The following is a 260,358-nucleotide window of genomic DNA, read 5'->3' on the forward strand; positions in this document are numbered from 1 at the left end:
GCGGGCAGATCACTTGAAGTCAGGAGTTTGAGACTAATCTGGCCAACATGGTAAAGCCCTGTCTCTACTAAAAACACAAAAATTAGATGGAGTAGTGGCACACGCCTGTGATCCCAGCTACTCAGGAGGCTGAGGCACGAGAACCGTTGGAACCCGGGAGGTGGAGGTTGCAGTGAGCCGAGATCACCCCACTGCACTCCAGCCTGGGCAACAGAGTGAGACTCTGTCTCAAAAAAGAAAAAGAATAAGAAAAAGAAAGGAAATATTGAAGCATGCCACAACATGGATGAACCTTGGAAATGTTATGCTAAGTGAAGGAAGCCGGATACAAAAGGCCTCATAGTGTATGATTGCGTTTGTATGAAATGTCTAGACCAGGCAAATCCATAGAGACAGGAAGCAGATTAGTGGTTGCCGTGGGCTAGGGGATGGGAGGAATGAGGCATGACTACTAACAGTAGTCATTACTAACAGGGTTTCTTTTGGGGTGATAAGAATGTTTGCAAAGGAAAAAAATAAATATCACTCTCAATGTATTATTTCCTTCCCACATCCTGGCACATACTGCTAAAGTGCTTTCCAGAGAAGGTGTGTGCATTCCTCATTACTTGTCATCCTTGCTAGGAGTCAGAATAGCTATTTTGTGAATCTTTCTAAATTTGACAGATGAAAATATACATCATTCTTTAAATATGTGGCATTTTAATGACTGGTAAGATTTAGTATTTTTGTATGAATGATTTTTTAGCCATTGGATTTTCTTCCACTTCTTAACCTTATTTATTTATTTATTTATTCATTCATTTATTTTGAGACTGAGTCTCACTCTGTCACTCATTGTGGAGTGCAGTGGCATGATCTCAGCTGACTGCAACCTTCACTTCCCAGATTCAAGGGATTCTCTTGCCTCAGTTTCCCAAGTAGCTGGGATTACAGGCGCCCACTACCATGCCTAATTTTTGTACTTTTAGTAGAGATGGGGTTTCACCATGTTGGCCAGGCTGTTCTTGAACTCCTGACCTCGGGTGATCTGCCTGCCTTGGCCTCCCAAAGTGCTGGGATTACAGGCTTTAATCTTATTTAAATGAGGATCCAAATGTTTTCTTATTGCTTGCTCCACATCTTTTCCTTTTAGCAATATAAAATAGCTTTTATATTGCCAAGCTGAGCCCTTCACTCTTCTACAACCTTTGCATTTAGGAAGGTGTTTCCTCAAGGTAAGATAGAGTAGGCACGGAAATAATCAATTAGCATTTGTGCAACTAAATGGCCCATGGAAGTTGTCCAGATCAAAGATTAGTCTTCCCAAATTTGCTTTCCCTCCCTCTTTTCAAATAAAACCATTTTCAGCTTTGAAGTAACAATATTTTCAGAGTCTGTGTTTGTGAAATAAAGCTGATTTGGCCTTTGGGTACTGTGTTTTAGATACATTCCTGAACTTCATTTGTTATTATTTTATATTGTGTTTTCTAGTCTTCAGAGTTAGAATATGCTAACTGTGCAAAGTCAGTTGGGCCATTTTTATTCCTATGCTCCAGAAAAAAATTACATAGCTAAGAATTATCTGTTCTTTAAAAGTTTGAAAGAGGCCAGGCGCAGAGGCTCATGCCTATAATCCCAGCACTTTGGGAGGCCGAGGCAGGCAGATCACCTGAGGTCAGGAGTTCGAGACCAGCCTGGCCAACATGGTGAAACTCTGTCTCTGCTAAAAATACAAAAATTAGCCTGGTATGGTGGTGAGTGCCTGTAATCCCAGCTATCAGGAGGCTGAGGCAGGAGAATCGCTTGAGCCCACGAGGCAGAGGTTTCAGTGAGCAGAGGTCATGCCACTGCACTCCAGTCTGGGCAACAGAGCAAGACACCGTCTCAAAAAAAAAAAAAAGTTTGAAAGGATGTATTTCATATTATGTATTTATATTAAACTTCATGGGCCTGGCATTTTGATAATATTTTCAATTTATTTCATTGATAATAATCCGTTCTGCGTGTGTGAAGTCAGTTTTAGTCATGTATACTTTAGAGATGCACGTAGCATGTTCATAATTCTCTTCAGATGTTTTCTTTTTCTGGTCATATATGCTGTTGAGCAGAAGGTTTGTAGCCCCTGTGCCAGCCGACCTCCGTGATCTAAGAGCAGAGCTGCAGGCAAGATCATCCCTCCCGTGTCTATCAGCAGCTTCCTACTGTGAAGAAAACCTGACCCCCTTACTCCTCCTCTTAAAACACTTGATGTTGCCATCAGGATAAAGCCCAAGCTTTTCTCACAGCAGAGAGGCCATTTTAGGTTAGGCCCCAACCAACCCCTCCTGCTTGTCCCTCAACTCTTTTCCTAACCTATTCATATAAACCCTCCTGAAAGCAAACTTCCTCCAGTTTCCTGATGCCTGGCCTTCCCCACTCTGGGCCTTGGTGCCTGTTGCTTTCACCTGGATTCCCCAATTCCTCTAATTAAGCCCTGCTCAGTCCTTGGGACTCAACTCAGAAGCCAACTCCCCCAGGAGGGCTTTTCCGACTGACACTCACGTGGTTATGCACCCTGTGTCTGTGCCTCCCCAGCCTCACCCTTTTTCTGCTCTAGCACTTACACTAATTATTTTAATTGCCCCTTTAGTTCTTTGTGTTTGTCATTAGATTGGAAATGGCAAGGGCAGGGAGGGTTCATAAATTACTTGACTTTGTGTCCCAAGCACCTGATGTAGGACCTTACGCAAAGTCCTTTTTATTGAACAAATCAATGAACAAATACAGGTAAGCATGCCTGTCTCACTAGTATTAAGCCTACTATTGCCCAGGCTGATCACACAGTGGTGCGGTATGTAGATTGTACAGCCAGACTTAGGTTCACTTTCCAGCATCACTGTTTGTATCCTGTACCACGTCTCTAAGTGGGCACCAATGTCAGAAGTGAATGGAATGATGCATATGAAAAGCTACATCCTCAATAGAAGTTTTGTGTTGCTATGATATCGATCTCAAGTACTAGACTCTGTCACTAAGCAAAATGAAAGCTTGACTACCCAGTGGACAAAGTCACTTTTCTTTTCCTTTTTTTTTTTTTTTTTGAGATGGAGTCTCGCTCTGTCACCCAGGCTGGAGTGCAATGGTGCAATCGCGGCTCACTGCAACCTCCACCTCCTGGGTTCAAGTGATTCTCCTGCCTCAGCCTCCCAAGTCGCTGGGATTACAGGCACCTGCCACCAGGCCCAGCTAATTTTTGTGCTTTCAGTAGAGACGGGGTTTCACCATATTGCCCAGGCTGGTCTCGCTCTCCTGACCTCAAGTGAAGCCTCCCTCCTCGGCCTCCCAAAGTGCTGGGATTACAGGTGTGAGCCACCACACCTGGCCCAAAGTCATTTTTCTTTCCTCAATACTTGAAAAATTGTTTACCCTCTGATGGAGAAGGTTGCATGATCTTTTTGAGGGGAATTGACCTTTTGCCCTTGATGATTCAGAGTAAATATTCTTGTGTTCAAGGAGAAAATCAATCTGATTCATTTGAACTATTATAAACAGTGCTATCATAGCCACCAATAATACTGTCCAGAATGTTAGAACTAATGGATTGACGTGCAAAGCTTAGGAAGCAACTGCAAGACCTCATTGCATAGACCTGTGTTCCTATAAGAATAGCCCACAAAATCTGAAAGCTGAAGTGTCCGCGGCAGAGCATTGCACATATGACCTGGAATCAGATGTGCCCACATCATAGGCAACATTCAAGGGGTTTTACCAGGTTGGAATGCTTCCAGCTGTTATTCATTTAGTGGACAACTGGTTCTCCATAATTCAAAGGCAATTTCCCAGGTGTTCTCTTCTCTGAGCACTGAGAGCAGTGAGCACAGGGGTGCTTAGGTCTCTGCAGAACTGACCATGTGGAAGAGAGTTTTCTTCCATGCGGCTTTGTAGGTTGGTAAACTAGCATGAATCAGAATCGTCTTAAATGCCAGCAGCAGTGCCCCTCCCACGTGAGGAAAGCAAGGACTCTGCAACTTTATTCCTGAGGTTCTGATGGAGGCACTTCCAGCCACTCTTACAGGAACATCTCGGTAGAGGTTTATCCCCAGGGGGATGCATGTTCCACAAGTCAAGGATGGTGGAGTGGAGGTGGGAGCCTTGCGGCCTGGAGGGTTGAGGCTCAGACCCTAGGATGTCACTCTGTTGATCTCTAAGCAAAGCGTAATAGACCTGTAATCACAACACACAGGACTCTACAAGCCAGGCCACATGGAACAGCAGATGTTGACTGACAAGTAAGAGATCTAGTACCAGATAGAGAAAGTAAGGCAGAGGAAAACTTGTTGAAAAGTTAACAGAAGGTTTTCTTTTCATATTTTTTCTCCTAAAAACTGGGATTTTGAATTTTGTCACTAGGGTGGCTGGAACTTAAAATTTTTACTTTATTTTCATGGATTAGCCTAAGGGGCAAAAAATGAATGGAGGAGTACCATCTGCTGTGACTACTGAGACTGAGCCGAAGCTGCCGAGTGGAGCTAGAAAACACTGTCTGTCCTGCAGAGTCCCACTGATTCGGGCCAACAGTGCTGTATTCGCCCATCCTTGGGAAGTTCTGGGAAAATGACAACCTGTATTGGCTGGTCACTTTTGATTTTCAGTCCCTCCCATGTAGGACAATTCAGCCACCGAATGAAGAGTGCAGACACACCTCAGAGCTCATAGTCTGGTATCTAGAGATGAGGATCCAAATCTGGTTGCCTTACTCCCTTGCTATGACCATCATCTGGGAGAAACTGATCAATTCCATTGAAGTCAGTGGCACCAGAAAAAAAGGTTTCACTTCTTGCATGTGAGAACAGAGACCACACCCCCAAAAACCTCAACAGAAAGTCCCAGCTGCCTGTCTCATTACTGCTGGCCCATCCAGTGGCAGTCAGTTCACTATGGCTTGAAGAATTCCAACAGCTGACTTGCAAAGGAAACATGCAATTTCCCAGAGATAGACCAAATTGCATGACCAGAAAATACGGCTAACATAGAGGCAGAATTAATAAGAGAAAGAGAGGTAAACTTCAGTTAAAACCTAATGAGGAGGAGAAACGTAATGAGGACATTTAAGAAGATACAATTAGAGCATAAAAAATGAAATTGTGGAACTGAAAAGTATGATTTCTAAATTTAGAAATTCAATGTAGATATTAAAGAGAAAGATTACTTCCAAAAATCAAAATAGTGTTTAGTGGGATCCCCACAACCCAGAGCAAAACAAAACAAAATATACTAAATACTAAGAGAAATACACAGATACAAGACAGAGAGCACCATTTAGGTGGAGACTTAAATTGTCGAATAATAGGATTTCCAGAAGGAAAAAGGAAGAGATAGAAGAAAACCAAAGACTTGCTTCTTTAGATTTAAACGACTTCCTAGTCCCAGGTGGGTAAAATGAGAAGACACATCTGCAGACAAAGAAGTGTCCTAAAAGGAGAAAATGGGGAAAAATTAAATAGGGTTAAATTTTTTAACCCAAAGAATAAATTTAATGGTCATCAGCCAGAAAGAACAAGTTACTGACAAAGGAAAGGTAGTTAGACCATCGCTGAACTATCGGCAATACTGAAGGTTACTGGGGGGAAGTGTGACAGGAAAATCCTATATCCAGCCAAAATCTTATTATATGAGGGCAAAAATAAGGTATTTATGGGCATGTAGGACCTCAGAAAGTATACTACCCATGTACTCAACCTGAGGAAATTAGTCAAGAAAGTACTTAAGAAAATAAGGATGCAAGGAGGCCAGGCACAGTGGCTCACACCCGTAATCCCAGCACTTTGGGAGGCTGAGGCGGGCAGGTCACCTGAGGTCAGGAGTTCTAGACCAGCCTAGCTAACATGGTAAAACCCTCTCTCTACAAAAGTACAAAAAAAAAAAAAAAATTAGCTGAGCATGATGGCAGGTGACTGTAATCCCAGCTATTCAGGAGGATGAGGCAGGAGAATCGCTTGAACCCAGGAGGCAGACGTTGCAGTGAGCTGAAATTGTGTCATTGTACCCCAGCCTCGGCAACAAGAGCAAAACTCCATCTCAAAAAAAAAAAAAAGAAAGAAAGAAAGAAAATAAGGATGCAAAATCATAGCCAGATAAGAGGAGTAAGTTCTAGTGTTCTATAGAATTCATAGTTCCTATAGTTCTAGTGTTCTATCGGATCCCTATAGTTAACAATAATATATTACACAGTTTCAAATAGCTAGAAGGAGGATATTAAATGTCTCCAACATGAAAAAATGATAAATGTTTGACAGGATGGATATGCCAATTACCCTGATCTGATCACTTTACATTATATATATAAAAACATCACTTTGTACCCCATGAATATGTACAATTATTGTTTGTCAATTTAAAATAATAATTTTTTTTTTTTAGATGGAGTCTCGCTCTGTCACCCAGCCTGGAGTGCACTGGCATGATCTTGGTTCATTTAAACCTACACCTCCCAGGATCAAGCAGTTCTCCTGCCTCAGCCTCCCAGGTAGCTGGGATTACAGGCATACACCACCACACCTGGCTCATTTTCGTATTTTTAGTAGAGACAGGTTTTCGCCATGTTGGCCAGGCTGGTTTTGAACTTCTGACCTCAGGAGATCCACCCACTTTGGCCTCCCAAGGTGCTGGGATTACAAGCGTGAGCTACTGTGCCCAGCCTAAAATAATAGTTTAAAAAAAAAAAAACAACAAAAACTCAGCAACAGGGAAAGACAAAGAATACAAGAACCTTGTAATTATCATACTCTAAATAGATGCTAATGTGACATGGAATAATGAGAATTTTAAATCAGATGACACTTATTATGGAAGAAAATTTAATAGCCTTGGCTAAAATTCTAAATTATCTCAAAACACAGGAGTAGGGGTGTGAAAGAAGAAAGTGGGGAAGTAAAAGTGCTTTCAAGCTTTGTTGAGGTTTATGAATTGTGAGGGAGGGGCTGCAACGCCATTCTACAGTGCACAACAAACAACTTTTCAGTTGCTCCTGGCTGGGGCCGGTGGCTCACACCTGTAATCCCAGCACTTTGGGAAGCCAGCAGGCAGATTGCTTGAATCCTGTAGCTCGAGGATTCGACATGGTGAAATGCCGTCTCTACTGAAAAAACAAAACAAAACAAACAAACAAACAAACAAAAAAACCACAAAAATTAGCCAAGCGTTGTGGTGCGTGCCTGTAATCCCAGCTACTTGGGAGGCTGAGGCAGGAGAATTGCTTGAACCCGGAGGCAGAGGTTGCAGTGAGCCTAGATTGCACCCCTGCACTCCAGTCTGGGAGACGGAGTGAGAGTCTGCCTCAAAAAAAAAAAAAAAAGTTGCTCCTTAGACATGACTGTTCTAAAAATCCTTGATCTGTTCTTCCATTAAGGATTTCTAATTGGCAGTAGTATCCTTTCTCTCTCTCTTTGGCCTCGAAGTTTCCTTTCTGTACCTTCCAAGCTCCTCCCCCTTTTTCTGTTCTTACCCATATTCATCTCACTTTTTACACAGGGAAAATTAACTACAGATTGTGAACTTAGGTTCTGTGCAGCTCCGGGGCATGCAGAGCCTTCAACGTCCAGTTCCAGAATGTAGGCTTTGTCGTGAAGGCAGTAGGAAGTAATTGAAGGTTTAGTGTATTAGAAAGATTTCTCTGGCTGCTATGTGGAGGATGGATTAGAGAGAACGAGCTTGAAGCACAGACACCCAGCAGGAAGGTTGTTGCTCTAATCCTTGTGAGGAATTCTGCTTCTTCCCCATTCCTATGACCTAAATGTGGCTGAAACATTTTCTTTTTAGTTTTGTACAGGTCAGATGGGAATGTACCACTCACAAACTGCTCACTTTCTATAATGGGAACCCTTTAATGTTTCATACCAATCCTAAGCCTTCCTTAGGAGGGGCAGACTGTCCAAAGTCCCAGGAGGCTGACACCTAAGAAAACTCCGGTCCCAGTGCAGTGGCTAACGCCTGTAATCTCAGCACTTCAGGAAGCTGAGGCAGGTGGATCACTTAAGGTCAGGAATTCAAGACCAGCCTGGCCAATATGGCGAAAGCCCATCTCTACTAAAAATACAAAAAATTAGCTGGGTGTGGTGGTGCATGTCTGTAATCATAGCTACTGAGGAGGCTGAGGCAGGAGAATCACTTGAACCCAGGAGGTAGAGGTTGCAGTGAGCCAAGATCATGCCACTGTACTCCAGTCTGGGTGACAGGGCAAGACTCTGTCTCAAAAAAAAAAAAAAAAAAAAGTCCATGTCAGGATCACAGCCCACTTCATTTGACTTCCCGCCTTCACTTGACTCCTCCAGAACGCTGCTCTCCAATCTGTTCCTGCATATGACTGACTCAGTCCGACTGACTTTATCTCCTTGCTCCAGTTTCCCACTCACTCAGATTTGATGACCAGCTTGGTATTCCCTGTTGCTTCTTAACACTCAAAGTTTCATTCTGTAGTATGTTGAATTAAAACATTAGTTGAGTTCATAGCCTCATCAGGTCTATTACAAAAGTTATGGCATTTATCAGAAAGAAGAAGTCGGCCTAGAAGAATTGGTTTGGGGGAATTCATGTGACTCAGAGTATCCCAAGTCACAGTGAGCCTCTCTTGCCAGTAAATGCATCTCTCCCTCCTTTTCCTCTTCTGTCAGGGAGCCCACCTTGCCAGAGGGAGTTACCTTTGCCAATTCTCTTTATACTGGGCATTCTTACCATCTCTGATTGCCTCCAGATGATAGCCAGCATGACCTTGAGGATCCAGAATGAAGAAGGAAGCTAAAACATCAGAAGGATGTTAAGCATTTGCTCATTTTTATTAGCAAAACCCTGGAGAATGCCTGTGAGCAGAAGGGCTGGACCAAGTAAAGAGGGACATGGATAAAGGTGAGGCTAAACTTTATTTATTTATTTATTTTTTTTTTTGAGAGGAAGTCTTGTTCTGTCACCCAGGCTGGAGTGCAGTGGCACGATCTCAGCTCACTGCAACCTCGCCTCCTGGTGTTCAAGCTATCCTCCTGCTTCAGCCTCCTAAGTAGCTGGGACTATAGGCGCACGCCACCACACCCGACTAATTTTTGTATTTTTAGTAAAGACGGGGTTTTGCCATCTTGGCCAGGCTGGTCTCAAACTCCTGACCTCTGGTGATCCACCTGTCTCGGCCTCCCAAAGTCCTAGGATTATAGGCGTGAGCCACCACACCTGTCACGTTAGGGTATTTTTTTAATATGGTATTCTTTCCAGAGATTTCGGATGAAAATGCCAGCTCCAGCACCTAGGAGTGACTTTTCTCAGTTGACTGACAGGAAACTGTACAGGAAACTGTTATTCATAGATAGACTACACCAAATGAAGCCAACAGGACAGAAATTTCTGCCTACGATGTAGAGGAAGGAATGCAAAGGCAGGAAGATGGGGACTTGGGAGTGGATTTATTATATGTGATTCACCCCCCTCAAAATTATGTCCTTTTAGGCTGGGCGTAGTGGTTCATGCCTGTAATCCCAACACTTTGGGAGACCGAGGTGGGCGGATCACCTGAGGTTGGAAGTTTGAGACCAGCCTGGCCAACATGACAAAACTCCGTCTCTAGTAAAATTACAAAAATTAGCCAGGCGTGGTGGCGAGCACCTGTAATCCCAGCTACTCCACAGGCTGAGGCAGGAGAATGGCTCGAACCTGGGAGAGAGAGGTTGCAGTGAGCCAAGATTATGCCACTGCACTCCAGCCTGGGCTACAGAGCAAGACTCCATTTCAAAAAAAAAAAAAAAAAAAAAAATCATGCCCCTCCAGTAAAGACTAACAATATACTCATATCACCAATCCATTGAGAAATGCATTAGTGTGAGGAGAGCTAGAATCTCTGTAAAGCAGTTGTAGGCCATGGATGCAAATGGGATGAACTGCACTCCTTATGGGATGACACAGTCTCCCTAATTCCAATCAGGGTGATGGAATTGGGAGTAGAACACACAAGTGAGGCCAAGCATCAGCATTTCATTTCGAAGGCATGGAATCTACAGTCGTCATAACTGCCAAAGATACTTATGTAGTCATCTGAATAGTCTGACTCTTTGGTGATAACTAATTACCTAAACAGAAGATCCAGAATTGAAACAGATGGGTAGCCCACCACAAGGTTTTATTTGATGTATGAAACCAAAAAACTCCAAGTTTGGTGATAAGAGGCCTTACTTGAACCACCACCATAGAATCCTGCCTCCTCACTCAATCCCTAGGTCTGATTAATTTCAGAGACTATGAGCCCCTTAAATAAAAGGAAAGGTGCATACCCTCAAAAAAAAAGGCTGTGATAACATGACAAGTATATACTCAGCCTTTTCCCCCTCAACTTCTCCAAATAGACAGCTATTCATAGGGGTAGGTGTACACCCAAGGAAGGAAAATATCTAAAACTTCGGCTTTGAAATAATGGGAGACTAGAACACTGTCATGGATTACCAGTCAGTGGCAGCCTCATGATAAGATTATAAAGCTTTGATTCCAGTAAGCTTCACATTGGGCTCTAATAAGACCCCAAACTCATCTCACGGTTGAGTGTACAATTGGAATAAATAAGTTCAGCAATTGGCATAATTTCCAAGTTGACCCTCTAACCCAAGTCATGAGAGCTATTGTGGTAAGAAAAGCAAATTAAGCCTTTACAGCAGCACTGTCCAACAGAAATATAATGTGACCCAGATGTCTAAGTTTAAATTTTCTAGTAGCTGCATTTTTAAAAAGTAAAAAGAAACAGGTGAAATTAATTTTAAAAGCACAGTTTACTGAACCCATGATATCCAAAATAGTATCATTTCAATATGTAGTCAATATAAAACTTATTGAGGTACTTATTTTTATATGAAGTCTTCAAAATATCATCCAGGCGTGGTGGCTCACACCTGTAATCCCAGCACTTTGGGAGGCCGAGGCAAGCAGATCACTTGAGGCCAGGAGTTTGAGACCAGTCCAGCCAACATGACAAAATCCCATCTCTACTAAAACTATAAAAATTAGCCAGGTGTGGTGGCACGCACCTGTAGTCCCAGCTACTAGGGAGGCTAAGACATGAGAATTGCTTGAACCTGGAAGTTCGAGGCTGCAGTGAGCCAAGATCACACCACTGCACTCCAGCCTGGGTGACAGAGCAAGACTAGGTCTCAAAAAAAAAAAAACCTAACAGGACTTGGAGGCCAGATGTACCAGGTATTTCTGATGCCTTGGGTAAGACACATATGTGCCTGAAGTGAGAGTTGAGCCCAGGAGTTGAGGTTGCAGTGAGCTATGATTGCACTCCAGCTTGGGTGACAGAGCAAGACCCTGTTTCAAAAAAGAAAAGAAATCAGTGTTAACATCGTTCTTTATTACATCTAATAACCCACTTAGATAGTTTTTCATTCTCATTTCCTCAACTATGGGCTCTGCTGGTTTAGAGGTCTTAGTAACCAATCAAAGAATGTTTCCATCAGGAGACACGAAAATGATAGCACTGACATCTGGGCAGATTTGAAGTTGATAATTCTTTCAGTCAAACCTCAGAAATTGACTGGTAGCCATAGAGGAAAACGAGGAATGAAGAATCTTTCTGGATAGAGTCATGGACCTGGGACTCCCTTGTAGGAGGCTGATATCCCTGCAGGATATCTTGCATTGTTTCTCAGGTTGCTTTAGGACTCTTAAAGCAAACCACCCTATTTTGTACTTAAAACTTGCATTGGGTGCTTTCCCAAGCATCCAGGCCCAGGAATGACACTGTATTGGGAAATGAGCTAATTAACCACATCCCTTCTTCCTAAGCCAACTCCAGGGCAACTGCAACATTATCATAGAAGTTGCACAGGTCAATGGCCAGGTGCAGTGGCTCATGCCTATAATCCCAGCATTTTGGGAGGCCAAGGCAGGCAGATCACAAGGTCAGGCGTTCGAGACCAGCCTGGCCAACATGGTGAAATCCCATCTCTACTAAAAATACAAAAAATTAGCCAGGCGTGGTGGCAGGTGCCTATAGTTCCAGCTACTCAGGAGGCTGAGGCAGGAGAATGGCCTGAACTTGGGAGGCGGAGCTTGCAGTGAGCCGAGATTGTGCTTTTACACTCCAGCCTGGGTGACAGAGCAAGATTCCATCTAAAAAAAAATTAGTTGGGCGTGGTGGCGCATGCCTGTAATCCCAGCTACTCAGGAGTCTGAGGCAGAAGAATCACTGGAACCCGGAAGGTGGAGGTTGCAGTGAGCCGTGAGCCGAGATCACACCACTGCACTCCAGCCTGGGCGACAGGACAGAGCAAGACTCCGTCTCAGAAAAAAAAAAAAAAAAAAAAAAAAGAAGTTGCACAGATCAAGATCAAAAGACTGAGAAAAGAAACCATGGCTTGAACCCTCCAGGCTTCCTACTGTTTATTGCCAAAATCGTAGTCCTCCTTTTCTGAAAGTGAGACCATGTTCTGGTAAGTTCTTTGCATGGAGGAACACAGAATCTGAGTTTGCTGAGAGTAGGCTGAGAACCGGCCCAACCTCACTCTTCTAGTTAGTCACTCTTCCTCCCTCTGGAAGACTGTGTGAAGGAAAAGAGGAAAATGGGGGTGAACATGTCTGCCTATACTTTCTCCCCTTCTCCATGACAGTATGAAGAATGGGGAACAAGCTTTCTTCCCTCTCCACACTGCCTTTCACATTGCAACATCCTCTGAGTCTATCAGGGGCCATCAGCTGATCTGGCAATGCAATCTATTCTGATGAGAAATGGGATAGAAGCGACCTTTTTTCCCTTTACACATCATAGTTGACTGACAATGGTCTTTGCTGTCTTCTCTAGAATAGTAGGTAACATGGCAATCATATAGGAGGGAAGACCAGTAGCCTGAAAGAGCGGATATGGTATTTGGGGACTGGCAGAATGAAGTTAGATCAGCAGAGCCACAAAGGACCCCAGTGATCATCTGAGAATTTTAAAATAGGAGACACCAGGCATTGAGCAATTGGTAAGAGGAGCGAAAGGTGAAAGACTGAAAGACACACAGAAGAGGCAGTAAGAAGATATGACCTGAACCTATGAGTGAGCAGACACCATAGATAGGGTCAGATGGAGAGTAAAGAGCATTTTGCAGCTGGGCGCAGTGGCTCATGCCTATAATCCCAGCAGTCTGGGAGGCTGAGACGGGCAGATGGCTTGAGCTCAGGAGTTTGAGATTGTGGGCAACATGGCAAAACCCTGTGTCTACAAAAAATACAAAAAATTAGCCAGGCATGGTGGTGTGTGCCCGTGGTCCCAGCTATTTGTGAGGCTGAGGTGGGAAGATCACTTGAGCCAGGGAGGTGGAGGTTGCAGCGAACCAAGATCACTCCACCACACTCCAGCCTGGATGACAGAGTAAGACTCTGTCTCAAAAAAAAAAAAAAAAAAAAAAAAAAAAAGAGAACATTTTGCAGGTAAAGATGTGAACAGCAGAGGAAAAGATGGAGAAGCTGAATCAAAAGGATGATAAGGTGCTAAAGCAGCCATTGGCTCCTCCTGCTGCTGAGGGAAGGGGAGTATCACCCAGTTGCTAGACCCGCACTGAATCCTGTATAACAGCCATCCTCAACCTTGTTGGCACCACTGACCAGTTTCATGGAAGACAATTTTTCCACAGATGGGATCATGAGTTGGGGCATGGTTTCAGGAAGATTCAAGGCATTCTGTTTATTGTGCACTTTTTTTTCTTTCTTTCTTTTTTTTTTTTTTTTTTTTTTTTTTTTTTTTTTTTGAGACGGAGTCTTGCTCTGTGCCCCTGGCTGGAGTGCAGTGGCGCTATCTCGGCTCACTGCAAGCTCCGCCCCCCGGGTTCACGCTATTCTCCTGCCTCAGCCTCCCGAGTAGCCGGGACTACAGGCGCCGCCACCTCGCCCGGCTGGTTTTTCGTATTTTTTTAGTAGAGACGGGGTTTCACGGTGTTAGCCAGGATGGTCTCGATCTCCTGACCTTGTGATCCGCCCGCCTCGGCCTCCCAAAGTGCTGGGATTACAGGCTTGAGCCACCGCGCCCGGCCCTTTTTTTTTTTTTTTTTTTTAGTGAGACGGAGTCTCTGTCATCCAAGTTGGAGGGCAGTGGCATGATCTAGGTTCACTGCAACCTCCACGTCCTGGGTTCAAGTGATTCTCCTGCCGCAGCCTCCCGAGTAGCTGGGATTTCAGGCGCCCACCACCATGCCCGACTAATTTATGTAATTTTAGTAGAGATGGGTTTTCACCATGTTGGTCAGGCTGGTCTCGAATTCCTGACCTCAGGTGATCCACCTGCCTCAACCTCCCAAAGTGCTAGGATTAGAAGTGTGAGCCACTGTGCCCAGCCTTTATTTCTATTATTATGACATTGTCATATATAATGAAATAATTGTACAACTCACCATAATATAGACTCAGTGGGATCCCTGAGCTTGTTTTCCTACAACTAGACGGTCCCATCTGGGGGTGATGGGAAAGAGTGGCAGATCATCAGGTGTTAAGATTCCCAAGAGGGGCTCAGCTTAGATCTCTCACACGCGCAGTTCACAATAGGGTTTGCGCTCCTATGAGGATCTAATGCCGCCGCTGATCTGACAGAAGGCAGAGCTCAGGTGATAATGTGAGTGATGGAGCAGGGATGTAAATACAGATGAAACTTCATTGGCTCACCTGCTGCTCACCTCCTCCTGTGCTGGCCATAGATTGTTACTGGTTGGGGACTCCTGCTGTATAATCTTCCCATTATCAAACTATGTTCTAGGCCTGGGGGATGGGAGAGGATAGTTGTTTAGCTGCATAGAGGTTCACTAGAGACCTGGCTGTACGGTCAGCACTCTGTCTTATACATATAGCTTCATAAACCATCAACATTCAAGGCAATCTGGATAAACGTCTCTGTACCTTACAGCCCAAAGAGCCTAACAGATTAGCTTTTCCTCTGGCAATTGCACTCTGCACAAACCGTATAAATTAGTACTAAAACTTTTGATCCACTGGTTTTTATCTCCCGGTAGTAAGACCTGAGGTCTTTTTGATTAGCCCAGAATTCGCTGTGGTCATTTCTCCCATCCCAAATAATCAGTGATGTAGCATTAGAAACCTCACTGTTTACCCTAACAACTCCCTCCACTTTTTTTCCCCCCTGGCCCTCCTAGAAAGGACTTCTTGAGCAGTAGCTGCATCCACGTCTAGTGTCTGTCTTGAAATCTGAGAATGTCATGAGCAGTCAAGATGAGTTAGCACCTACAACACAACTCCCTGCTCACAGGAAGTAAAGCACCTGGGTAGAAAATGGGTGTGTTGATGGGTGGAGATTGGTCAAATGGAGAGAAAACAAGAACATACCTGATTAGCTGGGAACTATAACCTCTAGTTACACTCTGATTGCCCCAACCTACTGCTACTCTACTTCCTCACCCCTTTTCTTTTCTTTTTTCTTTTCCTTTCCTTTCTTTTCTTTTCTTTTCTTTTCTTTTCTTTTCTTTTTTCTTTTGAGACGGAGTCTCACTCTGTCACCCAGGCTGGATTACAGTGGTACGATCTTGGCTCACTGCAACCTCTGCCTCCCGGGTTCAAGTGATTCTCCTGTCTTAGCCTACTGAGTAACTGGGATTACAGGTGCGCGCCAACATGCCTGGCTGATTTTTGTATTTTTAGTAGAGATGGGGTTTCCCTATGTTGGTCAGGCTGGTCTTGAACTCCTGACCTTGTGATCCACCTGCCTCAGCCTCCCAAAGTGCTGGGATTATAGGCATGAGCCAGCGCGCCCAGCTCCCCATCCCTTTTCTGCTGTCTACTACTCCTCTCCTCTCTCCTTCTGCCTGATCTCCTTCCTCTCTTCTACCCCCATTTTTCTTTTCTTTTCTTTTCTTTTTTTTTTTTTTTTTTTTGGAGATGGAGTCTTGCTCTGTCGCCCAGGCTGGAGTGCAGTGGCACAATCTTGGCTCACTGCAACCTCCACCTCCCAGGTTCAAGTGATCCTCATGCCTCAGCCTTCCCAGTAGCTGGGATTACAGGCACCCACCACCATGCCCGACTAATTTATGTATTTTTTAGTACAGATGGGTTTTCGCCATGTTTGCCAGACTGGTCTTGAACTCCTGACCTCGAGTGATCCACCCACCTCGGCCTCGCAAAGTGCTGAGATCAGAAGCATGAGCCACTGCACCTGGCCATTGACTTGTGCAACTTCTATGATAATGTCGCAGTTGCCCTGGAGTTGGCTTAGGAAGAAGGGATGTGGTTAATTAGCTCATTTCCCAATACAGTGTCATTCCTGGGCCTGGATGCTTGGGAAAGCACCCGATGCAAGCTTTAAGTACAAAATATGAGCCACTGCACGTGGCCCACTCCATTTTTCTTCAGGATCCTGGGTGGTATGAGTAAACCCCAAGGAAACATTGGCAGGACCCAATCCTCTCTTTCAAAAAGTCTCCAGTGACAAAAAGATGAATTTTTTCACAGTGAGGCACAAATGTATTTTTTCACCTATGAAATTGGCAAAGTTTGAAAGCCCATTTTATTTACAAAAGTGTGGGAAAATAAGCACTGTCATACATTTGCTGGTGGAAGCAGAAATTGGTACAAACTCTATATGAAAATAATAAATACACATGTCTACTTTGGGAGGCTGAGGCGGGCGGATCACGAGGTCAGGAGATCGAGACCATCCTGACTAACAGGGTGAAACCCTGTCTCTACTAAAAATACAGGTGGTGGGCGCCTGTAGTCCCAGCTACTTGGGAGGCTGAGGCAGGAGAATGGTTTGAACCCGGGAGGCAGAGCTTGCAGTGAGCTGAGATCGTGCCACTGCACACCAGCCTGGGTGACAGAGCGAGACTCCATCTCAAAAATAACAATAATAATAATAAATAAATAAATACACATGCCTTTTGACCTAACAGTTCTACTCTGGGAATTCATTCTACGGATATACATGTAGCAAACTGAATTTTAATCTTTTTCTTTCAGGGAATATCCATTAAAGATGGCTCTAATGAGAAAGTAGCATTCTTTGGAATTCTCTGCAGCCCACAATACGAAATGTCTACTGTTGTAGTCAATGACTGGGCAAGGTGGCTCACACCTGTAATATAGCACTTTGGGAGGCCGAGGTGCTTGGATCACTTAAAGCCAAGAGTTCAAGACCAGCCTGGCCAACATGGTGAAACTCTGTCTCCACTGAAAATATAAAAATTAGCTGATGTGGTGGTGCATGCCTGTAATCTCAGCTACCTGGGAGGCTGAGTCAGGAAAATCACTTGAACCTGGTAGGTAGAGGTTGCAGTGCGCTGAGATTGTGCCACTGCACTCCAGCCTGGGTGACAGAGCGAGACTCCATCTCAAAAAAAAAAAAAAAAAAAAAAAGAGAGAGAGAAAGAAAATGATATAGGTAGGTGACATTTCCCCCATCAAACCTTCCCCTGATTTCTCCAATAGAACGACACAAACAGCACTTCACTATATCCCTTACAGATTGCAGTTGAAGAACTCAAGCTATTCACCAACTGTTCTGCTTTCTGATTAATAAGTATGAGAAGATTATGACTGTGTAATATGAGATATTGGGCAAGAAGTGATTAAAAAGCAGTATCTCAAGTTACTCTCGCTGCAGAGGCACGTAACACTCTTGCCCAGGAAATGCCAGAGCATTGTGCAAATGGAGAAGTCGTTTTCAGTTCCGATCTCAAGCAGGAAGGAACTCCTCCAGACAGAGGGGCTTTAAACCTCCTTTTCTTGGCCACAACATAGATGAATACAGTCACTAGAGGAGAAAGTTCCCAGCAGATTACATGCTCACAGCCCTTGGGTTAGAGATTCAGAGCATTCAGCCTCACTCAGCTATTCTCAGACTCAGCATCCAAACACTGCAGCTTCAGCTTATGCAGAAAGATGATGCTGAGTAATAGGATCCTATAGAAAGAGGCAGACATCCCAGTGCAGGGTGTCCTGTGTGAGACCAGGAGACATCGGCTGCCTACAAAGAATTAGACCCAACCTGCCCCTCTGGTTTAGGGTCATCACTGGCATCATCTGAAGGGGAGCAGGAGTTGGACATCAGAACCCACTGTGGGTTTTTTGAGTTTTTTTTGCTTTTTGAGACAGAATTTCACTCTTGTTGCCCAGGCTGGAGTGCAGTGTCATAATCTCGGCTCACTGCAACCTCCGCTTCCTGGGTTCAAGTGATTCTCCTGCCTCAGCCTTCTAAGCAGCTGAGATTACAGGCTCCTGCCATCATGCCCGGCTAATTTTTGTATTTTTGGTAGAGACGGGGTTTCACCATGTTGACCAGGCTGGTCTCGAACTCCTTTCCTCTGATGATCCGCCAGCCTCAGCCTCCCAAAGTGCTGAGATTACAGAAGTAAGCCACTGTGCCCTGCCTCATTGTAGGTTTTTAACTAGTGTGTAGTACAGACCTTTTTCAGTCACTCTCAGCATTTCATTATGATGTCTTTACAAAGTTCTGAGGTTGGTGAATTCCAAGACAATGTTAGAATCTTCTAGAAAAGTAAAGATATGCACTGCCTTTTACCAATTTCTTTACCATTGTTTGTGCCACACATTACAACGGCTCTTCATTTAAGGTGGGGGAGGGTATGATATTGAGTTGAAACATCATGGTACTTTCTGTTTTATGTTGGACAAGCTTTCTGTGCTTTGTCTTGTCTGTAGCACCAATTTTCATGGTTCTATGGTGTATTTACAGACATGGTTCTATGGTATATTTACAGACAATGGTGGTGGTGGGATGGAACAGAATAATGTTGGGGTCTGGAGTGCCTGGATAGCAGGAAATAATTCAGACAGAAAAATAGCAAGGCCAAAAATAAATTGTGCCCTTGAGAGGCTGAAAGAGAATGAGATATGAATCCCTGACTGTAATTGTAGCTGTGTTCACTGTGAGGACAGGTTTTTGCCCTCTGATAATAAATAGACTTTAATCCTAGGTGTGAGTGCTAGCCACTGTCAACAGGGGTGGCTCCAAATAAATCCAAAGTAATTGCCCAAGACACAACATCAGCCCACAACCAAATTCTCACACTGGAGAGTTACATGACTGGTGGATACAACTCATTAGGTAATAGTCAAGGCACTGGTTCTTCCCGGACAACAAACATCCTCTAAATGCTTCAGGAGCCAGCCAGGCAAGCTATTCTAGCCATGGAGAGGTGTGGCTCTGGTGCGCGGTGACACACTGTGAACACCCAAGCTATGCAGTGCTGATTAGTTGGGTAATGGATGAATGAGTCAAAGATCATGCTTCCCAGTTTGTCAGCTACTTGGTAGCTCCCAGGGACTGGCTCCAGTCTGTCACTGGCTCCATGCAAGCAAGCAATCCTGGGGCTGATTGTGAGCCACAGAGTCACTGTCAAGACCTGAGTTTCAGTGGAGTAGGTGGAGAGGCAGAATAAAGAGACATCTGACTCGCAACCTTTAATCTAGAGAGGAAGACTCAGAGGCTATGTTTTTCCGAGCATCTTCCTTTTCTTCAGGGCATTGTGAATTTGTGATGACAGCCCAAGGGAAGAAGCAAAGCAAGAGTCTGGTCCCACAGACTAGGCATCCTAAGGCTAGGAGAGGAGGTCTTCAGCCTGAGTCATCAGTTCAGGCAATGTATGAAGTCTTGCCTATAAGACATGACCACCACTGTTGAGACTTGTCACACTGCCAACCAAAAGTTCTGGGATGGGGGGTTGGGGGGTGGTGAACTTTCTTTCCAATCCCCAGTGTTCCAGGAAGAATAAAGGAATCACATATTCTCAGCTTTAAATCCTGGCTAAATTTCTTAATCATTGAATGAGTGCAGACAAAGAATTAATATCTGAGTCTCAATTTCTTATCTGTAAATATAATATCCACATTGTAGGGTTGTTCTGAATATCACATTAAATTAGGTACATAAAGCACCCAACCCAGTACCTAGTGCAAGTAGAAGCTCCATAAATGATAGAGTTTCTACCTCTGGGATTAGTGAATTTCAGAGTTAGAAAAATGTAAAAAGTCATCCAAGAAAACCCTCCTTCAATAAGCCGGGCATGGTGGCACATGTCTGTAGTCCCAGCTACTCAGGAGGCTGAGGCAAGAGAATGGCTTGAACCTGGGAGGCAGAGGTTGCAGTGAGCCAAGATTGGGTCGCTGCACTCCAGCCTGCGCAACAGAGTGAGACTTTGGGTCAAAAAAAGCAAAACAAAACAAACAAACGAACAAAAACCAAAAAAGACCCAAACCCAAAACCAAACCAAACAAAAATCCCTCCTTCAGATTTTCTGTTGTCAGAATCCCCTATGCCACCTCTATCTAAGACATGGGCCATTCAGCCTCAGCCTCTGCTTAGATTCCATCCAAGCCATGAGGGATCCTTTTCAGCAGTTCTGAGGGTCTTACCGAAATTGAGCTGAAATACAATTCTCAGGGGCTCCTACTACTTGAAATAGTGACACCTTGTCATATGCAGGACAAGTGCTTCTGGTTGTACAGACTGCACGTTGCTCAGCTGTGGGCATCTGCTGCTTTTCACGTAGACTAGTGTGTAAACAGTGTCCCTGGAGTTGGGCAGTGTGATGGCCCTATCAGTGTGATAATCATTCAAATATTTGGTGACAACCTCACACTCATTTGAGTCTTCTCCAATGAAAACACTCATAATTCCTTCTGTCATGCCTCATCTGGCAAGTTTTGGTTTTCCATCACCCTAGTGACTCTTCTCTGAATGTTCAACTGTGTGACACCTGGATCTGGGCACAAAGCATTCATCATCTTCCGGCCAGTTGGGAATAGTGAGATTCACTTTTCATACCTCATGCTGCTATGTTCTCCTACCTCTACCCCACCCTGTATTTTATAATTTGTTTTGTTATTTTAGTTTTCATTTAATCCAAGAACAGGACTTTACATTGGCAAAGATTACTCAAAACTCGCAGACCAAGGGCAGAAGTTTTTTTTTTTTTTTTCCAGTCTTAGAAAATTCCCTCCAACTTGACATTGATTCGTTTTCTTCTTCTTTCTTTTCTTTTCCTTTTGTTTGTTTGTTTTTAAAATTTTCATTGCACTGGCATGTAGCTAAGATGTCTCTATCTTGACCCCAATTTTATTACGGGAGACTTTGTTTAGTTTTTTGGTCAAGTTATTTATTTATTCAACCAACATTCATTGGGCACCTGCTGTGTCTTGTACCAGATACTTGCCGTGGACGCCGTGTTGTGGCTGTGAGTGTTTTAACAGCTGACTACCCAGAAGAAAAAAAAGCCCTAGTTTGTAATGTTTGCTGATTTCCATGGCGTAACTACTTCCTACCATGGCAGATTTCAAACTACCAAGGTGATGTCATTGAACATAGAGTTGGAAAGAGATGTATTTGCATAAACAGCTCTTGTGAGCCAGCATGAGGCAGCCCCAGCACACCACTGATAATTTACAGATGAGCCACCTACGGTCTCTGCCTTAGGAAAGCACCATGAGGTTCTTAGAATGTGGTGATGCACAGAGTCCATCTCTCCTCTAAATCTACCATGGAGAAACCATGTCAAAGGAGGAAATAACATTTGTCTGACATGATTTGTTCTCAGAGCACCTATATTGTTTCATAATTGCAAAGGATTCTTTTAGGTGCTTGGGAATCATTCCTTTCATATTTCATTTGAAATTATTTTCAGGCCGGGCACGGTGGCTCACGCCTGTCACACTAGCACTTTGGGAGGCTGAAGTGGGTGGATCACCTGAGATCAGAAGTTCGAGGCTAGCCTGGCCAACATGACAAAACCCCTTCTGTACTAAAAATACAAAAATTATCCAGGTGTAGTGGCGGGCATCTGTAATCTCAGCTACTCGGGAGGCTGAGGCAGGAGAAACGCTTGAACCTGCGAGGCAGAGGTTGCAGTGAGCTGAGATTGCACCGTTGCACTCCAGCCTGGGAGACTAGAAGCAATATCAGTCTCATTCACCTATCGTTTAGAGGTTCTACCTCCTCCTCCCTTCAAAAAACTGTACACTGTTTGCCCATTTCTAGTCTTCTAACACTTTGGCTATTCTCCATACATCCTCAAAGCTCTGTATGAGCAACCGGGAAATCTCAATCCTAAATTCTTTCAGTATCTCATGGCAAATTCTGTTCCAGTACTGGAGCCCAGCACTCATTTATGTGGAGAGTTAATGTACTTCCCTCTTCACCTATTTTGAGCTTTGAGTCTAACAATGTAGAGTCTTCTCTTTTGGATCCGAAAATCTTTCTATATGATGAGAAAGACTGAAGGAAAATAAGGATAAGGGTTTGTTTCTTCATGTTGCCATGGCACAAAATCTTTGTTAACTGTAACAGTAAGAATGATGGCACCCTGAAGATGTCCATGTCCTGATCTCCTGGTCAGGAGTGATATGTTATGTGACATGAGAATATTTTATGTTACACAGTGAGAAGGAATTAAGGTTGTACATGGTATTAAGCTTGCTAAACAGCAGACCTTAAGATAAGAAGGTCACACTGGACTCTCCAAATGAGCCCAATTTAACCACAAAGATCCCTTGAATGTAGAACAGAGAAGAAGCAAAGATGTAAAGATGCTACGCTGCTGACTTTGAAGATGGAAGAAGGGGCCAAGACAGGAGGAATGCAGGCAGACCCTAGAAGCTAAAAAGGCAAGAACATGACTTCTCTTCTAGAGCCTCTGGAAGGAATGCAAGGCCAGGCACGGTGGCTCATGCCTGTAATCCAACACTTTGGGAGGCCAAGACGGGTGGATCGCTTGAGCCTAGGAATTCGAGACCAGCCTGGGCAACATGACAAAACCCCATCTCTACAAAAAACACAAAAATTTGCCCGGCATGGTGGCACGTGCTGGCAGTCCCAGCTACTCAGGAGGCTGAGGCATGAGAATAACTGAGCCCAAAGAGGTGGAGGCTGCAGTGAGCAGTGATCATACCACTGCACCCCAGTCTGGGCAACAGAGTGACAACCCGTCTCAAAAAAAAAAAACAAAACAGACCAGCCGCAGTGGCTCACACCTGTAATCCCAGCACTCTGGGAGGCCGAGGTGGACAGATCACAAGGTTAGGAGTTCGAGACCAAACCTGGCCAACCTAAAACTACAAAAAATTAGCCAGGTATGGTGGCAGGTGCCTGTAATCCCAGCTACTCAGGAGGCTGAGGCAGGAGAATTGCTTGAACCCGGGAGGCAGATTTTGCAGTGAGCCAAGATTGTACCATTGCACTCCAGCCTGAGCGACAGTGCAAGACTCCATCTCAAAACAAAAAAACAAAAAAACAAAAAAACCCCACAAAAACAAACCAAAAAACCAAATAAACAAAAAACAGAAGGAAGGCAGCCCCGTTGACTCCTTGATTTTAGCCCAGTGAGGCCCATTTTAGACTTCTGACCTCCAGGATTGTAAGATCACACATTTGTGTTTTTAAGCTACCAAGTTTGTGGTGATTTGATACAGCAGCAATAGAAAACTCATACACAAACCCATTCCAGACCTCCTCCCTTTCTGTCTTCCACTCTAGAAGCTGGAGAGCCTAATTATTTCCGTGTCAGCAGGTCTGTGTTTTCCAAGTCCACATCGTGGTCACCCAGATATCACTTTCATCAACATACGGTGTGCTGGAAATCCAGAGGACCTTGACCAAAGCTTTAACTGTCAAGACACACCCAGTAGCAGAGGAGAAGATAATGCTTCTCCTTTATAGTGTTATGCTCAGCTGCAGCCACATCTAGTGTGAGAAATTTCTGGCCACACAGCTTTATCTGTAGGTGACACATGGACACAGCCTCTTTCCAAGGTGTCTTCGTATAGGGCTTGAGTGCTACATGCGGACATATTTCCAAACATAGCCATACATTTTACCTGTAACTCCCTTTCCCTACCATCTCAATGTCCTAGCCCCTGAGAGCAGAAGTCCCATTGTATCCCAATTCCAAGATTCACCACGTTTTCTGGCTCAAAATTAGTGTTTCTGCCGGGGGTAGTGGCTCACACCTATAATCCCAGCACTTTGAGAGGCTGAGACGGGTGGATCACCTGAGGTCAGGAGTTCAAGACCAGCCTGACCAACATAGTGAAACCCCATCTCTACCAAAATTACAAAATTAGCCGGGTGTGGTGGCGTATGCCTGTAACCCCAGCTACTTAGGTGACTGAGGCAAGAGTCACCCGGCCACTTTTTGTATTTTTAGTAGAGACAGAGTTTCACTATGTTGGCCAGGCTTGTCTCAAACTCCTGACCTCGTGATCCTCCTGCCTCGGCCTCCCCAAATGCTGGAATTACAAGCAAGAGCCACCTCGCCCAGCAGAGACTGCATTACTTGTTCACCAGGACAGTACTTGTGCTGTTCTTCCTTTTAGCCTTATCTATATGCCATCTGTGTCTCTAGCTCAAGGTGATTGATTTCCATCCACCATAAATGTTCCCTTGAAGGGTTCTGTTCTCTTCCATCTCTGTGTTCCATTCTTAAGTGTCATGCCTCCGAGTCTCTGCAACTGAGGTCACTCAGTTTGTTACTCATGCTCTGAACTTAGGTACACACTGTTTGTTACTCATTAATATGTTCTAGGTGCCATGGGGAAATCCAAGATGCTTCATGTGACAGGAATCCTGCCTTGTGGTTCACAGTCCAGTTGAGAGATGACTATTTAACCACTAGGAGAAAAAGAAGTAGTGCCTGCCCAAAGAAAGGGATTGATAAAATGCAATGGGCAATCAGAGAGGGACAGAGGGCACTTCCAATTTAAAGACAGACCTCAAGGAGGAGGGACTTCTAAGCCAGACCCGCAGAAGTATAAAACAACTTAAAAGATGGCGAGGCATGGTTCCCATGCACTTTGGGAGACCGAGGCGGGTGGATCACTTGAGGTCAGGAGCTTGAGACCATCCTGGTGAAACCCCATCTCTACTAAAAATACAAAAATTAGCTGGATGTGGTGGTGCATGTTTGTAATCCCAGCTACTCAGGAGGCTGAGGCAGGAGAATAGCTTGAACCAGGGAGTCGGAGGTTAAGGTGAGCTGAGATCGCGCCACTGCACTCCAGTCTGGTGACAGAGCAAGACTCCGTCTCAATAAATAAATAAACAAGCTGGTGTGGTGGTGCACACCTGTAATCCCAGCTATTCAGGTGGTTGAGCCAGGAGAATTGCTTGAATCCGGGAGGCAGAGGTTGCAGTGAACCAAGATCGCACCACTGCACTGCAGCCTGGGTGACAGAGCCAGACTTGTCTCAAAACAAACAAACAAAAAAGCTTAAAGATATGAAGAAAGGGGTTGGTGTCATTGCAGGCAGAGGAGACTGTCATGTGTGTGAAGTGTGCAGAGGTGTGATAAGGCTGGTGTGTCCATGGAGAAGAATGAAGTTCAGCTTGGATAGGCACAGGCTGGTGTGTAGGGGTGGTGGTGGTGGGACTACTGTGAGATAAGACTAGAAGGTTCTGTGGGGCCAGACCCTGGAGGGTTGTAAAGTCAGCATACAGGACTTGCCTTTCCGCTGAGGTCATTGACAGTCGTAGAAGTTTGGCAGGCAAGGAGAAAAGTCATCTCTTTTTTCAAATATGTAATAACCACTAACTTTAAGAAGGAAAGCCAGTATTCAATGATTTAACCAAATGGTGTGGGTTGTCATCTAACTTCTGATCTCTTTCTCTCTTTCAAAAAAAAAAAACTTTTAAACAAAATTTCCAAGTTAATAGGGGCAAGCAAAAAAATGGTGACATAGGTGCTGAAAGGCCCTACCTAAGCATATCCCAGGGAAAACTGAGGCTAGAAACAAAAATGTTACCCAGCTCCACCAGGCACTGACCTTTTCACAGCGGTGCAATCAGAGGAGATGAACAGGAGGAGGCAGCTCTCAAATATGATGAGGGCTGCCATGGAAATGGCCTTGGAATGGCATTTGGGACCCCAGATTGTACTGTTCCCTCTGTCATTGACTCACAGATCCCTTCCCTTTTCCAGGTCCCAGTTTCCCATCTGAACACTGAGGGGGGCCCATCAAGGTGGCCTCTCAGGGTCCTAACCACCTTAGGCGTGGAAAGTTCAGGGAACTCTATTCTGTTTCCTTTTGAGGTGCCTTAGCCCCTCTGCTGCTGCCCCCAGCATGGGCATGAAATGAACGCATTCCACTATTCTTTCCTCATCTCTGGAGCTTCTCCTGTCCTAAAATGCTGTACCCAGATCTCTGGATAGAGAGAACACCAACCATAGTCCCCTTAATTCTGTTGCCCTTTCCAGGTAGATTTTGGCGTGCATTGGACGATGTCTCAGGTGGGAGTGATGCTGTGGTGGAAAAACCTTGAAGAAACTCAAAGATAAAACCTCTCTCCAAGGAAGGCCTATCCCAGAGCGCTGTTTAGAAAGTGACTTTTAGAGAAAGCGTGGCTCCATAGAATTCACTGTGTTGTGTAATTCACTGTGAAGTGTGGAGTGGGGTGAGAATGAGGTTATGTTTTGGATGGAAGCAGCACCGAAGAATGGCCCTTGAATTGGCATTCTGCCCCTCACAGATTCCCTGGTCTCAATACCTGGAGTTGCAGATGGGCCTGGGGCAGATCTGACTGGTTTGGAAGTGCAGCTCCTTGATGTTGGACTGCCAGACTGGGCAACATAGTGAGACCCCATCTCTAGCAAAACATTTTTAAAACTGCCAGCAGCAGCTGGGTGCGGTGGCTCAAGCCTGAAATCCCAGCACTTTGGGAGGCTGGGGTGGGCAGATCACTTGGGGTCAGGAGTTAGAGACCAGCTTGGCCAACATGGTGAAACCCCATCTCTACTAAAAACACAAAAACTAGCCAGGTGTGGTGGTGCATGCCTGTAGTCCCAGCTACTGGGAGGCTGAGGCAGGAGAATCGCTTGGATGCAGGAGGCGGAGGTTTCAGTGAGCCAAGATCGCGCCACTGCACTCCAGCCTGAGCAACAGAGCAATACTGCATCTCAAACAAACAAACAAAAAACTGCCAGCAGCTTGTTCTTGGCATCACTTATCAGCACTGATGGGCAAGACAGAGCTGAGAAAATGGCAGTGGAGCCAAGAGTAGAGGCAGAAGTAGGGCTCAGAAGGGAAGGGGAGGTAGGGAGATCCCCAAGGTCTTGCACCACAGCCTGGCTATGAGTGAGTCCCCTTACCTCCCCCAGCAGATCCTGCAGAGAAGGCATCATCTCTTTCCTGGTGACAATGTCTATCTTCCAGGACACAGCTGCCTCTTCAAAGCTAAGGCAAATCTTGTGCTGGAACCGAGGCCCCATCTGTTGGTTTCCTCCGCCCAGACCATTTGCCAAAATGATGGAATAGGGCCAGGCCTGCCAAGAGGTCCTCAGAGGGTATCTAGGTGAAGCCCTCTCTCTACCAAAGAGGGAAGTTAGGACTACGGATAGGGAGGGATTTTCCCAAGGTCATTTATCTAGCAAGTAGCTGCAGTAAAACTTGATGCCAGACCTTCTTACACAAGATGTAGGTTAAGAGAGCATTAGCCTTAAGCCAGACTACGTGGGTCCAAATCCTGACTGCTTCTCTGTTGGCTGAGAGGTTTGACCAACTTCATTAACCTCTTTCAGATCCAGCTGCCCTTTTATTTTTTTATTTTTATTTTATTTTGTTTGTTTGTTTGTTTCTTGAGACAGGGTCTTGCTCTGTCACCCAGGCTGGAGTGCAATGGCACGACCATGGCTGACTGCAGCCTTGGCACCCTGGACTCAAGTAATCCTCCTACCTCAGCCTCCGGAGTAGCTGGGATTACAGGCGCATGGCACCGTGGCTGGCTAATTTTTTTAAAATTTGATAGAGATGGGGTCTCACTGTGTTGCCCAGTCTGGTCTTGAACTCCTGGGCTCAAGTGATCCTCCAGCCTCAACCTCCCAAAGCACTGTTTTCCAATTAAATGAAATAATAAATGAAAATCACTTAACATAATGACTGCATATAATAAGAGCTCAATACATGTTAGTGAAAAAAATGCCTAATTACTTTTCTCTACCTTCTGCAATAAAGACCTCCCAGTCCCCGTTCTTTTCCCCAGAGCAAACTACTAAGTAGATATTAGGTTTCCCTAGAGCTGGTCAAAGGTATCACTCCTTTGGTTTTGCTCAAAGCAGAGAGCATTGTTGTTTGATGCCATTATTAACACTAGGTGGGTATCTTTTTTTTTTTTTTTTTTTTTTGAGACGGAGTCTCACTCTGTTGCCTAGGCTGGAGTGCAGTGGTACCGTATCGGCTCACTGCAACCTCTGTCTCCTGGGTTCAAGCAATTCTCCTGCCTCAGCCTCCCAAATAGGTGGGATTACAGGTGCCCACCGCCATGCCTGGCTGATTTTTTTTTTTTTTTTAATATTTTTAGTAGAGACAGGGTTTCACCATGTTGGCCAGGGTGGTCTCGAACTTCTGACCTCAGGTGATCCGCCTGCCTCAGCCTCCCAAAGTGTTGGGATTACAGGCATGAGTCACTGTGCCCAGCTGTGGGTATCTCCTAATAGTGGTCCAGGCCGTCTTCCCACAGACACAGTGAACCGTAACCAACAGGATGTGCTTGTGTAAGTTGCATTATTGGCAGCTCAGAGGCAAAAGTGTGACCACATGAGAGAGGCGTCAGTTACTCTGCATTTTAACTTTCTTTTATCTTAGCTAATTTAAAAAGATTCCTTATTTCCATTAAGAAAGAAATTATGCTTAGTATAATATGTTCAAACAAAAATGTATAATTTAAAAGTTAAGCTGGGCGTGGTGGCTCACACCTGTAATCCCACGATTTTGGGAGGCCGAGGCAAGTGGATCACCTGAGGTCAGGAGTTCGAAACCAGCCTGGCCAACATGGCATAATCCTGTCTCTACTAAAAATACAAAAATTAGCCGGGTGTGGTGGTGTGTGCCTGTAATCCCAGCTACTCGGGAGGCTGAGGCACAAGAATTGTTTGAACCCAGGAGGCGGCGGTTGTAGTGAGCCAAGATTGTGCCACTGCACTCCAGCCTGGGCTACAGAGCAAGACTCTGTCTCAAAAAACAAAAAACAAAAAACAAAAACAAAAACAAAAAATTAGCCAGGCATAGTGGCGCATGCCTGTAATCCCAGCTACTCGGGAGGTTGAGGCAGGAGAAACACTTGAACCTGGGAGGCGGAGGCTGCAGTGAGCCTAAATGTCACCGCTGCACTCCAGCCTTGGTGACAGAGCGAGATACCATCTCTAAACAAACAAACGAACAAACAAAAAACAAAAACCAAAAATAAAAATTAAGGCTGGGCATGGTGGTTTATGCCTATAATCCCAGCATTTTGGGAGGCCAAGGCAGGCAAATCACTTGAGCCCAGGAGTTTGAGACCAGCCTGGGGAAGATGGCAAGACCTCATCTCTACAAAAAACACAAAAATTAGTCAGGCATGGTAGCACATGCCTGTAGTCCCTTAGGAGGCTGAGATGGGAAAATCCCTTGAGCCCAGGAGGCGGAGGTTGTAGTGAGCTTTGATTGTGCCACTGCACTCCAGCCTGGGAACAGAGAGAGATCCTGACTTAAAAAAAAAAAAAAAGTTAAAAGTCCCTTATATAGCCACCCATTCAGAAGTAACCTCAGCTAGAGAATGATGAATTTTCTTCCAGTTTTAAGCTGGGCCAGGTGGCTCACGCTTGCAGTCCCAGCTATTAAGGAGGCTGAGGCAGGAGGATTGCTTGAGTCCAGGAGTTCCAGACCCATCTGAGCAATACGGTGAGACCCCCATCTCTTAAAAAATTTTTAAAAATTACGTATTTTCTTCAAGTTTTATTTTATTACATCCTGTTTGCTAGGGCTGCCTTAACAAAATACCCCAGACCAGTTACTCCAAAAACAGGTTTTATTTTCTCACAGTTGTGGAGGCTGGCAGTGCAGGATCATGGTGTTGAGAGGGCTGGTTCCTTCTCAGGCCTCTCTCCTTGGCTTTTGGGTAGCCACGCCCTCTCCCTGTGTCCTCACATGGTCTTCCCTCTGTGTGAGGCTGTGTCCTAATCTCCTTTTCTTATAAAGATACCAGGCCTGTTAGATTAGGGCCCACTCTAATGACCTCATTTAACCTTAATTACCTCTTTGAAGGCTGTTTCCAAATACAGTCACATCCTGAGAGGCTGAGGATTAGGGCTTCAACATACAAATTGGTCGGGGGTGGGCCAAGGCACAGTTCAGCCTCTCTTACACACACACACACACACACACACACACAATTTTTTCTATACATCTCTGCAACTTGATTTTTCTTAATTTCAACATGTTTTCATGTCAGAAGAAGACCTGTATCCTTCTAAGAAGGCTGAGATATTGAATCTTTAGTTTTTTACCCTCCATAGGAAATGCAGGCCCACTGGGTCGTGATCAAATCTCAGTCAGCAGGGCACCTGGGCCCTTCACAGCCTCTCGTCCTTCTTTTGATTGCTTTTATTTCTCCGTCTTTTTCTCTGACATTTATGTGATATTTTATTTTATTTTATTTTATTTTGTTTTGTTTTGAGACAGAGTCTCACTCTGTTGCCCAGGCTGGAGTGCAGTAGCACCATCTTGGCTCACTGCACCTTCCACCTCCCTGATTCAAGCGATTCTTCTGCCTCAGCCTCCCAAGTAGCTGGGATCACAGGCGCCTACCACCATGCCCAGCTAATTTTTGTCTTTTTAGTAGAGATGGGGTTTTGCCGTGTTGGCCAGGTCTGGAACTCCTGACCTCAGGTGATTGGCCCACCTTGGCTTCCCAAAGTGCTGGGATTACAGGCGTGAGCCACCACACCCCACCTGATTTTTCTTTTTTGGAGATGGGGGTCTCATTATGTTGCCCAGTCTGGTGGCAAACTCCTGGCCTCCCAAGGTGCTGGGATTACAGGCATGCGCCACCACACCCAGCTAATTTTTTGTATTTTTGGTAGAGACAGGGTTTCACCATGTTGGCCAGGCTGGTCTCAAACTCCTGGCCTCAAGTGATCTGCCCGTCTCGACCTCCCAAAGCTCTGGGATTATAGGCACGAGCTGTCGCGCAGGGCCTTCATTCAGTTGATCCTTACTACATCTTTCCTCTATTCGGTTTCTAGAGGTCACATGCACTTTCTTTTTTGTGTAAGTGCAAGGCATGTGTTATCTGAAAGTCCCTGCTGTTTTTACAAATGCTTTCTCTACCTGTGGGGGTGGCCATGAGCCTGTGGCTTCAGCCACTGGGAAAGCAGAGGTGGGAAGATTGCTTGAGGTCAAGAGTTGGAGGAATGTTTTCTCCAAGTCTTCTCTTTGACCCTCAAGGTGAATAGTTTCTCCCTGACCGCTCTCCTCCTTGTAGTTGGTGTTTGTGCATTTTTCCTCTACTCTCTCCCTCTGGAACTCTGCCCTGGCAGGCCAAGTTTAGTCCTGCAGGCATACCCTCACCTTTAGATTCTTCTCGTTTCCAGATGAGTCTTTGCTGGCTCATTAAGGCCCCACGGGTATTGCTTTGAAGTGGCAGTTAAATCTATCTTAGTGTCTTCAATGTCATGATTAGAGAATATTTTCTTACTTTGAGATAATATAAGCAGTTATGTGTCACTTAACAACAGATTCTGAGAAATGGGTAGTTAGGAGATTGCATCATTGTACAAACGTCACAGAGTGTACGTTTACAAATCCAAAGGGTAGAGCCTACTACATACACAGGCTGTATGGGATAGCCTGCGGTACTGGATCCTGTAGGCAGTTGTGATATGATGGTATTTGTGTAGTTAAACACGGTGAAGGTAGTGTGCTGCCCTATGACATTATGATGGCTACAGCTACAACATCACTAGGTGACAGCAATTTTTCAGCTCCATTATACTCTTATGAGACCACCATCATATATGTATCCATTACTGGCCAAACATAGCTATGTAACACATGACCGTATTTACCTATATATTCTTCTAGTAAGTACAGAGGGACTCCAATTTTTTTTCCAAATGACTAGCCAACTTTTCCAATGTCATTTGTTCAATTATCCAAACTTTTCTCACTTATATGATATATGGAAGAGTATTTATATGTCCAGTGTATATAATATAATGATGTATAGATAAAACTTTTCTAGGCTTTTCTTTCAATCTTACTGATATAGCTCTTCTAGGTATATCTATTTTCAGAATACTGATGTATATCCATAAACATACTACATTATATTATCATACATAGTTTTTTTTTAGATGGAGATTTTTGCTCTTGTTGCCCAGGCTGGAGTGCAATGATGCGATCTTGGCTCACTGCAACCTGACTCCCAGGTTCAGGTGATTCTCCTGCTTCAGCCTCCCAAGTAGCTGGGATTACAAGAATGTGCCACCACACCCGGCTAATTTTGCATTCTTTTTGTAGAGATGGGGTTTCACCATGTTGGTCAGGCTGGTCTCAAACCTCTGACCTCAGTTGATGTATCCACCTCAGCCTCCTGAAGTGCTGAGATTACAGGCGTGAGCCACTGCACCCAGCCTCTCATACGTAATATATATAAAAATTTACTTTTATACTACTGATAATTCAAAAGTTGTATAAGTAATATAAATGTGCTCATTTTTCAGCCTGGGCAACATGGTGAAACCCCGTCTTTACTAAAAATACAAAAATTAGCCAGGCATGGTGGCACGCACCTGTAGTCCCAGCTACTCAGGGGGCTGAGGAGGGAGGATTGCTTGAGCCCAGGAGTTCAAGGCTGCAGTGAGCCATGATCTCGCCACTGTATTGCAGCCCGAGTGACAGACTTTATTTTTTATATATATAAAATAAAATTTTAAAAGCAGCCTATTTCCCTCTCCTCCTACTGAGACCCCCATATACAAGGTCTGGTCCTAATGCTGACTTGTCAAAGCATAATGGCTATGCCCCAAACAAGAAAACTGAGACTACCTCTCTTCCTTCAAGGTGAGGCTGCCAGGAACCTATGGTGAATTATAAATTTGTCCAAAGTTATCAAATCTTTATTTTCATGTAAGAAAAGGGGGAAAGTCTTATGTAAATATTAACTATTATCTCAACAGGTGGCCCTAAAATTTATCTTTGGGAAGGAGCATTCTTGGTTCTACCAAAAAATACTTTCATAATTCATCTACACATATAAGGTTGGTTCTCAAGTTGTAAAGCTTGGTCGTGAAGTATAGAAAGAGAGAAAACAGAAATGAGACAGGAAGAGAGAAAAGGTAGAGAGCAACTACAGTAAAATTTCCAATGATGAAAGAAAGAGCTGAAACAACTTTTAAGAGGAATCTAGGCCAGGCACGGTGGCTCACGCCTGTAATCCTAGCACTTTGGGAGGCCAAGTTGGGCGGATCACGAGGTCAGGAAATCAAGACCATCCTGGCTAACATAGTGAAACCCCATCTTTACTAAAAATACAAAAATTAGCTGCATGTGGTGGCGTGAGCTTGTAATCCCAGCTACTCAGGAGGCTGAGGCAGGAGAATTCATTGAACTTGGGAGGCAGAGGTTGCAGTGAGCCAAGATCGCACCACTGCACTCCAGCCTGGGTGACGGAGTAAGACTCCGTCTCAAAAGAAAAAAAAAAAGAGCAATCTAATATTTAAAGCTGAGTTCTTAGGGCTTATATTGTATAGATGTAAATTCCTTCATCTCTCCAAGTTTTCAGTATCATCTCCTCAAATGAAGGCCATGTTGGGCGGGGCAGGTGAGGGCCGTTGAGGAGAATGGGGACAGTAGCTGCGTTCTGTATCTAGGTCCATGGACTGCTGTGGGATGGCCCTTGATCTAAACTTACTAGCAGAAACACAATCTTAGAGCAGAAGCAACTGTGAGAAGGTAAGTCCCCCAGATATTTGCAAAAATTTGGAGAGCATTGACTTCTATGAGTTAGAGAATGGGGACCTTAATTTTTATTTCTTTGTTTTCTTGAGGCAGAGTCTCACTCTGTCACCCAGGCTGGAGTGCAGTGGCATGATCTCGGCTCACTGCAACCTCTGCCTCCTGGGTTCAAGCAATTCTCCTGCCTCAGCCTCCCGAGTAACTGGGATTACAGGCGTGCACCACCACGACTGGCTAATTCTTTTGTATTTTTAGTAGAAACAGGGTTTCACCATGTTACCCAGGCTGGTATCTAACTTCTGACCTCAAGTGAACCACCTGCCTCGGCCTCCCAAAGTGTTGGGAGTATAGGCGTGAACCACCATGCCTGGCCAAGGGGACTTTAAATTATACTAAATCTAGTGAGCAGGGTGATCTCAGCTAACACCTTGCAGTTATCTAAAATGTCACTAGATCTGTGTTTCTCTTTCCAAGGAGCGGCTTCCTTCACATCTTTGAGGAAATGTCTCTCCATATTGTTCAATTCACCTTCCAGAAACTGGTGGGAAGAGAAAAGAAATTCAGTTTCAAAGCCTCTGCCAGTTCTTCCAATGGTCCTTTTTTAAGCCAAGCAAATTAGATATGAGTATGGCTTTTTAAATCTGTAAAATGTGTTTAATCACAATAGCTTTTTCACAGGATTGTGGTGAAGATTAAACAATTAATATGTATACAGTGCTTTAGAAGTACTTGGCACAAAAGTAAATACTATGTGCCTTGCCACACAGTAATCTCACCAGGAGAAGCTCTGAAACTACTGATGCTGGTGTGGGGGCTGACGGGGCCCTGACCAATTAAGTCATAAACTCTGAAGTGGGGCTCAGATGTCAGCAGGCCCTTGACCAATTAAGTCATAAACTCTGGAGCAGGGCTGACATGTCAGCATTTTTCAAAGCCTCCTAGATAATTCTAATGTGCAGTCAGCATTAACAACCACTGCTTTACGAGCTATTATTTTACCAAAATGATATACTACATGTTGATTTCTTAGGAACAAAACTCTTCAAGCAAGTTGTTTGTTAAGAGATTCGATATTCCCGCATTCATCCCCTTAGGGGACCGGAGGTGGCAGCTACAATTTGCATTTAGATTTTCCCTAAGGAATGTTAATTGCTTAAGCTGTCATAAAAGAGTGGATGTTTTATGTTTCCCTGGTGGGAGCGAAAGAAGAGTCAGTACAGCGTGGCTGAACTCTGATCTGTATGTCTCTTTGGGAGGTTCTCCAAACCCAGCAAAGCACGAGATCCTGCTTACTTGTGGACTTGTGCGCTGCTAGAAATGCAAGACTGAGTCAGCTAAGAGCGTTGCCAAAAAGTCACCAAGACACCGCATGTAGCCCGAGATCACAAGGAAACCAAAAGTCTTTCTAAGGTCAAAAAGTTCTGCCTGTATTTCCAGATCTTCTTGGTTTCTAAGCAGCCAGCCACCTGCTCTCAGCTGTCACCTAGGACTCAACAATTTCAGGAAGGAAAAAGATTATTCTAGGTCAGAAAGATTCTGGGAAATGTTAAATAACTTTGCCTCTGGAGAATACATTTTTTTGGCCTCTTTCTGATCTTGGCAGACATGTCCATCTTCTGGGAGCCACAGAAGACAGCCCTTCATCTTTTCCTAGTTGGTGCCTTCTTCTAGACCTAAATTCCTGAGCTCATGCTGAAACCCAGATTGACAACTTTTTGGTGGGGAGGGGAGTTGTTTGAGATTAGACCAGTAAAAATTAGCCTGGTGAGGGAGGGGGGATCGGTTTCTAGATTTATTCATTTATGTATCCACAGTGCCTGCCTGGTGCCATTCTGTAAAAGGTCCACAGAAATATAAGTTATTAAGGTAGAAATGTACAGAATATCTCAGGTTGGGGCCAGGCATAGTGGCTCATGCCTGTAATCCCAGTACTTTGGTAGGCTGAGGTAGGAGGACCACTGGAGCCCAGGAACTCAAGACCAGCCTAGAGAACATACTGAGACCCTCTCTCTACCAAAAAAAAAACAAAATTTTTAAAATAGCCTAGTGTGGTGGCACACACCTGTAGTCCTAGCTCCTTGGGAGGCTGAGGCAGGAGGACCGCTTGTGCCCAGGAGTTCAAGGCTGCAGTGAGCTGTGATAGAGCCGCTGTACTCCAGCCTGGGCAACAGAATAAGACCAAAAAAACCCCAAAAAACAAAGAAAATCCCCAGAACATCTCAAGTCTTTCTAGAGATGTATGAAGCCTACCCTTCAAGGACAAGAGCAAGTTGCACATGGAGTGGTTTGATTGAGGAGTTGAAAGGAAGACCGTGTCTGCTCAATATGGACAACAATATCCTGGTTGACAGTGCCTATCACAGACTTCTGGGCTCCATGTGGAATTCGAGCAAATGTTAGGAAACCACACGCTATGCAGACTGAGCATTACACATAAAAGTAGAGTTAGGGCAGGAAGCATGGAAGGAAAAAGTAAGAAGTCTCATTGTGGTCCCAGCCAGGTTGAGGACCCTGCCTCCTAGAGAGTGGACATCCCGGGGCACTGGAGTAAGAGTGAGCCCAGGCTGGCCCAGCTGGCTGTGTGGGAAGGGTAGAAGCTGCCCTGGCCTTTGGCGTCAACCACGTGCACTTTGTCAGACTGCCATCTGCTGAGCACTTCTTAGCAATTCCCTCTGCTTTTATGTCACACACCTGGAGTCCCCTCCCGGTTACAGATCTTCTAAGGCCAAAGTGAGGCCTTAGAAGTATTAGGAAGCAAAAAGGATAGAAACGAGAAGCCCCAGAGCCTGTGACTGAAGACACTACTCTTTTTTTTTTTTTAATGAGACAGAATCCCATTCTGTCTCCCAGACTGGAGTGTGGGGTTGTTATCTCAGCTAACTGCAACCTCCACCTCTCGGGTTCAAGCGATTCTCATGCCTCAGCCTCCCAAGTAGCTGGGATTACAGGCACACGCCACCACACCTGGCTAATTTTTGTATTTTTAGTAGAGACAGGGTTTCACCATGTTGGCCAGGCTGGTCTCGAACTCCTGACCTCAAGTGATCTCCACCCACCTAGGCTTCCCAAAGTGCTGGGATTACAGACATGAGCCACTGCGTCCGAACTGACACTACTCTTTTCTTCTCTGAACCTCATTCCTGTATTTTATAAAGGAGCGGAAGGCTCTAGATTTTCTTTCCTCCCATTTATGCACATTTACAGCACCCCATACTTCCCCCATCATAGCAACTATATAGTGACTGCTCCATGTGTCTGCCTGACCAGATTGTGAGCTCAACATGAGAGGGGTCGTGTCTGTCTTATTCATCCTGCGTCCTCAATGGTATGTACACAGATACTCAAAAAAGTATGTGTTGAATGAGAGAGGAAAGGAGAAAGTAAGGAAGTGAGGGAGAAAGGAAGGAAGGAACAGAAAGAAGGAGGGTAAGATATCCCAGCAGGTCACTAGAGCCTATTTGTGAGAAAGCCACTAGGAGCCTTGAAAGTCCCTGCAAATGAGGAAGGGAGAAAGCTATTTCTCTCCAATCCCCACGAAGAGAAAATAAACGAGGCAAGCTGCAAATGGCGAAACAAGATGTGGTCTAGATTTCCAACAGAAGACTCTGTACACCAGATAAAGCAAAGTTACTTGTGGGGACCCAAATTTTGTGAACATTCCAGGCTGGTCTTGGGGGGTAGGTAACAGAATAGGGGGTAGAAGGGTTTTCTTCCAATGGTATCAGAGAGGCCTGAAGCTTTGCAAGAGCCGGAAAGTGGAACTTTGTTAGAGCTTTGCAGTTTGCACACATTGTCTTGTTGTCAAAAGAACTGTGTAAAATAGAGGTCATGGGCCAGGCACGGTGGCTCACGCCTGTAACCCTAGCACTTTGGGAGGTCGAGGTGAGTGGATCACCTGAGGTCAGGAGCTCGAGACCAGCCTGGTCAACATGGCGAGACCCTGTTTCTACTAAAATTAAAAAAAAAAAAAAAAAAATTAGCCAGGCATGGTGGTGTGTGCCTATAATGCCAGCTATGTGGGAGGCTGAGGCAGGAGAACTGCTTGAACCTGGAAGGCAGAGGCTGCAGTGAGCCGAGACGGTGCCACTGCACTTCAGCCCAGGTGACATAGCAAGACTCCCTCTCAAAAAAAAAAAAAAAAAAAAAAAAACAGAGATCACCTGGGGACTGGGGAAGAACAGTGACATTAGTACAGGACTGGGCCTGGGAAGAGACCTCATAGCTCCAGAATTCTTCCCCTACCTGGAGTAATTTGGAGGAGACTCTAATGTGTGCCCTTAACTCATGTGGCCTCAGAGAACGAGGTGAAGGGAAAGCTGGTGGACTTGAAAGCTCAGGGGGTCTGGGTCATGACAAAAAGCTCTGAGTGTAAACTGGGCTCTTAATTTTTCTAAAAAAAAAAAAAAAATTGAATACTGAGAGATAGATATTTCTCATTAGATTATTTTTTACGGTAACCCTGACCTCATGCTCAAAGGATGGAATCACAGAATCACAGGCTTGCCCACCAGCCCATCTCAACTTCCGTGAAAAGTCTCCCTAACCCCTGACTTTCTGTAACTCCAACATCAATAGCAGCTGCCATTTTTTTCAGCTTCTTTCTGCCCACAAAGCCAGGACTAGGGGGAGGTAAGTGACACATCCCCTTGGGTGCGAAATTCGAAAGGTGCCAAAAACCTCAGTAATCATCATAAAGAACATTTCCAAAATTCAAAATTAATGCAATAAAAATCCATGATGTATAAAATATCAATTTTTTTTTTTGAGACGACGTCTTACTCTGTCACCCAGACTGGAGTGCAGTGGCACAGTCTTGGCTCACTGCAACCTCTGCCTTCTGGATTGGAGCAATTGTCCTGCCTCAGCCTCCCAAGTAGCTGGGATTACAGGTGTGTGCCACCACGCCTGGTTAATTTTTGTATTTTTAGTAGAGACGGGGTTTCGCCATGTTGGTCAGGTTGGTCTTGAACTCCTGACCTCAGGTGATCCACCCACCTCAGTCTCCCAGAGTGCTGGGATTATAGGCGTGAGCCACCATGCCTGGCCCAAAATTTTAAATAAAGACACAATCTAACTTTTGTTCCAGCTCCACCTTGAGAGCCAGCCCCGTCTCAGCTCTGACCAAACTCATTCTCATTTTAGGGCCTTTGTCTTTGCTGTCCTCTCTGTCTGGAATATTCCTCTCAGATCCCTGCATACTTGGCTCCTCATTGTTTAGGAAAGCCTGCTCTTATCTGACTTCACTATCTAAAATCCCCCATTCCCCACCCTCCCTACCGCTGTACAGGTCCTCCCTATTCTACTAATGCTTTGTGGTTTCAGAGCACTTACAACTATAACAACATTCTGTTACTTGTTTATGTCTCTGCTAATATCTCTCCAGTGTTCAACACATAGTACATGCTCAAAAAACATCACTTGCGCAAATGAAGGGAATGAGTGAAGCACCTATCAGAGATTGTGCTCAGGGCTTTACGTGTATTATCTCATTTAATCCTCTCAATAATCCCCTGAGGGAGGTTCAATCACCACAGTTTTACAAGTGAGTAATCCGAGGTTTAGAGAGGTTAAGAGACATCTTCAAGGTCACATAGCTAGTAAACGAGGGAAGGCTAAACTCATCCAGAATCCTGTTTCTTTCCACCACCTCTCTTGTTGCCAGGCAGGTGCAAGCCTCATCAACTCCCTCTCAAAAGACTGCAGTGACCTCCTGGTCAGTGTCCTCGCTTGCATCCTTGACCCCCAGCAGTCCTTCCACAACACAACAACCTGTTTAAAGTTTTTTAAAAATTATTTATTTATTTAATTAGACAGTTTTGCTCTTGTTGCCCAGACTGTAGTGTAATGGCATAATCTCGGCTCACTGAAAGCTCCGCCTCCTAGGTTCAAGCAATTGTCCTTCCTCAGCCTCCTGAGCCCAGCCTGTTTAAAGGTTTTCAATTGTAAGTCAGCACACATCTCCCTTCGACTTAAATCTCTCCAGTGCTGGCCGGGTGTGGTGGCTCACGCCTGTAATCCCAGCACTTTGGAGACCGAGGTGGGCGGATCACTTGAGCTCAGGAGTTCGAGACCAGCCTAGACAATATGGTGAAACTCCATCCCAAAATAGCTGGGCATTAAGCCCAGCTACTCCGGAGGCTGTGGCAGGAGAATCACTTGAACCCGGGAGGTGGAGGTTGCAGTGAGCCGAGTTGCACCACTGCACTCCAGCCTGGGTGACAGAGCAAGACTCTGTCTCAAGAAAATAAAAAAAGAAATCTCTCCAGTGCTGTCCCTTGCTCTCAGACCATAAGCCAGAAGCACCTCCTGGTTACTATGTGATCGATTCCCCATGACCTGTCCCCCGGCTCACTCTGCTCAGCCACTCTGGCCTCCTCGCCATTCCTTGAACACACAGGGCATATTTCCACCTTGCTTGTCTCCCATTCTCAGACTGCTGTCCCTCAGGCAGCCACTTGGCTCACTTGCTCACCTTCCAGCTTTTGCTGAAATGCTGTCATCTCTATAAATTCTGTCTTGAACTCAGCCAAGGATGGTGGCTCATACCTATAATCCCAGCACTTTGGAAGGCCAAGGTGGGAGGATTAATTGAGGCCAGGAGTTCAAGACCAGCCTGGGCAACATAGTTAGACCCTGTCTCTTCTACTACTACTACCACTACTACTACTACTACTACTAATAATAATACATACATACATACATACATACATACATAAAAATAGTTGGGCGTGGTGGCTTTAGCCCAGGAGTTTGAGACTGCAGTGAGCCCTGATTGTGCCACTGTCCTCCAGCCTGGGTGACAGAGTGAGACCCTGTCTCTAAAAATAAATGAATAAAATAAAAATAAAAACTAGAACCCAGCCCCATAGTCCTGCTCCATCATATCAGCCTTTCCCCCTATAAAGCATTTAGCTATCCCCTTCTAAGATACCTTGTCATTTGGCTTATTAGTACTATTTGGTTTACTGACTGTCTTCTACCCACTCAAATGCAAGTTCCATTAGGGCAGGGATCCTGTCTGTTTTGTTTGCTGGTGTGTCCTGGCACTACATAGATGCTCAATCAATATTTTCTGAGTGAATGAATAAGATAATCCTTGGAGCAAGGATTTGAAACCAGATGAACATCCTTCAAATCTCATGCTCTTAACTAAATCAGGAAACGTGTCTCTAAGGATGAGCGAGGCAAGGCTGTGTGGCTCAGAACTGCTTCTGGACCCCTGTCTGTGCTGTCATCCCCAAACTTGAAGGCCCAGCACTGCACAGCTGGCCTTTTGCTTAGAAAGCATCTAACTCCATTGCATTTACTTCCCAGGCCTCTGTCCTTTCACCTTTGGGTTTCTTAGCCCTCTCATCTAAGGATAGATTTAACTCTTTTATCCCTAACGCTACCTCTGCCTTCTTCACGGAGCCATTGTTGTGAAAACAGTAACGTCTCAACTCTTTCCTCTATAAAAGCCCTGCCAACTGCATGCCACGGAGGCTCTGCTAGGATATGTGCAAGGAGGGGGCCATGCTTGCCAGGCACTCTGAGGCTGGGGCTGCTTCCTCCCCACCTGTCCTGCCTGTAGCCACGTAGAGTACAACTCAACTCATCATCCATCATCCACTTTCTTTACCCCACACCATTTGTGTGACTTTGAGGCTATGAATTGTCCAACTGTCCAGTCAGGTTTCATGAGAAAGCAGCAGCTCCGGAAAACAGATTCCACTTGCGCTTGGCATAATGTTCTCTTCGGCTTTGTATAAAAGGTGCTATGTGGCCAACTGGAATGCAGTGGCGCGATCACTGCGACCTTCACCTCCTGGATTCAAGCGATTCTCCTGCCTCAGCCTCCTGAACAATTTTTGTATTTTTGGTAGAAACAGGCTTTCACCATGTTGGTCAGGCTGGTCTCGAACTCGAGACCTCAAGTGATCCACCTGCCCCAGCCTCCCAGAGTACTGGGATTATAGGCGTGAGCCACCCACCACGTCCAGTGCCCCCAGTTCTTTCATCTTCTCCTTTCCCCTCCCCTTCCCCTTCTTTTCTCACCCTCCCACCCCCCTTTCCACTCCTCCCTAAGTCCTTGGATGACTTGAATTGTGAAGCTACTTTAGAGTTTGGGTAAAAAATGATGTTCACGCAATGCTTAATGGCGTTACTATCTCCATGGAAGGACTTAACATGTTTTAGAAATGAATTCCAGAGACCTTGAACTTTTTTTGTCTGTTTGTTTGTTTGCTTTTTGAGACGGAGTTTCGCTCTGTCACCCAGGCTGGAGTACAGTGGTGCAATCCTGACTCACTGCAACCTCCACCTCCTGGATTCAAGCAATTTTCCTGCCTCAGCCTCCCAAGTAGCTGGAACTACAGGCACCTGCCACCATGCCCGGCTGATTTTTGTATTTTTAGTAGAGATGTTTCACCATCTCTACTAAAGAGACCATGTTGGCCAGGCTGGTCTCGAACACCTGACCTCAAATGATCCACCCGCCTTGGCCTCCCAAAGTGCTGAGATTACAGGCATGAGCCATCACGCCTGGCCTGAACTCAGTTTTGATATTGCTGAGATGTTGCGAGGCGGAATGTAAAATGTGTTTAATTTGATTTGTATAACTGAAGTCCCAGAGAGGTATTGATTGATTGTTTTAATTTTTGTACTTTTTGTCAATTAATTAACCTGTTAATCTTTTTTGTCAATTAAAAGATTTAGAGATTTCATATTGTAATCTGTGAATTTTGGACTTCTCTTGAAAAAAATATCAGAAGATGTGGCAATTAGGTTTCATGCTTGCAAGGACAGGTGTGCTTCTGATGACCTCGGTCCTCATGGGTTTTCTCCCGCTCTGGAAATTAGGGTTGGTTTTTCTTCACTCGCACTCATATACACCACCTGCCTGGCCCCCAAGGCGCTTGACTCTGTGTCCCTTTGAAAGGTGACACTCCAAGATGATCATTCCTGGAGGGTACAAAACTATCAATAGGATGAGGTGCTCAGAGATTGCAAAGTGTCCACCTGGGGTGAGGGAGCTGTCACCTGCCTTCATTTCCTCTTTATATCCACTGTAGGATGTAGATGCTAAGAAGAGCTTGGGGTCAGGAGTGGGCTGGTTCATCTTGGTCTTAATTTTCTGCTGGGGTCTAGAAAGGATAGGTTTGATTCCTTTCTATGCTTAAGAGCAGGTGTCCTGCCAACGCTTTACCATTTAAAGTGAGACCAACCGTATATGGAAAGTGCTTGCCTTGTGGCTGGCACAGTCACAGTAAGTAGTCAATACATACTTGATGACAAGGATTATAGTTGCTGTTACCATCATTAACACTTGATTTCCTGCCACTCAACCAGCTCCCAGTAAGATAGATTTCCAAAACCCGTGACTTTCTCTAATCCTGACCCACTAGTGGCCACCTCCCCTTCCCTCCTCCTCTCCACCCCTTCCTAATGTCTGGACTCATTCGTTTGCAGCCCTGAGCTCACTCCTTAACAAATGACACTGCCTGTTTGGCCCTGACTTCTGGTTTCCCCTCCTCTATCAAGACTAGCACATCCACCCGCGGCTGCACTGCTTCTGGCTGTGCAGGTCAAACACTCAGACTGTCTATTCTTGCCTTTGGCCTAAAATATGGGCTCTTGTAGGAACTGTCCTCAGCCCCCACATGGGACCAGGACTTCAGAGAGCACAAGTCAATAGGCTCCCATGATTGTGTCAAGAGAGTCAGGACCCACTGGAGAGCAGGAACCATGTCTGCATCTGTCTTGTTCCCCTGCTGCATCCTCAGGGCTCAGGACACTCCCTGGTACAAAGCAGATGCTTAATAAATACTCATTGGATGGACAAATGAATGGACAGACAGACGAATGAATGAATACACAAATGAATCAGATCAGAGATCAGAGAAGAAAAAAACTGCTCACGTTTTTAACACTCCTAGATGTGTTGCTTTTTGTGGTCTTTTCTACTTCTCTTTAGTAAGTCGCAGTAAAATCTGTAAGGAGAAGAGGATCTGTGTGCTGGTTTTCTGGAGGAGGAAGCTGGGAAGATTTCCCTCTGCTCTGTGGTCAGGCTCTGAGTGGGGAGAGTTGCCCCTGGACATAGAGCAAGTGGTGACAGTGTGTGACGGAGGGAGGAAAAGAACACCTGCCACTTAGGGAGGAAAGGAACATAGAGCTGGCTGGAGACTGAGAAGCCACCACTTGCTCTATGTCCTGAGAGACATAGGGGTTGAGCAGGAGAAAGGGCTGCTGGGGTTTTCCACCTGCAGACACCACTGCTGAAAGGCCTCCTGCCCAGGTCCTACCTCTGACTCAGTACCGACCTTAGGCAAGGCCCTTTCCCCATTTAGGGCCAAGTCAGAAGATGTGGCCTGCTCTGAGGTTATCAAAAGGCAGAAACCTCATAAATACACCTGGTTATTAGCTCTGGCAGTATAAAACCAATAGCACCACCAACCACATGGTGTGAGCTTCCTCCTCCACTTCTCTGTTCAGTTTCTCTTCCCGCCTATTTTCTCTGCTGGGTGGGCAGTTCAGAAGGCTTGGGTCTAACAAGCCTCAAACAGAAGAGGCTGCTTTTCTTCCCTTCTGAGCAGCCACAGGAGTGTGAGCCCAGATGTGTATCTGTCATCTTTTCCTCACTCCCATCCCCAACCAACGTGTCCCATGAAAATGAGCCATGAACCCCGCTTTCGACAGTGGGAAACTTGATGACAGATCCAGGTCCCTGATTTGCAAAACAAATTGCTTCTTCTCTTTCTTCCAGCCCATGCGTCTCTCTTTGGGCAAAAGTTAATTGTAACCAACCTCTATCAACCTCCTCGGGTTGACTTCGCTGTTTTTTCTGGAAATTTGTGCTTACCCATTTCTTAGAGCACAGCAAACTTGGGGTGCCCTGAAGGCTGAGATAAGGGCAGGGTGTGAGCAGCACTGGGCCTCTGAGGATGCCACATTCTGGGGACACAATCCCCATCAGAGTGATGATGTCATAATTGGGGTGGGCGAGTTAGGGAAGCTCATTGCCTGTTGCATCCTTCCCAGCACCATCTTGGGACTCTTCCCACTCATTTGCTACTCAGGATCCAGGGTTTTCCCAGGCCAAGACACAGCGGATTGGATGTTCGGCCATACCTACTCCCTTGTGGAGGTACCAATCATAACTAAAGTGTATTGAGCATTGACTTTGTTTAACCAGGCATTGTATCAAACACTTTAACTTTATTAACTCGTTTGATGCTCATAACAATTCTACAAGGCTTGTCACATTATTCTTTTCACCTTTAAAATAAAAAAAAAAAAACAAAAAAACAAAAAAAACAAACAGGCTTAGGAAGGTAATTTGCCCAAAGTTACCTCACCACTAAGTGGTAGAGCAGGAATTCGAACCCAGGAAAAAATGTTCCAAAGCCCCACACCCTTCCCACCATGGCCACATCCCAATTTTTTTTTTTTTTTTTTTTTTTGAGACAGAGTCGCTCTCTGTCATCCAGGCTGGAGTGCAGTGGTGTGATCTCGGCTCACTGCAACCTCCACCTCTCGGGTTCAAGTAATTCTCTTGCCTCGGCCTCCCAAGTAGCTGGGATTACAGGCATGTGCCACCACTCCTGGCTAATGTTTATACTTTTTAGTAGAGACAGGGTTGCCCACCATGTTGCCCAGGCTGGTCTCGAACTCCCGACCTCAGGTGATCCACCCACCTCGGCCTCCCAAAGTGCTGGGATTACAGACGTGAGCCACCGCACCCAGCCGGCCACATCCTCTTATAAAGTGGAGGGGTGGAAGAAGGAGGGAGGTCTCTACAAGGGTTTCCTTTTGGGTCTAACCATTAGTGAGCCCTCTTTAGGGAAGGAAAACCAACATCTGTGCAGAACTTCAGGCAATTCCCAGCTGGTGGGGAACATGTTGATCCCCATTAGAATCTGGCATCTGGCACTTGCAATACCAGGGCACCTGCTCGTGTTCTCAGCCTTTGAGTCAGAAAGAAAACACTCTTCACTGGATCCTCAAAGGAAACCAGTCTCTGGTCCAGCTCCCAGGGGGCTCATGGTCTGGTGGAGGTAATGAACTCCTCTCCCTCACTCCACGTCTCCCTAACTCACACCTCCTTCCTCTGGAAAGACTTCCTTCCAGGCCTTGACTAAAAACGTCCCTGTCCTGAAGAACAACCACTAAGCTACAGACTCAAGGAACAAGTCTAGCCGAGGCAGGAGAGAACAAGCAGGAGAATCGCTTGAACCCGGGAAGCAGAGGTTGCAGTGAGCCGAGATTGCGCCACTGCCCTCCAGCCTGGGCAACAGAGCAAGACTCCATCTCAAAAAAAAAAAAAAGAAGTTTTTTTCTTATGGTAGAGCAAGAGTGGAAAAGATAGTGTATTTTAAAACTCAGCTTTTTTTCATCCTGTTTTAAAATCCTGAGACCTAAACTTTTGTTCCTATGCAGTCAAACCTTTAACCTCCACTTCCTGTGTTCTTTAGCCTTCTTCAATAAAAAAGCTGCTAGCAAATTGCCCCCATGCACTACACACAGGTTTATTTTTTCTATGTAAATTATGTCCTTGTGGTTTGAGATGCCTCATGAAGATGGAACTGACTGACCTCACTGATGGCCTGAATGTGGAGAATGAGAGAAAGGAAGGAATCAGGAATGATACTGAGATTTTTGGCCTGAGCTTATGGATATAAAAAGGATTAATGAAAGGGAGTTTCCAGTAAGCAACTCTCAATTCCACTTCCTGAAAAAGGAGTACCCTATCCAAGAAATTATAAGCGGGAAACTTGGGAAGGATTCCCCACCTCCCTAATATGGAGGAGAGGTCAGGAGGCAGGGGCAGGCTGTGGGACTCCTGGGACCCGCTGTGCTTGTGTCACTTTTTTTTTTTTTTTTTTTTTTTTGAGGGTGGAGTCTGGCTCTGTTGCAGAGGCTGGAGTGCAGTGGCACGATCTTGGCTCACTGCAACCTCCACCTCCCGGGTTCATGTGATTCTCCTGCCTCAATCTCCTGAGTAGCTGGGACTACAGGCACCTGCCACCACACCAAGCTAATTTTTCTTGTATTTTTGGTAGAGATGGGGCTTCACTATGTTGGCCAGGCTGGTCTCAAACTCCTGACCTCAGGTGATCCACTGGCCTTGGCCTCCCAAAGTGTTGGGCTTACAGGCGTGAGCCACCGTGCCCAGCCTTGTGTTGCCTTTTGCTGCTGCAGATCAACAATGGTCAGGAGCAGCTTCCATGGTAGGAAAAGATTCTGCGGTGCAGAGGAGGCAGAGGCCCCTGGAAGGAAGCTGCAAACCACAACACCACGTGCTTTGAGGGGCAGTTAAGCCAAAACTGGCCTTTTGATGTGGTTGTTTCACCAAACGCAAAAAAGAGACCACAAATAATGAAGTTTCCTAATTTGGACTGCTCTTGGTCCAGCTCCTTGCAGTCTGCCATGCCAGTCAGATCACGGGTGTTAAAGGTTTCCTCTTACTAAGGAAATACCTGAAGTACAGGAATAATGCTAATGACAAAAATGCCAGGCACAGAAGAGGTGGTAGGGGAGGTATTTGGGGGCCAGTGGGAACCTTCTATTGGGTTCTATAAGTTAGACCACACAGCTCCCACTTCTGAACACCTGAACATAGGCAGTTTTTAGAAACTAGCATAACTGATGTGAGTTTTACTACGCCGTACTCAGTTTAAAAAATGTCACATTTATTTCTACAAGTAAGAGAAATGTAGTCAGCTGTGGTGGCTCACGCCTGTAACCCCAGCACTTTGGGAAGCCGAGACAGGTGGATCACTTGAAGTCAGGAGTTCAAGACCAGCCTGCCAAACACGGTGAAACCCCATCTCTACTAAAAATACAAAAATTAGCCGGCAGACCCCTGTAATCCTAACGACTCGGGAGGCTGAGGCAAGATAATCGCTTGAACCCGGGAGGTGGAGGTTGCAGTGAGCCAAGATCGTGCCATTGCACTCCAGCCTAGGCGGCAGAGTGAGACGCTGTCTCAAAAAAAAAGAGACGGAAATTTGCACAAAGCCCTCACCCACTTGGTGAGTAGAATATTCCATCGCTGTCATAATTCTGTCTTTTTTTTTTTTTTTTTTTTTAGATGGCGTTTCACTCTTTTTGCTCTGACTGGAGTTTCATTGGCACAATCTTGGCTCACTGACAACCTCCGCCTCCCAGGTTCAAGTGATTCTCCTGCCTCAGCCTGCTGAGTAACTGGGGTTACAGGCATATGCCATCATGCCTGGCTAATTTTTTATATTTTTAGTAGAGACAGGTTTTGCCATGTTGGCCAGGCTGGTCTCAAACTCCTGACCTCAAATGATCAGCTCACCTTGGCCTCCCAAAGTGCTGGGATTACAGGCGTGAGCCACTGCACCTGGCCAATGATGAATCATTAAGCTATAGAAACTCAAGGCCACACAAAACCCACAGGGTCTTATTTTCAGGCCACAGCTGAGGCCTGTTCAGCCTAAGTGGCAAAACCTGTCACGTCTCATATCCTTATTTTTATTTAATTAATTAAATTTTTTTTTTTTTTTTTTGAGACGGAATTTCGCTCACCCAGGCTGGAGTGCAACGGCACGATCTCGGCTCACCGCACCCTCCCCAGTAGCTGGGATTACAGGCATGCGCCACCACGCCGGGCTAATTTTGCGTTTTTTTAGTAGAGACGGGGTTTCTCCATGTTGGTCAGGCTGCTCCGGAACTCCCCACCTCAGGAGATCCACCCACCTTGGCCTCCCAAAGTGCTGGGATTACAGGTGTGAGCCACCGTGCCTGGCCTCATATCCTTATTTTTATCTTTCCTTTTCCATTGCTGCCAGACAATATAGCCTAGAAGATTTTTTGCTTTGGGGAATGTATCATCATATTTTTCTGGCCAAACAATTGGTGATCTGCCCGCCTCGGCCTCCCAAAGTGCTGGGATTATAGGTGTGAGCCAATGCAAATGGCCAGTTTTTAAAATTCTCATACAAAAAAAAAAGTATGTGAGGTGATGGACATGCCAACTAGATTGACTTAATCAGTTCACAATATATACATATATCAAAACTGTACACCATAAATATACACAAGTTTCATTTGTCAACTATACCGTTTAATAAAGCTTTGGGGATGCAGAGAGGGAGAATAGAAAGGAAAAGAAATAAGAGAAATGTTCCTTCCTGCTAAATGTGTTAAATCCTGTTTCCGTAGAAGGAAATGAATTACTTGTATTTCCCTTAAGATTATGAGGGAGTTGTGGATACAGAATGAGCCCACACTTTCTCACTAGTAAATAGGCCTGCAATAAATTATTTCACTTGCTCTAAAATATTTTCCCCAGATTTTGGTAGGAAGTTGGTTTCTGATAACCTCTTTTAGTACTGGCAGTAAATGCTACATTATAAATTAATGTTGATATGAGTTTACAAATAGGTAGGGTATTGGGTACACATTTTAATGCTAAGCTTCAACTGAATGTCTGTGTAATGGATTATTTTTTAAATAGATCTGGAAGTATTTTGGTTTTTTGTTCTGTTTTGTTTTGAGACAGGGTCTCACTGTCACCCAGGCTGGAGTGGGTGACAGAATACTTGCTGCAGCCTCGATTTCTTAGGGTCGGGTGATGCTCCTACTTCAGCCTCTTGGGTAGCTGGGACTACAGGTGTGCACTGCCTCGCCTGGCTCATTTTTTGTAGAGACAGCATTTCGCCATGATGCCCAGGCTGGTCTCAAACTCCTGGGCTCAAGTGATCCACCCGCTTCAACTTTACAAAGTGCTGGAATTACAGGCATGAGCCACCGTGCCCGGCCTGGAAGTATTTTTAAATAGGTTTTTAACCTTACATAAAATGACTTTTATACTTCTGTTAATGTTTCATCTGTGCCTTTGGGTAATTTATTATTTATTATTAATTTCTAATGCCTCAAAGCTAGCTATCACCTGAAAGGTGCCTTGAGGTGAATATACTGTTTCCAAAACTGCATCCGTGAAACTTTTCTATCCTCATACTTCCAATGTTGCCTCTTCTCTGTTCTTCTTGGGTGTAACTTTAATGATTGTGTTATTCATGAAGATTTTAAAATTTCAGCACCTCCAACAGTCCTTGGCTGTGTTCACAGCTTCTAACTTTATAGCTGTAGGTATTTTTGAATGCCAGATGTCTGGCCTGTTTTATGTAAATAAAATTTATTTGTAAGATATTAAGGGTAAATAAATAATAGAACTTTAAAATTTAATCTATTTGTCTTTTAATAGGATAATTTTACCTATTTACATTTATTGTCAAAATTGATTAACTTGACCTCTGGTCTTTACTTTTATGTTTTGAATTTTTTCTTATGCTTTCTGTTTTTCCTTTTGTTTTCTATTTTCTGCTGTTTGGCTTAAAGTTTTATTACTTAGACCTTTAGTAGTGTTGGGAAAATAAATGTTTCTAACTCTATTAGTACTTGGTCTTTATTTCTTTGCATAATGAAAAAAAGGTTTTTAAAAGTTTGGCCAGCCTACCATTTTTTCCCTTCACTGTTCAATATTGGTTACTGAGCAACTAGTATGTGTAAGACACGGAGTACACAATGGTAAAGAAAAGAGACAATCTCTTCCCTCATAAAGCCTACAGTTAGCAGAGAAGACAATGACAGAAAAAGAGTAAAATAGTGCAAGTGTAGGGGTTTTTGTTGTTGTTGTTGTTGTTGTTTGAGACAGAGTTTTGCTCTGTCGCCAGGCTGGAGTGCAGTGGTGCGATTTTGGCTCACTGCAACCTCTGACTCCCGGGTTCAAGCAATTCTACTGCCTCAGCCTCCTGAGTAGCTGAGATTACAAGCACGTGCCACCACGCCCGGCTAATTTTTGTATTTTTAGTAGAGACGGGGTTTCACTGTGTTGGCCAGGATGGTCTCGATCTCCTGACCTCGTGATCTGCCCCCTGCGGCTTCCCAAAGTGCTGGGATTACAGGCGTGAGCCACCGCGCCCAGCCGTAAGTATAGGTTTTACACTCAGGTTATTTTTGTACACATTTGGCATACTATCAATGTCTTTTGTTTGTTTGTTTCCCCTGGAGAAGGAGTCTCGCTCTGTTCCCAGGCTGGGGTGCAGTGGCACAATTGCGATCTTGGCTCTCTGCAACCTCCGCCTCTCAGGTTCAAGGGATTCTCCTGCTTCAACCTCCCAAATAGCTGGGATTAAAGGCACGTGCCAGGATGCCCGGCTAATTTTTGTATTTTCAGTAGAGATGGGGTTTCACCATGTGGCCAGGCTGGTCTCGACCTCCTGACCTCAGGTGGATCTGCCTGCCTCGGCCTCCCAAAGTGCTGGAATTACATGCGTGAGCCACTGTGCCTGGCCCATACTATCAACTTCAAGGATAATCTTTGATTTTTGCAGTCACTTTAGAACTACGTTTCCAGTTATTGTATATAATAAGTAAGTGAGTTTCAGTGCTGCCATGATGTTCCCATTCCTGAGTTCTTTCTCTGGTTCACCTAGGCTTTTATATGTCTTTCAGGGAGCTGGGTAAAGGCATTCTTCGATGGGCCTTTCAAGAGCCAGATAGCAGGGCAGAACCCCTTATTACTATGCAAAACTGACACATTCATGATTTACCACCAACAGGAGAACATGATACATGGAACAAGGTTGTGGTTTAAAATATGAAACTTTTGCAAGGTTAGAGGCAGCACTACTAAGTTTTAAAAGAGACATGTTTCTAAGACTGATTAGAGGTGTTTTTTAATGTAGCTCTGCAAAAAACTCTAGGGAAAATTATAGAGTGGCTGAATAAGGATGATTTCTGCATTCCCACATTTCTGGATATAAATATTACTATTACTGACAGGTGTTATGAAAATTCCATCTTGATTTCTAATATCAACCAATTGAAAACTAGAAAAGACTTCACACCTCCCCCCACCAAATTAAAATACTATTGCAAATTATTTATAAAATACAACTTATAAATATTACTAGAATACTGTCATTTAATAATGCTTTTATTACAAAACAAAGAATAACAAAAATGTTTAACATTTCATGACAAGGATTTAAACAAAATTCATCCTAAAAAAACCAAGAAGATTAAGATGATAAAGATGAAAGTAAAAGCTTACTAATTAGGAAACAAAAATGGATAGAACAGATAAATCAACTCAAGAGCTGTTTCTTTGGGAAAACAAAAACCAATTAAAGAGATAAATCTCTGGCAAACCTAACTATTAAATAAATAAAGCAATGGAAATAACTATATTTATCCTGAGTTTCAAAAGAATTTAGTTACTGACATGAAGATTTAGAAAATGTTAACAAGTACCATAGACTGCTTGATATGAAAATCTCTAATACACAGCTCTCCATTTCTACCAAGATCTCTACTAACCCAATACACTTCAAAGCTTTACTTCTCACTGTAGCGGCCCTAAAGCAAAAAAATTATCTTACAACAAGGCCATATGTCAACTCTTCAGATGTGGCAGGGCTGTTTGACCCCTTTCTCCACCTAAAAATGCAAAAAGTTCAGGTTATACTGCAAACCTCAGAATACATGCCCTCTCCTTTCAAGTAATATAAGCCTGTCTCTTTTCAAGCTAAACCACGGTCCCATACTCAGTCCTGTAAGAAACCTAGGTGAAAAATAAGCTTAGAGAATGTGGAGAATAGAGGGCAGAGAACCCAGGGTTTGACCTCGGAAAATACTAAACTAAGGACTTTGTTATAAGAGAAAGCAAATGGGGGAGTGGGTTGGGTCGGGAGGGGATGACAAATATTTCATGTAAAAAGTTAAACAACTTTGTACCAGGCGAATCAGTTAAACTTCTGATCAAGTCCTGTCACATCTAAGTTTTGGTTGTATAACTTCTGATTTTATCTTTTCTGTAAATTGGAGATGATCACCACTTCTCTCAGAGAAATGTTAGGAGGAAATAAGGTAACGTATGTGGAAGTGTTTTGCAAAGAGCAAGGCTTGATATGATGGTAGTGCACGGAGAGAGGGGCTCACCGCTCATTTGGGGATGAAATAGGCCAACACCTGCCTCATATCTGTTCTAGAGCAGTCATGACTTCAGCGTCCCAATGCAACAGTCATTCCTTGTCTCTCCAGATAAACCTGGAACTACCAGTGTATTATTTAGAAAATACAACTTATAAATACTAATGGAATACCATCATTTGATAATACTTTTATTACTAAACAAATAATAACAAAAATGATTAACATTTAATGACAGGGATTTAAACAAAATTCACCCTAAAAAAATCAAGAAGATCAGGTCAGATGCATTGGCTCATGCCTGTAATCCAAGCACTTTGGGAGGTCGAGGCAGGTGGATCACTTGAGGCCAGGAGTTTGAGACTAGCCCGGCCAACATGGCAAAACCCCGTCTCTACTAAAAATTAGCCGGGCGAGGTGGCGGGCGCCCGTAGTCCCAACTACTCAGGAGACTGAGGCAGGAGAATGGCATGAACCCGGGAGGCGGAGCTTGCAGTGAGCTGAGATCGCGCCACCGCACTCCAGCGCGGACGACAGAGCAAGACTCCGTATCTTAAAAAAAAAAAAAAAAAAAAAAAAAAAAAAAAAAAACTTAGCTGGGCATGGTAGCACACACCTGTAATCCCAACTACTCAGGAGGCTGAGGCACAAGAATCACCTGAACTTGGGAGGCAGAGTTTGCAGTGAGTTGAGAGCTTTCCACTGCACTCCAGGCTGGGAGATAGAGTGATACTCTGTCGCTAAAAATAAGAATAATAATAATAAATATCCCAAGAAGCTCAAAATAATAAAAATAAAAGTGAAAGCCACGGTGTGGCTGAAGTCCAGTTGTCCCAGCCAAGGTGGGAGCATATAATAACTCCAGAGCCCAGTAATCTCTCAAGGATGCAATAAAGACAACACAAGACCCTGTCTCCTCAGACATCCAGATTTCTGGACAACTGAGACCTTTGGGCAAGCTGGTCTACAAAGCTTGAGTTGGGGTATAGATGGATAACTGTGAAACAAATATGTGAAAACTATGAAATAAATATGTGAAAACCTAATCAGGATGTAAGACTTATATAGGGAAGCTTAGAACAACAACAACAACAAAAAAGACTTTATTGCTAAAAAAATGATAATGATAATTTGACCCTCCAACAAGTCAGAATCTTTTTGCTGGTGGAGGGTCTTGCCTCAGTGTTGATGGCTGCTGACTGATCAGGGTGGTGGTTGCTGAAGGCTGGGGTGCCTGTGTCAATCTCTTAAAATAAAACGATAATGAAGATTGCTGCATTGATTGACTCTTCCTTTGGCTAAAGATTTTTCTGTAGCATGCCATGCTGTCTGATAGCCTTGTATCCATAGTAGAACTCCTTCGAAAATTGGAGTCAATCCCCTCAAACCCTGCCACTGCTTTATCAGCTAAGGTTATGGAATATTCTAAATCCTTTGTTTCTATTTCAACAATGTTTCTAGCATCTTCTTCAGGAGTATATGTCATCTCAACAAACCACTTTCTTTGCTTATCCATAAGAAGCAACACCTCATCTGTTCAAGTTTTATCATGAGATTGCAGCAATTCAATCACATCTTCAGGCTCCACTTCTAATTCTAGTTCTCTTGCTATTGCCACCACATCTGCAGTGACTTAAACCCCTCAAAGTCATTCACAAGGTTTGGAATCAACTTCTTTCAAACTCTTGTTAATGTTGATATTTTGACCTCCTCCCATAAACCGCAGATATTCTTCCTAAAAGCATCTAGAATAGTGAATCCTTTCAATATTTTCAATATTGAGAGTTTCAATTTGTTATACTTTACCCAGATCCATCAGAGAAATCACTGTCTATTACAGATCTAGCCTTATGAAATGTATTTCTTAAATAAGACTAGAAAGTAGAAATGACTTCTTGATCCATGGGCTGCAGAATAGATATTGTGATAGCAGGCATAAAAACAACCTTAATTTCCATGTACATCTCCATTATAGCTCTTGGGTGACCAAGTACATTGTCAATGAGTAGTAATATTTTGAAAGGAATCTTTTCTTCTCAGCAGTAGATCTCAACAGTGGGCTTAAAATATTCAGTGAACCATGCTATAAGTAGATGTGCTGTCATTCAGGCTTTGTTGTTCCATTTATAGAGCACAGGCAGAGTAGATTTAGTGTAATTTTTTTTTTTTTTAAGACGGAGTCTCACTCTGTTGCCCAGGCTGGAGTGCAGTGGCGCGATCTCGGGTCACTGCAACCTCCACCTCCCGGGTTCAAGCAAATTCTCCTGCCTCAGCCTCCCGAGTAGCTGGGACTACACGCACACACCGCCATGCCTGGCTGATTTTTTTTGTATTTTAGTAGAGACGTGGTTTCACCGTGTTGCCCAGGATGGTCTCGAACTCCTGAGCTCAGGCAATCATCCCACCTTGGCCTCCCAAAGTGCTGGGATTACAGGCGTGAGATTTAGCATAATTCTTAAGGGCCCTAGGATTTTGGGAATGGTAAATGAACATTGGTTTCAACTTAAAGTTACCAGCTGCATTTGACCCTAAAAAGACAGTCGACCTGTCCTTTGAAGCTTTGAAGGAAGACATTAACTTCTAACTATCAAAGTCCTAGATGGCATCTTCTTCTACTAGAAGGCTATTTCATTTACACTGAAAATCTGTTGTTTAGTGTAGCCACCTTCATCAATTATCTTAACTAAATCTTCTGGATAACTTGTAGCTTCTACATCAAAACTTGCTACTTCATTTTGTACTTTTATGTTACAGAGATGCCTTCTTTCCTTAAACCTCATGAACCAACCTTTGCTGGCTTCAAACTTTCCTTCTGCAGCTTCCTCACTTCTCTCTTCCTTCATAGAAGTGAAAAGAGTTAGGGCCTTGCTCTGGATTAAGCTTTGGCTTCAGAGAACGTTGTGGCTGCTTTGATTTTGTACCTAGACCACTAAAACTTTTTCCGTATCAGCAATAAGGCTGTTTTGCTTTCCGATCATTTGTATGTTCACTGGAGTAGCTCTCTTAATTTCTTTCAAGAACTCTTCCTTTGCATTCATAACTTGGCTGTTTGGCACGAGAAGTCTAGCTTTGAAAGCTTATCTTGGCTTTCATCTGGCTTCCTCACTAAGCTTAATCATTTCTAGTTTTTGAGTTAAAGTGAGAAACATGTGACTCTTCCTTTCACTTGAACACTTAGAGGTCATTGTAGGGTTATTCATTGACCTGATTTCAATATTATTGTGTGTCAGGGAATAGAGAGGCTCAAGGAGAGGAAGCCAGATAAGGAACAGCAGTCAGTGGAGCAGTCAGAACACACGCAGCATTTTTCAATTGAGTTTGTTGTCTTCGCGGGTGCAGGGGCTTATGCCTGTAATCCCAGCGGTTTGGGAGGCCGAGGCAGGTGGATCGTTTGAGGCCAGAAGTTTGAGACCAGCCTGGCCAACATGGCAAAACCCTGTCTCTACTAAAAATACAAAAATTAGCCGTGTATGGTGGCGTGCACCTGTAGTCCCGGCTACTCGGGAGGCTGAGGCAGGAAAATCACCTGAACCCGGAAAGCAAGATTACAGTGAGCCGATATTATGCCACTGCACTCCAGCCTCACCGTAATGATGGAAAAGTTTAAAATATTACATGAGTTATCAAAAACTGTTAAGAAAAAGGCACTAAGAGATTTGCTTTGTGCAGGGTTGCTACAAACCTCCAATTTGGAAAAAATGCAATATCTGTGAAGTACAATAAAGTGAAGTGTAACAAAACAAGGTGTGCCTGTATGTAGATGAATATTCATATAATATTGGCATGCGAAAAACCTTTAGAGGCCGGGTGTGGTGGCTCATGCCTGTAATCCCAGCACTTTGGGACGCCGAGGGGGGTGGATCACCTGAGGTCAGGAGTCCAAGACCAGCCTGGCCAACATGGTGAAACTCCGTCTCTACTAAAAATGGAAAAATCAGCCTGGCGTGGTGGCCAGTGCCTGTAATCTCAGCTACTCAGGAGGCTAAGGCAGGAAAATTGCTTGAACCTAGGAGGCAGAAGTTGCAGTGAGCCAAGATCCCGCCACTGCACTCCAGTCTGGGTGACAGAGCAAGACTCCCAACTCAAAAAAAAAAAAGAAAGAAAGAAAAGCCCTTGAAAGCATAGCATAAAAATCAGAAACTACAAAGGAAAATACTAATAAGACTAAAGGTTACATAAAAGTAAATACTCCTGTAAAGCAGCAACAATAAAAACAATAACAAAGAATAAATAAAAGACAATCATAAAACTGGAAAAATAGTGACTGCATAACTATTTTTCAAATACCAAATATATTTTGAAAATATATATTTCTTTTTACATTTTTATATTTCTTACAAATTAAAAATGAAAAAATTAAAATTCCAACAGAAAAGTTGACAAAGGACCAAAACAGATATTTTTTTTAAATTTTTTTTAATTTAAATTTTTATTTCAATAGTTTTTGGGATACAGGTGGTTTGGGGTAACATAGATAAGTTCTTTAGTGGTGATTTTTGAGACTGTAGCATACCCATCACCCAAGCATTGCACAATGTACCCAATATGTAGTCTTTTAACCTCCACTCCCCATTCGACCTTCACCCCCAGTCCCGAAAGTTCATTGTATCATTCTTACGAAAATATGGAACTCTTCACAAATTTGCATGTCATCCTTACACAGGAGTCATGGTAATTTTCTCTGTGTTGTTCTAATTTTTGTATATGTGCTGCCAAAGCCAGCATCAAAACACACATTTTACAAATGAAATTACACAAATAGCCATGAATTTGGGTTGAAGAAAGATTCGTTTCACAACAATCAAACAAATGCCAATTAAAACAAAGGGGTGTCATTTTGTTTACTAGATTGACAAACATACAAAATAATTACAATTTCTAATGTTGTTGGTCATATAAGAAAATTACTGTAATTCTTCAAAAATGACAATGTAAATTGACACACATTTTCTAAAATAATTTGGTTATATAAATTAAGAGTCTTCCAAATTGCATTTACTTTGCCCAGCGATGTGACTTTCAGGAATTTATCTGTCCTAAAAAAGAAGTAGAAGTTTTAAATAATAGAGAAAAATATTAAACCCCCTAAATGGCAAAAATAAGAAATAGGTTAAAGAAACAATAGTACATATATACAGTATTATATTGTTAATAATAAATAATATTTATTGTCTTTGAAAAATGTTTATATATCTTACAAAATGGTTTATAGAGTATGGTCCTATTTTTATTACATATTATATATTTGCACATATCCACAGATAGAGAAAATCTGAAGAATTTAAGACTTAAACTCTTCTGTTTGTAAGAAACCAAGGCTGATCTAGCCAACTTAAAGAAAAAAGAGGGAATAAATTTATTGGAAAAATGCTGGAATATCTCATGAAATTGCAGGAAGCGTTACAATTTTTTTTTTTTTTTTTTTTTTTTTTGAGACAGTGTCTTGCTCTGTCGTCCAGGCTGGAGTGCAGTGGTGCAGTCTCGGCTCACTGCAACCTCCACCTCTCAGGTTCACGTGATTCTCCTGCCTCAGCCTCCTGAGTAGCTGGGATTACAGGTGCGTGCCACCATTCCCAGCTAATTTTTGTATTTTTAGTAGAGAGGGAGGTTTCACCATGTTGGTCAGGCTGGTCTCGAGCACCTGACTTCGTGATCCACCTGCCTTGGCCTCCCAAAGTGCTGGGATTACAGGCATGAGCCACCATGCCAGGCCAGGAAGTTACACTTTTAAGATATGATCAGATAAGGAAGGATAATGCCAGGATTCTTCTCAACAGATAGATTTGAGGAACTTCTCCCTCTACAACTTTGATGAAATGATTCCCATCTAGTCCCTGTGTCTTTATAGCCCAAAGGTAAAATTTTAGGAATTTTTCTGATAGTCCCAATATGGGCCAGAAGTGAATGTCTGGATTAATAAACTATGGCCAGATGAGTAGGAATAAGTGTATTCACATGGCACCTGGAGGTCAGTCTCTGCGAATCGGGGCCACGATCAGGATGAGGGAGCTGGACAGATGCTTTAAGCGATGATACTGGGAGAATATACACCACAATGTGAAGATGGGTGATATCTGAGTGTGGGATTGTAGGTGACTGTTTGCTTTGTCTGTATCATTCAAGGATGATTTGGTTGCAAGTGACAGAAACACAACTCTAACCATTAGGCAGAAAGTGGAAATTATTAAAAGATGAACAGAAATGCAGTAAGAGCAGGGTACACTGGCCTGGAGACAGCTGGAAACAGTGTCTTGGACACTGCTGCCCGGCTCCTCTCTGCATCTCTCACTTCCGACTTTCTCTAAATGTCAGGCTTACTTTCCTCTGAATTTCTCCACAGGAAATTCAGGAAACATGACGGCAAGATGCTCCTTGGTCTTGCATCTCCCTGTTTCACTACCAGAAGGAGACTGATATTTCCTCTATCTGATTCCAAATTGTACAACCCCAGCAGGGTGCAGAGGCTCACACCTGTAATCCTAGCACTTTGGGAGGCCGAGGGGGGCGGATCACTTGAGTTCAAGAGTTCAAAACCAGCCTGACCAATATGGTGAAACCCTGTCTCTACTAAAAACAAAAAAATTAGCCAGGCGTGGTGGTGGGTGCCTGTAATCCCAGCTACTTGGGAGGCTGAGGCAGGAGAATTGCTTGAACCTGAGAGGCGGAGGTTGCAGTGAGCGGAGATCATGCCACTGCACTCCAACCTGGGCAACAGAGCAAGACTCCGTCTCAATAAATAAATAAATAAATAAATAAATAAATAAATACAAATTATGTAACCCCAGAGAAGACCTTCATTGCCTTAACTTGGGCAGGAATTTTTACTGTTTTATTTGCCATTGTACCCATACTACCTGGCACATGGCAGAGCCTCAACAAACACATTAAATGGATGTGAGAGGAATGAAGAAGACTAGTCAAGATGACTCCTGAGTTTGGGGACCAGTGGGTGGTGACATCATTAATTCAACCAGGCTTCAGAGCAGTAACAGTTGGCTTGGAGGCTCCAGAAGCATTGCTTAGCATTAGGAAGGTAACTATCAGAGTCAGACTGCTTGGATTTGAATTCCAGTTCCACCACTTACCAGCTGTGTAACTGTGAACAAGTTACCTCAACCCTCAAAGCTTCAGTTTCCCGATCCACAAAAATGGAGATAATAGTAATATCCAGTTTGTAGGGTTCATTGTGAAAGTTAACTAAAATATATTGTGCAAAGTGCTCAATAATTATTGACTGATATTATTATATCCCTCTTTCAACCATGCTGCACTATGCTTTCATTTTCACGACCTTTGCAGTTAGGACTGATTCTTTTCGAATGGTAGTGTAAGTTTCATGTTTCAATGTTTCATGCCAGTTGATCAGTCTGTTTCTCCAGTAAGCAAAGCAAGGATATATGCTCAATCATACTTGCCTTACTGGGAAGAAATAACTTTGCAGTGCCTACCTTTGCTCTGGTCCATGTCATAGCAGAGCCTGTGCTGTAAGAAGAGTTTGTAGGTTGCACAAGACAGGTATGCTCTTGGCAGGCTTTCAGAAGGCAGTAGCCAGAAGATAGTAACTGCCATGTTACCAAATATTCAGAGAGCACAGGCCTGCCCCAGCAGACGCTGGGAGTGTATGGGGACAAGTATACAGTCATGTTCCCTCATTACTGCTACACACCCGAAGGTGGGATACCCAAAAAAGTGTGGCCTCTCCAGATCTTAAGATTGAAGCTAATTTTCCCCTTCTCTAAGTTTTTAAGTATCAGGTAAGGGATTGAAATACCTTTTTTAAAGTAGAGAGCATGTAAGTTTGAAAGCAGAAACCACTTATTTGGTCTTTTTAATTTCTCTGTATACAAGAACTATGGCTTTGGAGCCACCTACTTGAGATAGGTGATGCTTGGAAGGTATAAGTGGAACCCAGGTAAGAAGGAAATTTTGTGAGTAAATTTTACTTTCTTTTTATTGTTGGAACATATTTTTAAATCTTACATAAGGATCTTAATTTTTGTAACATCTTCAAATATGTTGGAGCAAATTATATTTTCCAAAAATGGCCTCACTAATGTATAGCATGACTCGCATGCTGTGATTATAGATATATGCAAATAACAATATGTTGATTACATCCCAGTAGCTATTGACCTTTGAGTCATGACCCAAAATTCGTACCCTAACACTTGCCTGAAAGTCTTTTCCTATTCTCTGTTCTTCCCTAATGCAATGTTAGCAATGTTAAAAGCCCAGGAGGTAGAGTCAACACCCTGGGTTTGACTCTTAGTTTACCACTAACCAGTTGTGTGACCTCGGATGAGTGATTTGACCTTTCAATGACTCTATTTTTTTATTTGTAAGATAGCGAAATAATTGTCCCAAATTCATGGTGGTGTTGTTAATTGAGTCAATACCGTTAATACCCTAAATATCTTAGAACAGTTCTAAAAACACAGTGTATGTTTAATATATGCCAGCTGATATTATTCTCCTTCTTCTTTTTTTTTTTTTTTTTTTTTTTTTTGAGACAGTCTCACTCTGCTGCCCAGGCTGGAGTGCAGGTTCAAGCAATTCTCATACCCTAACCTCCCCAGTAGCAGGGATTACAGGCATGCACCACCACACCTGGCTAACTTTTGTATTTATAGTAAGGATGAGGTTTTGCCATGTTGCCCAAGCTGGTCTCGATCTCCCGACCTCAGGTGATCCACCCTCCTTGGCCTCCCAAAATGCTGGGATTACAGGCATGAGCCACTTCACTTGGCCTGATATTACTTTGGGTGGTATCACTCAACTGGCTGATACAGAACAAAATATAGAAGGAAACTGAGAAATACTGTAATCCAAGTACTAAGCTGATTTCTTTATTCTGGTTAAGAAGTGAAGGGAGGAATGATCTGTTGACTCACTCTACAGACGCCCGCTTCACTGGTCATTTCTTGAGCAACTGAGAGCATGCTGTGGTGGGACTGAGGCTACCCCTGGAGGGAGCTGGCCTGATTCACACACTTTCTGGAAGCTGAGGGTTGGGAATGGGGGGTGTGTGTGGAGGGGAATATGGAAAGGAAAGATCAGGGTACTTTGGGGGAAAGCTTAACCTAAGGAGAGAAAGGACTAAATTCAGTATGTTAGTTGCACCAAGAACAAATCACATATTTTATTATTTTTCCCAATTTTAGGCCCCACACACTTACAGCAAACCATGCCAATCCTTGGCCCTCGTGTGAGAGAGGGGCAAAGCCTATAAAATAAGAGTCTAGGTTGAAGGAGCTGGGCCAGGAGCGAGCTCTGAAAGAGAGAAGAAGAAAGACAGAGTCCTGAAACTTTCCTGCTTCACTCAAGGAGGAAGAAACAGGGCCCTGCCTCCCCCTATTTCCAGCTGAACCGCACATTTTTTTTTTTTTTTTTTGGTCCAGAGTCTCACTCTGTCACTCAGGCTGGAGTGCAGTGGCATGATCTTAGCTCACTGCAACCTCCACCTTCTGAGTTCAAGTGATTCTCCTGCCTCAGCCTCCCAAGTAGCTGGGATTACAGGCACCCGCCACCACGCCCAGTTCATTTTTGTATTTTTAGTAGAGACAGGATTTCATCTTGTTGACCAGGCTGGTCTCAAACCCCTGACCTCAAGAGATCCGCCTGCCTTGGCCTCCCACAGTGCTGAGATTATAGGCATGAGCCACTGCTCCCAGACCGAGCCACACATTCTTAATAAGTTACTACATTTATCCCATCCTGTTCGCTATAAGCACCACCATATATTGAGTCTTTTCCAATTATTTTATTTAGGCCTCATGAATTACTCAGATATGTGTGTGTGTATATATATTTATACATATATACACACATATATATACACATAAGTATATATACATATATGTGTATATATACATATATACGTGTGTGTGTACATATATATATATATTTTTTTTTGAGATAGAGTCTTGCTTTGTCACCTAGGCTGGAGTGCAGTGGCATGATCTCAGCTCACTGCAACCTCTGCCTCGCTGGTTCAAGGGATTCTCCTGCCTCAGCCTCCCAAGCAGCTAGGACTACAAGCCCGCACCACCATGCCTGGCTAATTTTTGTAGTTTTAGTAGAGACTTGGTTACACCATGCTGACCAGGCTGGTCTTGAACTCCTGACCTTAGGTGGTTCACCCACCTCAGCCTCTGAAAGTGCTGAGATTACAGGTGTGAGCCACCATGCCTGGCCTGAGTTCAATATTTTTATGTCCAGGTAAGGATGGGAAATTCAGTTTCATGTAAGAACTAGAATTTAAATCTGGTGCCAGTTCCAAGACTCATGAATTACACCACACTGACTCCCACAGTGAAAAGTTGAATTATTTTTTGAGATAGAGTCTCACTCTATCACCCAGACTGGAATGTAGTAGCATGATCATGGCTTAACTGCAGCCTCCGCCTCCCAGTCTCAAGCAATCCTCACACCTCAGCCTCCTAAGTAGCTGGGACTACAGGCATGCTCCACCACACCCAGTTAATTTTTGTATTTTTTGTACAGACAAGGTTTTGTCATGTTGCCTAGGCTGGAAAATTTAAATTTTTATCCCTATAAATCCAATCCCTCCCTTAACTACAGTTCCAGGAAAAGGAGGGAAAATTGGACGGTAGATATCAAAGCAGACTGGAGGCCTATAATAACAGGATATGCTGAGCACAGCAGAGCTCTTGGGTTATCATAAGTGCCAGTCACCTGCTCTCATCCTGCCTGTTTACAAGTCAGGAAACGAAGTGAGGGGGAAATTGACAAGTAAGCAAACTCTAGAAGTTTCGCTCATCAGCGAGACAGAAAAACGTCAAGGTTCCACACAAAGTGAGCATGTAGCTCATGTCTCCTGTGGCCACACCAGGCTGGAGGCCCAGCAAGATAAATACCATCATGAATGCTATTCACACCCACAAGCAGAACCCCTATGGCACCAGCAGCTTCTTCTCCTGGCCAGTTCTGATTGACAGATTCACGTAGGCTCACAAACTCATAAATACTTAGTTCAGATCCCAGCTCTCCTGTGTCCCCTCATAGGGTTGTTCTGAGAAATATAATGAGACAACATCTGCTAAGGACTCACACAGTGTAGTGTTTGCTCACCTCACTTGTCAAGGGTAATTTTAGACTTCTCCAAAAGATTACAGAGTCCTGACAGTTCAAAGCCTTAGATATTTCAAATTAGCCTTCTTCCTCGGCCTCAGTTCAGGCTACCAGAACGCTCCACCAAAACATTAAATCTGCCTCATCATAGTCACTTAAATACCAATTTGAAAGAAAAAATGTTTATAAAACAACAGGCTGGGCGTGGTGACTCACGCTTGTAATCCCAGCACTTTGGGAGGCTGAGGCAAGTGGATCACCTGAGGTCAGGAGTTCGAGACCAGCCTGGCCCACGTGGTGAAACCACGTCTCTACTAAAAATACAAAAATTAGCTGGACGTGGTAATGCATGCCTGTAATCCCAGATACTCAGGAGGCTGAGGCAGGAGAATCGCTTGAACCTAAGAAGCAGAGGTTGCAGCAAGCCAGGATTGTGCCACTGCACTCCAGCCTGGGCAAGAGAGCGTTTTTTGTTTTGTTTTGTTTTGTCTCAAAAACAAAAACAAAAAGCAACTATAAGCGGTATTCTACAGTCATGCCACACAGTGCCCTGTTAATTAATATAATTTAGAAGTCCTCTTATGGTTATTTTATGGAATAGTACATTCTGTATTATGGGAAAGTATGGTTTCCTCTTGTTTTGGTGGGAAGAGTCATTTCCAGGTTAGAGTTCCTTATCTCCTTGTCATGGCTGACCTTGAGTGCATCCCTGGTCTAGGTGGCTTAATTCAGCAGTGGTGCTTCCTCTTCAGGGGTAAACCCCAGATGATTTTTTTTTTTTTTTTTTTTTTGAGATGGAGTTTCGATCTTGTTGCCCAGGCTGGAGTGCAATGGTGCAATTTCGTTTCACTACCACCTCCAACTCCCAGGTTCAAGCCATTCACCTGCCTCAGCGTCCCAAGTAGCTGGGATTACAGGCATGTGCCACCACGTCCAGCTAATTTTGTAGTTTTAGTAGAGACGGGGTTTCACCATATTGGCCAGGCTCATTTGGAACCCCTGACATCAGGAGATCCACCCACCTCAGCCGCCCAAAGTGCTTGGATTACAGGTGTGAGCCACTGCACCTGGTCATGATTTTTTTTAAGATGTTAGTGGCACTTGGTACATTCACAATGCTATATAACCATCACTACCATTTTGTTACAGAAATTATCATTAGCTTGAAAGGAAACTTCATACCATTAAGCAGTCATTTCCCACTCTCTCTTTTAGACCTTGGAAACCACTGATTTGCTTTCTATCTCTATGATTTGCCTATTCTCGATATTTCATGTACATGGAATCATTCAGATCATTTTTTTAAGAGATGGGGTCTTGCTAGCCCAGGCTGCAGTGCAGTGGTCCATGGGTACAATCATAGTACACGATGGCCCAGAAATTCCTGGGCTCAAGCAATCCTCCTGCCTCAGGCTTTCAAGTAGCTGAGACTACAGGTATGCACCACCACTCCTGGCCAGACAATGTATTTTGAGAGCCAAAGCTAACCCATCTGACTGAGAGATCCCTGCTTGGGAGGCCCCGAACCAATTAAGGATCCCCAGTTCACTGGCCCCATCACAGTCTATCCCCCTTCGACAGCCCCCAATGAGCGGCTTTCTCAGATGAGAAAAGAAGGTTGGTTGAGCTGCTTCTTCAGTGATTCCCATGGGCTGAAAACCCAGTTTTCCTCTTCCCTGGGCTTGTTCTGACCCAGCCTGTCCTTACACATCAGAGTCAACTGCTCCCACTCTGTGCAAGGCCATTCTGTTATCAGGAGTGTGCTCTCGGGTGGCATTTCAAGCCAAGGAATTAGAGACTAAGAAAAAGTGGCCAGAGAGTAAGAGAAAAACCCAGGATTGTGAGATGTCATGGAGGCCAAAGGAAAGCAGACTGCAAGAACAAGAGAGGAATCAACAGTGATCAAATAAGGTGAGAAGCACAAGAAAGCAAGCTTCAGGAGAGAAGTTTCGATGGCGAGAAGCCTCAGCTAGAAACCACACTGCTATAGATGGTAGGTGGAATAGGAAGTGTGGGGGTGGAGGCAGTGAGGGTAACTGATACTCTCAAGAAGTCTGGCTGAAAAGCAGAACAGAGAAAGTGAGTCGCATCCAAAGAGGAGCATTGGCCAGCCGCAGTGGCTCACACCTGTAATCCTAGCACTTTCGGGGGCCGAGGCGGGCGGATCACCTGAAGTCAGGAGTTCAAGACCAGCCTGGCCAACATGGTGAAACCTGTCTCTACTAAAAATACTAAAGTTAGCCAGGGTGGTGGTGGGCAGCTGTAATCCTAGCTATTCAGGAGGCTGAGACAGGAGAATCGCTTGAACCTGGGAGGCGGAGGTTGCAGTGAGCAGAGATCACACCACTGCACTCCAGCCTGGGTGACAAGAGTAAGAATCTGTCTCAAAAAGAAAAAAAAAAAAAAAAAAGAGGAGCATGGGCTCTAAGGAGGGTTATTTGAGTTTTTGTTTTGTTTTATTTCGTTTTTAGAAAGGGTCTCACTCTGTTGCCCAGGCTGGAGTGCAGGGTGCAATCATAGCTCACTGCAGCCCCAACCTCCCCAGGATCGCGTGATCCTCTCACCTCAGCCTCCTGAGTAGCTGGGACCACAGGCATGCATTAATTTGTTTGTATTTCTATAGAGGCAGGGTTTCACCAAGTTGCCCAGGGTGGTCTTTAACTCCTGGGCTCAAGCAATTCTCCTGCCCCAGCTTCCCAAAGTGCTGGGATTACAGGCATGAGCCACTGCACTCATCCTTATTTTGAGTTTTTATGTGTTTGTTTTTGGACCTGGAAGCAGAGAGCATGTTTTCATGTTGATTAAAAGGCTCTCGTGGAGGAGAGATTTCAGGTGCAGGAGAGAGGATAACCACCTATTGTGCCTCAGAAGGCAGAGGATGGATCCACTACAAAGATCCTTTAAAGGGGGACATGCCCCAGCCATGAAGGCCTCAGGGGATGACTCCCCAAGGCACACAGTCTGTCAAACATGTCTGGAAGCAGGGAGACCCCTGGCAGAGACTGTGAGGGAGAAGAAAACGGCAGTGGAAGGTGCAGGCTGGGTCTCTAGGGTGACCTCAGCCTCTTCCCCAACCTGTTCTCACATCAAAACAACTGCCTGTGTCTTAGACAAGGAATTGGTACAAGGTCAGCCTGGCTCCTGTCAACATACCTCCCCAGGGACTTCCTCACAGCAATCTTAGAGGCAGACAATGCCTCTATTTCAGTCTTTCATTGTGGAAAAGGAACAGAAAAGAGGATAAAAGCAGGATTAGGATAAAGCCAGAAAACAAGATTTCTGACTCCCAGCCTCTGATCCTGCCCCACCTGATGGAGGCGACATCCCTCCGAAGGAGCTGGTTCAGAGAGGCGAAGTGGCTAAGTGGTTGAAGGAAGTAAATTAACTGCGCAGAGCACATTTCACAGGAAGAAGTACAAATAATATCTCCCTTTTTAAAAATAAATAAGCTTGGAGGGTTGTGAATCATAAATTAGCCTGTCTCTGCAGGATGTACATCCTGAGATTTGTTTGGCCTCTCAGGGATAATTAGCTCTCTTCCCAATGAGGTTACACAAAAGCCTGGGCCAAGCAGGAGCAGAGAAGCGATTGTCACATCTCACGCAAAGCCACATTATCAGCCATGGCACTGGTGGCCAGGTGGCAGATCCCAGCACACTCCAAAAGGGCTGGGGGCTCCGAGTGTGCGTCAGCTTGCAGCATCAGTGGAAGCATCGGTCAGCTCTGCCACCCGGCTCTTGACGGGAGCCAGGCTGACCTTGTAGCAGGCCGCCTCCCCACTCTGACATCTGATCCCATTCAAACTCTCCCCCCCGCTGTTCTCTTGGGTGTTCCCATCACAGCTATGATCATCAGATTATGCTGTGTTTGTTAGAGACACAGTGGGAGGGTGGGGGAATGGTATTAATTCTCAGGACTAGTTACAACCCTCAGAAAAAGGGGAAAATGCATGGGGCAAACTGTTTTTTCCAAATCCAGGGCCTTATCTTGCCCGCAGTGTGGTGGCCACAGACAGGAGTGTCAGCAATTTTGTATGCCTCCTGCGTTGGACTGCAAAGGAGACAGAGGTGGTCCTGAAATGCACTTTCAGGGTACTATCTCATTTAATTCTCACACTTCTGGAGGCACAGGGATTGTTGCTGGAATTTTGCAGATGAGGAAACAAAGGCTTGAAAAGCCAGTGGAAGAACCAGAGTTCGAACCCAGGTCATGCTGATTTTTGTCCAGTATGGCAAAACTTTAGTTTTTATGGCTCACCTGCCTGAGACTCAGTTCCTGAACTCCAGAAACTCACAAGAAATGTACAAGTGTATCTCATTCTATTGTGCTTTGCTTGACTGTGCTTTGCAGATACTGTGTTTTTCACAAATTGAAGGTTTGTGGCAACCCTGAGTCCAGCAGGCTGTTGGTGCCAGCTTTCCAATGGTGTGTGCTCACTTCATGTCTCAGTGTCACATTTTCATAATTTTGAAATATTTCAAACTTTTTCATTATTATATCTTGTTACAGTGATCTATGATCCGTGATCTTTGACGTTACTATTACAACTGTTTTGGGGCACCACAAACCATGCCCATATAAGATGGCAAACATACATGATAAATGTTGTGTGTGTACTGACTGCCCCACCAACTGGCCATTCCTCTGTGTCTCTCACTCTCCTTGGCCTTCATAGGGAATAGGGATTCCCTGAGACACAATGATACTGAAATTAAATCAGTGAATAACCCCACGTCGGTCTGTAGGTGTTCAAGTGACAGGAAGAGTCACACGTTTCTCACTTTCAATAAACACTAGAAATGATTAAGCTTAGTGAGGAAGGCGTGTCAAAAACCAAGATAGGCTCATAGCTAAGCTTCATGTGCCAGACAACCAAGTTGTGAATGAGAAGGAAAAGTTCTCGAAAGAAATTAAAAGTGCTACTCCAGTGAACACACGAATGATAAGAAAGCAAAACAGACTTACTGCTGATATACAGAAAGTTCAAATGGTTTGTATAGAAGATCAAACCAGCCACAACATTCCCTTAAGCCACAGGCTAATCCAGAACAAGGGCCTAAGATTCTTCAGGTCTGTGAGGCTAAGAGAGGTGAGGAAGCTTCAGAAGAAAAGCTTGAAACAAGCAGAGATTGGTTCATGAGATTTAAGGAAAGAAGCTGGCCAAGCACAGTGGCTCGTGCCTGTAATCATAGCACTTTGATAGGCCAAGGTGGGAGGATCACTTGCGCTCAAAAGTTCAAGACCAACCTGGACAATATAACGAGACCTCATCTCTTTGAAAAATGATTTTTTAAAAATTGGCTGGGCATGGTGGTGCTCACCTGTAGTCCCAGCTGCTTGGAAGGTTGAAATGGGAAGATCACTTGAGCCTGGGAGGTCAAGACTGTAGTGAGCCATGATCATGCCACTGTACTCCAGCCTAAGTGACAGAGCAAACCCCTGTCTAAAAAAAAAAACAAAACAAAAAACAAAAAAAAACAAAAAAAAAAAACAAAGAAAGAGGCTGTCTCCATAATATAAAAAAGTACAAGGTGAGGCAGTGCTCATACAGAAGCTACAGCAAGTTATCCAGAAGATGTAGAAGATGTAGCTAAGATCATTGATGAAGGTAGCTACACTAAACAACAGATTTTGTAGATGAAACGCCTTCTATTGCAAGAAGATGCCATCTAGGACTTTCACAGCTAGAGAGAAGTCCATGCCTGGCTTCAAAGCTTCAGAAGATAGGTTGATTCACTCGTTAGGGCGACTACAGCTGTTGACTTTAAGTTAAAACCGATGCTCATTTACCATTCCCCAAATTCTAGGGTCTTAAGAATTATACAAAATCTACTCTGCCTGCGGAGAGTGCTAGATCACAAAACATCTGTTTACAGACTGGTTTGCTGAATGTTTTAAACCCACTCTTGAGACCTATTGTTCAGGAAAAAAGATCCCTTTCAAAAGATAACTGCTTATTGACAACGTAACTAGTCACCCAAGAGTTCCCAAGAGTTCTGATTGAGATATGAAAGCAAATTAATGTCATTTTTATGCCTGCTAACACAACATCCATTCTGCAGCCCATGGATCAAGGAGTCATTTTGACTTTCAAATCTTATTATTTAATAAATACATTTCATAAGGTTAGACGGTGATTCCTCTGATGGATCTGGGCAAAGTAAATTGAAAACCTTCTGGTAAGGATTCTTCATTCTAAATGCTTTTAAGAGCATTTGTGGGCCAGGTACAGTGGCTCATGCCTGTAATCCCAGCACTTTGGGAGGCTGAGGCAGGCAGATCACCTGAGGTCAGGAGTTCGAGACCAGCCTGGCCAACATGGTGAAACCCTGCCTCTACTAAAAATGCAAAAATAAGCTGGGCATGGTGGTAGGCACCTGTAATCCCAGCTACTCAGGAGGCTGAGGCAGGAGAATCACTTGACCCCAGGAGGTGGAGATTGCAGTAAGCCCAGATTGCTTCATTGCACTCCAGTCTGGGCAACAAGAGTGAAACTCTGTCTTAATTAAGGGGAAAAAAAAAAAAAAGAAAACATTTGTGATTCATAGGAAGAGGTCAAAATATCAATATTAACAGGAGTTTGGAAGAAACTGATTCTAACCCTAATGGATGACTTTGAGGGGCTCAATACATTCGTTGGGGGGAAGTCACTGCAGATGTGGTAGAAATAACAAGAGAACTAGAATTAGAAGTGGCACCTGAAGATGTGACTGAATTATTGCAATCTCATGATAAAACTTGAATGAATGAGAAATTGCTTCGTATGTATGAGTAAAGAAAATGGTTTCTTGAGATGAAATCGACAGGTGGTGAATTTTCTGTGAACACTGTTGAAATGATAACAAAGGATTTAGAATATTACATCAATTTAGTTGAAGAAGTAGTGGCAGGGTTTGCAAGGATTGACTCCATTTTTGAAAGAAGCTCTACTGTTAGTAAAGTGCTATTGAACAGCATTGCATGCTACCAAGAAATCTTTCATGAAAGGAAGAATCAACCAATGCACCAAACTTCATTGTTCTCTTATTTAAGAAATTGTCCCAGCCACCCCAACCTTTAGCAATCCCCACCCTGATCGGTCAGCAGTCAGCAATATTGAGGCAAGACCCTCTCACCAGCAAAAACATTATGATTTGCTAAATGGCTCAAATGATCATTAGGCTCAAATGATCGTTAGCATTCTTAGCAATAAGGTATTTTCAAATTAAGGTAAGTCCATATTTTAGACACAATGTGATAGCACACTTAATAGACTCCAGTATAGTGTAAACATAACTCATAAGTTTTTTTAATTTTTAGAGACAAGGTCTTGCTTTGTCACCCAGACTGGAGGGAAATAGTGCAATCGTCTCGCACTGCAGTCTCAAAGTCAAGGGCTCAAGGGATTCTCCGGCCTCAGCCTCCCAAGTAACTGGGACCAGAGGCAGGCACTACCACACCCAGCTAATTTTTAAGATTTCATCATCTGGAGGAAATGCCAACGCAGAAAAATGACACTTTTTTTTTTTTTTTTTTTTTTTTAAGAGATGGGCAGTCTCACCATATTGTCAGGCTGGTCCTGAACTCCTGACCTCAAGTGATCTTCCCTCCTTGGCTTCCCAAAGTGCTAAAATTACAGATATGAACCACCACACCCTTGTAGACATAACTTTTATATGCACTAAGAAACCAAATACTTGTATGGCTCACTTTATTGCCATATTTGCCTTATTGTAGTGGTATGGAATTGAACCGCAATATCTCTGAGGTATGCCTGTAAACGAATTACCATAATGTGATGTGGGCAACAGAGTCCAGGGGAGATTCAGAGAGTGGAGAAATCCCATCAAAACTTTCTAATTTGGGAGAAATTGTCCAAGAGTCTGAGGAAAACCAGTCATGATATTTGAAAGTAAGTTTATACCAAAAAATCTTAGGTGGACCTGCAAGTCGTAAAAGCAGGTCAAGACTGCTTTTCCCCACCTCCAATTCCCATGCCCAGTCCCAGAGCTAATGACCAGGAGTGTTTATGTGAAGCCAAGAATTCATGAGGCATCTCTTGTCATTGGTGTACATCAGAGATCCACAAACTTCTTCTGTAGAGAACAGATAGTCAATATTTTACGCTCTGCAATCCGAGCAGCTCTCTGTCACAACCACTCAACTCCGCCATTGTTGCTTAAAAACAGCCGTAGACAGTAGGAAAATGAATAAATTTGACTGCATCCCAGGAAGACTTTGTTTATGGACACTGAAATTTGAATTTCATATCATTGCACATGTCATAAAATATTATTTTTTTCCGAAACACTTTAAAATTTCACCATTCTAAGCTCATGGGTTATACAAAAACAGACGACGGCCCAAATTTGACTTATGGGCCAACCCCTTATCTACATGGTTTCCACCAAGTTGCCTGCTGGCCAAGCTTATACAGTGAAGTTGAACATCCCTGTTGTCCCCCTGGAAATCTTTGCCAGAGCTGAGAGCCTCCATACCCAGAATCAGAAAGACCTTTCTGCTCAACATGCAGTCATGGCTCCCGGACACCCTGTCATCTTCCTGAGATTCTATGGAGCGTGGGCCACAGAGCCCATTATTTAAAAAACTGTGCATATCCTTTCCTTCCCTTGGGGAACAATCTTAGCTCTGTCGATACTAAGGACCCTGTCTCTCAAAAACACTCCACCACTTCTTTTGCTAGTGCAGCATGCTCAAATCCCTCAGCGTGAATGAGGAAAAAGTCAGGAAGGGGAGCGATGTGCGGGCTCCTTCTTTGGGCCCTGAAAGCACAAAGTCCTGGCTACCTGCCCTGAAGGCTGAGTAATGTTCAAAGAAAACAAAGACAAATAACTCAGTAAATTATCTGGCCTAGGACCAGAGCTTTCTAGCCCCAGAGCAAGCTCAGGCCTCAACATTCTAAGCTTAAGAGGTCAGGCCATCCCTCCACATTTCAATGGGTACAGGTCTTGAGTTTCCTCAGAAAACCTCTGAAGGGAGGCCACAGTTATGGGGACAAAGAAGGAAAGTGCTGGATTCAGGACACCGGGCTCCACTGAAGGTGACTCATGGCTTTGGCTTGCAAGCAACCTTGTTGATCACTTTGACCAGCCACAGGTCCCTGCCAGCTGCCCTCCCTCAGAGCACTCCTATTTTTATATCTGTGGTACAAGGAACTCCTACCAGCTAATTTCCACTTCCCCCACAAAAGCCTGTTTTACTTCTGCTTTGAGTAAAAAGCTTTCCTCTTCCTGGTATCAAACCACACACTCAACAGTGCCTGTAATTCAGTCATCTGGTACCCTTGGCCTATCTCAGGGCCCTGTAGTAACGACTGGCTCCAAGCATGTCTCCTACAGCCACAAGCTCCAGTGGGGTAGCCAGGCTCACTGGAAGAGAATGTTCCCTACACAAGGCAATCTGAGACAGAAAAAGTCATCCTCAGACGGTAGGGATTGGTGGACATGTGAGCCTGGAAAATGAGAACAATTTGTGCTGGGAAGTTGCTCGTGTAAAGAGTTCACAGAGCAGGTATCTACTGACCAGGCTTAAATTCTCAAGTGGAAAATGGAAACCATCATTCCAGATTGACTTCTCACCGTGTATCTGTCCATTCATCAACCTTTGACAATAAGGTAATATTTTAGCCGCACACATAGCATATAGGAAAGATTCATCCAAGCTCTGCTATTATAGATGAATAAATGAAACACATTCGGGAGGTTGACCATATAGTATTTGCCTCATTTTCTCCACATCTCCAGAGAAAGGACATTTTATAAGTTCTATCATTCCACAGAGCTGTACAACGCCTCCTGGCTTAATTGGCTCAATTTTTTTTAGAGACAGGATCTTGCTTTGTCACCCAGGCAGGAGTGCAGTAGTGCGGTCATAACTCACTGCAGCCTCCAGCTCCTGGGCTCCAACAATCCTTCCACCTCGGCCTCCCAAAGTACTGGGATTACAGGTATGAGCCACCGTACCCGGCCTTCACTTTTTTTTTTTTTTAAACTTGACAGAATGGTTCTTAAGTTCGAGATGGTTAGCGTACATCTGCTTTCAAGACAGAAAGAGGGGGAAATAAGAAGGAACAGCCACAATTGTTCACTATATCTGCAAAGTAAAAACTTTCCCAGAAACTCCCCTTGTAGACCTCACTTCTGCTTAATTAACTAGAACTGTACTTTCTGTCTGCCCAGAGCAACAAAGGAGATTGGGAGCTTGAGTGTTCCGCTTCTTCAGCTCCTATGAGGAGGAGGAGAGGGATTTGGATGGTACAGAAGGAATCAATCTGAATTCTGCTTCAAATAGCGAAACAGTTTTGAAAACTAAAAGCCCAACAGGAAAAACTAGCTCTGCTCTCTATTAAAATTATAAAACTATGAGATATAGTTTCATACAGTATCATGAAACTATAGGAATAAAATCAAAGTTGAACGCATAGGATTTGACAGAGATTAATAGGACAGAAGAATTAGCCCAGAAATAGATCCTAATACTCAATATAAGGCTTTTTTTTTTTTTTTTTTTTTTTTTTTTTTTGAGACAGCCTCACTCTGTCGCCCAAACTGGAGTGCAGTGGTGTGATCTCGGCTCACTGCAACCTCTGCCTTCTGGGTTCAAGCAATTCTCCCGCCTCAGCCTCCCGACTAGCTGGGATTACAGGTGCCCACCATCACATCCAGCTAATTTTTGTATTTTTAGGGGAGATAGGGTTTTTCCACATTGGCCAGGTTAGTCTCAAACTCCTGACCTCCGGTGATCCACCCACCTCGGCCTCCCAAAGTGCTGGGATTGCAGGCAGGAGCCACTGCGCCCAACCAATATGACTTCTTTAAAAGCCATCACAGATTTCCCAGGAAGAAAACTGCCATTCAGTATAATGAACATGGGCGCTATTGTGCTGGAATAATTGGGAGGAGACTATAATCTCACCATATGTACTGTTCTTACCATGACATATATAAAAACTAAATCCATAAAGAATAAAATAAAGGAGAATAATTTTGTACTCTTCAGACAAAAGACAAGAACTGATCAGAAAGCTTGGCAGGTAGGACGGGGGACTGGGTATGGTTGTGAGACCACCAGAGCTGTGGCCCCCACGAGTAGAATACTGAAAAAGGTCAGCAAGGCAGGACCAAACACCGTTTAGTGATGTGGCTGTATCCGTGTCAGTGAACAAACAGCCTATGGGCCAGTTCCAGTTTGCCAGCTGTTTTGCTGTGCTCACAAGCTAAGAATGATTTTTATACTTTCACATGATTGAGGAGAAAATCAGCAGAATAATATTTCATGACATGAAAATTATATGAAACTCACATTTCAGTGTCCATAAATAAAGTTACTGAGACACAGCCACACCCATTCATTTCATTTAGGTGTTGTCTGTGGCTACTTTTGTGCAACATGGCAGAGTTGAGGACTTACACCAGAGACCACCTGGCCTACAAAATCTAAAATATTTATTATCTGGCTCTTGCTGGAAGAAGTTTGCCAATTCCTCAGCTCCATAATGAATTGGGCTTGCTCCATAAGGAACTTGTGAGACTGAATCAGCCGTGGCTGTTGTTGGAGGGAAAATTAACCCAGAGGAGAATTCACCATCTACCCCCACTGATGGGTCAAGGTCCCTTCCTCTCTTTGAAGCTGATGATCTGAGCAGAGGATGCCTGCACTAGCAGTCAGGTGAAGTTAAATTTGCATTTTGAAGTTCCCAGGGGCATAGCTTCTATCTCCCCTAGAATGAGGTTGAGTTTTCCAGGAAATTTGAAGTGAGAACTGGGAAAAGTGGAGACTTCCGAGAGGGCTGTAGAAGGAAGGGGGGAGAAGAAGGGGGAAGATAGAGAGATTGGGGAAAGAGGGCTCCGCATGGAGCACCCTATTTCTGGAGGTGGTTAGAACTTGACCTTTATGATATATAAGGGGAATGAGTAAACAGAACAAAGTCTCAGTTTCCACTGGGTTGATAATACATGTACTCTTCATTAACTGATCTGTGATTGTCCGATTATTAGCTAGCGTGTGTTTGATCTGTGGAAAAAATGTGAGCAGAAAGTTCTAAGGCAGGAGAGAGCAAACATTGTTACGCTACTTTGCTGGGCTCTGGCAGAAATTATTCTATAAGTTCATCAATCCCCTTTCACTGATGATGATGATGATAAAAATAAAAAGAGCAGTTAGCATTTAATGAGCATTTAATATGTGCCAGGAGTATAGGTTATATAATATAAACCTCAAAATCATCCTTTGGAAATACGCTACTGCCATCCCAATTTATTCAGATGAGGAAGCAAAACATGTTAGGTGAATCATCCAAAGTCACCCAACTGGTAAGTGATGAAGTCAGTGTGCAAACCTTAGTGGAGGGACCCCAGAGATCATGCTCTTAACCCCTATCTTGTTCTGTCTTTTTTGCCAAGAGTCACAAATCTACCAGACTGGTTGCTACAGTGAGAGACCTGAGACCAATAGCAGTAAAGATGGTTCTCCCTGGAATGAGAGAGCATGCAGCTAAGTAGCCTAATTTCCTGCCCTCCTTCCACCCTGTAGATTAATAAGAAACACCTTCATACTACAAAAATGAAGACCACTGCCACATACAGGGTTCAGCCAGAATTGCTGTTTCAAGTGCTCTGTCAAAAGCAAAAGGAGCAAATGTTTTCTAAATGCCTCATATTAAATAAGGAAAGCAAATTCTCCTTTTTATTTATTTTTATTTTGGAGATGGAGTCTTGCTCTTGTTGCCCAGGCTGAAGTGCAGTGGTGCGCGCAATCTTGGCTCACTGCAACCTCCACCCCCCGGGTTCAAGCAATTCTCCTGCCTCAGCCTCCAGAGCAGTTGGGATTACAGGTGCCCACCACCAAGCCAGCTAATTTTTTGTAATTTTAATAGAGACAGGGTTTCACCATGTTGGCCAGGCTGGTCTCCAACTCTTGACCTCAGGTGATCCGCCTATCTCAGCCTCCCAAAGTGCTGGGATTAGAGGCGTGAGCTATGGCACCCGATCACAAATTCTTCTTTTTAAATCCCATCATTGACAAATAGAGAATTATAACTTAAATAATGCTTTTAAAAATCGTAAAGAAAACCGTAAGTAGAATTTAAAATGTGATTGATTACATAATAACATAAAAGTGGCACAGAAAACGAATATGGACAGATATCTATGAGGCAAATGCAAACTAAAAACTAAGGATTGTGGTTGTTATTTTAGATGAATTCAAGGAAAATAATTAAATTTTTAGAGGACACATAGTTTATAATTGATATATAAAAGCTGTTATCTTTTATGCATCAACTAACATGACATCAACACACAGAAAGTAAAAGCTTCTGGAAATAAGGGAGAAATGGCAAAAATATAATCAAAGTGAGAGATTTTTAAATATTCATATCACTATTGCAAACATACAATAAGAGAAAAAGAAGCAAGTACAAAGAGGAGCTGATTAATAATAATAAGACAAGGATCAATTTAGAAAAGAGTATGTCGTCTGTGGGTTTTCTCTGGACCCAGGTCCCCAAATCTAACTGACGGACCCCATGCACAGTTTTCTCTGACATTTCAGACAAGCATAGTTGCAGTAAAGATCCTTGTACATGTAGGCTTACATACTGGTGGTGTTATTTCCTTGATGGTCGATTATCAAGTGAGATTTCAAGGCCAAAGCTAAGTATGCTTTTGATTTTCACAGATGATGTGACTGATTGCATTTCTAAAGACTATAGAAATGCATATTCCTACCACATCATCAGTGCTGTTTTACGTTTTGCCAAATGTAAATGGCATTTAATAATTATCTTAATTTGTAGTCCTCCCTCTTCCACATTTACTGGAGAGTTGGATTTCCTTTTCTATAAATTATCTATTTATATCTCTGCCCCCTTCCCCCCCCCCTTTTTTTTTTTTTTTTTTTTTTGACTATTTAGATCTCTGTCCCTTTGGCCCCTTTTTTTGAAAGCTCTGTCACCCAGGCTGGAGTGCAGTGGCATGATCACAGCTCACTGCAGCCTCAGCCTCCCAGGCTCAAGGGATCCTCCCACCTCAGCCTCCTGAGTAGCTAAGACTACAGGCGCACGCATACCTGGCTGATTTTTTTTTTTTTTTTTTTTTTTTTTTTTTTTTTGTAGAGACAGGGTTTTGCCATGTTGCCCAGGCTGGTCTTGAACTCCTGGGATCAAGCGATCCGCCTGCCTCATCCTCCCAAAGTGCCGGGATTACAGGCATGAGCCACTCTTTCTATTATACTTGATACTAATATTTTTCCCTATCATTTGTCTTTTGATATCTGTTGGTGTTTTTCAATAGGCACACACAGACTTTATTGTAGCCAATTATATCTATATTTTCTGTTACAAATTCTGGCTTTCCTGATTTGCTTATGAATTCCCTTCTTACCCAAGTTTGTTCCCATATTCTCTTAAATTTTCTTCTTTTTTTCACATTCTATCTTTAATCCATTTGAGATTTACCTTTTGTAGGTGATACATAAGGAAAAGGTCCCACTTCATTTTCTTAATTTTCTTCTCCAGCACTAGTGATTAAGTGGAAGATGCTTTGCCTACCTACAGTTCACCTTTGTCCTATAGAATTAATTACCCACATAGCCCCAAGATTATTTCTGGACTCAATTATGTTTCTCTGATCTATGTATCCTTGTGTCGAGATCAAATTGTTTTTATTACCATTGCCTCATATAATTTTATTTTATTTATTTATTGAGACAGGATCTCATTCTGTCACCCAGGCTAGAGTACAGTGGCATGATCTCGGCTCACTGCAACTTCTGCTTTCCGGGCTCAAGTGATCCTCCCACCTCAGCTTCCCAAGCAGTCGGAACCACAGGCTCTTGCCTTTACATCTGGCTAATTTTTGTATTTTTTGTAGAAACAGGGTTTTACCATGTTGTCCAGGCTGGTCTCAAACTGCTGGGCTCAAGCAATTCTCCCACCTTGGCCTCCCAAAGCGCTGGGATTATAGGCATGAGCTACTGTGTCTGGCCTCATAGAATTTATTTATTTATTTATTTATTTATTTATTGAGACAGACTCTCACTTTGTCACCTAGGCTGGAGTGCAATGGGGCAATCTCGACTCACTGCAACCTCTACCTCCTGGGTTCAAGTGATTCTGCCGCCTCAGCCTCCCGAGTAGCTGGGACTATAGGCACCCGCCACCACACCCAGCTAATTTTTGTATTTTTAGTAGAGACCAGGTTTCACCATGTTGGCCAGGCTGGTCTCAAACTCCTGATCTCAAGTGATCCACCTGCCTCGGCCTCCCAAAGTGCTGGGATTACAGGCGTGAGCCATAGCACCCGGCCTGTATTTTAAACGGTGTTGAATAACTAGTAAAATGAAGCGAGAAGCTATTGGATTTTGGTAGTAGGAAACCATTCATCACCTTTGAGGGTAGAGTATCCATGGGGCCATAGAGATGGAAGCTAGATTTGGGGCTGTTTGGTGATCAGTGGAAGGTATAGTTTATTCTCTTGAAGAATTTGGCAGTGAGACAGTGGACGGTGATATGGTGGGTTGAGTGGGAAGCAGGAAAAAGGAAAATATTTTAAAGCCCAGGTGAGATGTGCACATGTATAGCCTAAGATAAAGGAATCAATTGAAGGAAAATAAATAACAACTAAAGGCCCACATCCCATGAAAGAGTTCTAAGCACCCATAATCTTCTTCCCAATATAACTAAAATGATGTGATTGTCATAAAATGGTGTTACTTAGTGATAGGCTCTATATAACGAGTTTTGCCATTAAAGCTTGGCATAGTCTCAATTCAACATTAAGTGCTGGATTAAAAAAATAATAAAATTGGCCAGGCATGGTGGTTCTCACCAGTAATCTCAGCACTTTGGGAGGCCAAGGCAGGTGAATCAGAAGGATCCTTTGAGCCCAGGAGGTTGAGGCAGTGAGCCGGGATCATGCTACTGCACTCCAGCCTGGGTGAGTGAGAGAGACCTTGTCTCAATAATAATAATAATAATAATAATAATAAAATCAACTACATCCTCCCCATTGGTAAAAACAATGATGAGGTTAATTCTCTGGCAAGTATGATGACCCTGGGAGACAGACACCAAGAAAGAAGTCTGGTGGAAGCTACCATCACTGGATTCCAAGGACTCCCAGGGATGCGCTTCCCGAGACCCGAGGTAGTCATCGTGGTTTTGCCCAGCATGAACATTTTTCCTTTTGCTCTACTCCCAACAGGACCATGGCTAAACTTGACCTGGGACTGTGAGGCAGTGGTTTCCAAATTTGGCTGCATATCAGAATTACCTGGGGAGGTTTTTTAAAATCTCAGTGCCCATGTGGCACTCCAGGCCAATGAAATCAGAATCTCTGCTTGTGAGACCTGAGGGTCAGTATTTTTTAATGCTTCCCAGATGATTATCATGTGCACTGATTTTGGGCATCTGCATCAGTTGACAACGTAATAACAGCTTTTTGAAACTGGGACATGTGGTGGCTCACTCCCGTAATCCCAACACTTTGGGAGGCCGAGGTGGGTGGATCACAAGGTCAGGAAATTGAGACCATCCTGGCTAACATGGTGAAACCCCGTCTCTACTAAAAAAATACACAAAAAAATAGCCAGACATGGTGGTGGACGCCTGTAATCCCAGCTACTCAGGAGGCTGAGGCAGGAGAATGGCGTGAACCTGGGAGGCGGAGCTTGCAGTGAGCTGAGATCCCGCCACTGTACTCCAGCGTGGGCAACGGAGCAAGACTCCGTCTCAAAAAAAAGAAAAAGAAAAAAAGAAACTGGGACATGTGCATTTTAAGCAGGTTTGGTGTGAAGAAATGTTAGGGACAGGCAACCACGATGTCTTCAGATGACAGAGCATATTCTCTGTGAGCCAGTTTACTCAGCATGTCCTTTAAGGAAAATGCCATTGATACCTTGAATTGGAATATTTCCCAGTCTGCTAAAGGATACCCAGGGGGTTTCTAGCATGGCCAAGAATTAGAAAAGCACAAGAGGGCAGAGTGGGGTTCTTTGGCAGCTGTGCAGAAAAAAATAAAAATAAAAATTTAAATATCACAAGACACGAAAGAGAAGCTACTTCCAGTACGGAGTCGAGTGTGAAAATTCAATTACAACAAGCAAGAAAGTGAGCCAGTGGCTCACACCTGTAATCCCAGCACTTTGGGAGGTCGAGGCAGCAGGATGGCTTGAGGCCAGGAGTTCAAGACTAGCCTGGGCAACATAGCAAGACCCTGTCTCTACAAAAATTTTTTTAAAAGAAAAATATAAAAAGGAAAGAAAGTAGTCATTCATTTAATAGTTTCCTAGGAGGCAAAATTATTTATTTCTCAACTCTGCCAGTAGTTATAATAATGTTTAAACCAGCTGCCAGGAGGCATTTAAAAATTAACTATCCTACAAATTATTTTGACATACAGGCACCTCCGGCACATATTCACATCCACCCTAAAATCAAAGTTTGCAAGACTGGGAATATGGTTAGCAGGAAACAAAGTGAATCATACTGAAACTTGAAAAATAGCACAGTAATGTGTCACCTTTACATTGAGAAGCAAAATGAATCATTTGTTAGTGTTTGATTTTTAGTACCAGAGGTCAGGTAATTTTTATCAGAGGTCAGTCTTTTTTTTAATCTCTTAACTAGAAAATAGGAAGTTGAGCTTACCACCCAGAGGATCTTTTAATAATGAAGCAAATTTCTGCCTTCACATTTTTTTTTTTTTTTTTTTTTTTTGAGACAGAGTTTCACTCTTGTTGCCCAGGCTGGAGTGCAATGGCATGATCTGGGCTCACTGCAACCTCTGCCACCCAGGTTCAAGCAATTATCCTGTCTCAGCCTCCTGAGTAGCAGGGGTTACAGACACGCGTCACTATACCCAGCTACTTTTTGTATTTGTAGTAGAGACAGGATTTCTTTCACCATGTTGGCCAGGCTGGTCGAACTCCTGACCTCAGGTGATCCACCTGCCTCAGCCTCCCAAAGTGCTGGGATTACAGGCTTGAGCCGTAGAGCCCAGCCTCATATAATTTTGTACACACAAAAAATTTCCAAGCTCAGGTTGTAGGGCGCAAAACCTTAGGTTAGAAGCCCTGGGTTGGGATCCTAGCTCTGCTAGGTACTGGTAGGTGACCCTGGATAATGACTTAACCTCCCTACAACTCAGTTTTATCAACTTTAATATAGGATTGATGATGGTGGTGGTGGTGGTGGTGGTGATGATGATGATGATAATTGTTTACAAAGTACTTAGCTCTATTCCTGCCATAGCTAAACATTCAATAGATGATAATCATTCCTCTAGCCATATTCTATTTATAAACTGTCTAAAAGACCCAAAGAAAGGCCAGGCACGTTGGCTTATGCCTGTAACCCCAGCACTTTGGGAGTCGAGGGATCACCTGAGCTCAGGAGTTTGAGACCAGCCTGGGCAACATGGCGAAACCCCATATCTACAAAAAATACAAAAATTAGCTGGATATGGTGTTGTGTGCCTGTCGTCCCAGCTACTCAGGGGGCTGAAGTGAGGGGATCATCTAAGCCTGGGAGGTTGAGGCTGCTGTAAGCCGTGATCACGCCTCTGCACTCCACCCTGGGGGACAGACCAAGAACCTGTCTCAATAAAAAGACACAAAGAAATATCCCTGCTTATGATCACCTGTTATGTAAAGATTGCATAGAAATAGATTAAATGTTTGGGCATTAATTTTAAAACATGTGGTTTCATTTAGAAATGCACTATTCTGAATCTTAATTCTTGATTTTGATCCTTCGGCTGGGCCTGCTCTCCTTCCAAAATTGGACTCCTCTCTCTCAGTTACTCTCGTGCCCTTTCTCTAGCAAAAAATTAAAAATACACTGAGTAAACAGAGTACAAATTATTGGTTTATTTTTAAACTTTACAGGTTCCCTCAGAGACATAATCATTTCCTGTAAGCATGTCAGCTCAGGCTTGCTTTTCCTGGCTCTCTGCTGCCACCACCATTCCCACAATCCAAGCTCCTTGGAACCGTACACTTCCCCATTTTCAGTGCCATCGGGGGCTGCCCTCTGAGACAGTCATTATTTCAGTTTCATTTCTCAGTCTTTCTGTCTGCCTCCTACTCCTCCATCAATTCATGGTGCCGACCTTTCAAATAGTTTTGTACATGCCCAAATACAAGGAGGCCCTCTCGTTAGTAAATTTTATTTTATTTTTTAATTTATTTTTTTGAGACAGAGTCTTGCTTTGCTGCCCAGGCTGGAGTACAGTGGCCACGATCTTGGCTCACTGCAATCTTTGCCTGCTGCATTCAAGCGATCCTCCGGCCTCAACCTCCCAAATAGCTGAGATTACAAGCATGCGCCATCACGTCCGGCTAATTTTTGTATTTTTATTAGAGATGGGGTTTCACCATATTGCCCAGGCTGGTCTTGAACTCCTGACCTCAAGTGATCCACCTGCCTCAGCCTCCCAAAGTGCTGGGATTACAGGTATGAGCCACCGTGCCTGGCCTCATTACCAAATTTTAATCGCTTACTCATACACTAGAAGAGACATACCTAGGACTTTATAAACACCTAAATCTCAAAGTTTTCAAATATTGCCTGTCCTCTACTCTCCCTGTTGTCTCTCTGAAATCCTAATTATATGTATTTCTAATTTTCACCTTCTATCCTCCATATCTCAACCTCTCTTTTATATTTTGCACAGTCTTCTCTGTTTATTCTTCATTGTGAGTAATTTAGTAATTTCTTTAGATCTGTCTTCCTACTTTATAAATTCTCTCTCCATCTAACACTAAGTCTTACTTCCATCAAACTATGTATTTGCACTCACTGATCAACTTGAGAAAGGTTTTGTAAAAAGTACTTGTGTTTGGGCCGGGCATGGTGGCTCATGCCTGTAATCCCAGCACTTTGGGAGGCTGAGGCAGGTGGATCACTTGAGGTCAGGAGCTTGAGACCAGCCTGGCCAACATGGTGAAACCTGGTCTCTACTAAAAATACAAAAATTAGCTGGGTGTGGTGACGCACGCCTGTAGTCCCAGCTACTCGGGAAGCTGAGGCAGGAGAATCACTTGAAACTGAGAGGCAGAGGTTGCAGTAAGTCGAGATCGTGTCACTGCACTCCAGCCTAGGTAACGGAATGAAACTCTTAAAAAAAACAAAAAGTATTTGTGCTTCATTTCTGTAAATTCTATTTGATTCTTTTTAAATTATAGTTTTTGAGCAGATAATAAAACCACATAATTTTTTAATCATGTGGCTTTATTATCTGCTCAAAAACTAAATGTATACCTTTAAAAAGTATAAATTAAGAAATTTTATTCCTACTCCATCCCTGCCCACCCCCCATAGATGATCAGTTTAATTAGTTTCTTGTATGTGCTTCCAGTGTTTCCTCATGCAGGAAACACATATATATTTTTATTTTTTTCTTTTTCTTACACAAAAGTTAGCACAATATATATGCTGTTATCAGTTTAATTTTTTTTCACTTTAAAAGTATAACTAGGAGATGATTCAATTTGGTTATTTTTAAATCTTCCCAGTCACAGACAATACTGTCTGATTACTTACCCATTTTTTAATTCAATCTTTTTTTTTTTTTTTCGAGACAGGGTCTCACTCTTGCCCAGGTTGGAATGCAGTGGCAGGATCTCGGCTCACTGCGACCTTCGCCTCCCAGGCTCAAGTGATTCTCCTGCCTCAACCTCCAGAGTAGCTGGGATTACAGGTGCCCGCCACCATGCCTGGCTAATTCTTGTATTTTTTGGTAGAGACAGGTTTTCACCATGTTGGTCAGGCTGACGTCAAACTCCTGACCTCAGGTGATCCACCTGCCTCGGCTTTCCAAAGTGTTGGAATTATAGGCATGAGCCACTGAGCCCAGGCTTTTTATTATTATTATTCAATCTTATTTATATAAATATCCCATGTATAGCTATTTTATATTCTGAGTCTAATAATTCCGGTATCTGAAGTCCCTGGAGTTTCCACATGATTAATTATAGATGCAGCTAACTCTCACAGTGACTCATTTCCTTGAATGTTTGGTGGTCTTTGATATCTAGTTCATAATAATTAATGGGATCCTGATGATCCAAATTAAAGATGTTTTCCTCCAGAAAGAATTTGCATTGGTTTCTGCCAGGAGCTAGGGACAAAGGGTGTTACTAACCTGCAATAAGCAAACACCATTCTGGAGTCTTCTGCTTAATCTCAGTCTCTCATCCTGTTCCACCCACTGGGGACTGCATAATGACAAAATTTAGGCCTTCATTGAAATGTTGACACCAGTGTTTGCCTGGTGTACTTTCATTTCATTTGTACTTTCATTTAATCGCTCCATTTCAGCACCAGTACCAAGTTATTTATTGCAAGCCTTATGGTACAGTTTGATATATGATAGGGAAAGTCTTTTCATTTTCAAAATTTACTAGGTTCTCATAATAATTTATTTTCCCAAATGATCTTTTAGATTACTTGCTCATTGATACAGTTTTGATATTTGACTCAAGTCTCATGTTGAAACATAATCCCCAGTGTTGGGGGTGGGGCCTGGTGGGAGATGTTTGGATCATGGAGACAGATCCGTCATGAATGACTTGGGCCATCCCCTTGGTGATAGGTGAGCTCTCGCTCTGAGTTCACATGAGATCTGGTTGTTTAAAAGTGTGTGGCATCTCCCCCTCACTCTCTCTGTCTTTCTCACTTGCTCTTGCTTTTGCCACATGACACACCTGCTCCTCCTTTGCCTTCTGCCGTGATTGTAAGCTTCCTGAGGTCTCCCTAGACACCAAGCAGGTGCCAGCACCATGCTTCCTATAAAGCCAGCAGAACTGTAAGCCAGTTAAAACCTCTTTTCTTTATAATTTATCCAGTCCTAGCTATTTCTCTATAGCAATGCAAGAGTGGCCTAATACACTCATGGACTTTTCCAAAGTGAAACCATCTGTGAGGACTTAGAAGGAAAATGATGGCAGAAGTGTATGTTAACCTCCAAACCCTATGTCAACACAAACAAGAATGAATAAAAAGAACTGAAAATATAATGTCATGTGGAGCAAGTTGACAGAGTCCCATGATCAAACACAAATCTCCAGTTCATGAGCACAGTGCAGTATGGCAGGTCCTAAGTGGAAGAAATCTCCAGAGTGTGTGGTATAATGTTGGGGGCTTTCCTCACTGCAATCTAGAGTCCTTTTCTTAATTTTCAGTTCTGTTTATTGGGGCAGTATCTGGAGGCAAAGTCTACTTCATGATCACAGGAAGCATTGAACAACCCCATGATGACACAATTGGAAAACCAAATGAAATAAGAGAAATAATTTCTTTTTTTCTTATTATTATACTTTAAGTTCTGGGATACATGTGCAGAATGTGCAGGTTTGTTACATAGATAAACGTGTGCCATGGTGGTTTGCTGCACCCATCAACCCATCATCTAGGTTTTAAGCCCCACATGGATTAGTTATTTGTCCTAATGCTCTCCCTCCTCTTGCCCCCCAACCCCCCAACAGGCCCCGGTGTGTGATGCTTCCCTCCCTGTGTCCATGCATTCTCGTTGTTCAACTCCCACTTATGAGTGAGAACATGCAGTGTTGGATTTTCTGTTCCTGTGTTAGTTTGCTAAGAATGATGGTTTCCAGGGGATAAATGATTTCTACACTAGACTGCTCTAGGGCAGAGAAAGAAGAAATTCCTGCCAATTAACAAAAACCAATGTATGACTGTTTTATATAGATAGTGCACAGGAGAAAGCGAGAGATATCTCAAAATTGATTTTTAAAAGTTCTTAACAAAGTATCAGCAAATACAATCTAGGAGCAGATTTGGTTAAAGAGCAATACACCATGACTGCAACTTTTATTCCAAGAATGCATAAGTGGCTAAATGTTAGGGAATCTATTAATATTGATGAAAGGAATATAAAAGTATATGATCCTATGGTAGGTATCAATAAAATGTTTCATAAAACTTAGTGTCCATAGCTGATAAACGCTCTTTGTAAAATGGGATTCAGTGAATATTTCCTTACATCAAAACATCTCTTAAACCAAAAGTTGATATCATGCTTAGTGATTTTCATCTTATAATCTACATAAGATGGCTGCTATTATGTGATAGACATTGCCAAAAGACAAGAGAACAAAATAAGAAATTTAAAAAATAGAATGAAGAAGATGAAATTATCATTGTTTGTAGATAATAGAAAGTCTAAGAGATGCAACTGAAAACTATTAAAAAGTAAAAGAGTGAAAGAGAGCTCGGAAAGTTTTCAGGATATGTAATGTTAATATTCAAAAATCAAACATCTTATAATACATTAAAACATAATCCAAAATAAATCCATTTGTGAAAGTATAAAATATATACAAATGAATTTGAATTATATGGGAAAAAAAAAACAGAAAAAAATGTGATTAAGTGAAAAGGCATACCCTGTGAGGAAACAGAAATATTTAGTATGGTGTAAAATATAAATTCTTCCAAAATAATCTGGAAAATCATCATCATTCTGCTCAAAATTCTAACATGATATTGTGGAAGGGAGCTTTTTTTTTTTTTTTTTGAGACAGAGTCTCGTTCTGTCCCCCAGGCTGGAGTGCAGTGGTGCATTCTCAGCTCACTGCAAGCCCCGCCTCCCGGGTTCATGCCATTCTCTTGCGTCAGCCTCCTGAGTAGCTGGGACTACAGGTACCCGCCACCACGCCCGGCTAATTTTTTGTCTTTTTGTTAGAAATGGGGTTTCACTGTGTTAGCCAGGATGGTCTCGATCTCCTGACCTCATGATCCGCCCACTTCAGCCTCCCAAAGTGCTGGGATTACAGGCGTGAGCCACTGTGCCCGGCCCAGCAGCATTTGTAATAATATTTAAATTGCATGATACAAAGGTGGCATCTCAGTGGTGATTGGGTAAAGATAATCACATAAATAATTGTGCTATTATGATGAATGGAATGAAGAAAAAATACAGATTGGTGTGAAATGTTTTAAATACAATGTGGGTTCTTGTTTCATTCATTACACCAAATACATTCCAAATGCAACAAATGTTTTAAAGTACAAATAAAATTGCACGAGAGCTAGGAAAAAAATGGATAAATATTTTTAAATCTTGGGTGGAAAGTCTTTCTGAGCACATCATGAAATTCGGTAATCACAAACAAAAGATCAGTAACCTGGACTAAGTAACAGTGAAAACTTTCCCATGGCAAAAACAAGCAAAAGTCTTATAAATAAAGTTGCAAGACCAAGAGCAAATATAGAGAAATATGTGCAATATAGATGACAAGCAGCTTGTGGCTTCCCTAACATAAAAAGAGTTGTGTAGTTATTTAGAATAAATCACCCCTCTTGAGGAAATGTTTTCTCCTGCCTCTACTGAACTACTCTCCCATACTCTGAAGTTGAAGGAAGGCGGTATGACCAACGGCAGTTGCTATTACTCACTCTTACCAGGATCCTCCCAGCGTCCTTCACACACACCACACACACAAACACACAACACACACAAGTGTACATTGATAGACACAATGCACTCAGCTCTCACACACACATCACATACACACCACACACACACACACACACACACACGTATACACAAACATGCACCCAATGCACTCAACTCAAATACCCACAACACATATACAACACATATCTTGGGCAGTTTATTGTGAGGTCATACCTGCCTGCGTGGTATGATCTGTACCGGTACCCCCTCTGTGTACCACTCAGCTGTTTCTAAGCTTTGCGCTCTATGTGGATCCAGAATAATGCCAGTGAACGTGGTCATGAAGGGGACATGTTCTACCTGCTCCCCAAGGTGGAATCAGTGCATAGAGTCAAATGGCTGCCTATTTTCTGCTTCAGGTCATGGGAAAGTCCCTTCCTCCCTTTGCAAAAGGGTGCTGTTTTTGTTAAACGAAGCCAGGGTACGCTGCGTGCATATCCGAAGTCAGATCCTTCTGAGGTTCTGCCATTAGCCTGTCCATCTTCATTGTCGATGGTATTAGGAAATTCCCCTGGTTTCCCCAGCTTTGTTGGGTCTTCAAGGGTGACTGAAGGAGAGGTTCTTATGAGTCATCGCATTGAAGGCTACCAGTCAGACACCACTGTGAGCCATAAACTATCATATAACAGCTTTTCCAACCACAATAACAAAAAAATATATATTCTCAGAACATAGATATACATGGAATACGGTCCCTGTGTCAACAGTCACCTGTGTGGGCTCAGTGCTGACAACAGTGCTGTGGCTACTCCAGGTATGCCTGCAATTCCTCTTTGAAGATTGCCATCAGGGCTGGAAACACGTATTTTTGGTATTCTGAGTCCACAAGTGTAATCTTTTTACATTGTGTTTGATTTTCAGAAATGGTTAAAAGTCATTCACCACATACTTCAGTTTATTAAAGAAATGTCCAACTGTCTGGAAAGGGTGGTGAAGGGGAGAGGGGTGGGAATGGTTAATGGATACAAAAAATATAGAAATACGAATAAGACCTAGTATTTGATAGCACAACAGGTTGACTATAATTCATTATAATTGAATTGTACATTTAAAAATAACTAAGGGTATAATTGGATTGTTTATAATACAAAGTATAAATGCTTGAGGGGATACCCCATTCTCCGTGTTGTGATTATCACACATTGCGTATCTGTATCAAAACACCTCATGCATTCCATGACTATGTACACCATGTACCCACAAAAGTTAAAATTAAAAATAGAAAAACAAAGGTCCAACTGGCTAAGTTTTAATGATATATATTTTATATGCACATATAATATTTTTACCCTTCATAGAGAGACAGAGACAGAGAAAACTGTAAAGTAATAAGACTAATTGATGTTCTTTTGCAGCTCATAAACACTCTGAAGGCAATTCTCAAAGGTAGCTTCTGAAAAAAAAATGTTAACACTAATAGTGTCAATGGAATATGCATTTAGTTTTTCAAATGCATAGAAGGGCAACTATAATTCAGTTGAATATCTAGATGTTCTGGGGAAGTCTCATTAGAGTCACAATTTGCCTAGAAGATGTCTTTTTAAATGTTGTTTTGAAATACTTAATAAGCAAATTGTCCCCTTCCTTTACCCACTTCCCGGCACCCCCGCAACACTCAGCCAATCCAATGCACTGTTTTTTCTTTATTTTTACTTTGGTAACGTCTCCTTTTCATTAGAACTTTCCCCTCTAGTCACTCTATTTCAATCTTTAATGTTGTTCTTTGTGCAATTTCATGCCTTTATTTACATTCTCACACACACACACACACACACACACACACACACCCCATTCCTGGAATTTCCCTCCTAGTCATCTCTGCCTGAAAAAAAAACCCTACTAACCCTTCTAGGACAGCTCAGACTCCACCTGTGGGGCCCTTGCTGGCCTCCTGTACTTATTCACTCTGTTGTTATGCTTGTCACTCTGAACCACTGTGTAGTATAAAAACTCCATCACTGAAGGAGCTGGGTAAGGTGTTGCTGGGTATTGTGAAATGAAGGTTAAACTGAGGCAGGAGAATCGCTTGAACCTGGGAGGTGGAGGTTGTGGTGAGCTGAGATCACACCATTGCACTCCAGCCTGGGCGACAGAGCAAGACTCAGTCTCAAAAAAAAGAAAAGGTTGAAGATGTTGTGTGAACTAGGATAAAAAAAAAAATCACACCGGCCATTTTGATAGTGAAACTTTTGGTCAGCTGTCTGATGCCTACCCAGCTTTCTACTCCAGTGTTCTCGTGTTCATTTGTTGCTTCACTTTCTCCGGTACAAAAACAAAAACAAAAATATAGGTATGACACCAGAAGCCCAGGCAGCAAAAGCAAAAAAAGACAAATGGAATTATATCAAACTAAAATTTTCTGCAGAGCAAAGGAAACAATCAACAAAATAAAAAAGCAATCTATAGAATGGGAAAAAAATATTTATAAATGATACATCAATAAAAAGTTAATATCCAAAATATTATACATGAGGAACTAATAAAACTCAACAGCAAAGAAAAAGCAAGTAACTTGATTTTTAAAAAATGGGCAAAGAACCTGAATAGATTTTTTTCAAAGAAGATATATATGTGACCAACAGGTATATGAAAAGGTGTATGACATCACTAATCATCAGGGAAATGCAAATCAAAACCACAGTGAGCTTCACTTCACATCTGTTAGAATGGCTATTATCAAAAAGTCAAAAGATAACAAGTGTTGGTGAAGAGATGGAGAAATGAAACCCTTGCACACTGTTGGTGGGAATGTAAATGGGTACAGCCACTATGGAAAACAGTATGGTAGTTCCTCAAAAAATTAAAAATAGAACTACTGTATGATCCAGCAACCCCACTTCTGGGTATATATCCAAAAGAAATAAAATCCGTATGTGGAAGAGGTTATCTGTACCCCCATATGTATTACAGAGTTGTTCACAATAGCCAAGACATGGAATCATCCTGAGTGCTTGTAGACAAATGAATGGATGAAGAAAATATTCACACACACACACACACACGAATATCATTCAGGCAAAAATGAAGGCGGCTAGGCATGGTGGTGCACACATGTAGAACCAGGCCAGCTACTCGGTAGGCTGAGGCAGGAGGATTGCTTGAACCCAGGAGTTCAAGACCAGCCTTATCTCAAAAACAAAAACAAAACAAAAACAGAAAGAAGGGGAAGAAGGGGAAGAAGAAGGGGAAGAAGAAGGAGAAGGAGGAGGAGGAGGGAGAAGAAAGAAGAAGAGGAGGAGGAGGAGGAAATCCCTGTCATTTGAAATAACATGCATGAACCCAGAGGACATAATGCTGAGTGAATAAGCCAGACACAGAAAGGCAAAGGCAAATACTGCATGATCTCACTCGTAGGTGGAACCAAAACAGGTGAACTCATAGGAACAGAGAGTGAAAGGTGGTTACCAGAGTTAGGGGTTGGGGAGGAATGGGGAATGTTGGTCAAAGAGTACAAACTTTCAGTTATAAGATGAATAAGTTCCGGAGATCTAATGTGCAGCATGGTGACTAGAGTTAACAATGTATACATGAAATGGGTTATAGGAGTAAATCTAAGTGTTCTCACCACACACAAAAAAGGTGAGGTGATGGATGTGTTAATTAGCTTGATTGAGGTAATCATGTCACAGTGTATAGGTGTATCATATCATCATATTGTATGCCTTAAATACATAAAAGTTTTATTTGTCAGTTATACTCCAATAAAGCAGGACAAAGTATACAGGTCTGACTTCCAGAGAAAAATATCAGCGGACTTGAAATATCTGATCATTTTTCCCCGTGGAGGAGGATCGTATAGTTTTTTTTAATTGATGAGTAACAATTTTATGTAGTAAGCCTATTCACTCTTTGTTAACTATATTTATTGCAAACAAGTTTTTCCCAAATGTTTAGACATTTATTCCCATTTATTCTCACACTTTCCTGATAATTCACTGAAATTGCGATCAAGGCTTTATTCTTAGCAGGAGGTTCTTGTACTTCTCTAAGTGACAGGCTCAAAGAGGGGCTCAAGGGTGGACCCAGGGCAACTGAAAATAGGCCAATTAGACAAAAACATTCAGGAACCTGGTAGTGAAAATAAATAAATTAAAACCATGGTGATTCAGCAAGCTTATTTCTGGAAATAATTTTTTATAATCTACATACTTTGGTTTTAGAGTACATGGCATAAATATTGAATGTGGAACATTTCCAAAATACAGTATAACTCAGACTAACTTAAATAATGATTCCTTTTACTGTGCATCAAACCTCACTTTTTTGTTACGGATGACTGAAAATTAAGTCTCTTTCTTTATAAGCATTAGTTTTATTAAAGCAGACGTAAATGGCTCTATAACCACCCTTGCAAAGGGGCTCCTGAGGGACTTCCTTGAAATTAAATTGGAAATTCTCTGAGACCAGAGAACGTTGGAGTTTTCCAGTTGGAAAACACTTGAAAGTTCAATCTAGCTGGGCATCCTTTCTTTTGAACCCAATCTCCCATTCTCATTTCACTTGGAAAGTACCTGCTTAAAAGAAGTTTGCTTTCTTGTTGCTCAGTTTAGACCATTTATTTTCCTTTCAGCTTACCAGAAAGCAGCATGATGGGTGACCAAGATAGTGATTCTGCAAAGTAGAAGTCATAGAGTAAAACTGGACAATGCGTTTGAAAAGTGTTTATTTGAGTTTCCCAAAAGTCAGGTAACATGCAACAGCAAACTACAGGTGTTACCAACCATATCTTTTTGGGAAATTAGTGAAGCCCCAGGATTGAGGGCAAACTGAACGAGTTGAGTGGGAAATCAAGGGCCAGTTGGCAACCTAGCTGCAGGCAGGTACGGAGGATAATGACCCCGTTAGCCTTAGAAAGCTAAGCGTGTGATACAATCAATACAGACCATCACAGGTCAAGTGTAGAGTAAACATGGTTAGCTCTCCCAGGCACACAATCAACTGCCCAGAGCTGTTCAACAATATGTATCTCTGCAAAAAAGGCAGACCGCCTCATTCCCTCCAGAAGTGGCTTTTCATTTCTTTTATCTCATGCGGTGACAAGTTTTAGTCATTCCATGCCTGGCGCTCCTAAGATTCACAAGCTCTCCAAGCTAGATCTCCTAGGTAGGTTTCAGCTCTGCATCTAGCTCCACCCCTATCTGAGTAGCATCTCTACAGAAGCCTACAAGGGTCTGAGGCAGGGCAGCAGCAGCCTGCAGGTTGAAAGAGAGGAAGCCACAGGAGCGGCTACAGAAATGAGGGAAAGTAAAGGAACGTGGCTAACACCAGGGATGAACAGATGGAGACTCTGAGAAGCAGCTCTGGGGATCAGGATAGAGACCTGTCCTTTTGCCTTTGTGAAGTTTCTTCATTCTCCATCTAATCCAGAGAATTGTTTTGGAGGCACCAAACTCAGACTGACATTCAGACCGAATGGTTGTGTATTCATTTTCCATGAGAACTCTAATAAGAATATTCATGAATGCAGATCACAGGAAGCCAAGTCAGATTCAAAAAGCTGATTTGTGCCCTTAGAGCCCAGCCAGGGTGGTGGTGGAGTACTTAGGCTAGAGTCTTCAAGGCTGACAGCCCCCTGCATCGTCTCCTCCATAGGGCTACATGCAGTGTGGACACTGACATTCTCTAGCCAGGACCTTGTCCAATGCAGGAGTTGCATTGCCCAGCCGCTGCTCTCTGACTATCCATTCCTAGGCTCCATAACGACAGCTCCCCTTTTGTGGGAGCCGCCTGTGTTTAGGCAGAAGGCAGCATTGTAGAAGGCCTCACTACTGTCCCTGACCATCATCAGCAGAGTAAAACCCATGCAAACCATCAAGGGTACTGCAGCTCATCTGTTGCACACCAATTCTGGTGTTCATCTCCGTGACACCCCAAGCCACAGTCATTATCCCAAAACAACCCAAGTTCCCTCTGATCCTTGGAACTGAGCCCCCTTTCATGTTCTTGGGTCTCCCTTGGATGGAGGGAGTCATAACTCCTGGCTAAGAGCTATAGGTGCCCCTCACCTCCTCTGCCTATCTCTGCTACTCACAGCTACTGCCAAGTTCTTGGCTTGGAAGGGTCATGGGGGCTAAGAAGGACCTTTGTGCTCTCCATTACTGGTCCCTGGAGTTCTCACCACCTCTGGAAGCTTTGAATCTGGTCAATGTCTCCTTACTTGCCAAGCTTGCCAAGACTCAAGATGGCTGCTCTCAGGGACTAAAGCACGGAGCTAACCCTTCAGGTCCACACACTAGGTTCTCCCCCATGTGGCAGAGGTAGACTTTTGTAGACGAAGCTCATAAATTCTGAATCCTGCTAACCCCAAGGCTAGGGGATGGGATGCACGCCCATGGACCCAAAGAAACAGTGCCCTTTCACTCCCCCAAATCTCTGTGTGCTCACGTGAATGCATCTGGTCAAAGGTGAGAAAGTCAATTTACAGACCCAGCATGTGACGGCTCTTGGCAGCTTTGACACCACGTAGTAGAGGGTCTGGAGGCCCCTCAGTACAAGCCTGGAAAAAGGAGCTTCAAAAAGATCTCCACTCAGAGAATATGACTTGTGTTCTCTACAGCAACAGAAGACACAGGGCCTTGTATCTGATTCCAAGAATAAGAAACCCAAGGGTCAAGAAGTGGAGGCTGCCAGCCTAGTGGCAGGGCAAAACAAAAAGAAGTAAGTTCCATTTCCACCAGTCAGAGGACAAAGGCTCTAACAGGTAAGAAAGCTGAAGTCTGTGGCTGGAGCCAGCAGTGACGGCAGGATAATCCTCTGTTTGGCATGCCAAAAATCTGTGCGTTTCCACGGGTCAAGCAGACACTCTAGGAAGTAATTGTGCTGGAGAAGCCATCTTGATGTGATTTCCCAAAAAAGGCAGACTGGCAGAGCAAAAGCACTCCTGTGCTTTCAGGGGCTGGAGCTGAGATAGAGGCCAAGAGTTCAGAAAAACAAAATATAAAATAGCTAGACAAGCACAACAACATATACATATAAATGACCTTGTAAGTTACAAACTAGAATACTCAGGCCAGCCTCAGTGGCTCATGCCAGTAATCCCAGCACTTTGGGAGGCGGGGGCGGGTGGATCACTTGAGGTCACGAGTTTGAGACCAGCCTGGCCAACATGGTGAAACACCCCTCTCTATTAAAAATACAAAGATTAGCCGGGTATGGTGGCACGCATCTGTAGTTCCCAGTTACTCGGGAGGATGAGGTGGGAGAATCGCTTGAAGCAGAGAGGCAGAGGTTACAGTGAGCTGAGATCGTGCCACTGCACTCCAGCCTGAGCAACAGAGTGACAGTGAGACCTTGTATCAAAAAAAAAAAAAAAAAAAATTAACAGAAAAATAATGGTAACTTATTCTTACTTAGTATAAACAAAAACCTATTTTAAAGTTATAGTAGGTGGTATTGGCACAGAAATAGATCAGTGGAACAAAAGAGGAAGTTCAGAAATAGACTTTAGTATATGATTCAGTATATGATTTCAAATCACTAATGGAAAAAAACAGTCAATTTTTTTTTTTTTTTTTTGGAAACAGGGTCTTGTTCTCTCACCCAGCCGGAGTGCAGTGGTATGACCACGTCTCACTGCAGCCTCACCCTTCCCTGTTCAAGGGATCCTCCTGCTTTGGCCTCCCAAGTAGCTAGGACTACGAGTGCACACCACCACACCTGGCTAATTTTTGTATTTTTAGTAAAGATAGGGTTTCACCATGTTGGCCAGGCTGGTCTTGAACACCTGGCCTCAAGTGATCCACCCGCCTTGGCCTCCCAAAGATTACAGGCATGACCCACTGCACCTGGCCCCTGCTAATTCTTATTTTTTGTAAAGATGGGGTGTTGTCGTGTTGCCCAGGCTAGTCTCAAACTCCTGACCTCAAGTGATCCTCCCACCTCAGCCTCCCAAAGTGCTGGGATTACAGGCGTGAGCCACTGCTCCTGGTCTCAATGACTATTAATAGGACAACTAGCCAACCATTTAGCAACAATTTTTATTTAAAAAGATACCTTCCCCAGCCTCACTCCCTATCCTAAAATAAATTTTAGATGGACTAAAATTTTTAAATGTTTTTTAAAAATGCTAGATTATATTTAGTGCCTTGAGATTAGAAGGTCCAACATAAGGGAAAAGTGATAAATTTGACTACACAAATTTAAAATTTTTGTGTGGCAAAATATAATACAAACAAGGTTTAAAAAAAGGTCATCATTTTTAGAAATTATAAACTAGAAAAATTGTTTACAAAATACATGACAGGAATTAAAATTACTACAATATAAAGAGCTTTTTCAAATCAATCAAAGACAAATAGATCAAGTACTGAGAAAAAGACAACTCACAAAGACAGAATTACAATTGGCCAATCAACAAGCAAAAATAATCAGAGAGATGCAGGCAAAAGATTGAAACATCCTTCTTCACATACCAGATTAATCAAGATTAACATTACAACAGCACTCAGTGGCATTGAGGCTTTCTGCTGGTGAGAGTATAAATTTTTGTATAAATTTTTGCGTAAAACTCTTCCAGCAATCTGCACTGTAAAATGTACATAGTTTCCATTCCGTTTACTTCCAGGAATGTGGCCTGAGTGATAGTTGCATACCTTCATAAAGACTTTTATAAGGACAATAAACATCTGAAAATATTCTAAATGCACAACGGCGTATTAGTTAAATGAAGTATGGTACAAACTTATAATGCAGTCATGAGTGACATGAAAAATGTGGCCAAGAAATGTTGATGAGTGAAAGAATCATGTTACAAAACCACACACACAATTTGACTCCATTTGGGTAATCCTGAGTTGAGTTTGACTCTATTTTGGTAACCCTGAGTTGAGCCCAAAAAGTGTGGATCTAAATGTGCATGCCCCATCCCCCGACCCACAACACACACACTCTACCCCCACCCCGAAAGCATTCACTCTCTCTGAAACAAGAGCACACGTTGCCTTTTAAATTGACTTGCTTCATTGGCTCACCCTCTGACAAACTGGGGCACAGAAAAGGCCATACCCTCCCTCCCCAGAAGCAGGCACTGCTTGTTTGGTTCAGTCTAACCAACAAAGGATGTGGTAGGTAAAACGTTCTTACAACGCTATTTGATTGACTTCTATGAGACCATTGAGTTCCTCTTAGAAGAACAGAATGGGAAAACAGAAGGTTTAGAAAATCAGAATGTGAGATTAGCAATGAAAAGGAAGCACTGAAGGTTCTTTTTTATTTCCTTTAAAATCACTTTAAATATTAACTTTATTCCAAGCTAAAGCGGAATTTCAAGATAATCACTTCCGCTCTGGTCTTACCTTACATGCCCCACTGCAACTTCAGGTCTTGAGTCAGAGAACAGACTATTTTCTCTTCCCCTTAATTAACCTCCATCCATGTGCTCGGTTGTTTGTGGCTCCTTCTAGAAGGGATGGGTGCAGGTGCCTTACAGTGAAAAGACAGGTATACATACACACATACTGTATATATATATATGTAGTTTGGAAATTCAAAGGCCAGACATTTCTGGGAACCAAAAAGGCTGTCCAAAGATTAGTTCCATAGCTAGCTCAAGGGCTTTCAAATGCCAGAAAAGAGAACTAGGGCAGCCAGAAGACTTGGTCCCGCAATTGAAGTATCAACACTGAGAAATTCTGTGTTATAATTTGCAGCAGTTACAGGAAATCCCAAAGTCTACATTTTTGCTATTTTAGTAAATATTTTTGGATCTCACTCTATCACGCAGACTGGAGTGCAGTGGTGTGACCATGGCTCACTGCAACCTCAAACTCCTGGGCTCAAGCAATCCTCCTGCCTCGGCCTCCTGAGTAGCTGGGATTACAGGTGCACACCACCATGCCCGGCTAATTTTCAAAACTTTTTTTGCAAAGATGGGGTCTCGCTATGTTGCCAGGGCTGGTCTTGAAGGTCTCCCAAAGTTTAGTAATCTTATATGAACTGCTTTTACTTTTCTCCATTGTACCCAGAAGATGATGTTTTACTTAATATTTGGTCAGTTATTTTAACCAGAAACTTTTAATACTAAGCAAGGGGGGTTTCTTCCTTTCTATAACAATTATGCTACATTCCATGTGGACAACTGTATCTTTGGCAGTTAATTCTAGAGCTGGAAATTAGGGAAGGGGGTGGTATGGAAGCATACAGCATTTACAAAACTGGCAAAAAATAAAATAAGTCAAGGGGAGGCTCAGATTCTGTCTTTGGACAAAGATGGGCTTTGAGGAAAGATCCTTACTCATCAGAGGCCCTGCTCTACACTAACCACAATAATTTGTATTGACACCCAATTTATTCAGGAGCTATAAAAACAGTATGTTTGCATTATTGCACATAAAAATTAAAACTTGAGAGCTATTTGTTATCCATCTATTGAGAGAAACGGTCTCTGGGGGTTAGGATGGGGACCTGTCCCCATTATAGACCTGTTCTGGTCTATAATTTACCTAAGATGAGAGCAGAAAGGGTTTTAAATGTTGATCCTAAGTTGTCGTCGGAGGGCAGTACCCCAGAGGACAGGAGAATCGTTCCTAATACTGGCAGGGGCCCGGGGCTGACAGCTGGCATTGAACACCCGAGTGTCAGGATATTACTCCCCTCTCTCTAATTCTCCCCAGTAGAGTGGATACACTCTGGACTTCCTAGGGTGGAGCAGCTACATGGGCAACTTCTACTTGTTCCTCTTGTCTTTTCATCTGCCCATAAGCCCAAGGCACTCAGAGTCATCCCTCACTGACACCCAGCAAGCCGGTGAACACACCAGCCCACTATAAAAGGGTGCCCCCTTTTGCTAAGAACTGTGTCTTGAGGCTGTGCAGTATCACCGTCCCCCTTTCCCCTCCTCCGTGGCTTTTCTTCTCTAGGCCTAGCAAGCAAGGGAGAAGGAGCGATGCCAGAAACCTCTGTCTTTCCTTCCCCATTCGTTTCTTACTGAGTCTTGGAGTTAAGTTGTTTGTTAGGGCCGGGCGCATGACTCACACCTGTAATATCAGCACTTTGGGAGGCCAAGGTGGGCGAATCAACTGAGATCGGGAGTTTGAAACCACCCTGGCCAACATGGTGAAACTCTGTCTCTACTAAAAATACAAAAATTAGCTAGGCATGGTGGGGGGGCCCTTTAATCCCAGCTACTTGGGAGGCTGAGGCAGGAGAATCGCTTGAACCCAAGAGGCAGAGGTTGCAGTGAGCCAAGATCGCGCCACTTCACTCCAGCCTGGGCCACAGAGTGAAAGCCCATCTCAAAAAAAAAAAAAAAAAAAAGGAAAGAATGTCAATTCAGGATTTAAAAGTATAATTAAATAGACTCCATCTGTCAACTCAGCATATTCAGAGTAGGCCAAATCTCAGTTTCTAACAGGGGGCAAAGAGCATTTTTAGAAGATGCTTAGTAACAAAAAATTAACCAAGGGAAGAACAATCTTAATTACAGGATATTTTTACTGGAATGTAGACATTACTTTTGAATATATAGGACAATAAGAATTGTATCAAAGCAATGCTGCCTAACAGACACAGCAGGAAACTTATTGGCATGGCCAGGCTAGTATAATTTCTCATTAGTATATCAACTAATTGTAGGAAAAGTACTGTTTCTAAAGTGCTTGAAACGTTTGCCTACATCATTGTTCTCTTTTTCAATGACCTCCTTCATAAAGTCAAACTCTAGCCCAAACTTAAGCCTATCTCACTGCATATTGTAAAAAATGGATTCGAAATGAATTAACAGAGATGCTTATATAGGAGGTTGCAGAGATTCTCTTGCAGTGTCTGGAGGAGCTGAGCCTCAGGCATCACTCAGAGGAAGTCCCAGCCAAGATTCACAGATCTGTAGCCTTTGGTCAATATCACACTGTACATCAGGAGTCTCAAGTTCATTGCACAGAACTGGTCCTGTAGCAGGGAAGACTCAGAATTCCTGAGTTTTCTCCTTTTGAGGGACTTCACAGGGATAGCCGCCATCTTGAATCCAGGAAGGGGGCCCAGCTGGGAATGGAGAAAGTTGCAGGCCCACATGCTCCCTGGACGGAAGTCACACGGGGCCTCTGTGTGGGCACCTGAGAAGCTGCCAGAACACCTGCCCCAGCAGCAGTGCATCCTCCCCACTCAGTGTCCATCTGCCATCTAGACATGAAGGAGGAAAAGAAAAGAGACAAATATGAACACACTTTGGTTTTCCACTGTGTGTCTCTATGCGCAGTTCACATGCACACCCATGGGAGGAGGCGAGGGGGAGCAGCATGGAAGCTCAGCCACCACTCTGTGTGTGACTAGGGCAGCCATCACTGGTCCTGCTCTTTTCCTGGGAAAGCATCCCCCATGCTACCTGGAGGTACAGGGTTAGTCATGCTTTTCACCGCTGAGTGTGCTCTGCTGAGCCAAGGACAACCTCCACCCACACTCCCTTTGACTCTCCTCATCTCCAGCTGTTCTTCATGACTCTGACCCATCCTCCCCTCCATTCCACTCATTTCTCAAAAATGACAGCCTCACATACCACACCGCTGAGAAGGAGAGGAATGTAAGAATGATCACAACAGCCATAGAGCCCAGTCCAACACCCGCCATCTGCAGCAGTGTGAGTGACGAATCTGTGGGACAAAACCACATGCTTAGCCCAGAGTGCAGGGCATGACCGCCTCCCAGGAGGCACACACCCCACTGTGCTCAATCCATTTTAACCCAGAGCTTGGCCCCATTTAACAAAGAATCCTAAGAATGCCCAGCGTGCCTGTGTGTTCCCTGAGTTGGCCCTGTGGATATGCAGCCTCAGGAAATTACAGTTACAGGGTATTTCTGAAAAGGAAGTGTAAAGCCAGACCATGTTAAAGTTACAAGGAAGAAAAAGGCTGATCTTGTTGAGCATACAAATACTACACAACATGTTACATTTTTTGTTGGTCCTTTCGCAAGTCAATTACACATGATAGATTTTTATGGGCCGTTTTTTTTTTGCATGGAGGGGCAAGTCATTATGATATTATTTGAATTTGGGTTCCAAAAGTGATAGCCCTGATGGTCAGATATAGCAAAGGAATATCCTTTGTTGAGTCACCTGTCATTTTCTCTACACCTCAACAAGGATCATACCTCCCTGCTCTGCTCAGCAGGTTTACTGAGAGGATAAAATAAGAAAATTGATGTAAAAGTACTTTGAAAGACATACTTTCTATTTGGGGACCATCATATGCCAACTCCAGGGAGATCTCCAATCATAAACTAAAAAACACTCACAGTTGAGTTGCACATTTGGACCAAGTGACTGACTTAGAGAGTCATGTTCTAGATTAGAGCAAAAATTTCATTTTAATTTGCAAACATTTATTTAGCACTTACTATGTGCCAGACAGTGTTCTAAGCACCTCACACGTATTAACTCATTTAGTCTTCTAACCAGCCTTTACATTGGGTACTATTATTATTCCCTTAAGAAACCAAGGTGGGAGTGGTTAAGTACAACTTAGGTCTTTACAGCCAGGTTAAGAGGAGTGCATTTCTATTGGAAACTGTGTACAGTACCCAGCACTAGTAAGACCAGCCAGAGAATACACCTTGTGTTAAACAGCCCTGCAGAACTTGAAACCACCTTTGCAAAAATTATAACTGAGAAAATTATAACAGTGAAAGAGATCTGACCTAACTGACTCCATCTTGCTTCTAATCTCCAAGTTGTCCTTGTTCATTCCTGGGCGTAGGCTGAACTAACTTTGGGAGGAACTCAGTTTATAGTTTAACTTTGAAACAAAGACAATAACAGCCCTTTCCCCAAACAAATCCCCATCCTATCTGGGGACTAGACTGCCTTTGCAAGACTAACAAATAAATTAGCCATGAGATTAGAAATTATGGTTTAGGAGTCCTACAGCTGGAAGTTGCAAGATTCTGAACCTCTCAAATTGCTCCTAGGGCTAACATCACTATTATAAAACCTAAGATCAATGCTTGAGATATTTTCCAGACCCCGGACTCCATGGATCAGCTGGCATCACCCAGATCCATAAACTGGCTCATCTGATCCTATGGCCGCCACCCAGAAACTGACTCAGTGCAAGAGACAGCTTTGACCCTCTATGATTTCATCTTCAACCCAACCAGTCAGCACTTCTGACTCACTGACCCCTTACCCCTTACCCCCTACCCACTAAGTTATCCTTAAAAACCCCATCCCCGAATTTTCAGGGAGACTGACTTGAGGAATAATAGAACTCCATTCTCCCATATAGCCGGCTGTGTGGGAATCAAACTCTTTATTGCAATTCCTCTGTCTTGATAAATCAGCTCTGTCTAGGCAGCAGGCAAGAAAAACTCATTGGGCGGTTACTAATTATCAAAAAGTGCTGCCAAGAGCCTTTCTGGAAAACATGGCTTATATTATTTGGTTGCTTTTAGTCTTTAGAAGAAAAATGGCCTTGATACTTTAAGAAGCTAGATTACTTATTTTGTTTTATTTGATTTTTATTTATTATTATTTTTTTGAGACAGAGTCTTGCTCTGTCACCCAGACTGGAGAGCAGTGGCGTGATCTTGGCTCACTGCAACCTTCACCTCCCAGATTCAAGTGATTCTCCTGCCCCAGTCTCCCTAGTAGCTGGGACTACAAGGCATACTCCACCACGCCTGGCTAGTTTTGTATTTTATTAGAGACACGGCTTCACCATGTTGGCCAGGCTGGTCTCAAACTCTTGACCTCAGGTGATCTGCCCGCCTTGGCCTCCCAAAGTGCTAGAATTATAGGCATGAGCCACCATGCCTAGCCAAGAAGCTAGATTATAAAATGGAAGGAGAAACAGTGATTAAATGAAGAATTAGTAAAGAAAAAAATGTTAGGAGAGTGACTTGAATCGCAAGATAGTGAAACAGTGCAGTATTAGAATAGCAATTAATACATTGGAACAAAATAGCCTAGAACCAAATCCAAGTATATCAAATGCTTTCAAAGATTGAATACTGGAGTCAGATGTCCAAGTCTTTATCTGAACACCACCACTGCCTGTGTGACTTTGTGCAAGTTATTCATCCATTCTGTGCCCTCAGTCCCCACACTGAGGGATGCTGTAATAATATGGGAATGATAGCAATACTACCCACCTCTAGGTAGTGCGAGAAATCAGTGAGTTAGTACAGGTTGAAACAGTGCCTGGCACAGAATAAGCGATAAGCAAATGTTAGCAATTGTTAATTATTGTTGTTTTTGTTGTTTTGATACTGTTTCAGATCATTGGGGAAATGATAAATTATTCATAACCAGTGCTGAGAAAATTGGCTAACCATTTAGAATCAAATAATTTTGATCACTAGAGCTTATACCATATACCAAAATAAAATCCAGATGGATTACAGACTTAAATTGAAACCTAAAAGGATTAGGAAATGTTAGTGAATATTTGCCTAATATTAAAGGGGGTAAGAGATTTCTAAGCCTATTTGTTAACACAGAAACCTTAAGAGAATGAGAGATTTAACCATTTTGAAAAGCATGCACTTCTTATACCAAAAACTACCAGAAGCAAGATTAGAAGGCAAATGGCAAACTGGGTAAAATATCTAGAATAATGGGTAAGAAGTTAACATATAGAGAGTGCTACAGATTAATAAAGGCATACCTCAATAGCAAAATGAACAAATTCTATGAAAAGGTAAATCATATGTAAAACATGATTACAGATGATCAATAAAACTTTGATCAAATGCTCTCTTACAAGTAATAAAAATGCAAATTAAGGCATTAAGATGCCATCTTTGTGCATCACTCAAACATTTTTTAAAATGCCATCTTGGTGGACTAATTAACTAGATTTGTTTTGTTTTGTTTTTAAGAGAAAATACAATTCTGGAGATGGACGGGGGAGCTGGTACTTTCCTGCACTGGTATTTCATCCAATCTACCCAGTATTCCCTCCAACATCCATCATCAATTTTTTTCTGTGTATTTTTTCCTCTACACTTTTACCCTCTATATATTTTAATCACTGATTGATGAATATGTTGAACTGAAGATGACTGTGGACAGAGATCCATATCATGCATATTCTTGGGTTTGATTTCATCTCATTTATAATTGTTTTTTTTTTTTTTTTTTTTTTTTTTTTTTGAGATGGAGTCTCACTGTGTCACCCAGGCTGGAGTGCAGTGGCGTGATCTCGGCTCACTGCAAGCTCAGCCTCCCAGGTTCACGCCACTCTCCCGCCTCAGCCTCCGAGTAGCTGGGACTACAGATGCCCGCCACCATGCCCAGCTAGTTTTTTGTATTTTTAGTAGAGATGGGGTTTCACCATGTTAGCCAGGATGGTCTCGATCTCCTGACCTCGTGATCCACCCGCCTCAGCCTCCCAAAGTGCTGGGATTACAGGCTTGAGCCACGGCGCCCGGCCGACATTAATAATTGTTAATGAGTTGATATCAACTGTGCATAGTGATTCAGCTTGTTTCTAAGCCCACATACAGCCCTCATGTTCCCACATTGTCCACAAGGACATTATTGTTTGTTGAAGCCAAAATACATTATGCGTGCCATATTTCCCTGACCAATTACTGACTCTGTGCAAGAAGAAATGGAAAGCAATCTGAACTAATCTGCTCTTAAAGCTCCTGACTCCTGGGAACTGCTGTTTTTTCTACCAGGGATACATAAGCCATCATTTGAAGACCTTGCCTTGCCTTGACTTCAAGTTACCATCATCTACACTTCTGGTGGCTCTTCCTTTGTACAATATTCCTTGTTCTTTGCTCATCTCTAGTCCTCTCACATCTCTCCATTTTCTTCAAGATTTATCAAAAATCATTTGCAATGGCTTATCCATCTCATGTGAAAATTGTATGAACCTGCCAGAATATGCTTCATCCGTGTTGGAAGACTTGAACCTATGTAGGGTAGTGAGCTCTTTTCTTTCTTCTAACCATCCCCTCACAAACCAAGAGGACAGAATAAGGAGGAGTTAAGGAAGCTGACTTTCTCTTGACCATCCACCAGGAGGATCCACCTGGGTGCAACTATTCGTTACTCTAGACACAGTATTGGAAAATAATCTTTATTTCTTCTGCATAGCACAATTTGGGTTTGGCTCCAGGAATGATTCTTGCTGGTAGACCAGTTCCTGGTTATATGTCTTTTTGTCTACTTTGCATATATACTCTGAAAATCTGAGTCAATCTAATCAAGAGTGCTCACAAGTGTTGCCACACAAGCTTCTTTAGAGATTTCCTCATTAATTCCTTACTAAGAAAATTTACAACTGGCAAATTTGAATTGTATTTCTTATAGCCTCACCATCCCTTGGTTACCCTACCTTTCCATGGTCTCATGCCAGAGAACCATGTTTATTTTTCTTCTGAATCACTTGTAGAATATATTTTTACAAACCCAAGTGAATGAATCATGTGTTATATGGCAGATCAGTTACTCAATCTTGGAGAAAGTAAACCCATTAGGACTAAACTTCACCATTCTCTTTATGGTGGCTCCCTCAAGAGAGCTAGCACTCAGGAGGAGGGATGGAGCCTTTCCGGACTTATCTTTAACCCCCTCCCTGATAGAAATATCACATGCTGAAGAGGAAGTTAGAAAGGTCCTATTTCTACTCTCAGACTTTGTGACAGCTTGAGGACTCCTCATGGGTGTGAACATTTTTTCATGAATATACAAGGGCATGTTCACTTCCTGAAAGCACCAATTCTGTTCTCCAAATGGTAAATAATAATAATAATAATTAGCACAGTGACTTCTATTTACCGTGTTAAATTTATCTTTGCTATTCTAGGGTCTTCTCACTTGAATTCCATTCAGAGCAAAAGATTGCAAAGGAAATCAAAGTGGAAAACTAATTTAGAGATCAATAACGCTTGATAAATTAGCAACACTGTTATATTCCATTTTTATTGCAGCTTAACAAATGACCATAAACTTAGGTAGCTTTAACCCATTTATTAGCTCAGAATTCTGTGGGTGGTAAGTTCAAGCACATCGCGGCTGGTTCTCTGCTCAGGGCCTGTATCAGTCCCTTCTCACACTGCTATAAAGAACTACCTGAGACTGGGTAATTTAAAAGAAAAGAGGTTTAATTGACTCACAGTTCCACAGGGTGTGCAGGAGGCAAGACTAGGGAGGCCCCAAGAAATGTACAATCATGGCAGAAGGTGAAGGGGAAGCAGGCACAGTTTTCACATGGCCAGAGCAGGAGAGAGAGAGAGTGAAGGGGGAAGTGCTACACACATTCAAACCACCAGATCTCATGAGAACTCTACCATGAGAAGAGCAAGCGGGTAATCCATCCCCATGATTCAGTCATCTCCCACCAGGCCCCTCCTTCAATACATGGGGATTACAGTTCGACATGAGATTTGGGTGGGGACATAGACAAACCATATTAGGACCTTATGAGGCTAGAATCAAGGTCTCAGGTGGACTGCACTTCCTTCTGAAGGCTCTGGAGAAGAATCTGCTTCCAAGTTCATTCAGGTTATTTGCTAAATTCAGTTCCTTGTTGCTATGGTTTGAGTTTACATCCTCTGAAACTCACTTGAAATTTAATCCTCAATGTGGTGGTGTCAGGAGGTGGGGCCTAGTGGGAGCTGTTTAGGTCATGGGATTGGAGCCCTCATGAATAGATTAATGCCCTCTCTCAGAGGTGAGTGAGTTCTTGCTCTGGAGGGACTGTATTACCAGGGAGCTGGTTGTTATAAAATTGAGTCGGCCAGGTGGCTCATGCCTGTAATCCCAGCACTTTGGGAGGTCGAGGCTGGCAGATCACGAGGTCGGGAGATCAAGACCATCCTGGCTAACACGGTAAAACCCTGTCTCTACTAAAAATACATAAAATTAGCCGGGCATGGTGGTGGGCACCTGTAGTCCCAGCTACTCGGGAGGCTGAGGCAGGAGAATGGTGTGAACCTGGGAGGTGGAGCTTGCAGTGAGCTGAGATTGTGCCACTGCACTCCAGCCTGGGCAACAGAGCAAGACTCCATCTCAATTAAAAAAAAAATAGAGTCAACTTCCTAGACTCTTTCTTGCTTCCTGTGTCATCATGTGATCTCTTTGTATATACCTGCTGGCTTTTCCACTTCTCTGCCATTGTTCTGATGAGCATGCAGCCCTCACCAGAAGCAGGCCAGATGCAGCACTATGCTCTTGAACTTCCCAGCCTACAGACTCATGAGCTAAATAAACCTCTTTTCTTAATAAGTTACCCAGCCTCCAGTATTCTGTTATAGCAACACAAAACAGACTAAGACACTTGCAGTTGTAGGACTAGGGTCCCCGTTTTCTTACCAGCTGCAGCCAGGCCTTGCTCAGCTCCTTCTGTTAAGCTACACTCCTTGCCAAGTGGACCCCTCCATCTTCAAGCTGGCAGGAGAATTTCCCTATGTCAAATCCATCTCATTCTTTGAAGCTCCAACTTCCCCTATCTCTGACCTCTAGATCCAGATTTAAAGGGCTCCTGTGATTAGGTCAGGCCTATCTGAATAATCTCCCTATTTGGGAGTTTAAATATATCTCCAAAATCCCTTCCCAGCAATACCTAGAACAGTCTTTGAATGAATAACTGAGAGAAGGTAGATGGATACCAGAGACCAGGAATTTGGGAACCATATTAGAATTTTTCCCATCACAACTATAAAGGTTTAAAATGATTGTGTGCATGTATATATGTACATATATTTACACACACACACACACACATATGTACATATATAGCAAATACATATGTATACATACACACTAGGTTTATATCTTGATGTAAGTCTTCTCTGGCTTATTTGATAAGTATTGCACCTACTATGCTTCATTTCCCATAAAACTAACTGCTGGTTCCTCAGAAATCATTCAGCCCAATTCAATGCATTCTGATTGAACACCTAATGCATGCAAGGCTCTGTTCTTGCTCTTCAAATGCCCATCAAGGGTGTAAAATCTAGTAGTAGAAGACAAAACAAGTACACACCCATTGCTCTAAAATATAGCAGAATAGCTGAAGAGGGGCAGATTCTGCCCTGTTGAAAAAATTTTAAAAGCTTCAGGGAGGAAAGGGCATTTGATTTTAATCTTGAAGAACAGGTGGGATAAGCGGAGATTCACAGGTAGGTGATTGGGAAATCCAGATGGAAGTCATCAAGTAATTATATGAGCAAGGATATTAAGAGGAGAAAGTATGGGCCATAGCCAGAAAACAGCTGGAACATTGGTTTGAATGGAGAAGAATAAAAGATGCAATTAGAAGCGTATGTGTGTGTCAAACAGAGGACTTGGAAGCCAAACTGAAAAATAATAGAGGACCATGGAAGCAGAGGAAACAAAATTAGTTCTGCAGTTTAGAAACGAGTCAGCTGGTGGTGTGTAGGCTGGAGTGAAGAGGGAAATTCTGAACTCTTGTGATGGGAGATGAGGAAGGAGGATTTGCCCATCATCCCGCTACAGGTAGGAAGGCCTATGCTCAGGGAGTGAACACAGAAATGAAAATCAGAGAGGCATGCCCAAGGTGCTAAATGTGGGCTGAAAGAGAAAAGGGAGTAGTCACAAATAACTCACAGGTTTCGTGCTTATGACTGGAGAATGTTCCCTGATTACAGCTTATTATCACCTCACATATATCAAATGACCTTGCTTTGTGACTCAAGAAATCACAGACTCATAGTACTCTGTGGCTGGAAAGGATCTCAGAGATCCCAGAGAGAGGATGATTGAGAACTGGCCAAGTTAAATATCATTTCAAAGACACTTGGCTGATTAGTAGCAGGAGCTCAGGCAAATAAGCCCAGGCCTCTGTATCTTCCATCAAACCGACTGCTGGTTTCCTGGTAATCTTTACAAAGCTCTTCTAGGGGCAATATGCAAAAGGTAAATAGCATAATTTGTCACTGGGCAAAGGCCAGAACGGGGCTGAGGCTTGGCACAAGTGAACTGGCACCATTTCAGGACTAATTTAGATCTCAGTTCTCTGCAAATTACTTTCTGAAATGGCAGTCTCCAAACTTTTTTGAAAAAGTAGATTGTCCAAGATGAGTGCACAACACAGGTAAATGTTATACATAGATAAATATGTGCTAGAATTGCCTTCAGAATTTCCACAGAACAGTGTTTTTCCTATTATCTTCCAGAGATTTCCGGCGGTTTAATTTCAAAGGCTCAAACTCTCCTTCAATATTGGTTCTTAAGCTGAGGGGAGACCAGGGCACTGCCAAACCCACTTAGATATTTTCAAAACAAAATCCTCCCTGTTAATTTAATCATAGCAGAATGACTGCAGCCAGCTCTTTGGCGATTTCTTCTACCCAGTTTGAATGTTTTCCAATCATAGCAAACAGCTGCTGAATAGAGTGGACTCTGGAAGCTATTATTTCTGCGTCTGGAAGCTTTGTCATCTTAATTATTCTGATAAAACCATCTCTTTTCCTTGTGAGAACGCCATGCCCAATCCTAGAGCCTCAGGGGATGGACTGGCAAAAAAACACTTATGACTGTTGGAATGTGTGGCTGTTTCTCATGGCCTTCATTAAAGTCCTACAAGTAAAGGGAGCTTGGCCCATCTGCACACAGAAACACGACAGCACCCATCTTTGCCAAGAGAGGCTCTCACTGCCTGGTCATCAGCAATCCAAGATGGCTGACAGTCAGGTAACTCGCCTTGCACCCTGCTGAAAAGCCAAGTCCTCTACCCTTGTTGCAGTTGGTTTCAGCAGAGGTTAAAAGATGAAAATAAGATCAGGAGAGAAGCAGACAAATGGAGGAAGCCTAATTCCCCAGGCCCCTCCCAAATATTTCCGGCATAGTATTCTCTACTGACAGGATAAAAAATTCCCCATTAGAAAGTGCTATCCACTGAAATCCTTAGGGAAGTAAGTTTATACCGGCATTTCCTCACCATGCCAGTTGATTGTTTTATGTTGCTTTGAGGCAGGGGAGAGGAGGCAAAGGGTTAAACTGATACTGTGGGCTAAGGGCAGAATTTCACAGCCTGTTGCTAGGACCCACAAACCACAGGGAAAAGGTCCAGATTCCAAGGTCATAAACTCAACAAGATTTCTGCTATTAGCTACAAACTAATGGAATTCCTGGGAATCAAATCCACTGGCTGGCTGCCTGTTGGTTTTAAAGAAATGTACTGTACTGCCAGGGAAATCCCGAGCCTGGAAAACAAAGACCAGTGATTGCTCAAACCCTAAGGCAATTTCCCCGCCTGGGTAACTCTTCCAAGGCAAAGAAGGTTTAAGTTGTACAGCACTCAGTAGAGATGTTCCCGCTGTGTCTCTAAGGAAAGGCTTTGGAGGAAATGGACAAGAGTTCCCATCAGGCAGACCCAAACGGACCACCCAAGTGACCCATTCTGCTGCCAGGGCAGGGGATGCTTGCTTGTCCTGTCCAGCAAGAGGTGATCATTGCTATGGGGCCCCCGACCACTGTACATTGCTTTATCTTTTCCTTCTTTCTAAATGAGAGTATTTATTGTGCTATTCAGTTTTCCCTCTCATATTATGTGCTACGGTTTGAGATTGGTTAAATTTGCCATTTAGTCATAGATTACTTAATAGAGCACAAGAAACACATCTGGACTTGATCAAGAGAAAGATGCTATCCCCAGGATTCCTGGTCTTGAAGCTGGATGCAGTAACAGACCCAGCTTTGAGTTGTCTTCCACTAGGGTTCCATGTGGGATCATACATAGGATAGTTCCATTTTGTTAAGGGAAGATGTTTTTCTTATTTTGTTATTGTTGTTGTTGTTGTTGTTGTTGTTGAGATGGAGTTTTGCTCTTGTTGCCCAGGCTGGAGTGCAATGGCGCGATCTCAGCTCACCGCAACCTTTGCCTCCCGGGTTCAAGCGATTCTCCTGCCTCAGCCTCCCGAGCAGCTGAGATTACAGGCATATGCCACCACACCTAGCTGATTTTGTATTTTTAGTAGAGACAGGGTTTTTCCATGTTGGTCAGGCTGGTCTCGAACTTCCGACCTCAGGTGATTCGCCTGCCTCGGCCTCCCAAAGCGCTGGGATTACAGTTTTTCTTAATATTATATGTGTATGTGCACAAGCTACACAGCTGAATGGTAGTGGACTGTTGTAGCTCTTGTATTGGCTTTTCGGCATCTTTTCCTATGCCCCATTTCTTGATAGGGATTTTGTCTCCCTTTCAGTGCAAACCTAGTGGACCTATTGTTCACACTGCTCTGCCTCCAACCAGCCAGGAGTAGACATAAAACCCAACGGAGGCCAATCATCCTAGCCCATCTCCTATTAACAGTGATTCATCCAACAGACAATCACTTAAACTAGGAGGAAAGAATCTTTCCCTGAATTGAAAAGCTATGTTTTCCCAGTGAAATTGGTAAGCTGGGGGAGCTTGCCATCCCTTCCTCTCACATGTCTTATAGCAGAAGAAAATGAAGCTAAGTCACGCTTAGAACCAGAGAACTGAAATAAGAGAGAGATAGAGAGAGAAGTCCCACTCACGGCGTTGAGTCCCCAGTCCCAGTTCCTGGAGCCTCGGTGGGGGAGCTCTTTGTCTAATTCCATAAGCTCCCATCCACTCGCCCTCCTCCCATTTTTTTCAGCTATGAAGCTTTTTGCTTAAAGTAGTATGAATTGGGTTCTGGTCACCAGTGACAATTTTATAAACAGATCTCATCAATATGAACTTGATGCTGCAGAAAAGAAATAAGAACAGCATTCATAGGCAGAAAATAATTTTACCTTTCACCTGAGCCCAAACTGCACAGGAGTGTCTTCTCACCTATAAAGGAAAACATAGCAATGTGTTTAACTAGGTGGCACACAGCGTTAGTTTAAATAACATAGTTTGGAGGCTGAAGCCCTCTGAGTTTCAGCTTTTTCAATCTCCTAATTTGAACTAGACATTTAAAGTCCAATCTAGCTCTAATATCTTGTGATATCACTAAGTATTCAAGGGACCGGCTTGGGTTGCATGGACATAAGTGACCCTACAGATCACTTCTATAGGTTTCCAATAGGTCTTGGAAAGTACACATGATAGGCCAACAACAGGAGTGACAAAAAGGATCCTTCCCCTGGCCAGCCCTCAGCAACTGGCATGGACTGCCGGGAGAACTATGCTGAAAAGGATCCTGAGGTCACTTGTTCAGAAGGTTCAGCAAGAAGTAGTGATGCATGTTACAGGGAAAGCTATGAGAAGTCCCAGTATATAATACTTCACCTATCTAGATGTCACTTGGCAACATCAGTTACCCAAAATGTGTCCATGAACCAGGAAGAAAGCAACAGGAACATATATGAAAGCTCATCCCTAATAGAAGAAACCTATAGATTCAGTGGAATGAACACCTGTTCCCCCCGTCATTATGATATGCTTATTTACCTGTTACAAATGCTGGGGACTTGCTCTGTGTAAGACTTGAAAATATTCCCCAGAGGAAGCTGAATGGTGAGGGTTAGAGAAGGATCCTTCCAATGTCTTTAGGAGATTCTCTTTCAAATGACAGCCTTGGGCATTCTGGTTTGGATTTTATTAATTTTTTTTTATTTAAGCTTAAAAATTCTGAGAAAAGCTCCTGGGTGCAGTGGCTCACACCTGTAATCCCAGCACTTTGGGAGGCTGAGATGGGCAGATCACCTGAGGTCAGGAGTTCAAGACCAGCCTGGCCAACATGGTAAAATTCCATTCCTACTAAAAATACAAAAATTAGCTAGGTGTGGTGGTGGGCACCTGTACTCCCAGCTACTTGGGAGGCTGAGGCAGGAAAATCACTTGAACCCAGGAGGCAGAGGTACAGTGAGCCGAGACCGCACCATTGCACTCCAGCCTGGGCAACAGAGTGAGACTTCATCTCAAAAAAAGAAAAAAAAATTCTGAGAAAAGCTTAAAATAGCCATAAGTGCAGATATTAGAAATGGAAGGTAATGTGCAAGAATAACCAGTCAAGGACATATTTCAAGACCCTGGAGAATGGAAGGGACTTTAAATAGCAAGGCAATTTGGGGGAATGGAGTATATCAAAGGAGAGAAACTGGCAGGGGCCAGGTGAAGAAGGGAGCTTATTAAACTGAAATGCTTTGATCATACTTGCATTTTATAAAACTCATGCTGGCAGTGGTATGGAGCAAGGAGACGGGTAGAATAAGAGACAGAAAGATATGGTAGAAAAGTGATGTTCAGGCAAGAGATGACAACGTCTGAGCAGTGTAGATGAAGGAGAGGAAAGAATGATTTTAAACAGAATTAAGGTAGTAGAATTAACATGATTTGCTGATGATCTGGATAAGAAGGTAAGAAAGAAGGAAGAGACAAGAACTATTCACAGGTTTCTGTCTTAGCAACGGGAGGCATGGCGATGCTATTTACTGGGACAGATGCACAAAGGGAAAAACAAAATGGGGGCATTGGAAGACTCACACCCCCGATTCCAAAATTTACTACAAAGCTACAGTAAACAAAACAGTGTAGTAGTAACATAACGATAGACATATAGTCCAATGGAACAGCATAAAGAACCTAGAAATAAACCCTTGCATTATGTCAAATGATTGTTAACAAGAGTGCCAAGACCATTCAATGGGGAAAAGACAGTCTTTTCAGGCCGGCCACACTGGCTTACACCTGTAATCCCAGTACTTTGGGAGGCTGAGGTAGGAGAAGTGATTAAGCCCAGGAGTTTGAGACCAGCCTGGGCAACATAGGGAGACCCATCTCTACAAGAAATTGTTAAATATTAGCCAGGCATGGTGCTGTACAACTGTAGTCCCAGCTATGTGGGAGGCTTAGGCAGGAGGATCACCTGAGCCCAGGAGGTCGAGGCTGCAGTGAGCCATGATTGCACCACTGCACTCCAAGTGTCTCACTTTATCACCATCTCAAAAAAAAAAAAAAAAAAAGTTTTTTCAACGAATGGTACTAGGAAAACTGGATATCTACATATAAAAGAATGAATTTGGACCCTTACCTAACACCATATGAAACACAAACTCAAAATGGATCAAAAACCTAAATATAAGACCTCAAATGATAAAACTCTTAGAAGACAACATAGAGGAAAAGCTTCCTGAAACCAGATTTCTCAACGACTTCTTGGATATGACAAGACATAAGCAACAAAAGAAAAAATAGACAGACTGAACATCATCAAAATTTCAAACTTTTATGCATCTAAGGGCACTATTGATAGTAAAAGTGCAACCCACGGAATGGACAAAAATACTTGCAAATCACGTATTTCACAAGGGATTACAGTAATATCCAGAATGTATGGAGAACTCTTAAAACTTAACAAAAACAAAAACAACCCAGTTCAAAAATGAGCAAAGGACTTAAATAGACATTTCTCTAAAGAAGATACACAAATGGCTGATTAGCCCATGAAAAGGTGGTCAACACCACTAGTCATTAGGGAAATGCAAACCAAAACCACAATAAGATGCCATTTCACGCTGGGAGGCTCATGCCTATAATCCCAGCACTTTGGGAAGTCAAGGCAGGTGGATCTCTTGAACCCAGGAGTTCAAGACCAGCCTGAGAAACATGGCAAAATCCTGTCTCTACAAAAAATAGAAAAATTAGTCAGGCGTGATAGCATGAACCTGTAGTCCTAGCTACTCAGGTGGCTGAGGTGAGAGGATCACCTGACACCAGGGAGGTCAAGGTTACAGTGACCTGTGATTGGGCCACTGTACTTCAGCCTGGTAAACAAAGTGAGACCCCCATCCCCCACTTTCAAAACAAAAGATGACACCTCACACCCTGTCTTATAATAGGATGCCTATTATAAGAAAATAAAACAGAAAACAGTAAGTGTTAGCAGGGACATGGACAAATTGGAACCCCTATGCACTGCTAGAGGGAATGGAAAATGGTATAGCACTATGGAAAACAGTACGGTAGTTCCTCAAAAAATTAAACATAGAATTATCATTTGATCAAGCAATTCCACTTCAAGGTATATACACAAAAGAACTGGAAGCAGGGACTCAAACAGATATTGCATACCAATGTTCACAGCAGCATTATTCATAATAGCCAAAAGGTGGAAAATATCCCATTATTCATCCACGAATAAATGAATAAACAAACGTGGTACACTCATATAATGGAATATTATTCAGTCTTAAAAAGGAAGGAAATTCTGACACTTGCCACAACATGGGTGAACCTAGAGGACTTTAGGCTAAATGAAATAAGCCAGTCACAAAAAGAAAATATTGGATGATCCTACTTATATGAGGTACCTAGAGTAGTCAAATTCATAAAGATGGAAAGCAGGGCCAGGCGTGGTGGCTCATGCCTGTAATCTCAACACTTTGGGAGGTGAAGGTGGGAGGGTCACTTGAGCCTAGGAATTTGGGCAACATGGACAGACTTCATCTCTACAAGAAATAAAAATTAAAAATTAGCCAGGCATGATGGTGTGCACCTGTGGTCCAAGTTAACTCAGACGGCAGAAGCACCAGTGTGGTTTGAGCCCAGGAGTTTGAGGCTGCAGTGAGCTATGATTGCGCCACTGCACTCCAGCCTGGGCAACAGAGCAAGACTCTGCCTCAAAAAAAAAAAAAAAAAAAAAAGAGACAGAAAGTAGAATGTTGGTTGCCAAGGGTTGTGGGAAGGAAGGAATGGGGAGACATTTAATGGGTATAAAGTTTGTTTTGCAAGATAAAAAGAGTTTTGGACATTGGTTGCACAACAATGTGGATGAATTTAATGCCATCAAACGACACTTTAAAATGGTTAAGACGGTAAATTTTATATTGTATATATTTTACCACAATTAGAAATTAAAATTAAATCACTACTGATTTTATTGTAATATCACACAAATATAGTTGAAACCCATGGGAAAGTCATCGCAGTTCAAACATGTAGATCCAAATATAAGTTTTTTCAAAGCCCTTTCATCTCCTTTAACATCCTAAAGAATAAGCATATATTCTTTTTTTCAGCTACATGAAAAAGAGTATCAATGACATCACAGGAAAGTTTCCTATAAACCAGAATTCTTTGTGTGTATGTGTGAGACAGGGTCTTACTCTCTTGCCCAGGCTGGAGTGCAGTGGCATGATCTCGGCTCAGTGCAACCTCTGCCTCCCAGGCTCAAGAAATCCTCCTGCCTCAGCCTCCCAAGTAGCTGGGACTATGGGCACATACCACTATGCCTGGCTAATAAACCAGAATTCTTGTCCTAACCTCCAACTTCATTCCCTCTGTTATGAATTAAATGTCTATGCCCCTGCTCACCACCCACCTCCTGCCCTGAATTCACATGTTGAAGCCCTAATCTACAATGTGATGGTATTTGGAGGCAGGATCTTTGGGAAAGAAATAGATCCAGAAGAGGTTATAAGCATGGAGCCCTCATGATGGGATAAGTGTCCTAATAAATAGAGGAAGAGCAATCAGAGCTTTCCCCAACCCACTCAATCCCCACCATGTGAGGACACTGTAAGAAGGCAGCTGTCCACAAACCAGGAAGAGAGTCTTCACTGGGGAACTGAATCAGCTGGCACCTTGATCTTGGGCTTCCCCAGCACAGACTGTGAGAAATATATGTCTGTTGCCTAAGCTACCCAGTCTACCATATTTCACTATAGCAGCCCAAGCTGACTAATACACCCTCCCCAACTAAAGTCTTAATCTAGGACAATAGCTCTCTGAACCATCTCTAAATTTCACTCATGTTGTACTGTCAGTGTTTTGTCTATGGCTAAAAACTCCAAGTTAGGAACCCCAAGTAATTTTCTAATGAAAAGGCCTTGTCTAAGTTGTAAACACCTTTTTAGTAAGTTCAGGGCAATACATTTCTGGGCTTTAACTTTCCTTTCTTTATTCCTACATTATTGTCACAAAGCACTGCTAGACATCTTTGATACTTGAACAGTCTTACAAGTAACTATTGGTTTTATAGCAAGCATGTTCATGACACATTACATTTGCATCCCACACAGAATTTAATAGAGTGTCTCAGTTTTAAATATGTGATGAACCTTACACTCAAAATGACAACATAATTTTATCTCAAATTCATCAGTCAAGAGATGTTTGTATTACTATTAATATAATCCTTCTAGTTTTCATTACCAACCCATATGAATTTACAACAAGCTTAGGGTTCTCCTAGGTCAACCATCACAATGGTTCTTCCAGGTCTTCCATCCCTGACTGATGAATACAGCAACATGAGGTTTCCTAATTATCTAATGAATATTGAGTTCCATGTCTCAGGAAAAAGCCACTGCTGGAAGAGCACCAGCGTTTCTAAGCACTGCGGAAGGGAAAGTGGTACCTATGCCATAGTCGCAGAAGGGATGTAAGCAAAAAACAGGCCAGTGCTGTGCCTAATCTTCTGCTTCCCAGGAGAATGAGAGAGGCAGCAGCCTGGCAAGGGCACAAGGAAGTTAAGAGAGAATCTAGATGTTTCTTTCCAACTTAGACTCCAGTAGTGCAATAGAATGAGGGCATCTGTAAAGCTTAAGGTAAAAACAAAAACCAGGTCAGTCTAAATGCTGATTCAGCAAGGTCCCCCAGGAGGTTCAGAATCCCTATCATCTGTAAGGGTTTCACCTGTCCATCTTTCATAAAGGCAAAGTATTCACACACATTTTATGATTGTCACATGCAGTGTCCCTCTCAAGTACTGGGAAAACAAATGTTCAAACATTTGAATTTCACGGGAAGAAGAAAACACAGAATTCAGAAGAGCTTGGAAAGAAAGATACCTTATTCCATTCACTTGTGATTCGTAATATAATGCAGTAATCATTCCCTCTTTTCAAAGGTGCATTATAATATTCCCCATAGTACAGCCTGTCTCCTATAAGTATCTCCATGGCATCATCTGGAACATCTTTGGCCAGTAGTTCTGCAGCCACGTATCCATCAGCATCAGAGGCGTTGCTAAAGAAGGAGGAAGTGCCTTCAGAATCACAAGAAAATGTGCTTTGGAGGGCCAAGGGAAGCACTAACACCTGATATGAACTGGAAGAAAAAAACGGAAGTGTCCATCAGACCCTTGCATGGGGAGTTCATTCATTCAATCATTCATATTTATTGAATACCCGCTATGAGATAAGCCTTTTTTTTTTTTTTTGAGACAGAGTCTTGCTCTGTCACTAGGCTGGAGTGCAGTAGTGCAATCTCAGCTCACTGCAACCTCCACCTCCCGGGTTTGAGTGATTCTCCTGCCTCAGCCTCCCAAGTAGCTGGGACTATAGGCGCGTGCCACCACGCCCAGCTAGCTTTTGTATTTTTAGTACAGATGGGGTTTCACCATGTTGGCCAGGCTGGTCTCGGTCTCTTGACCTCAGGATCCACCCACCTCATCCTCCCAAAGTGCTGGGATTGCAAGTGTGAACCACTGCACCCAGCCGAGATAAGCCTCTTTCTAGGTACTGGAGACACAACACTAGACAAGAAAAAGTCCTGGCCCATGTGGGATTTACGGTCTGACAGCTCCAACCATCATGCAATTCCAGTTTGAACCTAAAGGGTTAATGCCAGATGACACGGGGCAAGGGACCTCTCCAAGTTCTGGCTGCAGAGAGATGCCAAGTACATCCTCTTTAGCTGGGAGAAGTTGTTGCACATATCACTGCCCTGTGCTGTGTGTGTGTCATAAAGTTGACCTAATCAGTGATTTTCACGTGGGCAAATAAAGCCCAACTGTGCAAAGGGTTTAGCAGTCACATGGAGACCTAGTGCCTACCACAGTGAATGTACTAAGTCCAGAAAAAAGGCTGCAGACAATCATGTGGTGACCTGAAACAGAACTCATGTGATTTACATTCCCTACAGTTCATGGGCTGATACCAAAGTTCATGTGAAATAAATGAGACGCCAAGAGTGCAGAGTCACCATGAGTTAATCCAGTCTGACAACATCCTGAAACAACCAGAACAGTAATATGTCATGTATGCACTGTAAAAACTGTTCCCCAATTGTGGACAGAAAAACACACTAACAAATGGGTATTGTTTTTGTTATGTGTTTCATTATTCATCCCATCAAATAGAAAGCCTGGCAGTGAAAGGAAGTGTGAGAATAAAAATGCACTGAGAATGGATCACGCTTCCCTTCAATTCCCATCTATCCAGTACTTAGCTCCTGCCTCTAGTACCGTGTTGAGCATCTGCTGTCTCTGTCAGGCTTGATAGCAGGGATCTGAATGACTGACTCTTGTATTCTTGCAAATCCTTGCACAGTTCTTTGGTAATGATAGCTCCCCCGACCCCCGCCCCGCCCCTCCGCCACCAACAATGAATGATTCTTGAGTTGAAATTTCAGAAAAGAGGAAGAGCATACATCAGTGTGAAATATGATTAGGGTAATTTCCAAAACTCATTAGGCCATGTAATTCTATTTTACCAGTAAATTTGAACTTCCTGCTTCACATGGCAAATGCCCTATCTCCTGCTTCCTAAGAGCCCATGAATCATGAGATTAAGAAGAGGGAGCCCACCTCCACAGTGGGTGTTGGATATGGAAAGTCTCCCCCTACTAGGTTCCCAGACATCCTAGGTATCCTCGGGGCACTGATTTTCTTTCTTTTCTTTTTTTTTTTTTTTTTTTTAGGAGGGAGTCTTGCTCTGCTGCCCAGGCTGGAGTGCAGCGGTATGATCTCAGCTCACTACAACCTTTGCCTCCCAGGTTCAAGCGATTCTTCTGCTTCAGCCTCCTGAGTAGCGGGATTACAGGCACTCGCCACTACGCCCGGCTAATTGGTTTTTGTATTTTTAGTAGAGATGTGGTTCCACCATGTTGGCCAGGCTGGTCTTGAACTCCTGACCTCAAGTGATCCGCCTGCCTCTGCCTCCCAAAGTGCTGGGATTACAGGTGTGAGCCACCGTGCCTGGCCAAGCGTCCTGGTTTTCATAAAGTCTTGGCTCACTTTCAGCCAAGGGCTTTCTACAAAAGAGACAAAGTAAAACCTGCAGGGCAGTAAGTTGTCACCACCAGTAAACATTTATTAAGCATCCACTGCCTATGGGGAACACCTGTAACAACAAACTTGCCTGAGACTTGAAAACATCCCTATGTCATAGCCGCAGGTAACACAGTGAATGTTGCAGCACCTCCATGCTGTCCATAAGTACATCTTCAAATCCCTCTCATCTTTCCATGCAGGTGGTGGTGGTCAAGGCTCACCTGTGCCCATTTGGTTCTGTACATTGCCCACTAGAGGCATCACTGACAGAGTATGAAGCAGCTTCCCAATTAGCCTGATCATAATCACCTGTGTTGCCTGATTATTATACAAATTCCCCGACCTCATCCCAGACCTACTGAATCAAAATCTCTAGGAGTAGAGTCTGGGAATTTGTATCGCTGATAAAGCCCCCAGGTGATTCCTATCATCTGGCAGGTGTGGGAGACACGAGCATTAGGGCACCCCAGCAACAGGCTCCATCCTCTGCCTAACATCAGCAAGCTCAGGAGAGGCTTGGTCCCAGGGACCTTGCTCCATTATGTACCCCAAGACACTGTCCCTAAACCATGCACAGAGCAGACTCGGGCCTGTCTCACACACTGGCAAAGCCGCTACCCCCCAGCTCAAATCAGGTAGTCAGGCTTAGGAAACCATCCTGCCTGCTGGTAATTAGCCATGTGACGTTAGAGAAGCAACTGTGGCTGTTTGGAATATGACTGTTCTGGAAGGACTTTTCTCCTCTTTTTCACTACCACACTCCCTCGAATGACTCACAGATCTCCACTTCCTGTTTTGGAGGCGCTGGCCGGCATATAGCCACAAAGGTAAGCTGTCATTTGGCTTTTCTTTTTGTATTATGTCATTATTTGACATAAATATCACATTTGTTCTTGCAAATGCTCTCAGGAAGTGACCTCACAACTTCTGTTCTCTTTATAATGACAGAATTACAATGCCTTCTGGTAATTTGTCAAGAATCAGAACAATTTATACAATGTCCATCCCTGGAAAGATCTTTGCACATTTACTGAATTTAAATGAATATAAAAGCAGGAAAACCCTAAGTTTTATTATAAATGGATATACAGATAATATCACCAGACTTTCTTTTTTGTAATTTTATAACATCTCACTTTTTTTTTTTTAACCTTGATTTTACTGAAGGGTCAGGAGAGACAAAGGCAAGGTTGGTGAGGCCATGTATGTTTTCAGCTCCTTGACCTGGTGCTGTGAGCAAGCTGTTCATCTCTCCACTCCAACCTCAATCTTCCTCTCTAAAAAAGGGACTGATGCTACTTTCCTAATCCTGCCGTGACCTTTGCAAATAAAACATTTAACTGAACACAGTGTAGTCCTCCAACTGAGGTAAATTAATTCCACCCTAATGCCATCTGGAATCCCAGAAGCAGTCATTAATTACACAGTGTCTTGCCCATAACTCAATACAAGAAAAGACAAAAAGATTTACCTAAATGATCTTTTCAGACACCACTGCACACCCTGCAAGATCAACCTTACATACAGGGCAACATATCCTGCCTTTGAGAAATGAAATGATGCCCCTGACCCCCCATCCATAAAGGATATACTATGAGACATGAGTGCAAAGGACAATCCTGACATGTCCTAAGCACGCAACCCATGCTTGCCCAGCGACCAAAGGAATGGATTTAATTTCTTGAGCTAAACTGCCCAAATGCTTGTATATATGGTCCTTTAGCAGTCTCTCCATGTGGCCAGGTGCTGTGGCTCACGCCTGTAGTCCTAGCACTTTGGAAGGCTGAGGTGGGTGGATCACCTGAGGTCAGGAGTTCGAGACCAGCCTGGCCAACATGGCAAAACCTTGTCTCTACTGAAAATACAAAAATTATCCAGGCGTGGTGGTGCACGCCTGTAATCCCAGCTACTTAGGAGGCAGAGGAAGGAGAATCACTTGAACTCAGGAGGTGGAGGTTGCAGTGAGCTGAGATCGCAACACTGTATTCCAGCCTGAGTGACGGGAGTAAGACTCCATCTCAAAGAAAAAAAAAAGAAGAAGTCTCTCTCTCCATTAGAAAGGATGCTGGTTGGGATTAAAGGCCACTCTGTACCCAAGGAAACAAAAGAGGCCCCAGCTGCATTGTTCTAACAACCCAAGTACAGCCACCAACACAGAAGTCTTCTCCTCACCAGAATCAAAGTTTCCAAATTACTCCGTGGGGATCACTGGGCAACTGTGGAGAAAGGACAGCTACTGACCTGATTGGTCCATTTTTCTCCTTGGCTTTCTTCAGTCTGAGGCGTGGTAGAGGTCCTCCGTGCACCGTAAAAAATTCTACTTCCGGCAGGGGAGGCTCTGAAAACATGTTGAAAAGAAGAGAAGGGGTGTGATCAGAACAAGTAAAAAGCAGGACAAAAGAGGTCCTCGTGAGGGCTATTAAAAGGAAAGTTTTAATTTCAGAAGCGAGGCGCCTATTCTGTACATGCCACAATGTGGATGAGCATGCTAAGTGAAATACACCAGGCACAGAAGGACAGATTCTGTACCATTCCACTTAGATGAAAAATCTAACATAGGCAAATTCACAGAGAAAGAAGAGGTTGCTGGGGGTGGAAGGGGCATGTAGGGAATGGGAACATATTGCTTAATGGTCACAGAGGTTCTCCTTGGGGTGATGAAAAAATCTTGGAAATACACAGTGGTGATGGTTGCACAACATGCCAATAAACTGTGTGCTTCAAGATGTTAAATGGCACATCTTATGTGATGTGTATTTTGCCACAATAAAAAGAAGTGATGAGTATACTGTGGCACTGGCAGAGGATAGATGTGGTGGGCATTACAGTTTGCTTGGTGGGTAGATTCCTATTTGGTGGGGAAGACCACCACATCAGCCTTCTATATCCTTTATAATCACAGAGCTCTCTGTCCTTATTTTCACGCTCTCAGCAACAAGATTTCCCAAATAGGTTTCCCATCAGGAGGAAACTATACTGACTGGCTGACACCAGCATTCTTGCACCTCACTGGTAGTTAGTCATGGTATAAATGTGCTAACTGCCATTCTGCCTTGTGGGTAACATGCTAAGTAAGACATACTGGGCACTAACCATTCACACTAGAGGTGTTGTACATATGCCTCATCTTACTTAATCTCAACAGGGCTACCAAGTGGATGATGTTTGTAGAAGCAATCATTTGCTCCCTCTCGTGGGGTTCCTACCCATGCAAGATAGGAACTTCTTCCCTCTCCAAAGTATTGGGAAAAGAGCTTGCACCTGGCCTTCCATCCATCCCTGTGATTTGTGAAACGGCTAGCTCCCACGTGGCCCCATCCTTATTTTTTTTATTTTTCTTTCTTTCTTTCTTTCTTTCTTTTTTTTTTTTTTTTTTTTTTTTTTTTTTTTTTTTTTTTTTTTTTTTTTTGTGAGGTGGGGGCTGCCTGAAGGCAGAACAGGTGATTTCCCACCTCCTAGTCCCACTGTCCATCTCTAGGCAAACCTGAGTCAAGGTAAGCCTGAAGCCTGGTCTACATTTGCCCTATAGCCAGGGTTCCCAACCCCAGGTGGTAGACCAGTACCAGTCTGTGGCCTGTTAAGAACCAGGCCACACAGCAGGAGGTGAGCAGCAGGTGGACAAGCATTCCCACCTGAGCTCCACCTCCTGTCAGATCAGTGGCAGCATTAGTTTCTCATGAGAGCGTGAACCCTATTGTGAACTGTGCATACAAGGTATCTAGGTTGTGCACTCCTTATGAGAATCTAATGCCTGATGATCTGAGGTGGAACAATTTTATCCCAAAACCATCCCTCTACCCACCCCAGTCCATGGAAAAATTGTCTCTGATGAAACCAGTCCCTGGGGCCAACAAGGTTGGGGACCACTGCACTATAGCTTCAACTTCCCCACAGGTGGGGCACAAAGTGTAGGTGTGGGAGGAAGTTCAAGAAGCTTCATTTTGGCCAGGTGCAGTGGCTCACGCCTGTAATCTCAACACTTTGGGAGGCCAAGACAGGCAGATCACCTGAGGCCAGGAGTTTGAGACCAGCCTTGCCAACACGGTGAGACCCTGTCTCTATTAAAGATGCAAAAATTAGTCAGGCGTGATGGCACACGCCTGTAATCCCAGCTACTCGGGAGGCAGAAGCAGGAGAATCACTTGAACTGGGCAGGCGGAGGTTACAGTGAGCCAAGATCATGCCACTGCACTCCAGCCTGGGTGACAGAGTGAGACTCCATTAGCTTTGAGTGAATTAACAAACTCTACTTTAAAAATACTGGCCAGGGACAGTGGCTCATGCCTGTAACCCTAGCATTTTGGGAGGCAGAGGTGGGCGGATCACTTGAGGTCAGGAGTTCGAAACTAGCCTGGGCAACATGGTGAAATCCTGTCTCTATTAAAAAACACGAAAATTAGCCAGGCATGGTGGCACACCCGTGTAATCCCAGCTACTTGGGAGTCTGAGGCAGGAGGACCGCTTGAAGCTGGGAGCGGAGGTTGAAGTGAGCTGAGATCGTGCCACTGCACTCCAGCCTGGGCAAAAAAGCGAGACTCGGTCTCAAAAAATAAAAATAAAAACATTGAATACCCAAAGATTTTACAAACCCATCAACTCCAAGAAAATGATCCACTTGCCACAATTACTGCAGAGTTAGAGGTCTACTCAGTGTGGCTCACATCAGAGAAGCTAGACTGCAGTTAACTGCAGAGATAGTATGATGTAGTGGATAGGAACACAGGACTTAGGTTGCTATCCTGGTTCTATCACTTACAGCTCCAGCAGCCTCATCTGTTAAATAGAGGTAAAAACAACCTCTACCTCTGAGGGAATTAATGAGCCAATTAATAATGATTAACAATAATAGTTAATGAGTCAACACAAGTAAAGAGAATAAAACAGTGCCTGGAACACAGCAGCGCTCGGCGCCTGTTGGCACCTGTATAGTATCACTTGAGCTACTAGTTGCCAATTCTATGCTAGGAACTTTGCCTCTGCTGTTTCAACAAATCCTCACAGCAGCTCTGCGTGACAATCATCTCTATCTTATCAGCGAGGAAATCAAGGCTCAGGCCGGCTGAGTCACACCACTAGAAGACGGCCAGCCGAGCCAAGTGTGGGACTCAGGGTAATTTGACTCCCAAGTGTCCTTTGCTACATTGCCAGGCTATGACAATGCTTGTGTTCACTTTGCCTGAGATTAAACCATGACCTAGAAGGAGAAACCTGGAATTACAAATCCCTGAGGAATGAGAGACCTCTGTGCCATCCCCAGCCTGAGACGGCAAGGAACAGAGCTTGGCGGTCCTGGGGGTGCCAAACAACAAATATCTCTTAATTAGCAGGTTCAAAGGGAAGGGATGAATAGAAAAGAAAAAACTCAGAAATGACCCCAGGAGGGAGGTCATAGGGACAGGTTTAGCTCCTTCCCAACTTGAGCACACAGGAAATGCCATTCAGGGGGATGTGACTTGTGATATGGAAAGAGGGTTCCTCACAGGACAGAGGGGGGCAACAGAAGCCAGGCAAAAGAGGCAGTGTCCCTAAGTCAAGGCTGGAGAGGCATTCTGCCGAATGAACAGGGGCTTGAAAGAAAACAAACCCGGAAGAGACCACGGAAAGCTACAACCCTGTAATTGTGAGACTCCCAAAGATGGGAAACCCTGTGCCTGAGATTCTCCGAGTTCGTACACGTTGTCTTTTCATATGCTACATACTTTATATGTATGTGCTCAGCATCCCTTTTTCTGTGGAGAGCGGCCCTTCTCCTTCCCACATGGTTCTTATGGGGCCAGCATTCCCAGTACTCCAAAACCCCACTGACCGACGGCCCAGGGATCATGGATTGCCATTCCCCAGTCAGAAGATGGCTCAAAAAGAGCAATCTGTTTAACTGTAGGAGATTGGAGGCTTTTTGTTCTTGTTATTTATTTGGTTTTTGTTGTTGTTGTTGTTTTGTTGGGGTTTTTTTGTTTGTTTTTTTTTGAGATGGAGTCTTGCTCTCTCACCCAGGCTGGAGTACAGTGGCACAATCTTGGCTCACTGCAATCTCTGCCTCCCGGGTTCAAGAGATTCTCCTACCTCAACCTCCTGAGTAGCTGGGATTACAGGCATGCGCCACCACGCTCAGCTAATTTTTGTATTTTTAGTAGAGATGGGTTTTCACCATGTTGGTTAGGCTGATCTCAAACTCCTGACCTCAGGTGATCTGCCCACCTCGGCCTCCCAAAGTGCTGGGATTACAGGCATGAGCCACCATGCCAGGCCTAGAAGATTGGGGGTTTTATTCTTCTTCTTAGATTGTAGCTGTAAGTACCAGGTAGGCCAACAGTACAATGTCCATCCTCCAAAGTCTGGCTGGAAGAGTTTGGCAGAAAGAGGGCCTCATGGCTGGAAGAGCAACGGGGCTGTGGTGACATCACGTGTGGCTGGAGCTTGCTGTCTCCAAGCGAGATCCATCCTTGGCCTTCCCAGTTCTGTGATCCCACAAATTCCACCTGCTTAAGCTGGTTGGAGTTGGGTTTCTGTCCCTTGCAACCGAAAGAGCCCTGACTATAGAATGCATCCAGCGCCTTGGTATTCTGTGGAAGGGCAGAACCCTCAGCTGTGTAGTGGCAGGAATTCTGGTGCTAGGCCAAGTGGACACAGTAGGGAAGTGGTCCTTGTGCATTTGTGTCAGAAGAATTGCTGTGAATTCCAGGCACATCCTAAACCGCTTGGGTGGTGGAGACAGTGAGGACAGCAGGATGAACTGCCTTAAGAACTCCCTTTAGACCCTGGACTAAACCACCCCTCCTTCAAAGTCTATCACTGCATCAGCTCGGTAGGGCAAGGGAGGAAGGGCATGATGGAAGGAAAGAGAAAGATATATTAAAAATATATGTATGAATGCCTCCCCCATCCCCCCACCCTAGCCCTAAACCCTGCCACTATGAACTGAAGGACTCTGAGGCCAAAATAGATTCTCAAGACTGTATTTACCATATTAGAAAATAGCTTTGGAGTAGAAACCCTCAATCTCAAATTATAATAAATAAAAACTTAGACCTGCCTGGACCTTTACAGTTGTTAAAGCACTACCATATATATTATTCATATATCTGCATTCAACAAACACCCATTAGCCACCTCTGCCCAGGCTCTGTGCTAGGCTGGGGGAGACAAGCACGGAAGACACGGTTTCTGCTTTCCGGGAGCTTGGAGTGTAATCATGAAGACAGTTTTGTAAAGGTAGTGGTCAGAGCTGTGATGGAGTTATACACAGAGCACTGTGGATGTGAGGAGCAACATCTAACTGAAGGCAGGGAGCTGAGCCTATCAAACATGGAAATAGACATCTGCAGAGGCATGAGGTGGCGGCAGGGAGGGACAGAACTACACGGAGTTCCTGGCTGAAAGGTTGAGGTCTGGCAGAGTAGAAGTAGGTGGTCAGGTTAGAGGGGTAGGTGTGGGTCAGATCTGAGAGATCTGAGGTTCTGGAAGTAATGAGAAGCCATTTAAAGATTTTTAGCAGGCTGGGTGCAGTGGCTCATGCCTGTAATCCCAGCACTCTGGGAGGTCGAGGCAGGCAGGTTGTTTGAGGCCAAGAGTTCAAGATCGGCTTGGGCAACATGGTGAAACCTTGCCTCTACAAAAAATTTTTAAAATTAGCCAGGCACAGTGGTGTGCACCTGTGATCCCAGCTACTTAGGAGGCCGAGATGGGAGGATTACTTGAGCCCGGGAGGTGGAGGTTGCAGTGAGCCAAGATTGCACCACTGTACTCCAGCCTGGGCAACAGCTAGACCCTGTCTCAAAAAAAAGAAAAAAAATTTTTTAGCAGATCTGCACAAAAATACAATTTAGAGAGCTGATCGAAGGATGAACAGAAAAAGGGCAAAAACACAGGTTGTCCAATAATCTAGGTCAGAAGTGCTTGAGGTCTGCTGCAAGTGACAGCACAGAGAATGGACAAGAGGGGACAAATGGAAGCCTTGCTCAAGGGAGAGACGGCAGGAATCTGGCAACCAAATCAGTGGTGATGTCATTTACCAAGTCTTGGGGAAGACGAGCAGCAGCTCGCTTCTAGGTCTGTTCAGGCTGAAGTGTGTAAGGAATCCTCCAGCAGGCTGTTAGAAACATAGGTCTGAAGCCTGGGAGCAAACCCCGTGTTGGAGACACAGAGGCAGCTCACGGGGAGGAGCGAACCTGGCCACCAGGGAGACGGTGTATCTGAGGAGAGATGGGGGCCAAGGGCGGACCACCGAGAAACCCAGGCTTTAAGACCAGGTGGAGGAGGAAGAGAACTTTGTGGCCTTTATGAAACAGTGTTAAGTCTAGAATTTCTCCCAGGGTCTCTTAGACACTGCGGCATAGATCATGTTTTTCCTGAACCTGTGGGATTGCCAGCTGCCCCAGGAGGTCACCTGGAAAAGCCTCTGCTTAGAGTCCAGGCCTCACATCACTCCTTTGTTGAAATGAAGGTCCATGCTATTTTCAAGAGCAGTCCAGAGAGAGATTCCTTAGGATACAGCTGAGAAGACAACAGCTGGATTCCTGCGGCAGTGATGGAGGAGAGAGGAAAAGCCCCCACATGTCCCCTGGGAACGTACTCCTTCCCTTTGAAATCTAACTGCCCTCAGGCCCTTTGCTATCACTGAAATGCCCTTTCACTTGTGATGTTTTGTTGTCACAGTAAAATTAACGTTTTTTATTACGTATTTCCACTTCTCAGCCCAGGTGGAGATTAACTGGTTACTCTTTTCTGTGTCACAACTCCACGCAGCCCCCCGCCCGCCCGCCCGCCCGGCCTCGCCTCCACCGGCTCTTTTAAGTTACTCCTCTTTGCTCTTCTCCAAGAGTAATAATTCTAGTTCCTCTAATCTCTTGGCTAACATTTTAAAACCACCCAGGAGCAGCAGAGCAAAGTGCTCACTGAGCTCAGAAGAGGGAATTGCAGACAGAGCAGGGAGGCCACCCCCCTGCTTGGTCCAGGTGACGTTGCTCTTTCCCAATCTAGGGTCACAGCTTTCAAGGCACCACGGTCATCTGGTTCAATCAACATGTAACTTTGAAACCATTTTCTGCTCTGTTTGCCTAAGGCCTCCCCACCTTATATTTTATTTTTTGTTTTTTGTTTTTGTTTTTGCTTTTTGAGACTGAGTTTAGCTCTTGTCGCCCAGGCTGGAGTGCAATGGTGCGATCTCAGCTCACTACAGCCTCCGCCTCCCAGGCTCAAGCAATTCTCCCGCCACAGCCTCCCGAGTAGCTGGGATTACAGGCATGCACCACCACACCCGGTCGATTTGTGTATTTTTAGTAGAGATGGGGTTTCACCATGTTGGCCAGGCTGGTCCCAAACTCCTGACCTCAGGTGATCCACCCACCTCAGCCTCCCAAAGTGCTGGGATTATAGGCATGAGCCACCATGCCCGGCCCCTGCCTTATATTTTAAACAGTCTACTTTTTCTCTCCAACGTACAAGCCTAAGTCGCATCAGGCTGGTTCTCAGTCACATTTTGAGGCAAAACAAACTTGACTTTCAGCTGAATTTTCCAAGGTGCTCTTCCTTGTCTCCCAAACTGATGTCCTGGGCAGACCTGCTCTCCTTTCCATCAGCCTCATTACTGATTTAAACTGAATTAGACCCAAGGCAAGAAATGGGTCCTGCCTGTGCTGGAAAGTATAGCTCTTTCACCCTGGGTGTGTGAGATGGGAGAGGAACCAGAACAGAGACCTTCATGACCATTCTCAGATGTGAGGAATATCCATCCTCTGCTAGAAGCAAATGACAAAAGAAATTCCCACATGGGGGGAAATGTGGGGAAAAGTAATAAAGGAGAATTTACTCTGCAAAAAAAAAAAAAAAAAAAAAAAAATTAAATGTATCATAAAATTGCAACAATTGAAATAGTAAAGGACACGCACAGGACAGATAAAGCGTCTAGACAGTCTAGAAATAGACCCAAAGAAATGTACCAGGTGACGTGGATGGTCAGTATTTCCAAAGGTGATAGGGAACTGACTTACAGCTGGGGAGAAAAATTGCCATGTAAATTTAGCCTTATATCAGACATCAGAATAAATTCCAAATGACCCTAAGTGGTTTTTTGGAGGTGTTTTTGTGTTTTGCTGGGTTTTTTTTAGGAAAGTGGTCTCACTGTGTCGCCCAGGATGGAGTGCACTGCCATGATCATAGTTCACTGCAGCCTTGAGCTCCTGGACTCAAGCAGTCCTCTCTCCTCAGCCTCCTAGAGCGCTGGAATTACAGGAATGAGCCACTGTGCCCAGCCCGAACCTTAATTTTAAGCGCAAAAGAGCAAGTCAGGTGCAGGATTATCCCACCTATAATCCTAGCTTTTTGGGAGGCCTAGGCAAAAATGATTGCTTGGGCCCAGGAGTTTGAGACCAGTCTGGGCAACGTAGTAAGACTTCATCTTTACAAAAAGTGAAACATTAGCAGGGTGTGATGGTATGTACCTGTAGTCTCGGCTACTTGGGAGGCTGAGGCAGGAGGACTGCTTGAGCCCAGGAGTTTGAGGATGCAGTAAGCTATGATTGATTGTGCCACAGCACTCCAGCCTGGGTGACAGAGTGAGACCACCATGTCTAAAAAAAATTTTTTTAATAAAAATAAAGAGAACAAATAAAATAAATGCAAAAAGAAAAACTATTAAGAAGGATAAGAAAATATTAGAGAATAAGAATTAATCTGATTTCAGAGTAAGAAAGGCTTTTCTTGTCATGACCAGAGGCAGAAACCATAAAGGCATCAATAGAATTGATTACATAAAAATTTTAAATGTTTAAATGTCAAAAAATATTGAAAAGGCCTGGCACAGTGGCTCACGCCTATAATCCTGGCACTTTGGGAGGCCAAGGTAGGTGGATCATCTGAGGTCAGGAGTTTGAGACAAGCCTGGCCAACATGGCAAAACCCCATCTCTACTAAAAATACCAAAATTAGCCAGGCGTGGTGGCGTATGCCTGTAGTCCCCGCTACTTGGGAAGCTGAGGCAGAAGAATAGCTTGAACCCAGGAGGCAGATGTTGCAGTGTGCCCAGATCGGCTACTGCACTCCAGCCAGGGTAACATAATGAAACTCAGTCTCAAAAAAAAAATTGAAAAGAAAATAAAAGAGGAAATAGCCTTGGAGTAGGAATTTGTAATATTTATCAAAAGATTAATATTACTAATGAAGGTAAACTATTAAATCAACCAAAGAAAAAGAGTAGTGTAAGTACAAATGTGTTAAAATTTCTCCATGTAAAACCCATCAAAATGAACAAAAAGAACCAAAAATGGAAGAAAATTTTATCTGCATCAAAACTCAGCAACGTCTCCAACTTTGTACTACAAACTTCAAGTAAACACAAACAATTGAATTAAAATACAACTCCACTGCCCAAAAACCCAGTACAATGCTACTTTTCTGAATTTTCTATAATAAAAAGTAGGTAGAAAAATAAACACACCATGAGGGTTCTTTTCTAATCCTCAGGCACCTCTCCAGATATATCATCCCATCCAAAGCATGGTAAATTAAAATTGGAGGCAACAGAAAAAATAGTAACTTCCACCACAAGTCATCAGCTAGATAGATCTTCTCTATCAATAAAGTTATGAGACTTGACCTCCCAAGGAGAAGAAACCAATTTCTTCTCATCTGTACATCCTCAGTAGGCAGCACAGGTCTTTGTACATAACCAATCAAAAAATATTTGCTAGTGGCTTCTCAAGACATCTCTTTTTTCTTTCTTTCTTTTCTTTTCTTCTTTTTTTTTTTTTTTTTTTTGAGACAGAGTCTCGCTCTGTTGTCTAGGCTGGATTGCAGTGGCACAATCTCGGCTCACTGCAACCTCTACCTCCTGGCTTCAGGAGATTCTCCTGCCTCAGTCTCCCAGGTAGGTGGGATCACAAGCACCCACCACCACACCCAGCTAATTTTTGTATTTTTAGTAGAGACTAGGTTTCACCATGTTGGCCATGCTGGTCTCGAACTCACCCACCTCAGCTTCCAAAAGTGCTAGGATGGGATTACAGGCATGAGGCACTGCACCTGGCCAACCCATCTCATTTTTAACAAATACAAGTAAATAAATAAATATTTGCTAAATTAAATGGTTACATCTCAGCATCCCCCTGCCCTACTCCCAACACACATAGAAACTCTGGTTTCCAAGCTTCTGATCTAAGAAAACCATCTCATGCACATTTTATAAAAGCCAACATTGGCCGGGATTCAGGTGCTGGTAGCAAGAGGGTCTGGGAGACACCCATCCCCACACAGCCATTTACTTGGGGACTTGGGAAAGCAGTTGGGAGATTTCTGGGAATGAGAGAAATAGGTGGACCGTGGAAGCATGGAAGGGCAAACGTGCCTCTCCTTGCGTGACCTAATGTTAGGGTTCCAGATATGAAAAGAGCCTGTGTCCATGGAAGACTTGGAAAGGAAAACAGCTGGCATGAAAGCCAGTCCCTCTGCTGACCTGTGGTGCAGCTTCAGTCCTCTGGGAGCCAGGGAACCCCCCAGGGATAAGTGTGGCACCCTGGAACCAGCCAGGGGAGATGCGTTTCTCACTGAGGACACGGGTATGGCATGAAAGAGAAGTCTCGATAAAAGAAACCAAGAGACCTGGCCCTGCACAGTCTTCCCTGAGGACATCCCATCATGGAGGGCAGTGTCAGAGGCAGGGGCAGGGAGGATCAGGGCAGTCCTGGCTGGACCTCTCTGATAAAGTGACAATCTGATAAATGCCTGGGACACACCTGTGTTTTCCATTGTTTTCCTAGCCATCTGAAAAAGTACTTTCCTTTTTCTTGTTATGAATACAATGAGAGACGGGAAATTTCTCAAAGAAGTTGCCAGTGTTGGTACTGAAGACATGGGAATAAATAATTTCCTTTTCATCTTTTCTTCCCTTTGCTCCTCCAGCATGCTTGGTTCCATAATAAACATTCCCTCTCAAATGATCACCACGTTGTGTAAGACGAGTGGTCTGGTTTATCTCCACATTTACGTATGTATTGGCTTTCTCACACTCACTCTTTCTCTCTCTTCCCCTCCCCCACCAACCACCCCCATCCTCCTCTCTCTTCTCTCTCTGGTTGCCTCTTTCTCTCTCTCTCCCTATAAGAAAACGTTGCCTACAAGCTTTTAGACTTAGCAAGAAAATAGCATACTCAGCTGGGCAGTGGCTCATGCCTGTAATCCCAGCATTTTGAGAGGCTAAGGCAGGCAGATCACTTGAGGTCAGGAGTTTGAGACCAGCCTGGACAACATGGCAAAACCTCATCTCTACTAAAAATATATTTTTAAAATTAGGCGGGCCTGGTGGTACGTGCCTGTAATCCCCGCTACTTGGGAGGTTGGGGCATGAGAATCGCTTGAACCTGGGAGATGGAGGTTGCAGTGAGCCGAGATCACACCACTGTGTGAGCAACAGAGCAAGCCTAGGCAACAGAGCCTGGGCAACAGAGAAAGACTCTGTCTCAAAAAAAGAAAGGAAAAGGGAAAGGAAGGGAAGGAAGCCAGCGCAGTGGCTCACACCTGCGATCCCAGCACTTTGGGAGGCCAAGGTGGGCGGATCACTTAAGGCCAGGAGTTCAAGATCAGCCTGGCCAACATGGTGAAACCCCATCTCTACTACATATACAAAATTAGCCAGGCGTGGTGGCACACACCTGTAATCCCAGCTACTTGGGAGGCTGAGACATAAGAATCACTTGAACTCAGGAGGTGGAAGTTGCAGTGAGCCGAGATCACGCCACTGCATTCCAGCCCGGGCAACAAAGTGAAATTCTGTCTCAAAAAAAAAAAAAAAAGAAAAGAAAAGAAAAAGAAAAAGAAAATAGCACACTCAATAGGTGGATGCTCTTCTGACTCTTTGGGGCCTGCATCAAGGATGAAACTTTGTTCCTCGCCCTGTCCTAAAGGGGATATGTGCTGTGGGGCTATCCTGAAAAATTCCATTCAATGTGCCATCTGCAGCCTATCAGCCAAGAGTCAGAAACACCGTGAGGCCACAGCTCCATCTCACCCACCCCCTCGCCAGCCCCTGCTTTCCTGCATTCACCAAAACACTTGCCTCTGTCCCTCAACATTCCTAGAACCTTCACTGTCCTCTGAGGTCAGTGATGTATTTAAAGCACTTGTTTACATCCTGTTCCCATCAGTAAGATTTAATGTAAGATACTCAGAAGGGAAATTCCACTCTCTTTCCTTCTGGGAAATGAGCAGCTACATTGTCCAGACCCAAATCCTTAGCCTAACATTTCTGCCAAAATTCAAAAGTTCATGATTTTACCAAAATAAGGCCACACACATCTTAGGCAACCACGAGTATCTCTTCACATCAATAAGTAAGCTTTTCTTTTTTCCTCCTTGTATAAAAGAAAGGAGTTGGTTTTTTTTTTTTTTTAACTCTTTCATAAAATCTAAGCAACTTGATTTTTTTGTGCTTTTTTAAAATTACAAATCCTTTAACATGGGTAGAGTTGGAAAATATTCAACTCAATGAACATTAAACAGCTCAACAATGTCCCCTGGTGGCCATGAGCACAGAGAGAGGGAACTTGAGCCACTAAAGCTCTATTCAGCCTACAAAACAAGGTAGGAGTAAGTGTCTCATCAAAATGAAACTCCCTCGCCTTAACTCAAAAAAATATGCAATGGTCCTTCAAACCAGAAAAGCACAGCATCCAAACATGATAAAGACCACAGAGTAGGAAATGGAGACGGAATCGCTATTCATTTTAATAAGTCACCACAGAAAGAAATGCCCAAACTGAATACCACTTGTCTCTCCAGCCCAAAATGTGGGGAATTCTTTCTGGTAGCAAGAATTCATTGCCTAACCAGACATCTCCTCAATACCAATATGACCCACTGGCTGTTATTTTAAAATTTTGGGCTGTTATGCTATCTATCAGTACCAATCTTACTCGCTGAGGATTTAATGTAAAACATACAAACAAAAATCACTGTCTTCAAGAAGCTCCTATTTTAGTGGGAGAGAAAGAAAATAAACAAAAAATAAAAAGGTTTTTAGAAAACAAGCTCTAGGCTGGGCACAGAGACTCGTGCCTATAATCTCAACACTTTGGTAGGCGAGATGGGAGGATCACTTGAGGCCAGAAGTTCAAGACCAGCCTAGGCAACATAGGGAGAACCTCATTGCTACAGGAAAAAAAAAAAAAAAAAAAAAAAAAAAAACCTTTTGTAACTAACCAGGCATGGTTGCATGCGCCTGTACTCCCAGCTACTCAGGAGGCTGAGGCAGAAGGATTGCTACAGCCCAAGGGCTCAAGGCTGCAGTGAGTTATGATTGCACCACTGCACTCCAGCCTGGGTGACAGAGTGAGACCCTATCTCTAAAAACTAATAATTCATATTTTTTATTAATATGAAGCTCTATGAAGAAATTTAATCAGGGTAAGTAGATACAGAGTAATAGCGTGGAGGCCGGTGATGGCAGTTGAGCAGGCACCTGAACAACTATGGAGAAGCCATATGTTGACAGTGTCCCGGAAGTATGAACTGCAGATGGAAAAGTCTGGAGGCTGGAAAAACTTTGACCCATTTAAGGAACTGCAAGAAGGCCAGGGAGAAGCAAGAGGTTGCTGTCTTGGATTAAGGTAGTTGTGGAAAAGGCACAGGTGGGGAGAAGTGGTTGAATTCAGAATATATTTCAGACAGCAAGCCAACAGGGCTTGTTGACAGATGAGAAATTTGGGGATAGCATAGAACTAGTTGGGACTTCGTTTTGGCCTAAACAATTGGGTGAATAGGAATGCCAATAACAGACGGAGAATAACTGGTCAGAGACAGAGAAGCCTGGGTGGAAATAGATTTGGGGATAAGGGCAGAGGTGAGAAATCACAAGTTCCATTTGATTTGCCTATTCGATGTTCAATAGGACATGTGTAGAAGATGGGTGGATATATGGGTCTGGTGCTCAAAGGAGAGGCTGGGACTAGAAATTGGTCTTTGGAAATCCTCTGCATATAGGTAATATTTATAACCATGAGACGGGTTGAGATTACCTAAGCAGAAAGGGTAGATAATGAAGAAAAGGAGGCTGAAGAGGGGTCATGAAAGAAGATAGAGCTAGCAAAGAAGACTGAGAGGGTACAGCAAGGCAGAAGGAACCAAAACCAAGGGAGAGGGGTTTTTAAGAGGGAGGGAGTGTCAACGCTATGGAGAAAATCAGATAAGAACAAAACTGGCCATTGGATTTGGCAAGATGGCGATGAAACGAAGAGCCTTTCAGTAAAGCAATGAAGACGTACGTTTCCCACATGGGATGAGTGAAAGTGGGAAAAGAAGGTAGGGATGTAGAGCCTACAGAACAGCCATTTCTTTCAAGGAGTTTTCATAGAAAGGGACAGAAAGAAGGCAAAGTAGCTGAAGACAAATATGGGCTCAAAGAAGGTCTGTTCATTTTTTCTTTCTTTTCATTAGTAAGGGAGACATGCTAGGTAATGCTGGGGATAATTCTGTATTGAGGGGAAGTGCTGATTGGGGAAGAAGGGATGGGATCTAATGCACAAGTTGAGGGGATGGCAGCCTTACACGGGAGCAGGGACAGGAGGGGAGGCAGAACAGGGGATGCAGGGAGGAACGGCAGGGCTGAGGGTGGGAAGTCCTCACCTGACTACTTCTAATTTCTCAGTGAAATAAGAATCAAGAAGCTAATACGCTTAGTATTTGCTCAGAGCATGTATGAAGTGGGGGTCACAGATGTGAAGAGGGAGGAGAAAATGAGTGGAAAGTGAATTTACTGGGGCCCTATAGCAAGAGGACTGCAATCATTGTCCCCTGATAGTAATCTCCTTTTTTTTTTTTTTTTTTTTTTTTGAGATGGAATTTTGCTCTTGTTGCCTAGGCTGGAGTGCGATCTCGGCTCACCACAACTTCCACCTCCCAGGTTCAAGCAATTCTCCTGCCTCGGCCTCCCAAGTAGCTGGGATTACAGGCACCCGACATCATGCCCAGCTAATTTTTGTATTTTTTAGTAGAGACAGGGTTTCACCATGTCGGCCAGGCTGGTCTCAAACTCCTAACCTCATGTGATCCACCCTCCTCAGCTTCCCAAAGTGCTGGGATTACAGGTGTGAGCCACTGCGCCTGGCTAGTAATCTACTCTCAAAGCACTTGCAACAGGATGCCAACCAAATATTACTGAGAAAGAAACAGCCACAAGCGTCTTTTGTTTAAGTATGAAATATTTTAAATGCTTTAAATATCCAGAAAGTATATAACCAACACCATGGACACACCACTCACATTTCATCAATGCTACATTTTGTTTCAGGTATCTTCCCCTCCCCTGCCCCGTAGACCTCCCCTGTGGTTATCAGGTATCTTTTTAAGAATAAAACATAACAGGCTGGACGCAGTGGATCACGCCTGTAATCCCAGCACTTTGGGAGGCCGAGGCAGGCGGATTTTTTGAGCCCAGGAGTTCGAGACCAGCCTGGGCAACATAGTGAAACCCGTCTCTACAAAAAATACAGAAATTAGCCAGGCATGGTGGCGTATACACCTATAATCCTAGCTACTCAAGAGGCTGAGGCGGGAGGATCATTTAAGCCCAGGTCAAGGCTGCAGTGAGCCATGATCGTGCCTCTGCACCCCAGCCTAGGAGACAGCAAGACCCTGCCTCAAAAAAAGAAAAAAGAATAAAACATAACAGTCACAGTTGCAAGCGCCTTAAGGCACCTCTCCAATTCCATGTCCTTCCTCCTCTCTCTGTTAAAGTTCATTATATAATGATAAAAAGCAACAGTGTTCCTCTTTATCAGGACCTATGAACAATTCTGTGGTAACTTCATTAATCCAAATGCTGTTATTCAAGATTTACCTGTTATCTGGGTTGTCAGTGAGATGACCACAGGAAGTTCCGAAGACAGAGCCCGGAGACTGACATTGTAGTCAGTACCCGGATGCAGGTCCAAGCACACCTCGGGATCTCGGCTGCTGCTACTGATATTAAAGGTCATTTCCTGGGCAAACTCCTTCTGATACCATCTCTGGCCCCAAATGTGGAACTGAAACATAAAAAAGCTCACTGGGTGAAAGCTTAAAAGGCTTTAGATGTCTTGAAACCTCCCCCTTTTCTTTCTTTCTTTTCTTTTCTTTTTTTTTTTTTTTTTCTTTTTAAGATGGGGGCCTTACTCTGTCACCCACGCTGGAGTACAGTGGCACCATCTCGGCTCACTGCAGCCTCAACCTCCCAGGCTCAAGTGATCCTCCCTCCTCAGCCTCCCACATAGCTGGGACCACAGATGCATGCCACCACATCCAACTAATTTTTGTATGTTTTGTAGAGACAGGGTATCGCCATGTTGCCCAGCCTGGTCTCAAACTCCTGAGCTCAAGTGATCTGCCCGCCTCGAATCCCAAAGTACTGGGATTACAGGCGTGAGCCACCACGCCCAACCCCTTCCTGTTTTCATAAGCTTTCTTCCTCTCTCTCTGTCTCTAGACTCTAATGTCTCTTCAAAAGGTGAAATGCAGCAGTAAGCAAATATTAGAGTTGCAATGCTATAAATATTGTACTTAAAATATTATTCGTATAATAAATATATTTTTAAATAAAAACACACAAAAGGCTGAGGTCCCAATACTGGCAACTTTCTCCTTCTTGTTCTCACACACACAGTGCACATACCCAACAAGAAAGTCTATTGGCAAAACGGCAGGAACAAGGACAAGAACATTTTCCTAGAAAGAATATTAGGAATCCAAACTAAGCAGGACCTGAATTAGGATACTTGTAGCTGGTCTGGTAGAACCTGAGAAGGGTTTTTCTCCTCTGCCTGCCCGCTTCTGGTGACCCTACCCTTTCCTTTACCACCCTGACACGTTGGCCAAGAGACACCCTTTTGTTCTCACTTAATTTCTTGTAGTGGAAGCTCATGCCAGTCTTCCCCTACGCCCCTTTTTTTTTTTTTTTTTTTTGAGACGGAGTCTCGTTCTGTCACCCAGGCTGGAGTGAAATGGCACAATCTCGGCTCACTGCAACCTCTGTCTCCCAGGTTCAAGCAATTTTCCTGTCTCAGCCCCCCAAGTAGCTGGGATTACAGGCCCGTGCACCGTGCCTGACTAATTTTTGTATTTTTAGTAGAGACAGGGTTTCACCATGTTGGCCAGGCTGGTCTCAAACTCCTGACCTCAAATGATCCACCCACCTCAACCTCCCAAAGTGCTGGGATTATAGGCGTGAGCCACTGTGCCCAGCCAGTCCTTCCCTTTCTTACTCACGACCACATCGAGCCTCAAAAGTTCCCCTTGGCTCTCTAGATAACACATCCATACCCTGGTCAGAGACACTGATAAGGACACAGACACACATGCATAAGCCACAGGACTCCTTCCATGGACACTGCCTGAGCATCAACAGCACCAATACAGGAGCACAAAGAAATTCGCGGCCAGGCGTGGTGGCTCATGCCAGAAATTCCAACACTTGGAGGCTGAGGCAGGAAAATTCATTGAGGCCAGGGGTTTGAGACCAGCCTGAGAAATATAATGATACCGTGTCTCTACAAAAAAATTAAAAGCTTAGCCAGGTGTGGTGGTGCACACCTGTAGTTCCAGCTACTCAGGAGACTGAGGCAGGAGAATCACTTGAACCCAGGAGTTCAAAGCTGCAGTGAGTTATGATCATGCCACTGCACCCCAGCGTGAGTGACAAAGCGAGACCCTGTCTCTAAAAAAATGAGAACACATGGACACAAAGAGGGGAACAACGGACACAAAGAGGGGAACTCCGGGGCCTACTTGAGGCTGAAGGGTGGAAGGAGAAGAGGATCAGAGAAAAATACCTATTGGGCACTATACTTACTACCTGGGTGACAAAATAATCTATACACCAAACCTCCATGAAACCTTAGGCCAGGCATGGTGGCCCCCACACAGTATACCTATATAATAAAACTGCACCCATACCCCTGAACCTAAAAGTTATATAATTTAAAAAAATAAAAATAAATTTCAAATGTTGAAAACGAAAAAGAAAAGAAGAAATTCTCATGGCTGTCTCATCTCTCCCCAAGGTTTCCTTTTTTTTTTTTTTTTTTTTTGAGACAAAGTCTTGCTCCGTCACCCAGGCTGGGGTTCAGGGGCGTGATCTTGGCTAACGGCAACCTCCACCTCTCAGGTTCAAGCGATTCTCCTGCCTCAGCCTCCTGAGTAGCTGGGATTACAGCCATGCGCCACTACGCTCGGCTCATTTTTATATTTTTTGTAGAGATAGAGTTTCACCAGGTTGACCAGGCTGGTCTTGAACTCCTGGCTTCAAGTGATCCACCTGCCTCGGCCTCTCAAAGTGCTGGGATTACAAGTGTGAGCCACTGCGCCCAGCCAAAGGTCTCTGTCTTTAAATATCCAGAAGTGGCCATCTTCTTGCTTCTGGATGCAATTGCCACAGTAAATCGTCTATTGATAATGATAGTTATAGAAGTAGATTTTTAGGCTTGTGGGTATTTTTAAGCCTCCCACATAAGACAACCATCTATAAATACAGTAACTTTCAGTCACTTACTAAATACATCTCCTCCATATCAGCTGTCTTGATGCTTCTCCATCTCAAGCAGGTTTCATTAAATCCTGAAATGTTACTGATGGTCTGTTTTACTGCAACGGAAAAGAAACGAGAAATCAATTTACACTCTATAGAAAAAATACTACCTTTTAACTGAGCCATTTTCCAAGGATAAGTGTTAGTATGAGTTCAACAGTATTTTAATTTAGAAATTAGTGGTAGCAGTCTCAAAGAAATGCCACTTTTATATTTAGGTAAACTCAGTCTTGATGAAAGATTTCAGATTCAAAGATAGACCTAATTGGAGGACCCCTCTTAAGAATTATTTTGAGTGGGCCGGGCACAGTGGCTCATGCCTGTTATCCCAGCACTTTGGGAGGCTGAGGCGGGCAGATCGCTTGAGACCAGGATTTCGAAACCAGCCTGGCCAACATAATGAAACAAACCCCTTCTCTACTAAAAATACAACAATTAGCTGGGCGTGGTGGTGTGCGCCTGTAGTCCCAGATACTTGGGAGACTGAAGAATCGCTCAAACCTGGGAGGCAGAAGTTGCAGTGAGCAGAGATCATGCCACTGCACTCCAGCGTGGGCGACAGAGTGAGAATCTGTCTCAAAAAAAAAAGAAAAAGGAAAAAAATTATTTGAGTTTATTTACTGCAAACTTCCTTGGCTTACTAAGCTAAAATTGTAACTCTTTGTCCTGGACCTTGTATACCCTCATTTATACAAATAAGTGTCGGTTTGAAATTCTGAGCTGAGAGCAACATTTCAGCAGAGAATTGCTCCTTGAGGAACTGAAAAAAGTGCTTTCAAGCCATCAGGTTTTTCATGAAGAAAAGAATAGGAGGTGGTGGGATTCTCTTGGATTGGGCTTCCTTATCTCTTGTGAGCAAAGTATTTCTTGTCCTCTGCTCAGTTTCTTGGTAATCAATCTAAAAGACAGCTCAGATCTGATACAGTTTAATGTACACCCCTCCTCCAGTAGTCAAGAAAGACTGTTTACTCAAAACCCTGACATCAGAGGTTACTTCCTTCAAAATGATCTCTGTCCCTAAAGTGGAAATAATAGAGGAGACTCGCTAAGAAGTTTCACAGGAACCCTGGGATGATTAACGAGTGAGAAAGACAACTCCCAAATTACCTGAAAAAAAGGAAGTTCTCATGAAAGGTAAGGCTGTGTTTTGTAACCCCCTGGCCTGACAGGTTCCTACAAATGAAGCCAAGTTGGTAGACATGACCCCTGTCTGTGGATTGGGCAGCTTGGCACAGAGAAAGCCTGCATAGGTCACAAGGTGTACCTCAAATATTGCAACACAGAGCAGGTAGGGAACAGGAGGCAAAGATGAACTGGAGATAAGGAACAGGAGGAGTACAGATGATTCCAGGTAACGCAGCCCCACGGCTGGGTAGAGACAGGTTTGGAGATTAGTAGTAGTGGTCCAAAGTTATACTTCTGAAACTTTCAAAATACAAATAACTCCAATAGTATTTAAAGAGTTCTAGACTATACAAAAAGGTGGAAGGCTCCCCAAATCATTTAATATGACTAAATAATCCACAATGCCCAATATGTGCAAGGATGGCACAGCCAATCACTAAACATCCTATGCCAAATTCACTTGTTAATATAAATACAAAAATCCAAAATAAAATATTAGCAAAAAGAAGTCAGTAGTACATTCAAAGAACAATACACTATGACCAAAGAAGATTTATTCCCAGAATACAGAGAGGATCATTATTGGAAAAGCTATTAATAGGTTAAAAGAGAGAAACCATGTGGTTACTTTTATAATTGGAACTATTAATACATTTAATATACTTTGTTAACTTGAAATCTTAGTGAGCTAGGACTTCATTTGACAGAAACTGCTTAGTTTAATAGGGTTTATAAAAAACCACTACACTCAGTAGTAAAACAATTAAGCAATTTCTAGTAAAGTTAAGAACAATACAAGGATGTCTGGTCTTGTAGCTATTACTGAGCCTCGAATATTCAAGAGATTCTAGACAACGCAGAAAAAGGCAAGAAAAAAAAATGAGCTATAAATGCCAGAAAGTGGAACAAATGATGCAACTGCCAGTAAATCTAAGAGATTCAACTAATCAAATATGAAACTGTTTGAAAATAATAGAAAGGCAACACACAAAAACTGATCATTTTCTTTTTTTTTTTTTTTTTTTTTTGAGACGGAGTCTTGCTCAGTCTCCCAGGCTGGAGTGCGGTGGCGCGATTTCGGCTCACTGCAAGCTCCGCCTCCCGGGTTCTCGCCATTCTCCTGCCTCAGCCTCCCAAGTAGCTGGGACTACAGGCGCCCGCCACTACGCCCGGCTAGTTTTTCGTATTTTTAGTAGAGACGGGGTTTCACCGTGTTAGCGAGGATGGTCTCGATCTGCTGACCTCGTGATCCGCCCGTCTCGGCCTCCCAAAGTGCTGGGATTACAGGCGTGAGCCACCGCGCCCGGCGATCATTTTCTGTCTATCTTCAAGAACAAGTATGGCAGCCTAAATAATGACTCCCATCCCTCACCAGCACGTCTACATCCTAGTCCCTGGAACCTGTATGTTACCTTACACGGCAGAAACACTTTGCAGAGGTGACTAAGACAGTGAGATTATCCTGAATTGTCCAGATGGGCTCAATGTGATTACAAAGATCCTTACAAAAGGACAACAAGAAGAGTTAGAGAGAAGATTCAAGAACGGAAATGAGGTTAAACTGATGAACTTTAAATATGGAGGATGGAGCCACAAGCCAAGGACTACAGGCAGGGTCTAGAAACTGGAAAGGGCATGGAAATAGATTCTCCCGTAGATCCCCCCCACCCCTGAAGAAACACAGGCCTGCTTGACACCTTGATTTCAGCTTAGTGAAACACTTCACACTTCTGACCTCCAGAACTATAAGACACTAAATTCATGTTGCTTTTTGTTTTTGTTTTGTTTTGTTTTGTTTTTTGAGACAGTATCTTGCTCTGTCACCCAGGCTGGAGCACAGTGGCCTGATCATGGCTCACTGCAGCCTCGACCTCCTGAGCTCAAGTGATTTCCCTGCCTCAGTCTCTCGAGTAGCTGGGACCACAGGCACAGGCCACCATGTCCAGCTTATTTTTCATTTATTTTAATTTTTTTGTAGAGACAGAGTCTCTATGTTGCCCAGGCTGGGCTCATACTCCTGGGCTCCCACCTCGGCCTCCCAAAGTGCTGGATTACAAATGTCAGCCACTGCATCCAGCCCTCATGTTATTTTCTGCCACTAAATTTGCAGTAACTTGTCATACCAGCAATAGAAAACTAATACAAGTAGCAGAATATAATAGAAAAATAAAAAGATCCCTATTCATGAGATGGGATATCAAAGCAAACTTCAAATATCTAAAAATAAACCTAACTAGAAATATCCAAAACTTACACAAAGATTTTAAAGAAAAAAAAATTTTTTTTTTGACATGTAGTCTCTCTGTCGCCCAGGCTGGAGTGCAGTGGCGCAGTCTCGGCTCACTGCAACCTCCGCCTCCTGAGTTCAAGCAATTCTCCTGCCTCAGCCTCCCGAGTAGCTGGGACTACAGGCATGTACCACCATGCCTGGCTAATTTTTGTATTTCTAGTAGAGACAGGGTTTCATCATGTTGGCCAGGCTGGTCTCAAACTCCTGACCGCAAGTGATCCGCCCACCTTGGCCTCCCAAAGTGCTGGAATTACATGTGTGAGCCACCACCCCCAGCCGCCACAATTATTTTCTTATCTCATAGGACTATTTTATACTGGTTGAAAAAGCTTTTACAGACCAACATAGATATTAAATTTTAATTGTATAAGACAAAAATATAAGCAAAATTGAGACATTCCTAAAATTTCTTCATGGTCAGTATATAACAAACACTTCTCAATCACTTCTCAATTAAGAGTTATTGGTGTCTATATTTTTCCACATAATAGCATCCTATGAGATATCTATCAGAGTTTGGTGAGGCAGTATTTCTTCAAAATGTGCTCTTTTTTTTTTTTTTTCCAAAACGTTCTCACCATCCACTGACACCCATTCTGATGCTGAAAGTTGCTCTTATACTTTGCTGTTCTGTTCCCATTGTGCTTTACATATTATAACACTGTGTCTCAATGTCAAATCATAACGTAGCTTTTTGGAAAAAGTTTTAGTAGGCAATTGATCTCAAGACATAAATGGCACCACTAATGTCCATAACTAAATACAAGTGACAGCACTATAAGCAACTATGACCAATATGATGCATAGATGGACAATGACAATTACGTTCTTGGCAGCCACCTGACTGTATAACAATTGTAGGATTTCATAGATATCAAAATGTGAAAAAAAATGCCTCTGAGAATCAATAAAACATAACATATACAAGTATATTAACAGTATCATTGACTGTAATAACAAAAACTTGAAAGGGAAAAAAATACCCAAAGAACCTTCTACAGAGAATAAGTGAATAAATTAGTATACCTTCATACGATGGAATACTGTGCTTCCCTCAGAGAGAATGAGATGACATTATATGAATTGATATGGAAGTATATCTACAGGATATTGTAAGGCCAAAAGTCAAAGAATAAAATAAAACAGCAAAATGAAGAATAATATATATATAATTATTTCATTTTTAAAAATTACACACACATATATGCTTAAGTAATCTAACAGTAGTGGTGAGTCTGCAGCTCCTTTTGCTCACAGGAAATGTCTCACTGGCTCACAGTTCAGTTCCACCCGGGTCAGGGAGTGACATTCTCCCTCTAGGTTCCCTTCCCTCCATTCAAGGGGCTTTACAGTTTGAGCCACAGGCAGGTTGAACCCATGATGTGTTCAATGAGGAGAAAAGGATCCCCAGTAGAGCTCATCCCAAGTCCCTTCCTAGTGCTCTCAGATCCTTTGCTATGAAAGATACATGCCACAGTCTCTCATACAAATCTTCCTTCTCTTATACATTTTTAGTGATTACTCTGTGTTCTCTCTTTTCTCCACCCACTGGGCCAATCTGATCTAGAATCTTGAAGTTGAAAAACCAGAACTGCAAGAATGCCTCAAAAAAGAGAAAATTAAGCTCTTAACTAAACTTTGTTTCTGCTTCATTAGTATGGGCAAACAATTCTGGGCAAAATCAATCACTATGTCCTCTCTGGTCCTGTAGTACCCTGCAAATACCTCAATTCTGCTTTAGGTATTGTATTATTGATCTCTGTCTATCACCCCCATTGAACTGATAGCTCCTTGAAGACAGAGATATCTTAATCTTTACACTCTCAGTGTCTAGGGCAGTGATTTAAACAATCACAGCAGTTGTGATTGTTTAAATGCAGACAATCAGCAATAAGGGGAAAGCTAAGCAAATGGTATTTCATTGACCCAGTGGAATATAAGTACTCTGAATAAGACATGATTTCTGCCCATAACATGCATTTCATTTAGGGGAGAAGTTATGGCCTAATATAAGTATAGTTTTAAAAACAAGGGAACATATAATAAATGCCAGAAAGCAAATGTAAGTATTGGTTAACATTTGATAGACATTCATCGTGTGTCAGGTATTGTGCTGTTTCTCCATGTGCTTTAACCCATTTGGTCTTCACAATGAGCCCACGATGTGAATACTGTCATTCCCATTTTCACAGTTAAGGTAACTGGGACACATAGAGGTGAAATAACTTGTCCAAAGTTACAGAGACAGTAAGTGGCAGATCTGGGATTTGAATTTAGATCATCTGACTCAAGAGGAGCTGTGCAAACTACTTCCTGTGCCAAGCTACCTATGAGCTTTTGTCATAAAAGGAGAACAGAAAACATTACAAACTTTAAATTGCTGTTAAGGTTGGGTGCAGTAGCTCACGCCTGTAATCCCAAAACCTTTGGAGGCCGAGGTAGAAGGATTGCTTGAGCCCAGGAGTTTGAGAGCAGCTTTGGCAACATAGCGAGACCCGCCTCCCTCACCACAACCCATCTCTACAAAAAACAAAAAAGTTAGCTGAGCATGGTGGCGGGAGCCTGTAGTACCAGCTACTTGAAAAGCTGAGGCGGAAAGATTGCTTGAGCCCAGGAAGTCAAAGCTGCAGTGAGATGTGGTCCTGCCACTGTCCTCCAGGCTGGGTGACAAAGCAAGACCTTGCCTCTAAAACACACACACACACACACACACACACACACAAAAACATGTTAAATAGAAAAGTAAATATGAAATTCCAGCAAAATTATCTCTCAATCTCCCACAAGTCCTTGTGAAGAACAAGGGGGGCTAGAAGGGGTGTGTGAAATAGAAAAGAGGGAAGCAAGGTGGCCCAGAGTAAGCTAGGTTCACTCCCAGCAAGAGAAACTCCACTCTATGAAAAAGAAAAGAAGAAAAGAAAAGAGACCTGGTATATAGTCAGAGCACTGACTACAAGGAAAGGATTAAAAGTCCATGAGTTGTCAGGTAGTGGTAAGAAAAAGGCATTGCTTCTGGGAAAGAAAAGGATAAAAGGGAAAGAATGGGTGTCCTTTGGAGACTAAGCAGTGGTGGGCAACAGAAGAGAGAGGGAAATGCAAGATCCTACAAAGCAAAAGAGAACCTAAACTGAGAATACATGATTCATGCCCAGCCTTATCAAAAAACAAAACAAAACCTTTAAAGAAACTGCATTTCACTCAGTGACAGAAGAGGGCACTCTTAACCGAGAAATCTTGTTAACCATCCTAAACCAGCAATTCTGTCCCTGGAATTAATGGACAAAAGCAGTTTGTATTTCATACACACACACACACACACACACACACATATAATACATATATGTATACTTAATATACATATATATAAAATAAAAACAATGCAGCTTGTAAAAAGCTCTACATTTTTTTAAACCCACAAACTGGGGTGGTAGGGGAGTCCTATACATTAGTAAACTGAAATAAGTATTCTCAAGCATTTGGGGGTATGAAGAAAACTCCTTAAGTCAGAAATTTTTCTTTTTTGAGATGAAGTCTCATTCTGTCACCCAGGCTGGAGTGCAGTGGCACTGTCTCTGCTCACTGCAGCCTCTGCTCACTGAACCCTCCTGAGTTCAAGTGACTCTTCTGCCTCAACTTCCTGAGTAGCTGGAATTACAGATGTGCACCACCATGCCTGGCTAATTTTTGTATCTTTAGTAGAGATGGGGTTTCACCATGTTGGCCAGGCTGGTCTTGAACTCCTGGCCTCAAGTGATCTGCTCCCCTCGGCCTCCCAAAGTGCTGGGATTACAGGTGTGAGTCACTGAGCCAGGCCTAGAAAATTTAAAACTTAAAACATAAATGGACAAAAAACTAGGGAGGAAATGAAACAGGTGACTGAGCTCAGGAAAAAAAAAAGAAAATACAAAATCACATTAGAAATAATAAAGACTAAATTCCATGGTGCCTAAGAAGGGTAGATTTAATTGAAGAAATACAGGAAAACAACTGAAAATAATTAAAATGAGATCAAAAAGAAGTTAAAAGGGTCAAAAATAAAGTGAATGAAGCGGAATACAGGCAAAGATCCAACATACATATAATTAAATTATCTGAAGAAGATAAACAAGCATGAAACAGAATTAGTGTTTAAAACTATAATTCAGGATAACTTTACAAGAATAAAGAGGCCTGAGTAGAAATACTAAAGGGATACACTGGGTACCTGTGAAATCTGACTGCAAAATGGGGTGACAATCAACCCCAAAATGTATTAAAGTAAAACTATGAGATTTTAAAGATAAAGAAAGAAATCCTCAGGGTCTTCACTCAAAGAAATAAACAAATAAGATATAAGGGCAAAAGAATCAGGCTGCATCAGGCTTCTCAAAAGCTACATAGAAAGCAAGGCAACAAAAGAACTGAATCTTTTTAAGAAACTCAAATTAAGAAAGTGTGAATTAAGATTTTTATATCTAGCCAAGCTGCCTTTCAAGTACCAAGGCTATAGAGAAACGATTCTAAATATCCAAGAACTCAAGGAACACTGTGCTCTTAACGAATCTACTGGAAAATGAGCTTCATCCAAGAGATAAACTGGGGAAACTTCAGTAAAAGGATTGGTGATAAGCATTTGCTATATTCAACTGTAGCTCTAAGACAAAAATAAAGATGGGGCGAGGCAGAAGAATGATATATAAATGCTATATGTTTTCATAAAGTAGAAATAATGCAACTGAAAAAATAAGAGGAAAAGGGACACAGAAAAAGGAAAATAGAATAAATCAGTTGTGTCAATAGTTGAATGTCATAAAGGCAATACATGAATTAAAGTATGCCATTAAAAACTGTCAAACCAGGCCAGGTGCAGTGGCTCAGACCTGTAATCCCAGCACTTTGGGAGGCCAAGGTAGGAGGATTGCTTAAGGCCAGAAGTTCAGTTCTAGCCTGGGCAATATAGGGAGAACCTGTCTCTACTAAAATAAAAAATGAAAATAACAAAATTAGCCAAGCATGGTGTCTGTAGCCCCAGCTATTTGGGAAGCTGAGATCGGAGGATCACTTGAGCCCAGGAGTTCAAGGCTGTAGTGAGCTATGATCATGCCACTGCACTTCAGCCTGGGAGTGAGACCCCATCTCAAAAAGAAAAAAAGAAAAAAAAACTGACAAACCAGCTGAGTGTGGTGGTTCACGCCTGTAATTCCAGCACTTTGGGAGGCCAAAGGCGGGAGGATCACTTGAGGTCAGGAGTTTGAGATCAGCTTGGGCAACAAAGTGAGACCTTGTCTCTACAAAAAGTTTTAAAATTAGCTGAGCACAGTGGCTTACGCCTCTAGTCCCAGCTACTCAGGAGGCTAAGGCAAAAGAATCACTTGATCCTGGGAGGTTGCGGCTACAGTGAGCGATGATCAATCTACTGCACTCCAGTGTGGGCAACAGGGCGAGATCCTGTCTTAAAAACAAACAAATAAACAAACAAACAAACCTGACAAACCAGATAGTGAAAAGTTAAATGAGAAAACAGAAGGGAGTCAGGGCATTTTTTAAAGGTACAAAGGTAACCACTAGAAAAATATAAACCTTCCTTCAAAAACTAATAAATAAAAAAAGCAAAGAAAACCTATCACACAGAGAAAGAAATGCAGAAAATATAACACAATACATATAGTAGTTGTAACATAAAATAATAGGATAGAGTTGAAACCGTAAGAAAGTAGGCACTGCAATCCCTATATAAGACAAAGTAGAATTCAAATTGAAAAGCACTAAATATGACAAAGGACAATTTTTAATGCTAAAAGCCACAAGTCACAATGAAGATATAGTACAACTACCTTTGTAAAGCAAAAGAAAATATAAGAAAAGATATAATAACTATGAAAGCAGAAACTGGCCAGGCGCGGTGGCTCACACCAGTAATCCCAGCACTTTGGGAGGCCAAGGAAGGTGGATTACCTGAGGTCAGGACCAGCCTGGCCAACATGGTGAAACCCTGTCTCTACTAAAAATACAAAAATTAGCCAGGCGTGGTGGCACGTGCCTGTAGTCCCATCTATTCAGGAGGCTGAAGCAGGAGAATCGCTTGAACCGGGGAGGCAGAGGTTGCAGCGAGCGGAGATTGTGCCACTGCACTCCAGCCTGGGTGACAGAGAAGATTCCATCTTAAAAAAAAAAAAGAAAGAAAGAAAGAAAGAAAACAGAAATTAATGATATAGAGCAAGAATCAAGAAGTTTTATCTATAAAGGACCAGATAAGTAAATATTTTAAGCTTTCCAGGCTGACAGTTCTGTCAGAACTACTCAACTCTGCCTTTGTTCCAATAAAACTATTTATGAAAACAGGTGACAGGCCAGATTTGTTCTACAAGTCATAGTTTGTTAATCCCTGATATTGTGAGAGAGAAAAAAAAAATAGTAGATCCAATTAATAAACCAAAATCTTAGAAAAACTAATAAAATAAACAAACCACTTAGCTAATTTAACTTAGAAAGGGGGCAGAAAATAAAGATAAAGGGAGAAATGATCACCGAGACAGAAGAAAATTCAGAAAGTTAAACAAAACTACTTTGCAGATCAGTGCACAAATAAATTTTAAAACTTAGATGAAATACGTAATTCCTTGGAAAATCTGGTTTACCAAAATTGACTCCATTAGACAGAAAAAGCTTAAACCGACCAATTTCCATAGAAAAAATTGAGAATGTCATCAAGGAACAACCCCACAGAAAAGCCCCATACCCAGATCATTTCATAGAATTTGATGGATTCTACCAAACCATCTAAAATCAGATAGTCCAAATGCTATGTGAATTGTCCCAGGCATAAATAATGAAGAAAACTTTACAAATTCTTTTTATGAAGAAAGGAAAATACCAATGTTTAAACCTGATAAAGATAGTGGAAAAAAAAATAGAGAAAAGTGTAGACCAACATCACTTATAAATATTGGTGCAAAAATGCAAAAGAAAATATTAGTGAACAGAATCTAACACCACGTAAGACAATTCTCAATGACCAAGTGGGATATATTACAGGAAGGGGTAGGACTGCAAGAAAGGGAAAAACTTGAAATTATATCAAATTTAAAAATTATATGTAAATAAAAGTTTTTAAAATATCTTGTAGTTAGCTTTCCTTTGCATGGTACTAAGGAGTATTTTAGACTAAAATGTATGTGATCCTTTCTCTGATTTCAGCCTAGGAGAGAACAGTTTTGGAGTCTGTCCGTACGCATGATTAGAAATTGAAGGTCCTAAAAAGAATGAGATGAATCTGTTGCCTTCAGAGCCACTTAGAACCCATTTAGTGAAAGGCTCCAATTCTAAACAACTTATTCATCTTTATGAGTAAAGGTAATGGATATGGTCCCACTAAGCTGGATCTACAAGGTCACTATCTGTTAAAAGAGCAAACATTTACTCTCTCCATACTTGGCATATTCAGATGATTGTATATTCCATGTAAAATATATACCAATTTCTGGCTTGACCAGCTGCAAGTATGGGTTTCTTAGGCTAATGGTGTGTAAGAAAAGGAGGGAGACTTCAGGCACAACTCTTCAACCACAGAATGCTGTTATAATATTTATCATTCTGTGGAAAAATATCAGAAACAACGTTAAATGATTTATGGTCTTTATTATCTTTTGTTCAGACTTTAATTCTGTGAAGAGGAATCCGTTACGAGGAAGTTTTATAAAGTCCACATAGATCTCAAATTATGCATGCTGTTCAAAACCTGCAGCAGAAGGCCACCTTCAAAGTGATGGTTTTCTATCAGGGCTTTACTCCCTGGTAAGAGTGCGCTGTTCCTTCTCCTTGTAGGATTTTTTTAAATTTACCAACATTATTTTGGGAATATCTAAATGCATGCCATCTTCTGCTAAAAGGAACTGAAAAAAAGCATTCTTTTGTACATAAATAATAACGGTTCTTAAATCTCTAATTAGAAGTAGCCTATATAGACAGTTGGCTTTGCAAGCTAAATATTGTCAAAAAGAATAGCTATAAATCAACTATCCTGAAAGCAAAGTTACTATTGTGTAACTGCTCTATAAATAGTAGTATCATCTTAGTTATCCTTGATTTACATTTGGGGAGCAGTTTATCTTAAAGAGGGCAACAGGATAAAGCTGGGAGCTTTACTTTATTTTATTGAAATTTATTGAATTTTTTATTTGAAATTTTTCTTTAGATAAATTTGGTATTGGTTAGAACAACTGTGAAATTTTTCAAGCTAAACACCTGTGACTATATTATATGGAGAGGAATTCTGAGGGTTCAATCACCCATTCATTGGCAGAGCAGATTCAAACAATTCCCTTGGCTCAGCTCCCTAGGCTCAACCTTCCAACAGAGGAGGGCAGTCTTCAATTCAAGCACAAGCCCTTGTTATTCAACTGGCAGCACAGAACAATTGCTCTGTGGGTACTTATAAGAGAAAACAGTTGCTAGCTCAGTGACACCAAACATTCATCAAATCTCAGTTGAGGGAAACAATATTTAGAAAACAATGCTTGAAAGAAATGGACTCCAGTCATACCTCCAAATAATCTAAATAACCTAATCCTACCCCTGAATCAAGCCAGATCAGCAAACAGTAGGCATTTCTAATGCATCTTTTCTGCCACTCTACACTGAATTGTGCTTTTCTGTGTTCAGGGGCAATATAAAAAAAATAGCCTTATAAAATCCTCATAAAATGCTGCTCAGACACTGTCCTATTTATGAGACCCCCTGGAATCAGAAATTCCTAACTGATTCTTAATGTTGAAAAAGAATTGTACTTCTGAAAAACACTGCTTTGTTGTAACATTATGGACAATGCCATGGTTCCCTTTCTGGCTGGATGGGAAAACTTAAACCTAAATTTGTGAGGCACTAATGAACAAGTAAATAGGTTATAAGGGCATGAATTATTCTTAACCTTATTCCTATATTTTTTATGTCTCTGTTTTTGTTTTCTTTCTTCTTTAGCCTAGACATCTAACCTATTATTTTTTATTTTATATACCCATGCAGGTCACTTAAAGTCTTTCCTAGAAATAAAACAGAATATAAATACTCTTTTGTTTTAAAATATTCTACATTTAATAACAATGTAATGAATCACAATGGAAAAGATCAATAGATTTGACAGTATGGCAATCTAAAACTTTTATATGTCAAAAACATCATAAACAAAATTGAAAGAAACCATAAAACAGAAGAAAGACAACATAAATAATAACCAAAGAAGTCATGCTCTTAGTATATGAATAAACTATCTATGTCCATAAGAACATGAAATTTGATCAATAAATAAAATAATGATGGTAAATCAACCAAGAAATTTGGACAAATTGTTCCTTCAGAACAAATGAATTTGAAGGAACCTAAAAGTAATTTAAATTGCTTTCCTAACATAGACTCCTACAACTATAATGGACCTTTCCTGTTCAAGATAATTACAGAGATCAGTGACCTTGCTTGAGTGTATCAAAGGTTGCTATTTACCTGTCTTTCCAGTTCCGTAAAGGAAAGGACAATTTTGGCTTCTCCTTATTCCCCATATGTTAATCCTCAAGGAAAGAACAGTATATACGTAATCTAACTGGTAGGAGACTGCCATTTCTTGAGTCACATTTCCAAGTAATAAGTTCATACATTACAGGTCGCCACCCAAACAAAATGCAGACTTGCTCTCTGGTACCCGCCTATGCACAGGTACAAGGGGCACTCTGGGTATCTCCAGTCTTCAGGAGGTAAGTAGCCAGTGTCTGCCACCACCCTTTCCTCTGCTTTTCAGCCTGAGACTGGGTGGGTAAGCCAGGCAAGGCTCCCTTCCAGAGCCACCTGCCCATATTTCCATGGGGAAAGTAAGTAGGAAGTTCTACTTGGCCACAACAGCTAAACCTCATCCTTCAACATAGCTTTTACCTGAAATTCAGTGTTGGAGAGAGAGTTCCTGGAAACTTGCCCAGATCAATAAAGTTGATATTTGTCATTTATCTATCTGTTTGTCCTGTGCAATCTCATATGGAAAGGAGAGGTAAGATTCAGTATCTCCCTGCAAAAGGCAGATATACTCATTGGGGTCTTGAGTATAAAGATAAGAGCTGCCACAGGGGAGTAAGGCACCATGAGGGAAGATGAGAGCTCCTGATCTCTGCAACTGGAATTCAGGAACAGATGAGGTAGGTAGATATCTGATTACCAGGAAAACTTTGCAAATCAGACAAAGCTCTAAGACACTGGGTTTTTAGGCAGGAGCAGATGGAATTATTTTAGCTTCCACTTTTTCCTTTTAGTCTTTCTTTTCTTATTATGTCTCTGCCTGCAAGAGCTTTGACATTGCCCAGAAGTAGCTAAGGTTTATGTGGTTAGAGCAATGCAACTCAAAATGTAGACTGACAATATCAGCAAGGCCTGAAAGCTTGCTAGAAATGAAAATTTGCTCCCCTCCCCAAAGGCCTACTGAATCAGAACCTCTGGGATGTGGCCCAGGAACCTGTGTTTTCATAAGCTCTCCAGGTAATTGCTATATTTGCTAAAGTTTAATATGCACAGAGGGAGCAATAGTGGGAGGTTTTAAAGAGCATTTTGGGGAGCTAGATATTAGTAGACAACACTAGATTAGCTTGCCAAAATTCCATTTCTCTTTATATCGTTTGGAATTTCATCCAGGGCTAAGGAGAGAACTGCAGGAAGATTGGATCCATGGCTTCTCCACAGGCTGAGTTCAATCCCACACCAAGGTCTTTTAAATGGCCCTGGATGATCTGTTTCACAGAAACTCAGACTGGGGATTCTAGATAAGAAATTGTTTGCGAGTTAAAGTAGAAAAAAAGTCCAGTGGAATTATTACAAACTCAAATGCTAAAAAGAAATAACAAAAAGTGTATACCTAGAACTCTGTTCCTAGAAATGAGATTTTCCCCATCTCTGAAAAAAGAATGAAATCAGTTTCCAAAACAGGTTTTGTTCTCACAGATAGGATAAGATTTAGGGAGAAAGGATAAGATTAGGAAGAATGAAATCAAGTGGAGGAAATAACACTAAGAAGAAAATTTGAAATCATATTGGCTCAGTTAGAAAAATATGACAAGGAAAAGTTTTAAATAGGGGAACGAGAATAGGCATTAATGAGAACTCTTCGTTTCTTCCTTAATAACTGGACCTGTGATACTCCAAAGCTAAAGAAATGTGAACATCTTTAAAAAGAGAATGATCAGTGTAGAATTCTTCAAGCATCACTAAGTGAGTTTCAAGGTGGCATTGTTTTTGTAGATGAGGCAACAGGTATTGCACCGGCTATAAGGACATCTGCCTGAGAAATAGAGCTGTATTAAACAATGTCCAGGGAGAACGATAATTGATCAAGCCCAGGCTGGGGTTTAGGCTGAACTGAATAGAAAGAAATGCCTCCTAGTGAAAATGAAAGTGGGAAGAAGGTTTGTTTGTTTTTTTTTTTTTTTTTTTGAGACGGAGTCTTGCTCTGTTGCCCAGGCTGGAGTGCAGTGGTGCAATCTCGGCTCACTGCAAGCTCCGCCTCCCGGGTTCACGCCATTCTCCTGCCTCAGCCTCCCTAGAAGCTGGGACTACAGGCGCCCACCACCACGCCCAGCTAATTTTTTTGTGTTTTTAGTAGAGACTGGGTTTCACTATGTTCACCAAGACGGTCTCAATCTCCTGACCTCGTGATCCGCCCGCCTCGGCCTCCCAAAGTGCTGGGATTACAGGCGTGAGCCACCATCCCCGGCCGAAGAAGGTATTTTAACACTGGATGTCTGCAGCAGGTCCAGAGCTCTGTGACATCATTCTTTCTCTACAGAGACCTCAGAAGCAGATTCCAAAGTAATATGTGAGGAGAACAAAAATCTAAGTCTGAAAACAAAAAGCAAATATAGAGAAGGAAAATACTAAGACCTAGAAAAGGTATGAGTCCTACCGGGCAATAAAGAAGGAACAGAAACAACTTAGATGGAAGGGTAAAGGCTTAGAGCTGAGCAGGACCTGCTAAGTAAGAATGTTCTCAGAGGGACCTTGAACATTGCAGGCTTATCTCTGATACAGAAAAGGAAGCGGGAACAAGAAGAAGTGTTTCAGTTCCCATCAAAGAAGCACCGACCATTTAAGTCTTGGAAATTCAATTCCAAGAAGGTAGGGCTTGGGCGAAATGCCACTAGTCCAGGGGATTTCCTGGACCTCATCAGACCAGTGAAAGTTCAGGTTCTGGAAACCCAACAGCAGCTCACAGATCAGCTGAGGGTAATTCCCCATGGGAGACAAAAGGGAAAATCTCCTAACCGGGAAGTAGGACTCACAGGCAGACATTCAATAATAGGACCCTGTGGAGTCCAGAACTAAAACAATTTAGGGAATCTTTCTGGGTTTATAGAAATTCAGAGAAAAGAGTGAGAAATGGAGATAGGAAAGGAAGCATGCAAGACAATGTATCTCACTTGAAGAGTTTCCTAAGATAAATATGGGGTGTCCTGCCCAGAAAGAAGGGAGGCTCTTTCACTAAACAGATAAAGATCTTCAGCAATGGTGAAGCTTGGGTAGAAATAGGGCTCAAGGGAGCAATGAAACTGGAAAGTTTCTAAACCCCTGGAACGGGCATCAAGAAAGACCCAGAGCCACCACTGCAAATGTCTAAAATTTTCAAGGAGAGTACAAAATGAATCCAACTACCCTGATAAGAAGACATTTCCCAATCTACGTTTAAATTGACACGTGGTAAACTCCAGACTGCTTGGTAACCGACAGAGGGTGAACTATGGCATGCTACATTCTACTTACTACTAGTAATTTAGGGAGGCAAAGGAGAAGATAACAACAGGCTTCTTTCTGAACTTAACACCACGGGCCTCTCATTTATTATACTCATGCTAGACTTTAGACCTCATCTCTCACTACTGTCCCCAGCTCTCTGCTCCAGCCATACTGGTTTCCATGACATTCCTAAAATATGCCAAGGATGTGCCTGCTTCAAAACCTCGGCATTTGCCAGTCCCCTGTACACCAAAGGAGTAGCATCTATTACAAAACAAGATTCCTAGGTTTCAACAGCTAGAACACACTCTCCATTCAGCAGGACACTCTGGCTGAGATTCAGCAGAAAAGATGTAGGATAGAAAAAATTGGGGACTTCATGCCTTTACATATTAGTTTATTTTACAAGGAGAGGTGGATTTTATTTATTCTTTATTTCTTTATCTGAGGCAATCTTGCTCTGTTGCCCAGGCTGAAGTGCAGTGGCGCAATCTCAGCTCACTGCAGCCTCAACCTCCCAGGCTCAAGAGATCCTCCCACCTCAGCTTCCCAAGTAGCTGGGACCACAGGTGTGTGCCACCACACCCAGCTAATTTTTGTATTGTTTATAGAGACAGTGTTTCACTATGTTTCCCAGGCTGGTCTCAAACTCCTGAGCTCAAGCAATCCACCCGCCTCAGCCTCCCATAGTGCTGGAATTACAGATGTGAGCCACTGTACCCAGCCAGATTTTATTTATAGATTTTTATTTCTCTAAGAATTTAATAATTGGAGGGAATTCATATTCAATTTTCGAGCATTACTATGCAGCTGAAAATGTGTTGGGGGGGTAGGTTTATGTTGTCATGAGGTGCTCCTTGTGCTTATGTTGTCATGAGGTGCTCCTTGTGCAAACTCTGCTAATACAGACAGGACAAGGTGCCAGGCTCAATATGATATGAAAAATAGGATAAAAACTGAAGCCGGACACGGTGGCTCACTCCCAAAGTAATCCCAGCACTTTGGGAGGCTGAATTGGGAGACTTCACCTGAGGTCAGGAGTTCAAGACCAGCCTGGCCAACATGGTGAACCCATGTATCTACTAAAAATACAAAAATTAGCTGGGCATGGTGGTATGCGCCTGTAGTCCCAGCTACTCAGGAGGCTGAGGCAGGAGGATAGCTTCAGCCCAGGAGGTGGAGGTTGCAGTGAGCCAAGATGGCACTCCAGCTTAGGTGACAGAGCGAGACTCCATCTCAAAAAAAAAAAAAAAAAAAAAAAAATGAAGTTTCAGCCTCAGGTGTTACGTGGCCCTCAGGAGAGTCTAACACATTTCAGAGTCTTTTTTTTTTTTTTTTTTTTTTTTTTTTTTTTTGAGATAGAGTTTTGCTCTTGTTGCCCAAGTTGGAGTGCAGTGGCGCTATCTCAGCTCACTGCAACCTCTGCCTCCTGGGTTCAAGTGATTCTTCTGCCTCAGTCTCCCGAGTATCTGGGGTTACAGGCACACCCCACCACACCCGGCTAATTTTTTGTATTTTTAGTAGAATCAGGGTTTCATCATGTTAGCCAGGCTAGTGTCAAACTCCCAACCTCAGGTGATCCACCCGCCTCGGCCTCCCAAAGTGCTGGGATTACAATCGTGAGCTACCATACCCGGCCCAGAGTCTTCTAAATGCAAAGGCCAAACTGCCCACCCTGACCCACAAAAGCAGTGGTGAATATCACAGAGAGGCCTCAGGGAGGTAGCAGCAGAACCTACCTTCTTCTGCTGTTTTCCTTCAAAGGGGCAGCCTCTTCTGGTTGCCCATAAATTTATCTGATAAACCCACAGGATTAAAGAACAAAAGAAATAGTAGTGACGGCTGCACTACAGCCATCCCACTAGGGGGAGCTGTGGAGTTAATACAGTTGGCACCTAGGTGGCTTCCTCAAAAGGCTGCAAGGGAAGAATTTCTAAGCAGCCTGACCTTAATCAGGCCTCTGTTCTCTATGTCAAGTTAATGTGCTTATACATGGCCTAGTCCTGAGGCCATTTTGCCTGCCAGTGCCTGACACAGTGGGACCCACGTTTCTGGTCTCCCGGAAGTTGGTTCTAGTTGCCGATAATGAATACCCTTAGGGTTCAGTTGTCTTAAATTTGGGGTGAGAGACAAAATGCTTTACAAAATTCTCAATTTAGGACTCCCAGGGAGCTCTGAATAAATCAGTCCACCCTTGGTCTGTGCCCTCTACGAGCCAGTACCCTGCAGGGAAGGGGATAAGTGGTAAGGTTCAGGCATCCTAAACCCCAGACACAGCTAACAAAGTTTCTTAGACCTGGAACCCCTGTCTCTTGACTCCCAGACTAGCACTTTTATGCTCCCCACACACACTGCATAGCTCAATTCACATAGGCAATTTGTCCTGAGGCACAAGAAAGACAGACATCTACACCCACCTGCTGGGGGAGTTGCTATTGTTATTTGCACCGAGTGCGCCTTAGGAGATCCCAGCAGGGTCACGTTCACCGTATAATCAGTCGTAGGGTACAGATCCAAACACACTACAGGCGCTCGCTCCCACGTTGTGAAGTTAAACGATGTTGCGTGACAAAAGTTATCCAGATACCACCTCTGACCCAGAACGGTAAACTGCCATGAGATTAAAAGAAAGTGTTGCATTAAATTTTCCATTGGCTAACAGGTACCTAGACTATTAGCAAAATGGAGTTAAAGCAAGAAAGTTCCTTTTATTTATCCTTGCCTACTTATAATTATTTTTAAGACAGTAGCAAGTTAACCTGAAGAAGGACTTCACAAAGCTACCTTACCTGTCCTCACAATCAGGTATAGGACCAAGCTTAAAATGCATTAACTACATCTCAGATGAAGAAAATGTTAGTCTATTCTAAAATAATCCCTTGATTATCACCCAAATGAAAGAGATTACATTGGAGCTAATGGGCAAAATTATTTTTTTTTTCTCCTTCCCTTCTGAATAGTTCTCTCTCTCTCTCGCTCTCTCTCTCTCTCTCTCTCTTTTCTGAGACAGGGGCTGGTTCTGTCACCCAGGCTGGACTGCAGTGGCACAATCTTAGTTCACAGCAATCTCAAACTTCTGGACTGAAGTGATTCTCAGCTTCCCGAGTAGTTGGAACTACAGGCACATGCCACCACACCTGGGTAATTATTGGATAATTATTTTTACAATTTATTTGTAGAGACAGAATCTTACTTTGTCGCCCAGGCTGGTCTCGAACTCTTGGCCTCAAGCAATCCTCGCACCTCAGCCTCCCAAAGTGCTGGGAATACAGGTGTGAGCCACTGCATCCAGCCAAAATTTTTTAAATTTCTTTTCATTGTAAGAAATCCATGGACAAGCCTTATAGAACAGAGTACTTAAACTAGGTGGGTTCCTTAACCCTGCCCATGGAGGGGAAAAAAAAACAAAAACATATGGGGACAACCCCAGATTATGCATTCAAAGCAAATGCCATGGTACTTCACTGGGCCCTTCCTATTAGACCTCTGGTAAAAGGGCTTTTGATCCGTGGAGTTATATCACACAAATCATCCTCTACGCACTGCCAGCTCCAGCAGGGGGTTATAGGGAAAAAACTTTCGTGAAGGTCCCATAAGTAATATGATCAGCCCTTGATCAGTTAGTGTGCATTAACTGGTGGAGACATATGCTCAGTGTTGCCACTGATGCTAGCACCATTGTCTATACCACCCGCAATCCCTCCTTATTCCCGTCACTCACTCACTCTTCTCTATCAATTTCCACAGTCATCCAAGACCCTGACACGTGGTTCATAAGGATTCTTCTCTCTCAAACTCTTTGAATTCTCTTGGATAACTTAAAGGTCCTTACAGATAAACCATCAAATATTGGCTTCAGAGTTCTTAGAGCTCAATGCTATGAACTTCCTTCACTCCACCTCTGCCACCCATATCCATGGCCACAACCTAGACTGTGCTATCGTCGGAGCTGCTCCCCCACGGTCTGGCAGTCCCCTATTCTTCTGAACCACTTACTAGTGAGGCATAATGTGTTCATGCGTGTTTAGGCAATATGTCTATTCTCTTTAGCAAAACACTTTTAAATATTGACTTTTTTTCAGTCAATTTAAGAGTGTTTCACATGTCACACAAATTAACCTTTATCTAACTTTTTTTTTTTTTTTTTTTTTTGAGACAGAGTCTCGCTCTGTCGCTCAGGCTGGAGTGCAGTGGCACGATCTTGGCTCACCGCAAGCTCCACCTCCCAAGTTCATGCCATTCTCCTGCCTCAGCCTCCCGAGTAGCTGGGACTACAGGTGCCTGCCACCACGCCTGGCTAATTTTTAGTATTTTTAGTAGAGATGGTGTTTCACTGTGTTAGCCAGGATGGTCTCCATCTCCTGACCTCGTGATCCACCTGCCTCAGCCTCCCAAGGAGCTGGGATTACAGGCGTGAGCCACCGTGCCCAGTCAATTCCTACTTATTTTCTATGACTCAGTATAACAGTCTTTGCTTCTGGTTAAAAAAATTGTACCTGGGCCTGGCAAGTGGCTCACATCTGTAATCCCAGCACTTTGGGAGGCCAAGGCGACTGGATCACTTGAGGTCAGGAGTTCGAGACCAGCCTGGCCAACATGACAAAACCCCATCTCTACTAAAACTACAAACATTAGCTGGGCATGGTGGCGCATGCCTGGAATTCCAGCTACTAGGGAGGCTGAGACATGAAAATCGCTTGAACCTGGGAGAGGGAGGTTGCAGTGAGCCAAGATCACACCACTGCACTTCAGCCTGGATGACAGAGCAAGACTCCATCTCAAAAAAAACAAAAATTTGTACCTGGACACAAACACACTTACAAATAAAATCTCTCTTTTTATACTTATTTACTTTTATTATTCCATTATTAATTTACTTTTTGTCAAAGCACTCATTATACCACATTGTAGTTGCCTGTTTACCTATATATTCTATTAGTTTGAATTGGAAACTTCCAGGTCCTAATACGTGATATCCTTTTGGTAAATAGAATAAATTAATTAATTTTGACCTGGGCACAGTGGCTCACACCTGTAATCCCAGCACCTCGGGAGGCCGAGGTGGATGGATCACTTGAGGTCAGGAGTTCGAGACCAGCCTAGCCAATATGGTGACATGATATATCTACTAAAAATATAAAAATCAGCAGGGCATAGTGGTGCACACCTGTAATCCCAGCTACATGAGAGGCTGAGGCACGAGAGTCACTTGAATTTGGAAGGTGGAGGTCACAGTGAGCCAAGATTGCCCCACTGCACTCCAACCTGGGTAACAGAGAAAGACTCGGTCTCAAAAAAAAAAAATTTTTTTTGGCCGGGTGCGGTGGCTCACGCCTGTAATCCCAGCACTCTGGGAGGCTGAGGCGGGCGGATCACGAGGTCAGGAGATCGAGACCATCCTGGCTAACACAGTGAAACCCCGTCTCTACTAAAAAATACAAAAAATTAGCCGGGCACGGTGGTAGGTGCCTGTAGTCCCAGCTAAATGGGAGGCTGAGGCAGGAGAATGGTGTGAACCCGGGAGGCGGAGCTTGCACTGAGCTGAGATGGTGCCACTGCACTCCAGCCTGGGCAACAGAGTGAGACCCCATCTCAAAAAAAAAAAAAATTTTTTAAATGTAATACTTACTGAATTTACTGTCCACCAGATGACTTGCTAGGCACTAAAAATGACACAAAAATAAATCTCAGTTCCTGCCTGAATTTACTTATCATTTTACTCATGATGTTTAAGAAAATATCAAGTTAAATGAGTACCAATAGCCATCCAATGAGTTCCTTAAAATTCCATGCCCAGGGTGGGCACGGTGGCTCACGCCTGTAATCCTAGCACTTTGAGAGGCTGAGGTGGGCAGATCATCTGAGGTCAGGAGTTCAAGACCAGCCTGACCAACATGGAGAAACCCCGTCTCTACTAAAAATACAAAATTAGCCAGGTATGGTGGCGCATGCCTACAATCCCAGCTACTCAGGAAGGCTGACGCAAGAGAATCGCTTGAACCCGGGAGGCAGAGATTGCAGTGAGCCAAGATCACGCCACTGCACTCCAGCCTGCACAGCAAGAGCGAAACTCAGTCTTAAAAAAAAAAAAAAAAAAAAAAAAATTCCATGCCCAAATGTGAATCTGATAGCAAAATAAGCTGTATTATTTAATGCATTAAAATAAAATATAAGCTTGAAATGCCAGGCACAGAAAATGATAGCAAGTCACCAAATATAGTATCTTTCTTCAAGTTAGTTCCTCATTTACATCCATCTCACATCTCACATCCATCTCTAGAAACAAAAATCACAAACTGTCTAGAAGTTCATTCATTTTTAAATACTTTGGATACTTACTTGGAGATCACCCAAAGTTTTAAATGACACAATTCTTTAATAGACAGCATAAGAGATCTCCTTACTTGGTACATGTGTTCTGATCCAACTTTCCTAGAATGCCTGTTCAGTTTCAAACAAGTTTCATTAAATATTGAAATATTGAATATTCCATCATCTTCTAAGAGATCATCTTCTAAAAGACAAGAGAGAAACTTATAGTTTGCACCAAATTAGCAAAATGCATCACGGTTGAATGCAAGTGAAACTCTGACATCTTAAGAGAGCCAACTGTGTGTTTAACAGGAATAATATTAAATCTGGCATCAATGGACTTATCTTCAAGTCCTGGCTCTCCAACTTCTCAATTGTAATTACCTTAGCTAAGTCACTGAACCTGTCTTCCTGTTTGTAAAATCAAGTAATTCAGCTTGCTTTTCTTATGTCACAGGCTGCTTAGATAAGCAAATGAAACATTTAATAATTGCTATAAATTAATAAAGAAAGCTGTGATATTTTTAGAAAGTTAATCCTGTCACTTGGATTGTCCATAGTAAAATGTCATGAAGGTAAGCATAGCAGTAGCCAGAAAGTCTGAGAATAAGGAAAGTGGCAAATAAAAATCAAAGGCTATAGATTTAAACTCTCAGAGCAAGTGCTTTCCAACCTAGAAAATAACCAGAAAGTAGATGACCAAGCAAGAGGAAATTTGCTTTCACAGCAGACAGTATTTCAAGAGCTACTCAGCTGAGTACTAAGGCAATAAAATAATCAGAAAGCAGACTTGTTTTAACCATTGGACAGAAAAAAAGTCATTTCATACCTCCTGCAGTCTAATTCATTCTTACAATGTTCTATTTTCTTAATGTAGTCTAAAAGGATAGATTTGTTACTAATGAATTAAAGAAATAACAGAGTCAGGAATAACATCAGTGATTTTCAAGAAAAAGTAAATTTCCTAACAAACAAGACTGTACTTTTTCTACCAATGGGAAAGGTGTAAATGTCTACCAAAGAGAAGCTATTTTATAACTACCTTTAATGTGTATTTCTCCTGTGGGAGTTTCTGCTACCTAAGAATGAGAACAATAAATTATTTTAGTCAAGATCAGAATTGTCCACAGCATTTTCAATGTCACTGACATATTCAGCACAAGGCAACTAGCTGGGGAAAATATTCCTGCCTATAATTGGAAAGTGTAGAAAGACGGTTATGAGACAGAATTTGAAGACCTATCATATGTGCTCTCCTTTGTCGTCACAATTTTTTTTAACAGATTTCATAAGGACATCAGAAATGAAAATGGTCACATGTATGCATGCGATTTTGAGGAACACCAAGTGTCTGCATGTAAGAAATGCATGTATGTAAGAAATACCACATAAAGCTTCTGTCTCTGTACAGGCAGAACAGAAGCAGAAGTACTGTCTGCACAGTTCATATCTCAATATGATTTTCACATAAGATAGTCATTATCGTCTGAATTCAGGGGAAGATGGTAATGTGAACAAAGGCATCTGGCTCCCACTTCCCACGCCCAAGCCTGACAGAAGTGATGGAGAATAAGTAAAAATGGGTCAAAATTTGCATCTGGGTTGGAAAGAAGGGTCGGTTGCCATACACAAGGCGGAAACATGAAGACATTTCAGCTTGGCACAGTATGGAAGAGCCCAGGCTAAAGAAAGACCCTAAGACCTACTGTGCAACCTGGCTTCCAAGCAAAGGAATGTAGTCCCAAAGTTTCAAAAGAAAGAACTGGAGAACTAGAGCCCATGGAAAAATCAAGACAGGTCACAGGACAAATCAATGACCCATGCTCTATCTGGAGCCATTTAGCCCAGTGGTTCCCAAACTGCACCTCAGAATCACCCAGACATCTGCAGATTTGAAGTAATGCTTTGACATCTGTATTTTTTTAAGAGTTCACCTGACAATTCTTCTTCTCTGTCTCTCTTTTTTTAAACAGGGTCTCACTCTGTCACCCTGACTACACTGCAACCTCCACCTCCTGGGCTCAAGCAATCCTCCCACCTCAGCCTCCTGAGTAGCTAGGACTACAGGCATACACCACCAAGCCCAGCTAATTTGGGGGGTTTCCTTTGTAGAAATAGGGTTTCACCATGTCCCCAGGCTGGTTTCAAACTCCTGGACTCAAGCCATCCACCTGCCTCAGTCTCTCAAAGTGCTGGGATTACAGGCGTGAACCACCACATCCCTAACCTCACCAGGCAATTCTGATAGGCAATCAGGTATATATTAAAAATAATAGTATATATACTACTATTGCTACTGCTAATAATAATAATGGTAATAATAATAATAATAGCCCTTCTGTAGCCCACTGTAGATTAGTAATAGGGAAGGACTTCGAAGTAGAGGCCTCAGGACCTGAAGGTACCATCTGGCAGAGAGGCTGGGTTAACAGAAGGGGCTTGCCTCTTTCCTGCCTTGGTAGGCTGTAATGCCATAAAGAAGCCAGGCCCAAAGCCAACAACTTCACCAATCATAGCAAAATGCTCAGAAACAAAGCACAGGGTGGTGGGCTTTCTCACAGCTGCTGCCCAAAGGACACTGGATCACCCAACCAGCAGTAAATCCATTCATACTGAGATCTGATATAAACATACTAACATTATCCAATGGAAAGGAAGATCACAGGGAAGGCCATCCATTTTATTATGAGGGAAATATCAGACCTAGACTGAATTTTTATCTTCTAAGGATAAATAATCCAGAAGGGTGGAAAAAAAAACTGCAAAATGATTCTACAAAGAAGGAGAGGGAAGGAAAGGAAGATTGTGCTCGGGAGGCAAAGAACAAGCATATTTATAAACAAGAAAATATTGAGCAAAAGAATGGTAAAATTAGGTAGCATCTGTTTTGTACGGTAAATAAAATTTTTTAAAATAGATTCAAACAAGAGATAAAGGATGAGATAATAAGAGAACGTGACAGCAGAGAGGAAACTGGTAGAGAGAAGCAAAAATAAAAAGGGAACTAGATGAGACCCAAAGAAAAGGAAATGAAAGTGCAACAGCAGAATTTAAAGTGCATTGGAAATGGTAAAGATAGGAAATGTCAATGCAAAAATGCATATTTGCGTAAGTGCACATAGAGAACAAGCTTGTTATATATTCAAAGAAGGCAGAGGAAAAAGACATGGACAATAAAAAGGAGAAAATGGGAAACCCATGTGGACAAACAAGCAATTCCACATAGGGGTATTTGAAGAGCAAAAAACAAACTTTTCTTTAAAAAGCAATAATCAGAGATGTAATAAAATAAAATGTTCCTAATATATAGTTAAGCCAAATTCTAAAGACCAAAAATCTCAGGGGGCTGGGTAATCCCAGCACTTTGCGAGGCCAAGATGAGTGGATCACTTGAGGTCAGGAGTTTGAGATCAGTCTGGCCAACATGGTGAAACCCTGTCTCTACTAGAAATACAAAAATTATCTGGGTGTGGTGACACACACCTGTAATCCCAGTCACTCGGGAGGCTGAGGCACGAAAATCTCTTGAGCCCAGGAGGTGAAGGTTGCAGTGAGCCAATATCACACCACTGTACTCCAGCCTGGGTGACAAAATAAGACTCAGTCTCAAAACAACAACAACAACAGCAGCAACTCACAGGGTACTTGGAAAACAGTGCAAAACATGAACATTTCTATCTGCCCACTACCCAGACAAGAGGTTTCATGAAGGAAGAGACTTCTGTTTTTACTACCGAATTCTCAATGCCTAAAAAACATCAGACACATAATAGGTGGTCAATAAACATTTGCCAGGTACATTAATAAATGATTAATGTCTTAAACTTTATGGCTAAAGAAGCCTTCATGATACATAAGCTGAAAAGCAAATTGCTTACATAGAATTTTTTATATTTTATTTATTTATTTGAGACAGTCTCGCTCTATCATCCAGGCTGGAGTGCAGTGGTGTGATCTTGGCTCACTGCAACCTCCGCCTCCCGTGTTCAAGCAATTCTCATACCTAAGATTCCCAAGTAGCTGGAACTACAGGCACGCACCACCACCACCGCCCCCCCCCCCCCTCCACCGCCAGCTAATTTTGTAATTTTGGTGTTTCGCCGTGTTGATCCTGGCCTCAGGTGATCTGCTCACCTAAGCCTCCCAAAGTGCAGGGATTACAGGCATGAGCCACTGCACCTGGCCAGGATTTAAAAAAAAAAAGAAAATCACACCTTCTAACTCTTCTTTCAAAGCTTCCAGTTCCCAATGTCAATATGAAATACTTCTAGAATTCCAAGAACAAAAGTTTATGACCCAACAATTTTATCTTCAATCAAGCTCTCATTCACATGTGAAGGCAACAAAAGACATTCTCAGATCATCATGGACTCAGAAAGTATCCCATTGCCTCCCTGAGGAGCAGGCAAATCACCCTACAGAGAGAGAAATAGAGATAGAGAAATAATAGAGAATGTGGTTTGAAAAGACTGTCAATAAGCACTGAAACTATTAAAACATGTACCCAAGGTTAAATCATTGCTACCAAGGTTTCTATAAATCAATATAAGAGTGAGCTCTTTGAAGAGATAATACATGTTAAAAATAAGAAACTGGTAATATAATGCCATACTAAACCAATAACCTAAGAGGAGAGAGAGGGGAAGAAATAAAAGGGAGTTTTGTAAATAAAAGGAACGCTAACTTATCTCATTCAGGGAAAAGTTAACAATATTTCAGTCTTAACACTGGTGAAAAAAGAAATACACACTCAAATAGAATTTGTCTTTTTTAAATGTGATCACTTGTAGAAAAGAAAACAAAATCTATACTATCTGACTCATTGGAAAAGGAAATCTGTGTAACAAAAAGAAAACAAAAGACACAGCAAAGTAGCATTAAAAAGGGAAAAAACAGACCAGGAACAGTGGCTCACACCTGTAATCCCAGCACTTTGAGAAGCTGAGGTGGGAGGATCCCTTGAGGCCAGGAGTTCAAGACCAGCCTGGGCAATATAGTGACACCTTGTCTTTACAAAAATTTACAAAATGAAAAAATTAAGTGATCTGCATAACTGTGGTCCCAGCTACTTGGGAGCTGAGGTAGGAAGATTGCTTGAGCCTGGAAGGTCAAGGCTGCAGTGAGCCATGGTTGCACCACTGAACTCCAGCCTGGGCAACAGAGCTAGACCATATCAAAAAAAAGAAAGAAAAAAAGAGGCCAGACGTGGTGGCTCACGCCTGTAGTCCCAGCTACTCGGGAGGCTAAGGCACAAGAATTGCTTAAAACTGGGAGGCCAAGGTTGCAATGAGCCAAGATCACGCCACTATACTCCAGCCTGGGCGACACAGCGAGATTCTGTCTCATTCATAAATAAATAAATAAATAAATAAATAAATAAATAAATAAAAGGAAAATCATATCACACATAAGAATGATGTAAGTTGGATAACTTATCTAATCAAAAATAAAAGTTTTCCAGAAAGGCTGTCAATACATGCTGTCTCCTAGAGTACATTTATAGCAATATTACTCAGATAGCTTTCAAAAAGGAAAAAAAGTAGACAAAGGCATATCATGCAAATGCAAGCACAAATAAATCAAGAAGACAATATTACTTTCAACATATAATTCAAGGCAAAGGTATTAAACAGGCTAAAACAAGCCATTTGTTACTAGTGAAAGAATCTATAATAAAGATATCAGTCATGAACATAAAAATCATATCAAAATGTGTGAAACAAACCAATAAGAATTTCTAAGAGGAACAGAAAATGGCAATCCATGTTAAAAATAAACAAAAACCAGAAGTACTGAATAATTCTATTAATAAAGTTGACTTAATAATAGATCTTACTCCCCTTACAGACAAACACTCTACCTTATTATCTAGCACCTACTGAAATTACCAAACTTGGCCAAATGCTAAGACCCAAGAAAATGTCAATAAATACTCCAAAGCATACCAAAATGTAATAAAACTAGAAAATAACAACACAGTATAAATGTTACAAAGAAAAAATCTACCACTGTATAAAATGCTTATAATTAATTATTCAAAGAGAAAATCACAATAGTAATTATATAATGCTTTGAAAGTAAGGGTAAAGAGAATACATATTAAAACACTCATAAATAATTATTCTGTCAAACAGAAAATCAGAATAGCAATTATATGATGCCTGGAAACATGTATCAATGCCTAAAGAATTCTGCCAAAGCTCAAATCTGCAAGAGAGAAAGAAACATTAAAGACTTTTATTATCAAACAGAAAAGAATGAAAATAAGTTGAATTTTGTTATGTATTCAGCTCAAGAATTTAGAAACAGAACAATATAACCAATTTAACAGAAATATGGACTGTGCACTGTGACTCACACCTATAATCCCAGTACTTGGGGAGGCGGAGGCAGGCATATCAATTGAGCCCAGAAGTCCAAGACCAGCCTGGGCAACATGGCTAAACCCTGTCTCTACAAAAAATACAAAAATTTGCCAGGCTTAGTGGTGCATGCTTGTAGTCCCAGCTACTTGGGAGGCTGAGGTGGGAGGATCACTGGAGCCCAGGAGGTCAAGGTTGCAGTGAGCCGTGATTGCACCACTGCATTCCAACCTGGGTGACAGAGCTGGGTGTCTCAAAAAAAAAAAAAGAGAGAGAGAGAGAGAGAGAAACATGGAGAAGAAAAAATAAAAACAAGAGGAGAAATTAGTGAGTTTGAAAAAGAAAAACAATTTCAAAACCCAAGAGTTCATTCCTTGGAGAAAAAAAAATAGTAATAAAACACACAACCCAAACCAATCAACCTCTAAAAAGAGAAAGAGAACCAAACTTAGGAGTCAGAATAACCTGGGATTATATAACCTATAGACCCAGAGGAGATGAAAGCAAATATTCCATCTGACATTCTGCCAATATGTGTAATATATCAACCAAATATACACTTTTTGGAAAAATATAAAAATTGACTCAAGAAAATGTCAGAAACATAAACAGACCCAAAATCATGGAAGAAATTGACAAAGTTGTCAAAGAATCATCTCCTTAAAGGGGTGAAACTTCAATGATCTTTTGAGAAAACGTTCAACTTTAAAGGAAGGGAATAATTCCAATGTGACATAAACTATTCCAGAGGGAAAAACAATGGAAAACTTCCCAGTTCATTTTAAGGAAAATAGCATAACTCCGATAATGAAATCAGAACAGAATGTCCAGGATCTGGAGGAAAAGAATGACAAGTCTTTATAATAGTATAATAGTAAACAGAAGACTTGAGTACACACTGAGTAAATGTGGAAACATACCTTGCTCCCAGTTAGGATGGCTCAATATAAATCCTAATTCTCTCTAGATTAACTTGCAAATATAATCCAATTCCCTTTAGTCCAGAGACATGAAATAACTCAGCCATGATCAGCCAACTCTTCACTACAGACATAAGAGGCAAAACCAGATCTGCCTGACTCCAAAGACCATGTTTTTCCCAAGGGAAAGGAACTTGAACAGGTAATTGGATATTAGTAAAAACAGCTGATGCCAAACAGCAACCTGTCATCCTCACTGAATAGTGACTGGTGAGTGATGATCTTTTAAAGACATTTCCCTATAGCAGTTTACTAATAATTTTGTAAGGCTTCTCTGATTAGTTACCATATTAATTTTATAATATCTTTGCCTACATATTATTTACTTGCAAAGAATTAATTTTGTTTTATTTATATACAAATATGAAGAGACCTAATTTGTATAATCTCATAGTTGGTTTTATATTGTTAAGATTGGCAGACTTTTTCAACTATTTCTGCTGAATCTATGTCACTTCCCAGCTACTCAGGTTAAGGTACAGTTTAAGTGGGATAGCAAACAGCTAATTAAGAACTTTCTCAACTCCCCCAAAATAATAAATGACATCGGCCAGTTGTGGTGGTTCACACCTATAATCCCAGCACTTTGGGAGGCTGAGGTGGGCAGATCACTTGGGGTCAGGAGTTTGAGATCAGCCTGGCCAATATGGTGAAACCCAGTCTCTACTAAAAACACAAAAAATAGCCAGGCATCGTAGTGGGTGTCTGTAATCCCAGATCCTCAGAAGGCTGAGGCAGGAGAATCCTTGAACCTAGGAAGCGGAGATTGCAGTGAGTCAAGATAGCACCACTGCACTCCAGCCTGGGTGACACGGCAAGACTCCATCTCAGAAAATAAATAAATAAATGACATCAATTACTTCTCAAGGTTTGTCTACAGGGTTTTTTGTTTGTTTGTTTTCTGAGACAGGGTCTTGCCCTGTCACCCAGGTTGGAGTGCAGTGGCATGATCAGAGCTCACTGCAGCCTTGAACTCCCGGGTTCAAGTGATCCTCTTGCCTCAGCCACCTGAGTAACTGGGACTATAGGCATGCACCATCACACCAGGCTAAATTTTCTTTCTTTCTTTTTTTTTGGTAGACATGAGGGTCTCACTGTGTTGCTCAGGTTGACCTCAAACACCTGGCTTCAAGCAATCCTCCTCAGCCTCCCAAAGTGCAGGGATTACAGGCATGAGCCACTGTGCCCCACCTGTCTACAAAGTATTTAATTAGTCCTCATACCTCATAACCAGAGGTTTTTTTTTTTTTTTTTACTTACTGTAATTGTCACAGTGTTTTTAAAAACCCATGTTACAATTATGTACAATGAGGTTTATTTCTACTTCTTAAAGCTCCTTCCCTCCACTCCTTTTTTCAGCTAACACCTACCCTCCTGCATCCTAGGGGTGCCTCTGCTTCTACCTCCCCACTCTCAACTTGATCCCCTTAAAGCTGCTGGGTCAGCCTCCCTGGCACCTCCTCTTTCACACGCAAGAGCAAGAAATGACTCTTTTTTTTTTTTTTTTTTTTTTTTTTTTTTGAGACAGTCTTGCCTGTTGCCCAGGCAGGACTGCAGTGGCACTATCTCGGCTCACTCACTGCAACCTCTGCCCGCTGGGTTCAAGTGATTCCTGTGCCTCAGCCTCCCGAGTTGCTGGGACTGCAGGCGTGCGCCACCACACCCAGCTAAGTTTTTCTATTTCTAGTAGAGATATGATTTTGCCATGTTGGCCACGCTGGTCTGGAACTCCTGACCTCAAGTGATCCGCCTGCTTCAGCCTCCCAAAGTGCTGGGATTATAGGCATGAGCCACCATACCTGGCCAGAAATGACTTTTGAGTTTACTGCCAAAGATAAGCCACATGGCTACCCTCTGTTGCCTTGGGTATTTGAGAGTGGACTGATCATCACCTAATGTTCTCCTTTTAAATGCCTTTTTATTACTTGCCACCTCTCCCTGAGGGCTCAGCTGAGAAAAAATACCCCAGAGCCCATTCAGCCTGGTACCAAGAGGATACGGATCTCTCGACCTGCTCTAGTTCTACGGCTGGAGCAACTACGTCTGAATATAAATCTCAGAAAGCAAATAGGAGCTCTCCGGCCCAGCTGATTCTGCAGCATACTTCCCCACATTCCGTGCTTAGCGTTTTCTAGGAGGAAATGAGGCTTCGCCTCCACCTACCAGCTGTCTGGAAACCAATGACGGCTGGCACAGAGCGCCTGGGAGGTGCTGTGGAGATGTTCACCGTGTAGTTGGTGCCTGGGTACAGGGCTAGGCACACTTCTGGGGTCCTGCTGTCTGTGGTCAAGTTGACTGTCTCCTCATGAACTGATTCCATAGGGTCCAACCGTTGTCCTTTTATGGATATCTTTGAGAGGAAAAGACAAGAGAACCCCCTATGACTCCAGTCAAAACAATCCAGAATTTGTGGTGCTGGAACCCATTCTCCTACTATTCCATTTTATACTGCGCTGCTCAGCCAGGGAGCATTCGTAAGGTACATCTCTGCTGCCAGGTATCTGCTGATAAAGTCTGATCAGCCCGGTGAATATTAAACCCCTAGAAGAGACATAAATGAGGAATCTCCCTAGGAAGTGCTCTCCTGCACACGAATGATCAAATGGAGACAACTGCAACCTGAGGACCATTGGCTGCACTCTCACCAAGTCAGCAGACGCTCCCGGGCTTGCTCTGGGGGCGTGAAATACAAGCGCTTGGAAACAAGCAATCGTGAGGATGCCAAATATAAACGCATCCCCCACACACGCACCCTGCTGAATGACAAACATGTTAAACACAAAATGCAAAATAACGAAATAATACAGATATCTTCAAAAATTCCGTCCGCTCTTTTTAAATGACAGCGGGATCAGAAAGCAGTTAGATTGAGGCCAGGCGCGGTGGCTCATGCCTATAATCCCAGCACTCTGGGAGGCCGAGGTAGGTGGATCACCTGAAGTCAGAAGTTCGAGACCAGCCTGGCCAACATGGTGAAACCCCATCTCTACTGAAAATACAAAAAGTTAGCCAAGCATGGTGGTGCACACCTGTAATACCAGCTACTTAGGAGGCTCAGGCAGGAGAATCACTTGCACCCAGGAGGCTGAGGTTGCAGTGAGCCGAGATCACACCACTGCACTCCAGCCTGGGCAACAGAGTGAGACTGTCTCAAAAAAAAAAAAAAAAAAGAAGCAGCATTTAGATTGAAAAGCTCTCACGGAGGCAAGTCCCTCTGACTCATATTCCCATGGGTGACGTGTCTGTCCTAGCAGGAAGAAGTGGATCATTTTACTTACCACATATGCGATCTTGGGGTTTATTCTTCCTGAGTTTATTTGCCATCTCACACAGGTATCATTAAACACTGATACATCATCAATTTTTGTCAGAGTTTCTAAAAGAGAAAAAGGCAGTCAACTCGCAAAAATGCATCAATGGGCTTTAGGAAAATTCTGAGGGAGATCAGTCTGTCTGCTCAGCTGGTATCTCTACTGGTCACCATTCATCCTCAGAGGCGGACACTGAGTCAGGCAATGCAAGCTCTCCCAAGCCAATCACCCAACTTCTCTTCATCAGGAATGAGCGTGGCCCATTACCTGACTTAGAGGGAAAGGAAAGATTCCTGCTTGGGTATAGGTCAGAATTCCAACCTATGATTCACTTGACAGGCCACTGATGCCACTGGCATTCCACTCGGGTAGAATGGAACGAGGCCCAGAACTGGGTCCTGAGTGAGACCTTCCCTGCAATTGCACAGGTGAGACCTGCTTCCACCTTTCTCTTCCCAGCAGGATGGTGGGAAACTCCTTCAAGTCACTGCTATCCCAAGGGGGAAAATGACATGTCTCACCACACAGGACCACGCCTCAGAAACAGGTTGGGGCAAACTAAAGAAATTCTCCACAAGGTTCCTAGGTACTTCTGGCACTCCTGTAACTGAAGCTATTTAATCTGCTTCTATCAGGAGGCCACGGATTCCTCTGGGTTGTTCTGCTTCTTTTAAATATTCTGCATGTATTCCAGGTAATGAATTTAGCAATGTGGGAAACCATATGAAGGCCTGGGTTCCCTGAGGCAACATAGTTTTCAACAGTCCCAGTCAACCCTCAAGTGGTTGTTGAGACAGGAAGAAGGAAAGTGGATCTAGCTTTTTATTTCTTTGAAATCAAATTCCCAGCCGGGTGCAGTGGCTCACACCTGTAATCCCAGCACTTTGGGAGGTCAAGGTTGGCAGATTACCTGAGCTCAGAAGTTTGAGACCAGCCTGGACAACATAGTGAAACCCCATCTCTACTAAAAATACAAAACTTAGCGAGGTGTGGTGACACGTGCCTGTAATCTCAACTACTTGTGAGGTTGAGGCAGGAGAATGGCTTGAACCTGGGAGGCAGAGGTTGCAGTAAGCTGAGATTGCACCACTGCACTCCAGCCTGGGTGACAGAGCAAAACTCCATCTCAAAAATAGTAAAATAAAATAAAATAAACTCCCTACACACAAGTAATCTACTTGCAAATGATATGATCTTACATATTTCTATATATAAAACTCTAAGGAATCCACACCAAAACAAGTATTAGAGCTGAGAAAGGAGGTCAGCGAGGTTGCGGAATACAATGCCAATGTACAAAAATCTATTATATTTCTATACACTAGCAATGAGCAGTCCAAAGATGAAATTAAGAAAATGATTTCATTTACAATACTATCAAAAACAAACAGGCCTGGCGCAATGGCTCACACCTATAATCCCAGCACTTTGGGAGGCCAAGGCAGGTTGGTCACCTGAGGTCAGGAGTTCGAGACCAGCCTGGCTAACATGGCGAAATCCCGTCTCTACCAAAAATACAAAAATTAGCCAGGCGCAGTGGCACATGCCTGTAGTCCCAGCTACTTGGGAGGCTGAGGCAGGAGAATCACTTGAACCCGGAAAGCAGAGGTTGCATTGAGCCAAGATCCTGCCACTGCACTCCAGCCTAGGTGACAGAGTGAGACTCCATCTCAAAAAAAAAAAAAAACAAAAACAAAAACAAACAAACAAAATTCCTGCAGACAGAAGCTATCATACAATTATTCCCGGAGAAAGTTATCCTCATGTCACCAAAATTGGATATTCCACAGCCCCAGTTCAAGCCTTCCCATTGAAGCAGACACCTCTTAAGAACTCCTCAACCTCTCTCAGCTTCCCCTGCTCCTTGTCCCATCCCTGCATGGGTTTTGACAACATGACCAGGTCTTGCCTCCTATTCTGGGGCTTCCCTGCTGTGGCACCCACACCCCAGCACATGCCATCTGGAAGTGCAGGGGAGTTAAAATCCCATGGGGACAGGAGCTGGTAGAGAAATCCTTCCTCCTTTCTTTTCTCTGAAGGGCTGTCCAACAAAGACTTAAGTTTCTTCAGTGTCTAAGGACACTGTCACACAGATGGGGTAATGCCCGCCCTCGGTGGAGACCAGTACAATCAGGCATCGTACGTTGACTCTCCTTCTTTCCCTGCTTTACTGCCCTTGGTTCCCACTTGTGATGCCTGGGATTTGATTCTCTACTGCATGATAAATATAAACCCAATGAAAGGCTCCCATCTAAGAAGAGTGAGAAAGCTAATTCTCCATCTCAGAAAATGACTCTCCACAACTCAGCTCCTGTTTCTCCCTTCTAGTAACTCTCTTTGCAGTCTCCAAGTACAAAAGGAAGCCTGTACCTTAGGTACCTGAAGGGCCAACCCTCTTCTCCTGTACTCAGAACCAATGCTAGCTTTGGATTGACCCAGATCTATTGATCTCTCTGCCCAAATAAGAGTTTATATCTTTACTAAATCATCCCTTCGGCAACAATGCCTAGTTTCTGTGTTCCACATGACCTGGTCTTGGGTAAGCCCAGGTCATCTATTAGCAAGCGAAAATCAATGGAGGCAGAGAGGGGAAAACAGGCAAACTCCTGCTGAGACACCAGAAAGGCCACCCATGGCTGTCTGCAGCATTCCTGGATCTCCATATTAGTATTTCTCCCTAGAACACACGCAAATTGAAATCAAATAAATACTCCAATTGTGGGCCAGGTGAGTGCGGTGGCTCACGCCTGTAATCCTGGCACTTTGGGAGGCTGAGACGGGCATATCACTTGAGGTCAGGGTTTGAGACCAGCCTGGGCAACATGGTGAAACCCTGTCTCTACTAAAAATACAAAAAAAATAGCCAGGTGTGGTGGTACACACCTGTAATTCCAGCTACTTGGGAGACTGAGGCACAAGAATCACTTGAACCCAGGAGGCAGAGGTTGCAATGAGCCAAGATTGTGCCACTGCACTGCAGCCTGGGCAACAGAATGAGACTCCAGTGCAAAAAAAAAAAAAAAGAAAAAAAAAAAAAAAGAAAAGAAAGAAAGAAAGAAAAGAGGGAAAAAAAGAAAAGAAATACTCCAATTATGAGCATGGGTACCCTAAGAGACACAATGACCTTATCAGTTCACCCCCTTGGGTAGCATAAAGATGATGTCGGTACTACTCTTTTATCAGCCTGAACAAGCCCCAGATATTTCTGGCCTCTACCCTCTTTGCTGCCCTTCAAAGAGCTCTTGGCGTCTCTGCTCACTCACACATCCCTTTGATGCTAACTCACCACCTGGTCCAGAAAGAAAAGGCACCAGCCCAGCCCTCATCTTCTGAGTTGCCAGAAAAGCGAATTTCCTTCTTACTCTCAGTTCCTTTGTCATCCAAGCAGAGATTAGAAAGGAGTTTTCTTTCTTGTCCTTCCTTCTTGCTCATTCACTATGACAACTGTAAATGGCATCTCAAAGATGCCATCTGCCTCCAGCCTGTGCCATGCTCTCTGCACAGATGGGACCCAGATCCAATTATAGGGGTGTCAGATATTTCATCCCAGGGAGCAGTTTAACAAAGTTTGGTTGCTTTTCCCTCCAGGTGCCTACAAATTAGTTGGAAAGACTCCTTTATAAATGAATCAGATATTCAACATCTACATTAATGCTGCCCTTTGAATGGAGACTATATGCCCTCATTCCAATAGTGCTGATAACTGAAAACATTTCTGGAAGTCCTCTTTGGAGCTGTCCCAGAGCTCTTTCATTCCCTGCTCACTACTAACTGAATGGCTATCAAATGCCAAGCATCCTGCCACTCCAGGCACTGGGCTGTGACGATGTTATCTGCTTACTATGTAGGGAAAAAGTACTCTTAAAAGTCGTGGATCTGTTAATGGTAGTTGAAGGGATGGTTGCAGGTGAGATATGCTGGTAGGGCAGAGACAGTGAATGGCCCAACGGCAGGACACTGGGAAACACTGAAACTCGGGGGGTACCAGAGGAAAAAGGCAATGCAGAAGAGAGGCAGGAGGCTGGTAGAGTGACTGATGTCTAGGAAGGAAAGGAAGAACTTGAAAGAGTGTCTCTCAGCCTTCCAAGGCCAGGCACAGTAGCTGACACCTGTAATCTCAGCACTTTGAGAGGCCGAGGCGGGCAGATTACTTGAGGCCAGGAATTCGAGACCAGCCTGGCCAACGTGGCGAAAACACGTCTCTACTAAAAATATAGAAATTAGCCAGGTGTGGTGGTGCACACCTGTAATCCCAGCTACTTGGGAGGCTGAGGCACGAGAATCGCTTGAATCTGGGAGGCGGAGGTTGCAGTGAGCTGAGAGTGTGCCACTGCACTCCAGCCTGGGTGATACAACAAGACTCTGTCCCTAAAAATTAAAAATAAAAATAATTTCTTTAAGAAAATCATCAGCCTTCCTTCCCACCAGTCCCCCACAGCCTCCTCATTCCCTAGCCAAGAAGGGCCTGGAGCAGTTCAAGGCAGTGGGCGCAAGCTCCATCTCCCTCTCTCCTCTCACATGACCCTTCTCCCCTGATGGACTGCCCACAGCATCAGGATTAGATCTGAGGTTTGATTTTGGGTAGAGGTGGGAAGAGCAGGCCCTTGTCCTGTCTAGTTGTAGAAAACAGAGACCTCTCTGGCTTAAAAGAAGGAGGCCCACATAGCATCCAGCTGAACTCTCATTGGATTTGGGGAAAGAAAGCCTCAGTGGGTGATAAAGTAAGTGCCTTTGTTTTGCTTTACTCTGTGTGTGTGTGTGTGTGTGTGTGTGTGTATACACATACATATATATATAATGTTATGTATATATAGATAGGTATAGATATATATAATGTTATGTATTTTGATATTTTGTTAGCATCTAGTATTTCTGTATGTGGTACTTATTACATTAACTAAATATGTAAGTCATTATATAATGACTACCTCTCCTGAATGTAACTTTACAATGGCAAAGACCATGTTTCTCTCTCTATCCTCAGGTCCTAGTATAGTGCCTTAAATATAGATATTAAAAAATATGTATTATTTGGTTGACTAGTTGAATGGATGGATAAATGATCCACAATGCTAAATGTTGTGGAAAGGTTGAGAAGGATGAGAGCTGAAACTGGAACATGAAGTTGGCAGTTAGGTGGTCATCAGTGACCTTGGTGAGATGCTACAGTGAAATGGGGGTGTTCGATGCCTGGTTTCCCCCCAGTAGGCTGAGAAGAGCATAGGAGGGGAGGGAACAAGACAGTGAGCCCAGACTACTCTTTCAGAAGTCCCACTGTGCAAGGACAGGGGTTGGTCTAGTGTACTCCCTTGGTTTACAATTTTATATCCTTTTTCTTTATTTCTGGAAACAGCAAAAGGTCGTACAGAATCAATCCAGGTGACCCAAACAGATGGTCAAGCGAGCTCAGTATCATTTCTAGTCAAAACAGCATCTGATTTCAAAAGGAATGTAACTGATCTTCTAATACGGCTCATAAACTGCCTTCCAAGGCAAACACATGATGATAATGGCAGCACCACAGAAATCCAGGTATGGCTTCCCACAGTGGCTACTTGAATAAATGTATGTTTGGCTATAAAAGTTTTAATGTGTTTCCTTTCTTTCTTTGAAGTCTTAGATTCACATAAAATAAGTAGAAGTAGCATGGCTTAGAGTACATTAGTGTAAAAATATATTGCACACTTTGGGATGATTTTTGGTGGCACACAAATACTGTGTTTTTTTTTTTTTTTTTTTTTTTTGGAGATGGAGTCTTGCACTGTCACCTAGGATGGAGTGCAGTGGCGTGTTCTCAGCTCACTACAACCTCCGCCTCCTGAGTTCAAGCAATCCTCTGGCCTCAGCCTCCCAAGTAGCTGGGACTACAGGCACGTGCCACCACACCCAGCTAATTTTTGTATCTTTAGTAGAGGCAGGATCTCACCGTGTTGGCCAGGCTGGTCTCAAACTCCTGACCTCAGGTGATCCACCCCCCTCAGCCTCCCAAAGTGCTGGGATTACAGGTGTGAGCCACCACGCCCAGCCAGGAATACATTTTTATCTGTTCACTATGTATCGGTTTTTGTGTATATCAGAAAAATACACCTACTTCATCAGACTCATGAGATCACATATATCGTCCTTAATAAATTTGAATTATAAGTTTAAGGTTATGTTGTTTAAGGAAACATTCCAAGTAAATAATACTCTTATTATGGCAAACATTGTGTCAGGGTGGTATACAAATAATTCAAGCTTGGAAGACACTGACGTAGGAGAAAGAATGTGGGCTTTCTGGGCTTACAGGCCTCAGTTCAAATCCTGGCTCTCCCATTTGCTAATTATTGAGTGACCAGTAAAAGTCACTTAACCTTTATGAGTCTCAGATTACTCATCTCTGAAATGAAAACAACAAAGCTGACTTCAAAAGGGTTTTAAGAGGATGAAATGAAATCGAGCATTCAGGCCCCTGGTTGAGCCCTGGGGATGTACATTCATGCTCAGCCAGCAGGAGCTATAATGCTTGACGGTCCAAACCTCATTCACATATTCCAATACATCTGACCATGTGGCTATTTATGGAAATGTATCCATTTATTCCGGCTGACCTTTCTGTTCCATCTGAAATGTGTAGCGCTGCAAGTGAGCACCCAGTGGCCGGAGAAGAGGGTCACCAGCCAAACAGAAGGGACAGAGGCTAACAGTGTCCTGGAGGCATCTGAGCAGTGCCCAGAGCAGTTTAGGGGCACAGAAAGGATTCTAGCGATAAACAGCCTCTGTTCCAGCAGAGATGTTACCCTTCAGAGAGCGTAGAGTGAGTGAGCGTCAGCCTTATAATCATTAACCCAGATTCTAAACATGAAAAGCCAAATGGCCTGTGCAGAATGGAAGCCAGGGAAAGTCTTATCAAGAATGAATCAGTCTCTTTGATCTTGAGGTAAACTGACTCATTAACATCAAGCTTCCACCTGGGGTTTTTCCAGACACTAAAGTGATTGCCTAATTCCCAGATGTCTGGAGTTTCCAGTCCAAACTGGCCTTGCAAGGGGTGGGAAAAAAGAGTCCCACCATCTTGATAGAGCTCACACGTCATTAAAAGCACATACAGATTTGTGCTACTAATCCAAAAGACTAGTCAAAAATATTTTTAAAGGTAATTAAAAACAACCCAGGTAAAGATAAATTATTCTACCCAGTTTGGAACTAAACATAGAAGTACACGAAGATAAACAGTGAAAACAGGACAGAGGTAGGAGGCATTCAGAGAGAAGCAGAAAAGTAGAAAAAGATGAGAGGGGAAGCTAAAAGTGAATATTAAGAAAGGGAAATATAAAATACACACAGGCAGGAGGATGGCTTGAGGCTAGCAGTTTGAGACCAACCTGGGCAACACAGTGAGACCCCCGTCTCTATAAAAAAATTTTTTTAAAACTTAGCCACACATGCTGGGTCATGTCTGTGGTCCCAGCTGCTTGGGAGGCTGAGGCAGAAGGATAGCTTGAGCCCAGGAGTTTGTGGCTGTGGTTAGCTGTAATCACTGCACTTCAACCTGGGTGACAGAGTGAGACTCCATCTCCAACAACAACAACAACAACAAATACACAGAGACAGTTGGGATGAGGGGAGTGAAGAAATAGGTAAAAAGTGAAAAACAGGGAAAAGAAAAAAGAAGAGGGGTAGCTGAGGAAGAGCCATGGTAATCAGCAGCTCTCACTACATTTCCAGAAGCCTCTCCTACCTACCCACCCAGAGATCATCTGCACTGCACCATGAATTAATCATCATGTAAATCATCCCCTTTATCTGCGGAAATTGAATTTAGCTGCCAATCCTGATTGAGGGCATAAAGGCCTCCTCACAGAAAGATCACAGCTCTCAGGGAAAATGCCTTTTCTTTCCTTAAATCAAAGCTCGCATAAACCCATGGAAACAGATGCAGCTGGAGTCACAGACTTTGTGAAAGGTAGCAGGCTGAGGATGGTAATTATAATTAGCAGTTACATAACATGTTTGTTCTTCAAAGTGCTCTACAAGCATCAGCTAATTAATAGCTTACTATGCCCCATGCAGATCCACTGGTTTTTCATGCGGTGACTAATTCTGATACCCCCATTGACTGCTGAATGGTGGAGGCAGAGCAGCCTGAGCAATGAAGCAAATGGCTGAGGCTCAGAAGCTATACCCAGCTCTTACCAAGTGACTCCAGCAGTTGCTCTGTGTCGGGAATACTTCCCCAAAACGTTGAATTCAGCATTCCAGGAGGCAGCTACCTCACTTCCTTCAAATAACTGTTGGAGGTACTTTTGCAAATGCCATGATAGGTTGGAGTGACCATCAGTCTAGTCCAGCGTGGCATTAGCTCCAATTATTAAGACTGGAACCCTAGAGTCTTTGGTATCAGTTACACATTTGCCCTTGCTCCTCTGTGCAGGCTGGGCAAGGCAATGAGACCTCTCTAAGAGAAGACTGCATTATATCTCTGGGTTCTCATCCAGCTCTACCCTTCTTTGTTTTTCCGATGGCAGTCTCTGGCCTACATCCTCTTGAATTTGTGATGGAGATAACCAAATGTAGGAATTGCATGGCACACACAGGGCCTCAACGGCAAAGCTGAGCTTTCCATCTATTCCAAGAATGCTTTACTCAAGGATTTCAGAGATCCAGGAACACCTTGTTACTTGTAAAACATTATGTGTGTATGTGTATGTGCATATCTTTGGGGAAAAGGTCTGTTTCCCCTGTTTCACTGTAAATTCCAAGAGGGTCATGCCGACAAAGTACCTGACATATAGTGCAAGCTAAATAGATATCCATTGAGTGAATGGACAGATTTCCTCAAATTCCCATCCCCAACATAATTATGAACCATTGCCTATGGACAAATAATCCCCAGGGGCCTACATGTCTTGTTTGCTCTGGCTAAACTTTCCAATGGAAAATATTGGTGAGCAAGACCACAATTCCGCTGCTAGTCAAAGCAGAGACCCAGATCAAAGCTCCTGGAGATTTCACTCTTCAGAGACCTGTCTTCAGAGCCAAGCAAGTCCACAGCCAGAAATATATTCCCAGGGACTGTGTGACAACCATTTGTCACACCTTCTGATCAACCATCACAAATGGTAAGAATCATTGCCTTTTCTCACCTTGTCCCTCGGAGGCAGAGGTGTGAAATGAATCATGTAGAAGCACACGCTTCTGATTCATGAGAAGAGCTTCACGTGAGGCTAACAAATTTAGGAAAAAGACTAACATGTGCATGGTGTTTTCAGTTTTCTAAAATGTGCCCCACAGATTATCTTATTTGATTCCTTTTCAACACTCTTTGAAGTAAGAAAAACAGATTTTATTTCCTTCCTTTATAGATGAGGAAACTGAGGCTCAGAATGCCTCACCTAATGACACACAGCTAATATATGGCATTGCTAGAATATAAACTGAAATCTCAAAACTCCTTTTTTTATTGAGACAGAGTCTCACTCTATTCCCCAGGCTAGAGTGCAGGGATGTGATCTTGGCTCACAACTGTCTCCTGGGTTCAAACAATTCTCCTGCGTCAGCCACCCGAGTAGTGGGGGCTACAGGTGTGCACCGCCACACCTGGCAAATTTTTAATTTTTTGTAGAGATGGGGTCTCACTATGTCTTCCAGGCTGGTCTTGAACTCCTGGGGTCAAGCAATCCTCCTGTCTTGGCCTCTCAAAGTGCTGGGATTACAGGTGTGAGCCACTGCACCCAGCTAATTTTTGTATTTTTAGTAGACATGGGTTTTTGCCATGTTGGCCAGGCTGGTCTTGAACTCCTGACCTCAAGTGATCTACCTGCCTCAGCCTCCCAAAGTGCAGAGATTACAGGCATGAGCCACTGCACCACGCCTCAAAACTCGTTTTCACCAGTAATTCCACTTGTGTATATATATCCAAAAGAATGGAAAACAGGGTCTCAAAGAGATATTTGTACACACATTTCAAGCATTATTCATCATAGCCGAAAGATGGAACGTACCCAAGTGTCCATCAACAGATGAATGGATAAACAAAATGTGGGATACTCATATAATGGACTATTAGCCTTAAGAAGAAAGGAAATGTTGACACATGTTACAACATGGATGTATCTTAAAGACATTATGCTTAGTGAAATAAGCCAGTCTCAAATGGACAAGTACCATATGAGACACCTACGGTAGTCAAATTCACAAGAGACAGAAAGTAGAAGGGTGACATTCCAGGGGCTGTGGGGAGGGGCAAATGGGGAGTTGTTGTTTAATGGGTATAACGTTTCAGTTTTGCAAGATGAAAAAGTTCTGGAGATTGGTTGTGCAACAACATGAGTGTATGTAAACAAACACTACTGAACTGCACACTTAAAAATAGTTCAGATGGTGTATTCATCAGTTTCATGTTGCTATAAAGGAATACCTGAGACCAGGTAATTTATAAAGAAAGAGGTTTATCTGGCTCATGGTTCTGCAGGCTGTACAGGAAGCATGGCACCAGCATCTGCTTCTGGTGAGGGCCTTGGGAAGTTGATGATCATGGCAGAAGGTGAAGAGGGAGCAGGCATGTCAAACGGCAAGAGAGGGAGCCAAAGAGAGAAAAGGAGGTGCCAGGCTCCTTTTAACAACCAGCTCTCATGTGAACTAAGAGCAAGAATTCATCACCAAGGGGAGGACACAAAGCCATTCCTGAGTGATCTGGCCCCATGACCCAAACACTTCCCATCAGGCCCCACCTCCAACACTGAAGACCACATTTTGGCATGAGATATGGAGGAGACAAACATCCAAACTATATTAGATGGTAAGCCAGGCATGGTGGCTCACACCTGTAATCCCAGCACTTTGGGAGGCCTAAGCAGGCAGATCACTTGAGGCCTGGAGTTCGAGACCAGCCTGGGCAACGTGATGAAACCCTGTCTCTACTTAAAATACAAAAATTAGCCGGACATGGTGGCAGACACCTGTAATCCCAGGTACTCGGGAGGCTGAGGCACGAGAATCACTTGATCACTGTAACCCAGGAGGCGGAGGCTGCAGTGAGCTGAGATCGCGCCAGTGCACTCCAGCCTGGGTGACAAAGCAAGACTCCATTTCAAAAAAAAAGAAATGAAACTATATTAGATGATAAATTTTATGTTTTATGTGTGTTAACACAATAAACATTTAAAAACTATTTTTCATCATAACACCTTTTCTCTGAAAAACGGTCAACACGTGTTAAGTTAGGAGTGTGCCCCTCTGAGAAAATGGTTCATGGAGAAAAACGTCTCAGCCAGTCAAGTAGAGGGAACAGGAATCACAGTGATTTAAGGTGAGTCTCAAAAGATGGATGCATAACATTTTCCATCCAACTTATTTTTCCAGTCCACCCTCTAAATCTTCAGGATTTAGCTGACAAATCTAAAGCCAGGTACACAACCAGGTAAAGAGCAGAGCTGGATGCAGTATGTAGAGTGAAGCAGCAATCAGACAGTTTTAGGCCCTCGGCTCCCACTGGCTGTTTTGTTTCTGGGTAGCAGGAGCCCAGAACAGAATCTGTACCTGTGCATGTTAAAGTGCTTTCTCTCCAGGTACCTTCCTCTGTGCAAACAGAAGTGATCTTTCCTCCAGGGCTCTCAAAGCCCTCTTGGCAGACATAGCGAGCCACACCGCCCAGCCTGGAGCTGTGATTTCCTATCAAGATGGCGTGCCGCATTTCTGGAGGGTTGCCACAGTTGATCTCTGCAATGGGAACCAACACAGCACTGGTTATAAGCCCTGACTTCCAACCCTACAATTCATATCTTTAAAATAAATATTTAATAGTGATAGAGGCCACTCAAACAGGAAAAGAGAAAACACGAACCCCATCAAATAATCCAATATAAGTACGTCTGAATTTAATAAAATTTCTAAACATGCACACATAGAGAATAGTCAAATTATGAGATTACTTACTTATAAAGAATTCACTGATCTATGAAATAATATATCTTAGCATTCTTTTAAATATTACAGTTCTCTGGTACATTTTACTATGCATCTTCAGATCATCAACCCCAGAGTAGATGATGATGCAATTGTAGCAATTATTGCCAATTGATTGTTAAATACAATATATTCAAAATCTCTGAACTTTTTAAAGCAAATTAATGGAGAAAGTATTTATCTCCTAAAGATTCAACTTATATGCACCTTTCAAAGAAAAAAATCAGTTGCACAGGAGGAGATAAACCTGGAATTATAAAACTGATATGAAATTTTTTTCCCTACAACTGACTACTAAAAGACAATTAAATATTTACAAAGAACTATCTAAAGGTAAAAGATTATGACATGACCATTCTAGACCCAGTCAAACTATACTTCACTTAAGAGCCCAAGAAAGTCATTTTTAGACATTTCAGAATTTTTAAAAATCAACCCATGTATCTTTTCTGGGAAAAAAATTTTAAAAGATGAATCAGAACAAATATCGTAAGAATAAGTGCAGCACAGACAGGTTTTAGAAAAAGCACCAAGGAACAATGAAATCAGCAAGATGTATGGATGTCTCCATAATCATTTAAATGTGATTGTAGAGCTTGACATAACTATTAGTAAAGGATTCTAGAACTAAACGTTGAACAATGTAAAATAATAATAAAAATAAAATTTTACATTATTTCAATAAAATCAGAGCAGTGAGTTGAAGGGAGGAAGTAAAGCATACGAATGTTTCATATCACACGATAGTGCTCATGGATACAACATTATTCAAGAAAGTATAATAAATATAAAATAAGATGGCTGTAATAATTTCAAATGTCACCAATAGTCTCAGTTATACCTAAACACAGAAAGAAAAAAAAAAAATCTGTTATTCTATAGTAAGAGAAAAAAAAAAAAAGAAAACAAGGCATTTGTTCTGATTTGTGATTTTCTCCCCAATCTGTAGAAAGTCAAGAAAATTAAGCCCTTCTGACATCCAGCCTTTTTAAACAGAAGTCATTTTATTGAGATAACAGCATTCAAACTAGAGAAAATCATATAATCTGTTCCCATATCCCCACCAGCCATCCTTGCCCTTAGAAATAGATGGCTTCTTTTAAATGAGCCTCTGATACAGAATGTGTGGATTTAATGGAATTGCACTCTTTTCCATTCCATTGTGGATGCTTGGTCTGTTGCAGGACCCCAGAGTTATTTCTAGGAGGGAGGTTTCCCAGAGCAGGATCTCATCTAATTTCCAACCCTGTCTACCTCTCATGTCCCAGGTTTGCCCACAGAGCTTTGGTCCCCTTTTCATGCATATTCACCAGACACAAGACTCCTTGGCCCTCATCATGTTTTCCCAGCATCAAACCTTTAGATGTATTTAATGGCCCAAGACATTCCAAGAATGAATATATTTGTGTTTACTCAAGCAACCAACCAAAGAGATGGTTAATGTTTCATAAGATTGCCTAGTCACATTGTTGACATCTGAAACATCTTCTAATTTAAGACAGAGTTCAGTTACAGCAGGAAGTAGAGGAGCCATCGCTAAAGAGGTTGTAGGTATAGGTTCATGTACACTGAAGGTGGAAGGTTAAAGTGCTCAGTGGAGAAGTCTGGGAGGGAACCCAGCGCAAGTCATTGGGTTAGGCGAGAAGCACAAACACAAAAGGGATAAAAGTACAAAAGATAACTAGATTGGCTTCCATCTTGGATGTGACCAAGAATAATGGAAGGCATGATGACTTTGGTTGGGACTGCAAGATTGTTTTCAAAAATTAATACCAAATATTACCCAATTGATAAGAAATCAATAACTTGTTATCTAAGGATAAGGCTCAAAGGCTCAGGTGGATGCCCCATTAGGAAGCAGCTTGGACCTGTGGCTCTGTGAGTTCCCCATTAACAGAGCTATTCAAGTTGGACAGTCCCTCAGCAAGAGGCATTTAGAGAGGATTCCAGCATGGCTTGGATTAAACGCATGGTTGTAACAGCTACACATCTGAATCCTCTGGGAAGCTTTAGAAAAACGCACGTACTGGAGTCCCACACCCACCCAGAGATAACTCTTCTGATTCAGTAGTACTGAATTGGGTTTTTGGTATCCAAATTTCTACAAAGCTCCAAATTTGATTTTAGTGCACACCCTCAGCTGAGAATCTGAATGAAATCCTGGTACAAATGGCTACCATTTGTCATCATATGCATTCCAACAGATCCTAAGTATAAAGCATTACTATTCACAATACCCATCCATGTTAAGGGTTATTTTCCCCACTGTACAGGCGAAGACAGCTCAAAATGATTGAATGATACATTCAAAGTTACACAGGCAATTATGGGATGGCCAGGAGTTGAAGGCATGTCAGTTGTATTCTTTTCCCTACACCCACAGCTTCTCGAAAGTTGGCTGGGCATGGTGGCTCACACCTGTAATCCTAGCACTTTGGGAGGCTGAGGCAGGCAGACTTGAGACCAGGAGTTTGAGACCAGCCTGGCCAACATGGCAAAACCTCATCTCTACCAAAAATACAAAAATTACCCGGGCGTGGTGGCATGTGCGCCTGTAATCCCAGCTACTCAGGAGACTGAGGCACAAGAATCACTTGAACCCAGGAGGCAGAGGTTGCAGTGAGCTGAGATCGTGCTACTGCACTCCAGCCTGGCCAACAGAGTGAGACTCCATCTCAAAAAGAAAAAGAAAAATGTTGTTCCAACTCTGCCCAGGCTGGAGTGCAGTGGCGCCATCACAGTTCACCGCAGCCTTGACCTCCGGGGCTCAAGAAATCCTCCCACCTCAGCCTCCCAAGGAGTTGGGACCACAGACGTGTACCACCATGCCCAGCTATTTTTCAGTTTTTTGTAGAGACGGGGTCTCTCTATATTGCCCAGGCTGGTCTCGTACTCTCAGACTCAAGCGATCTTACCGGCCTCAGCTTCAAAAAACATTTTTTTGTTTGTTTTTTGTTTATTTTTGTTTTTGTTTGCTTGTTTGTTTGTTTTGAGACAGTCTCACTCTGTTGCCCAGGCTGGAGTGCAGTGGCACGATCCCAGCTCATTGCAACCTCTGCCTCCCGGATTCAAGCGATTCTCATGCCTCAGCCTCCCAAGTGGCTGGGACTACGGGCATGCACCACCACGCCCAGCTAATTTTTTGTAGTTTTAGTAGAGATGGGGTTTCACCATGTTGCCCAGGCTAGTCTTGAACTCCTGAGCTCAAGCGATCCACCTGCCTCAGCCTCCCAAAATACTAGGATTACAGGTATAAGCCACCATGCCCGGCCTACAGTTTGTTTTTTTTTTTCTAGATGAAGTCTCACTCTGTCACCCAGGCTGGAGTGCAGTGGTGCAATCTTAGTTCACTGCAACCTCCGTCTCCTGGGTTCAAGCAATTCTTCTGCCTCAGCCTCCTGAGTAGCTGGGATTACAGGTGCCTGCAACCATACCCAGCTAATTTAGTATTTTTAGAAGAGACAAGAGTTTCATCATGTTGGCCAGGTTAATCTCAAACTCCTGACCTCAAGTGATCCTCCCAGAAAAACTTTTTAAATAGAGTAGTAGTCAGAATGACTTGAACTCTCTGAAGAAATAACACATACATTAGGACCTGAAGGATGGCAATGAGCAAGCCATGTTTGGGACCGAAGGAAGAATATTTCAATCAAATGAAAGCACCAATGCAAAGACCCTGAGGTAAGAAAGCTCTCGGTGGGTTCCAAAAAGGGAAAAGCAACCTGTGTGGCAGGAGCCTAGTTAGTGAGAGGGAGACCAGCATGAGATGAAGGAGAAAAAAGCAGAGCCAAACCACACAGGGCCTTATAAATCTTGGACTTTATTTTAAAAGCAATGAAAGCTCTTGTTGGGTTTTAAGTATGGGAATGAAAAATCTGATTTAGGTTTTTAAAAGACCACTTCAGCTGTTAGGTAGAGAAAGGTTGGGAGAAGAACAGGAATAAAAAAAGAGACATCAGCCAGGGTCTACAGCAGTAGTTCAACCGAGAGATGGACTTCTTGGATGGACTTCAGAGGGGATGGAAATGGAAGGAAGAGATGGATTTGCGATGTATTCTGGAAGCAGAACTGAATGTTCGTGGTGATAGTTTGGATGTGAGGGTGAGAAGCGGGGTGGAATCAAGACTATTACCTAGAGACTATTACTTAGAGATATAGGAAGTATAGAGCATTATCTATCCTTTCTGTTGTTTTGGGATTTTTGTTTTGTTTTGAGACAGGGCCTTACTCCTGTCGCCAAGGCTGGAGTGCAGTGGCACAATCACAGCTCACTGCAGCTTCAACCTCCTGGGCTCAAGTGTTCCTCCCAGTTCAACCTCCCAAGTAGCTGGGACCTCACACGTGCACCACCACATATGGCTAATTTTTGTATTTTTTGTAAATATGGGGTTTCACCATGTTGCCCAGGCTGGCCTCAAACTCCTGGGCTCATGAAATCTGCCCACTTCGCCCTCCCAAAGTGCTGGGATTACAGGCGTGAGCCATCACTCAGCCGAGTATTATCTATTCTTATACAAGTAGTATCTATACTGTTCATATGACCTTTATTTCATGCCTCGCAGATTTAGTGTCTTTTTATGAATACATATCTATCTTCCCAAATATATGGACAGTTCCTCAAGGACAGAGTTTTGTCTGTTGTAAAACATATGTTTTACACCGTTGTTCATTGATAGCTTGCTACTGCTTTATCACAGTTCAAGATGCAGTAAATGCTGCTGTGATATGCCACCAGCCCCTCAGGAAGAAACCAGACATCACTAGATCCTACATCCAAATAACAGGACAGACATTACTTCCATATTTATTATCCAACACAGGTAATTCACATGCACCAAACACCAAGTACATGAGAGCTGAGAAAAAGCCCCACAAAAACCAGTATCAATCTTGTGGCAGGAAATTATAAGAAAGTTATTCAGGCCTCAATAATTTTAATAATAATAGCATTCAGCCAGGCATGGTGGCTCACGCCTGTAATCCCAACACTTTCAGAGGCCAAGGCAGGAGGATTGCTTCAGCCCAGGAGTTCAAGACCAGCCTGGCAAACATGCTGAAACCCCATCTCTACTAAAAATATAAAAATCAGTCAGGGGTGGTGGCGCATGCTTGTAATCCCAGCTATCTGGGAGGCTGAGGAAGGAGGATCGCTCAAACCTGGGAGGCAGAGGTTACAGTGAGCCAAGATTGCACCATTGCACTCCAGCTTGGGCAATAGAGTGAGGTTCCATCTCAGAAATTAAAGAAGGATAGGAGAGGGGAGGGAAGGGGAGGGGAGAAGAGAGGGAAAGGAGAGGGAGGAGAGAGGGAAAGGAGAAGGAAAGGAGAAGGAAGGAAAAGAGAGAGAGAAAAGAAAGGAAGGAAAGAAAAAGGAAGAAAAGAAAGAAAAGGTAAAGGAAAGGAAAAGAAAGGAAGAAGGGAGGAAGAAAGGAAGGAAGGAAGGAAGGAAGGAAGGAAGGAAGGAAGGAAGGAAGGAAGGAAGGAAGGAAGGAAGGAAGGAAGGAAGGAAGGAAGGAAGGAAGGAAGGAAGGAGGGAAGGAAGGAAGGGGAAGGAAGGAAAGAGAAGGAAGGAAAGGGAAGGAAGGAAGGAAAGGTAGGAAAGGAAAGGGAAGGGACAAAAGAGAGAGAAAGAGAGAGAGAAAGAGAGAGAATATAGCATTCATTGAAATACTCCCAAACACAAGGTAGTCTACTAGATACACACTACCTTATTTATTCCAACAGAAAATCCTACAAAGTAGCCAGGCGAGGTGGCTTATGCCTGTAATCCCAGCACTTTGGGAAGCTGAGGAGGGCGGATCACTCTGAGCTCAGGAATTCAAGATTAGCCTGGGCAACATGGCAAAAACCCATCTCTACAAAAAAATTTTAAAAATAAAAATAAAAATACAATAACTAGCCAGGCATTGGTGGCTCGTGCCTGTAGTCCCAGCTACTCGGGAGGCTGAGGTGGGAGAATCACTTGAGCCCAGGAGGTGGAAGCTGCAGTGAGCCAAGATCGCACTACTGCACTCCAACCTAAGTGACAGAGACCCTGTCCCGAAGAAACAAAACCAAAAAAGAAAATCCTCCAAGGTAGGTGGGGTTTTCTCATATAGTTTACAGATAGTAAGACGGAGGCTCTAAGAGCTTAAGTCACATTCAAAGTCACACCACTCGTAAAAGAGCTGATATTCAAACTGTGGTTTGTGTGACCTCAAAGTCCAGGTCCAGTAAATCTGGGCAGCTTCACCACGAAGCTTCACCTAGGCTCCACCTAGGCCCTGACTCAGTTCTTTAACCTTACAAGTTGGCTAAAACCTAAGGAGAAAAGGTTGCCTGAATAAGCATTCAAGTCAGTCTGGAAGGGTTCGATGACAACGCCTCCTGCCCAATCTTGTCTCCAAGAACTTTCCAAGAGCAAGAGAGCTGCTGGAAATAGATGTCTCTCTGCAGCTCTGTGACTCCCCGAAACCTTCTTGGGCCTGATGTTTAACCCTGTGTATGACATTAGAGTCTGGCCTGGGGCTTGCCTAGAACATGACCCCGTCACAGATATTCCCAACTACTGCCACTTCTGCTCAGACCAAATGGCATCCAAGAAAGTAGGTAGTTCCTACTAAGAAACACTCAAAAATCAATCCAACAGAGGCCACAGTGGGAAATAAAAATATAATCCTATTTCATACATTAAAAGACCCCAAAACTCGTACTATCACAAGGAAATAAACATTTAAAAGCAGTTTATACTCCCAAGGAAGAAAAAATAAGCAGCACAAATTTGCATTGCATATGCATGGGGCATTCATTAAAGCACATGTTTCTCTGGCTAATTACGTTATTAAGTAACAACGTTTGCATCTGCATCAGAAATACAGTCAACTAATTATGAGCATGGCTGGGAATTTTCCCTTACTCTCCCATTGTCTGTGATTTTATTCAAATAATGAGCTTCAAAATAGGACTCCCGGGGGAGTGGGGGAGAATGTGTTGTGCTGGTTTCAAGGGCCAAATTTATAATATAACTTATATCTCATATCTTGAAGATAAAAATGTTTATCCACAGGGCCAGCTTTCATATTCTACCAAGGAAATAGTCCAGAAGGAAATTTCTTTGATGAAAGGTTCAGGCAACTTACGGCATCTAATCAACAACTGACTGTATCACAAATGTCACCCATATTGGCTGCCGTTTATTATACACATCAGCACAATAACATAGATTGATGACAGAAAGAATCTAGTAATATAAAGGCTCCATCTAAGACTGTTTAGAGATCAATAAATAACAAGCTGAGAAAGAAAAAAAGTGACCAACAATGCCAATAAATTCAGGCAGATATTTTGCCACCTGCCAGGGGAATGAATGATAGACCCATTCCACTTACTGATACTGACCCCAAAATAAAATCTCCCCAGAAAAATAAGCAGTGCTATAGGTAAAGCTTTGCAAAAGAGCAGAAGCAAGTGCTAAAAAGTGAAGAAAATCACATTCGAGTCAGTTTTCATCTTTACCCAACAATAACAGAAATAAGTCTCCAGCGTGCCTTGGAATCCAATCAGAAGACTAGCACATCAACTGGAAATTAGTGGAATGTGGTAGGTTGTAAGGGCCTAAACAGTCCAGGCAGATTAACACCAGGGTCTGCACAATGCTTACGTTCCAAATCAGATAATTCAGCGTGATACCTACAGTTTTTTCATTTGTTTCATCTGTGGAAGTGTTCTCTCCCCCACTAAATGGTAAGCTCTTTCTGGGCTGTGCATATACCCTGTATTTTTAAATATCCCCTGCAGTCCTTTGAATTATAAACATTATTTTAAACATTAATCTTTGTGACATTCCTATGTAAGTAACATGGTCTAAGGAATCTTCAACAAAGTTTCATGCATCTTGCAGCATGTCTGCATATAACCATGAATTTGACGGTTGAGGTTGGCCCCTCATTCCAGGATCCCTTGGGCACTAAATTACACATATCACTCATGATGGAGGTTGGAATCTAATGTCTCAATATCTAGCAAGTTGAACTTAGAAAATGTTATACAGCAGAAAGAACAAGGCTGGGCGCAGTAGCTCACTCCTATAATCCTAGTACTTTGGAAGGCCAAGGCATGAGGATCACTAGAGCCCAGCAGTTCAAGACCAGCCTGGGCAACATGTTAAGACACTGTTTCTTAAAAAAGAAAAAAAAAAGAAAAAAATTTATGTTAATTAGCCAAGCATGGTGACCCATGCCTGTAGTCCCAGCTACTCGGGAGACAGAGGCAGGAAGATCCCTTAGGCCCAAGAATTTGAGGGTGCACTAAGCCATGATTGCACCACCACACTCCATCCTGGGCAACACAACTGAGACCTCATGTCTGAAAAAAAAAAAAAAAAAAAAAAGCCAGGGGCATTGCATTACCAGACTTCAAACTATACTACAAGTCTACAGTAACCAAAACAGCATGGTACTGGTACAAAAACAGACACATAGGCCAAGAGGCCAATGGAACAGAATAGAGAATGCAGAAATGAAGCCACATCTTCCACAAAAAAGTCAACAATAACAAGCAATGGGGAAAGGACTCCCTGTGCAATAAATGGTGCTAGGCTAGCTAGCTGGCCATATGCAGAAGAATGAAACTGGACCCCTACTTTTCACCATATATAAAAATTAATTCAAGATGGATTAAAGACCTAAATATAAGACCACAAACTGTAAGAATGCTGGAAGAAAAACTACAAAACACCATTCTGGACATCAGCCTTGGGAAATAGTTTATTATTAAGTCCTCAATAGGAATTGCAACAAAAACAAAAGTTGACAAGTGGAACCTAATTAAACTAAGGAGCCTGTACAGCAAAACAAACTATCAACAGAGGAAATTGATAGCCTACAGAACGGGATAAAATATTCGCAACCTGTGCAACTGACAAAGGTCTAATATCCAAAATCTATAAGGAACTTAAACAATTCAACAAGCAAACAACAAATAACTCCATTAAAAAGTGGGCAAAAGACATGAACAGACATATCTCAAAAGAAGACACACAAGCGATCAAGAAACATATGAAAAAATGCTCCACATCACTTATCATCAGAGAAATGCAAATCAAAACCACAATGAGATTCTATCTCACAGCAGTCAGAACGGCTATCATTAAAAAGTCAAAAAACAACAGATGCTGGTAAGGCTACAGAGAAAAGGGAATGGTTATACACTGTTGGTGGGAATGTAAATTAGTTCAGTCACTGTGAGAAATCTCCAAATTCCTTTCCAAAGAGCTTAAAACAGAACTACCATTCAACCCAGCAATCCCATTATTGGGTATATATCCAAAAGAAAATAAATCGTTCAATCAAAAGGATGCATGCACTTGTATGTTAATCGCTGCACTATTCACAATAGCAAAGACATGGAATCAACCTAGATGCCCATCAATGGTGGATTGGATAAAGAAAATGTGGTACATGTACACCATGGAATACTACACAACCATTAAAAAAAAAATCATGTCCTTTGCAGCAACATAGTTGCAGCTGGAAGCCACTTCTAATATCCTAAGCATATTAAGGCAGGAACAGAAAATTCTAATATTCTAAGCATATTAATGCATGAACAGACAATCAAATACCACATGTTCTCTCATATAAGTGGGAGCTAAACATTGGGTATTAATGCACATAAAGATGGGAACAATAGACATGGGGGACAAATAGAGGGAGGAGGGAGGAAGGGGGTTGAAACACTAACTGTTGGGTACCATGCTCACTACATAGGTGACAGGATCATTCATATCCCAAATCTCAGCATCACGCAATATACCCTTGTAACAAACTTGCACATGTGCCCCCTGAATCTAAAATAAAAGTTGAAATTATTAAAAAAAAAAAAAAAAAATGTGGCCAGGCACCGTGGCTCACCCCTGTAATCCCAGCACTTTGGGAGGCCAAGGCAGAAGGATCACCTGAGGCCAGGAATTCGAGACCAGCCTGGCCAACATGGTGAAATCCCATCTCTACTAAAAATACAAAAATTAGCCAGGTGTGGAGGCAGGCGCCTGTAATCCCAGCTACTTGGGAGGCTGAGGCAGGAGAATCACCTGAACCCAAGAGGCGGAGGTTGCAGTGAATCAAGTTTGTGCCATTGTACTCCAACCTGGGCGACAAGAGCAAACTCTGTCTCAAAAAAGAAAAAAAAAAAAAAACGTTACTACAAGCATAAAAGAAAAATGGGAGGGTTATAGTTTGCCATGAAGCACATTCTCAAGAGTAGTTTATTAACTGCTCTAATGAGCTCATTAGTACCCAAAAGTCTACTTGCTCTTAAGGCAATAGAAAGAAAACCAGATTACTTTTTGATGCATTTTGTATTCTAAATTCTTCCATGAACTTTAGCCTTGACTAACAATATATTTTCTTCAGATCGTATTCACAGAGAAAGCTCATTTGGAGGAAAAAGAAAATTTTCCTTTTCACATAACACTTATCATCAATAAATAGTGTCTAGTATGGAAACAACTGGAATCTAACCACTTCAGAAACTGCAGAAGAGGTGATAGGGTGCATAAAGGCATGAATATTAGGAGAAAAAAAGGGCTTAGCAGATCTCTTGTAAGGATCTTCCATTTGCAGAAGTGACAATAATGTTTGTCGATGCTTTGAGCTGCATATGAATATTTCTTTTTATCAAAAGATAACATTAAAACTCTTCATTCTAATGTTCTAGTTGTAAATAGAATGTCTGAATGGAAAATAAATAAATAAGGTAAAGTAAAAACTGAAGAACTTTAGCCTTTCTCATTTTATAGTAAGAAGTTTCAGAAAGATCTTACATTTTTGATAAGGAGACCTGCCACTCCTCACTAGAAAATGGCCCACTTGTTCATGACCGTGACATTGAGCCACACCTATTCTGCATTACGCACAAGGTCAAGGGCTTTATTCATTATCCCATTAAATCTTCACAATAGCTCTAAGAGATGAACACCATTTTATTCCCTTCCACGAAAGGAAACTGGAGTTTAGAGAGGTTCAGAAGTGGCTGCACAACTAGTTAGTGGCTAAGACAAAACTTACACAGGTCTTTCTGAGCCAAAAGCTCATGCACCATCCCTACTATTGGCAGCCTTATAACCAATGTCATCACTCATTCAGCACACTCAAATGACTTCAACCATTTACAAATACGGAGACATATTTTAATGGCATTTACTTGGCAAAAGCATAACCCAACAGAACTGCTGCATGCAATGGGTAAGTCAATGCAGTTTTTAAAAATGTGTTAAAAGATCAGTATATTGTGAGGTGCCAGAAAATGTATTTAATTGTTTTTAATTTTTATTTATTTATTTATTTTTAAAGTTTTTAGAGACAGGGTCTTCCCCTGTTGCCCACACTGGAGTACAGTGGCATGATCACAGCTCACCGTAACCTTGAACTCCTGGGCTCAAGCGATCCTCCCACCTCAGCCTCCTGAGCAACTGGGACTACAGGTGCATGCCATCACGCCCAGACAATTTTTTATTTTTTTGCAGAGACAAGGTCTCACTATGTTTTCCAGGCTGGTCTTGAACTCCTGGCCTCAAGCAATCTTCCTTTCCTGGCCTCCCAAAGTGCTAGGATTATAGGTGTAAGCCACCATGCCCAGTCCAGAAAATGTATTTCAAATGACCAAACATCCTATCACCCGGAACACAGATCCTGTACACAAGGTAAATGTGCTCTCACTCACTCCTCCCTCAGCCATGGTGGCATCATTAGTCAATCACAACATTCGTCTGTGCTAAGTCTGGATGTGGTCTCAGGATCCTTTTCACACCAGCCCTAAGACTCCACGGGCAGCTGTGTAATGAAGCTTATCTGCCACTCTTCATTTGAATGCACTAAATTGTGGTACAATTTATGTCAAAGCTTTTTCAAACTCTTTCCACTTTTGTAGAGATAAATCAGGCCCTACTAAGAAAAATCTCAAAAGACAAAGAGTTGACTGGGAAACAATGAATACCCTTCTGGCCGGGTCCTAGACCACACTGTGTGTGAAGGTGTGTTTGTCTCGGCACCCCTCTCCTAGCGCCCTCCAGCTTTTTCATCACCACCTCCCATCTCCACGGTACGCTGACTGGGGCTGCCTTCTAGAAAAGTCCATCGGGCTCTCATCTTGGTGCATAAGCTCGTGACATACAGTAAGTGACTTCCTTATCCTGGTCCTTAAACTCGTCTGTGAAATGGGAAATAATACCAATCTATTAACCTTACACATGTTAAAGTGCTGGCCATCTCTACAGAATCAGGCTCTGCTATTAATAGACTTTGAAAACCATGTCCCACCCTGTTGACCAACTCAAAGGAGAAATTCTGCTTCGGTAATCAGCCCACCAGGCTGGGCCATCCACCCTATAAGGGCCACACACAGAGGTAATGGGGAAAACCAGGAGTCAGCCCCAAGGTCTCTGTTTCTGCTTTATCAAAGCCTAGAGATGTCATGCCAAGAGAGAACCAAGCATGAAGGCCTAGAAGACAAAGCAAGAAGGTTCGGAACTGGGAAAGGACATAAAGCTTGGGGACAAAACAAAAAGGGGGCAAGGGTTTCTACAAGGCTCAGCCACACAATAAGCTGGGATGGCAGTTAAGGAGCCCATTCCACAATGACTGCCATCATCTGCAGCACCTTTTGAGGGGACCTCAAGGTGCTTCCACAGGCCTTGAGTATGCCAGGCACCGTATTATGTCCTGGTGAGATCCTGCTAAAGAAGGCTGTATGGTCACTGAGCTCCCCGATTTACAGTCCAGTAGGGGAGACTAATGAAAGCTGTGAAATCAGTCATAAATAATATACTTACTGGCTACTAAGAAAGAGAATAACGACAGAGGTGATTTTTTAATTTTTTTTGGTTTTTTTGGAGATGGAGTCTTGCTCTGTCATCCAGGCTGCAGTGCAGTGGTGCAATCTCAGCTCACTGCAAGCTCCACCTCCCAGGTTCACACCATTCTCCTGCCTCAGCCTCCCAAGTAGCTGGGACTACAGGCGCCTGCCACAACGTCCAGCTAATTTTTTGTATTTTTAGTAGAAACAGGGTTTCACCACGTTAGGCAGGACGGTCTTGATCTCCTGACCTCGTGATCCACCAGCCTCGGCCTCCCAAAGTGCTGGGATTACAGATGTGAGCCACCACACCTGACCCCAGAGGTGACATTTAAACTGAAACTTGAAACATGAAAAGGAGCTTGATAAGCAGAAAGCACAGAGGCTGCACTAAGAGATGAATGGATAAAATGTGATCCATCCATACAGTGGAATATTATTCAGCCTTAAAAAGGAATCACATTCTGATACGTGCTACAACATGAGTAAACCTTGAAAACATGCTAAGCAAAAGAAGCCAGACGTAAAAAGACAAATATTATGATTCCACATAGATGAAGTGCATAGAGTAGGCAAATTCCTAGAGACAGAAAGCAGATAGAGGTTACCAGAGTCTAGAGGGAGAGGGAATGAGGAGTTAGTGTTTAAAGGGTACAGAGTTTCCATTTGGGATGATGATAAAGTACTGGAAACGGATAGTGGTGATGGTTACACAACATTGTGAATGTACTTAGTGGCGCTAAATTGTTCACTTATATATGGTTAAATGGTAAATTTTATATTATGTGTATTTTACCCCCCCAAAAAAAACTTTTTAAAGCAAGGAGATCAGGTGCAATGCCTCATGCCTATAATCCCAGCTACATGGGAGACTGAAGCAGAAGGATCACATGAATCCAGAGTTCAAGGCTGCACTGAGCTATGATCATACTGCTGCACTCCAGTCTGGGCAACAGAGCAAGACCCCATCTCTAAAAGATATACATAAAAAATTTAAAAATAGGCCAGGTGCGGTGGCTTATGCCTATAATCCAACACTTTGGAAGGTTAAGGCATGAGGATCACTTGAGTCTAGGAGTTTGAGACCAGTCTGGGCAACATAGTGAGACTCTGCCTCTGTGAAAAATTAAAAAAAAAAAATAGCTTGGCATGGTGGCTCACACCTGTAGTCTAAGCTACTCCGGAGACTGAGGTGGGAAGATCACTTGAGCCCAGCAGTTCAAGACTGCAGCGGGCCGTGGTTGAACGACTGCACTCCAGCCTAGGTGACAGAGAAAGACCGTGTCTAAAAGAAAAACCAAAAAACAAAAAACACCCTTTTCCTCAGCAGCATCAAAGTTCATAATTTGCTAGTGTTTTTAGTGGAATTCCCAATTCCTGTGGCTTTATAACTTTGAGATAAAAATACAATGTCAGTTGGCACATGGCCCAGATTCTAGAGTCCCAAAGAAGACTGAAGGATAAATAAGAAGGGGTGTGTGAGCTCAGAAAGGAGCAGGCACAGCCGTGAGAAACCGAGGCCATGTGGTGACATGGGGGTGGAGGAGGAGGAAGGTGTCAGCGGGCAGAGGGAGCAGTTATTAGAGAAGGAAAAAAGAAGTGAAGATCTTTTAAATAACAGTTCTTTGGGAAAATGCAGCAAGCACTCTCCTCTACATTAACTTTCTACATTCTCAGTCTAATAATCCAGATGATTACTAATTTTCAAGGCAATCTAAATGATTTTATATGGAGTTTCCTATGTAAATCCTTAGAGGGTTCTTTGATAGGCATTACGGCATATTTTCATTTAAGTTCTGCATTTTAGTTGATCCATTGAAAGATCATCTAAGAACTAAAATATTATCTTTAGAATTCTTAACCACTGAGGATGATAACTAACCATCAAAATATGTGTACAGCCTACACAGCAAGTCAGAATATCAAAATGATAAATTTAGCTATGCACATCACCGGCGTTTCTTAACTATGCAATAAATTCAATGAAAATGGTGAGGGTTTCTCTTTTTTCCAAAATGAAAACAAGTTTGTTTCTTTGTCTGATATGTGAAACATTCCATCATGTTCACTTTGGCAGCACATATACTAAAATTGGAATGATACAGAGACTAGCATGATCCCTGTGCAAGTATGACATGCAAATGCGTGAAGCATTCCATTAAAAAAATTATTTCAATACAGAAAGTATATAAAATATAAAAATCGGCTGGGCGCAGTGGCTCACGCCTATAATCCCAGAACTTTGGGAGGCCAAGGTGGGTGGATCAGCTGAGGTCAGGAGTTTGAGACCAGCCTAGCCAACATAGCAAAACCCCATCTCTACTAAAAATACAAAAAATTAGCTGGGCATGGTGGCAGACACCTATAATCCCAGCTACTTGGGAGGCTGATTCAGGGAGAATGGCTTGAACCCAGGAGGCAGAGGTTGCAGTGAGCTAGATTGCGCCATTGCACTCCAACCTGGGCAACAGAGTGAGACGCCATCTCAAAAAAAAAAAAAAAAAGTGTGTATATATATATATATAAAGTGTATATATACATAAAGTATATGTATATAAAAAGTGCATGTATATAAAAAGTATATGTATATAAAGTCCAGGATCCCCCACCCCCCCCAGTGGAAATTATCACCATTAACATTTTGATGTATGGTGTTCTAAACATTTTTCTAAGCTTATCTATATATAGGGACTTTTTCAAAATGAAGACTGTTATTCATAGAATTTGTAACTCTGAAACATACTATTAATACTTATCTATGCAATTCTCCTGCCTCAGCCTCCTGAGTAGCTGGGATTACAGGTGCACTCCACCATGACCAGCTAATTTTTTGTATTTTTAGTAGAGATGGGGTTGCACTATGCTGGCCAGGCTGGTCTCGAACTCCTGATCTCGTGATCCACCTGCCCTGGCCTCCCAAAGTGCTGGGATTACAGGCATGAGCCACTGTGCCTAGCCTTTAATAAATATTCTTTTTTAAATATTGCTTTTCTAACATAATTTTATTGGATACATAATATTCCATTTTAAGGGATTGATTTACTTAACCAATCTCTTATTGTTAGACATTTGAGATTGTTTCTAATATTTCACTACGATAAATAGTTATAAACAAATATAACTACAGCAAATTAGAAGTATGAGGGCTTCACACTTCTTTGCATGCACAAATAAATTGGAAAATCTGGATGAAGTAAATAATTTTCTAGAAATACATAAATTACCAAAATTGATCTTAAGAAAGAAAGAAAAAGAGTAGACATGATTAGATATGCCAGTAAGTATAGGAAGAATTTAAAAATAGTCCAAATAGTCCAAGGGCTACTTCTCCAATAGTGCCACATGCAAATGGTTTTATAGATGAAATCTCCCAAATCTTTAAAAATTCTATTTGTAGTATTCCAGAAATAGAGAAAGAAGGAAATTTTTACATTTTTTTTTAATTCAGAATAACATTAATACCAAACTGAAAAAAGATGGCGCAGCAAAATAAAATAGAGCAATTTCACTTATGAATATCAGTGCAAGATTTCTAAGTAAAATTTAGCAAATATAATCCAAACGAAAGGAATAAAACACCAAAACCCAGATTAATTCATTCCAGCAATTAGTACTGATCATTATCAGGAAATTTAGCAATATAACCCACACATTATCATTATTTTTTTTCTTTATGAGACAGGGTCTTGCTCTGTCACCCAGGCTGGAGGGCAGGGTGTGATCATGGCTCACCACAGTCTCAACCTCCCAGGCTCAAGTAGTCCTCCCACCTCAGCCTCCCAAGTAGCTGGGACTACAGGCATGCACCACCACTCCCAGGCTGGTCTTGAACTCCTGGGCTCAAGCTATCTGCCTGCCTGGGCCTCCCAGAGTGCTGGAATTACAGGCATGAGCCGCCGCATCTGGCCACATTAGTATTTAAAAGAAGAAAAAAATATATATAATCACCTGCCTAAAAGACACGATAAAAATAACTTATTTCCAATTTCAAAAAAAGAAATTCCTAAAAAGTGGGAAGAGATTGATGCTTCCTTTAGATTATGGACATATAGCCAAAAACTAGAAAAATGGTAATTTAAAAAACATTTTTTCACTTTTCAGGTAGAAACAGGCACATAAAATGATAATATTTGTAGACAGAGAAACAGAAAACCAGGTCAAGTGTGGTGGCTCATGCCGGGAATCCCAGCACTATGAGAGGCTGAGACAGGCAGATCACTTGAGCCCAGGAGCTCAAGACCAGCCTGGGCAACATGGCGAAACCCCATCTCTAAAATAAATACAAAGATTGTACAGGCATAGTAGCTCGTGCCTGTAGTCCAGTTACCCAGGAGGCTGAGGTGGGAGGATGGCTTGAGCCCAGGAGCACCAGTGCACTCGAGTCTGGGTGGCAGAGCAAGACTCTGTCTCAAAAACAAGAAAAAGGAAAAAGAAACAGAAAAACAGAGAGCCAAAATTTTTTTTAAAACTAACCAAAAGCCAGTGTCATCATACAAACAGAAGCAGCATAACAAAGTGGCTGAAAACAATTCTGAAACTAGAATTCTTGGGTTCAAGTTCAGCTCTATCTCTAGTTGTGTGACCTTAAACAAATCACAGTCATACGTCACTTGACAATCTGCATACATTTTGAGAAATGCATCATTAGACAATTCCTTCACTGTGTGAAAGTCACGGAGTGTACTTACACAAACCTAGATGGTAGAGCCTGCTACTCACTTAGGCTGTATGGTATACCTATTGTTCCTAGGCTACAAATTCACACAGCATGTTACTATACTGACTACTGTAGGCAACGATAACATAATGGGAAGTACTTATATATCTAAATATAGAAATGATACAGTAAAAATACAGAATAAAAGATAAAAAATGATACACCTGTAATAGGGCACTTACCATGAGTGGAGCTTGCAGGACTGGAAGTTGCTCTGGGTGAGTCAGTGAGTGAATAGTGAGTGAATGCGAAGGCCTAGGACATTACCGTACACTTTTATGTATAGTAATGTACATACAGTAATGTACTTGCCGGCAGAGCAGTAAGTTTGTTTACACCTGCAACGCCACAAAAACATGAGTGTGTTGCACTACATTATGATGGCTACGATGTCCCTAGGCAATAGGAACTTTTCAATCTCATTATGATCTTATGGGACCACTACAATGTGGTCCATCATCATATATAAAGCATTTAAAATACTACTTGGCACACAGTGCCATATGAGTAGACATGATTAGATATACCAGGCGCAGTGGCTCACACCTGTAATCCCAGCACTTTGGAAGGCCAGGGCAGGCAGATCACTTAAAGTCAGGAGTTCAAGACTAGTCTGGCCAACATGGTGAAACCCCATCTTTACTAAAAATACAAAACTTAGTCGGGTGTAGTGGTGGGTGCCTGTAATCCCAGCTATTGAGGTGGATGAGGCACAAGAATCGCTTGAACCCAGGAGTCAGAGGCTGCAGTGAGCCAAGATCGTGCCACTGCACTCCAGCCTGGGTGACAAAGCGAGATTCTGTCTCAAAAAAAAATATATATATATATGTTATTCCCACATGACATGATATATATATACACACACACACATCATGTCACTAGGCAATAGGAATTTTTATATATATGTTCATTATATATAATGTATACATATATAAAATGTATATATATACACAATATATATAATGAACATATATATACGTTCATTCCCACATGACTTCTGGGAATACACACACACACACACACACACACACACACACACACATATATATATACCTAACATCAAAAAACTAACATCAGGAATGAAGAAATACCCAAACCATTTCCCTAATAGTCAGGAATTAAATAATATTCAAAGGCAACACCACTATTTAAGTTTTTGTTCTAAAAATACAAAGTGATCAATCAAGAGAAAAACATAACTTTTATAAAGAAAGAAAAATTTGTAAATGGAATCATCATTATTTGCAGATGATATGATACTATTCCTGAAAATATCAAGAAAATCAGCTGAAAATCTATGAGAAACAAATAGGAATTTTAAAGATTTACTTGACTCATTTACTCCCTGAAACTGAAATTTAGAGAAAAATATGAAAACAGTCTCAAGGTGGTATGAACTAGGAACGTGAACTTTCTGAAAACTCACCTTGGCAATGTAATTTTGGGGACTCCCATGTGCCCAGGGCTGTGCAGCTTGAAACTGTGTCTTCTGGAACACTGAAAAATCCTTCTCTGCAAGCATAACGAACCTGGCTGCCCAGCCTAGACGTATAATCTCCTATGATATAGCCATTTGGAACTTCAGGAGGGGTACCACAGTCTATTTCTGAAAATAAATTAATGTCAAATTCATTATTTTGTGAATGTAAATCTTCAAAATTCATAATCTGTCTCCACCTCCACCCTATTCCTCACACACACACCCCCGAGCCATATTTTAAGTACACTGGTTCATTCCCACATGACTTCTGGGAACATATCCAACAATTGTCTTTATTCAGTCTTTTAGCCTTCCATAGGTAAAGCATCTTTACATGCACAAAGCTGAAGGAACTTAGCAATGAACCCTCACTAATTTACACTAAAGAGAAGTCTTGTCCAATGAAATAAAAAATCTGAATTACAAAATACCTTAAGATATAATGTACCTTGATGATTTTCAGGGTCACTTTTGAGATGCAAGGACCTTACCAAATCATTGGTGTTTACTATCTAACATAGTAGTTAATAGCAGAATATCTATTAACTGCTAATAAAAATCCTTTAAGTTTACTAATTTTAGCTTTTTTTTTTTTTTTTTTTTTTTGAGACAGACGTCTCACTTTGTTGCCCAGGCTGGAGTGCAACGGCATGATCTTGGCTCGAATGCAATGGCATGATCTCGGCTCACTGTGACCTCTGTCTCCTGGGTTCAATAAATTCTCATGCCTCAGCCTCCCAAGTAGCTGGGATTACAGGCACTCACCACCACACCTGGCTAATTTTTTTATTTTTAGTAGAGATGGGGTTTCACCGTGTTGGCCAGGCTGGTCTCAAACTCCTGACCTCAAGTGATCCACCCACCTCGGTCTCCCAAAGTGCTGAGATTATAGGCGTGAGCCACTGCTCCTGGTCTAATTTTAGCTTTTTTAACATGGCCCCCTCTAACTTTATTGTTGTTATTTGCTTTATTTCATAGGTTGTACAAAATGTGCAAAGGATCAGATCACCTCCACCCACCTCCCCAGCACAGGCTTGGAGCAAAAGAAAGTCACCATCAACAGAATTTCACCTTGAGGTGCTGCATTTTTTGGCAGAAACCCACCTGTGCATGACGTGGTATCAGTGGTCGGGTGGAAAGGCTCAGGTCCATTCCTTGGCAAGTATCCATCCATACAGTAGCATTCAAAGCTCCCATGAGTGTTCACGCATCGCCCTCCATGCCTGCACAGGCCAGAAACTTCACACTCATCTACGTCTTGGGACCCAATCCCAATAGAGAAAAGGAGAGAAAAACAGAAAAAAGAAAAAAAAAAAAAGGAGAGGATATTGTGACAGCCATTTTTTCACATTTTCAAGCTACTCTTATAAAAAGATGCATTTGTTTGCAACTGTATCATAAATTTTATTTTATGCCTTATAGGTTCTTCTCATATATTGTTCAGATCGTAGGCACTGAAAACATAGCAAGTGCTGAATAAATGTCTGTCAGTGTGTTCTGGGATTTTACAAAAACCAATAACCATTCCCAGCTCCCTGACACCTAACAAAATGAACTCAAAAACAGAAATATATCCAATCACTAAAAAATATCCAATCATTTAAAAATATCCAATCGTTATAAATATATCCACTCACTAAAAAATATCCTGGCCGTGCATGGTGGCTCATGCCCGTAATTCCAGCAATTTGGGAGGCTGAGGCGTGCAGATCATTTGAAGTCAGGAGTTCGAGACCAGCCTGGCCAACATAGAGAAACCCCATCTCTAGTAAAAATACAAAAATTAGCTGGCCATGGTGGCACACGCCTGTAGTCCCAGCTATGCAGGAGGCTGAGGCAGGAGAATCACTTGAATCTAGGAGACGGAGGTTGCAGTGAGCCGAGATCATGTCACTGCACTCAGCCCGGGTGACAGAGCAAGACCTTGTCTCAAATTAAAAAAAAAAAAAAAATCCAATCACTGAAAAAATCCAGTCACTATAAATATATCCAGTCACTATAAATATATCCAGTCACTAAAATGTATCCAATCACTATAAATATACCCAATCACTATAACAAAAGAATGGTCCCAACCTCATACTAAAACATCTAAAGTAAGGCTTCAGATAGCAAATAATTTACAGGCCTGGCACGGTGGCTCATGTCTGTAATCCTAGCACTTTGGGAGGACTGCTTGAGTCCCAGAGTTTGAGACCAACCTGGGCAATGAAGTGAGAACCTGGCTCTTAAAAAAAAAAAATTAACTTAAAATATAAACAAATTTTTAAATGTTTTAAATAAGGAAAACAATCTCCAGGAGAGTGAAAATGCCAGTCCATGAGTATAGGATGCTGTGGCAGGTAGTAGAGTGGTAATTTAATTAGGAAAGGTCTTACTGATTTTATGAAAATCAGACAGGCTTAACACAGGCATCTGGAAGGACAGGACATGCCCCTTTGCAGATTTTTGCACCTGACTGAAGACTACCAGAGACAGCAGGTACAGGGTAAAAACTGCCCAATAAGCCAGAGGCTGGAGAAGAAATCTCTCTGCCAGTTAGTAGTTTTTTCCCTCGGAACTGACTTTGAAACTTTAAGAATTCCATCAGCTGGGCATGACTGCGCATGCCTGTGGTCCCAGCTGCTGAAGAGGCTGAGGCAAGAGGATTGCTTTGAGTCCAGGAGTTCAAGGCCAGCCTGGGCAACAGAGCAAGACCTTCATCTCTAAAAATAATTATATTTTCATCAGAGCCACATAGATCAATTCCACTTGGAGAAAACAAAAAAAGCACCTTAACTGAAATTCCTAGGACATTTGCATAAAAACAATAGGGATTGAGCAGTAGACAGGAAGCAGCATGATTGAAGAAAGTCTGTTTTTAAAAAAAAAAAATTTTCAAAAAACTAGTAATACCATAATTTCTTTTCTTTTTTTTTTTTTTTTTTTTTTGGAGACAGAGTCTCACTCTGTTGCTCAGGCTGGAGTGCAATGGCGTGATCCTGGCTTATTGCAACCCCTGCCTCCTGAGTTCAACCGATTCTCCTGCTTCAGCCTCCTGAGTAGCAGGGACTACAGGTGTGTACCACCACACTGGCTAATTTTTGTGTGTCTTTTTGTAGAGACAGGGTTTCACCATGTTGGTCAGGCTGGTCTCGAACTCCTGACCTCAAGTGGTCCAACCACTCAGCTCCCAAAGTGCTGGGATTACAGGCACGAGCCAATGCACCTCGCTATAATTTCTTTTTCTTAAATGACATTTTAGCCCCCAAAAGAGAAAAGAAAATTATCTCAGAATCCTTTTAGACTTTTATATTCTTTATTCTTTTTCCTTTTTGGTCTTGGATCAATGAACGCCTCTCCACTCACGCCAATCATTGTTTGGGAACCAGTAATTCTATTCAATTGCTGACGGAGCCCATCCAAGTCAAACCACCCTCACACAAGAAGTGCCACAGAACTTCTTCTCCTGGGTTGTGGCTCATGGTGGATTCCATGATTCCCAAGAGTCATTCGGGGGCAGTTTTAAGGGCGAGAACATCTGCCAGTTCTCCACGACTGGCTGGAATCATCTCACACTAGAACCCTGGCAATTCATTCCGCCTCTAACGTTGGTGACGTCCAGAGGCCCACCTGCAATCAGCTCCTGAGCTTGACGTCGACTCTGCAAAGCACAATAAACAACTGGATGCAGGATTCTTTGGAATCCAGGAACTAGGATTCACATCCTGTGGTTCCAGGCAAACAGAGACTAACTGCTGATACCCCAAAACTTGCTAAGCTCCGCCCCAGCTAAAGCCCACTGATGTTTCTCTGGCAACTGCGATTCTAAAAGAAACAATATTATCAAGAAAAGCAATTCATCAGCTTTTACAAAGTGATTGCTGGAGAACTCACAAGGTAAGGTCATGGGAATGGCTGCCAGTAGACACGGTCTTCACAGTGGGGGCATGGAAATGCTCCAAAGTGAGACAGTGGTGATGCTAGCACAACTTTGTGAATATACTAAAAACCACTGAGTTATATATATCAAAAGGGTGAATTTGATGGTGTGTAAACTATAGCTCAATTTTTCAAAAAAGAGAAGGTCATTATATCATTGCAAGAATAGAATAAATAAAAGTAGAGCCTTTTATTTTGTTCCAGGCAGATTGGGTCTAGTTTGGCTGACACCTATTTGGCCCTTGCATAAATATTTTCTTCTGTTTCCTCTTCCCCTCTTCTTCTTCCCTCCTCCTGTTCCTACCAATCTTCTCCCTCTTCCTCCTCCTCATTCTTCTTCCTAACTTAATAAAAAAAAAAAAAAAAAAATTAAGACACAGTCTCGCTCTGTCACCCAGGCTGGAGTGCAATGGCACAACCTTGGCTCGCTGCAGCCTCAAAGTCCTGGGCTCAAGCATCCTCCCACCTCAGCCTTCCAAGTAGCTAGGACAACAGGCACACACCACTACATCCAGCTAATTTTCTTATTTTTTGTAAAGATGAAGTCTCATTATGTTGCCCAAGCTGGTCTTGAACTCCTGGTCTGAAGTGATCCTCCAGCCCTGGCCTCCCAAAGTCCTGGGGTTACAGGCATGAGTCACCACGCCCAGCCTTCTTCATAACTTTCAAAAGCTGAATTCATCTCTTGGAACTATAAATATACTGAAAAATATACAGCTGTAAGTTTTTCCTGGCAAACTCCCACAGCCTAGAAAACACAATTTCAGGGTTCATATTCTCCAGAAAGTTCCCCTGATTCCTTCCTCACAGCCAAAATAAGTGACCCCTAGATTCCAGTAAACGCTGTTTGCTTACCTATGACTAACACTTTATACTGAAATTAGCTGTCTGCTCATCACCCTCCCACTAGCACAGCCTTGGCATATAAGAAGTGCATGAGAGGCCAGGCGTGGTGGCTCACGCCTATAATCCCAGCACTTTGGAAGCCGAGGCAGGTGGATCAGCTGAGGTCAGGACTTCGAGACAAGCCTGGCCAACATGGTGAAACCCTGTCTTTACTAAAATACAAAAATTAGCTGGGCATGGTGGTGGGTGCCTGTAATCCCAGCTACTCAGGAGGCTGAGACAGGAGAATCACAGGTGAATTGCTTGAACCCAGGAGGCAGAGGTTGCAGTGAGCCAAGATCGCGTCACTGCACTCCAGCCTGGGTCACAGTGGCTCACACCTGTAATCCCAGCACTTTGGGAGGCCAAGGCGGGCAGATCACAGGGTCAGGAGATCAAGACCATCCTGGCCAACATGGTGAAACCCCATCTCTACTAAAAGTACAAAAATTAGCCAGGTGTGGCGGTGTGCACCTATAGTCTCAGCTACTCAGGAAGCTGAAGCAGGAGAATCGCTTGAAGCTAGGAGGCAGAGGCTGCAGTGAGCCAAGATCACGCCACTGCACTTCAGCCTGGGCAACAGAGTGAGACTCTGTCTCAAAAAAGAAAAGAAAAGGAAAAGTACAAGAGAAATGTGTATTGAATAAACAAAACACTAGCTCATCATCTTATATGCTTTTTTTTAGTGTCTTTTCTTCTTAATATACAAAATTTAATACTGTAACATTGTACTTCTGCAACCATGCAGCCAGTAATTTGCTGCCTAGAACAACAGGATATTATAAAATGTTTTCTCTGAAGGAATGTGTTCATTCACACCAAGAATAAATCAAATGCATCCTTTGAGAGATTCTGCTTTGGTACAGGTCAAGAGGGAGGATGAATCCGAGCATAAGAACCTATGGTTCCTGGTAGCTAAGAAGATAAAATATGTTCTCCTTTCATTTTCTTTTTCCTGAAAACCTTTAAATATCATGAAGCTTTCAGGCCGAGTCATTAAGTCTACGCAAAAGCATCTTAGAACCAGGAGGCTTTTTCTGCCTTTCCTCTTCATTATTGTTCGAAGATTTTCCTAGAAAGTCAGAGAGCAACATTAAATAGCATGAACAGAGGAGTCGCTAAAAATCCGGAGGGTTTGTCCCCACCCTGTATTCGACCAGCCTATGCTCAGAGATCCAACCTACAACGCTCCTGTGCTCCCAAAACTCGCACTCCTCACTCAGCGTACATATGTGGGAGGCGAGCCCATGTCTCTAACAGGGACAGCTCTGACCTCCTGTGAGCCAACAGCCGGGTGCCAGCCCCCGGATTAGTGTGCTCTGAGCTGAGGAGTGCCACTCACCCTAAGGACCCCCCACCTGTGGTTACAGGAACCTGCAAGAGGCACGTCATCTCCAGAGAGTCCCTCCTCATTATTCATTATCAAAATGATCAGGCCAGGCGCGGTAGCTCATGCCTGTAATCCCAGCACTTTGGGAGGCCGAGGCGGGTGGATCACCTGAGGTCAGGAGTTTGAGACCAGCCTGACTAACATGGTGAAACCCCATCTCTACCAAAATTACAAAATTAGCCGGGTGTGGTGGTATATGCCTGTAATCCCAGCTACTTGGGTGACTGAGGCAGGAGAATCGCTTGAACCCAGGAGGCAGAGGTTACAGAGAGTCAAGATTGTGCCACTGCACTCCAGCCTGGGCAACAGAGTGAGACCCTGTCAAAAAAAAAAAAAAAGTTCAAACAAAATATTACAATGAAAAAAAAAGAATATTGCAATGAACTCCCGTAGACCCACATCTCCCCAAGATTCAATCGTTGTTTACATTTTGCCATTTAAAGTAGTTTAGACTAAAGGAATACTATTATAGATACATCATCATAATACCCCTAGATACCTCAGCATGCATCTCCCAAAATAAGAATATTATCCTATATACCACAATACCATTATCCCATCTAACAGAACATTAATTCCCTGATATTAACAAATGCACAGCCCAGACACTACCCTGCCATCACCAATCGCGAACACTGCAGCCCCCTTCATGAGTACCTGTACAAAAGGTGCCATCGTTGGGAATGAATGTCTTGTTGTTGTTTGTGGCTCGATATCCTTCCAGGCAAATGCAATAGAAGCCCCCGGGGGTGTTGTGGCAAGATGTGTGGTTCCCACAGACAACAGTGGCTCCAAACTGGCACTCATTTTTATCTGTGGACACACAGACAAGGCACCGGAAGAGCTATCAATCCACACCGACTTCAACAGCCCAGGCTGTCCTCCCATGCTATGGACCCAGCAACCAATGTTCTGTGACCACACCTTCGTGATCTATTTCTCCAGCCTCTTCTCCTTTCACGATGCTCCCCAGACTACAGGACCTGGGCCCCTCGTCATTACATGCCAGGAGTGTATGAAACCCCAAGAAAAATGCAACACCTCAATCTGGCAATCCATCTGATTTGAAGATTGGGAGAAGAGGGCTCTCTTTGAAATTTTGCAAGCTTAAAAAGATGTTTTCAGAGGCCCACGGAAACAAACCAGCAGAATTCCCCTTTTCCAGTTCAGCCATTCTCATGGTTTTTCATGAAAACCAGTGTAGGCTGATTTTACAGCCAGTGATTAACTAGAAAATTTCTTCCTTCTGAGCTACCAAGAAACACAATGGAATTAGTGCTGCAGCCTCATCCGGAGCAGGGCTAATGCAGGAGCAGGAACAGCTCATGCTAATGGTCAGTGACCTGTGTGAATAATGTTCGTCCCTCAGTGCAGGGACCTGGAACAGGGATGCTCCATGAGTCCCCAGAAGCCTGCCCGGAGTGTTTTTCATTCAGTAATATGACATCAAAAGACGCAAAATGAAAGCAAATCTCCCTCTCATCTCTGCCCCCTAGCTCAGGAGTCAGCAAACTTTTTCTCATAGTATCTGTTGCAACAGCTCACCTGTGCTCATGGGCACGAAAGCAGCTGTAGACAACAGGTAAACTACCAAGCAATGCTATGTTCCAGTAAAACTCCACCTACAGAAACAGGCAGCAGGTCGAACTTGGCCCATGGGCCATAGTTTGCTGACTCTGCCTAACCCTCTAATTTAAGAGGAAACTCCTGTGACCAAATTGTTATGCATCCTTTTAGAGCTGATCTACCCAGTTAGCTTTTTTGGGGAGAAAAATCATCAACTTATGAATTTGTAGCTTTTTTGTTTGTTGCTTCGTGTTTTATTTCACCAGTGGGCCCCTCAGATCTATGTAATGGCCTCTCACAATTGCACTCAATTCCTGCTCACTCAAAAGTACTCTCCGGAAGATCTGAGTGTTTTATTATTATTATTATTATTTTACAGTTATGTGTCACTTAATGATGGGGACACGTACCGAGGAATGTGTCGTTAGGCAAGTTCATCATTGTGGGAACATCACAGGGTGTATTCACACAAACCTAGATGGCACAGCCAACTATACACTCAGGTTACATGGTAGAGTGTAGTGCTCCTAGGTTAGAACCTGTATAGCATGTGACTGTACTGAATACCGTAGGCAACTGTCACACAGTGGGAAGTATTTGTGTATCTAAATATATCTAAACATAGAAACGGTACAGTAAAAATACAGTATAAAATACAAAAAATGATACACCTCTAGAGAGCACTTACCATGAAATGGAACGTGCAGGACTGGAAGTTGCTCTAGGTAAGCCAGTGAGTGAGTGGTGAGTGAATATGAAGGCCTAGAACATCATGATACACGACTGTTGACTTTTATTTTTATATAGAGACAGGGCCTCCCTCTGTCACCCAGGCTAAAGTGCACTGGCACGATCATAGCTCACTGCAGCCTTGAACTCCTGGCTCAAGCAATCCTCCTGCCTCAGCCTCCTGGAGCTAGGAGCAGCTAGGACTACAGGCAAAAGCCATCATGCCCAGTTAATTTCTAGTTTCTAATTGTAGAGATCAGCTCTCACCATGTGAGAGCCCAGGCTGGTCTCAAACTGCTGGCTTTAAGGGATCCTCCCACGTTGGCCTCCCAATGTGCTCCCAAAGGGATTACAGGTATGAGCCACCACACCCAGCCTTACTGTAAACTTTCTAAACACTGGACACATAGGCTACACTAAATTTATAAAAGTATCTTTCTTGGCCAGGCGCAGTGGTTCACACCTGTAATCCCAGCACTTTGGGAGGCTGAGGCAGGTGGATCACCTGAGGTCAGGAGTTTGAGACCAGCCTGGCCAACATGGTGAAACCCCATCTCTACTAAAAATACAAAAATTAGCCGGGCATGGTGGTGGGCACCTGTAATCCCAACTACTCAGGAGGCTGAGGCAAGAGAATTGCTTGAACCCGGGAGGTGGAGGTTGCAGTGAGCCGAGATCATGCCATTGCACTCCAGCCTGGGCAACAAGAGTGAAATTCCATCTCAAAAAAAAAAAAGTATCTTTATTGGTCGGGCGCAGTGGCTCATGTCTGTAATCCCAGCACTTTGGGAGGCCAAGGTGGGCAGATCACCTGAGGTCAGGAGTTCAAGACTATCCTGGCCAACATGGTGAAACCCCGTTTCTACTAAAAATACAAAAATTAGCCAGGTGTGGTGGTGCATGCCTGTAATCCCAGCTACTCAGGAGGCTGAGGCAGGAGAATCGCTTGAACCCAGGAAGCAGAGGTTGCAGTGAGCTGAGATCGTGCCACCGCACTTCAGCCTGGGCGACAGACGGAGACGCCATCTCAAAAAAAAAAAAAAAAAAAAGTCAAAGGGCAAGCAAGAATGTAGCTAGCATCCATGGGAGGAGGAATTCCTTTGGGAAGGGAACAGAAAAATTTGTCCATTCTTCTCAACTTCATTTCTATCTCACTGCTAGAAAGTGTGGGTGAGGAATGGGAGAGTGAGAAGCATTAGGAGAAATTCCCCAAGAGCCTCAGACTGCAGGGTAGCCAAACTTCTTATGGGTAGAAACCTAAAAAACAAGAGTCAAAGAAGGCCTCACTCCAGCCTGCAGAATGGGCAATGGTGGGTGACTGGAAAAGCTTGTGTCTGCAAAGTGAAAGGTGACTTTTTGAAGACAAGACTAAGTTGGGGTTTTTTGGTTTTTTGCTTTTAGTTTCTTTTTTTCTATTTTTAAGAGATGGGATCTTGCTCTGTCACCCAGACTGGAGTGCAGTGGTGGCCAGGTGCGATGGCTCATACCTATAATCCCAGCACTTTAGGAAGCTGAGGCAGGAGGATCACCTGAGCCCAGGAGCTCAAGACCAGCCCGGGCAATGTAGTGAGACCCTGTATCTACTAAAAATGAAGAAGAGGAAGAAGAAAAGGAAGAAGAGAAGGAAGAAGAGGAAGAAGGAGAACGAGAGAGAGAGAGAAGGAGAAAAGAAAGAAGAGGAGGAGGAGGAGGAAGGAGGAGGAGAGGAAGGAAGGAAGGAAGGAAGGAAGGAAGGAAGGAAGGAAGGAAGGAAGGAAGGAAGGAAGGGAGGGAGGGAGGGAGGGAGGGAGGGAGGGAGGGAGGGAGGAAGGGAGGAAGGAAGGAAAGGAAAGAAGGAAAGGAAAGGAGAGAGAAACAGAAGAAAGAAAGAAAGAAAGAAAGAAAGAAAGAAAGAAAGAAAGAAAGAAAGAAAGAAAGAAAGAAAGAAAGAAAGAAAGAAAGAAAGAAGAAAGGAAGGAAGGGAAGGAAAGGAGAGAAGGAAAGGAAAGAGAGAGAGAAAGACAGAAGAAAGAAAAAGAAAGAGAGAGAGAGAAAGAGAGAGAGAGAAAGAAAGAGAAAGAAAAAGGAAGGAAGGAGGGAAGGAAGGAAGGAAGGGAAGGGAAGAAAAACACTAGCTGGCTGGGGCAGCAAGGTTGCAGTGAGCCATGATCATGCCACTGCACTCCAACCTGGGAAACAGAAAGCCCTTGTCTCTAAAAATAAAACAAAGATAAAAAATAACTTACTGGCCGGGTGTAGTGGCTGATGCCTGTAATCCCAGCACTTTGGGAGGCCAAGGCGGGTGGATCATGAGGTCAGGAGTTTGAGACCAGCCTGACCAACATGGTGAAACACTGTCTCTACTAAAAGCACGAAAATTAGCTGGGCATGGTGGCACATGCCTTTAATCCCAGTTACTCAGGAGGCTGAAGCAGGAGAATTACTTGAACCTGGGAGGCGGACGTTGCAGTGAGTCAAGATCACACCACTGTACTCCAGCCTGGGTGACAGAGTAAGACTTCGTCTCAAAAAAAAAAACCTCACTGAAGCTTCGAACTCCTAGGCTCAAGCCATCGTCCTGCCTCAGCTTCCTGAATACCTGGGAGTACAGGTGTGTGCCACCATATGTGGCTAATTTGAAAAAGCTTTTTTTAGAGATGGGGGGTTCAGTATGCTGCCCAGGCTGGTTTCAAACTCCTGGCCTCAAGTGGTCCTCCCACCTCAACCTCCAGAACAGCTGAGATTACAAGATCGAGCCTCAATGCCTTGCTGTTATTTTTCTTTCGAGAGAAAAAAAAAGCACACAAAGATATCACAACAAGGCTGTATATAACATCTGTCCACAACTGTAAGGTAAAACCATCAATATTTTTAATGCATATAACAAGGTTGCTGGGAGGAAATTGGAAGATTATTGCAACATTTACTATTGTAAAATTGTTGCAAAAGTCTCCCTCTCTCTGAATTGAGCTTGAACCTGGATATTGTCTGACTGTCATGGCATGGGGGATATCATGAGGCAAAAAATAATTTCAGATGCTTCTAACATAAAGGGCTTTGAATTCCTTTAAGTCATCTAAGTCCCTAAAAGTATCACAACTACCAAAAATGTGGAGGATGAATTCTGACAGACATAAGACCCAAAGCAACAGTATTTAACCAATTAACCAAAAAGTCCAATGGCAAATTGTTTTGGCTTTCCTCATAGTACTAATATAAATAGTGTTATATCAAAATAACCAGAGAAATTAAGGAATACAATATTCACTTGAATTGCAAAGTTAAACTTAAGACTTAAAACAGATGTCAAATTTGTGTTAGATCCCAGAGTTTCCAGAGATTCAAGTTCAATGACCTCTAACATGAGGAATACTATCTTGGAAACACTAGAGAAAGAATGTATCCAAACACCAAAACAAAGACTTATTATAATTGACAAAACTTCTCATAATAAAAACATGTGAACAAAATAACAATGTTTTTCCCCAAGGACATCAACTCTTTAATACAAGAGAATCTTGTTTCTTGATTCAGCTTTTCAACTTAACCCAGGATTCAGAACTTACCAACACACTGAGTCCTCCCGTTCCCCACAAATCCATAGTTGCAAATACAGATCTTCTTCCCTTCTCGTTGCTGGCATGTGGCATGTTCATGGCAAGTGGCACAGACATCTAAACCTGAATCATAAATTGTATGTTTCAGAAAAAGAAAAATGCAAGATGAGACACATGTAGTTAGTGGACATTTACAATGGAGAACCAAAATTTGAAGACCAAAATAACACAAGATACACCTAGTCTCATCCTTAAAAACCTTCAGTGACTGTTTATTTCCCACAGAATAAAGTGCAAATCCCTTCCTCTGTGTGGCCAATGGATGTCTTTTTTTTTTTGTTTTTTGTTTTTTGTTTTTTTTGAGACGTGGTCTCACTCTGTCGCCCAAGCTGGAGCACAGTGGTACAATCACAGCTCACTGCAGCCTCAACCTCCTGGGAGCAAGTGAACCTCTCAGCTCAGCCTCCCAAGTAGCTGGGACTATAGGTACACGTCACCACACCTGGCTAATTTTTTTTCTGTAGACATAGGGTTTTGCCATGTTGCCCAGGCTGGTCTTGAAATCCTGGGCTCTAGCAATCCACCCACCTTGGCCTTCTAAAGTGCTGGGATTACAGGCGTGAACCACCATGCTAGGCCATAATCAATGCTCTTAGTGGTCTCAGTCCAGACATACTCCTCCAGCCTCATTGTTTCCAAGCCCCACCACACATGGTATTTGCCAGATGTCAGAGGCTGACTACTCTTTCCCTAACAGAATATCTATGATCCTACTTGCATGCCACAATCACGATACTCTCTATACCTAAAATGCCTATGCCTTCTTCTCTGCCTAGCTAGCACCTATTCATATTTTAAGACCCAGCTTAAATGTCACATTACCTCTGAGGTCTTCCCCACTTCTCCATTTTTTTCTTTTTTTGAGGTAGAGTCTGACTCTGTTGCTCAGGTTGAAGCGCAATGGCATGATCTCGGCCCACTGCAGCCTTGACCTCCCGGGCTCATGCAATTCTCCACACCTCAACCTCCCAAGTAGCTGGGACTACAGGCATACACCACCACACCCATCTAATTTTTGTATTTTTTGTAGGGGGGGGTCTCCCTATGTTGTCAAGGCTGGTCTCGAACCCCTGAGCTCGAGGGATCCACCGCCTTCAGCCTCCCAAGGAGCTGGGATTACAGGTGTGAACCAACGTGCCCAGCCCATTCCTCCATTCTTAAGGAAAATTAAATGCATCTTCCTCTGTGCTCCCCTAACACTGGCATATTCCCCTATCAATCACGTTAATGTGTCATTATATTTGGTTCTAGCTTTGTCTTCCAAGCTCGGTATTATGAATGAGCCGCTCAAGGATAGGGATGATGTCATTTGCCCATATGTTATGATGGCACAGTGCAGACACTCAATATATTTTTATTGACTGCCTGGATAGAGAAATCTGAAATCCTACTTGCTGCAACTCAAAAAGCAAATGGAGTGAAGAGGAACACAGCTGCCTATTACTCTACTCATTTTTTTTTTTCAAAGAAAAAAATGAATGTGTTTAAGATGACAGTAACTTAACAGCCAAGTCCCAGTAGGATGACCAGATCCCAATTATTGAAATAAACAGCAGAATTGTTTGAGGCTAAAACTTCTAAAACATCCAAATCTACCAGATGGTGATATATGGCCCAAGATCAAACAAGAATTTCTACCCAAGGCTATGTGGTATATTGTGTTTCCCTCTCAGTGCCTCTGTAATTTCAGGAGTGACCTAGTCAAGAGAATCTTTCTAGCATTGAATTTCATTTTAGTTTTGGCTCTATTATTACCCATGTAAGACAGCCTAGCCCTTAGGCTGCTCTAGGCATGAAACCAACTGAGGCTAGGGATTTCTAAACACTCTAACCATGCTGCTTTTGCATGTTTTTTTTAAAAATAAAAGATAACACAAAAATAAGACAAACCACTGATCATCACTAAGTAATGCCAAATCAGCCATGTAATATTTACAAAATTTATTGTATCTCAGACCATAAAGACAAACGCAACAAATTCCAAAAAAGTAAAAATGTTAAAGCCTGAATTATCTGTCCACATAATAATGCAATAAAACCATCAAACAAAACACAAGACTGGCAACCCCAAAAGAAACATAGTCGCAAACCACAGAACATTCTCCTAAATAATTCTTGGGACAAAGGGAATATCAAAATTGAAATGTTTAACACTAGGTATAAAAACATATTTACTCCAGAAAATGTAAGTTTTATGTGTTTTTATACCTTAAAGATATACTTTTATACTTCAATGTGGCCTTTAAAATTTTTACTTTTTTCAAATTTGTTGCATTTTTCTTTATGGTCTGAGATAGAATAAATGTTGTAAATATTCCATGGTTAATTTCATATTACTTAGTGAAGATTAGTGGTTTTTCTCATTTTTGTGTTATCTCTTATTTTAAAAAAGAACACACAAAATAGTAGCATAGTTAGCGTGTTTGGAAATCTCCCAGTCTCAGTGCCTAAAAAAGAGATGCCTAAGATGCCTAAAAAAGAGAGAGAAAAGCAGGCAGCCAAGAAAAAAAAAAAAAAAACTAGAATTTTAATACAAGAAGCCTGAAAAAAGGAAAAAAAGAAAATGGGGATTTAGGGATTAGTAAATAAAATTTTAAAGATGTTAAAGAATTAGAAAATATTATCAAATGCAATGGGGGGGAGGAAATTACATAAAAGACTAGGAAGGTATAAACCCTGGGAGAGAAGATGATAGCAGACAAAAGATGCTAACAGTATTTCAGAAAATGAGAATGAGGCTGGGCGGAGTGGCTTACGCCTGCAATCTCAGCACTTTGGGAGACCAAGGCGGGTGAATCACTTGAGGTCAGGAGTTCAAGAGCAGCCTGGCCAATGTGGTAAAACCCCATCTCTACTAAAAATACAAAAATTAGCCGGGTGCAGTGGCAGGCACCTGTAGTCCCAGCTACTGGGGAGGCTGAGGCAAGAGAATCACTTGAACCTGGAAGGTTGAGGTTGCAGTGAGCTGAGATCATGCCACTGCACTACAGCCTGGGCAAGAGAGTGAGACTCCATCTCAAAAAAAATAAAAATAAAGAAGATAAGAAAGAGATGGATGGGCTAGGTACAGTGGCTCATGCCTATAATTTCAGCACTTTGGAAGGCCTTGATCCCGTAAGTTCAAGACTAATCCTGGGAAACATGATGAGACCTCATCTCTGTTAAAAAAAGAAAAAGAGATGGACGCATGGTAATTGCCTTAGCAGAGAGGAAGAACTAAAAGCCAATCCTAGAAAGGCCCAAAAAGCAGAGTCTCTGCAAATTTCAGGAGACAGACATAAGGAATAGGAATGAAAGTTCAAGGAACTGGTTGAAAATACCTGCAAGGAATAGTTAAATGCCCATATTCCTTCACTGATGCTGCACAGAACAGAACTTTACAATTGGGAGAAAACGAACCAGAAGGCCCCAGATTAGAAGGACAACACACCAAACTGAAGTGAGGATGAGTCCCTAAACCTAAATGTCCATCATATGGGTTAAATATATTTAACCAACTTAACACATTAACATTTTAGCACAAAACATTTTAAAACTGTGTGATCAGTACATTGTCAATTCATAATGACATTCAGGGCCAGGCATGGTGGCTCATGCCTATAATCCCAGCACTTTGGGAGGCCAAGGCAGGCGGATCACTCGAGGTCAGGAGTTTGAGACCAGCCTGGCCAACATGGCATAACCCTGTCTCTACCAAAAATACAAAAACATTAGCCAGGTGTGGTGGCAGCTACTTGGGAGGCTAAAGCAGGGGAATCACTTGAACCCCGGAGGCAGAGGTTGCAGTGAGCCATGACAGTACCACTGCACTCCAGCCTGGGTGACAAAGTGAGACTTCATCTCAAAAAAAAAAAAAAAATTCATAATGACATGCAACCAAAATCTTGGAAATACTTTCTAAATAATGGATCCTGGGTCAAGTTCAAAAACCCGTTTGTGATCAACCCTACGATGATGAACATATGAACATTCTCCCCAATTTAATTTGTACATAGAATGCAATCTTGGCCAGGCACGGTGGTTCATGCCTGTAATCCCAGCACTTTAGGAGGTCAAGGTGGGCAGATCACCTGAGGTCAGGAATTTGAGACCAGCCTGGTCAACATGGTGAAACAAAAAATACAAAAATTAGCTGGGCTCAGTGGCGTGCACCCGTAATCCCAGCTACTCAGGATGCTGAAACAGGAGAATCGCTTGAACCCACGAGGCGGAAGTTGCAGTGAGCCGAGATTGCGCCACTGCACTCCAGCCTGCATGACACAGCAAGACTCCGTTTAAAAAAAAAAAAGAGAATGCAATCTTATTAAACACCCTAAATCTTGGGTACGGTGTTTCGGTTTGGGATGATGAAAAGGTTCTGAAGACGGACGATAGTGATGGTTGCACAATAATATACAACTTGCTTCTCAATTGCACACTTCAAAATAGCTAAAATGGTAAAAATTTGCCTTATGTCTACTTTACCACAATAGTAAGAAAATACTGAAAATTACATTTTTTACTTTAAAAATCAAATTTATTGAGATATAATATGCATACAATGAAACGCCCCCATGTTTAAGTGTGCAGTTTCAGTGGGTTTTAACAAATGTAAACAACCACGAAACCCAAGATGCGGAATATATGATGCACAATTTGCATCTGATGATAATCTGATAATATATGGTGCACAATCTGATGATAAACATTTGGTTTGTTTTCACTTGGGGGCTAATAGAATTAAAGCCTTGATGGCAAAAAAGGGGAGGGAAACTCAACTTTTTATAGGGAAATCATTTTGTTTCTGGATCCCAAATTTCTCATGATGCCATTGAGAGATGGTAGATAGCAGGTACACAGCTTTAGAGAACAAGTAACTAAAGTAACCCAAGTTAAGGAAGCCTGTAAGAATTTTTCACTGAAAACCAAAGAAGCCCATTCATTATAAGCTACTTCCCCAGTGAACAGACAACATAAACACGCTGTTCAAAGGCTACAAACCTTAAGTAGACACTGAAATCACACATAAATGCATGTAGTACAATAATAGACAAAAATATTATTCTATTGAAACAACAATAAAATATGTGAAATTAAGTAATTCAAACTTAAAGCTGTTGGAACTTTAAATTATACCAAGCCTTGAGAGGAATGTGGCATGCATGCAGTTTGAGTCACAAAGTATACAGCTGTAACTTCTGCCTCTTTTTCCCCCTGTAAATAATTAAGCCCAAATGGCACCAGAGATAAGACCCCCTTAGATCACTATCTCTCCTCATGGAGTAATAAAGTAATTTTCCTTGGAGTGTAGCAATCTGTTACCAACCAACTAGCTGTGGCATATGCACTGGTCTTGTATGGAAAATGTAATTCTGCTACAATTTCTACATAAATGAAACGGTAACTTCCCCACTTTGGAAGGAAGACTCCATTCATTTGAAGTCAGTGTTTCCCAGTGGCCACCCTCAAGGTTTATGCTAGAATAAACTCTATATTTCATATATATCATACATTCTGAATCTCATTATTTAAGGCTGACAAATGGAAATTTTAAAATTTTTTTTCTTATGTAAAATACTTGTCTAGGGTCAGGTGCAGTGGCTCACACCTGTAATGTCATCATTTTGGTTTGTTTGTTTGTTGAGACAAGGTCTCACTCTGTCACCTCTGTCACCCAGGCTGGAGTGCAATGGTGTGATGACAGCTCACTGCAGCCTCGACCTCCTGTGCTCAAGCTATCCTCGCTCCTCAGCCTCCAGAGTAATGAGGACTACAGGTACATCCCACCACACCTGGCTAATTTTTCATTTTATTATTTTTTTTAGAGACAGGATCCCACTATGTTGCCCAGGCTGGTTTCAAATAATCCTCCTACCTCAGCCTCCCAAAGTGCCAGCCTGGTCAACATAGCAAGACTCCATCTCTACAAAAAAAAAAAAAAAAATTTAATTAGCTGGGCATGGTGGGGCATACACGTAATCCTAGCTACTTGTGAGGCTGATGTGGGAGGATCTCTCGAGCTCAGGAGATCAAGGCTGCAGTGAGCTTTGAATGAGCCACTGCACTCCAGACTGGGCAACAGAGCTAGACTGTCTCTTTAAAAAGTTTAAAAATAAAAAACTTGTCATTATAAAGATGCAGAATTTATATAGATCCATTTGCAAAAACTCAGCTGGGCACGGTGGCTCACACCTATAATCCCAGCACTTTGAGAGGCCAAGGAGAGATCACTTGAGGCCAAGAGTTCGAGACCACCCTGGCCAACATGGTGAAACCCTGTCTCTGCTAAAAATACAACAAAATTAGCCGGGCATGGTGGCAGGCACCTGTAATCCCAGCTACTCCGGTGGCTGAGGCAAGAGGATCACTTGAACCTGGAAGGCAGAGGTTGCAGTGAGCCAAGATTATGCCACTGCACTCCAGTCTGGGCAACAGATCAAGACTCTGTCTCAGAAAACAAAACAAAGAAAACAAAAAAACTGAATACCAGCTGGAAAAGGACTATTTCATAACTATTGAGCTAATCTAATAAACATAAAAAATATTAAGAAGCAAAGAGGTGGGACTCACTCAGATAAATTAAAGGAAGTCCAGTCTGAATTAGTGAAGGATAGAATAGAAAATGTTTTAAAAGAAACTGAATTAAGTTCAAGTTTATTTAATAAATAGGCCCAAACAAACACATGGCCTTAAAGGAAGGCAGCCAGGTATGGGGAAAGCACTGGACTTGAAAGCTAGTTAGAGCCGGATCCTAAATCTAGCTGAGTCAAATTCACTGTGTGACCTTGAGCACACCACTTAACCTTTCTGGATCTCAGTTTTTTCATCTTTAAAACAAGGACTTTGGGCTTCTCGAATTTTAAAGTGCATTCAAATCACCTGGGGAGGCTGAGGCAGGAACCCGGGTTGCTTGAGCCCAGGAGTGCAAAGTTACATGAGCTATGATCATGCCACTGCACTCCAGCCTAGAAAACAGAGTGAGATCTTGTTTCTAAAAAGAAAAGAAAAGTCACATGTCCCATAAATATACACACCTACTATGTACCCATAAAGGTAAAAAAATACATACAAACTAAAAAAGGAAAATACAAACAAAGAAACACCTGGGGCCAGGTACAGTAGCTCATGCCTGTAATCCCAGCACTTTGGGAGGCCGAGGCAGCAGATCATGAGGTCAGGAGTTCGAGACCATCCTGGCTAACACGGTGAAACCCTGTCTCTACTAAAAATACAAACAATTAGCCGGGCGTGGTGGCGGGCGCCTGTAGTCCCAGCTACTCGGGAGACTGAGGCAGGAGAATCACTTGAAACCAGGAGGCGGGGGTTGCAGTGAGCTGAGATTGTGCCATTGCACTCTAGCCTGGGTGACAGAGCGAAACTCAGTCTCAAAAACAAACAAACAAACAAAAAACACCTGGGGATCTTAACCTTTGTTAAACTGCAGGCTCCAAATCAGTTGGTCTGGGGAGGAGCCCTATATTTTGGATTTCTAGCAAGCTCACAGGTGGATCACATTTTGAGTAGCAGAAGATAAAGAGCCCCCGAAAGTCCTTCTCCCTAAAGTTCTGACATTTCCTTCTTTTTTATTTTTAACTTTAACTTTTGTGAGTACACAGGTGTATATATTTATGGCGTACCTGAGATGTTTCGATGCGGGCATGCGATGCGTAGTAATCCTGTCATGTAAAATGGGATATCTATCCCTTTCAGTCTTTATCCTCTGTATTACAAACCATAGTCATAGTCTTTTAGTTATTTTAAAATACACAATTAAATTATTATTAACTATAGTCACCCTGTTGTGCAATCAAATACTAGGTCTTTGATCCTTTTTTCTTTTTTCTTTTTTCTTTTTTTTTTTTGAGATAAGGTCTCGCTCTGTCCCCCAGGCTGGAGAGCATTGGCACGATCACAGCTTACTGTAACCTCTGCCTCCCAGGCTCAAGTGATTCTCGTGTCTCAGCTCCTGAGTAGCTGGCACCACATGTGTGCACCACCACGCATGTGCTGACCACCACACGTGTGCACCACCACACCCGGCTAATTTTTAAATTTTTAGCAGAGATGAGTTTTCACCATGTTGGCCAGGTTGGTCTTGAACTCCTGACCTCAAGCGATCCACCCACCTTAACCTCCCAAAGTGCTGGAATTACAGACATGAGCCACCACACCTGGCCTTTTTTTTTTTTTTTCTTTTGACACAGGGTCTCACTCTGTTGCCCAGGCTGGAGTGCAGTAGTGTGATCACAGCTCACTACAGCCTCAACCTCCTGGGCTCAAGTGATCCTCCCATCTCAGCCTCCCAAGGAGCTGGGACTACAGGCACACACCACCACATCTGGGTAGTTTTTGTATTTTTTTGGTAAAGATGGGGTTTCACCATGTTGCCCAGGCTGGTCTGGAACTCCCAGACTCAAGTGATTTATCCACCTCAGACTCCCAAAGTCCTGGGATTACAAATGTGAGCTGCCACATCTGGCACACACTTCATTCTTAGGGTACCTGTTTTAATGACCCATTTAGAGTAATTTATTTAGATGAGATATACAAAAAGAAAGGAAAGAAAGAGAGAGAGAAAGAACGAGAGAATGAGAGAAAGTGAGAAAGAGGAAGGAAGGAAGGAAAGAAGGAAGTAAGGGAGGGAGGAAGACAGAAAAGAAAAGAAAAAAGGAAAAGAAAAGAAAAGAAAGAAAATAATTTATAACCCCAAAGACAGTACCTGGCTCAATACATGTTTGTTCCCCATACCAGCAAAAAAAAAAAACTAAGATGGGTTCCAGGCTACCAAGGCTTCTCAGACTATCTGCAGATGAGAAGGTGGTTTCCAAAGAAACACAGGCAGGGGTGCTTATTATTCAGCCATGATTAGCCTATTCTGCAGGACTTTGCAGGGCAACTCTCTGACCACACGGGTCCACTGTTCCACAGCCTGAGGCTCGGTTAAGAATCACCTGGAAACTAGTGACTAACTCGTCCTAGTTTTAATACAAAAAGTCCTGTGTCCCAGGAAACCCCTCAATTCTGTGCAAACCAACACAGCTGGTCATGCTTCCTAGAGATCCTGTTAAAACACAGTGTCCCCAAAGATTCTGATTCAGCAGGGGAGAGGCAGGGCCTGAGAATCTGCTTTTCTAAACTGCTCCCAGGTGGACCACACAGAGAGGAGCATTGCCAGACTAGCTCAACCTCAACCTCAGGGACTGGAGTCAGAATCCTGTGGAAAGAAAAGACAATACTGAAAGAAGTCTTTCAGCAAGTCTCGATTGCCGCATAGCACAGCTGTGGGACAAATGTAATAGAATAACCCAAGGGAGAGGAATTCTCCAGGCCAGAGACAGATCGCTAGGGCTTTGCTATGATCTGAGGGAGAGCTGTGTCGGGGGTGCTTGGTACCCACGTCAAGGCTGACTTTAGTTCTGTCGTCAGTATACTCAGGGCCTGAAAGCAGAGAGGTGGTTGCCGGTAGTAACCGAGGGAAGGCCTGCAGAGGTGAGGGACTCCAAGGGACGACTAGGATTACTGACAGAGAAACAGGAAAGTTGAAGAACCCAAAATCTAAGAGGAGGGAAAGGCTGACAATGTTCTTTGTTACTATTACCACATCCCCTGGCTAACGCTGCTGAGCTGGGTTCCCTGCCCGTCCCAGCTCTGCAGTGCTCACCTAAGCTAAAACTACACCTAACAATGAGAGGGTGAGACTGGTTTTGGTGTCTCAACCAGAGTCAGGATTGGAGTCCTGTTCCTTGGTTATGTGATTTTAGCAAGTTAAACTGTCAGTTCTCCAGTTTTTTATTTGTTTGTTTGTTTGTTTGGTCTCCCTCTGTCACCCAGGCTGGAGTGCTGTGGCACAATCATGGCTCACTACAGCCTCGACCTCCCAGGCTCAGGCGATTCTCCCACCTCAGCCTCCCGAGTAGCTGGGACCACAGGCATGCACCACCACGCCCAGACAATTTATTAGTATTATTATTTTGTAGACACGGGATCTCCCTATGTTGCCCAGACTGGTCTCAAACTCCTGGGCTCAAACGATACTCCTGCTACAGTCTCCCAAAGTGCTGGCATCACAGGCATGAGCCACTGTGCCCGGCCAGGTCTCTTCATCCATGAGATGAAGATGTTGTAGTCAAGATTAAATGAGAAATATAAATGCTGTATGAAGTGTAAAGCAATATGCAAATATGAGATAATTTACATGAATATTTATATCCATTTCCACAGATTTTGTTGTCATTGTTAGAAACAGTCTGCAAGATGCAGTGCCTGGTATTTGGCACGGTGGTTACAAGCGCTTGGGTTAGTTACAATCCTAGCTATGCCACTTACTAGCTCTGTAATCCTTGGTGATCTCTGTGCCTGTATCCTGTAAATCTGTAAAACGAGAATAATAATAAACCTACTTCATATGGTTGTTGTGAGGATTAAAGAGTAAATGAGGGTATATTAGTCTGTCTTCATGCTACTGATAAAGACATACCCAAGACTGGGTAATGTATAAATCAAATGAGGTTTAACGGACTCACAGTTTCAAGTGGCTGGGAGGCCTCACAATCATGGAAGAAGGCAAAAGACATGTGTTACATGGCAGCAGCAAGAGAGAATGAGGGACAAGTGAAAGGAGAAACCCCTTATAAAACCAGCAGATCTCGTGAGACTTATTCACTACCATGAGAACAGTATGGGGGAAACCTCCCCCATGATTGAATTGTCTCTCACCGGGTCCCTCTCACAATACATAGGAATTATGGGAGCTACAATTCAAGTTGAGATTTGGGTAGCGACACAGCCAAACCATATCAATGAGTTAATACATGAAAAGCAATTAAAATGTGTTAGACATTGTTATAACCAACCACTCAACAACTCTTTGTTAATGAATAAAAGAAGGTACTAACACTGATGGTTAACTAGCCAACTCCCAATTACACCAATGGGAAGACTGATGGAGAAATGCATTGATGCAAAAATCAAGAGCAATATCTTTGTGCATTCAGGTGTCTACCCATTGATGGGCTGATATCCCACAAAACCATAATATTCAAATTTACATAATCACTCCCTGTCTTCGCCACATCCTCCCAGCCTGCTGGGTAACAGCTGACTCAGAAGTGGAAAGTTCACCTCCTCACCTTTTCAGCCCTGCTCACCTGTCCTTCCTCTCCACTGTAACCAAGTAAAGCTGCACCTCAGGAAGAGAGGGAGGCTGCCAGCCTCTGAGAACCACTCTCACTCTTTACTTCAATACACGAGCAACAACTTCAGCGTACTTCTGAGACATTACCTGATGGACTTTATAGTACAGTAAAAAGATGTTCACAGTCAAGGGAAGAAGGTAGTTTAAAAGCACAAAGGCGGGCCAAGCACAATGGCTCACACCTGTAATCCCAGGACTTTGGGAGATTAAGATGGGAGGATCACTTGAGCCCAGGAGTCCATGACCAAAAATCTAGCCAAAAATCTAGACTGCATCTCTAAAAAACCAACAGCAACAACAACAAAAAAGCACAAATGCAGTGCTTAAATTTTAAATCTGCTTTTAACCTAACCCTCGACCATTCACAGTCAGACCAAACAAATCCACTGCACAACCTTCCTGAGATTCTGTCTGTCAAATCTGGAAAGACAGATCAAACAACGGGAGGAAATAAGCCACGGGTGCCAAAACTCAGGAAGGAAAAGCATTCCCAAGTGGTCTCTAACGCTACATAAAATTGCATGGCTCTTAAGAGACCACCAAATTCCAGAGGTGGAAAGAATCTGAGAAATCTCACGTTCTCTCCTTTCCAACATCCCTGACCAAAAAAAAATCCAGAAACGAAAACATAGACTCTGCTTTTAAATCCCTCCAAGACACAGAGCACTCTACTCTCTCCAGCAATGTAATATTTGCAGGGCTATTCAAACCGTCATATAATTCCCACACCCACCCAAATTTAGGACTGACATTCTCCATCAAGAACTCTCACTTGGGCTGGTCCAAAGGTAGTGAGTTAGTTGATTGTTGATAGTCAGTTACAGATCAAACTTCTCATTCTACTCTTTCCCCCTTCTCACTACTGTATTTGACTACTCAAAAAAAAAAAAAAATCAAAAAACAAACAACAAAAAAAGAACTCTCAACCTTTCCTCATACAAAATGGCTCATATGTCCCGATCCTGTTCACTTTGTGGTGTGACCAAGATCAACCAGCAGTGGGGCCCCCACACCTGGCCTCAGGACCTGAAACCAACCCACACTGAGTGCCATTCATTTAGGCCACACCTTAAGGCTCATGTCAGGCAGTCACTCACTTAACCCCTACCGGTTCTTTTCACACCTGTCTCACACCTGACTCATTCTCCAGAAGGGTGTACCTTTTTTTTTTTTTTGAGATGGAGTTTCAGAGTTTCACTCTTGTTGCCCAGGCTGGAGTACAATAGCACAATCTCGGCTCACTGCAACCTCCACCTCCCGGGTTCAAGCCATTCACCTGTCTCAGCCTCCTGAGTAGCTGGGATTACAGGCATGTGCCACCACGCCCAGTTAATTTTTGCATTTTTAGTAGAGATGGGGTTTCTCCATGTTGGTCAGGCTGGTCTCAAACTCCTGACCTCAGGTGATCCACCCACCCCGGTATCCCAAAGTGCTGGGATTACAGGCATGAGCCACCATGTCCGGCCGGGTGTACCCTTTTTTTGTTTTGTTTGTTTGTTTGTTTTTTGAGACAGAGTTTCCCTCTTGTTGCCCAGGCTGGAGTGCAATGGTGAGATGTCAGCTCATCGCAATCTCCGCCTCCAGGGTCCAAACAATTCTACTACCTTAGCCTCCCGAGTAGCTGGGATGACAGGCATGCACCACCACGCCTGGCTAATTTTTTTGTATTTTTAGTAGAGACAGGGTTTCTCCATGTTGGTCAGGCTGGTCTTGAACTCCTGACCTCAGGTGATCCACCCACCTCAGCCTTCCAAGGTGCTGGGATTACAGGCGTGAGCTACCACGCCCAGCTGAGTACACCCTTTTTCTTAATCCATGCAATTCATTTTCCCTCTCTCTTCTGCAGAGCTGAGGCCAACAGACCACTTGCGATTTTGAGCTACAGAGACCTAAGAACCCATTTTAGGATTTGACCAGAAGACCAAGAATACACCCAGGACCAAGTCCCTGGAGGTGGAAAATAGGCCATGGTGGGCCTCTTCATCAACTCTAATCCTGTGCCCTTTATTTTAAGCAACTTTAAATCACTCCAAAAACATCCACTCCCTCTATTTCTCTTCTTTCCTCTTCTGGCTCACCCTGAATAGTGAATGTGCTGCTGTGATTCATGAAGACAGAGGGAAGACCAAGCATGAAATGCATGATGAGTGAAGTCAGGTGACCTTTGTAGAGCAAGAACAACTTCCTGACCCCCAGCCAGGCCTGAGCCAACAGGCCCCAGACTCCAGCAATGAATGCCAGAGAAAGGTTAAGAAACAGGACTGACTGGTTCTACGCTTCCTCGCCCATTCCTACCCTCTGGACTCCCCCGGGCCCTGCACCCCACCCAGCCACCAACACCCTCCTGCCATATCAATTATGTGAAACACACTTTCCTTACACTCAGGTCATCTGACTTCAGCTCTCCTCCCCAAAGCATCTTTGATGCCAATTAAGGTCATTCAGCCCATGTTGCCAGTGAGAGACTGAATATACAAATGGAAAATGGCCAGATCATGTGTGTGTGTGTGTGTGTGTGTGTGTGTGTGTGTGTGTGTGTGTGTAGAAAGAGAGAAAGAGAGAGTCTTGCTCTGTCACCTAGGCTGGAGTGCAGTAGCATGATCTCGGCTCACTGCAACCTCTGCCTCCCAGGTTCAAGCAACTCTCCTGTCTCAGCCTCTGGAGTAGCTGGGATTACAAGGGCCCACCACCATGCCAGGCCGATTTGTTTGTATTTTTAGTAGAGACAGGGTTTCACCACGTTGGCCAAGCTGGTCTCAAATTCCTGACCCCAAGTGATCTGCCCACCTCGGCTTCCCAAAATGTTGGGATTATAGGCATGAGCCACTGCACCCAGCCCATATATTAAAATAGAATTCTAACCCACAGTCTGTAGCAATCATTCCAGGAACTCTGTAGCAATCAGCCCCAAATGGTCAGGCTTTAATCAGTAACGGCCAGTTACCCTAACTTTTGCCCCCAATTCCAACTTAGGACTAACCAGAAAAGCCAGATATGGCCCTGTCACCAATCACATGGGATGCACGCTGCTAGGAAACTTCTCCAGCTGGGCACACCTGAACCACCACCGCCCACCAACGCCCTTCCTTTTCCTACTGTAACACTTTTCCATCCCTGGCCTATCTTTGAGTCTCTGCCAAATGGAAGTAATGATGGCTGACTCCCTTGTCACAGCAAGCCCTGAATAAATAGCCTTTGCTTATTCTCGTTTGGATGGTATTCATTTATTTGAATACCAGATTCCTAATACAAGCCACTGTCCCTACCCATAAGGAGCTCTTAGTTTAGTAAACAATCACACTGCAATATGGTATAAGTGTACAGCCAAGGCATGGAATATGGTATTACTGGTGCTGTAAAGAGAAGTGGATAGCGCCAACGGACTTTCTAGGAGGAGTGAGGACACCCAGGCTTGCTTTGAAATATGAAGGGCACTCACTAAGTAGCCTGCCATGGGAGAAGGGAAGCACAGTTCTCCAATCTTCTTCCTCGCCCCCCATTTTCAGAAACTAACCTCTCCCACCTATAGCCCAAGTTTAATTTTTTACCTGCTCCATCCATTAACTATCTCATTTATTTTTGCTTTTTCACTTTTCCCCTCTCTACTAAATAATACCCCTCAGTCTAAAATATGTTTGAGTCTGTTTTGCATTCCCTAAAAATCTTGGACTGACTTGACCAGCTCAACTGAATGTTACCTTCATTTTCCTTCTAATTTCTTTAAAGAGTATCTACTCTGGCCGGGCACGGTGGCTCACACCTGTAATCCCAGCACTTAGGGAGACTGAGGCAGGCGGATCACGAGGTCAGGAGATCGAGACCATCCTAGCTAACACAGTGAAACCCCGTCTCTACTGAAAATACAAAAAATTAGCCGGGCGTGGTGGTGGGCGCCTGTAGTCCCAGCTACTCGGGAGGCTAAGGCAGGAGAATGGCGTGAACCTGGGAGGCAGAGTTTGCAGTGAGCTGAGATCGCACCACTGTACTCCAGCCTGGGTGACACAGGGAGACTCCATCTCAAAAAAAAAAAAAAAAAAAAAAAAGAGTATCTGCTCCGAGGCCAGGAGTAGTGGCTTATGCCTATAATTCCAGCACTTTTTGAGGCTGAGGCGGGCAGATCACTTGAGGTCAGGAGTTCAAGACCAGCCTGGCCAACATGGTAAAACCCTGCCTCTATTAAAAATACAAAAACTTGCTGGGTGTGGTGGTGCATATCTGTAATTCCAGCTACTCGGGAAGCTGAGGTAGGAGGATTTCTTGAATCTGGGAGGCAGAGGTTGCAGCAAGTGAGATCACGTCACTGCACTCCATCCAGCCTGGGTGACAGAGCAAGACTCAAGACTCTGTCTCCAAAAAAAAGTATCTACTCTGTAACCAAAGTCTCTGCCCTCCATCTAGAGCCCTCACATCTAGCTCTCACCCTTTCTTCTCTGCTAGCTCTGGGTCTCCACTGACCAGATCCATCAAATTCAAAGCCTTTTCTCAATCTCCACCTCTCGGCTTCCCGCCTCTTAGTTTCCTTGACTAAATGAGCCCAGTCTTTCTCCACTCTACCTGGATGCTGCTTCTTCCTTCTCAACTTGCATCTACCATCTAAACTCCAAGAATCCTCTCCCAGAATCTGTCCTTCATCCTCCCAATCTTGCCAACCTCAAGGTTTCAAGCAACCATCAAGTCTATTGATTTCATCTCTCCAAATCCATAACAGCACCTCAAATTCAGGACGTCCAAAACAACGAATCATCTTTCTTTCCAAATCTTTCTCCTCCCGTAGAAACATATACCAAGTCACCCAGCCCCCAAGCCTTAGTGTCATCTTTCCCCTTCTGTTCCCTTGCACCTTCACATCTGTTATTAAATCCTTCCTTCCAGTCCATTTCCACCTTACTGTCTACATTCACTCCACTTCTGCTGTCATTACTGTGGGCCCAGTCCTCAGAACTTCCAGGCCAGCTATTGCAACAACTTCCTCAACGGGCTCGTCCAAGCCTCCAGTCTTTCCCTACATTGTCCACTATCAGGAAACCTGCCCTTCATAAAACCAGGTTCTCCAAGGTTGAACATGAAGGGAGAATGTCTACATATGGAGAGGAGGCTCAACCAGGAAGCCTTGACTTCTGTTTCCTCAAATTCACCCCAAAACCTTTAGTTACAGTTGACCTTAGGTAGCTACCAGCTGTGTTCAGCCATGTTAGCCTAACAATTCAATGGGACCACATTGGACAGTTTCCTACCTTAGAGAGATCCTGAAATAGACACCAAGCATCTGCAAGTCCTATGCGCACTGTCCTGGGAGGTAGAGCCAAGGAAGGAATCTTAACCAGGGCACCTAATATTACAAAAATGGCCACTTCAGAAGATCGAGCCATTGTAATACCCACCAGGCATGGTAAAAGTCCCAAGGCAAAGAGAATGGGGGTGGGGGCGGCAGGCAGGAATCTCAACGACAAGACCCCATGTATCTCATCACATGGAAGCTTCCTTCCATTTCAGGATCAGTGTTTGGTTTTAGTAAGGAAGATGGGGGGTTCCTTAGGCCCTTTATATCCCCCCTGCCTCAAGTTTATTTATACAAAAGCAAAGGAGGACATCAGCCCCATGCAGATAGCAGTCCAAGGCGGACAATCCTTCTATCCTCATGTTGGCAAACAGAGATCTCTACTCTGAAGCCTTTGTAGGAGCCTGGGCTTCTTTGGGAGCCTGAGCTGGAACTGAAGCTGGAGCTGCAGCCTGGGCCTTGGTTTGATCCTTGGCCTTGGTCTTTGGCCGGCACAGCCTGAGCCCCTTGGCAATGAGGGCACGAGCACGTTTCCCAAGCTTGGGGCAAGCAATGTAGGCAAGAGCTGACACCCTTTGGAATCTTAGGCTTAACCTCCTTGGGGTTTATGAGGGCAAGGCCTCAGCACGTGCACTTATGTCCTTGGCATTGTCACCCTGCATATTCTTCAGGCCCTTCTTGTTGTGCTTCTTGGCAAGCACATGTTTGTCAGGAACTTGGGGTCCATCCCTTTAAGAGATTCGTATCTTTGTGATTGGAGTTTCTTGATGCCATTTCTGTGCCATTTTCGGGACTGGTTGTGTGTGGTGTTGTGCTTGGATTTGGCCACGTCTGCACCTTAACCTGCGGCTCCCGAAGCACCTAGAACTGGCTACACCCACTTTTCATGTCACTCCCTGAAACAGCTTCCAGTGGCTTCCAGGCACAGCTAAGTCCAAAGGCCTAGGTCTGCCAGTCAAGGCACTTTGCCCTCTACCTTTAGTGCCTCTCCTTGCTTCCTTCCCTTCTCCCCCGAGCCAGAATTCTGAAGGAATTCATTCATTCTACACACATTTGTGGAGAGGTGGCAGTGCCTGCTGCTATGAGCTGGGATACCTTTTCCACATTTTCCCATATCCAAATATGACCAATCATTGATGGCCCAGCTCAAGGGTCACCACCGGTTTCCCTTTCCCTGCCCTCACCACCCACACCTTCTCAGAACACTCATGCCATTCTGCCTTGTAGTACAGTTATGTGGATGAATGTCACCTCCCCTTCGTGTCTGAATCCTCCGTGTAATTCCTACTCCGCTCAACATTGCATTTTGCAGAGGAGGAAAAACAACTCCCTCGATCGCTTGGAAATAGAACATTTGCTGGTCTAAATCCTCCAGACAGTGAGCTCCACGAGGGCCCTCACTGCCCGCCCTCATTGCACACAGGGAAGCTGTTCAAGGGCCATCTGTTGAATGAATGAGTGAATTAATGGCTTCATTCCTGTACTCTTCCTTACGCTTCCTTCTCACCATATTTAGCACTTGGCTCTCTAACAACGTGAAAAAATTAAAAGTGGAAAGAAAATTGCTTCGGGTCACAAATGTGTCAAGCAAAAGCCACCGCAGAGCCGGAAGCATGACATCTCCGCAGAACGCCCTGGCCTCCCGCTCTTCCCCGGGCGCCGCCCTGCCCGCGTCCGCGCTCGCGCCCAGCCCCCACCCCCGCCTCCTGGGCAGCAGAGGTCCCTGGGGACCCGGCCAGGCCGCCTCAAAACCGGCGTACCCCGGTGACACGGGGTCGGGCGGGGGCAGGGAAGCCCGGCGGGGAGCTCCTCGCTTCTCTGAGCTCCTCCTTTCCGATCTCCAACGGCCAGCGCGGGTCCCACCTGCGCCCCACGCCTCGGCACCGCGCCGGCCCGGCCCAGGGGCAGGGAAGCGTCAGTGCGCCCAGAGTCCTCGAGGCCCAGCCGGGGCCGCCCGTGCCGGTCCCCGCCCGCACTCACCGTCGGCGCCCGGCGCTCCCGCGGCGCCGCGGGCCAGGCCGAGCAGCAGCAACAGCGGCAGCAGGAGGCGAGGCGGGCCTGCACCCCGGGGCCCCCGGCCCATGCCGCCGCCCGTCCCTCCCGGTGCGCCCGCGGCTCCTCCCGGGGCCCTCGGGGCGCAGAGATAAGGCTGCAGGCGCCGCGGGGAGGGAACCAGCCGGCGGCTTCCGGCTCCGCAGGGGGAAGCGGGGGGCGCTGCGGGGTCCCGAGGAGGCCGCAGGGCGCGGGTCCTTCCTCCTGGCAGGGTCTGGGCGCTGGACACGCCCGTTCCGTGTCAGTCTCTGGCTCCGCGCGTTCACTACTTAGCGCACCTGCTGCGTGCCAGGCCCTCTCGCCGCTCACATTCGCAAAGGGGGACAGACACTCATCGGATAATGACACAGCTGGAGGCAGAGCCCCGGAGAGTGCTGGGGAGGAAGTGTCTCTGGGAATCCAAGCCCCTCGGGGGCTCAGGGAGGCACCCCCGGGGAGACGGGTGAGGGGAACAAAGGGCAGAAATCTTCGAGGACGTGAAAGAGAGCTGGATGAGGTGACCGCAGCGTAAGGCCCAGGTGAGAGGTCGGAAGACCCAGGCCCAGGCCACCCAGGGGCGACACACTTGACCAGGTGACACCTGATCACCTGGTGTGAGAGAGAGGAGGACTGTGATGGAGGGAGGGACTGGCATCAGTCCCCGCTGCTCCGAGGATACCCCGCTTGGGTCGCGCTGATGCCAGCCCCACCCTCCATCACAGCCGTATTCCACCCCCAGGGAGGGAGTAAACCAAGACCTAAAGATGAGAAGGACGTTGGGGAGGAATCTAAGCGAGAGTTTGTTGTAGAAATGGGGAATGGGGACCTAGAGTGGGAGCAGAGGGTTGGAGACAGGCGTTGAGCTGCAGAGGGAAGTTAGCCCTCCTAACCCAAGTGAAGGAGGTCGCTGGGAAGCTGTCACAGTTTTAAGCAGGGAATGACTTCATCACTGACACATCTCTGTCTGTTCCGTGGCATTAGGATTGGGGTTGGGATTGGGATGTGGAAGGCAGAGTCCAGCTCGGAGCTGCTGCAGGAATCAGGCAATAGAAGACATGTCCTGACCCGGGGGCAGTGGCTCACGCCTGTAATCCCAACACTTTGGGAGGTCGAGGCGGGTGGATCACTTGAGGTCAGGAGCTCGAGACCAGCCTGGCCAACTTGGTGAAACCCTGTCTCTACTGAAAAAAAAAAAAGAAAAGAAATTAGGTGAGCGTGGTGGCAGGCACCTGTAATCCCAGCTGCTGGGGAAGCGAATCACTTGAACCCAGGAGGCAGAGGTTGAAATGAGCCGAGCTCGCACCACTGCACTCCAGACTGGGCAACAGAGTGAAACTCCAGATAGATAGATAGATAGATAGATAGATAGATAGATAGATAGATAGATAGATAGATAGATCCTACAGCTGGGCATTGACAAATGAGTGTGAAGAGGTCAATGTGTAAGAGTGGAATCCCTGGGTTTTGTGACTAGTTGGAGAGAAGGAAATAAATAAGATCCGGTTTGAAGGCTTTGAGCTTGAGATGTCTGTGGGAGAGCATCCGAGAGCACGCACCCCACTACTTCACCCCATAGCCTCACTTGCTTACTCTCATCTAACCACTTTCAAACACACCCATACAAGGGCTAGAGTGGTGGAGTCATAGTAGTTAAAAATCAACTTCAAGCTGGGTGAAGTGTGGCGTGCCTGTAGTCCCAGCTACTAAACAGGCTGAAGGGCAGGAGAATTGCTTGAGCCCAGGAATTCAAGGCCCCCGTGGGCAATAGAGACCCTCCTCTGTTAAAACAAACAAACAAACAAACAAAAACAACAAAGAAAAACTCATCTTCCTAGGCTCTTTTTTCCTCTTGGGGAGACAGCGGTTGGTTCTGTTGCCCAGGCTGGAGTGCACAGCTCACCACAGCCTCAACCTCCTGGGCTCCAGCCTTAACCTCCCCAGTAGCTGGGACTACAGGGGTGCAGCATCATGCCCAGCTCATTTAAAAAAAAAATTTTTTTTTTTTTTGGTAGCGACAGGATCTGGCTATGTTACCCATGCTGGTCTCCAACTCCTTGGCTCAAGAATCCTCCCACTTTGGTCTCCCAAAGTGCTGGGATTACAGGAGTGAGCCACTGCACCCAGCCTCACAAGCCCTTTTCTTAGCAGGCTTTCTTGAAAATTATTTTTGATCAACAAAGACAGGCGCCTGTTTGGGGAGCAATGGATGGTGTGGTGTGTCTCTATTATTTAGACACATTTTTTAAGTTCAGCTCTCCGTAAACTTGGAACTTAGGAATCATGTGATTGTTTCAACAAATACACCATTCACTTAAGATTTTTAACCAGCCTGTACCACTTCATCCCCACTGTGGCCCCTTGCAAAATAAATAAATTTAAATATATATGTATACACATACATTTTTTATTGATAATGTCAGGAAAAATTGTCCAAAACTTGGAAATGGGCAAAAGAGATTGCTGGGTATCCTTTCAGTGGGGTGCTGGGTGCACCTTCGCTGGACTTCCTGTTGACTAGGCTATTTTGCAGCACTAGAGGGCTAGAAATTAACTTGCCGAAAACTGATGATAATGCAAAAGATTTATGTCCATAGCAGTGAAAATGAATGTTTTCCAGGAGAAATGTAAGTGATCAGTCCTTTCTGCCAGAAAATAAATAAGTTAAACCCACTAATTTCATTTTGTCCTATATAATATTAACTAGTTAACCAGTTTGGCACCTATTAGCAAATTCATGTCATTATTCCTGATGTCAGATTTTCCTTTGAACCTTAACATCTTACTAATTTTCCTTTGAGGTCAACAACTTACTGAGTCCTCCATTAATCAATTACTTGAATAGAATCTTATGTAGGTTTTCATCTTATAGTTGCCTAAGTCATGTTTTTAATTTTTTGAAAATTACATTTCAGTACAATCCATCTTACTCTATATTCCACATTAGATTGTATGACTTTCATCTTTTCATTGGCTCATTTTTAAATTTCAAATACATATTTTTGGTTTAAAAAAATACTTCTTACTCAATGGTGAGTTCATTGGATCACATAATGAAAAATTATCTCCTCATCCAACAGTATTTGTCACAAGAATTAAAACGGAATATTTTAACCAGTGTTAAATTTGGAGGAACAGTGGGATTATTGCTGACAAAGTATTTGACTTAAGAAAAATGTTCTTTTAAGAGAGCATGGTTAATACACCAGCATTTTCTTAAAAAGAGCTTGAAAGACGCTTTCTTCTTCTCCTTCCCCCTCTCCTCCGTTTCCTCCTCATTCTTCTTCTTCTTTCTTTAATACAGGAGGATCTCACTCTGTCACCCAGGGTGGAGCGCAGTGGTGCAATCATGGCTCACTACAGCCTTGACCTCCCAAGCTCAAGCGATCCCTCCACCTCAGCCTCCCAAGTAGCTGGGACTACAAGCACATGCCATTATGCCCATCTAATTAAAAAAAAAAAAAAATGTAGAGACAGGGTCTTGCTGTGTTGCCCAGGCTAGTCTTGAACTATTGGTCTCAAGGGATCCTCCTGCTTCAGCATCCTGAAGTTCTGGGATTGCTGTTGTGAGCCACCATGCCTGGCTGGGACTTAGTGTTTAGTGGGTATCGACTTTCAGTTTTGCAAGATGAAAAAAGTTCTGTGGATGGATAGTGGTGATGACTGCACAACAATGTGAATGGACCTAACGCTGAACTGTACACTTAAAAATGTTTGTTTGTCTGTTTATTTTTGAGACAGAGTCTCACTCTTGTTGCGCAAGCTGGAGTCCAATGGCATGATCTCGGCTCACTGCAACCTCTGCGTTCCGAGTTCAAGCGATTCTCCCGCCTTAGCCTCCCAAGTAGCTGGGATTACAGGCATGTGCCACCACACCTGGCTAATTTTGTACTTTTAGTAGAGATGGGGTTTCACCATGTTGGTCAGGCTGTTCTCGAACTCCTGACCTCAAATGATCCACCAGCCTTGGCCCCCCAAAGTGCTGGGATTACAGGCATGAGCCACCACGCCTGGCCTTAAAAATGTTTAAAATTGGCTGGGCACAGTGGCTCACACATGTAATCCCAGCACTTTGGGAGGCCGAGGCAAGTGGATCACAAGGTCAGGAGATTGAGACCATCCTGGCTAACCCGGTGAAACCCTATCTCTTCTAAAAATATAAAAAATTAGCTAGGCGTGGTGGCGGGCACCTGTACTCCCATCTACTCGGGAGGCTGAGGCAGGAGAATGGCGAGAACCCGGGAGGCAGAGGTTGCAGTGAGCCAAGATTGCGCCACTGCACTCCAACCTGGGCAACAGAGACTCCGTCTCAAAAAAAAAAAAAAAGTTTAAAATTGTTTTTAAAAATTCAATGACAAAAAATATACATGCCAATTTTTATTTTTATTTTATCAGATAGGCAAATATTAAGGACTTTCCAAATTAATTTTGGTTCTGGCAGATCTATATGGGATCAATTTTACAGGAAAGACACCTTGGAAAGCCTCATTTTCCCAATATTCCTGAGACATAAGTGAATGGGATTTCGGGAAAACTCTGAGAGGACTCTGGGGAGCCACGGGTATGGGGAGGCGGAGGGCGGGCAAATAGAAAAATTTCATTCTGAACACCGGTTCAGTATCTCTAGGGAGATTTTCCCCCAAGCTGCTCTTCTCAGTGTGGGATTCCAGTGTGAAGAGGTTTGGGGTCTGTCCAGTAGGTTCCCATCTGGCTACAAGGCCAGAAGAAGAAGCAAGGAGGGAGATTGGATACTAAATATCCTGGGACACTCCTGGAAAAAAATCCATTCTTGCTTACCACACTCCTGACCATAAATGATATACAGAGACTGCTTTCGGACAGCTCCTGGCAGGCTTGCAAATTGTATTTTTGTTTTTAATTTAATTTATTTATTTAGAGACAGAGTCTTGCTCTGTCGCCCAGGCTGGAATGCAGTGGCGCGATCATAGCTCACTGCAACTTTCAACTTCTGGGCAAAAGCAATCCTCCCGCTGCAGCCTCCCGTAAATTGTAAATATATTGTTTATTTGTGGTATTTTAGGAATGACTTAAATATCTAATTGTAATGAGTTTAATATACTCTAGGGTTGCACTTACTGCTCGAAGTTTGCATTAACAGAAATAATTTAAATATTTGAAGCCTTTGAATTATATTGGCTGAAAACTCGTGTGGTGTGTTTGAAACAAAGTAACAGTCCCTCTGTAACAGTCTGCTCCACCCCCACCATGTCTAACCCTGGCTGACTCAACATCTGTGAAAACCCCAAGGCCACCTTCAAAAAAGCCACATTGCCCCTCCCAGAATGGAGTAATCATCTCAAGCAGATTTGTAAAGCCTGATAACAGGGACCTGTCCCTCCGGAGAAATGCCCCTGCTGATGAAGTCTCTAACTCAAACAAAGGCAGACTTCTCATTTTTTGAAGCTTAATGACTCTCAGATACTTTGTTGCTATTGGAGAAACAGTAGGATTACTGCTGCCTTCTCCAGCATACCTCTCCCTCCCGCAAGACACACACACATACATCAAACACCCCACCTGGAGTTAGTTTGTAGACCTTAGGCAGCAAGTGCACTATTGTCTGCTGCACGTGGCTGTGCTACAACCAGTGGTGTGTAATTTACCCAAAACACCAGTATTCTCAGAAAAGCAAAACAAGCGTGGGTGGAAAGGGACAGCTCAGCTTAGTGGACAAGTAAGTCCTGGACTCCCTATTTTTATAACAGTGCCCTCTCTCCTCACTGTAATGGACTCAAAAGACCCTGTGATTCCCCCAGCAGAAGCTGGGGCAGCAGCAAGATTTGTATTTGGACTTGGATTTGGGAGGAAACTTCAGACACTGCAACAGACAAGTTCAAGGAACAGCAGGCTTAGTATTCACCTATCCTCCCCCGACCTCAGGTGGTAGAGACAACACCAACTGAGACGGGCTCTGTCACCCAGTCTCTCTGTCTCTGTCACACACACACACACACACACACACACACACACACACACACACACACAGCATCACCTGCCTCACTTGCAAAAGCCTCAGCTGTTGGTGTTTTTATTCCACAAACCCTGAAAGGAAGCCTGCTGACAGCCCATTTCCGGACCAAGGATCAGCCACACACAGCCCTAAGGAGAAGCAGGCCAGGCAACGGGGGCAAATCAGCAATTAGCAGCACAGTCGCTGAGGAAACCACAACAGCTGTGAGGGCGGATGGTTCCAGACCTTCACTGATAGACCAGCTCACAGTGAAGACCTGTGGCTTGGGCAAATAGTGCAATCTTCAAAACAAAAATACTTTACTCAATTATTTTGCAATGGACTTAGCTACAAGCTTTATTTGTTTCTTTGCTCACCACTGTTTTTTGTTTTTTGTTTTTTTAATGTCCTATGTCTTCCTCTTTCCCCACTTCTCCTCCTCCTTCATCTTCTTTGGTGACATCTTTGAGTATCTGTTTCAGAAAGTATTCCTGGGTGATAAACTTTGAATCTTTGCAAATCCAAATACATATTGATTTTGCCCTCATAAGCTTTTTTTTTTTTTTTTTTTTTTTTTTTTTTTTTTTTTTTTGAGACAGGATCTTGCTCTTGTTGCCTAGGCTGGAGTGCAGTGGCCCAATCTTGTCTCACTGCAACCCCGGTCTCCCGGGTTCAAGCGATTCTTGTGCCTCAGCCTCCCAAGCAGCTGGGATTATAGACATGCACCATCACACCCAGCTAATTTTTGTGGTTTTAGTAGAGTCAGGGTTTCACCATGTTGCCCAGGCTGGTCTCAAACTCCTGACCTCAAGTGATCTGCCTACCTCAGCCTCCCAAAATGTCGGAATTACAGGCATGAGCCACCGCGCCCGACCCCATAATTATTATACATTAATTATACATTCACTGAGTATAGAATTCTGGATGCAAAATAATTAGGTGATCGGTTAATGTGGTCTAGAATTCTAGATTCAAAACAATTAGGTGATCAGTTAATGTGGTCTAGAATTCTGGATTCAGATGGATCATTGCAGATGGAGGGTTCCATGCTACTGTGGTTATCAACCCCTTACAGGTGACATGTCATTCTCCTATTATATCTACCAAGCTTTGGGGGATTTTCTCTTTATCCTGGGAATTCAGACATTTCTTTTTTTTATTATTATTATACTTTAAGTTCTAGGGTACATGTGCATCATGTGCAGGTTTGTTACATATGTATACATGTGCCACGTTGGTGTGCTGCACCCATTAACTCGTCATTACATTAGGTATATCTCCTAATGCTATCCCTCCATCCTCCCCCTTCCCCACAATAGGCCCCGCTGTGTGATGTTCTCCTTCCTATGTCCAAGTGATCTCATTGTTCAATTCCCACCTATGAGTGAGAACATGCAGTGTTTGCTTTTCTGTTCTTGATTTCATGCGGATATAATGTTTCATTATTCTTGCCCAGCACTCACTGGGCCCTTTGAATTTGTAGAATTAAGGCTTTCTACAGGCAAGACATTTTTTCTATTAATTATTTGATTATTTCATTCCCTCAATTAGTTCTATTTATCCCTTCTGGAATGTATGGGAATGTTTGTTTTTTTTTTTTAAATAGAGATAGAGTCTCACTTTGTTGCCCAGGCTGGCTTCAAACTCCTAACTTCAAGCTGTCCTCCCTCCTTGGCCTTCCAAATGCTGGGATTACAGATGTGAGCCACCATGCCTGGCTGGGAATTTTTTAAAACTTGCCTCTAGCCTCCATGGCTGTTAGTATTTTTCTTTGACTCTTTACTTTCTTTGCCTTCATTTACTGAATGTGGGAGATTGCCATAACTCAATTTAGTGAAATTTGTGTTCATGAATTTGATCCTTATCCCTGCCGTTCTGTTCTTCAATTCATCTATTGAAATATTTTTATATCAGCAATCATGCTTTTAATTTCTAAGAACTCTGCTTCTTTGTATAGAATGGCTTTTTTTCTGGAGTTGTAATGACTTCTGTTTTATCAGGAAGTTGTTCATTTACTTGTTGAGTTTTATGACTCTTCTGCTGGTTTTCCTCAAGTGTTTCATGATTCTTGACTGTTCTTATTTCTACACGGGGGTCTCCTCTGTTACAAATTAACAGTTTGTGAGAAAATCAGGTGGTGATATGGTTTGGCTCTGTGTCCCCACCCAAATCTCATCTGCAGTTGTAATCCCCCCGTGTCCAGGGAGGGAAGTGATTGGATTATGGTTGCAGTTTCCCGTATGTTATTCTCATGATAGTGAGTGAGTTCTCCTGAGATCTGAGGGTTTTGTGAGGGTTTCTTCCCTCTTTGCTGCTGCTTCTCTTGCCCGCCACCTTGTAAGATGTGCCTGCTTCCCCTTCTGCCATAATTGTAGGTTTCCTGAGGTCTCCCCAGCTATGCAGAACTGTGAGTCAATTAAACCTCTTTCCTATATAAATTATCCAGTCTCGGGTATTTCTTTATAGCAGTATGAAAATGGGGGCAGGCACAGTGGCTCACGCCTGTAATCCCAGCACTTTGGGAGGCTGAGGTAGGCGGATCACTAGCTCAGGATTTCGAGACCAGCATGGCCAACATGGTGAAACCCAGTCTCTACTAAAAATACAAAAATTAGCCAGGTGTGGTGACACCCACCTGTAATCCCAGCTACTCGGGAGGCTGAGGCAGGAAAATTGCTTCAACCTCGGAAGTGGGGGTTGCAGTGAGCCGAGATTGAGCCACTGCACTCCAACCTGGGCAACAGGGTGAGACTCCATCTCAAAAAAAAAAAGAAAGAAAGAAAAGAAAAAGAAAATGGACTAATACAGGTGGGTAAAAAAAAAAAAAAAAAAAAAAAAAATGGAATCGATACTTTGACTGTATTTCTCCAGGTGAGAATCTCTGCTTTCTTAGGAGTAAATGGAGATTTGGTCACAGTGGTTCTAGCTCCAGTGGTGGTGCAAAGCAGGAGGTAGGAGTGGGGAGGTAAAGAGAGTGCATTTGAGACCTCTTTCTTGGTTGCCATACTTTCTCTGACTCCAGTGCCTTCTCTGGGAGCCCCCTTTGTATCACTATTCTCATCTTATTTGGTAAGCAATAAGCTTCATTTAAAGTTATCTCTTGGATGGGCGTGGTGGCTCATGCCTGTAATCCCAGCACTTTGGGAGGGATCAGTTGAGGTCAGGAGTTCAAGACGAGCCTGGCCAACATGGTGAAACCCCATCTCTACTAAAAATACAAAAAAATTGCTGGGCGTGGTGGCAGGCACCTGTAATCCCAGCTACTCAGGAGACTGAGGCAAGAGAATCACTTGAACCCAGGAGGTGGAGGTTGCAGTGAGCAGAGATTGGGCCACTGCGCTCCAGCCTGGGCAACAAGAGCAAAACTCCATCTCAAAATAAATAAATAAAATATAAATAAAATATATATATATATATAAAGTTATCACTTCGGGAAAAAATTCATAACTAGCCACTTCTAAAACAGAAAATAGGTGAAGACATTTGTAGCTCATGAATAAATTATCAACTCACTATCCTACTGGCTCCTTTTCCCTGTTTCTGCTGTCTCTGAACCTGAGATAATTCTGGAGTTCTAATGGGAAAATGTACTATTTTGGAGATGCTCTCTTTCTGCTTTCATGAGATTGTGGGTGCCTCAGCTCTGTTGTGTTTTTGTCAGTCACATCTGCTTTAGGTATTCAGCAGATCTCCTCCGTTTTGCTGCTCTCATAACACCACGCCTGGATTTCCAGTACTGCTTTCAAGTGATTCTGCTCCCACCCCCAGCCTCCATTTAAAAAAAAAATTGAGATGTAACTTTCATGCAGTGAAATATACAAATATTAAGTATATACAGCTCATAAATTTGTACTTATACACACACCAAATATCCACTACCCAGGCCAAGAAACAGAGCGTTACAAGCTTCCTGGAAGCTCCCTCATGTATTTTATCAGTCAGTCCCCCATAAGTAATCAATGTTCCAACCTGTATAATCACCATAGGTTAGTTTTGCCTGCTTTCGAATTTTATGTAAAGTAAATCATATTTACTGTTTGCTCTTTTTGCTTGTGACTTTTTATACTCATCATTGTATCTGTGAGAGTTACATCCATGTCATTATGAGTAGAAGCTCATTTTCTTCATTTCTGTGTAATAGTCCAATACTAACATGTATATGCAACAATTTACTTACCCATTCCATTGTGGATGGACATTTGGGCTATTGTCCACTTTTAGCTCCAAATAAAACTGCTATGAAACTTCTTGTATTAATACATGTTTTGCGGGATATGTATAGTATTTATTCTGCTGGGCAAATATCCAGGTTCACAGGATTTATAGATGGTCAGCTTTAGGAGTATTGCCAAACAGTTTTCCAAAGCAGCTGCTGCTCACACTTCCATGACTGATGCAGAGAGTTCCAGCAGCTCCATGTCCTTGCCAGCATTTGGTTTTGTCAGTCATTTTAATTTTAGCAACTTTGATGGGTGTATAGGGGCCTCTTAGTGTGGTTTTATTTTCATTTCTTTGTTGACCAATAATATTAAACACATTTTCTTTTCTTTTTATTTTTTCTTTTTTGAGACAGAGTTTCACTCTTGTTGCCCAGGCTGGAGTGCAGTGGCACAATCTCGGCTTACTGCAACTTCTGCCTCCTGTTTTCAAGCGATTCTCCTACCTCAGCCTCCCGAGTAGCTGGGATTACAGGCATGCACCACCACGCCTGCCTAATTTTGTATTTTTAGTAGAGACGCGGTTTCTCCATGTTGGTCAGGCTGGTCTCGAACTCCTGACCTCAGGTGATCTGCCCACCTTGGCCTCCCAAAGTGCTGGGATTACAGGCGTGAGCCACCGCTCCCAGCCATTAAACATATTTGTTTATTGACCATTTTGAAATCTTCTTTTGAGACATGCTATCACATATTTTGTCCATTTTGTAAAATTGGGTTATCTGTCTTTTTCTCATTGAGCTATTGGAGTTTGTTTATATTCTGGATTTAAGTCACTTGTCAGACATATGTATTCCAAATTTCTTCTCCAAGCGTGTGACTTGCGTTTTCACTCTCTTAACGATGTCATGTGATGAATAAACTTAACTTTAAAGAAGATCATTTATCATTGTTTTCTTCTATGGTTAGTGCTTTTGCGTTCTGTTTAAGAAATTTTTGCCTATTTGGAGATCATGAAGTTATTCTGTTTTCTTCTAGAGTAAACTTGTAGAACTTCTTGATTATTTTACTTTTCACACTTAGCTCTAAAATTCATCTGGAATTAATTTTTATGTATAGTGCAACGTTCATTTTTCCTCCTGTGGATATCCAATTGTTACAGCATCATTTATGGAAAATATCCCTCTCCCTGCCCGCCAAGAATTGCAGAGGAGCCTTCATTATGAATCAGGAGATTGGGTATATGTGGAGTCTGCTGCTAGACTTTATTCAATTCCATTGACAACTGTGTCTATCCTTGCTTTAATACCACTGTCTTAAGTACTGTCGCTTTATTGTAATTCATACCTGGTAGTGAAAATCTTCTGGTTTCATTTTTCCTCAATATTGCCTTGGTTACATTTTTAGCATTTTCCATTTTTACATTATGTATATAAAACATAGGCTGAGGCATGGTAATCACTTGAACCTGGGAGGTGGAGGTTGCAGTGTGCTGAGATTGCATCACTACACTCCAGCCTGGGCCACAGAGTGGGACTCCATCTCAAAAGATCTCCAGCATGGCACACAATACCCTTTATAATCAGGTCTCTGCTCATGTCTCCATATACATTTCTACTTCCAAAGTCCCCTATATGTCACATTTAGCACTTACTACGTGTATTAAACTGTCACTTGTCTGTCTTTCCCATTAACTTATAAGTTTTACAAGGACCTGGAGTGTACCATATTCACCAGCTATCATTGCATCTGGGCAAAATTCCTGGTACCTAGTAAGTGTTCTACATACTTGGGGAAGGAAGGAAAAATTGGAATTGATCACTGTCAGCTCCAGGCTGCCAGTGGGTATTAATATTCAGCTCACCTGTGCATCTCTGGAACAAGCTAGGGTAGAAAAGCTTCAGATTAGTCGTCCCCCTACACGTCTTATTTGCTGTTCATTCACAGGCTTGGTTCCTGGATCATATATCCCCAGGTGACTATCTCCCACACTGACTGTCTCCAGGGCGCCAATGATGCTTCACATTGTACCGACTTGCTCACATGGTTGTTTAAACATGGAGGCTAGGCGTGGTGGCTGACTCCTGTAATCCCAACACTTTGGGAGGCCGAGGAGGGTGGATCACCTGAGGTCAGGAGTTCGAGACCAGCTTGACCAACATGGTGAAACCCTGTGTCTACTAAAGACACAAAAAATTAGCCAGGCATGGTGGCATGCACCTGTAGTCCCAGCTGTTTACGTGGCTGAGGCAGGAGAATTGCTTAAACCCGGGAGGCGGAAGTTGCAGTGAGCCGAGACTACACCACTGCACTCCAGCCTGGACAACAAGAGCAAAGCTCCATATCAAAATCAAAATCAAAATAATAATAAATAAAAATTGATATGAGTGAGAAACTTTGAATCTGTGCCAAGGTGAATAATGGAAAAGGAAGCCTATATTAGCCAGTTCAAAAGATTTCTTATGCTTTGATTTTCTCTAGCAGGTTTGTGGAATAAACCCTCAGCACTCATGGGTAATTTTAAAATCAAATTATTGTTTTTTATTGTGGTAGCTAATTCTTAAATACGATTTGCTAATATTGGCCACAATATTGGACTGACAAGCCACAAGCCTTAGATCCTCACAGAAAACACAGTTGTCACACATCATTTAAATCAAGTCACCCGCACCCATCCAAACAGGTCAGCTGCCATCAAAATTCCTCTTTCCTGGACGCCCCTCCTTCAAAGCTCTGCTCTGTATACTTAGGAGAGTTTGGGTTCAAGAGAAATAAAATATGATGCAAAATGTTGAAAGAAAAGCTGAAATTTATGGGCACCCATAACCCAAAAGTTTCAGTCACAAGTCCGACTTAAGGTGGCCTTGACCAGTGATTCAAAAAATGCCTCTAGAATCCAGTTTCTCCTCCTAGCTCTGCTCTGTTCTCGGGTTTTCCTCTCATGATCATAAGATGACTGCAGCTGCGGCAGCAGTTTTTACATCCTCTCAGCTTCAAATCTGGCGGACAGAGAAAGATTCTCTTCCCACTGAGTGACTTGAGCCCTTGAGCCCTCCATCTCTGGGGGAAAGTACCCATGACTAAAGCAACCACACCACTACAGTGCATCATAGCATCAAGAATTAGCCTCCATCCACTGGAGCTTGACCTGAGTGTGGGGTCAGCCTCTCCCAAACCCCAGGACTGAGCTGGGAAGGAGCACTTCCCAGTGGAAACTCACAGAAATGTTTTACTGGAAGGGCAAAAGGATTCTACACAGAAAATCAGCAGGTGTGACTAGCTAGCTATTCAGAATCATACATGCATTTTCTTTTTATTCTTTTCTTTTTCTTTTCTTTTCTTTTTTTTTTCTTTTTCTTTCTTTTTTTTTTTTTTTTTTTTTTTTTTTTTTTTTTTTTTTTTTTTTTTTTGAGATAGAGTCTCACTCTGTCCCCACACTGGAGTGTAATGGCATGATCTCAACTCGCTGCAACTTCTGACTCTCAGGTTCAAGCAATTCTCCTGCCTCTGCCTCCTGAGTAGCTGGGATTACAGGCATGCGCCACCATGCCCGGCTAATTTTTTTGTATTTCGAATAGAAATGGGGTTTCACTATTTTGGCCAGGCTAGTCTTGAACTCCTGACCTCAAGTGATCCACCCACCTCTGCCTCCCAAAGTGCTGAGATTACAGGTGTGAGCCACCCCTCCCGGCCTGTACATGCATTTTCACGAAGCATAACTTATTTGAGCTGGAATTTTTTTTAACCCCCTTTCCATGTGATATTACTGGTGCAAAAGTAATCATGGTTTTTGCTATCAAAAGTAATGGCAAAACCGCAATTGCTTTTGCACCAACCTAATAGGACTTGGCTTTAGGTCTGTCATCGCTTTGGGTAATTCTTTTTTGCTCTGTTGTTTTTAAGCTATATGTACCTAAAGAGGTATTTAAATCCCAAACTGAACACAATTCTCTGGGCTAGCCTGACCACTGTAAAATCAAGTGGAACTTCCATAGGTACTGATATTAAACCTCAGAAATACATTCAGAATTTTTTTTTTGTATAACTCAAGTGCAGAGCCTTAAATGCCTACCCATTACATTGCACATTGTTCGATTCAGTATATTGCATCTACCCTCACTTAGCATATAACTCCAGAAAACACTGGAAATGGCTTTCTGGAGACCAACTCTCCAGCCAGGAATGATGAGCCTGATGTCACCTCAGGCTAGCTCCAGGGATCTCCAGAAAGGTCTGAAAGGGGAAATACCGGGTAAGGAGACTCATGGCTTGCTTCAGCCAAACATTTACAGCCTCTGCAAAGTTATAGGAAGGATTCTGGCTTCTAGATCAATCTAGTGTTTTAGAAGCAAACAAAGACCTGTCTTGTGCAAACAAAAACCTCTGGGGCCTCAGGGAAAAGGAAGAACCTTCCAGCTGCCAAGATCAGGAAGATACTGAGGAGGCGGCCCTCAAGCTAGATAGATAGATAGGTTTTCTTTCTCTTTTCTTTTTTTCTTTCTTTCTTTTTTTTTTTTTTTTTTTTTTTTTCTTTTCTTAGACAGGATCTTACTCTGTTTACTGCCAGGCTGGAGTGCAGTGGCACAATCACAGCTTGCTGCAGCCTCTACCTCCCCAGGTTCAGGTAATCCTTGTACCTCAGCTTCCCAAGTAGCTGGGACTACAGTCATGCGTCACCACACCCAGCTAATTTTTTTTTTTCTTTTTTAGTAGAGACAAAGTTTCGCAATGTTGCCCTGGCTTATCTTGAACTCCTGGGCTCAAGCAATCCACCCACCTTGGTCTCCCGAAGTGTGAGCCATGGCATCCAGCCTACAAATTTATTTTTTTTTTTTTGAGACAGAGTTTCATTTTTTTTGTTTTTGTTTTGTTTTGTTTTGCTTTGCTTTTTTATACTTCAAGTTCGGGGGTACATGTGCAGAACGTGCAGTTATGTTACATAGGTATACACGTGCCATGGTGGTTTGCTGTACCCATCAACCCGTCACCTACATTAGGTATTTCTCCTAATGTTATCCCTTCCCTAGCCCCCCACACCCCACGGGCCCCAGTGTGTGATGTTCCCCTCCCTGTGTCCATGTGTTCTCATTGTTCAACTCCCACTTGTAAGTGAGAACATGCAGTGTTTGGTTTTCTGATCTTGTGATAATTTGCTGAGAATGATGGTTTCCAGCTTCATCCATGTCCCTGCAAAGAATGTGAACTCATCCTTTTTTATAGCTGCATAGTATTCCATGGTGTATATGTGCCACATTTTCTCAATCCAGTCTATCATTGATGGACATTTGGGTTGGTTCCAAGTCTTTACTATTGTGAATAGTGCCACAATAAATATACATGTGCATGTGTCTTTATTGTAGAATGATTTATAATCCTCTGGGTACATGCCCAGTAATAGGATTGCTGGGTCAAATGGTATTTCTAGTTCTAGATCCTTAAGGAATCATCACACTGTCTTCCACAATGGTTGAACTAATTTATACTCCCACCAACAGTGTAAAAGTGTTCCTATTTTTCCACAACGTCTACAGTGCCTGTTGTTTCCTGACTTTGTAATGATCACCATTCTAACTGGCATGAGATGGTATCTCATTGTGGTTTTGATTTGCATTTCTCTAATGACCAGTGATGATGAGCATTTTTTTCATATGTCTCTTGGCTGCATAAATGTCTTCTTTTGAGAAGTGTCTGTTCATATCTTTTGCCCATTTTTTGATGGGTTTGGTTTTTTCTTGTAAATTTGTTTAAGTTCTTTGTAGATTCTGGATATTAGTCCTTTGTCAGATGGATAGATTGCAAAAGTTTTCTCCCATTCTGTAGGTTGCCTCTTCACTCTGATGATATTTCTTTTGCTGTGCAGAAGCTCTTTAGTTTAATTAGATCCCATTTGTCAATTTTGGCTTTCATTGCCATTGCTTTTGGTGTTTTAGACATGAAGTCCTTGCCCACGCCTATGTCCTGAATGGTATTGCCTAGGTTTTCTTCTAGGACTTTAAAAGTCCTAGGTCTTATGTTTAAGTCTTTGATCCATCTTGAGGTGATTTTTGTATAAAATGTAAGGAAGGAGTCCAGTTTCAGTTTTCTGCATATGGCTAGCCAGTTTTCCCAACACCATTTATTAAATAAATGGATAAGCTTTTTTATGTGCTGCTGGATGCAGTTTGCCCATATTTTATTAAGGATTTTCACATCTATGTTCATCTAAAAATAAATATATTGGCTGGGTGCAGTGGCTCATGCCTGTAATCCCAGCACTTTGGGAGGTCGAGGGGGGTGGATCACCTGAGGTCAGGAGTTCAAGATCAGCCTGGCCAACATGGTAAAACCCCATCTCTACTAAAAATACAAAAATTAGCCAGGTGTGGTGGTGGCCACTTGTAATCCCAGCTACTTGGGAGGCTGAGGCAGGAGAAACTCCTGAGCCTGGGAGGCAGAGGTTGCAGTGAGCCGAGATGGCACCACTGCACTCCAGTCTGGGCAATAGAGCAAGACTCCATCTCAAAAATAAATAAATAAATAAATAAATAAATAAATAAATAAAATATGTATTACGACAGAGCAAGACCCTGTCTCAAAACCAAACAAAAACAAAAAAAATGTATTAATGCACAAAATAACACTTTTTGGTGCATCATCTGGCTATAAAAGCAATATAAGTGAATTATGGAGCATTTTAATAAAGAAAAATTATAAAGAACAAAATAAAGACTTGTCATGAACATTAAAAATTACAGTTGTAGTCCCAGCTACTTGGGAGGCTGAGGTGGGAGAATCATTTGATCCTGGGAGGCAGAGGTTGCAGTAAGCTGAGATCGTGCCATTGCACTCCAGCCTAAGCAAAAGAGCAAGACTCTGTCTCAAAAAAAAAAAAGAACTGCCTGAGGTTTAATTGACTCACAGTTTCACCTGGCCGGGGAGGCCTCAGGAAACTTACAATCATGGCAGAAAGGGAAGCAGGCACCTTCTTCACAAGGTAGCAGGAGAGCGAGTGAGAGCACAAGCAGAATTACCACTTATAAAATCATCAGATCTCGGGATAATTCACTATCACAAGAACAGCATGGCAGAAACTGCCCCAATAATCCAATTACTTCCCTTCCTTGACATGTGGGGATTACATTTTGAGATGAGATTTGGGTAGGGACACAGAGCCAAACCATATCACCAGTTACATTTGCATTTCAGATAAACAATGAATAGTGTTTTAGTATCAGTGTGTCCCATGCAATATTGTAACAAATATTTGTGACAAATACTACATCAGATATACTTAAACTATGACATTATTTGTTATTTATCTGAAATGCAAATGTAGCTGGCCATACTGTATTTTATCTGGCAATTTCAACTTCACCTCCGTTCATCATGCCAAGATGGTCCTTATCTATGCTACAGTTTCAAGAATATGGAAAAAGGTTTCCAAGCATGTCCCACAGCTGCCGATATTCTGGCCTAAAATTTTACTAACAGAGGATGGGGCTTTTTTGGTGTTGCCATTGGTTGCAGATTTTATCTCAGGGACTGTACAGGAAACAAGGATCTGATGGAGAGAAGGATGGAAAATGATGAAATGATGAAAAACACGAAAAATTATGTAGCACTTTCTCCATGCCAGGTACTTTTCTGAGCACCTTACACATTTTAACTCCTGTAATCTGTACAACCACTCAACAGCAGCCACTATTATCCTGATCTTACAGACGAGGAAACTAGATTACAGAGAAGGAGAAAGATTTGCCCAAAGTCTCAGGTGGCAGAACTAGTATTCAAACCGGAGCAACCTAAATTCCAAATCGACGCTTTCAGCCACCCTGTTATGACAATTCTCAGAGGCAACGCCAGGGTCTGGAGGCCGGGGATGGCTCAAAATCAGTCTTGCTGGCAGTCTATGGGGGCTTGCTAAAGGAATGGGGCTGGAAAAGACCTGGACAAAAGCTACATCACTGCTTGTTTAGTCGTCCCCAAGTCCCAGGAGGTGAAGTCCTAATTCCTTAGCCTGGCATTCTGTTGGAAGTCTTCACCACACCCCAATTCCCACCTGAGGCCCAATCTAGCCTCCTACCTAGCAGGTACTTGGTGCTGCTCCCCATACCTCCCACACACCCTTATTCCTCTTCCTTAGCATATTCTGTTCCCTCCCCTCACTCCTCTTCCATGTGAATGCCAACATATCATCTGTTCAAAGAGAGTGCTCACCAAATATCTGTTTGCTCCTCCACTTTCCCCAGCCTCCCTAGCAATTAGGTTGGGACCATATAATTCCAGCCAGTGGATCATGAGCAGAAGTGACATGTGTCGCTTCTCAGACAAGGTATTTTAAGAACTGGAGTATCTAAGAACCAGTGTTCTCTTCCCTGCCGAGGAGACTTTGGAGGCGGTGTGTTTTAGATGGGGCAGTGGCCAGGTGGACAGTAGTAGCCCAATCCATAGAAACGAACTTTTGTTGGTGATAAGCTGCGGATTTTCACGTTTATCTGCAGCCACAACATCACTTAGACTCTTCTGACCACCAGGATATCATTCAAGGCCCTGTCCAGACTGCACTCTAGCCCCTGTCCCTTCCACTGTGCTCCCCTGGTGTTTTCTTTATTATTATTTTTTTTCCTTTCCTTGGAGACAGGGTCTTGCTCTGTTGCCCAGGCTGGAGTGCAGTGGTGCAATCAGGGTTCATTGCAAACTCGACCTCCTGGGCTCAAGTAATCCTCCCACCTCAGCCTCCCAAGTAGCTAGGACTACAGGTGCACGCCACCATGTCTATGTTTTTTTTCTTTTTTTTTTGTAGACATGAGGTCTCACTACCTTAACTAGGCTGCTCTCGAACTCCTGTGCTCAAGCAATCCTCCCACCTTGACCTCCCAATACGCTGGGATTTGAGGCACGAGCTGCTGTCCTGGGCCTCCCCTGGTGTTTTCTAAACCCTTCCCTTAGTTCTCAGAAAAGCTTAGTAAATGCCTGCCTGCTTAGTTCTTTTTCTCCCACTAATCGGGGCTAAGGAGCCTTGTCTTGTTTGACTTTGTGACTGCAGACATTTACATCGAACTTCAGCATGCGCTGAATGAATGAATGAGCCAACGATTTCCTGAGTTTAGAGCCAAGACTTTTCTTTAAATGCTTTTCAACCTAAAGATAACTTGTGGAATTGCCCTGCTCACACAAAAGACATTACCTCTACAGGTGTTACCTCTGCTATTCCTTAAGTAAGGGATGGCCTCCCTTTAAATAGGTCTGAAGTCTTTGGAAATTCAATTACATGTAGCTGTATTATTTATATAGTGGCTGGTAACCAGAAGAGAAAGAGACTGTGGGTGATGACATTCATTCTTAGTCACAAATTAAAAGGGAAACATGACAATGACATTCCCACCATGAGAGAAAAGGTCATCGGGCATTGAGGAGCCCTAATTGCAAGGCTGTGTTCGCCTTCTAATCATCTGTACTTCCTGGGGATGTCACTACCAATGATGCAGAAAGGCTAAGGCCATCGTCTACTTAGCAGAAAGAAGGAATGTTATTTCCCTAAACATTTGCTGTCTTGAGATCGGTGATTCTCAACCCGGGGAGGTGGGTAGACAGCATGAGCTCAGGAGTTCGAGACCACCCTAGGCAATATGGTGAAACCCCATCTCTACTAAAATACAAAAAATTAGCCAGGCGTGGTGGCACATACCTGTAGTCCCAGCTACTCGGGAGGCTGAGGCATGAGAATCGCTTGAGTCCGGGAAGCAGAGGTTGCAGTGAGCCAAGATTGCTCCACTGCACTCCAGCTTGGGCTACAGAGTGAGACTCTGTCTCTATATAAATAAATTAAATAAATAAAGTTTGTAAGTGGCCAAATAAATATTCGCTTGGCTAAATTTAGAAACTGTTGCCCTACTTTGGGACCAGACTAACATTTTCAAGCTTTTCAAAAAAGGCTAATGTGCAATTGAGCTTGTTTTGTTTGGAATATAGAGTTGAAGTTCTGAAGACATTTAATCTGAAACACGAAAGCTCAAATACCAACTGTGTTGTTCCTTTCAATATTTATTACAAAAATCTATTTCTGGAGTCTTCAAGTTAATATTAAAATGTCTTTTGTTCACAGCTTACTGGGAGCAAAAAGAAAAAAAAAGTTCTTTTCATTTTCTCATCTTGATGACGTTCTAAAAGACGAGGATTTTGAGACTGGTTACCAAGAAAAACAAACTCCAACCTCCTCCAGCCCAGCTGCAGGGTAAATTCAAGCTATCAGTTTTCCTTGTGTCAGAGGTGGACCCAAATTTTCTCTGTGAAACTCCAAGGGGAAACTCTTTCTTCCTGATGTTTTGTCTTTGCCAGAAAAAGCCTCAAGAAGGGTTTAAGTAACACAACTTTGAGTCAGTTGCTTAAGAAAACATTTAGAAAAGCACTTTCGGAAATTCAGAGATAAAGTAGTTCCCTGTTTACCAAAAATAAGAGAACCAACTTCAAACGCCATTTTATCAGTTCCATCCATGTACATGTGCTAAGCTGATCTGTCTGTACTTCTGGCTATGTCAACCAAGCAGTGGAGGGCTTGACTTTGAAAAAACTGTCTGGCTGGGTACAGCCTCATGCCTGTAATCCCAGCACTTTGGAAGGTCAAGGTGTGTGGATCACTTCAGCCAAGGAGTTTGAGACCAGCCTGGGCAACATGGAGAAATGTCTCTACAAAAAATACAAAAAGTAGTCAGATGTGGTGGTGAGAGCCTGTAGTCCCAGCTACTTGGGAGGCTGAGGTGGGAGGATCGTTTGAGCCCAGAGGCGGAGGTTGCAGTGAGCCAAGATCATGCCACTGCACTCCAGCCTGGGCAACAGAGCAAGAAGACCCTGTCTCAAAAAAAAAAAAAAAAAAAAAAAGAAGAAGAAGAAGAAAAAGAGGCTGGGCACAGTGGCTTATGCCTATAATCCTAGCACTTTGGGAGGCTAAGAGGGACAGATCACCTGAGGTCAGGAGTTCAAGACCAGCCTGGCCAACATGGTAAAACCCCATCTCTACTAAAAATACAAAAATTAGCTGAGTGTGGTGGTGCGTGCCTGTAATCCCAGCTACTAGGGAGGCTGAGGCAGGAGAATCACTTGAACCCAAGTGAGGCAGAGGTTGCAGTGAGCCAAGATTGTGCTACTGCACTCTAGCCTGGGCGACAGAGCAAGACTCTGTCTCAAGAAAAAAAGAAAGAAAAGAAAGAAAAGGAAAGAAAGTAAAAAGAAAAAGAGGAAAAACTGTGCCTTCCTTATGACATAAGGCTTAAAACAACCCAGTATATCAGTGCTCACTTTGATACCACACTAGTAAGGTTAAAAAAACATGTATTTTTTTAAAAACAGAATATATTTGTTCTCAAAAATTGCCATTGCTTTGTTTTGGGCCTTGATGTTTACATTATTTTGAACCTTCTAATGATCTTAAAGGGAAGTAGTAGATTTATGTTTATCAAAGGAAAATAAAAAAGAGATGAGAAAAACTGCTCTAAATGGAAAAAATCGTATTGAGAATGAAGATGCTGGTAGAGGGATAAGGAATGGCTATCTGCGGAGGGTCACTCATGCTGGGGTTTAATTTAAATTCTTGTCCGGGTTGGAGGGCATATATGGCCCCTTGAGGAGGGTGACTTGCAGATGCGCAACGCTTTAGGTTTTGTAGAACCCAGGCTTTGGTTCTGAGATGGACATGCAGATTTTCGCTCCTCCACCTGACTTTTTGATAATTCAGAGTCCTTCCCACGCCTTAGAGACCCTCTGCAGCTTGCCCCGACATGAGTGGGGCAGGCATGCCGTGCACCTCCCTCCAGCTTTATGCTCATTTCCATCACTGTCTGGCCATTTGGTCCAAACTACTGTTTTGACCTGCTTGAGACTTCTCTAAGCTGATGGCATCTTTGAGTTCATACGTCTAGTTGAATATATCTTTGACTTCTTCTAAACACCTAGCTGAGGTCTAGGCATGGTGACTCACACCTGTAATCCCAGCATTTTGGGAGACCGAGGTGGGAGGATCAATTCAGCCCAGGAGTTTGAGACCAACCTGGGCAACATAGCGAAACCTGGTGTCTACAAAAAAAATACAAAAATTAACCTGGTGTGGTGGCGCATACCTGTAGTCCAAGCTACCCAGAAGGCTGAGGTCAGAGGATCACTTGAGCCCAGGAAGTCGAGGCTGCAGTGAGCTGTGTCCACACCACTGCATTCTAGTCTGGGTGACAGAGTGAGATCCTATCTAAAAAAAAAAAAAAAGAAAAGAAAAGAAAAAAAGAAAAAAAAACTAGCTGAGACAATTATCTTTTGGGGCAGACCAAAGGAACATGGCAACCTTTCTCCCCCACTGCATTCTCTGCCTTCATCTCTGTATCAAGAGCTACGTCCTTGGGAATTCCAGGGACAGGGAAATGTCTGCCCTCAAGGAAAATTTAGAGCTTCTGGGTCTTCTCCTTGTGGGGAATGAAGGTCAAACATAAGATTTGAGGACCCAGACTGTTAGGTAACTGTTCAATAATGGATAACTTTTGAATGACATTTATTGTGTGCCAGGCACCATTCTAAGAGCTTCAAAAACAGCAACTCATTTATTCCTCACAACAACTTCATGAGAAACATTTTATTATTAATTCCATTTTATAAAGAAGTAACCAAGGCACAAAGTGTTATGGACTGAATTGTGTTCCTTGAAACTTCCTATGTTGAAGCCCTCACCCACAATGTGACTGCATTTGGAGACAGGCCCTTTAAAGAAGAAACTAAGGTAAAATGAGGTCGTAAGAGTGGGTTCTGGCCAGGTGCGGTGGCTCACACCTGTAATCTCAGCACTCTGGGAGGCCGAGGCAGGTGGATCACCTGAGTTCATCTAATAGGACTTATGTTAATCTAATAGGACTGACGTTCTCATAAAAAAAGGGAAAGACACCAGGTATGCACATACAGAGCGAAAAGGCCATGTGAGACCACAGCAAGAAGACAGCCATCTGCATGCCAAGTAGAGGCCTCAGAAGACACCAGCCCTGCCGACACCTGGACCTGGGACTTTCCGCCTCCAGAACGATGAGACAGTAAGTGTCTGTTGTTTAAGCCACCCAGTCTGTGGTACTTTGTTATGGCAGCTCCAGCAAATTAATACACCAAGAAGCCAAGAAATATGCCCAGGATCACACAGCTCTTTTTTTTTTTTCTTTTTTCTTTTTTGAGACACAGTCTCTCTCTGTTGCCAGGTGGGAGTGCAGTGGTATGATCTTGGCTCACTGCAACCTCTGCCTCCTGGGTTCAATCAATTCTCCTGCCTCAGCCTCCCAAGTAGCTGGGATTACAGGTGCACGCCACCACGCCCAGCTAATTTTTGTATTTTTAGTAAAGACGGGGTTTCACCATGTTGGCCAGGATGGTCTCGATCTCTTGACCTCGTGATTCACCTGCCTTGGCCTCCCAAAGTGCTGGGATTACAGGCGTGAGCCACCACACTCAGCCTAGGATCACACAGTTCTTAAGTGGTAGAAGCAGGATTTGAACCCAGGGAGTCTGGCTTCAGAAATCATTCTCTTGACCACTGCACTCTTCTGTCTTCCTCCAGTGGTTTAAAGCAGCACTTTCCAATAGACATATAAGGTCAGACACAAATTTAAGTGTCATATAGATTTTTTAATTTTCTAGCAGCCACCTTTTTTAAAACAGGTCGAATTATTTTTAATAATGTATTTTACTTAACCCAGTATGCCAAAGCATTGTCATTCCAGTGTGTAATCAATAGGAAAGGTGATTACTGATATATTTCACATTCTTTTTGTACTAAGTCTTGGAACTCAGTGTTTATTTTACACTTAACAGCACATCCGAATTTGGAGCAGCCACATTTCAAGTGCTCAGTAAGCCGTGTTAGACAACCATATTAGACAGCACAGGTTAAAGCTCTTTTATGGCTCTCTACTGCATACAAGATAGAGACTTGACACTTCCTGAACTGCCTGCCCTTTAAGGCCTGCCCTGATGTGACTCCACCCCTGTTTTGGGCTTCATCTCATGTTATTCCTAGCATCACACTTCATGCTCCTTCAACTGGTAATACTTCAGTGCGAGCCCTCTGCTCACACCACGCTGCTTTATTTATTTATTTATTTATTTATTTATTTATTTATTTAATTTTTGAGACTGAGTCTCTATCGTCCAGGCTGGAGTGCAGTGGTGGGATCTTGGCTCACTGTAACCTCTGCCTCCTGGGTTCAAGCGATTCTCCTGCCTCAGCCTCCCGAGTAACTGGGATTACAGGCATGTGACACCATGCCCAGCTAATTTTTGTATTTTTAGTAGAGATGGGGTCTCACCATGTTGCCCAGGCTGGTGTCGAACTCCTGACCTCAAGTGATCTGCCCACCTCGGCCTCCCAAAGTGCTGGGATTACAGGCATGAGCCACCATGCCCGGCCACCATGCTGCTTTTCATCTTGGCATCTTCGCTCATGATTTTCCCATTGTCTGAATGTCCGTCCTCTCATTCATCCAGCCTACTCTTTTTTTTGAGACTGAGTCTCGCTCTGTCACCCAGGCTGGAGTGCAGTGGCACTATCTCAGCTCACCGCAATCTCCGCCTCCCAGGTTCACGACATTCTCCTGCCTCAGCTTCCAGAGTAGCTGGGACTACAGGCGCCTGCCGCCAGGCCAGGCTAATTTTTTGTATTTTTAGTAGAGACAGGGTTTCACCGTGTTAGCCAGGATGGTCTCGATCTCCCGACCTCGTGATCCGCCCGCCTTGGCCTCCCAAAGTGCTGGGATTACAGGAGTGAGCCACCGCGCCCGGCCAACCCTTACTTATTCTGTGACACCCACTCAGGTTTTGCCTCCTCCAGGAAGCCTTTCTGATACCCACACTGAAGTGGATATCCCTCCTATATATGCTCATAACGCTTCATCCTAATCCACCCTGACATGGAGCTCCTTTTATTATAACTATTTGTATATGTTTCCCTCCCTGATTAGCCTGTGCACTCAAGAGCAGAGGATGTGCT

At 43.1% G+C, this 260,358-nt stretch overlaps 1 protein-coding gene, 2 non-coding genes and 1 pseudogene across 7 annotated transcripts; 1 reads left to right on the top strand and 3 right to left on the bottom strand.

Annotated features, from left to right (window-relative positions):
• Positions 1–57,241: 57,241 nt before the first annotated feature.
• Positions 57,242–57,348, bottom strand: LOC119619251 (U6 spliceosomal RNA). Its single transcript, XR_005235657.1, has one exon. It is a non-coding gene; the product is annotated as a U6 spliceosomal RNA (small nuclear RNA).
• Positions 57,349–99,605: 42,257 nt separating this feature from the next.
• SUSD1 (sushi domain containing 1) lies at positions 99,606–235,715 on the bottom strand. 5 transcript variants are annotated; one of them, XM_037983601.2, is made up of 17 exons: positions 235,203–235,715; positions 216,721–216,834; positions 211,538–211,693; positions 205,789–205,941; positions 204,631–204,810; positions 185,231–185,410; positions 173,678–173,775; positions 172,563–172,749; positions 163,150–163,259; positions 159,163–159,355; positions 140,560–140,651; positions 137,875–138,061; positions 122,292–122,388; positions 117,847–118,024; positions 111,862–111,901; positions 100,681–100,774; positions 99,606–100,307 (listed from the first exon to the last, which is right to left on the bottom strand). In XM_037983601.2, coding segments are annotated over exons 1-17 (2,163 nt in total). In that variant the 5' UTR covers positions 235,306–235,715; the 3' UTR covers positions 99,606–100,306. The 5 variants fall into 5 exon arrangements, with proteins under 5 accessions (XP_037839529.2, XP_037839511.2, XP_037839502.2 ...); XM_037983583.2 differs by having other exon boundaries at positions 117,847–118,105; positions 163,150–163,256; positions 235,203–235,713; XM_037983574.2 differs by having other exon boundaries at positions 117,847–118,105; positions 235,203–235,710.
• LOC119619267 (U6 spliceosomal RNA) lies at positions 200,551–200,652 on the top strand. The gene has a single exon (XR_005235665.1). It is a non-coding gene; the product is annotated as a U6 spliceosomal RNA (small nuclear RNA).
• Positions 233,603–234,336, bottom strand: LOC103219856 (large ribosomal subunit protein eL29 pseudogene; annotated as a pseudogene).
• Positions 235,716–260,358: the final 24,643 nt, after the last annotated feature.

Source organism: Chlorocebus sabaeus, chromosome 12 (genome assembly GCF_047675955.1).
Source record: "Chlorocebus sabaeus isolate Y175 chromosome 12, mChlSab1.0.hap1, whole genome shotgun sequence".
In the NCBI taxonomy this organism is placed as follows: domain Eukaryota; kingdom Metazoa; phylum Chordata; class Mammalia; order Primates; family Cercopithecidae; genus Chlorocebus; species Chlorocebus sabaeus.

Coding starts and splice junctions, on each gene's coding strand:
- SUSD1 (XM_037983574.2), bottom strand. CDS start 235,305: ATGGGCCGGGGGCCCCGGGGTGCAGGCCCGCCTCGCCTCCTGCTGCCG. Junction 211,694..216,720: donor CGGGAGGACTCAGTGTGTTG/GTAAGTTCTGAA, acceptor GTGTGTCCACAG/ATAAAAATGAGTGCCAGTTT. Junction 159,356..163,149: donor GATCAGAACACATGTACCAA/GTAAGGAGATCT, acceptor ATCTCATGGCAG/TTTACCGTTCTGGGTCAGAG.